The sequence below is a fragment of the Lagenorhynchus albirostris genome, chromosome 4, assembly GCF_949774975.1.
Source record: "Lagenorhynchus albirostris chromosome 4, mLagAlb1.1, whole genome shotgun sequence".
Classification (NCBI taxonomy): domain Eukaryota; kingdom Metazoa; phylum Chordata; class Mammalia; order Artiodactyla; family Delphinidae; genus Lagenorhynchus; species Lagenorhynchus albirostris.
This window is the reverse complement of record NC_083098.1, coordinates 79,160,612-79,404,765: the sequence shown is the minus strand read 5'-3', so window position 1 is coordinate 79,404,765 and position 244,154 is coordinate 79,160,612. Positions and strand designations below refer to the sequence as shown.

At 35.8% G+C, this 244,154-nt stretch overlaps 1 protein-coding gene across 3 annotated transcripts; it reads right to left on the bottom strand.

Moving 5' to 3' along the window:
- Positions 1-94,960: 94,960 nt before the first annotated feature.
- On the bottom strand, positions 94,961-214,275 carry GABRA2 (gamma-aminobutyric acid type A receptor subunit alpha2). 3 transcript variants are annotated; one of them, XM_060147296.1, is made up of 10 exons: positions 214,205-214,275; positions 211,565-211,680; positions 165,945-166,012; positions 145,270-145,490; positions 143,375-143,457; positions 138,507-138,650; positions 137,326-137,478; positions 105,172-105,374; positions 99,408-99,587; positions 94,961-95,257 (listed from the first exon to the last, which is right to left on the bottom strand). In XM_060147296.1, the coding sequence occupies exons 1-10, from the start codon at positions 214,273-214,275 to the stop codon at positions 94,961-94,963; spliced, it is 1,536 nt and encodes a 511-aa protein (XP_060003279.1). The 3 variants fall into 3 exon arrangements, with proteins under 3 accessions (XP_060003279.1, XP_060003282.1, XP_060003280.1); XM_060147299.1 differs by lacking the exon at positions 99,408-99,587 and adding an exon at positions 98,706-98,708; XM_060147297.1 differs by lacking the exon at positions 99,408-99,587.
- Between the last annotated feature and the right edge of the window lie 29,879 nt (positions 214,276-244,154).

Genomic DNA, 244,154 nt, shown 5'->3' with positions numbered 1-244,154 from the left:
GGCGGCGCTTCCCCTACTAGAAATCGAGCCCAGTAGGGAAAAGGGCTCCGTCTTTCTGAAAGAAAAACAAACCTCTTCTCCCTGGCAGCCTCAGAGAAGCAGTTGAGTGGCCCTGACAGATTTCCCTCACTAGGGAAAGACGGCTTCCCTCTTCCCTCTAGCCTTCCCTCCTGCCCGACTATATTTCGGGGATCTGTTTCCTCTCCCGTGTTTGGATTCTGAATCTGTCTTCCAAGAGGGATCCGTGGGGAGTTTGCCGTGCCTAATTGGTTTTCCCAAGGCTCGCGAAGATTCTGCTAATTTTTGTTAATTATTGTTGTTAATTTTGTTGGGGGGGAGGGAGCGGCTCATTCCTCTTTGCAGACCCAGCACCTGGCACGATGCCCAGCACAAATATGTCCTCGGGAGATGTTGAAATATATAACTGAATGAATGAATGAGCGGGCTGGGTGCATTCCTGGTAATCACGTTTCCTACCCACCCCCCTTCTGCTGCCTTATAAGAGAGGATTTGCAGTCTCCTCTCTCCGGGCACCAGAAGATGATACTAATGAACAATACCAGACAAGAATAATCTCCTTTTACAAAGACATAAACAAAAATCCGATTTTAAAAAGGTTATTTTAGTCATAGGAGCTGGAGATCGATTACATGTGTAATCCTTGTTCTCCCCTTTGCGTTTGTTGAGCTCGTGTTTGGTACCTAACTTCAGAGGCTCTGCTTTGAGTTTGCAGCAGAGCCCAACAGTTGCCATGGCAACTAGAAAGCCTCTGGCAGCTCGAACAAACTGTAAAGGCTAAGACAGTGGTGGTGGTGGAAACAGGTTTGCTCTGCCCAGCCATCTTCCGCCTCTATGCCCTCCTAAATCACTGCTTCCCACCGAAGCCCTGGGTTTGGGGTCTTTGGCTGTCATTAATCACCTCACAACCACCTGGAATTGACCAGATTCAGGGGTGAACTGCAATTAACCACCGAGTTACCTTAGAGTATTTGTCTCCCAGCAAATAGTTCAAGGTAGAAGTAACAGTGTTTGTGCATGAGTAGCTGTTGCTACCCTGCCGTCTGAAATCACTTAAAGGAACTGGATGGAGGTAACAAGGTTACAGGTATTCTCTTGCCCAGAATAACAGATGGTGCAGTGCTGGGCTTTTCTCCCCTCTCTTTGATTCTCCATCTTTCTAGTCTTCTCTGAAAATAGGTATTGACTTCCTTGTTTTTCTTCTACTACTTGTTAATTAGGAAGCATTATTCTCTTCCACAAAGTATGTTAGTCAAGGTAGCTCATACCAAATAATTTGTATAACAATAAAGTTTCATTATAATAGATTTTGAAGTGAATAAATTTAAAGTTGATTTCAATATGAATCTGGGTAGTTATTTTTTTTTCCTGGCCAATTAAGAATATGCTTTGCATAGCTATTTAACGGTTTCATTGTGTGCACACACTAAATCACCATTCTGATTAGCCAGTGAACTAGGAATGAATTCACTAGACGTATAACAAATACTCGTCTAGGTACTCTTTGCATTTTGCTAAGATTAGGTAAGTTTTCTGCATATAATCAGTGGCAATATGGTATTGCGTATTTTTATACAACAGTAGTTTATAGTTTTCTCATCAAAAATTCTTAACAAGGTTTTACTTTTATTGTTCTCATACATAACTGAAAGATGCTGAGAACTGTTAAGAGAAATTAATGAAGAGAAAAGGTGAAGGATATATCCTTAGGCAGTTACACATTGTCTGTTTATTCTTGTAAAAATAAAGGACTGGAGTAATTTCCAAACTGGGAAAGTTTCTGTATTTTCTGAAATATATGTTTTTGCCAATTTGGGGCTGAAATTTTTCAAACTTATTTAAATTCTTTCTTTCAAGAAATTTTATCTGACTTTTTATTTCTCTGTCTCTTCCTTTGATTTATTTTTCCTTCTTAAAATATTTGTCTTCTGGGAAACTGATCCTATTCTGCTGTCAAAATTAACTATAATTCCCTATAAACTACATTAAAAGGATCTGAGCCCTCTGGAACCTGAAGAAGGAATGATGATTTTGTATATCAGCCATGTCTTGACGCTGACAGTCTGTCTCATTTGATTTGCTAAATCAGTTGTGTGTGTGTGTGTGTGTGTGTGTATGTGTTTGTGTATGGTGGGAGGGGGGGTGACACATAGTGTGAGCTCTGAAAAAAAGCCAAGAAGGTACACTGTGCTCATCAAACAAACCATAGTGTCTCACAGAGGAACACTTATGGAGAAACAGATCAGGTGTCTTATACTGTATACAAATCTAGATTAGAAGGCCAGAAGTTGCTGTAGGAAAGTGTCTGGAGACAACTCCCTGTCTTCCACTATGGCAGTGGTTTCCAATTCTAGGCAATTTGACCTCATGAGACATTTTTCAATGTCTGGAGATATTTTCAGTTGTCATATTTTCAGTTGTCACAACTTGGAGGATGGACAAGCTACTGGCATCTAGTAAGTAGAGTCCAGAATTGCTGCTACACATTCTAAAATGCAAAAGAAAGCCATCCCACTACAAAGAATTATCGAGTCCGAACCCTCAATAGTGCCCAAAATGAGAAGCCCTGCCATACGGATGAAAAGGATCAGTAGAATGATTCCATTGCAGCTGATGATTTCTTCATATTGTCATTGAAGTCACCATACCCCTTCTCCTTCCTTTGACAGGCTAAGCCATAACCATTGTTCATTAATTTCGTACCTCGTTGTGATGATTATCAACTCATATTTCACAGCATTTTTTTCAAAATGTATCCAAGTATCACCTTAGAATAAAATGCTTCGAGTATCTACTAAAAATGAAAAGACATGGGCTTCTCCCCAGACCAAATGAATTAGAATCTTTAGCAAGAACCTCTGGAGGTTCTCATGCATCAAAACATTTGAAAACCATTGTCCTATAATTGTCCCACAAAATGACCAGTGAGACAGTGACCTGATTATGAATGTGCAACCCTGGCCTAGCAAAGCTAGATTTCCATATGATTCACTTGTCCATTATTAATGTATTCATTCAAATATTAATGAATAAATTATGATGTCAGACACTGTACCAGGCACTGAGAATACAATGGTGAACAAGACTTACCACTTTTTTTTTTTTTTTTTTTTTTTTGTGGTACGCAGACCTCTCACTGTTGTGGCCTCTCCCATTGCGGAGGACAGGCTCCGGACGCGCAGGCTCAGCGGCCATGGCTTATGGGCCCAGCCGCTCTGCAGCATGTGGGTCTTCCTGGACCGGGGCACGAACCTGCGTCCCCTGCATCGGCAGGCGGACCCTCAACCACTGCTCCACCAGGGAAGCCCCAAGGCTTACCACTTTTTGCCTTGCTTTCTTCATCTATAGAAAGGTTATAAGAATTTTTAGTTTACTGAGTTGTTTTAAGCATCAAATGCATGAAGACATGGGGATTGCTTTAAACAGTACATGGATAATAGAGATTACTCAAAAAATGTTATTTGTCACTGTTGTTTACTTGTTGAGAGTAGGTTTCAAATCTAATTCATTCACTCCAGCGCTTGGTTACAGGCTCTGGCACAGAGTAGTAATTTCTAGAATGTACAGTCTAACAGGGAGAATGGAGAAGATTAGGAGACACTGATGTTCTCACCCCACCCTCAACATTGTCCTGAAACCTGACTTCTCCAGAGCAAGCGGACATTTGGAGTCATTTTCTAGTTCTCCTGGTACACTTTTCTTCTGATGGCCACAAACGCTATACTTCAGTCAAAATCACAATTGTAGGTTCCTAAACTTATCACTCAATATCATACTTTTGTGTGTTTGTTTGTTTTGTCCTGTCATATGCTATTCCTTCAGTTTAGAAGGCCCTTCCCTCTTCTCCATCTGCCTCGTCTTTCTTCATTCTTTCTGATTAAGTTTAGGTGTCATTTTTTTCCCCCAAGGAGCCTTTATTGCTTGTTCACTGCATGCTAGTCTGTGGTACAGTCTGTCCTATAATAATAGTTAAAATTTATTGAGTTCTATGTGTCACCAGGCATTATTCTTAATGGTTCTACATTATAGGTGCGTGTAATACTCTCTCCACTTAAAGCAACCATTTCATATTTGTATCATAGAACATAACACATTTTTTAAAAGTATCTGTATTTCTACCCAAATTATCAGTTCTGTGTTTTAAAATTTTATATATTAAAAATTTATAGTACTTATCAAACCTGGTATTGTTATGTATATATTTAATGTTATTATAGCTTATCTGTATTTAATATTATGTGTACATTTGGTCAATACCTTTCTCTCCCTATAATTTAGCTCTGTGAAGTCAAGGATTTCACTTGTTTTCATCCAAAGCAATGGCTAGCTAGTAATAGGTACTCGATAAATATCTGTAGAATGAATAAGTATTCAGTGTATAATTAAATAAATAAACAAACACATGCATAGCTTTATTCCTTTTATATACTTCTGCAGCCGTTAAGGGATCTCTTTCAACAGCATAGATTCCAGGTGCCCATCTCTAACTAGACAAAATCCAGACCTTGTTGCTTGACTTATTCCTTCTTATCACACCATGGAAATTAACTATTTTTCCTATTTACATATTGCCATGATAAAAATTAACAAACCCAAGCACTTTAATTTATGCAATAAGATTATTATTTAAATCAAACAGAAGAGAGGGCCAGCTCAAAGAGATTTCAGAAAACTGAAGACACACACCCTTTCTTTGTTCAATCTCCTTAATCCTGTACCTGGCCTCTAGAGTACAGCAAAGAGAGGGAGTACTGATCATTGGTGGCAGGCAGCTTTGTATCTAAAGCATCTAAGTCCATCCCATTTTTGGGTTTCTGTATAGTAGTTTCTGAATCTGACCTTTTGCCACTGGTTATCGCTGTTCTTTCTTGTATGTTTCATGCTTTCTTTTCTAGCATTTCTTTTCCAGCACATCTATTTTATAGATGAGGAAATTGATCTAGTAGATTTAGTAACTTTCCCAGGTCACACAGCAAGTCAATGGCAGAGTTGGGATTTGAATCTAGGGAGTCAGTTCTCAGAGCCCATGTTTGAGCTGCTGCGTGATGTTGTCTTTACGATGACAGATGAGTCATGATCTCTGCTTTAAAGAAGATAATTTATATTTCTGCCCAGGACACCTTTTCCAACCTCAGGTTAACCAACACTGTTATTTTAGTGACTACATACCAGGGCATCACTGTCATGAAAACCTTCCATATTTTAGTTTAAAGGGCCATCCCATAAAAATGTCAAAGGTGGGAAAGAGTTTTTGAAGAATGACCCTTTAGCAGCCGTGATTCAAAGGAATACAGTCCTGTTCAGAATATGAGACACTTACAGGAAAAGGTACAGCACTTGGAGATATATCAAAGCCTGACATTTAATGAAATCCTTAAAGATCTCGATGGAGCTTTATATCAATTACTCATTCACCTTATATATGGCCTAATATATTTTATTTTTAAAAAGTCTCACTAGCAGGACTGGCATTGAAATGCCCCAGCCCCAAGGGCATCTTCGAATGGGTCCTATCTAGTAACTAACTCCCTACTTATCTAGTTAATAGCCTGCAGTATGTCTATTTATATGGTTTTGACTAGCAGCTAAAGTATAATATAGTTTCCCATGGCCATTTAAGCTCCACAGAGAGAGAACGTCCTTCTACTTGCATATTTCCTCCCTAATTTGTTTTACAATAGCTCTTCGTCCAGCAAAGTGTGCAGTGACAACATGTATGTACCAGAAAAGCATTTATAGTCCTCAAGTCTCCTTTTAGACCACAAGGAGGTGCCATGAACACCAAAAGAATTGTCCTTATTGACAGAAGTCTGGGGAGCCTTTATGAAAATAAATTTTAAGTATATTGGATCAGCGTAGAAGGATTATAATGCTGGGGATCAAAATGCTTTGAAATGGGTACATTCCACTAAGTGAAGATTCTGGATTCAATATGTTTAATCAAGAGTATTTCTAGCAGTTTGCTTTAATGACTGACTGATCCTTTACCCCAAAGTAGCAAGTTATGAAGTTAAAACATCCATGATACTGAAAAGTAGGTATCTGAAGTTTTAAGAATAAATAGATGTTAGCATGGATTTGTCCTGTTCACCAACTCCAATCTATGCCCCTAAATTTGTCCAAGCACACTCCCTTAATGTATTCATCAGGGGAGCTCCAGCAGCCTTGAAGAGCTCTTGGGTGACTATTGTCTCTAGGCCAGAGATGATAGTGGGAAATGCTGCCATCAAACTGGATTCCCAAATCCAATGGAGATAATGGGATCTCAGGGATTCTCTGTATTCAATGGGCATGATAAAATCCTAGAATATCAGGGGTCAGGTGGTGGCACTTAATCACCAGAGTAAAGATGGGCATGGGTACAGAAATGTACACCAGAGGCAACACAGTAATCAGCATAGTCTGAGCTGCAGAGATCTTTGGTGTTTGTTAAATGATAATGGTGTCCTTGGAACTGAAGTAGATGATCAGCCTATAGAACCTTAGTGATGTGTATAGTCAGCAAAGCATTAGGTCTGGTGAAGAAAGATGTGATTTGAATTATCACAAAAGAGTTCAAGCCCCTCAAACCAGTTTCTGGTCTTGAGTCTAGAGCCTCTTAATGACGGGGAGATGGGTTTTGCTTAAGGAAGATTGTAGCTACACAGACAAAAATTTATTCTGTAAATTTATGTCCTATTCTTCCTCCCAGAAGTCCTGCCACCATTTATCAGAGTGACTGTAGAAGCTGAATAACCAGATTCTTTGAGATTATAAGGCCCTGGTTTTAACTTACAGCAATTCCTGGAGATCCAAAATGCCACTGTGGTCCAGTGTAGCCATAGTAGACATCTATAGAGATGAGATGATTTATGGTTTGGGGTAATTCCAAGGTAGGCCTATGTGCACCTGAACCCATCATGTGATTTTATCCCAGGTATACAATGCATAGTTGTGAGGGACATACTCAGCAACTTGTAGAATACCAAATTAATTCTTTGACCTGTGGGAAAAAACCCAAGAAAAGCCCCAGGACTCTCTTTACCTACCAATATAATAAACAAAATGTAATGCTACATCTCTACCACATCAATGATGTAAAAGATGAAGGAGTGGTACTTCTTACTAAAGATACATTTAGTTTGTCTATTTGGCTTATACACAATGCAGATGGGTATAAGAGAATAAGAGTAGATTATCAAAATTTTAATTAGGTAATGATTCCAATTGCAGCTGTTATCCCAAATTTGTTTTTATTACTGGAGTTTCCAGAGTCTCTTGATACCTGATGCGTAGCAAACATTTCAGTGGTGAAACTCATTAGAAGTTTACTTTCAGAGGAGAGGGTCAGAATACACTGTTGCTGACTTACCTCAGGGCTAAATCAAACATCCAGCCAGTGACATAGTCTAGTCTAAATGGACCTTGACTATCTTTTTATTTTATGAGACATCATGCTTTTCCGTTAAGTTGATGACACCATTCTGATTGGATCTGGTGGACAGGAAGGAGAAACTACTCTAGACACCTTGGTAAGACACACGCATACCAAAATGTGGGGAAAGAATTCCACAAAAATTCAGGGCCTTGTTTACACATTGATGAAATTACTAGGGGTTCAGTGACCTGGGTGTGGAGATATTCCTGTGAAGGTGAAGGAAGATTTGATGCATCCGGTCCTTCCTATCATTAAAGAAGGATCATAATGTCTCTTTGGATTGTAGAAACAACATATCCTTTATTTAGGTTTATTACTCCAACCTATTTACTGAGTAACCTTAAAGTCTGTTTTTTATTAGGGCTTTTATTATTTTTACTAGGCCTCAGAAAAAGAAAAAAACTGTGCAATAGGTTTAGACTACTGCATAAGAGCCCCTACCACTTGGGCCAAAAAAGAATACTAATCCAATTATGTTTGAAATGATTGTAGCATATAGGGATGCTGTATGGCACTTATGAACAGACTCCTGTTAATGAATCACAAAGAAGACTTTTAAAATTTTAGAGCAAAGCTGTGCCATCCTCTTCAGATTATTATTCTCCTTTTAAGAAATAGATTCTGGCTTGCTACAGGTCTCTAGTAGAGACTGAACACTTCACGTGAGCCACCAAGTTACCATACAACCTGAGTTACCCTTCATGAACTGGTATTGTTGGCATGGGCAGAAGTCCATAGTCAAATGATAGCAACACATAAGCGATCAGGCTTGAGTGAGGCATAGACTGAGACACACAAGCAAATAGCTAAAAGGCCTATGGCCCTTACTCTAGCTCCTTTGCCCATCTCTCTCAGTCTTCACCTAGAGTCTCATTAGGAATTTCCTATGAGTAGTTAACAAGGTGAAAAAAAAAAATCAGGCCTTATTTACAAATGATTCTGTAGACAAAAGTAGACAACTTCAGCTTACTCCAGGACCTCCGAATAAAGTGAAGAAAACTCCCGGTAGGCAGAACTTTGAGTAGTATAACTGTTTTGTTGATTTTTTTTTTTAAATGAGAGATTGTCAGAAGTAGAATCTTCATTGATTTATAGTCTGTGTCTAAAGGTCAGAGACTTGGAAGAGACACACTTGGAAAATTGGTGGCAAGAGAATGGGGAAGAGATATTTGAATAGACCTCTCTGAAGAAACACAGAATGTCGACATATTTTTCATTCCATCTATGATTCTCACCAAAGGTAGCCTCACCAGAACAAGACCTTTGTGTTCAAGTGAACAAGATGATGTGCTGTGTGACTATCAGTTACCCTCTTTCTCCAGCCACCCATGTCCTTATAGACTGTCCTTTTACACGAAGTGATGAATGTTATACATAGAGTCAGTAATATAGATTCACCAAGTATGGTCTGACATGGCAAATTTCCAGCCAGTCAATAACAGATACTAACACTTAGCTCCAAATGTGATACCATTGCACAAGGGCATTAATTAGCCACCTGATAGCAGGTGGATTGAATTGGACCCTTCCATGGATGCCATTTTCTTCTGAAAATTACCTGAGTTGTCAAGATTGGAGGTTGTGAGAAACACCCCAGTTTCTAGTTTTTCCTTGCTCTCTATCCCTTCACAGACAGCTTTCTTCCACAACTGCTACCCCTGCTGACCTATAGCCATTTATCACCAACCACCACCCATGAAATTCTATAGAAGTCTGACTCATTTTGAACAAAAGGGTGGTCTGAGAAAAGTCCAAATTACAAAGTCTCCAAGAATATTAATGTCTAAATTTGGGGGAATAAATATTGCCTAATGTGTCGATTCACAATGTAAAATGTATTTTTACATTAAATCTTTGTGGACAGATTCTACATATACACAATCATCATCAGATATTGACATCTATTTTTCTGTATTTCTACACTGTATATGTGTTCAATTTATAGCAGTAAGTATTTTATATTATGGTGTTTGTCATAACACCATATGGCATACTCTCTGTAGCTGGGACTCTCTCTTTTGTCTTTGTGTCCCTAATAATACCTAGCTATAGTAGGTACACTGTAATTGTTGGATGAAAAAGAGTGAATTTGTGAATTATCTGTCAGTCAGTCTGTCTGTTTATCTATTTAGATAACTAGCTATAGAAATAAGACCAGCATTTAAGTCATGAAAACATAATCAAGAATTGAAGACTTGTCACAAATTTGGGTACACAGGATGGGATGTCAGGGTTAATATGGGGAGAGGTTTCTCAGCAGAAATTGAGATGGTGCAAGGATCTGTTGCAAGTTAATATTTGCTGATCAAAACAAGACTTATAAAGTTAATCAGGTAAATTATGTCATATCTCATGGGTAAAAGAGAGGAATATATTTGTCCGGATATCCAGGGTAGAACAGGAGTATGGACAATTAATCTTTGAAACAAATTATGAGGCAGAGAATTGAGGAATATAAAAACAACATCAAATTCATATTAAAATATTTTACAAGTGGAATAGGTGGAGAGGAGAAAGCATCTACAAATTTACACAACACATATGCATAATATTGTATTTCCCCAATACTAAGTATTTGATTAGTAGAGCTGATTCTTAAAAGTCTTTACAATATTAACCTCTGTCATATTTTCCCATCAGAAGAATTATGAACATCAGTATGCTATTCTCTGAAAACTGGATTTTATTTTAGAATTACAGTATTATTTCTTCAAAGTCAGTAGTTCACTTCGTAATGGTTCCTTCATTATTGCTAAAAACATCCATAAATTATTCTGCCCAGAACAAATGTTTGAAATGGTTATGAAGGCATGGAATTAACTGCTATGGTCTTTAGGAATAAATTTATCATCAGTAATTTGTTTTCATTGAGAAGAAGTTTAACTTAAAGAACATGTTAATTTCATGTCTCTATAAACATTGAAAAGTAGTCCAGGACTTAGTAATTTTTGAACCATATTTCCAAACCAGGCTATTGAACAGAAAGGCCTAGTGGAGCCTTTAAAAATAGAAATTTTACCACCCTGTACAACCTGATTCAGAGTTTCAGTAGGTAAAATCCTGAAATTTGTATTTTTAACAAGCTTCTCAGGAGATGCTTAAACAAATGATATATAGACTTCCATTGAAACCACTGATACCATATACGACGGCAAAATTCAGTCAATACATATTTGCTCACTGAATATATGTGACCAGCTTTGCAGCTTTGCTAAACGTATCACATTCCAAGGAATGTTAAAATACTTCCAAGAACTTTACAAGTATTTATAAGACAACATAATGGTGATCCTTCTCTTAGGGTTTGATGACCTCTTAATGAAAAGATGAATTGGATTCATAGTCTTTGACCTCCATTTTACATGAATAATATACATGTTTTTTTCTGAGAAGAAGCTTCATCTCATTCTCATTGATTCAGCAAATATTTGACTATCTATAAGGGATTCTTTCTTCTCTCCCCCAAAGGTTAAGAACTATTGCCCTAAATTACTCGTATTGCTGTTGATTTGCATTCACGCTCTTTCCTCCAGGCTCACAACTAACATCATTTAAATTTTAAGCAAAGTGCAATTATCAAGAATCTATATACCCTTAGAATAAAAAGGAAGACGTGTGATCAGAAAAAAAGAAGCCAAATAATGTCATTTTTCCACATTAATATACATGTGGAATAGCCTCAGAGGTTTAATTTTTTTCATCTTGGAATTCAAGACAGATATTTTTACTTTGAGATAACTTAATCAACCCTCTCAGTTGACTACATTGCAGGAACTTGCTGCCAACAGACATGGTGGAGGATCATAGCTTTGAAGTCCTTGGGGTCCATGTTGTTTCAGTCTGTTTAGTAGCTGTAGTCTGTGTGGATTTAAAGTTGGTTAGTCAACCAAACAAGGACAGAATAGATTTAGTTGATCAATGTCACCTTGAAAGAAAATTAAAAGGCATTTTTTGCAAGACTGAAAAATAGGAAGCTAGAAGAGAAAGCTTACTTATATGCTGGATGACAGAATTTAGCTTTGGGAAATCTTGACGCAGATAAAACCTAACAGGAATGAGTGTAAACAACATTGCTTATATCTCATGATTATTGAGATATAATTTACAATTGGTAAAATTTACCCTGTTTAGGAATACTATTCCATAGATTTTGACACTTGTCACTATGAAGATACAGAATATTTCTACTATCCGAAAATTTTCAACATACTTCTTTGTAGTCAATCCATCTCATACTCAGTCCTGGCAATCACTGTCTTGATATCTATCTCTGTTCTTTGCCTTTTCCAGCACATGATATAAACAGAATCATAAAGTATGCAATTTTATGTTCTTGTGTCTTTCATTTAGCATAATAAATTTAAGATTCTGCTCTATTAGATGTTATCAATATTATGTTCCTTTTATTGGGAACAATATTTAATTGTATGGATGTACCAAGATTTATTTATCCATTCACCAGTTGACGTATCTTTTTCTTGCTTCCAGTTGCTGCTATAAACCTTTGTATACAGTCTTTTGTGGACATATGTCTTCATTCTCTTGGTTAGAAGGTTTTTAATTTTGATGAAGTACAGGTATCAATTTGGTTTCTTTCATGGCTTGTGCTTGGGATGATCTAAAAGCATTTTTCCTAATCCAAGCTTGGAAAGATTTTCTCTTATGACTTCTTCTAAAGTTTTGTAGTTGTATGTTTTGTGTTTAATTCTATGATCCAATTAGTGTTTATTTTTATGTATTGTGCAAAGTATGCATCAAAGTCTCCTTTTGTTCATGTAGATATCCAAATGGTGCATCACCATTTGTTGAGAAGACTATTCTTTCTCCATTGTATTACCTTGTCAACTTTTGTTGAAAATTAATTACTGTTATATATGTAAGCCTATTTTTGGACTCTATTCTGGTCCAATGATCCTTAGGCCAATATCACACTATCTCGATTAGTATAGATTTGTTGTAAGCCTTGAAATCAGAAATTGGGAGTTCTCATACTTTATTCTTTGTTTTCAAAATTGTTTTGACTACTTTAGGTTCTTTACATGCCCATAAATACTTTCAAATAAACTTATTAATCTATAACAAAACAAAAAGCAAAAAAAAAAATGGCTGGGATTGTGTCTGAAATTACTTTGGATGTACAAATCAATTTGGGAATAATTGATATTTTAATAATATTGAGTCTTCCAAATAAACTTTTCATTTAGTTAAATTTTCTTTGATTTCTCTCATTGATGTGTTAGTTTTCATCATATTCATCTTATACAGACTTTGTTAGATTTTTCCCTAAGTGCTTCACATTTTTTGATCCTATTACAAATAAAATTTTTAAAATTTTGATTTTCAGTTGTTTACTGCAAGTATAATTTTTATTTCCCCATTTATTTAGTTTTTATTTTTTAAATTGACTATATTTTGTTAAAATTATTCCTATAGATGTCATTTTTCATACTGTTTTAAATAGTCTCTTAAAATTTAAATTAAGAGATTTTTTATCACTGGTATATATAAAAAATGATTTTAGTAGGCCTTGTATCCTGCAACCCTACTAAATACATTCATTGGTACTAGAGAAAATTTGTAAATTCTTTGGGATTTTTCTATGTAGACAATTATATCAAAGTATGAATAAAATAAATTTTAGTTATTTCTTTCTCATCTCTATACTTTTAATGTTTTGGTTTTTTGCCTTATTTTACTGGTTAAGACTTTTGTTATGATATGAGTAATAATGGTTAGAGAGGACATCACTGCCTTACTCTCCATCTTAGCAGGAATGCATTTGTCAATATTACTGTACACATATGAATAGATATATATGATATCAACTGCTTTTTTTTTTGGTAAGTGCCTTTAACCAGGTTGAGAATGTTCCCTTTTATTCCTCCTTTGCTGACAGTTTTTATCATAAATGTCAAATTCTTTTTGGAAAAGACAAGGAATGAAGTGTTCCTAAAAGCCTCTGGAGAGAGTGCAGCTTTGCCAACTCATGATTTACACCCACTTATACTGATTTCAGGCTTTTGGCCTCCAGAAATGTGAGAGAATAAATTTCTTTTGTTTTAATCCACCAGATTTGTAGTAATTTGTTATAGCAACTAGAAGAAACTAATACAATATTCTTGAGGGATATTTAGTAGGATTTGTCTTCCCCCTCATAAAATGAGTTGGAAATTCTCAACTTTCTTCTATTTCCTGGAAGAATTTGTGTATAACTGGTTCATTCTTCCTTTAATGTTTGTTAGTATTTGCCAGTGAAGTTATCTGGGCATGGAGTTCTCTTTGTTTGGAGGTTTTTAACTAGAAACTCAATTCCTTTAATAGACATGTAATCAGCCCTGTTATCTATTTCTTCCTGAGTGAACATTGGAAGTTTCTATATTTTGAGGAAATAGTACATTTTATTTAAATTACTAATTTAGTGACTTAAAATTGTTCATAATTTTGCCTTAATGTCCTTTTAACTGGGGTTTGGCAAACTATAGCCTGAGAGCCAAATCTGGCCCTGTTTTTATACACCCCACGAAGTGAAAATGTTTTTTACATTTTTAAACTGTCACAAAAAGAGTCAAATAAACAAGAATATGCTACAGAGGCTGTATTGTGGCATGGAAATTCTGAAGTATTTATTTTTGGTCCATATAAATAAAAGAAATTACCAATACTTGCTATGATGTCTGTAGTATCTAGAGATGTCACTTCTTTCATTGCTGATTTTGGTAATTTGTGTTGTTTTTTTTTAATCGATTTTGTGATCAATCAGGCTGAGGATTATTAATTGTATTGATCTGCTCAAAGAACCACCTTTTTTGCTTCATTGGTGTTCTTTAGTGTCTTTCTGTTTTTAATTTAAATGATTTCTGTTCTTATCTTTATTTTTTACTTCTTCTTTCCTTCTTTTTTTAGTTTTAATCTATATATACCTTTATAAATAAAGTAGTTTCTTTATAGGTCATACGTAGCTCAGTCTTGTTTTTTATCCAATCTGATAAGCCCTTCATTTTATCTGGGGTGTTTAGACCATTTCAGTTTAAGTTGATCTGGGATATGATTAGTCAATCTATTATATTAATCCTTATTCTCTGTTTGTTCCATCTATTCTTTGTACTTTTTTCATCCTTTTTCATGTCTTTTTGTATTAATTATTTTCATGATTTCATTTATTTTCACTACTACTTATACCTCTTTTTGAAGTTTATTTAGTAAATATTTAGTTTGAAATAATTTCAGACTTACAGAAAATAATGATAAAAAGAAATATAGGGACACCCTTCTGTGATAGTCCCAACTGTAAAAATTTCCCCACACCTTTGATTATTCTTTCCGTATATACATATTCTTCTTCATAATATTGTTACTAATCATTATCATTATTATTGAACCATTTGAGGGTAAGTTGTAGACATGCTGTCTCTCAACTCTAAATACTTTTGTGTGTATTTCCTAGGAACAATGATCCAAATTAGGAATTTAAGATTTTTACAATACTACCATATAATTTATAGACATTATTCATATTTTGACATTTGTTCCAATAATGTTGTTTATAGTGAATCTATCTTTGTCTATTTTACCCTTGATATTTTCTAAGAGAGTAGACAAGTTATTTTGTAGAATGTTCCTCTGTCTGGAGTTTTCCGACATTTCCTTCTGACTAGATTTAGGTTACATGATTTTGGCAAGAACACAAATGAAAAAATTTTGTGTCCTTCTCCAAGCATTATACCAGGAGGCACAGGTTATTTTTTTCACCCATTTCTCCCACAATGCCATTCCTCACCTCTAGCAACTACCAGTATGTTCGCTGTGTCTATGAGTTTGGTTTTGCTTTTTGTTTTCTTTTTTTTTAGATTCCACATAAAAGAGAGATCATACAGTATTTGTCTTTCTCTGGCTTATTTCACTTAGCATAATACTGTCTAGGTCCATCCATGTTGTCACAAATGGTAGGATTTTTTTTTTTATGCCTGAGTAATATACTTACAATTCGTATCACAATTTCTTTATCCATTCATCCATCGATGAACACTTAAATCGTTTTCATATCTTGGCTATTGTAAACAATGCTGCAATGAACATGTAGTTGTATATGTCTTTTTGAGTTAGTATTTTTATTTCTTTGTATAAGTGGATTTGCTGGATCATATGCTAGTTACATTTTTAACATTTTTAGGAACTTCCATACTGTTTTCCAGAGTGACTGCACCAATTCACATTTCCATCAACAATGTACTCAAGTTCCCTTTTCTCACATCCTCACCAGCGCTTGTTGTTTTTTTGTAACAGCCATTCTAACAGGTGTGGGGTGGTATCTCATTGAGGTTTTGATTTGTATTTACTTGAAGATTAATGATGTAGAGCATCTTTTCATGTAACTGTTGGACATCTGTATGTCTTCTTTGGAAAAATATCTATTCAGATCTTCTGCCCATTTTTTAATCTGATTATTTTGTTATTGAGTTGTATGTGTTCTTTATATATTTGGGATATTAGCTTCTTATCACATATATGATTTGCCAATATTTTCTCCCATTCATTGGGTTGCCTTTTCATTTTGTTGATGGTTCCCTTTGCTATACAGAAGTTTTTAGTTTGGTGTAGTTCTACTTGTTTATTTTTGCTTTTGTTGCTCTTGCTTTTGGTGTCAGATTATAAAAGTCATTGCCAAGACCTATGTCAAGATGCTTACTGCTTATATTTTATTGTAGGAGTTTTATGATTTTAGGTCTTATGTTCAAGGCTTTAATACAATTTGCATGTATGTTACTCATATTTCTTTTCCTTAGTAGTAGCCATAGGGCTTACGATATTCTTCTTTAACTTATCACATTTTACATTCAAATAACATTATACCAATTCACAAAGAGTTTAAGAAAATTATAACAGTATAATTCCAATTATGCACTCCCATCCATTCTACTATTGTTTTCATAATTTTACTTTTATATATGCTGTAAGGTCCACATTATATTTTCGCATTTTTGCTTTAGAGAATCAAATATGTTTTAAAGTATTAAAAATAAGAAAATATGTAATTTCTATTTGCATCCCACATTCTTTTTTCTTTGCCTAGATTGAAGTTTCTATCTGGTATCATATTACTTAACATGGTCTGAAAAATTTCTTAACATGGCATGCTGTTAGTTAAAAATGTTCTTTATTTCATCTTAGTTTTCTGTAAGATATATTCTTTGGATGTACAATTCCACTTTGTTTTTATTTTTTGCCCAGTCCTTTGAAGATGTAAAAATCTTGTATTCTGGCTTGCATAATTTCTGATCAATAAGATTATTTTTATTTTTTCTTGGTGTGTAATGTTTTCTTTTCTTCTCTGATTGCATACAAAATTTTGAAAATCTTCTTCCCCCCACACATTTTGACTATGATGTATCTAAGTGGGTAGTTTTTTTTATCTGTTTGTTTCTCTTTGTATATATACTGATTAAGAGTCTATGGGCATTTTGATCATTATCTCTTCAAATATTTCTTCTGCACCAAAATTTTCTCTTCTCCTTCTGGGACCCCAATTACACATATACTTGACTGTTCCATGTTTTTTCTCTGCTCTTGGATTCTCTCTTTCTTCTTCTTTCTCTCTTTTATGTCCATCTACTAATAAATCCATTAAAGGAATTCTTTATATCTGGTAGCATTTTTAGAATGCTAGTATTCTTATTTTACCCTCTTATGTTATCTACCATTTTACTAAACTTTCCTCACACGTTTGTTGTCCACTTTTTCCAGTAGATCCTCTAACATATTAATTTTAGTTATGTAAATGTCCCTATCTCATAATCAAAGACCAGGGCCATCTCTGAGTCTGATTTTGTTGATTGCTTTATCTCTTGACAATAATTTTAATTTTTTGCCTTACATTTTTCAATGTCTCATAATTTTCTTGAGTATCAGGAATTGTATGTAAAATAATAAAGACTGAAGTAAATAGTGTTTATGCTCGTAAATGGTCATGCCTCTTTTGTTATGCTGTTAGTGTAGGGGGATGAGCTAATTTAGTTTGTAGTTGAACTCTATTTGGGTTTTGTTATTGCTATTATTATCTTCAGGATACTATGATGGTTAATTTTCTGTGTCATCTTGACTAGACTAAGGGATACCAAGATAGCTGGTAAAAATAGCTTGTTTGTCTGTGAGGGTATTTCCAGAAGAGATTAGCATTTGAATTGGTAGATTTAGTAATGAAGATTGCCCTCACCAGTTCATCATTCAATCTGTTGAGGGCCTGATTAGAAGAAAGAGGCATAGGAAGGGCAAATCTACTTGCTCTTCTTGAATGGTGATATCCATCTTCTCCTGCCTAGGACAGCAGGGCTTCTGGTTCCTGGGTTTTTGGACTCAGACTGGAACTCATATGTCTGGCCTCCTTGTTCTCAGTCATCTGGGTTTGGACAGGAACTACACCAGCTTTCCTGGGCTTCCAGTTAGAGATGGCTAATCATGGGACTTCTCAGCCTCCCTGATAACATGAGACAACCCCTTATAATAAATCTTTCTCTACACTTCTGTATGTATATATCCTATTGGTTTTATTTCTCTAAAGAACCTGACTCATACTGATACATATTCTTCAAATTCTTCTAGTAATGGGCTGTTGTTTCCTTGTGTAGAAAATAGGGAGTAGAGAAATAGACATTTTTTAGTGGCCCTCCTCCTCTTTCAACTTTAGTCATTTCTGCACACCTGCAACCATGGATAGGCTCTTTCTACATGACCTCACCCTTCCTAATGCCAGGCTATTGCTGCCTGTTACTTGTTGGTTGAACTAAGTGGGATGTGGAGATAGTGGTTCACTATTGCCCTGGTCCAGCCTCAGTCAGAGACTAACCTGGTGTTATCAGACTTGGGAATAGGACTTTCTCTGCGTTTATTCTCTTCCTCCTCATGGCAGCCAAGCTCCTCTTTATGACTTCAGTTGGTCTTGGGTGAAAGCTTCTACAATATTCTAAATAAAAATCAGTTCAAATTAAGTATATTATTCTAAAATATTTGCATATGCAAAGTAAGCTGTTAAAATTGAGAAATACATCAGCATATAAAATTGGTAATAGCTGCCATTAAATGAATAATTACTTTTTAGTAGGATCTGTGTTGTGTTTTTGCATATATTTAGTATTTCATTTAATCCCTGGAAGAAATCTTCCACTTTATATTATTATACTTATTTTATAGATAGAGTAATGAAAACTCAGAGAAGTTAAATAACTTGCCCAGGGTTACACAGCTACTAAATGGCAGAGCTGGTATTTACATCCCAGATCTTCCTAACTCCAAAACCCTGCTGCTTTCCACTATACTTCAAAAGAATTTAAGTAGCTACTTAAAGCTAAGAGCGTAATTGCTTCATTTAGCTAACATGATGCTAGCAAAACATCAAAGAAGGGAATTGCAAATTGGATACCAATGGTAAAAAAGCATTGATTTCTTTAATCATAAAAGAAACTTGGGACTTGAATATCTAAAATAACTAAAGTGACTTTTTCCACCTAAATTTAAAGATATCTTCTCAGTTTTTCTTTTCATCTTAATTTAGTAGATGCATGGGTTTATTGACAGTAATTTATGATTATAAATTAAACTCAGGTTATCAGAACCTATTAATGAAGAAATCAGTCTCAGAAGCCTGAGCTCAAGTGTCTTTGTTATAGCCTCTCATTAAAGAGATCATAAGATTACTCAAAGACAAGATTAACTAATCATGATGTTATAGAAGTAAACATAATTTATCAGATATAGAAGTACAAGCAGTAAAGGTGACTACAGAGAAATACTAGAAAGTAAAAATCATTCATATAAGCAATAAGACCCATGATCTGTGAAGTTTAAAGTTACTCTCTGGTAATAAAATAGATGTTTGTTAGTATCCCAAATATATTTAAAGCTAGCATTATGTATAACACAAATCAGAGAAGAGTTCTGTCAACTTATGATATCATTTCCTGGTAAGACATTGTTTACAGTGAAGTCTGCAGCAAAGTCTGATACTTTAAGCTTCACAACTGAGCTTCATCTCATGCATGACCATGTGATATTGACAAGTAAATAAGTAAAGAGTTAGGTCCTGAGCTATTGTTGATGATGATTCACTGTATGTGTCATCAGTGCAAATGGAGGCTTTGTTTTAAGTTGAACAGAGGAAGGCTTGTAGCCAAAGAAACTTAAAATACAACCTGTCTCTAGTTACCAGGCAGAAGGCCATTGATACTTTGGGAACACATGGATTCAATGTAGCCTCCAGAGACACCATTACTCAGACTGGAGATGGAGGTGAGTCGTTGCAGTTGGGGTGGGGAGGGGAGGTGGAGAAAAAACTTTAGTAATGTGGAGAAAAAAAACTTCAGTTTATATTTCACTGAAATGAAATATAAACATCCCAGAATTGACCAGAAGATGTGGAAAAGAAAAATATGGTGAATGCCAGGAAAAAACACAAACTGGATCACAGCTTCTCTTTTATAAAGAGGTTAAATATTATTACCTGTTACTTAATGAAGAGAAACTAGAAATTAATAATAAAAGCCACTCTCCTTTGGAATTCATTGTGTATAAGTATAGTTTAGGAAATTCTACATAGTTTTCATAAATGAGTGTAGATTTACTTATGCTCAATAAATCCTTTTGTCGACTTCAAAAATTTCTGAGTTAAATGAAAACACTTTAATATTGTTTCATACCGATATATGAAACATGTGAATATTTTCTGAATATTAGAATTAAGATTTTGGTACCCAGAATGAACAAAATCAGGAATAAAAGCCCTTTCTCAAACAATCCTGCATTAATGAGCCTTAATTTTATTTGGGTATGATACACCTCGTAGTAGCATTTACTCCTGTATTCTGAAATCTGTATGTACTCTTTGTCTCCTAAGGAAGCTGAGATTTTGGAGGGAAGGAAATCATGAATTATCCATCTTCATGTCTCCAGTGCCTAATATATGCATGGAATACAGGAGGGGCATAATATGTTTATTGAAATAAACTGAATTAAGTAGAATGAATAAAGACTAGGATAAAAGAAGCAATGTGTCATTGCCTAAAGAGGACTGGCATGTGGATTAGGAAGTGGTCTTAAATGGTGACTTTGGCATTAATCAAAGGATGTTTAAAGGATTGAGTTCCTTCATCTAACAATGCAAACCTTGAACTAGATCACTTGTTTTTAAATATTTGGTTTGGTTTTGGTTTGGTTTTGATTTTATTTATAGTCCTGTTCTCAGATTAAAAACTTACCACAAATCCCAATATACATAAAAACTAAAAAAAGACCTGAACTGGATAAATCAGGGGCACAGGTTATAGAGCCCTGCTTGCTCCTTCCACTGCTGTTTGCTCTTATCCCATACCATCCAACAACAGCAATCCTTAATCAGTCTCCTCAGTGAGAGTTGGAAAGAGTAGAGTTTGAAAACCAGCATTCTACTATGTGATCTTCAAGCAATGAGTAGGTATAAAAAGCACTATATATATAAAATGTGTGTATGTGTAAATAATAAAATATATAAGTCTACATCATATATAAATAAAATATATAACATAATAAAATAGAAGTATAAATAAATAAAATAGAAAAATATAAATAAATAAAATAAAAATATAAAAATAAAATATATAAAAATAATAAAATAGTGTTGTATAGTTAAGATAACATGCTATCACCATACCCTACTCTTGCCATGCCTGCCTTGCTATGATTGAGTCAAGGTTTTCCTATATAAACAATTAAAATGATCATTTGTGCTTGTTCTTACAATTCTGTATGACTCCTTTTAATATATCTTCTTTTTAATATCTAATCTAGCTATAATTACTAAAGAAGTATATAAAACAAGAAAGGTGATTCAGTATTAAGGATTCTTCCTCAAGTGTGATTCATTTTGAATTCCATATTTTACTCCTCAGCTGCTTTGTAAAAATAATTTCCTTAATCTAAATTATTGCCATACTCATGAATTTAATGAGTACAAAATTATATAGTAAATATTTTCTATTAATTACATGTTTGAAATATAAATGAAAACTTATTTTAAAATTGCTATAACAGGTTTATCATAATTTAAAATGGTATATAGGTTGTGTTTTACTTTGTAAATATCAAAGTAATTTGATAATTACTTTGTAATCTTGCCTTGATGTGATCATACATATTTCGCTTGTCTCCATCAGTGTCCTTTATACTAATAGTATTTCCTGATTAATATAGTTTAAAATATTGTCTAACTTTTATGAAAATGCAAGATAAAAATTCTTCCGAAGTTATTCACTGCCAAGGAAATAGAATAAATTCTCTGTTGTATGCTTCAAACCCACAATTTAAACCCATCATAGGTTTTATAATTTACACTTGTAGATAAAAACAATTATTTTGACTAGGATTCATATATTCCTTTTGTGCTTATGTATTCTGCAAGAGAACATTTGTGTAGAAGATCAAGCCAAACACAAGCACTTGCTTTTATGCAGGCTATGTATATAGTAAGCAAAAAGCAAAAATTCCATTAATAATAATACCCTAAGTTTCTCGAGTGTTTAACTTATGCCAGTCTCTGTCCTAATGTTAAAAATGTTAAACAGAAAAGAATTTAGGAACAGACTCATGGCTAAGCCCCTTGGAAATGACTCCCTGAACCTGTCACATCAGGAAATTGAAGGATCAGAAAGCTGCCTCTGCAATTTTTAGCTACAAGAGCACATTGGCTTGCAGTTATAATCAGGAACTAGGAATTCCCCCTCCAGAATGTTGGATTCAGAGTCATATCACTAATCCCTCAGCAGTAGAAAATAATAATAATTTGAACACTTCTCACTCCACTTAACTCATTTCCAAATTCAAATCTTATACTAATTCATTAACTCCAAGATCCTAGCTCCTAAGAAATCTGGGGAACAGTTTCAGCATGCTAGAAGGAGATTGGAATAGGGATTCAAGTGGGCCAATCTACTAAATCCAACAACCACAAATACTACTTTTTTGTGTTAAGATTGTGAATTATTTTACAGATTGAGATTGGTTATTTTTAAAATTGGATCATGACAGAGGATCAAGAAAACCTATTTCTCTCCTCCAAACCTATCCATCATAATTTGGCATAAATGCTATTTTTGTTAAAGGAAAACCAATAGCCCTGGAAACCAAAACTGCACCATAAATAGGCCATGTATTTTGAAAAACTTCTAGGAGATAGACTAGAATTACAATGAGGAAGAAAGAAGATTGAAGAAAGCCCATCACAATGTAAAATACATATAAGAGCAAGTCACGGAAAGGTTATTGTAATTCCATGATATTCCTAAATTAGCGTCAAGAAATAAGTAATCAAGAGGGACTCCTTAGTCAATTCTCAGAGTTAATATTTAATTAATAATGCACCTTCCCCTGAAGTTAAATTTATTACAATAGCACAACTGTCTAAATAGGTTTATAATAGTACGTGTGGGGGGATGCTAAACGAAGGTACCTATATAAATAAATCTGCATTTTCATTCAGTAATACAATACAAAGGAGCTCCAGAGACGGGCGCAAGCCACAGCTATCAGTGCAGACCCCAGAGGTGGGCATGAGATGCTAAGGCTGCTGCTGCCGCCACCAAGAAGCCTGTGTGCAAGCACAGGTCACTATCCACACCTCCCCACCCAGGAGCCTGTGCAGCCCGCCATCGCCAGGGTCCCGTGATCCAGGGACAACTTCCCCGGGAGAACGCATGGCGCGCCTCAGGCTGGTGCAATGTCATGCCGGCCTCTGCTGCCGCAGGCTCGCCTTGCACTCCGTAACCCCTCCCTCCCCCCGGCCTGAGTGAGACCCCAGAGACCCCGAAGCAGCTGCTCCTTTAACCCCGACCTGTCTGAGTCGGAACAGACGCCCTCAGGCGACCTATACGCAGAGGCTGGGCCAAATCCAAAGCTGAACCCCGGGAGCTGTGCAAGCAAAGAGAAAGGGAAATTTCTCCCAGCAGCCTCAGGAGCAGCAGATTAAATCTCCACAATCAACTTGATGTACCCTGCATCCGTGGAATACCTGAATAGACAATGAATCATCCCTAATTGGGGAGAGGTGGGCTTTGGGAGCAATGATATATTATTTTTTTTCCCTTTTTCTCTTTTTGTGAGTGTGTATGTGTATGCTTCTGTGTGTGATTTTGTTTGTATAGCTTTGCTTTTACCATTTGTCCTAGGGGTCTGTCTGTCTTTTTTTTTTTATTATTACTTAAAAAATTTTTTTCTTAATTATTTTTTATTTTAATAACTTCTTTATTTTATTTTATCTTCTTTTTTTCTTTCTTTTTTTTTTTCTCCCTTTTATTCTGAGCCATGTGGAGGACAGGCTCTTGATGCTCCAGCCAGGCATCAGGGCTGTGCCACTGAGGTGGGAGAGCCAAGTTCAGGACATTGGTCCACAAGAGACCTCCCAGCTCCACGTAATATCAAACGGCGAAAATCTCCCAGACATCTCCATCTCAACACCAATACCCAGCTCCACTCAACAACCAGCAAGCTACAGTGCAGGACACCCTATGCCAAACAACTAGCAAGACAGGAGCACAGCTGCATCCATTAGCACAGAGGCTGCCTAAAATCATAATGCCACAGACCCCCCAAAACACACCACCAGGTGTGGACCTTCCCACCAGAAAGACAAGATCCAGCCTCATCCACCAGAACACAGGCACTAGTCCCCTCCACCAGGAAGCCTACACAACCCACTGAACCAACCTTAGCCACTGGGGACAGACACCAAAAACAAAGGAAACTACGAACTTGCAGCCTGCAAAAAGGAGACCCCAAACACAGTAAGTTAAGCAAAATGAGAAGACAGAAAAACACACAGCAGACAAAGGAGCAAGGCAAAAACCCACCAGATGTAACAAATGAGGAGGAAATAGGCAGTCCACCTGAAAAAGAATTCAGAATAATGATAGTAAAGATGATCCAAAATCTTGGAAATAGAACAGAGAAAATAAATGTTTAACAAGTATCTAGAAGAATTAAAGAGCAAACAAACAATGATGAACAACAAAATAAATGAAATTAAAAATTCTCTAGAAGGGATCAATAGCAGAATAACTGAGGCAGAAGAACGGATAAGTGACCTGGAAGATAAAATAGTGGAAATAACTACTGCAGAGCAGAATAAAGAAAAAAGATGAAAAGAATTGAGGACAGTCTCAGAGACCTCTGGGACAACATTAAACACACCAACATTCAATTTATAGGGGTCCAAGAAGAAGAAGAGAAAAAGAAAGGGACTGAGAAAATATTTGAGGAGATTATAGTTGAAAACTTCCCTAATATGGGAAAGGAAACAGTTAATCAAGTCTAGGAAGCACAGAGAGTCACATACAGGATAAATCCAAGGAGAAACACGCCAACACACATATTAATCAAACTATCAAAAATTAAATACAAAGAACAAATATTAAAAGTAGCAAGGGAAAAACAACAAATAACACATAAGGGAATTCCCATAAGATGAAAAGCAGATCTTTCAGCAGAAACTCTGCAAGCCAAAAGGGAGTGGCAGGACGTATTTAAAGTGTTGAAGGAGAAAAACCTAAAACCAAGATTGCTCTACCCAGCAAGGATCTCATTCAGATTTAAAAGACAAATTAAAAGCTTTACAGACAAGCAAAAGCTAAGAGAATTCAGCACCACCAAACCAGCTTTACAACAAATGCTAAAGGAACTTCTCTAGGCAGGAAACACAAGAGAAGGAAAAGACCTACAATAATAAACCCAAAACAATTAAGAAAATGGTAATAGGAACATACATATCGATAATTACCTTAAATGTAAATGGATTAAATGCTCCAACCAAAAGACATAGACTGGCTGAATGGATAAAAAAAACAAGACCCATATATATGCTGTCTACAACAGTCCCAACAGTCCTAGGGACACATACAGACTGAAAGTGAGGGTATGGAACAAGATATTCCATGCAAATGGAAATCAAAAGAAAGCTGGAGTACCAATTCTCATATCAGACAAAATAGACTTTAAAATAAAGACTATTACAAGAGACAAAGAAAGACACTACATAATGATCAAGGGATCAATCCAAGAAGAAGATATAACAATTGTAAATATTTATGCACTCAACATAGGAGCAACTGAATACATAAGGCAAATACTAACAGCCATAAAAGAGGAAATCGACATTAACACAATCATAGGAGGGGACATTAACACCCCACTTTCACCAATGGACAGATCATCCAAAATGAAAATAAATAAGTAAACACAAGCTTTAAATAATACATTAAACAAGATGGACTTAATTGATATTTATAGGACATTCCATCCCCAAACAACAAAATACACATTCTTCTCAAGTGCTCATGGAACATTCTCCAGGATAGGTCATATCTTGAGACACAAATCAAGCCTTGGTAAATTTAAGAAAATTGAAATTGTATCAAGTATCTTTTCTGACCACAACGCTATGAGACTAGATATCAATTACAGGAAAAAATCTGTAAGAAATACACACACATAGAGGCTAAACAAGACACTACTTAATAACCAAGAGATCAGTGAAGAAATCAAAGAGGAAAACAAAATATACCTAGAAACAAATGACACTGAACACACAACAACCTAAAACCTATGGGATGCAGCAAAAGCAGTTCTAAGAGGGAAGTTTATAGCACTACAATCCTACCTAAGAAACAAGAAACATCTCAAATAAACAACCTAACCTTACACCTAAAGCAATTAGAGAAAGAAGAACAAAAACCCCCCAAAGTTAGCAGAAGGAAAGAAATCATAAAGATCAGATCAGAAATAAATGAAAAAGAAATGAAGGAAACGATAGCAAAGATCAATAAAACAAAAAGCTGCTTCTTTGAGAAGATAAACAAAATTGATAAACCATTAGCCAGACATATCAAGAAAAAAAGGGAGAAGACCCAAATCAATAGAAATGAAAAAGGAGAAGTAACAACTGACACTGCAGAAATAAAAAGGATGATGACAGATTACTGCAAGCAACTATATGGCAATAAAATGGACAACCTGGAAGAAATGGACAAATTCTTAGAAATGCACAACCTACTGAGACTGAACCAGGAAGAAATAGAAAATATGAACAGACCAATCACAAGCACTGAAATTGAAACTGTGATTAAAAATCTTCCAACAAACAAAAGCCCGGGACCAGATGACTTCACAGGTGAATTCTATCAAACATTTAGAGAAGAGCTAACACCTATCCTTCTCAAACTCTTCCAAAATATAGCAGAGGGAGGAACACTCCCAAACTCGTTCTACGAGGCCATCATCACCCTGATGATACCAAAACCAGACAAAGATGTCACAAAGAAAGAAAACTACACACCAATATCCTTGAGGAACATAGTGGCAAAAATCCTCAACAAAATACTAGTAAACAGAATCCAACAGCACATTAAAAGGATCATACACCATGATCAAGTGGGGTTTATCCCAGGAATGCAAAGATTCTTCAATATACGCAAATCAATCAACGTGAAACACCATATTAACAAATTAAAGGAGAAAAACCATATGGCCATCTCAATAGATGCATAGAAAGCTTTTGACAAAATTCAACACTCATTTATGGTAAAAACCCTCCAGAAAGTAGGCATAGAGGGAACTTTCCTCAACATAATAAAGGCCATATATGACAAACCCACAGCCAATATCATCCTCAATGGTGAAAAACTGAAGCAATTTCCACTAAGGTCAGGAAGAGGAAAAGGTTGCCCACTCTTACCACTATTATTCAATGTAGTTTTGGAAGCTTTAGCCACAGCAATCAGAGAAGGAAATGAAATAAAAGGACTCCAAATTGGAAAAGAAGTAAAGCTGTCACTGTTTGCAGATGACATGATACTATATATAGAGAAACCTAAAGATGCCACCAGAAAACTACTAGAGCTAATCAATGAATTCGGTAAAGTAGCAGGATACAAAATGAATGCACAGAAATCTCTTGCATTCCTCTACACTAATGATGAAAAATCTGAAAGTGAAATTAAGAAAACACTCCCATTTACCATTGCAACAAAAAGAATAAAATATGTAGGAATAAACTTACCTAAGGAGACAAAAGATCTATATGCAGAAAATTATAAGACACTGATGAAATAAATTAAAGATGATACAAATAGATGGAGAGATATACCATGTTCTTGGTTGTGGATTGTGAAAATGACTCTACTACCCAAAGCAATCTACAGATTCAATGCAACCCCTATCAAACTACCACTGGCATTTTTCACAGAAGTAGAACAAAAAATTTCACAATTTGTATGGAAACACAATAGACCCTGAATAGCCAAAGCAATCTTGAGAAAGAAAAACGGACCTGGAGGAATCAGGCTCCCTGACTTCAGACTATACTACAAAGCGACAGTAATCAAGACAGTATAGTACTGGCACAAAAACAGAAATATAGATCAATAGAAGATGATAGAAAGCCCAGAGATAATCCCACGAACATACGGTCACGTTATCTTTGATAAAGGAGGCAAGAATATACAGTGGAGAAAGGAGAGCCTCTTCAATAAATGGTGCTTGGAAAACTGGACAGCTACCTGCAAAAGAATGAAATTAGAACACTCCCTAACACCATACACAAAAATAAACTCAAAATGGATTAAAGACCTGAGTTTAAGGCAAGACACCATCAAACTCTTAGAGGAAAACATAGGTAGAACACTCTATGACATAAATCACAGCAAGATCCTTTTTAACCCACCTCCTAGAGAAATGGAAATAAAAACAAAAATAAACAAATGGGACCTAATGAAGCTAAAAACTTTTGCACAGCAAAATAAAACATAAATAAGACGAAAAGACAACACTCAGAATGGGAGAAAATATTTGCAAATGAAGCAACTGACAAAGGATTAATCTCAAAAACATACAGGCAGCTCATGCAGCTCAATATCAAAAAAACAAACAACCCAATCCAAAAATGGACAGAAGACCTGAGTAGACATTTCTCCAAAGTAGATATACAGATTGCCAATAAACACTTGAAAGAATGCTCAACATCATTAATCATTAGAGAAATACAAATCAAAACTACAATGAGATATCATCTCACACTGTTTAGAATGGCCATCATGAAAACAGCTAGGGCTTCCTGGTGGCACAGTGGTTGAGAGTCTGCCTGCCGATGCAGGGGACATAGGTTCGTGCCCCAGTCCAGGAAGATCCCACATGCCGTGGAGCAGCTGGGCCCATGAGCCATGGCCACTGAGCCTGCACGTCCAGAGCCTGTGCTCCGCAATGGGAGAGGCCATAACAGTGAGAGGCCTGCATACCGCAAAAAAAAAAAAAAAAAAAAAATCTAGAAACAATAAATGCTGGAGAGGGTGTGGAGAAAAGGGAACCCTCTTGCACTGTTGGTGGGAATGTAAATTGATATAGCCACTATGGAGAACAGTATGGAGGTTCCTTAAATAACTAAAAATAGAATGATCTTACGACCCGGCAATCCCACTACTGGGCATATACGCTGAGAAAACCATAATTCAGAAAGAGTCATGTACCAAAGTGTTCATTGCAGCTCTATTTACAATAGCCAGGACATGGAAGCAACCTAAGTGTCCATCAACAGATGAATGGGTAAAGAAGATGTGGCACATATATACAATGGAATATTACTCAGCCATAAAAAGGAATGAAACTGAGTTATTTGTAATGAGGTGGATGGACCTAGAGACTTTCATACGGAGTGAAGTAAGTCATAAAGAGAAAAACAAATGCTGTATTCTAACATATATATATGGAATCAAAAAAAAAAAAAAAGAAAGAAAAAATGTTTAGAAGAACCTAGGGGCAAGACGGGAATAAAGATGCAAACCTACTAGAGAATGGACTTGAAGATACGGCGAGGGGGAAGGGTAAGCTGGGACAAAGTGAGAGAGGGGCATGAACATATATACACTACCAAACGTAAAATAGATAGCTAGTGGGCAGCAGCCGCATAGCACAGGGAGATCAGCTCGGTGCTTTGTGACCCCCTAGAGGGGTGGAATAGGGAGGGTGGGAGGGAGGGAGATGCAAGAGAGAAGAGATATGGGGACATATGTATATGTATAACTGATTCACTTTGTTATAAAACAGAGACTAGCACGCCATTGTAAAGCAGTTATACTCCAATAAAGATGTTAAAAAATAAAAAAATTAAAAAGAATAAATAAAAGCATCACACATATTATCTCATCTAATTCTTTTAAAAAAGTTGATAATTATAAGGTCTAGAACTGATTAAAGTGATAGTATACTATGACAATATGATTAATTACATGAACAAATTGTAGGATCAATTACCCTTATTGAATAAGGTGAAAAATCCCACCATAATCTTGATTGATAATGAAAAAGCATTCTAGAAAGTTTAACATGCATTTGTGATTACAAAGAAAGAATAACAAATTTATATTTTACAACAAATTTTTAGTTAATATATATCAGAAATCTATCAAAAACTTCAAAGTTAATGGTGAAAGATTAGATACATTTTCTATTATGGTCAAGGACTGGACAAGAATGATGTTATTACTCAGTACTCTACTAGTCATTTTTTTATTGACTTTATTTTTTTAGAGTAATTTAAGTTTCATACTAAATTGAGGGGAAACTGGAAGTATTTTGATAAACACTCACACATTATATCTTTTAAAAAGGAAGAGTTGTAACTGTCTTTAAATGCATCACATAAGCTGGATATGTAAACTCCATAAAAGCAAGGACTATTTTGTCCTCAGAGGCTAGAAATTGCATTGCATATAGTGGGTACTTAATACATAAATATTAAAGTAGCCAGACAAAATAATGATGTATAAATGTTGATAACCTTCTTATACAACATAGAGAAAATTAAACCAAAAAAAAAAGCAACAAAGTTATAGAAAATCTAGGAATAAAACTTATAAATGTGTCGAATCCATATAAAGTTATGCTGACACTTTAATTACGGATATAAAAGACAACTAGAATAAATTTAGAATATTTCATACTGTGGAATGGAAAATCTTTGTAATATAAATGTGTGAATACTTGTAAACTTAATGTTAAACTTCAAAAAAATGATAGACTATAAGAAAATAATTGAATATATGGAATGCATTAGTAGCAGAATGTATAAAGAGTTAAAGAATTTTGTTTAAATAAGTCATTGCAAATATGAAAGTTGCTAAGAAGGTAAATCTTCAAAGTTCTCATCACAAGAACAAGTTGTAATATTGTATGGTGACAGATGGTAACTAGACTTGTTGTGGGGATAACTTTGCAATGTATACAAATGTCAAATCATTATGTTGTACACCTGAAACTAAGTTGGGCCTTTAGCTGGTCATCACCAAGATTCACCAGAGGTGAATCCTCTCCTTGGTTAAAGCCAGCAGAAAGGGAGATGATAGAATTGCCTTATAATCCCTCTCGGAATGCATTTACTATGTGTTAGATTTAGTTCGAAGTTTTTTGGTTTTGGTTTTGTTTTTTTTAAGAAACCAAATTTGTTTGTGTTATCCCTCCAAAAGTCTCAAAATCAGATCTTCCTGGTACCAAACATTCACAAATACTAATCTGAAATGATTTTTTCTTCCTTTCTTTTTAAAATTTTCTTGGAGTACAGTTGATTTATAGTGTTGTATTAGTTTCATGTGTGCAACAAAGTGATTCAGTTATACATATACATATATTCATTCTTTTTCAGATTCTTTTCTCATATAGGTTATCACAGAATATTGGGTAGAGTTTCCTGTACTATACAGTAAGTCCTTGCTGGTTATCTATCTTACATGTAGTAGTGTGTGTATGTTCATCCCAAGCTCCTGATTTATCTCTCCCCGCAACATTTCCCCTTTGATAACCATAAGTTTGTTTTCCATATCCGTAAGTCTGTTTCTGTTTTGTAAATAAGTTCATTTGTATCATTTTTAAAATTAGATTCCATGTATGAGTGGTATCATATGATATTTGTCTTTGTCTGACTTACTTCACTTAGTATGATAATCTCTAGGTCCATCCAAGTTGCTGCAAATGGCATTATTTTATTCTTTTTATGGCTAATATTCCATTGTATATATGTACCACATCTTCTTTATGCATTCCTCTGTCGATGGACATTTAGGTTGCTTCCATGTCTTGGCTATTATAAATAGTGCTGCAATGAACATTGGAGTGCATGTATCTTTTTGGATTATAGTTTTCTCCAAATACATGTCCAGGAGTGGGATTGCTGGATCATATGGTAGCTCTATGTTTAGCTTTTTAAGGAACTTCCATACTGTTCTCTGCAGTGGCTGTACCAATTTACATTCCCACCAACAGTGTAGAAGGGTTCCATTTTCTCCACAAAAAGTCATCAAAAAGTCTGAAATGATTATTTCTTAAAGGTGATCTGGAAGAAAGAAAGGAGCTATGAGGCCATTTGTAGGAGTCACCTTTTAATCTCTAGTACTGAAGCAAGATAATTATCTTTCTTCTTTCCACTGGTCTCCCAGATTCTTAGAGAAGTGAAGAAACTGACTTTCTGCTCATAAAACATTTTGGACTTTATAATTCTTAACTCTGCTGTTTTCTGTTCCCAGCTCTCTATAACCCATTGTGTGATTTTTAACTCCCCACACACTGGCAAAACTTTGACTTGAAATTCTGTTTATGTTCCTTGAATTTTATGAATTCCCCTTGTCTTTTTCAATATTTATTTTTTTGTCTAAGTTTACAACTACATCTCTCAATGTTTCATTAACATGAAAGTTCAATTTGCTCACTGACAAATGCAATCTTTCACCACTTTATCTTTTTCACTGCTGTGGCCTCTCCCGTTGCGGAGCACAGGCTCCGGATGCGCAGGCTCAGCGGCCATGGCTCACGGGCCCAGCCGCTCCGTGCCATGTGGAATCTTCCCGGACCGGGGCACGAACCCGTGTCCCCTGCATCGGCAAGCGGACTCTCAACCACTGCGCCACCAGGGAAGCCCTACCACCACTTTATCTTTTGTTTGCTCTGAGAAAAGCAAACCTTCTTCTTCTTTTTTTTTTTTACCACATTTCTCTTCTAAAAGATATTTTTGATATCTTTAAAAAAAATTTTTTCCATCTTGGGATGATATTGTCATACTAAAATGGAAGTCACCTTGCTCCAATGATGATTTATAAATGTCAAAAACTGAAGGCTGGGCATTGGAGAGGAAAGACCAATTAATTCTCTTATTAACTAGTTTTTCCAAAAGGAGATCTTGAAGACTACCAAAAGTTTCTGCATATTAGGAAATATAAAATCTTTGTTTTTTTTTTAAATCTCAGAATTTTTTTTTTAGTAATCTTGTTTCTCATTTTTGAGGTTAATTCTCTCTCTCTTTTTTTTTTTTTTTTTTTTTGCGGTACGCGGGCCTCTCACTGCCGTGGCCTCTCCCGTTGCAGAGCACAGGCTCCGGACGCGCAGGCTCAGCGGCCATGGCTCACGGGCCCAGCCGCTCCGCGGCATGTGGGATCTTCCCAGACTGGGGCACGAACCCGCGCCCCCTGCATCAGCAAGCGGACTCCCAACCACTGCGCCACCAGGGAAGCCCGAGGTTAATTCTCATATAAATCCTTACTAAGGTGACAATTTTCAATGCTCTTTTTTAAAAAGGTAAATTAAGTGTAAACATTTTTAGAATCAAACTGATAAATATCCATTAAATGTCATAGATATTTTGGGAGAAAACAAAACATGAGTATTCTCCACGAATTTAAAATTTAATTACAGAAATAACATGTGGACATAATACAAAGGAATTTACAATACTATGAAATGAATAATAAATACCAAATGAGGTTTATGGGATAAAAGTTATTCAAGGGTTTAGTGTGGGAACAAATTGCTTAAAATGGAACTTAATCTGCATTTGGAGAGACAAGCACTTGCTGAAATACTGGTCAGCAACTGACTGCTCTAGTGAAATAGGGATGTTTGGCTCATAATACTTGGACATAGAAATATGAAGGAGATTTGAAGGTACTCTTAAGAGTGCTGACTCCTGGTATTATTATGATTGTTTTGTTTTATTTGTACAGAGTAGAGACAGGAGGCTTACTCTAGTGATTTAATGCAGAATTAATAGAAGGAAGGAGGACTAGATGCAATAAGCCAGTTAAAAGTTGTTGTGGTCATTTCTGTGAAATGATAAAGGGCAAAATTAAAACGGTGGCTGGAGGAAATGTGGTAACAATTTGTCAGATTTTGGGTATTTCCTGGATATAAATGGCCACTTTCACCACAGGAAAATGTATACTATGCAAATGTTAAACCCAATCAGGTTCACTTGCTTCTTTCTGCCATTTCTATGTGTCAGACCCTATTTTGAGCATTAAAATATACAACATTTTTAATGAAACCTCTTTTACAAATTCAGAAAATCGGAATGTAGAGGGAAAAAAAAAAAGGCATTTCCAGAAGAGTAACAACTCTATCTGATCACAATATGTGGTACTTTCTTAGGCACTCAGTGAATACATGTTAAACATCATATGTATAAGCATGTAAATATTGGGAAACATGGCCTATATCACATATCAACACTGTCATACCAACATTTTATGACACATATACACATATGTTTCAGGATTTATATTAAGTTGTGACTGACCAATACATACAAACCCATTTAGTATGATTATTTTATAGTAGAGAAAGTAGATCACTGATTATTTGGGGCTTTATGCTTTGGTTAAAAACTATAACCCTGAATTTTTATTAATGCAATAATCTGAGAATTCAGAATTTCAAGTTTGCATGGCTAATACTGATTTTAGTCAAATTCTGAATTCTTGCTTAAAATAAACTAGTTAATAGCCTTACCAGTTAAAAGCCAAAGAAAAAAGAAAACTAACTATAGAGTGCCTACTATGCCCCTATACTGTACTAGATGTATAATTATTGTCAGGTTGAATTCTCTCAGTGACTGTGAACTAGATTTTAATTAACATAGTCATAATTCACAACAAGTAATTATTTATTCCTAGGTACTGTAGCACAATGCAACATATGTGTCTAGCTTTTTTTTTAGATAAAACTATTTTATTATTTTAATGTGTGACTTTCTCTGTGGTTTCAAATATGCATGCATACCATTTGTATACATAAACAATATTATTCCAAATAATAATGTATCAGTCATAAGAGGCTAAATTATATTGCAGAAACAAACAAAAACAGAATTGGATAACAGGTACATTTATCAGGTGTGTTCCAAGTGCAATAAAGATCAGCAGAGGAGCTCTGCTCATTTTAGTCAGAGACCTGGGTTGACAAAGACTCCACCTAGACTTGTTCTCAAGGTTACTGTAGCAGGAGAAATAAAATACGTGGAACCACACACTGGATTTTAAAGTTTCCTGTCAGAAAAAATACATCCTGTTAGCCAAATCAATGCACACAGCCACCTCAAACTTGGAAGGAGATTTACATTTATTTATTCACATTTATTTACATAAAAACTTAAATTTCTGTTTTCTAGCTAGCAACGTAATAGTAAATTGTTTGTAATCAGGCTGAGAAACACTTTTAATCTAATGGATTCGTCTCTATTCTGAAAGATCTGTAATATTTTCACTATTGAAAAACTAAAGATGAATTAGTTTTCACTTTTGGCCCAGTATTTAGCCAAAAAAAAAAAAAAAAAAGACCTACAATCTCTTTCAGATGAACATGAATCACAATGAAGTATTTGAATTATTTATAAAGAATGAGTTCTGAAAATGATATATTGAGATATTTCCATATGTCTTACTAAGTAATGGACAATGTTAAGATGCATAAATTTTAGAAGAACATCTTCTATATGACTTGATAAATACTTCCTCCAAGTACCCCTGAATTTCAAGTCATCATTTTTATGGATTTGTTTAACTACCATTTACGTACTGACCTCATTTTCTTAACATTCTAAAATCTCTGAACACCCATTCCTTTCCAAAAGTAATTTTATTCAAAGTCTGTGGGGAAAGGTTAGCACAATCAAAATGAATATATTACTTTAAATTTTGTATCTCCTTAGCTCTCCGATTCACTGTATCTGTCTTTTAAGCTCTTGGCCTTTTGACATCCCTAGACACAAATTCAAATAATGTGGAAAATATATTACATTGTAATTTGTGTGAAATACAGAGCAATGCCAGGTTTTTCATGGAAATGAATAAAGTTCTGAACAAGTGAGATGGCTATAATTTTTGAGACATAAAAGTCTTTTTCGGGGTTTCCCTGGTGGCGCAGTGGTTGAGAGTCCGTCTGCTGATGCAGGGGACGCGGGTTCGTGCCCTGGTCTGGGAAGGTCCCACATGCCGCGGAGCGGCTAGGCCCATAGCCATGCCCGCTGAGCCGGCGCGTCCGGAGCCTGTGCTCCGCAACAGGAGAAGCCACAACAGTGAGAGGCCCGCGTACCGGAAAAAAAAAAAAAAAGTCTTTTTCTAAGTCATTGGGAAGAAAGCTAGACAAATCAATTATATAAATGAGAGAAAAGGAGAGGGAGAGAGAGAGAGAGAAAACAGAGAAAGTTTTGCTTTTTAACTCACCTTATGAGTTTATAGTATTATCCAAAGCTAAATATTAGTTCATTCCAAGATTTTATTTAATCTGCATGTTAAATATAAGACCCTTAATAGGAGGAAAAGGAGATTAACATCTAATGAGCTTCCACGCTCTTCTAGACATGATGATAGGCATGTGGCCAAGTAGGTAAGAAATAAGATAGATGATAGATATATGTGTATGCACACACGTTTCATGTATATATATATATATATTATATACACATATATAATTTGAATATAATATATGTATATAAATACATACGTACTTTGGGTGAGATATTTTCTAGCTATGCTTTCATTTTCTCATTTATAAACTGAAGATATTAATACCTACCTTCCTGACTTATTGAGAGGATTAAATAAGGTAATTACTAAAAGCATATAAGTACTGTCTTCCTTCAATAAAGGTCCCATTTTATGGCCATTATTAATTCATTCATTCCACATTGCATTTTTTTTTTTAAGCACATGCCAGTTGCCAGGTACTGTGCAGGCCCTGGGAATTGCTTGTGCAATAACACACATACAAGATAACTGCTCTTATGGAACTTGTATTCAACTGACTCCATAACACTTAAAAAGAAAGAAAACTTGCTTGGGAAACTTTTGATTTTATGGTTTTCACCCCCACTTTTGATACTAATTTTTGAAGGTAATGTCCAAATAAATAACCCTTCCTCTGTTGTTCAATGAAATAAGTACCATATTATCTTCAGCCTTTCAGAATTTTATAGATATAACTTCATTTTAATCTTGAAAAATCAAGTGTCCAATGGAGTTATGGTTAAAAAGATATAGACAAGAAAAGTTTCTGTTTTTGTCTATAGTTTTTTCTTCTTATGGCTCAACACAACTAGTTTTCTGTTGGTTATTATTGCTATCACTGGGACATGGCCTCTGACTTGCTGTGATTCTTTAAATCCTAAAAGCCAGCATTGTGCCTAGAAGTCAAATAGCAAAACACAATTCACTGTGGTCTTTACAAGAAGAATAAGTTTCCAAACATTCAAGAAAAAATAATTCATACTTTCATATTCAAGAAAAAAAATATTGGGTTGGCCAAAGCTTTCGTTTGGGTTTTTCCGTAAGATGGTATGGCGAACCCGAACGAACTTTTTGGCCAACCCAATAATTCATATTTTCAATGCACAATTTGAAGTAATGAACCACAGGTCTATAATTTTAGAATAGAAGTCTGAGGCCAGAAGATACAATAGGGTCCAATTTGCAGGCCTTGTATTTGTCACTTCTTTCCTCTACTTTAACTCAATAGCTCGTTATCAATATTGTGAAAATAGCTATATATAAGTTTTAATTTTTGGTTTCATTTTTTTCCTGTTTTATGGAGAAATAATTGACACTGTAAAAGTTTAAGGTCTGTAGGATAATGATTTGACTTACATACATCAAGAAATGACTACCACAGTAAGTTTAGTGAACATTCATCACCATATATATATATATATATATATATAAAGAAAAATACTATCACAAAATACTTCTGATAGCTATCAAGATTTACTCTTTTAACAACTTTCAAATATAACATCCAGCAGTGTTCATTATATTTATTATGATGATTATATTTATATTATATTTATCATGATTTAGTACTGATTTATCTTATAACTGGAAATTTTTACATTTTGACTACCCTTATCCAATACCCCCTCCCACTACTCCCTGCCCATGACAACCACAAATCTCTTTCTATGAGTTTGTTTTTGAAATATAATTGACCTATAATATTATGTTAATTACTGGTGCACAACGTAGCTATATTTTAAATAGAATAAGGTTGAACAGTATATACAGAGTTTGTAAAAGCCAGCAACATAGAGAATTTCTCCAGAGATCTAGATGTGATCATGTTTTCCTCTTTCATATTGCAATAAAGATTACTAATCCAGCTATTCATGCTGAAGATTGTCTAGTAAATCCTAATCTTAACCTTTCTCAGGGCAGTATTTTGAATTCTTTTAATACTCTTTCACAATATTGCTAACGAAATTATTGCAAAGCATGATGTTCTGATCTTCAGTCATCTTGATAATGACTTAGACATTTATTGTACCCTGGAATTTTATAGTCACCTATTGAGACAAAAATAATTTTGTACTTCCTCCCTTATCCTTGTAAGAGGCAGAAATTGAGCAGTAGAATTTTCAGATGAGGAAACCAGAGTTTATAGAACCCAATCATCAAATAACTATGGTTAGTTAAATGTTAAATTTAAAGAAAATCTCAGGTTATGGTGCAATCCGTTGGAAGAGTCAGTCAATTAATATAGATGAAGAGTTTATTCCTCTCAAGCACAGTTTCCCTTGCTCTTTGGAGTTCTCATTTACAAATGAAAAACAATGATTATTAATTAATCTCCAGGAGGTACATCAATTGACTCTGACTCTTATTAATCTCCTCTCCTACCCAGCTTGTCACCAGGTGATCATACTGCTTCCGATTCCTCACACTCATCTAGCAGTTTCCGGCTTTCATGCCTTTGCTCATTAGCTCTGTCTTCTCAGTGCTCTCTTTTTATAGAGCTAACAGCTTCTCCTCCTTCAACCCTCAGCTCAAATGTCTTTTTTTTTCTAGGAAGTGTTGCCAGAATCCCAAAGGTGCTTCCTCAAAGCACTATTAACACCCTGTGGATTTCACTATCAGAGCATAAATCTCTTTAAAGTGAATCCATGTCAATATTCTTGTTTTAACCACTATGTTACAACTGATTTGAAGTCAGATTCTGTGTCTCATTCATTGTTACATCAATGAATTTATGCAACAAATTTAATGCTCAGCAAGGCATTAAATAAATGTTAATGTGGCTGTTTATTTTGGTGTAGGGATGTTCTATCCAATACATTCATTCAGAGAATCTGTAATAAATAACTGCTGAATGCCTACCAGGTGCCAGGTACTATGTTGAATAAAAGAGCACACGTTTTACAAGCAAATAAAATAGTTCAAAATTATTATGATGGGGTAAATGTAAGGCACAACTGCAGCACACAAGAGATATTTCTAATCAGTTTTGGAATACAGGAAAGGCTTTGACAAGAGGGAAATATTGAAGCTAAGGTTTAAACTGTAGTACAGTTCATGATCCCTTTTCTGAAATCCTGTAACCAGATGCATTTCTGACTTCAGAATTTTTCACATTTTAGAAAGATAATATGGTGCATACTTAATATATTATGTAACATCTCTAGTAAGATTTGGGGTAGCACACCAGTATTCAAAATATTTATATTTCAGCAGAGAAATGAAAATATACACTTTAATTTTGTAAACAACATAATAGTATCACTTTAGTTCAAGTCATATCTTGTATCCAGATAAGCACAGGGTTAGGGTTGATTTTCTTGCCAAATAAATTCCCAAACTCTTTGTTTCCAGAGCTTTTTGTATTTTGTAATAGGAAATAGATAATTTTGGACCAAAAATAAGAGCAAACATTTATCAGGTTCTTACTTTTTGCCAGGCACCATTGCTTTATATGTTTATGATTGAATCATTGTTACAGTCTTATAATGGATGTACCTGTACTACTTTATGAGGCAGAGAGGTTAAGTTCACAGAGAGACTCAAAGTCACACTGCCAAATGACTGAATCAGATTTGAAAGAAGGCAGTCTTGTGCCAGAGTCCTCCATGCCTTTAACCATACACTGAAATGTTTTCTGTAAGTTATGTAAATGAATGGAGTTGACAGTGGAGAAGCAGGAACAGGAAAATGAATGAGGAGAGAAAGTAGGGCAGAGTACATATCAATATGCCCCAGGTATGGCACAAAAGGTTTTCTTTATAAGGCAGGTAACAGAGCTAGTATCTTGTAATTTATTTGGCAATGAATAGGCAAAAGGGCAAAGGAGTGTTAGGAGATAGAGTGTGGAAGAATTAACTTTATTCTGAACATTGTGCATTATTCCAAGGGATGTGATCCTACACAGTTGGATAAGTGTGTAGCTTGGCAAGGGGTTGTACGGTGGATTTGTAGATATGAGGCTATTAACAAAAGGATAGAAATTAAGCCATGTGGTTGAGTAATACCTAGGAAAAATATACTAAGAGAGAGGCAGAGAGAGAGGAAGAATGAAAATAGGAAAAATAATGAATTCATCAGGAAACAATTATGTAAAAGAAGATCAGAGGAGCCTAAGAATAATGCAAAGAAAGGAAAATGATAAACTAGAAGACTGTGATGTTCTGGAAGCCTGAGAAATACAACACAATACAGTAAAAATAGGAGTTAATTTAGTAAATATTAAATAAAATCTAAAGTACATAATATGAAGGTGTTAGATATATCTTCTTTCTTAATTTAAAAAAAGAAAAACTTTGGTCAAAATAAAATCCCTATAACTGCAGAATAACTAGAATGTACTAACAAAACATTAAGAAGCAAAATTGTATGATAAGGCTAAAGAGGACAGTGGAAAATCCGTAAAAAAAAAAAACCTATTTTTTATCAAAAAGTAATATTATATTGGAATTTTGAAATATTCTAAAACTGATTTATGGTGATGAATGCACAATGTGGTCAAATCAATAATTGTTGAATTTTTACACTTGAAATTGTGAATTTTATATGTAAAGTATATCTTAATAAAATTATAAAACAGTAATACTATGATGAAGTAATAATGTAATTATTATGAATTAATATATTATTAATATTATATATTAATATATTAATATTATATGAGCTAAACATCTAACTCAAGAAATTGGAAAATAAAAAAACCCACAAAACCAGAATAATATTAAATATGAGCATAAATTAAGCAATTAGATATATAAAATCAGTAGGCAGAAGTTAATCTCAAGGGATATTTCTTTTTTTTTTTAATTGCAGTACGCGGGCCTCACGGCCTAGGCCCGTGAGCCATGGCCGCTGAGCCTGCACATCCGGAGCCTGTGCTCCGCATCGGGAGAGGCTGCAACAGTGAGAAGCCCGCGTACCGCAAAAAACAAACAAACAAAACACAAATATTTAGATGTGTCAAAGAATTAATGCACAAAAGGCAAAAAGAAAAAAAAAATACAGGAAATAAAGCTGTAAAAGCACTTGAAAAAAAATACACTAACCATATATATTGTTCTCATATTATTAGAATCAGGAAAGCTTTATTAAACAAGGCACAAATCCAAAAGATTGAGAAAATTGAGTTTACCTAAAATATTAGTATATCTTTAGAAAAACCTTCGTGAACAGACTCAAATGCAAACATTACACTGAGGAATCCTGGGTAAACAGAATTCTGAGATGGCTCCCATGATTCCCTGCTCCTGATAACCACACAGTTGTATAATTCCCACCCCTTAAGTGTGAGTGGAATTTGTGACTTGCTTTTAACCAGTAGAATGTAGCCAAGGTGAATTAATGTTACAGGTGTAATTAAGGTCCTAGATGACTGACTTTCATTAATCAAAAGGGAAATGAACCTGTCCTGATTTTAAAGGTGAGCTCTTTTATAAAAGATACAGACTTTTCCTGAACAAAAGAGACACAAAGCAGCAAAAATTCTCCTTCTCACCTTGAAGAATTAAGCTCTCAGGTTGTGAGAGGACCTGGGAGAGAGCCATGTGGCAGGGAAAATGGGCAGCCTCCAGGACCTGAGACTGAAAATTTTACTTTGGGAAATGGGACTGAGACTCTGAGCTATACTTAAAAATTATTTTAACCTGTTTGAAATGTTTATCATTGCATATATTACTTTCATAATGGATTTTAAGAAAACATACTTGAAGAGGAAAGTAACTAGAGTCAGTGCCTATGGACAACAGTGTGAGGAGACTGTGAAAAGAAGATATTAGATAAGGCAATAAGGCAATAATAAGATAGAAATGAGAAATTCAGGGCTTTCTTTATGAGATATTTAATGCTGTTAGAAAAGATACAGAAATTTAAACAGTTTGAACATAAAAGAAAGTAGGAAATGATATAATGAGAACTCCAAGAATGAAGAAAGTAGTGGGTATGAAAATACAGTTGACCCTCGAACAAGGATGTTAAGGATGTTAACATGTTAAGGATGTTAACCCTTTGCACAGTCAAAAATCCCCTTGTGGGACTTCCCTGGTGGTCCTGTGGTTAAGAAGCCACCTTCCAATGCAGGGGATGTTGGTTCGGTCCCTGGTCGGGGAACTAAGATCCCACATGCCGCGGGGCAACTAAGCCTGTGTGCTCTAGAGCCCGTGTGCCACAGTTAGAGGAAGCCCTTGCACCGCGACGAAGAGCTCATGTGCCACAATGAAAGATCCCGCATGCCGCGACTAAGATACGACGCAGCCAAGTAAATAAATAAATATTTTTTAAAAACGTCATCTGTTTTAAAAAAAAAAAAATCCACGGGCTTCCCTGGTGGCGCAGTGGTTGAAAGTCCTCCTGCCGATGCAGGAGACACGGATTCGTGCCCCGGTCCGGGAAGATCCCACATGCCGAGGAGCGGCTGGGTCCATGAGCCATGGCCCCTGAGCCTGTGCTCCACAACCGGAGAGGCCACAACAGTGAGAGGCCCGCGTACCAAAAAAAAAAAAAAAAAAAATCCACTTGTAACTTTTGATTCCCCTAAAACTTAACTACTAATAGCCTACCATTGACCAGAAGCCTTACCAATAACATAAACAGTGATTAACCCATATTTTGTATGTTATATTTACATGTAATTAACTATTCTTACAGTAAAATAAGCTAGATAAAAAGTATTAAGAAAATAATAAGAAAGAAAATACATTTACAGTACTGTACTGTTTTTATCATTACAGTAAGTTTATGTCATCTGTTTACAAGATGAATCACCTGTCAATACCTACATCAATATTGTTTTTTATGATACAAAACACTGTAGATGTTATGCATATTACTAACACTAGACATTAAAAATTAAAAGACAATGTGAAAAATAAATTAATATTTATTTACAAGTATAACAATTCATGCATTTACAATATAATGAGGCAGCAATATGATTACTTCATGCCTGCCTAGTATAATTGATGTGATTGCTTCACTGTAGCCTAGCCTATACACTAATAAATAGGTCATTATAAAATTTTTATGGCATACAGTATCACAGTCATATTCATAAGAGTATTAGAAACATTACATTTTTAAAAAAATACTTATTTTGATGATAGACTGATATGCATTTTCTCTAATTACAAGACAGAGACACATACTGTACAGTAATGTAATTCTTTGAAAGCAGAGTTATAAAACAGTAAGAAAACTTACACTTTATTAATTTTATATTAAATATCACTCACCTTATGCCTATGTAAGGATAGGCTCTCCACTTCAACATGAGTCTTGCACACGATGGTCTACATGGTAAATACTTTGATGATAATGATGATGATGACACCAAAACGTCTCATACAGTTCTTGCTGTACAGTTATTAGATTTTCACACAAAAACACATACGACACAACAGATAAGTTTATTAACTGTAGAGCATGATGACAATTTACTCTTCATTAGCTGAAAGTGGATCATCATAAAAGTCTTCATCCTCGTCGTCATCTTCACATTGTGTAGGCTAAGGAGGAGGGGAAAGAGGAGGGGTTGGTCTTGCTGTGTCAGGGGTGGAGGAGGTGGAGGGGGCGGAAGAGATTGAAGGGGAGGCAGGAGAGGCAGGCACACTCAGTGTAACGTTACTGAAATACATCATAATTTCTGTCTGGATTTTTTTCACTTTTTTATTTCTCTAAAAATATTCCTATATGTTATCAGCCCCTCATCTAGAAGCAGAATTAGAGACATTGTGATTGGGGGCAAGTAGATCAGTGTCTACAGGGTTGAATGCATGGGGTTCTGGGTGGCCAGGGGTGTTGTCCAATACCAAAAGAACTTCAAAAGGCAGTCCCTTACTGACAAAGTACGTCCTGACTTCAGGGGCAAAGCATCAATGGAACCAATGTAGAAAAAGGGTTCTGGTTGTCCAAGGCTTCTCATTGTACAACCAAAAGACTAGCAACTGGTGTTTATCTTTTTGCTTCAAAGCTCGGGGCTTAGCAGCTTTATAGATAAGGGCAGTACTGATCATGAACCCGACTGCATTTGCACAAAACAGTAGAGTTAGCCTATCCCTTCCTGCCTCAGATCCTGATGGTTGCTTCTCTTCCTTTCTAATAAGTGTCCTTCGTGGCACTTTTTTCTAGAGTAGAGAACTTTTGTCTGCATTAAAAAACCTGTTCAGACAGATATCCTTTCTCTTCAATGATTTTCTTAATGGCATCTGGGAACTTGCCTGCTGTCTCTTGGTCTGGAGAAACTGCTTTTCCTGTTAACGCTGACATTTTTTAAGCCAAATTTCTTTCTGAAATTATCAAACCATCCTTTGCTGACATTAAATTCTCCAGCTTTAGATCCTTAACTTTCCTTTTGCTTTAAGTTGTCTTATAATGACTTTGCTTTTTTTCAAATAATATTGGAGTCTATAGGTATGCCTTTGTTATAGCAATCGTGCACCTGTATAAAAGCTACATTTTCATTGTGAGATAAAAAGGTATTTGAAAAAATTGTGCAAGGCTATTGCACCTGCTGGCATAGCTGCAGTGATGGCTTCTTGAATTTCCTTTTCTTTTTTTACAATCCAGTCCTTACACTGGATTCATTGATCTTGAAACAGCAGATAACCACAGCTACAGACCTGAATTTACGGTACATATCAAGCAACTTGACTTCTTCTTGTAATGTTGTGACTCTTCTCTGCTTCTTGGGAGCACTTCCAGCATCACTAGTGGCACTTCATATGGGTCCCCTGGTGTCATTCAAGATTTACAAAGTTGCACTAAACGTGGTGAAAAACACGGGAAAACCTCGAGAGATGACGTTTTACCTTGATATGCGATTTACTAGAGAGAAACTGCTCAGGCAGAGATGATTACATGACGTTTTAAGCAGATACACACAGCACTTGTGTTCACCACAATAGCAACAGGAGGTGGCTACAAAACTATTACAGTAATACAGTATGTACTACAGTTAATTTTATGCAATTATGATTTAATACTGCATCTTTATGTTTGTTTACCTTTCTCTCAACTGTGACATGTATGGTCTGTGTTTGTAAGTTTTGATCAATTTAACTTTTTTATAATAGATTTGTGTGTATTTTATAGTAGTCAATGATAAGATAGACTAGTATCTACATATATTTTATGCATTCATGGCATAACCAACTTTTTCTTAATTTTTCTATATTTCTAGGCTACTTGGTTCATCTGTAAGTTTTTTTAAATTGTTACAAATCTCCAAAAATTTTTCCAATATTTTTATTAAACAAAATCCACATATAAGTGGACTCATGCTGTTGAAACTGGTATTGTTCAAAGGTCAACTGTAATTCAGTGCTTCATCATTGGGCAATCAATCTTACTACTCAGGGGAAATTCACAAGACTTGGAGAGATTAGACCAATGACACACTAAACCATCAGAAGACAATATCTTTAAACTATTTTCCAGCATTTTCCTGTATGCCTTTTTTCCCCTAACAACGTCATTAATTTCTTCCCAGAAATCATAGCACCGAATCAGAAAGTAGTCTAGAGAGTATGTAGTCCGGTGATTTCCATGCTGTGTTGAAGAAGAAGACAAAGAGACACAGTGATTCTCAAGTGAGAAGAAAGGTCAGAGGGCAGAGTAACAGAATATAGTTGTGGGGAAGTGCTCAGCAAGAGAGAAGATATTTCAAAGAGCTTTCACATTTATAATCTAATTTTATCCTTAAACGTCCCTGAGGCAAGTAAGCTAGGGCTTATTATTTTTATATTTCAAAGGAGGATCTGAGGTGCCAAAAGGTTAAATGACCTTGCTATATGTCGTTTTCTGCACATAGTTTGGTGATTTCTATCTATAACACCACGTGAAGACGAAGGGGCTTCAATGGTTCTTCTGATGATCAAAACACCTTTTGATTGTTTTTGAGAGCTTAAAGGTTTTATACTCTCTAAACTTTCTTCTCTCTTACCATTAAGTGCAATTTTGTTTTGTGATCCAAAGGTTTCTTGACAGTAGTTATCTCAGAAAAGAAGGGATTATAAATGATTTTTTATTTTTCTCATCTTCATTTTACTACAATAAGCATGTATGAGATTTATAATCCCTAAATTATAATTGTTATACACTTTCAAAATTTATTTTAATGCATTTAAGAGACTTCCTGACTAGACAACCATGTTTGATTTATCCTTAAAAATATATAATGCAACATGAAATAACTTTTTAAAAGAGTGATATATTTCTATTGAGGACTAGAGTAAACATTTAAAACCAGAGAGGATGTCGCTTAGAGTATGGGTTATAAGCACGGTCTCTGAAACCAGACTCTCTGGGCTCCTATTCAAGTTCTGTGTAACGTAACAAAACTCAGTAAACATTTGCTGCTGATGACAATTAGGTAAAATGGTTAAGGTGCACAAACTTTAGCATCAGTAAAATTTGTAGTGAAAAACTGGCCTCATCATTCTTGAATTTATTACCTTCTACAGAGTACTGAAGCTCAGTGTTAATTATGTGTAGAAGAGGAAATATAGCACTTTGTTTACAAAGTTCATTAAACCAATAATGATTGCTATTCATTATTAATTAGATTGTCGATAACACTAAATTATTGCTATCTTTAATAACTGCAAAGCCTAATTATTTTATGTAACATAATGATACTTATGTAGAATAACTTTCATTATGCTGACTAGGTGATTCTCTGAACCAGCATAATCAAAATCATTAGAGATGCCAGGGATATAAACATAATTCTGCTAGGATCAACTAGATATTAGAGAGAGAACAATTTCCTTGGTGAGCCACATAGGTGCCTTACATATTTTTTTAGCTTTGATGAGAAGATCCACTGTCTTCCATCCAAAGGGTATTTCAGGGGAAATGTTGAGTTCATTGATCAATTTCAGAACTAGCTTACGTACTAAGAAGGACAAATATCAGCTTCTCTCACCCACATATCATTACCCACTGTCTTTTTCATTCAACATATATTGACTGTATACTTACCATATTCCAGTCATTGTTGTTGGGTCTGGAAACACATCAATAAATGAGCAAGACAGACAAGCTCACTTTCCTTGTCAAGCATAGAATACAGGGAGGAGAAAAAACAAATATGTAAATAAGATCATTTCAGATAGTTTAAGTACCATGAAGGGAAAAAAACCGAACAGATAAATTAATAAACCATAATTTGATAGAGAGTGACTCGGGCAGGGATGAAAAGCAAAATATTACATAGGGTGGTCAGGAAAGACCTCTCTAATGCAATGACATTGGAGATGAGATCTGTATGACAGAAAGGAAAAATGCAGGAACAGATCAGGGACAAAGAACCTTGCAAGCAGAAGGGAATACCATAAGCAGAAGGGAATACCATAAGCATAAAATGAGACTGAGAATAGTATACAGTGAGATTGTAGCAGTAAACAATGCCCAGATTCTGCACAGCCTTATGGAATTGGTCAGGCCTACAGGTACATTTTCCTTTGTTTCTGAGCAGCTTTGGGAAGAGTTTGCCTGTCAGTGGTGGTAACTAGCAGCTGGGGAATTCCACACTGGCTCTGATCAGCAGTGCTGTAGGGACAGGACTCAAATCAAATACAACCACATGCATTTGTTTGAATCTCAGACTTTGCCTTTTAACTGCTGCTATAACTAGTTTAAAGATGTCAGATATTTTGCACAGCTTACACTTTATTCTAAGCGTGTATTATTTTAAAATTCAGTAAATAAGTAGCTGGTGATCCCTCTTAAACTAATTTTGTAGGTTAATGGCTTATTTTGAGTCTAAAAGAAGAAATTTTATTGTTTTTCTAAGAATCCCATGATCAAGTATACTCCAATATAAAATAAAAATGAAATTAATTTTAAAAAAAGAACCTCATATTTGTACAATAAATATAATATTAAAAATAATATATTATACTGTCTCCTCCTATGTTAGGGATTTAAAATATTTCCTTTAACAAGTACTAAATCTTAAATTTAACTCTTTAAGAAAGGTAGATTTACCTGGAATGCCCCAGGAAAAAACAGAAGAATATGGGTATAGAATACCATCTCTTATTCTCTATTTTATGATCCATTCAGATGTGTCATTCAACATAAGCACTAAGTATCATAGCACTAAGGCAAGGGAGTATTCATTGAAATGTTGGGGGAAAACAAGGCAATAGCAGACTGATTCTTCCCCTCCCCACAGTTTCCCCAATCTCCCAAGGCAAGAGCCTCTTGAGGAAAGAACATCATCCCCTACAATGGTGTTTGCCAGCAGTAGATGCTGGGGCTCTAACTCATTTGAACCACATTTTGACTGCTGCTAATCTCTCATTAATGAAATGAGGCTTGCTGTATGTGGATAAGTTTTCTTCCTCTAGTTATAGTAGGAAAGCGTGGACTAATCCTATTCTAATTCTTTGCCCTTGACAGTTTACCCTGTAATTTGAGTTCAAGAATGTGAGAGTGATTGGCAGTCTTCTCTTTCCTTGCATACTTGTAGACTATCTTTCCTAGTTTACCTTGCAGATAGAGTTGGCAGTTTCACATATTGGTAGTCATGGAATGTAAGCAAAAGTGGTGTCTATCACTTTCTGAACTGACCTATAAACATCTCCTATGTGCAGCCGGCCACACTGTTGCAAATGTCAGATTGATGAAGGCAAGCACCGCAGACCTGAAAGCCATGTATTGAAGATGGTGCAGCCACAGGTGAAAAAGCCTCGACCCCAAATCATCTCATGGAGAGCCATTGCTGGTCTGGAGCTTCATGTGAGTCAGAAACATGTTTCTCTTGTGTCTGAGCTATTTTCTGATACATTGGTCTTGACAGTTATTGTTACCTTAGGGAAACAACAAGTATTTTAATTCAGAAAAAGAAAATATGGAGAAGTTAACTCTTTTCTGCAGCATCAAATGAAGTGGTGTAAACAAAATCAGAAAGTATTTCTAAGAGGATTTGAAACATCTAACATATCAGACACATAATCTTTCAATGAAAGCCTTCCTTTAGGAATAACAAATCTCCCACACTTGCTGGAATCTTATAATAATCTTATATAATCTTATAATTATCAGGCCACTGATTATTGACAGATTTAACAAGAACAGATGAAATTGGGTTATCAGAAAAGTAAAATAAAATTATTAATAACATTTGTTTGACTAAATAAGAGAAATATGTTCACATTAACTAAAAAAATATATATGTTTTGCTTTTAACCTATGTCTAAATTCATGGAACCATGATTTTACATTTTGGGATAATAAGAGGAGTTTAAGTCATGTTTATCTCTAATTATATTCAATAAAAATATTGCATGTGATATTATAGGCTTTGCAAGGGGTGTTTGTGATATTCAGTGGAGCGCATTATATAAGTGCTTACGTATTTGGTCTCTGAATTGAAATTTAGTCTTAATTTACAGCCACACGCACTTCTGTCTAAAAGCTGATATCTTATATAAAGGCAATGGAATAACATAAAAAATCAATAAAAAGAATGAGGGTTACAAGGGGATTAGAACCATAGACTCCAAATCAGGCTTTCTGGCAAATATACAGATGTAATATGGTTCTTCTTTTCTAACTAGCATGTCACAATTTCAAAAAATAGAAAATTAAATTAAATTAAACAGTAATTCCACTACATCAACTCTATTCACACCACAAAGAGCATAATCGATTGACACAAGATTGTATTATTTTATTTGGGAGAAGGATTGGTGAGGTAACAGAGCATAGCATAGTTATTAACAAAGTTTTGAAATTTGAATGGTCTAGATTTATTCTGTCCTTTAACAATTTATTTCACATCTTTGGATTTTACTAACCTCATATGTAATATTGACTAGAAATGATACATATAATACCTGTGAGATTTAACAGATAAAATGCCTGCATGATACATCACACAACATTTGGCACGTTGCAAGCTCTCAATAAATGTTAAACATATTTTCTAAATAATCTTTATTATTCTTTTTTTTCTAATTACAAAGTAATACAGAAAACTTCATACAAGATGGGGAGTACATAAAAACACAATACAATAATGGCAATGAATCCTTGTTGAACATTTTCAAATTACCAGGTTCCTTTTAAAGAATTTCCCATGTTTAATTCATTTAATCTTTAAAAGGTATTCAATACAAATAGTATTCACTTTGCATCAATGAGAAAACTAAGGCTCAAGAAAGGTGAAGTACATTGAACAAAATCACAAAACTAGTATCCAAATAAATTTAAATAATTTTCAAGTGTAAGCTTTTAACCAACACACCACACAACTGTTCTCCATAATCCCAGTAACCAGAAATCTCACTGTCCACCTGTAAACCCTCTGACTAGAAATAAGCGCTAATATATTTGACATATGTCTTATTAGTATTTGTTTTGGTCAGATTGTTGATGATGATTTTTAACATACCCTTTGTACTAGTTTCCTAGGGCTGCCAGAACAAGGTACCGCAAACTAGATGTCTTAGAGCAATAGATATGTTTTTCTCTCAAGGTTTTGGAGGGTAGAAGTCTGAAATCAAGCTGTTTGGTGGGGCCGTGCTCCCTTGAAGCCTCTTGGGGATGGGGGATCCTTTCTTGCCTCTTCTAGCTCCTGGTAGCCTTAGGCATGCATTGCCTTATAGCAGCATAACTCCAAACTGCCTCAGTCTTTACATGGCTGTCTTCCCTCTGTACCTGCTTCTTCATATGGTGTTCTCTTTGTGTATTTCTTTCTTCTCTTCTTATAAGGACACTAGTCTATTGGATTAAGGGCCCACCTCAGTTCCTTATGACCTCATCTTAACTAATTACATCTGCAAAGACTCTTTCTCCAAATAATATCAGTCTCTGAAAAACTGAGAATTAGGACCTCACCATATCATTTTGAGGAGCACAAGTCAACCCATAACACCTATAATAATAACAGAAAGTAAACTAGTTTCTTAATTTACATACTTTTAAAGTGCTATCAATCATGTATCTGTTAGGAGAGTGAAAAAGAAGATTCTAACGTTTAGGAGATTGTTTTAGACCAAAAATATGTTTTGTCCTAAAATATACCAGAAAACTGTAAACTGTATTATTGTATGGATATTTTGATTTCCTATTTTCATGAGTTATCTGGATATATACTTTGTTTTCTCTTGGACTCTCCAGGCTACAGACTTTTGCTAATAGAATGGACTAGAAATGAAACCAAAACAAGGTTAATTTCTATCCCTTAGGTTATGAAATTAGATATTAATCAGATTAGAACATAAAAATCCTAGACACCTTTCTTCAGCCAAACCAAAAGTTGCTGAGGAAAGAGAAAATAATTTGAAAGTATTTTTACATTTGTGGAAGTAAGAGAAACAGGTGCTAAGGCTGTTCATTAAGTAAGAACAGGTGAGTCAGCATTTTCAGATCAGGCACACTTTCTGCTCTATATTTCCTTTGTAACTTCGCTGAGATGCTTCCATATAATTGCTGTAGAACAGGAATATCACAGTAAGCATGGAACCTTGATTTTTATCAGGATATATATCTACAAACGATGAAGGATCAAGAGTGTCCTTCCATTCACTGTCAATGATTCATTAAAACCTATTAAGCATAGAGCATTATACTAGGTACAGGAGGTGATTCCAAAATGAAGAAACTTTCCTAGATCTTAATAATCTAGGTAACAAACTGAGTAAAATTTCAGTCTTGTATCCATGTAATTTCATAACTCTGTAGATTTGTTTACTTTTATACCAAAAAAGGATTTATGGAACTCTTAAAATACATATTGTGTAGTAATATTTTTAAACAATAGTCTTTGGAAAAATAATCTAAAATGATAGAATTTGAATACATTTTAATGTATCACAAATATTCACATGTTAAATATTTCACAGATATTTTTGTTACAGGCTCTAGAGCATAGATTATCAAATGTCTTTCCATTAAAATATAGCCATGCATATTTTTTTCATTTCTAGAACAAATAATAGACCTGGAAGTGATTATGTTTTGAAAATTAACTAATGCTTAGCATTAGAATATTTATTAAAATAAAACAGCCTACGAGTGATTTTAGCTTTGGTGAGCATTCATTACTGACTAATAGGAAAGCATATTTCTCAAAACTCATCAATTTTATCATTTTTACCTATCTTTAAAATAAGATCCATACATCCAAGATGTTGAATATGTATATGTATATTTCTTTAATGTAATTTTTTTTCTGAAGAAGAATATACATACAAAAAAGCATAAATCGCAAGTGTACAACTCAATAAATTTTCACAAGTTAAATACATCTATGTGACCAGTAGCTAAGCCACAGAGAAGACTATCAGATTCTTCATATCCTTTCTAATTTATAATCTCACAAGTGTAAATACTTTTAGCATAATGGGTTAGTTTAATCAGGTTTTAACTAATGAAATCGTATGTATTTATCCATAGTATAGGATGTAATTTTGTTATTCTCAATCTATATATTGCTATGTACTGTTATTCTCAATCTATATACTGCTACGTATGTATTTTGTATATATCTGCTATATGTACAAAACATATACATTATAATACTACAATTACTTTATCCACTCATATTTGGGTATTGAACATATTAGACTTAACTCTCACAGCTCTGATTTTTAAAATAGTTTTTAAAAGTTAAAGATATATATTTAATGAATACTCTTAAAAACCATGAAAAACTTCATGTATGATTTAAAATATACTCAGTAAACAAATCTATTGTAAATAGTGGAATGAATCTTGACAAATCAGTATTTTGACATGTGGAAATCAGAGTTCTGTTGTACAATCTTCTATTTCAAACTTTTAACAAATAATTGTAAAACTTCTCCAAGGTATTACAGCTTAGAAATTGCTTGACTGTTTGTTTTTTTTTTAACATCTTTATTGGGGTATAATTGCTTTATAATGGTGTGTTAGTTTCTGCTTTATAACAAAGTGAATCAGTTATACATATACATATGTTCCCATATCTCTTCCCTCTTGCGTCTCCCTCCCTCCCACCCTCCCTATCCCACCCCTCCAGGTGGTCACAAAGCACCGAGCTGATCTCCCTGTGCCATGCAGCTGCTTCCCACTAGCTATCTACCTTATGTTTGGTGGTGTATATATGTCCACGCCTCTCTCTCGCTTTGTCACATCTCATCCTTCCCCCTCCCCATATCCTCAAGTCCGTTCTTCAGTAGGTCTGTGTCTTTATTCCTGTCTTACCCCTAGGTTCTTCATGACATTTTTTTTTCTTAAATTCCATATATATGTGTTAGCATACAGTATTTGTCTTTCTCTTTCTGACTTACTTCACTCTGTATGACAGACTCTAGGTCTATCCACCTCATTACAAATAGCTCAATTTCATTTCTTTTTATGGCTGAGTAATATTCCATTGTATATATGTGCCACATCTTCTTTATCCATTCAGCCGATCATGGGCACTTAGGTTGACTCCATCTCCGGGCTATCGTAAATAGAGCTTCAATGAACATTTTGGTACATGACTCTTTTTGAATTATGGTTTTCTCAGGGTATATGCCCAGTAGTGGGATTGCTGGGTCATATGGTAGTTCTATTTGTAGTTTTTTAAGGAACCTCCATACTGTTCTCCACAGTGGTTGTATCAATTTACATTCCCACCAGCAGTGCAAGAGGGTTCCCTTTTCTCCACACCCTCTCCAGCATTTATTGTTTCTAGATTTTTTGATGATGGCCATTCTGACTGGTGTGAGATGATATCTCATTGTAGTTTTGATTTGCATTTCTCTAACGATTAATGATGTTGAGCATTCTTTCATGTGTTTATTGGCAGTCTGTATATCTTCTTTGGAGAAGTGTCTATTTAGGTCTTCTGCCCATTTTTGGATTGGGTTGTTTGGTTTTTTGTTATTGAGCTGCATGAGCTGCTTATAAATTTTGGAGATTAATCCTTTGTCAGTTGCTTCATTTGCAAATATTTTCTCCCATTCTGAGGGTTGTCTTTTGGTTTTGTTTATGGTTTCCTTTGCTGTGCAAAAGCTTTTAAGTTTCATTAGGTACCATTTGTTTATTTTTGTTTTTATTTCCATTTCTCTAGGAGGTGGGTCAAAAAGGATCTTACTGTGATTTATGTCATAGAGTGTTCTGCCTATGTTTTCCTCTAAGAGTTTGATAGTTTCTGGCCTTACATTTAGGTTTTTAATCCATTTTGAGCTTATTTTTGTGTATGGTGTTAGGGAGTGATCTAATCTCATACTTTTACATGTACCTGTCCGGTTTTCCCAGCACCACTTATTGAAGAGGCTGTCCTTGACTGTTAAAGGGCTTGTTCTGACATTTTATTCAGTGATGCTATATTATTCATGATATGTGTAGAATTAATTTTCTTTGCCCTGGGGGATTGTAAAGAATCATGCATCATGACTGAAGAGAAATTGAACAGTTAAATCCTTAAATACATGTGACAAGAAGTAAGACTACTCCTCTACATTATCCAGACTATTTGGCTGGCTGCCAGTGATGTTCAAACTAGAGGGTGACCTCTGACAAGATGCACTGTCTCTGAATTAGAATGTCTATATTATAGCTGATGATGAAAACACAAATGTCAGTTGAAATGACCCAAGTCTTCGAAACTGCTGACATTACTTTTCCTTTATAATTCAAATAAAATTAATATCTCTTCATCCACTCAGTTGGACATCCAAGACCCTTCTTTTATCTTCAGGATGCCTGGCTGCCTGCTGCAGACTGAGGAGAGGAACTGTTTTTCTTCTCATCACTTCTGGCCCCACTTGTCTCTCCTTTTAGGCCAAATTGGGTGCATCAAAGTATTTTGCTTAAACACAAGTACATTTAATTTAAAAGGAAAGAACACTTTGCATTTGTCCTGAAAACTGCTTATGTCAGTTGTAGTTTTAAATTGCCATTTTTCTTTTTTGCTTCCTTTCTCCATTTCATTGCTTTTTTTATAATCCTTTATATTAAACAAAAATCTATAATATAATTTAAATTTTGCCATAAATGTATTTATTACTTTCTTTTAAGGTTTGTTTAAGACCTATCTTCCAACCCCAGGATCGATTAACTCCTGTGGGGATTTAGTTCTGTGCAAACTTCAAAGATCTAAGAACTCCTAGAATTGTTTCCAAAATACTGTAGTAAATGTATTATTTTTTTAATTTTTTATTTGAGTATAGTTGATTTACAGTGTTGTGTTAGTTTCTGCTGTACAGCAAAATGTATCAGTTATACAAATACATATATCCACTCTTTTTTAGATTCTTTTCCTATTATAGGTCATTACAGAGCATTGAGAAGAGTTCCCCATGATATATAGTAGATCCTTATTAGTTATCTATTTTATATGTAGTAGCGTGTATATGCCAATCCCAATCTCCCAGTTTATCCCTCACCCCCTTCATTCCCCCCTGGTAACCATAAGTTCGTTTTCTACATCTGTGACTCTATTTCTGTTTTGTAAATAAGTTCCTTTGTACAACCTTTTTTAGATTCCACATATAAGCGATATCATATGATATTTGTCTTTGTCTGACTTACTTCATTCTGTATGACCATCTCTAGGTCCATCCATGTTGCTGCAAATGGCATTATTATGTTGTAGTAAATGTATTATTAAAGAGGTCCATGATCCTGACATAACATACTTGGATTGAATGTCAGTTTTGCTCTTTATTAGCTGATGACCTTTGACAGATTATTTAAACTTTCTTCCTTACCTAAGAAATGGAAATAATAATAGGATCTATTTGATAGGGCAGTTGTGAGTTGATTTATGTAAGTTACTTAGTGCTTGGCACATAATAAACACCGGTGTGTATTGATTATTATATTAATATTATAATTATTATTAAATGGTCCTGAAATTCCATGTAAAAATATTAGCTGTGAAATTCCAAAGTAAAAGAAAATCGGAGTAATGTGATCTTGGAACCAGGAAGGTTCTGAATCCTACCTCCTTTACACCTGTGAGACTTTAGGCTATAATATAAGCCTTTTGGGCTTCAATTTCCTAATTTGTAAAATGGGCACATTATTCGCACCTTAAAGTGTTGTTTCAGGGATCCAATGATGTAATTAGAGGCATGTTCCAGCACGTACATACAAAGCTCCCAATAAGTATGCTTCCTTTACTCATTCTGTTTGCTTTGATACCTGAGTGGGGCTTGTTTTTTATAGCCTACAGTCACTTGACAAGGGTAGAACAACCGACGTTCAAGGAGTTGGTAGATTACAGGTAGAGAGACAAAATGAATCATCCCACCCTCACATGTCACATTTTATTTCATACTCCTGCTCAACAAAGCAACAGAAAAGCACAACAGTATGAGATCTTTAAAAGAATGAAATCTATTGCACAAATAAAACATGACATATTATATTCCTGACAGTTTCTCTACCACAGCAAGATTTATTTTTACATTCAACCAAAAAGATAGATGTAACTCAGGTTAAGATTTACAAGCACTGTGAGACTGGATTAAAATAAAATTTAAGCAATGACTTGTAATCACAAGGATTAAACTTATTTCATATTAGAAAAAGATAGTTGCAAATGTCATTTGATCTTCCAATTATTTTCTTTACTGATAGTTGCAGTTGTTGTAAAAGATATGATTGGAGAGAGCCAAAGAATGGTAAGAATTCAAAGCATAGTATTTACTTGTTCTACAATAATATTTTTTCAACTAAAAACAAATACATTTCTAGATATTTCAAAACTTTTATATATCTAATCATTTGTTGGTTACTTACACTAATGGAAAAGAGGGAGAATTATACCAAATTTCATCTAAAACCTCATTTAAATATTCATTTTTTGCAAGAGAAATAAGAGGATAACCAAATATTCACAAATACACATTTTTGATATATAACAGACAGATACAACTGAAAACAACTCTGTTGTTTTTAAAAATTCAAATAAGTGAATGAATAAATGAATGAATAAATATAAGCTAAGAACCACAACACTACTTATCCCTTTAAATTTCTAAAACTATAGCTAGTGTCATTTCTAAATGAGAGAAACAAAAGCAAGAATTAGCTTTGGGGCTCTGAAGTTTCTGAAGATTTTGAATAATGAGAAATCTTTACATATATGTAACATCCATACAATACATCATTTTTCCTTGAAGTATTTACCACCAAATGTAATTGTCATTCAGATATCTTCAGATTGAAACTCATCTGAGCTTAAAATACAGAAATTTGACTGCCTTGATTCTCATGTATCAGGGCACCAAACCAATTTGTAATTTCAAACTAATGGGACTCTTGTGTTCTAAAATTGTCCTAGATCTAGGTTCTTTGGAGTTGAATCCAACATATAAATTCCATTTTCTGTCTGTCTTCCTGAGACTAGCAAAATTAACATGTTTGAGTAGTATAATTCTAGAACCAATCCATCCACCTAGGGGGAAATGTCAACTCAAGAATGTTGGGGAAGTGGAATAACTTTACTATCTTAAGATTTTTCTATCAACAATACATTTGTAAAAGACTTAGTGACCACTCTCAGTCTGGTTTTTGTTGTTGTTGTTATTAGGAGGCATCTATATTTATGTCCCTTTTGTAAATAACAGTGTTCCCCCATGTTAGAACTTGAGAATTCACTTATGTCTCTGACATATCTTCTGATGTCATCCACCTCTACTGCTTCAGGGAACATCCATTTTCTGATTATTTCCAAACCTCTATCTCTAACTAAGATCCTTCAGACCCTCACAGACCTCAAACTCAATAAGACCAAACTCATCATTATCTTTCCCTTCCAACCTACGCCCTACTCCAATGTCCTTGCCTCTAGGAGCCCTTTCCTGAATATTGTTCTCCATCATCCACACCAAAGTCAGTGGTACGAGAGCAGAGTGGGAAAGTTCAGTACACAATTTGCCTTAGAGGGCTATTGCAAAGTGATTAAAATGACTGCCTAAATTTACTGTAAATTGAATATAGCTAAAGAACAGAAAAATCTTTCTGCAACTTGAATTCAGTTTTATCATAAAGTACGATTTTGCTAAAGAGAAGTCACCATTTTTTTTAAACATACCAGGTAATAGAACACTTATATGATTATTTAAAGTGAATCAAATATCATTAAGGCTGAATTACTTGAGGAAATATATATATATATATATATATATATATATATATATATATATAGGCAGAGATGTTAAGTTCTAGCTATTATTTGCCAGATTGGTTTAAATTCCAACTTCAATATTTACTAGTGCCATGAATGTAGGAAGTAATTTTTTTTTTTTCTTGCGGTACACGGGTCTCTCACTGCTGTGGCCCCTCCCGTTGCGGAGCGCAGGCTCCGGACGCGCAGGCTCAGCGGCCATGGCTCACGTGCCCAGCCGCTCCACGGCATGTGGGATCTTCCCGGACCGGGGCACAAACCCGTGTCCCCTGCATCGGCAGGCGGACTCTTAACCACTGCGCCACCAGGGAAGCCCCAAAAAGGGATAAAAATTTTAAAACAAAATAAACCAGGAAGAAATATTTAGAACACAAGTAGCAGGCAAAAGGTCAATTTTTAAATCATAAATGTGTCATTCAGATTAGTAAGAACAATATAGTTATGTAAAGAATGAATAATGCATCAGAAATACATTTAATATGTAAAATAGCCAGCAAAAATTGAAATCTTTGGCATATGCTATGCTGGAGTACTGTGCATTATGCTTTACAAACATTACTTCATTTAATTCTTCCAATAATCCCATGAGGATAGATATCATTATTAACCCTATTTTGTAGAGGAGGAATCTGAGGAACAGAGAGGCTAATGAATTTGTTCAACATTAGACGACTTTAGCAGTAAGCATAGATTCAAACCAAGAACTGTCTGAATAAAAGATCTAAATTACTATGGTAGATTGACAATTCCAAATTAGGGAAGTTTATAAAGGAAAAAAATACAGTTTTAAAGAATGTCCCTCTTTTCTGTCGTTACTTTGACACACTTACTTGGGAATCCACAGCTTAGTTAAATCCAGCCCTCCACCTGCTCTACTCCTTAGCTTGTGCAGCTGAACACATTCCTATCAACATATAAAATGAGGAAATTTCTCCCATCATTTCCGATTAGTTGATGCCTCATTTATTGGTACTTTTTTTGAAACCAAACTCTGAAGATACTCTTTGTATCCAATTTCTTCTTTAATGTTTCTCTCTTAAATTTATTTATCCAGCTCTGACTTTTCCACTCTTCAGAAACTACTCTTATTCAGGTTGACCATGACCTTTACTTGGCTAAATTCAGTGATAAAGTTCCAGTCGTCGCCATATTAGACCAATCTGTAGCATTTAAAAGAGAAAGGTACTCCTTTTCTACATGAATTTTCTATACAGACTTGGCTTTCAGGATACATCACACTCTTGATTTTTCTACTGCCCCCAACATTATTTCTTCTAATTCTCTTTTGTTGTTCGTTCTCCTTCTTATCACTCACTTAATGGTTGAATGCCCCAGGGCTTAGTTTGGGAGCATTGTCTTTTCTATCTAAATTCAGTCCCTTGGATATCCCATCTACCCTCATCATTTATATGCTGACAACACCCAACTTAATATTTCCAGTCTAGACCTCTCCCCTGGATGCCAGATCATATAAAACTTCATTATCTTTACTGAGATATCTCATGGCTTTTCAAACTCAACATACCTACAACTCAAAAACAGTGATACCTTCCTTAATTTCCATATCAGGTTAGAGGAATTATATCCTTCAGTTGCTCAGATAAAAAAATCTCAGGGTTAGATGAAGTATCAAAAATAGTTAAATTTATAGAATCAAAGAGTAGAATGAAGGTTTCTAGGGGCTGAGAGAAGAGGGAAATTGGAAATTACTAATAAATAGGCATAAAGTTTCAGTTAAGCATAATGAGCTCCAGACATTTGCTGCACAACATTGTAAGTATAGTTAACAATAAATACACTGATAAAATACACTCAGAGTAAATCTTATGTTGTGTTCTTAACATAATAAAACAAATACCAAAAAAATTTTTAAAGAATGGAATTAATCTGACCCTGAGATTTTTTTTTTTTCCTAATCTCAGGTTAGATTTTTCATCTAAAAAATCTCAGGAATAATGCCAGTATTTATTCCTGTGACTAGCTTATTTCAATTAGCAAAACATCCTCAAAACTCATCCGGATTGTCAGTAATTGCAGAATCTCCTTTTTAAGGATGAATGTATACATTCCATTGTATGTAAATATCACATTTTCTTCATTCAGCTGTCGATGGACATTTAGGTTTTTTCCACATCTTGGATATTGTGAATAGTGCTGCAATGGCCATGGAAAAGTTAATATTTCTTTGAAATCTTGATTTTGATTCTTTTGTATAAAAACCCAGAAAGAAGTGGAATTGCTGGATCATATGGTCCTTAACTCCATTTCTCTCAAATCCCACAACCAACCTATCAGGAAATCTACTTTAGCTGTACTTTCAAAATATATCCTGAGATTTGGGACCTGTGAATTTACAATTTTCATCAAATTTGGAAAGTTTTCAGTCATTGTGTCTTCAGTTTTTTTTTCAGACCCTCTCTGTTTGAAGTTATCCCACAGCTCTTCTCTTTTAATTTTTAAATTCTTTTTTCTCTGTATGTTTTATTTTGCATAGTTTCTACTGCTATGTCTTTAATTTTGCTAAGCTTTTCTTCTGCCATGCCTAATTAATCCCTGTTATCCATTAATGCCCTTAATCCCATTCAGTGTATCTTTCATCTCAGTCATTGGAGTTTTTTTATCTAGAAGTTTGATTTGGATTTTATTTATACCTTCTGTGTCCCTGTTTAACTATTTGACAGTATGTAACATAGTTATAATGTCCCTTTCTGCTGATCTCAAATTCATTTCAGTTTTTATTGGTTGATTATTCTCCTCATTGTAGGCTGTGTTTTATTGCCTTGAGTAATATTTGATTGAATGCCAGACTTTATGAAGTTGTTAATCAAAATTTCAGAATCAAAGACCTGATCAAAATAAAGAAGCATTTATTTGGGGTTTGTAAGGACTACAGCCTGGGAGACACGGATTCAAGAAACACTTGAATTATGTTCTGCTGGATTACAAAATGGAGAAAACTTATAAAGGCAAAAACCCTAAGGTCACACTTAGTTACTTGAGTTGTTTATAAAGAATTGTAATTGGAACTAGCAAGAAGTAAGAGTGCTTGTTAAGCAAGGATTGGTTGGGGCTTAAATGGTTGCATAGTTATAAGAAGCAACAACCTTGAGGCCACAAGGTCAAAGCTAGCAGATGTTCTTTTAAAAACGGTTGGTAGTGTCCTTGAGTTTGGTACAGTTCACAGAAAGTTGGAGTTCTCAGTGGTGCAGGGACATGTCTGAGACCAGATGCTCAACGGCCATCCAACTCAATTTTGTATGCCCGAACTATGATTACTCCATTATGATTTCAATCTGTCTAAATTTTACCTTGTAGAGTGCTGGATTTTTTTATATTCCTATAAATCTTAAGCTTTTTCTGGGTTGTAGTTAATTTATTTGGAAACAGTTTAATCATTTCAGGTTTCGCTTCTATGATTTGTTAGGTAGGTCCTGAGCAGAGATCAGCCTATGGCTAATTATCCCCAAGTACTGAGCCAAGACCTTCCTGAGTTCTCTATTCAATGTTCTGTGAATTATGAGTTTCTCTAGTCCAGCTCCTGAGAATAGACATTGAGATCATCCCTGTGTGAAAGCTGGGAAATGTTCCCTCTGTCTATTTGAATGGTTCTGTCCCTAGCCTTGAGTAGATTCCTCATACATTTACTCTGATGAGTAATTCTCAGAATATACCAGACTACCCTCTGCAGATTTCCAGAATCCTCTCCCTCTGTGCAGCTCTCTCATTTCTGGTAGTCTATACGATGAACTATAGTTAGCTTAGTTTCTCTGGAAACTCAGCTCTTTCTCCTCAATTCACAGAATCCTCCAGGCTCAGCTTTAGTGGTGCCTCCTGTACTATGGCCTGTAAACTCTCTCAAAGCTATAGAGGTCACCTCATTTGCTTCCCGTTTCTCAGGGATTACTGTCCTCCATTGCCTAATGTCTAATGTGTTTAAAAAAATGTTGCTTTATGTATTTTGTCTGATTTTTTTTGGACCTTTCAGATATGGGAGCAAATCACATCCCTGCTACTCCAGTTTCAACAGAAGCAGAAGTTACCTTGTGACTTTTGTAAAAAGAGAAAATAAAAAGAGGGATATAATTTTTTCATATATAGCCAAATAGCACATATATGTGTTTCTTCATACAATACTGACTTCTTATACATTTTTAAACTATTTCATATAGCTTCATTTTCAAATTTATTCTTGCAATGTTTATATTATTTAAATTTTGCTGAACTATATCAAAAAATTTACATTCTTTGGGGCTCCCCTGGTGGCGCAGTGGTTGAGAGTCCGCCTGCCAATGCAGGGGACATGGGTTCGTGCCCCGGTCCGGGAGGATCCCGCGTGCCGCGGAGCGGCTGGGCCCGTGAGCCATGGCCGCTGAGCCTGCGCGTCCGGAGCCTGTGCTCCGCAACGGGAGAGGCCGCAGCAGTGAGAGGCCCGCATACCGCAAAAAAAAAAAAAAAAAAAAAAAAAAAAAAAAAAAAATTTACATTCTTTGAATAAGTTATAGTAAGTTAGAAATAAAAACAATTACATTTTCTTACCTTTATTGGATAGACCAATTACATTTGCCCTTCAAGGATAGAAAGGAAATATGTTATCACTTGCAATCTGAGATATTTAGATAGAAATAGTTTTTGAGATAATTAAAATTAACCTTCATCAAGAAATGACTCTTGTCATCCAATCTAGATATCTAATATTGCATGGCATTTGGGCAATTTACCAAAATCATGCCCAATTTAAATTATTTCATCAAATCCCAGTTGATACTGATATGGACGAATATGAAAAAGGATTATTAATTTTAAATCAGCAACAATACTCCAATGTCTTGCTTCATTTGGCATGTTATTGACTCAGAAAAAAATTAAAAATGACTTCAGATAATTTCCTCATCCTTATGTAAGACTGTCTGAAAAATTATAAAAGAACTAAATAATACAGGCAATACAAACAATACAAGAAAATGAAAGTTAATTACCTACTTTGATTGGTGTTGTTCAAACAAATTAATATTTTATGAACTAAAAATGAAGTGCTTTCTGGAGATTCAGTGGGAAGTCCACTTAACTTGGAAGAGAAATATAAATTTGGGCACAGCATGTGTTTGAGCTTTGGCAGATTACTTAAATATTCTGAGCAGAAGTATCCTTATCTATAAAATCACATTAACTGTTTATACAAATTTGCTGTGAAGATTAAATGAGGTAATACATTTTGCAGAGCTTTACACATGCACATTGATATAATCATTTGTATTATTAAATATTTCAATATTTATATTATAATATAAAACATTAATTAATCATACTATGAGTCATAGCAGCCTGAAAGTTTATCTTCTCAGTGAAAGATTCACTTTAAATTCAATTTCCCTAGTTAAAAACAATTCTTTATGATATGAAGATTCAAATGTCATTCTCACTGTCACTGAGTATTAAAGTACACATGTTGTTCCAGTATTAAACTGTCATTCATAATTTAATAAGTAAGTAACCAATGTTCAATATTCTGCACTGTACACAGGAAGTTATTTGTGTATATATATGATTTATACCACTATAGACTGTAATATATTTTAAGTTATTGTTGAATGTTTCTAGATGCTAAAACTACAAACTTTGCTCAAATAGGAATAAGGACTTTAAAAAAGAAATCATTCACAAAAGACAACCAATTCAATATGGGACAAAGTTGCCTGGGAATATGATAGGCTAGGAAATCTGAAGGGAATCTTAATATAACTAGATCTTACATAAAATATTTTTTTAACGTGTGCCTGGGCTCCCAAGACGGAAGAAAATCCCTATGTGACATCTTCCCTACTTGAAAAGCAAACACAAATAAACAAAAACCAGTAAGCTAAAAGGTGAGGTAGCCTAGAAGAAATACAAACTCAGAGATTCAACTTGAAGCTGAGTTAAAGTGATGACATTGAACCTATGTATCCTCTATTTAGCCTCTTTAATAGGACCAAGGTTATCGCAGGAAAGTAGTACACTTGGAGGCCTGCAGGACCAAATACAAATTTTCTCTGGAAAAAAGGATACCCAACATGGTTTCTCTGTATTTCCACAGATTAAAATGAAAATTGTTGAACTCATAAACAAGATCACCAAACATATAAGAGAACATGGAACTATCAGGGTCAGAGAAACAAATTGAAGGAATATTCCTAATTAATTTACATCTTCTATAACACTTCAGATAACAGAATATAAAATAGATAATACAAATAATTATATAGAAAATATTTTAAAAATAAAAGATAAAAATCACACAAAAAGTAGGAAACTAGTAAGTATAAAAAATTCCCAGAGAGATATAAAAATGAAATGAGAATTTGAAAAACATAACCCATAAATATTGATATAAAAATATTAATAGGTGAGTTAAACTGATACAGTTGAAGAAGGATTTAATGAACTGAAAGATCTGAGGAAATTACCCAGAATGCAATGCAGAGAGGTTAAGAGAGGAAATTATGAAGGGAAAATAAAAGAATCAATATAAAGAATAGAGTGTTGTATTCTAATGTATATCTAATCAGCCTATTAGAAAGGAGATTAGAGAAAATGGGAGAAATCTGATATTTAAAGAGAAAATAACTGAGTAAACTCTACTGATGGTGAAGGATAAGAATCCACAGACATAGCACAAGATATTCTAAACAGGGTGAAAAAAAAACCATAAAAAACCTGTATAAACTATAGAACATTAAGTACAAAGAGTTGATCCTGGAGAAATAAGTAATACTGAAGTCAGACTTCTTACCAGAAAGAGTGTAAGCCAGAGAACATAGGAAAGATTATAAAGGGTTTGAGAAACTTCTTTTAAGGAAAAAAAATATACTATTAGAGTAAAGGTGATATAAGTATACTTTTGGGAAAGTTACTACTAACAGAAATATATGAAAAGACATTCTACAAAATGTAGAAAAAGAGGAAATAAATTTGGAGGAGAAGATGGGAGATACATAGATAGAAAAGATAGATATCCACTAAAAGACTAAAAATAGAATGTGTAAGAAAATAAAAGGTATAACCTCTAAACATATAAAAAAGAAAAAATATATGAAAAAAGAAAACTTCAGGTATTGCCCCCAAAAAAGAAAAGGGCAGAAAAGAAAAAAAAAAGCATAAAAAGGGAAGGACAAATAGGAATCAAAAGAATTCACATAGAAATAACTCCAAATATATTTTTAAAACTCTCAATAAACAAAAATGAATTAAGTTTAATATTTAAGAATGAATTGACAAAACAGATTTAAAATATCCAGATACCTGCTGTTTAAAAGCAACTTATTTAAAACATAAGGATAGTTTAAAGTATAAAGTAAAAAGAAGAAAAAAGTTAAATCAGGAAAACTATTTACACAAAATTATATTAAATTCAGGTAACATATTTAAAAATAACCTTTATTAGGGATAAATAGGATCATTACAAAGTTATGCTTATTTTACCAAGAAGATACAATAATTCTAAATCCATGTGCCTCTAATAAAATAATCTCAATTACAGAGAGAAAAATTGATAAAACTAAAGGGAAAAATTGTAAATGCATAGTGATAATTTTCTCACTTATTCTTAGATCAGGCAGAGAAAATTTTTATAAATATTTATAAATTTTGAATAATACAAGTAACAGTTTTGTTTGAAAAGGTTGAACTCCCCACCCAGTATTTAAATAACAAACATTCTTCTTACACACTAAGTCATAAAGCAAGTATCAACAAATTTAAAAGAAATCTGTATTAAACATAATATATCTTTCCTTAACTTGTTAGAAACCATTCCCCATTATTTTGTAAATTTTTAAAAAGTATCCTTCTTAGTAATTATGAGTAAAGAAAGAAATCATCCTAAAGGAAATTTAAAATTAATTATAATGGAATAATAAAATTATTATACAGAAAATTTGTGGACTTCAGTAAAAGCGATATTTTTAAGGTAATATATGACCATCAATGTTTATATTAAAAGAGTGGATAAAATTAAAAAGTTCAGTGTTTAAATGAAGAAGGTAGCAAAAGAACAAAAGAATAAAACCGGAGAATCACTGGAAAAAATAATGAAGTTAATACAGAAATTAACAAAAAAAAGAAATATAGTCGACCCTCCAGTTTCGGCAGATGCGGAACCCCAGATATAGAGGGACAACTGTAGGTATATACATATAAAGAGATATCTTCTCCAAAGCCAAAAGGTATTTGTTCTTATAAAATATTAATAAAATTAGAAAACTCCCAGTTAGATTTCTATCGTATTAGAATCCTCATTACTGGCTCGGTACTTGGTTGCCTAGAATAACTGCTACATTTTTCAACGTCTCTGGCAGCTAGTTTTGCCCATGTGATTAAGTTCTGAGCAATTAGACGAAAGCGGAATCTTCCTTATAAGGCATGAGCCACATCCTTTTTCTTTCTCCTTTTTGCCTTCCTTGGGCTGGATGGAAACTTGATGGCTGGGGATGAAGGAGACTTCTTAGTCCGTGAAGTGCTTTTGGGAGTGGAGACAGAGGAGTGAATAATGAGCTAGAAGGGGATAATGCCTATAGACTTGGGGAGCAAAGCCCTTATATCTGTGCTGATCTACCTGCCTTCAGACCTAAACAGAAGTAAATTAATATATTTCTATCTCACTTGAGCCACCTTTATTTTTAGTCATTGCTAATTTGCTGAAAAAGATAGAATTTTGCAGGAGGAAAAGACTCTCATATGAGATACCTTCTATTTCTTTTTCAATTAAAATAAGGTGAATCATTAATTGAGAATTAATTGGGTTGGGGGGATGAAGTTGAAGTTGTGATCAGAGAGGATAAATAATCATTTCAGAAAGTAAGCATATCAGGAAACAAGTTAGTATTGCCACCCTGGTAGTGGTGACAGTGATTTAAAATTATACCAATTTGCCAAGTAGTATAACTTTTCTCCCAGATGTTTCAAATGTTTGGGTTGAAGTACAGAGAAGGGTGATAGTTGGAAAGAACCAGGTATGGGTGTTGCCAGGAAAGTATTAAGGCAAAAGTTTGAGGGTGTTTGACAGATATTTATTATAATAAATGGGGCACAGGACCTAGATCAGTCAAAAGGAAAAATAAGTGAAAAGTGAGGAAATGATGGATCTTAATGCATATTAAGAATTTTGTAGATAACTCAGGAAGAGATATGGAAGTTTTGAAGCTCATTGTCTGAGAGTGAAATTATTTCACTCAAAATGTTCTAACTTCTCTCCAAATGTTCAGTTCAAAGACCTTTTTTCTCCACTGTAACTGGTAAAAACAGGACTGGATGAAAGTTGGGAAAAATTGCCTTATGCAGTTACAGGTAAAGGCAATGTTGTTTAATGAGAAAATTTTAAACATTTAAAAAAAAAAAAAGAAAATGGTCTTCAGAGAACCCCATTTCCAATGGCTATATATAAGTTCTTCATGAGGTATAGAACCACTCGTGCCCTAAAAATTATCCTAGAAATTAGTATGAACATACAAAATGCTAATAAAAATATAGGCATTCTCATTATCCAAACTCTCATTAGGTGAACTAGATTTCAATGTACTTTTTCAGATTCTTGTGGAGAAAACCATATCCCTTACCATCTAAATTCTTACTACTTGAACTCTCCTTGATATTTGAAATGGGAAGCCAAATATATCCTCGTAGTAAGGGAATCCACTTAGGTATATATGTTACATTTGTCTTTCAATCTTCAATCTAAAGTTTTTATTCCAAATATTTTGTACTGTATTGTTAATAAACTTTATAAAAGATTTTAACATTGTTCTGCACAGTTTTTTGTCACCACTCCATTTCTTATACCTGATTAATTCAGTGATATCCTGCTGGCTTCAGTCTTATAAGTTTTCTACCTCCTCAAAAATTTTTAAGCCATTTCACTTATATTCTTCATTAGGGTTTTTTTAAAAAGGCAATCTTGAAAAAAAAACATTAAAAATACATAGAAAATCAGTTTCTGAAATTTTTTCATGCAAAACAGCTCATCAGATTTCAAATAGCCACATATGTCAGAAGTCATATTCAAAGAGTGGTGTTCAATGTGCAGAGGTGGTCATGCTTGGCTGAGTTGCTACTATTAACGGGTCTGTTTTTTATTTCCCAGGTGGGGTCCACTAGCATTACCAGTGATTTAAATTGGAAAGGTTATAATGAGCATAATTTCAGAGGGTTGAAAGTTGGCAAAGGAAGATCATAAATTGTAATATATGACTGTGGGAGTTAATTTCATTCCAAGTGGAATCAAGATTCTTGAAACAGACATAAGCTTTAACCTTGTGTTATTTCCATTAAAAAGAGAAGTTAAAAAAAAAGCCATATCATTATAATGTATAGATCATGAAGAATTATGGATTTTAAGAATTTATTAAAGGCATGATTTAAAATGAGCTACAGAAATCACAGGCATCCATAGGCTCTTAGCCTCGGACACATTAGACAGAGCCTAAAATATAAACCACAGGCCATTATCACTGATGAACATAGATGCAAAAATCCTCAACAAAATATTAGCAAACAGAATCCAACAGCACATTAAAAGGATCATAACGCCATGATCAAGTGGAGTTTATCTCAGGAATGCAAAAGGATTCTTCAATATATGCAAATCAATCACTGTGATATACCATATTAACATAACTGAAGGAGAAAAACCATATGATCATTTCAATAGATGCAGAAAAAGCTTTTGACAAAATTCAACACTCATCTATGATAAAAACCCTCCAGAAAGTAGGCATAGAGGGAACTTACCTCAACATAATAAAGGCCATATATAACAAACCCACAGCCAACATTGTTCTCCATGGTGAAAAACTGAAACAATTTCCATTAAGATCAGGAACAAGACAAGGTTGCCCACTCTCACCACTATTGCTCAACATAGTTTTGGAAGTTTTAGCCACAGCAGTCAGAGAAGAAAAAGAAATAAAAGGAATCCAAATCGGGAAAGAAGAAGTAAAGCTGTCACTGTTTGCAGATGACATGATACTATACATAGAGAATCCTAAAGACTCTACCAGAAAACTACTAGAGCTAATCAATGAATTTAGTAAAGTAGCAGGATACAAAATGAATGCACAAAAATCTCTTGCATTCCTATACAGTAATTATGAAAAATCTGAAAGAGAAATTAAGGAAACACTCCCATTTACCACTGCAACAAAAAGAATAAAATACCTAGGAATAAACCTACCCTAGGAGACAAAAGACTTGTATGCAGAAAACTATAAGACACTGATGAAAGAAATTAAAGATGATACAAACAGACGGAGAGATATACCATGTACTTGGACTGGAAGATTCAACATTGTGAAAATGACTATACTACCCAAAGAAATCTACAGATTCAATGCAACTCCTATCAAACTACCAATGGCATTTTTCACAGAACTAGACCAAACATTTCACAATTTGTATGGAAACACAAAAGACCCCGAATAGCCAAGGCAATCTTGAGAAAGAAAAGTGGAGCTGGAGGAATCAGGCTCCCTGTCTTCAGACTATACTACAAAGCTACAGTAATCAAGACACTATGGTACTGGCACAAAAACAGAAATATAAATCAATGGAACAGGATAGAAAGCCCAGAGATAAATCCATGCACATATGGTCACCTTATTTTTGATAAAGGAGGCAAGAATATACAATGCAGAAAGACAGCCTCTTCAATAAGTCATGCTGGGAAAACTGGACAGCTACATGTAAAAGAATGAAATTAGAACACACCATAACACCATACACAAAAATAAACTCAAAATGGATTAAAGACCTAAATGTAAGGCCAGACACTATAAAACTAGAGGAACACATACACAGAACACTCTATGACATAAATCACAGCAAGATCCTTTCGACCCACCCCCTGGAGAAATGGAAATAAAAACAAAAATAAACAAATGGGACCTAATGAAACTTAAAATCTTTTGCACAGCAAAGGAAACCATAAACAAGACGAGAAGACAACTCTCAGAATGGGAGAAAATATTTGCAAATGAAGCAACTGAGAAAGGATTAATCTCCAAAATTTACAAGCAGTTCATGCAGCTCAATACCAAAAAAAGAAACAACCCAATCCAAAAATGGGCAGAAGACTTAAATAGACATTTCTCCAAAGAAGATATCTAGATAGCCAACAAACACATGAAAGAATGCCCAACATCACTAATCATTAGAGAAATGCAAATCAAAACTACAATGAGGTATCACCTCACACTGATCAATAAGAATGGCCATCATCAAATCATCTACAAACAATAAATGCTGGAGAGGGTGTGGAGAAAAGGGAACCCTCTTGCACTGTTGGTGGGAATGTAAATTGATACAGCCACTATGGAGAACAGTTTGGAGATTCCTTAAAAAGCTAAAAATAGAACTACCATATGAGACAGCAATCCCATTACTGGGCATATACCCTGAGAAAACCATAATTCAAAAAGAGTCATGTACCACAATGTTCATTGCAGCTCTATTTACAATAGCCAAGACATGGAAGCAACCTAAGAGTCCACCAACAGATGAATGGATAAAGAAGATGTGGCACATATATACAATGGAATATTACTCAGCCATAAAAAGAAACGAAATTGAGTTATTTGTAGTTAGGTGGATGGACTTACAGTCTGTCATACAGAGTGAAGTAAGTCAGAAACAGGAAAACAAATACCATATGCTAACACATATATGTGGAATCTAAAAAAACAAAAACAAATGGTTCTGGAGAACCTAGGGGCAGGACTTGAATAAAGATGCAGACATAGAGAATGGACTTGAGGATATGGGGAGGGGGCAGGTTAAGCTGTGACAAAGTGAGAGAGTGGCATGGACATATATACTCGACCAAACGTAAAATACATAGCTAGGGGGATGCAGCCACATAGCACAGGGAGATCAGCTCGGTGCTTTGTGACCACCTAGAGGGGTGGGATAGGGAGGGTGAAAGGGAGACGCAAGAGGGAGGCTATATGGGGATATATGTATATGTATAGCTGTTTCACTTTGTTATAAAGAAGAAACTAACATACCATTGTAAAGCAATTTTACTCCAATAAAGATGTATAAAAAAAAAAGGTAAACCGTATTCAGACACAAAATCAATATACTTCACATCAGTAGGCATAGTTCTATGCTTTTTAAACATAATGACTTATTTAATTTAAAGTTCTAATGAGACTCAAAGACAAAAGTAACTCTGGGAAAATGTAAAAATAATTCACAGAAGAGGCTACAGGCAAAACTGTGTCTTGAAGTCTGAAAAGGGTTTCAATAGGCATAGATGGATGGAAGGTAGGGCGCGTGGCAGGGGAAAAGGAATCACATACAAAGTTGCAAAGAAGGAGTACATACAACCCATTTGGGGGTCAGGAAATACTCCACTACAGACAGAGGATAAAGTGCTTAAAGGAAAGAGAAAAGAAAAATAGTAAAAAAAAATAGGGTCTGTAATTTAGGATATGGTCATATTATGAAGGACCTTCTATGCTTTGAATTTTTCCTTGAAATGGTTAACTACTGAACAGTACGCTGATGTGATTAGATTTGGATTTTGGAAAGAAACCTCTGCTGAGGAGATGGAGTGTGAATAGGAATGGAGAGAGACAAGGCATGAAATTTGTTCAAGAGACAAAGGAAGGAGAGGCCTAAAGGAAGGCAGCAGCATTAAGGGTGAAGAAAGGGGAAGGTCCAAGGGGCACTTCAGCAAAGAAGCAACAATTTCTTTCAACTGGACCCAGGGTATTTTTGTTGACAAGAACTGATGAAGGTTTGAACATGAGGGTGGGGAATAAAACAGAAACAACAGTGACTATAAGCATTCCCTTTTGACCAGTAGTGTGGGTGCGGCCTCCCAGACTGTCAGTAGATCAGTACCTCAGATACCTTTCTGAGTGGATGGGTGGTACCACACAGGTATTTGTATGGTGGTGAGTATAAGAATTTTCCTGGATGTGAAGGTGTTAATGCATATGTTTCCACAGAGGCTTTCAGATGCCATTCTCTTTGAAATGGCTTCTTAACAGATAACAAAATGAGACAAAACAAAACAGAACAATAAAATTAATTGGGGAGAAATAGAGTGAATACAAAAATCACTTTACATTCACTGGCAAACCCTGGCAGTCAATCGTACGTTGTTCAGGCAAATCTATTTTGTTAAATGGAGACATTGGCTATAAATATAGAGAACTTTAATATATATGATTTTCCCTCTAAACTCCAGCACTATTACTTTATTAACAAAATTATTTCTAAAACACTCACCTGGATATAAAATATTGGGGATTGATCACATAAGTTATACAGACTACATCTTCCAGAGACTACTAAGGTGCATATACTTATGAAAGAACCAACAGCCTTCTGAAATGTTTCTCCTCAGTGAGTTTGGCACTATTCACCTGGCATTTATTAGTGACCACGCTGGAGGTTGACATTTTTGGGTTGATTTGTAAATAAGGTACCTCATGTAATCCATATCAAAGTTTACTGATCCAAAATCAAGATGTCAGATCAATTATTGCCACCATCTTCACAAAACCACAAATCAGCTCATTATTTTATGATCTTCACCCATTACGTCAACTCTGGAAATTACCAAAATGATAGTGCTACAGAGTAATGCAAATATCCCTTGAGAAGGAGATGTCTAATGGGTGAATCATACACCTCAAGGGAACCACAAATACCCTTAGCTTATTAGTCATTGCTTTATAAGCAATTGTGTCTCTGTAACTTAAAAATGATTTTTATTGTGTACTGGAAATTTTTCTCTCTTTATACTGTAAGATGATATTCATGAATATAAAACACAAATTATATCATCATATTTGCATTTGTTCCCAGGTTTCCTTAACCTCCATAAATGTGTGCAAATAAATCTTGAGAGTCTACTAAAATGCTTTTTCTAAGAGGAAAAGCATTTTAATAACATCACTACATTTTTTTTTTTTTTTTTTTTTTTTTTTTGCGGTACACGGTCCTCTCACTGTTGTGGCCTCTCCCGTTGCGGAGCACAGGCTCCAGATCACTACATTTTTAAAACAACTTCCAGTGTGCAGCTAAATGAGTTAGTCCCATCAAACAGGAGCACTTTGTTAAATATTTATTAAAAAGGAAGACACAACAAAGATTATACATTAATCAGGAACTTAGGCAAATCAGTAAAAATCAGAATATTTTATATATTAAAATTATTCAATAAAGAATTTAGTACAATATGTGGTTGTAAGAATCTAGTATATTAAGTTGTGATTGAATTTTAACTTGAAGTATTTATCCTGGTGTTTTCTGTACATCCTTCCTCTCAGGCATTTTCCCTTGTACCCTTTATATATTAGTAGAGTTTATGTATTCATTTCATATGCAGTCACAAAGATTGAAATCCATGTGTACAGAAATCTGTGTACAGAAAATCCAAGATTTTCCACCCTCAGAAAATAATCAGTCAGTGCTGCACGATGGTAGAGCTGGTGCTGAGGTCCCCTTACCTCTTCCTGGTCGTGTGGCACTGGGAAGCTATTTAACTTCACTGTGCCTCAGGCTTCCTACTGGTAAAATGGGCATAATATTACTACTTGCCTCATATTTTCTGTGATAATCAAATGAGTACATTCATGGAAAATTCTTTGTGTAAGTGACTGCCAGAGTGAATCTAGCTCAATAAATGTTAGCTACTGTTGATAAGTATTGAACTACAGAGAAAGGAAGAGAAAATGAGATAGCCTAAAAAGCAAATAATGGAATGGATAACTTCCTATTAGACCAGAAAGACCTCTCCATCAATACTACCTGAGAGCAGAAGAGGAAGTCTACTCAGGGCCAGTTGCTTGAGGAACTCATTACCAAACCAGAGCCTGGAAATCAGATCCTGTGGATAGCCAACCATGTGATGATGGAAGATACCCCCAAACACTTCTGATCAGTGCATGATCCTGGTAGAGGATCATGGTACATTGGATCAACTTCATCCTGTGATCGAAGTAGGACTAGAGATGAGCAGATAGAGATTTCCCTATGAGCATGAGCCAGGTCAGCAGTAGACGCCTCACTTCTGTTACACATGGTTGTGATTTGCATGGTCTGACACAGTTCTTCACTTTTCAATTTGGATATCAACACATTTACACACAGTACAAAATAAATAAATAAGTAAATTTTATCACAATACAAAAGAGTCTAACAATTAACCTGTTGCTATTCTTTAAAAGGCATTTTTGCTAATTGCAAGGATGATAGAACTTTATTTTAAAATAGAACATGGACCATTTATACAAGTCTGCCTGCCACCTGAAAGCAAGACCATTTTTTCCTCTACCACTGATATCTCCTCTGACTTAGAGATAGAAAGTCTATACTAATATTATCTGTCTGTAGAGGAACTCCCCAGAAAGTTGGTTGGAAACTGGGAAATGGAAATGACACGTGTACATTGCACCTTGAAAAACTTAATTCCCAAAACTTAACTGTTGTGGATGAAGAGAAAAAGACCTGTTGTAACTGTCCCTTCTGGTGATTGGATTTAAAATAATAACAATAACCATAACAATGCCAGTGATTTCTAACATTTATTGAGCAGTCAATATGTACTGGGCACTGTATGTTACCTAATTCAGGGAGTATATGGTAATGAATATAAACTGGATTAAATGTACTGAGGAAGTACAAGGAAGAAGTAATGGTATTGTGGTTAATCTCAACCTGGGAGAAAATAAATGTGTGACTGTTCTCTTCCTGATACAGTGATATAGAGGTGGGAGAAGTCCAGTGGGCTTTCCTCCAGAAAGGACTCAGAATTTCCACATACAAACTTTGTAATTTACCTATATCCAATGTCTGATTCAGAAATAAGACATTTCAGCAAATCATTGAAAGTTCTTCTCTTGGTGACAGACTCATAGTAATCTAAATGTGACAGTGATTTATAAAATCAGAACAGCCATGATGCTAATCTGTAACAACAGAAACTATTTATAGAGACAAGAACATTCCTAGTCTATACACCCAGCACATTGTCTCACTGTAGGCAGACCTAAATGAGAAGCCAAATACTGATGAAGAGTTAGCTCAGTGTGTAAGTGTGATATTGTGATGTATAAGAAAAATATATGTTTGGTCTTCAGATGACCAAAATATATTTCTCACATATATTTGGTCTTTTCCTATGGTTCCTGACTCACAACCCAAAACCCTTAGAATTTCCTTAGTGCTGTGCGCGACAAATGTATCTTTTGTTATGTTAATGAGGTGACCTAAGGATGGGGGCTGATTGCCAGGGGAGCCAACCCTGTGATTAGAGGGTTGGAACTTTCAGTCTTATCTCCCTGAGCTCCTGGAGGGGAAAGTGGGCCAGAGAGTGAATTGATTGCCAATGGCCAAAGCTGTAATCAGTAATGCCTGTATAATGAAGCCTCCAAAAAAACCCCAAAGGAGAAGGTTCAGAGAGCTTCAGGCTTGGTGAACACATGGAGATTTGGGGAGAGTGATGCCCTAGGAGAGAGCATGGAAGGTCCCTGCCCTTTCCTCATAACTTGCCTTGTGCATCTCTTATATCTGGATGTTCCTGAGTTATATTCCTTTATAATAAAACTGATAATCTAGTAAGTAAAATGTTTCTTTGAGTTCTTTGAGCTGTTCTAGCAAATTAATGGACTATGTGGAGGAGGTCATGGGAACCTCTGGTTTATAGTCAGTTGATCAGAAGTGCAGATAAAAAATGGACTTAGAACTGGCCTCTGAAGTCCAAGGAGGGGGTCATTGGAAACTCCAATCTATAGCTGGTCTGCCAGAAGTACAAGAGATAACCAGAGCTTGTGATTGGCATCTGAAATATGGGGACTGGGTGAGGGGGTAGTCTTGTAGGACTGAGCACTTAATCTGGGGAATCTGAAACTATCTCTGGGTAAATAGTGTCAGAATTGAGTTGAATTATAGGACACCGGCTGGTGTACCAAGCATTGCTTGAGGGTGTGTGGTGAAACCATGCCACCGCTAACACACAATTTGGAACTGGTACCAAAACACCCAATTTAGTAAATAATCAGAACAAAGGGATATGATAAATCGAATATTAACCTAAATTAGGCTTACTTTGCCTGATGCAACGATCTGACAGTAGGGATGATTTTGTCCATACTCAAGGACCAGGGTATTGTGATGTATTTGCTAAGTCTCTCTGTTCTGGGGCAGAACTAGGATGGACACTGTAGGTGCTTGCTTTAAGGATCTACTTTTGTTAGGTTTCTGTGGCCAGCCAACAACACTCTGATTGACATTTGTTATTTTGAAATGTTAAAACTTGTAATCAAGTTATAATCTTGTCCATATGATCTGGAAGATATTTTGTCTGCTAAATATGAACTTGAAACTTCCTTTTTGACTTTAGGGTTTAATTCTCAGAGAGAAAATTTAATTCTTTGATTTCTAGTATCTAAGAAGTTGGCATACATACCTAATTGAGTTTTTAAATTTTTGATGCAAAAAAATCTGGACCTAAAATAGAATATTAAGTCAATCATCTAACTAGTAATATGCCTTTCAACTGAGAAGTTTATTGTGCCATATGTGAGTTTACTATGCAATTCTTAGAATAGCCTAAGAATAATAATTGCAATCACATAAAAAGTGAAAACACATGCAGCTGTGATCTGCTTCCTTAGAAGCTTAGCAAGACAAATCCCATTTATCTTGACTTTCAGTCTACAATTGTTATACCATAAATAACTTCTCTTTCTTTGTACATTAGCTTTAAATATGCATATCCATTCATCCCATTATTCTTAACCTGCATGAACAGCTGGATTCATTACAAGAACAGAACTTTCTCTTTCTTCCACCCAGAATGAGATGAGAGAATAATTTTAAACATTTACAACAAGATTTGAATGAAATGGCAAATAGGCAGGATGCGGATGCCTTTCCGGGCTTTCTGTTCCAGTAGCTTCTTGTTTTCCAGTCAGCAGAGTGCTATGCTCTTCTTAATGAAACCCAAGTGTTCTGTATTGCTTGCCCTATAATTTTCTGGACTGAGTGAGCTGTTGTCTGTACCAAGAGAGAACTACACACTTCATTATCTTTTCAATAGACCTGAAAATTATTTGTTTAAAAATATTTCCCACTGTCATTTTTAGAGGTGTTTGCAAGAGTGATTGTTATAGAGGTCCCAATAATTATAATTTGAGTTGCTTCATATTTATTCTCTCCTATATTTCAATAAGAAACAACGTGAGATTTAAAAATCACCTGTCTTCCATGGCTTTGTTTCTTTTCCCAAGAGTTGTCCATTCTTTATTCATCAATATTTTGATTCACAAGCTACTCCCTTCTCATGAATTCATTATTCCCTTTTCATTCTCATGAGAGCACTTCACAGTGCATCTTCTAAGGGACAGATTGTACCATGCCCTTGATTTCTCTCTTCACTACCCACAAAATCATCACGTAACAGTGCTGGAAATTTATCTTATATGTACAGCATTTCATTGCTGATGTTTTTTGAGCTTTTTTCCCCACATTTTCCCAGTGTACTTTTCTAAAGTACTTCATAACTCAATTCTACAAACATGTCTACAATTTCAAGAGTTTTATAGAAATTCAACCATGATCTGTGTATAGACAATTTATATTTTTTAAGAAAACTAGCCCAGAGCTCCCAATTCCCTCTTTATTCTAGATCTACATAACTGCTAATGACAAAGCCAATTTGAAATACTATTGATTCCTGACATTGTCATATTTTAATATCCAGTAAATTACTTTTTTTTCACCAGATAGATTCCACTTCCTGCTATTATCCTTTCTTTCCTAGTCTTTCCACACAGTGGCAGATAAAAGTTCTTGTCCCTGCCTTAAAGAATTAGCATACATCATCTCAAATCACTTTCTTTTTTATACCAGTTTACATTAAGGAGCTCAAAAGGCAATACCAAATTCACCCATCTGCATTAGGAGTAGCAGGAAGGCACCAGGAAATGAGTAGAGATGTAAGTGAAATCCTTTTTCTGCTGCTTAACAGCTTTTAATTAAAAAAAAGACCTATTTGCATGTAATTGTGATTTTTTTTGGTCTGTTTTGCGGTACGCGGGCCTCTCACTGTTGTGGCCTCTCCCGTTGTGGAGCACAGGCTCTGGACACGCAGGCTCAGCGGCCATGGCTCACGGGCCCAGCCACTCCGCGGCATGTGGGATCCTCCCGGACCAGGGCACGAACCCACATCCCCTGCATCGGTAGGCAGACTCTCAACCACTGTGCCACCAGGGAAGCCCCTGTGATTTTTTTAATGTGTTTTATTTGGAGCAGACTTTATACTATATTAAAAATTAATGCTTTATCAAGAATTTGGTGGAATGGTTCTCAACAGCTACTCTACTATCTTCTGAGCATCTTCAATTTCAGACTCACCTGCAGCTAGAGTTCTAGATTTGATTTAGATTCAGACAAACAGATAAACTCACACAAGAATTGAAAAGTGAAAAACAAAAGAATGAAAGGCATCTTCTGGCTCTGCTCTTTATTCCAGTGAAGCACAGTCTAGGAGATGTGGAGTTTTCTACAGTAATATTAGCAGTAGTCCCACTCTTCCATCTCCACAGGACTTGAAAGCAGGGCACAGGTATTTTCCTGATAATGATAATGATAGTGATAATTAATGATAATGGCAGTTACTTGGTTATGATGGTTGATTGTGGCAGTGGTGTTAGTTCTGGCACCGGTAACTCTCTGATTATACAAGAGGTAACAACTCCCTTGACAGCTGTTCTGCAACACATCTTTGAGAGAATTTCCTAACCTAGAACTTCTTTCTGCAGTCTTCCGATGAGTCTCTATACAATTCATATGCTATAAGAAATCCATTCGTGTTTTCTTTGGTCTGCATCTTAACGATGATTTTTAAAATAACTGGTGGCAAGATTGTTTGAAAGTAATAGATTCTTAAGAGAATGAATAATTGGAGTTGATTAGGTGACCTGGTTTAGTTTTAAGTTGGCAATGTTTCTACTAACATGAGATGGGCTATGGGTAGTCTATGACATGCAATGTTAAATGGGTTACTTGAATTATGAGAGATAGTATATGAGATTGGTTGAGGTCATAGACTTTAGAGATTTATGGCTTACGATTGAATTCAGGTTCTACCATACAATTAGCCGTGTGGTCTTTCGCAAGTTATTTAATTTATCTGCATCAATTTCCTCATCTGTATGATGAGGAAACTTAAAACTTTGTATGAAGATTATATATATATATCTAAAGTGCCTAGAAAGATGTCTGAAAGGGAGTGCTTTTTTGTTATTTGTAAGTATTATCATTACTATCATTTTTGGTAGTTGTTATTTGTCAAGAACTGTGAAGTCTAAGATTATACCCTACATGTAAGCTAACAAGTTAGCCAGCCAGGTTTTCTGAATACTGGCAGGAGACATGAGATTCCTGGGTCAGAGACAGCTTTTTTACTCAAAGCAATAACAATAGCCAGCATATCATGATGTTTGCATATATTTCTTGAGCCCCAATTCCTACAGAACAACAAAAAGTGTTTCAAAGAACACCTGCTCGATGGGTTACATTATAAGAGAGGAACTTCAAGCTTAGAGAACCTGAATTTTTTATAATGGGCAATAAAACTACCTGACTTATGCCTCAGTGAAAGACATTATCATTATCATACTGGATTATAAACAACTAGACTTTGCTACTGTCTTTATCTTCCAAGGCTGTTTGTTATACAAATGTATTTGAAAAGAGTCTGGGACAGAGGCAGCCAGTGCCTCTGCTGATGAGATGTACAGAAATTTGAGCAACTCATGGAGAATTGTTTCAAAAAGATCTACCTCTTATTTCTACACCATCTTGGCTTCTGGTGAATTTTTCCATGAGTATATGCCACTTTATTGATTCTTCTGATAAATCTGACTGATCGAGGCTTGGATTATATCTGTTCAACTTGTCTCGTACATCATTTAACTAGGGCTATCATCAATTCCTACTCCAAGACGGAGGATGAAACAAACTGCACTATTGACCATAACCATGGTCTCTGAGGTTCTCACACATATCCAGCTGAACAAATCCCATAAAACACCAAGGCCTAACTTAAGAAGCCAGGAATTTTTCTCTGTAAATCTTTGTACTAACGTTTCCCCTTGTCCTGAGCCATTAATCTATGTAAATCAGAGTGTATTAACAATCACAGACAATGGCCTAGCCCTCAAGGAGGAAATCTAGGATGGTTCTATCATTCCTAACATCTCTGGCCAGTGAGTTAAAGATTATCTGAATGTCTTTATGGGTCAAGGCAGTGTCATTTACCATTTCAGATAAAGTCAGGAAAAAAATTTCCTACCACCCTTTCTAATTGTATGACTCCCATTATAGGGATAAACTGTCCTCAGGATATCTATAAATAATGAGTCAGTTATCCCTCCAGGAAGTCCCCCTGAATAATCAAGGATAACCTTATTTTGGAAAGAGCTCTATAATCTGAGGGCTAAATGATCTACTGGCAATGGTTTCTTAAATACTTGAAAGTCTCTAAAGTGCAATTCACCATGTTTCAAGCAGGAAAGGAAGTTAGTGACTGGTTTCCATGCAAGAATTATAGTCCTGAAGCACATTTGTTCCCTTTGAAAAGAAAGTGTTATTTGCAATTATCAGGTCCCTCCAACTGGGACCTATATAAATTGAGGGGCACAGGTTGCAATGTTTCCACTGTGGCTGAGAAGAGGAAAAACATGAAATTGTTAGAGGAGGAGAAAAGATATAATTATGAAACATAGCTTCATCATCAGTTGGAAAACAAAGGACAGAAGTATTCACTCATAATTTCTCCCTTGCCCTATTATATATGGACTTTTTTGCTTTTTTTCTCTTCCTTTTGTCCATACTTCACATAGCCTATGGTTGTAGGCATAGGCTTTATGTCATCATAGAATGTCAACACAGAATTGTGATTATACTAATGAATATTGAGACTGAACACCTCCCAGAGAAAGATTCTATGACTGCTAGAATTTGTTTTTGTTTTTTTTTCCTTTTGGAGAGTTGCTGAAAATATTTTTACTGTTCAGTGATGGTTTAATTATGTTTAATATTAGCTTATTGTTATTTCTGTTGTGGGTTTTTTTTTTTGTAAATTTAAGTATGGAAAGAAGGGTACTTGTGGAAATAGAGTAGTCAAATGGGTAAACTGAGAGTAGGGTGACTTCCTATATTTTAGAAGTTTGAAAGATAAATATTATATAATTCAATTTCTGGCTGATTTATGTTTGACCAATCAGATGCTATTCTGTGAGATTTGAAGACCGATGCAATCTGAAGACTGTGCTTCTGTTGTTTCAGCTGTTTCTGCTGGTAAGGGTGGTAATGGCAGTTGATTTTACTTTGGCAGCGTTAGCAGATATTACAGTCACTAACCTCATAGATATTAAGAAGAAGGACACAGCATGAATCTTCCATTAAAGACTATATGTGGCACAATGTGGTTCGGGAATGAGGAACATCATACCAGCTTCCTGATTGGGGGTCTTCTTTTTTTTTTTTTTAACATCTTTATTGGAGTATAATTGCTTTAAAATGGTGTGTTAGTTTCTTCTTTATAACAAAGTGAATCAACTATACATGTATCCTCATATCTCCTCCCTCTTGCGTCTCCCTCCCACCCTCCCTATCCCACCCCTCTAGGTGGTCACAAAGCACTGGGCTGATCTCCCTGTGCTATGCAGCTGCTTCCCACTAGCTATCTATTTTACATTTGGTAGTATATATATGTCCATGTGGTTGTGGTGTTACAGATCTTGGACCAGTCATTCCTTAATTATAGAAGAGAACAGCCTTGCTGGCCTGGTCCACAGTGAAGATACTTTCCTGTAAATTCATCCCATATTCTATTTTATTAACCTTCCTAACAATTCTGTAGGCTCTTTTTAAAACTCTGTAATAAATTATTTCCTGCTTAACATGGGTATAGTGGGCTGTTTTCTGCAACTGAAATCTGATTTATATAGTACCATAGGTTTACTCTATAAAAATAATTATTTTTTATGAAGTAGACAGCTTTAATGCCCTATAAATTGTGAGCACAACTCATATAAGATAAATTCCTTCAAGTTCCTGTATATTTTCTTCTAAAGTAATCTGTAGTCATTCTAATTCCTTCGGACCTAAAATCAAAATCAATCCATTTACATTTGACTGCTTTGAGTTACTGTATTATGCAGGCACTGGATTTTTTTTTAATAGATTCTTATTTCAGAAGTGTGCATAATGTTTACAGAGACACTTGCAGTTTTTCCATAAGTAGTTAATTACAAATAATTTTTTTAATAGCAAATACTAATACGATGGCCACAGCTGCATCTTGATGTATGCAATCTTAAGATGTTTTCTAGGCACTTATCTCTTTAATAAGGTGATTCTGTTTTATTATTCAGTTGAATAATGGAAGATACAATTATCACGGACAATGATGGAAGATTGAATATTGTCACCACATTATCAAGATGAAGTCATTCCCCTTTGAGCTTTCAAGTAAAATTTGGCTGAAGTCAATTGCCAGATTTTCTTTTTAGAAACTCATTCAGTCAGGAAATCTGTTATACATGTATTGAACATTTAGTGTGTACAGAGAACTGAAGTCTGCAATAGAGCACAGGAAAAGCAATTACCAGAACATTATTTTGAAATGGGACACTCACTTGCCGATGCTGTTTTATATGACTGAGACCACATGCAGAAAATTAATCAAACAAAACCTCAGGGGTAGGATCTGAAGGCATCTACTCGACTCAGACTCCTGGGGTTCCTTCCCTACTGCTCTGCCACAGAGCATGGAGTTTCATCCTGGAACTTCCCAGTGGATTAACACGTGATTTTTGTAAAGTTTTACTAAATATCTAAGTAACTTATACTCATATTAATTCCTTTCAAGGCAAGATAATTATAGAATTTAATGAAAAGACTATGGAATTTGAAATTCAAAATATTATAAATATGGTTTTAGGAAAGTTATTTAGCCTTAGCCCAAAAGAAATTATCCAGAATGCAGCACAGAGAGTTAAAGGCATGGAAAACATAAAAGGGAGGCTAAAGAACATGGAGGATAAAGTGGGAAAATCTAACATATGTCTAATGGACTCTCCAGAACAAGAGGGAAAAGAGAATAGAAGAGAAAGAATGTTATTTAAAGAGAGAATGATTGAAAAGTTTTCAGCACTGATAAAAGAAACAATCCACAGATTTGACAAATCTCACTGAATTTCAGTCAAAGCTGTGAAAAAGACGGGCATAATCCCCATAAGTAAGAATATTATAGACTAAAGGGGAAAACAAATATTGAGTAATCCTGGGTCACATAGGAGCCCAGTGATGAGCACAGCACATGCAATCAGGTACAGGTTTTCCACAAAGGTGACTCAGATTTTCATTCAGAGTCTAGGTCAGTGGGAAGGATGTGGAAATAGTACTAGCTTCACTAGATAAAGAGTTGGGTATGAAACAGGACTTCTCTCCTCCAGTGCAATGCCTATTAGTGGGATAGCTGAGAAAGGCAAACAAGAAATGATGTGGAGCCTAATTTTGCTCAATATATGTTTACAAAGTGTTATCAAAGTTTGTCTATGCTTTGCTCAAATCAAATAATAAATTATAAATTATTATCTAGTGTTCAGTTCTATTGTTATTACAAAATTAGCTGTAACTCCATCAAATTTAAAGTACTGAAGTTCAATATTATAGAAATTATAATAATGTATGTTCAATAACAAGTCATTAATAGTGACATCCTGTATAAATAGAATTTCATTCTTTTGTGCAGAAAGTGAAATTATAAAATCATTCTTTCAGAAATTAGTACTGTACTACCTTGAAATACACTAATCAGATAAATTAAGCTTATATTAAACATGTAGGATGTGATCACTATTCCTGTATCAAAATTTCTTATATGGTATAAAAAGCACCCTAATTATAATCTTTGAATAAAGAAGCAGTAATATACCAAATACACATTTAGCTGTAAAATTTATATTAAGGGTAAATGGCAAGTCCTAGTTTGTGGAAACAGGGAAGACCAAGTCTTCAAATCTTGATTGCTACTTATCTTTTCTCAAATTCCAACTTTATTTCATTTTTGTCTATTATACCTATTACTACTGTTACCCAGCATGCATTATGAGCATAATGGGTAATGAAGATAGGAAGATATTCTAGTTCCATTCTTGGTCATCAACAGGGACTTGATTTCCATCATTTATAACACATGTTCCAATTCCACATCAGTTCTGCTCATCTCTTCACCCTTTTGTTTTGATCTTGTTCCTACAATTTTGAATCTGTTGATTGTTTGTAATTGTCCTGGAATATTATTTGCCAGAATAATTTCTGTTTGACATTAATCCTCAGTCTCCTTCCAGTCCTGGATCATTTAAGATAGGAAGCAGAGAAAGTAAAGCTTCTAACTCCATAGAACATCCTTTGAAACCTCAGTTCCTCCATTTCTGAATCTGTTAGAGCAAAGGTGATGTAAAAATTGTCTTATATTTGGAATCTAAAAAAAATAAAATAAAAATTTAAAAGCTGAACTTATGGTAATAGAGAATAGAATAGGGGTTACCAGAGGCTGGGACATGGTGGAAAAGGGGAGGTAAGACAAATAAGAGTGATGGTTGCCAGGGGTGAGGGGCAAGGGGTCATGGGGAGTTATTGTTTAATGGATCCAGAGTTTCAGTTTTGCAAGATGAAAGGAGTTCTGGAGATGGATGGTGGTGACGACTGCACAACAGTGTGAATATACTTAATACCACTCAACTGTACACTTAAAAGTGGTTAAGATAGTAAATTTTATGTTATGTATATTTTACGACAAAAAACAAGGAAAAAACGGACACTTATGGAATATTCCTCTCCTACATCTTGTGATAAAAACATACTTTGTTTTCACTTTTCTAATAAGAAGCACTTTTTCTATCAGAATATAAATTCTAATAAATTCCTTTGGTGATAAAAAAAAATTTTGTCCTCTAGGAGGACCCAACTTGTCGGTCATGACGCATTTACCTGAGCCACCAATCAAATTACCTCCGTACTTATTGAGACACTGTGCTGATGAGGCAATTGCGAATGTAGTAAAGTAGATGGCCTGTTAGCTCAGTGTAAACTAGACATGAGTAACTTTGATGATAAAGATGTATATAGCAAAATATATGAAATACATGTGCTCTTTGGGCTTCTACATGTTAGTTTGTATTTTTATGTTATATACACTATGCAGACCTATAAATACTAACAGTTCAATTATAAATTATATCATCCTTTAGTAGTTGAATTCTATCAAGTGGAAAATACAGTCACTTACATGAGTATTGAGTGTGATAGTCTTTTTTCCCCTCTTTTTTATATATTTTTAAATTTTATTTTCATTTTTGGAGATTTTCAAAGTAAAAAAAAAAAATTGCTTAAATGTAATAGCCAATGTTTTGAGGTATATGCTGAAGCTTTGCCTCTCTTCAATGGGCAGAGCCTCTCTTCCTGCAGAGAGGTGGGCCCAGCAAATGTGCTTATTATCTTTTTTACTCTAGATCATATAACTGATTGAATGAAACTGATCCTATCAAATTATTTTACTCAAGAATTTGAATTAAACTACATAGGCAGTGAGTCTTGTTACTCCAGCACATTGGTAAAATCCAAAAGCCAGTCCTAACTTCCCTGAGTTCAGGGGATTTATTGCTCACTATGGGACATCTTATATCCTTTCCCTGAGTTCCTTTTGTGCTCAGACTAGTTGGAAGTTGCTCGTGTTCTTAGTCAAAGAAATTGTGGCTAAGATACTAACTGTCAGTAAGCAAGATACGATTTTCAGTAAAATACTCTATCTGAACTTTGAAACTACCTAAACTTACCTAAAAAAAGTTCAATATAATTACGGGATAGGATACCAGAAAATGAAAAAGAGGAATGCAATGATCAGTATGAGGTAAAGTTTTTAAAAATTAGAGAGTTATAAACATTTTTCTCCTCTGGTACAGATTCAGTTGTCTGGAATGGATTGGACTTTGAGAGAAGCCTTAGGGTGACGCTATACACACTCATTGTGAAATCTTCCTGTAAGCTGGTTTAGGGGACAGGCATAATGACTTTAAAATATTGATAAACTCTTTCATTTTTCTATTTATCTGGCATTCCATGTGTATTTTAGTTAGAAAGTAAAACTAGCTTTCAAACAGTAAGTTCAAGAGCTATTCAAAACTGATATGCTTCAATTATTAGTTTACATTTTTTCATTATTCTACATCTTAAGACATGATCTAGAAATTCTCCATAAGATTATTTTTATTGATTCATGGAAGAAATGTTATAATATTTCAAGCCACTTATGGAATAAGCTGTTCCACAGGAGTGAATTTTCCAGGTAAATGAACCCTAAGTAATTAAGCTCCAATTTTTAATTAAATTTTAAAAATACCTATTTCCCTGATTTCTTAAACCAGAACACTGGATATAATTCAACATTTTCTCAAGAGGCAATTGAGGGATTTAGTGCTATTTTTACTACTTGCATCTGGCTTCCCATTTTTCTAGTTTTCTATCTGTATCTGAGAACTTCCAAGAGTTAATATTGGCCCAAGAATATAAAACCTTTTCCATTTGGCAGTGCAACAGTCTTCAAGAATTACCATTTTTGAGTCTTACTGCTTTCTCAGCAGTTTCCTTGGTTTTACAATTTAAAGATGAGGCAAAACTTCTAATGCCGTAGAAAACCATTTGAAACCTCCATTCCTCCCTTTCTGAATTCTTCAGAGCAAAGATGACATAAATGCTTCCATTTATAGAATGCTTTTATTTACATGAATTTGACAATGCCTGGACTATAAATTGATATTGGGGAAACTAGCTGAATGATGTTGAAGAATGTGGCTTTGTGGCTATAATTTAACTGAGATGTGAATTTGAAGTGATAAATATTCACCTCATTATTTAAGTGGAATATACTTCCCTCCAGGCAAATAGTTTAAAAAATGTTAGAATACATAATTTTTTAAATATTTGATTAAAAAGTGTAGGCTGAAAATGACAATTAGAGTGTACCTTTTTAATACATATACTCACATTGTTCATAATTAACTGCAGGTCTATGGGGTAAAAATTAAGAGGAAGAGTAATTTTAATTAATTGATTAAATAGTAAAATTTCAAGAATGCATACTTCATTACATAAATTTGATAGCTTCACTTAAATTCACTATATTTTGTAAAAAACTAATTTGTTACATTCATTTAACTTTATGTTTGTTTCTTTTTTTCTTTACTAAAACTAAACTTTAGACTAAACTAAGAGCTATAGGAAAAGCAAGCAGAAGTCTCCAAGAAAGAAACAGATTAGATAGAGTCCATGATAGGCTTATAAAATGAAAACATGTTGACACATGGCTGTAGAGTAGAATTATTGGGGGAGTTTAAAAAATTTCTCATAACCCCTCCTCTCTCAAGATTCTGACTAGGGTAGGACGAATGTTTTTTTTCTTTTTTTTTTGGACGAATGTTTTTGAAAAGTCCATAGGTAATTATAAACTGTGGCTAGGGTTGAAAAATACTGTATGAGAACTTACCATGTTGATAAAAAATTGCCTTGTTATTATACCTTTTTGACATCCAAAAGCATTTAATTTCAGTGATATTAGCAATAATAGCAAAGGAACTCATGTCAACTATATTGCGTTAAATTAAGAGAATAGATCCAACAAGAAAACTGCAAGATTTCTGCTTAATAAATAGAATGATGAACTTGAGTCTATCTAAGAAAAAGAAAATCTTATTTATTTTATTTAGAAGTTTCATGTAAATGTGACACTTTTTATGATAGAAGGGAGCTAATTTTCTGGGTGAACTTTTATATTTTCCATAGCACCACTCTCTTAAAGTGTTAAAGAGATCAACATTAACAATTTGTGATACCCCCCCTAAAATTTCAGAGTAGGTTTGGACTTTTCCTCTCACCCTATAACCTTTTTATTTTAAAAAGAAATTTAAGAAACCAATAAAATTTAAAATCACTATTACAAAATATTAGTGTTATATCCCAATATAAAAAAAGTCACATTTACAATAAATTCAATTCTTGTAAGCAAACACGTAACGAATGATTAGAGTATAAAAAACACAATTTTCAGATCAAATATATTTAAATTAATTTTAATAAGTACAAAAAGATAATGTTTAGCATTAATCTGCATGTGATTAATTAAGAATGTTTAAACAGCAAGCATACTGACACATTCAATAAGGGTCAAGTTATCTTACATACATAAAAAATGACTTTTCCCAATTACAGCAAGGTCACAAATTACAAATATAATTAGCTTCAGAATGATTTTTTCAAACAAGAAAACTTACCATACAAGCGTACTGTCACCCTGAAAATTTAAAATTAATGAATACTCAAAGTTTAGTTTTGGAGCTTTATCATGCATTATCTATGCATGTGATTGTATTATTAAGTGTAGCAAGAGGAAAACATTCCTTTCCTTTTTGTTTTTTACTTTTCTAATTTAGCAACAAGTATGAAGCTTTCTTAAGTTTCCATGCATGTGACCTCTAAAGGGAATATTTCATGAAAGGTCACATTCCTCTGTTTGGAGCACCCTAAAACCTGAATTTGTATCTGCTCAAGAGAATCTTGAAAAAAATGAGATACCAATAAACCTGAAATCCATTATGGAGCAGGCACCCAAGATCAACAATCAAGGACTTATCCATGGATGGTAATGTTTAATTCATGAAAACTGTAACTCAAAGTTCAGTTTCATTTAGGCCTTTCCAGTCATACATTAAACTTGTTCACATATTATGCTGGGTTTAAAACACAGCCAACTGCTTCAACTACTGTGTTGAATATTTAAAAATAAATAATTGGGAACAAATCTTTAAGCCATTATCCCTAATGTAATTCTGTGTCTAACACTTTTGTTTTGCTTTCCTAATACCATTTGTTTTCATAAATCGATTTTGTTGGAGTTACACTTATCTATCCAATAATACAGGCTTGCATTTGGCAACTTGTTGTGGTAAAATAAGTCTTCTAAAACAAAGCATGAAAAACAAATTTTTATACCAACTAAGCTAATTTTTATACCAACTAAGCTAATTTTTATACCAACTAAGCTAATTCAACACTTACAGTGCCAATAATGGTATTTATATGGTGTCAGATTAGACTTCTTTCTATAAACAGTAATTTGCAACAAACTAATGAAATCAATACATAATCCTTGAAGTTCATGTTTTAAAAGTTATAAAACCAACAATATGGCAAATAAAAACAAAATCTCTCCAACCCCTAACACAAAACTGTCAAAAATTTTTTTTAAAAGAAGAAGAAAAATAAAATAAAGAGGGAAGTGCTTATTATTTTGTGTGCTTAATCAACTGTAATCATTTTTTATACATTATTATACCTATGGACCAAAGAAGAAAAATGTAATATATTCCCAGAAACTAAATTGTAAACAATATTAGTGAATAGCTAGTTTTACAAAAAGGGATTCTTTGTTGCTGTACAGTTCAAAAAGATATAAAATTAACCAGAGACAAATACAGTAGATGACTTGGTATTTGCAAGTGATCAACAGGATATTAAATTTAATGGAGGCTTTAACAAACCTCCACTGAGAAACTTGGAATTCAAAGATTTTTCTATCTTACCTTATCAGCACAATTGTGATATCATTTTGAATTTAATGGCTCAAAAGAGCCAACCAGAAATACATCAGAAAAATGTTTACACCCTTGTAGGAAGGATATTTTTTAAGAATATATAGGGCTCAAGACTAAATTCCAACGAATGAACTGGTTGGATCTATTGAAAAAAAACTATTCTATTGACTAAATTAATCACTAGTTTAATAAGAGCTATGTTTGGAATTAGATCCATTATAAAATAAATTGTTTAGATTTCATAAATTTCTCAAAATATTCTTTTATACCTGGAAAATACACACAGATACACACACACACACACACACACACACACACACACACACACCTACTTCTAATCAAAGCTAAGACCTTATTAAAGGTTCTTTGAAAGTATTACTTTAAACTGACACACAAACCTGTTCTTTGTTCTTCCCTACTGGCAATATTAACTGATGTTATGTATTAACTTCAACGTAAAGTGGTTTGAAGTGGGGTATATAATTACATGTATTAAAAAAAGTTCATCATAAAAACAGGCAAAAATACAATATTTTACCTAAATAAGGTTGAAAACTGTGGTCTAAATATGTTGGATAATTAAGAATTTTTGAGAAAAACGATATAAAATTCTTATAAGAAATAGATTTTCATTACATTTCCCAAATGACTTTCACATGAACTTAATCTATCTTAGTATTTTAATCATGATGCTTACCTTGATAGAATCATGACTGTTAAATATCTCTGTATATACTTATGTATGTATAATTTCTCACCTTTCTTAGAAATTAAAAAGGGGAAATGCCTCATTAGGTTTAACTAGCAACAGACATTATTCAAGTGGGTTTTTCTCTTTGATTTTTTCTCCTGTTTTTGAAGTCTTGAATTTGTTTTTGAGTTTGATGAAAATATGAGTGCATAAATATTAATGGAAAAGATTAGTATCTTTCATATAAATGTTGATAACACAAGATTATGGATATTAAGAATTTTATTAAATGCTGAATTTCATTTCTTAAAGCATGAATTCAATAGAGAAAAATATCATAATTTGTCTTGTCCACACTGTTATGATTTTGATTCAGTGTCTCTGGTTCCTAAGCATGCAAGTGTTAAAAATAACCACATCCCACCCCAGTTTTAATTTTATGCTTCTGGATACTTTGGATTAAGAAACGGTAAGCCCAAGGTTCCCATAAGACCTCAATTAAAAAGAAAATAAGTGCACTACAGGGTAGCAATCAGTCAACTCATAACTCTCTTGAAATTCTGAATCTTTTTATAGGAAAAAAATCTGAGAATTACTTCAAACATATGCAGATGGATATAGGAATGCCAGAAGACTAATAACAAGAACACCAGTATAATAAAGCTATTAATATGGTCCCAAAGTTCAAAATAAGTCATAAAAATGTTGATGTTTCACAGGCATTGTCTGAGGGTAACAAGTATGAAGCATTTGAAAAAAAATTCTTAATAGATAATGAAGAGCCATGACTTTGCAGAAGGTGGACCTGAGCTACTTCCCTTATCCTCCCATTGGAATGATGACAGGCTGTGTCAAAGTACAACATCCATAGGCTCCATAGAGCTTCTCTGCCCTTTTAGAACCTATGATATTATGGCAGAGTTGAGTTCCTTCAACCAGCAATATGAAAAGAGCCACATCATAAAAACTTTATATATATATATATATATATATATACACACACATATATATGTGTGTGTGTGTATATATATATATATATACACACACATATATATATGTATATATACCAAAAACTGTGAGTGAAGTAATAGCTTTTGTGCTCTTTTTAAACAAACTATGAACTATTCAAAAAAACTGGAAATGTGGCTCAGGGGGATCATTTATCCAAACCTGAGATAAATTCGAAATAGAGAGATCCCTGAAAAGACTACTAAACATGAAGATTGGCACTTTAAAAATCACTGAAGTTTAAAAAAAATTATTAGATGGTTCTATATTAGTTCCATTTTATATTCAAACAAATAGAAACATAAATAGAAGAAAAGAGCAAAACAGTCACCATCTTAGCACACTCATGATCTCATAGCTCAATAAACAACTCTCAGTGCTAAATTAAGTTATATATTACATTTGGTCTTTTATTTAAAGTCTTTATAAGAATGAGATGCACTTTGATTTTCAACTGAATTCTGTGGATGTGATGTGAGTGGTAGTGACACCATCCAGATGGCATGGCTAATAGTAGGAGGTAAAAAATTTTTGTTGAACAAATATTACCTTAATCAGAGCAGTAACTATACAATAATGAGATTATATCTCTATATATGTACATGTATTTATCTACATTTTGTACATACCATAACTCTTTATGTCAATATACAGCTGCATAAAATAGTCATAATATTATGGGCCAAAGAGACAATTGTTAGTTTATTAAAAATGTTTCCCAAAAAATTAATCTTATTTTAATAAATCCATGTAACTTCTTTGTGTTTTTAAAATGATTTATGGAAGGGAGAATAATTGTAAAGACTCTGCTTCTATAATTTAAAATCCTTTTCCATGGAGCATCCTCCCTCTCTCCAGCAAGACTAAAAGCCCCTTTCAATTTATATAAACTTTAAAAGATTAAGAAGTGTGTAAGAAAAAATTCCACGAAAGTAAGAGAAATAATAGAAAATCCTGATCCACATTATTGGAATATCTCAACCGTCAGGATATCATTAGGCTCAAATTAGATTTTAACAGTTGAAAGTAAAAATAACAATAATGATAACTTTTCTGGTCAATCTACCATAAATTTTAATAAACCAGGTACCATCAATGCAGGTGCAGCCTTTTGCCAAAGGTATAGATGAGTCTTTTCTGTTGTCCTACAGAAACTGCTATTCACAAATACTTTTACATATGTACATATTTATAAATTTATAATGTATAGTCACACATTAAGGGGGAAATGCAGAACTTATAAGAACAATATTTAAAGTGTCTAACAACACATACCATACAAAGCATTTTTTATTGCTTGTCTTCAGGCATTGTGTACTGTCTTAGACTACCACACCCTTCCGCAAACAGCCCAGAAGAGCTATGATATATTTAAATGTGTAAGAAAATAGGTTAGCTTCCATTCCAGTGTATGAATAAAGTGCACTTTTAAAAACAATTTAGATGACAAAGAAGGTGCTTTTGGAAGGGAATTAAAGAAATACATTAATTGGCTCATGTAACAAATTTATTTTATTAAGGATTATGGATTACTTTTCGTGAGGGAATTTTTAATGTCAAGGCTGTCTTCACCGCAAATTCTGTTAATAAGATGCATTTGTGACCTTGGTATTAATACAATCATGCAAAGCACATAACAGAATCACACTGAAACAAAAGAAAATGAAAAAAAATAAAATTTAAACGAGGCAAAGAAATAGCAGTTTTTGTTGTGATTTTGCTTATTTCCATAAGATACTCCTTTTATTGATTTTATGAACATACCTATTTATGCACTATACTGAAATACTGTACAAAACTGCAAGAAATGCCACTATTTGACTACTTACGTTTCTACAAAAACACCATCATATAGGTGTATCTATTAGTAAAAGTCAACTAATAACTGCTAATGTATATGTGAGTCAAAAGGATTTTAAGTTTGCCCAAAATGTTGAATCTAGGCATGAGACACAACTATTAATTTCTATTAACATATTTCAGGGACATAAAGAGTATTTTTTAAATACTGAAAGGAAAATGAATTTTACTCATTAATAATTAGTAATTATATAAAATTGAAAATTGTGGTTTCTAATTTAGCTACATGTTTGTGTGTGTATCCTAATTGAGCTAATTGTGTGTGTGCGTGTGTGTGTGTGTGTGTGTGATGTCTGTGCATGTGAACTAATCCTCAATCTGTTGGTGATGCCTTAAAGTTTCAGTTTAAAAATGTTCAACTCTTACCAAAACCTCTTCAGGTATACAAAGCTGCAAATTTGAGTCAGAGAAATTTAAAGTTGCAATTTACAAAAGCAGATTTACATTAATTCTTATCTGAAAGAGCTGCTTTCAAGACAGAAAAATGTGCCAATTAACTGCCCTTTCCTTTGTAATTAGTGGCTTCTGAGTCCTGATGAAAAGAAGCCTTAAGGCAGAATTTGCAGTAAACAGGAAAGGAGAGAATCATAGAAGTGCTTATATATATTCTGTGACACCTATGAATTCTCATTGATGGGAGTTTTTGGCACAATTTTCTAATCCAGTATGAATGTTGTTCCACAGCAGCCAAACTGGATGTTTTTTCCAGTCTCCAGCACCAAGAAAATTTAGCTGATCAATTTCAATACAACACATACTGGAAAGAGTAAGACCTAGTTATTGTCTTTTTTTTTTTTTAATTTAAGGTAGTTTCCAATGATTAAAATAATCTGTAGGATTTCAATTATTACTTTCAAATAAACTCTAATGCTAAAAATGTCATGTCCACGACATTCCAATAGTTATTAAATTCTAGGCATAATGAACATCCTGTCAGGGTGACTCATAATTATTTGAATTTGTCATGCTGTAATATGTACATGGCTATGGACACTATACAGGGTAATTAAAAGCTGATTTCAAATCTCTAGTTTTTCTTCTGATGTGTACTAAGCTTCCAATTATACTAGCGGGGATTCTGAGCACTTGGGAAGGGAACTGATGTTGCAGATATGAGGTTCTGTTATTTAGAGGAATTCATCTTGGAACGACAATGTTACCTTATGTTATAGTTAGGCAACAGTAGAAAATACTCCTATGTAAGACCTAAATCAAAAGGGTCCATAAAATGTGGTGTAGGATCTCCATTTTCATCGCTGTTAGGAAAAGAGAAAATAAATCAGGTCATCTGAAATCCACTTTAAACCAGTTCCTAGGGTAAATCTTTTAAAAAGGCAATGGCTTTTTGGGCATGGGGTGCTTTCTGCCTGCAGTACCACAAGTTAGCAAATGCGTGTCTCTATTAGAGGTCTATAAGCTATGTTGCTATATACATACTGTACATGTTGGTTCACAAATTAGCAGTTATTAGTCAGACTGTACATGGCAAAACAAACCAGGTTTAATGTTGCTATACATCCCAAAGACAACCTGTGTCTAGATTCAAGGACTGACCCCTAATACGGGTTCTCTGTTTAAGTATGTAGCCCAGTAAACTAAATTAAATGTACCAAACAAAACTGGGAAAACTATTCTAGACATTCTGTCAATTTTGCTAACACTGTTGAAGGTTTTCTTGGCTTCAGCTGGCTTGTTTTCCGGCTTCTTGTTGGGTTCTGGCGTGGTTGCACTCTTGGAGATGGTGGAGAGAACTGGGTCTTTTGAAAGATTCGGGGCATAATTGGCAACTGCCACTGCATAAGCATTGTTCTGTATCATGACAGAGGCTTTTTCTTTTTTCTATTGAAAAATACAAGAATTAACAGAAGGTGGGTTGAGACTGCTTCTTAATATTTTCCAAACTCCAGTTCAAATTCTGAAGAAAAGTATCTTGATAAGCATCATTATCCATTAGAAAGAAGGAATTTAGGGAAATAAATGTAGTTTATTAAGTCCTAAAACCATGAGGGAGAGGAAACCCCCAGAGTAAATCAATGATATCATTTTCCTGGAGAACCATTTTCTTGTTGTTTACATGGAACACTGACAATCAAAAATACAACTTTAACAAATGACACATTTTTGACTCTTACAAGTCACTCAAATATTTGTTGAATGAATGTGTGAATGAATAAATGAAATGTAGACATAATTTAACGTGAGAAATGATCATCTACAGTGAATGAGCTCAAATTTTGAATTAATAATTTAATTTCTTTAACTTGATAACAGGATTTCTCCCCTTCATGTCAAAATCATACAGTAATGTTTTACTCAGATGGTAGGAAATTGTATCCATATACAGATGTTAGTGTAATAAATACTAAGAACATAGAAGGAAGATGAAATACAAACTTTTGGATTTCTGCCTAGCTCATCCACATGTTTCTCCTTATACTTCCCAGTTCAGTTCTCACCCACTTTAGTCTGGGTCACAGTTTTCTCCTGCCTGGACCAAGCAGCATTCCTTTGTACTCTTCCACTTGGCTTGACCTCATCCAATCATTAGTCAAACTACAACCCCCATGGGGACTTTTTAAAGACATAAATTGGATGGGGTCACCTGTCTGCTTAAATCTCTTAAATACCATCTCATGGAACTTAGAATAAAATCAACACTTCCTGCCATGATGTCTTTTTCTGTTCATTATATACCAGTCTCACTGAAATAACTTGCATTTGGAGGACTTCTTTGTTTGATGCCTTTGGCTATGCTACTTCTGATAGGGCCAGAGTAAAGGGACAAAGTAGGTAATTAAATAGTTAATCCCACTAGGGGACTGTAAGTAAAGAAAAAATTATTGGAGACTCCTGTAAGTTAATGAACACTCTAGAAAGTAGGTTTGCTTAGCCACAAAACCAAGCAGGCTTGCTTAGCAACAAAACCATGAAACAGAAGCACGAGACATGCCCCAAAACAATAAAACGATGGTGGCATGAGACCCACATCCTGCCCAGTGAGCTCAGTAAATTAATGTTTCCTAGGACACGTTCCTATATGCACACTAAAAACAAAAATATAAGGAAAGGTGACATACTAAAATCTGAGATGATTTCACATTTTAAGCATAAGTTACTGCCTTTTCGCTCATTTCCATTGAGGCATGACAGTCCCAGCTTGACCATGTAGGGACAAGAAAACTCCCCTGCCTGACATGGAGGAGGAATTGATGATAGAAGCATGACATCTACTCAAGAATGAGGAAGAAGGGGTTTTTTCCCCCTCCCACTGTTCCTTTGATTATAAAACTGTAGCCTGCTAAGTTCTTGGGGCACAGCACCCTCTGGCCTGCCTGCTTGTAATCCTCACAAGCATCCTATTCTAATATATCACGTCTTATCTATCTCTTTGTCTCTCACTTAATTCTTTCTGCACTGAGACATAAAGAACCGGAGCACGGAGTCCCCTGAAATGCCACCTAGTGTTTTCACTTCCTTATCCTGGAATGGCTTCCCTGCATCCCATTTTCCACATGATCAATACCCTCTCATATTGTGGTCTTGGTTGAAGTGTCATTTCCTCAGAAAGTCATCCTGGCTCCCCATCTATACTCTTTTAGAGCACCCAGTTTACTTCCATCATGTCATTTTTCAAAATGAGTAAATTCTTTCTTTAGTTGTGTGATTATTTGACTGACATCTTCCTTTCCTATTAGAATCTAAGTTCAATGAAGGATGGTGCTATTTCTGTCTTGTTCACCATTATAACCTTAGCATGATTCCTTCCATGAAGTAGGCAGGTAATATGTAACCAAATTAATGAAACCTGAAAATATTTACTCAACATTAAATAATAATATTTAATGAAACCTGGAAAACTATTTAACTGCACTTCTGTATTAATACAAACTCATTGCTAGTTATCTAAATGCAAACAAATTTGAGCCAGCAATGAATTATCCAAAATAGTGAATAGTGTAAATCAACAGATTTATAGGACCAACTGACCTAGAACAGAATTTCAAGTATCAGTATCTCACAATGTCCAAGTAAAATAAGATAACAAAGGGCCTCTGAAAGCCCAGGAGGATCTGTAAACAGGCCCCCGTTTCCTGTCCTTCACTGACACTGGGTTTCTCCCTCACCTCTTTCCCTTGCTGATAAGGCATTCTTCCAGAACTGGCTGGAGCAAAAAAGGAAAAGGGGTAAGGGATTACCATTTGTAGCTTTATGAAAGCTATAAAACAGCTTTTCCCATGTTACACATGGAGGGTAATCCTCAAGCATCTAACTGGTAGCAATGATAACTAACACCCTGTGAGCCCTAGGATGCGTCAGGTTGAGTGTTAAGCCTATGGGTGTCATTGCTGACAAAATTCACTACTGGATAAGAAGTAAGTTCTATGTTGTGACCCCAAGTTACAAAATCAGAAACAGAAGCTAAAGAGGTTTTGTGACATGACCAGGTCTCCTGTCTACTAAGTGGCTAAAAAAGCACACAAACTCAAATGTGTGTGGCTTCCAAACCTCTGCTTTAAACAGCATGCCTCGTGACTACCTCTGAGGAAGCTTGTGAGTATCTTTTTCTCAAGATTTTCCAATTGAAGTTTATATTACTAGGTCAACCTTCTAAAAGGACTTTTTAACCCATAAAGTTCTGACATATAGTGTTTATATTGTTATTATTTCAATTATACCTAAACATCACTTAAACTGATATCGAATTGCAGAGATTGGGCAATGCAGAATTCCTAGCAAAGTTCCTGGCACAGGGCAGGCTCAAAAAATGTTTGCTTCATGATAAATGAATGACATCTACTAGAATGATTACTGTGATAATATATATATATATAATGTATATAAGCATATAATGTATTTTATAGAATACAATAACCATTTATTAGATTAATAGAAATAGATTCTAATAGTGTGTTCTGCAATTCTATTATGTAATTATCCCAAAAGTCCTCAATTTCAACATCTATAGATGTAGGAGACTGAGAAATAATAAAATAAGCTCAACTGAAAAACAATGCTGCGGAATTTCCACGTTTGTGGAAACTGTTTCACTTGTGATTGAGACATATAAGAGGGAAGTGGGAAAATATGACTATACACTAAAACAACAAATGATTTATTTTTATACATTATCTGGGGAAAAAAAGTAAATTATGCTGCTTTAGAATCAGTGGATGCTGTTACTTAAGTGGAATGAAAAGGGAAGATAACCCATACTAATTAAGCTTTCTTTTTTTTTTTTGCGGTACGTGGGCCTCTCACTGTTGTGGCCTCTCCTGTTGCGGAGCACAGGCTCCGGATGCGCAGGCTCAGCGGCCATGGCTCACGGGCCCAGTCGCTCCGCGGCATGTGGGTTCCTCCCGGACTGGGGCACGAACCCGTGTCCCCTGCATTGCCAGGCGGACTCTCAACCACTGCGCCACCAGGGAAGCCCTAAACTTTCTATTTTTTAAATGACGTTTTATAAGAATCAGAATATTCTGAGGTTATTACTTTATTAGAGTGTCCAAATATATAATTAAAATGTTAAGTCTGGAAAATTCCTGATTACAGAAATCAAAACATCTTACATCATCGTGGCAAACCAGTTTTGGCTTTCTTGGAGTACTAGATAAAATGAAGTGTTAGTAAATTGAGCAAATGCTCTAGCTAAAATATAGACACCTAGTAGTGAAGTGACCTAGCATATAAATGAAAATAACAATCACATAGTTTCAGAGTTGGAAAGAATCTCAGAGACTGAATAAGGAAATGGAGCTTAGAATAAGGAAATGGAGCTCTCATAAATACAACACTAAATACAACAGTCTTTGGAGAAAACCCCAGGTTTACAAAGTGGCAAATTTATGCTCTTTCTACATACCATGTTGCTTTTTTACAGTCATTGTGGCTACTAGAAAGCCCATTACTTGTAAAACAACAACATGCTCCCTTGTCAGATGCTATTGTTAACTGTCTGCTAACCATCCTGACTGAGAAAAGTGATACTTACAGAAGATTGTTTGAAGGTTATACAGTCCATCCACTTCTCTAAGTACTCTAAAGTCTTTCCTTGGATTAAACTGGGCCATGAGAAAGCTATATACTTGGACCATATTAGCTTAGCTCCTTGAAGAATTGCCTTCACTGAGTTGTATATTAATGTAATGCCTTCAGCTTTTATTGAAGGGGACTACAAGAAACATCAATATAAAATTCATTACTGCTTTTACTGGGAAAATGTTGACATTACTTGCAATAGCATCCAACTTTCCTTAATATAAAACCCATATGATATTGTTTAAAAAAGAGATTTTTAGTATAGGACAATCGTTCTTTCTGAGGAAATTTATACATCCATTTTTTGGTTTAAGAAAGATAAGTTTCCCCCATGGTTTACTCTCATAGCCAAGATTCAAGATTTGAATCTCAGCATAATCTAGCTATGAACTACAGTTAATGTTCTGGCCCAAATCGTGGACATATTTGCAGTCTATTTTCCTTCATCCTGATTTTCTACTTCTATTTATATCTTATTATAATAATTTAAGTAATGCATTCTTTTGGTAAACTGCCTGAAATGCTTTTGGAACAAGGCATGATGTTTAAAAATGCGTATAAATGAATAAAAACACCTGAAATACAATGTTTTCTATGAATTGCATGGAGTGAATCACAAAACAATGGCACATTTCATGTTAGTTTGGATATTATGGTGCTATGCCTATATTTCAAGTAATTTAATATATAGTGTATTTCCACAGAATATGCTTTTCTTGGCCAGTGTAGAACAACTGACTCAGATTTAGAAATAAAAACAATCTCGAGACAAAAGGTATTTTTAAAAATTTAATTCAAATAAACTATGTGCTAAATGCTATGTCAGGTATTGGCAGAGAAATAATGAATAAGACAAAACTATTATCCTCTTAGATCAGGTAGCCTGCTGTTAGAAACAGATTTGTTTATAATAAAAGTATAATTTAATGAGGTTACATAAAAGAAATTCATGCCAGGTACTGTAGAAGGATAATGGGAGGATGGCAATTAGATACAATTGGATAGATTTGAAGGAATAAGTAGTTCATCAGTTAGAAAAGAAAGGAGAGGGCATTTTAGCAAGAGGGCTGAGCACATCTAATGCCATGGAGATGTGTAGGGGCATGGAATTGGGAGAGGTTTTTAATGGCTAGAGGAAGCATATGAGCATGGACTTTAGATTTGTGTTCAATCTTGGATTCACCACTTATTAGATGTGTGATCCTGAGCAAGTAACTTTACTTGACCAATCTTATATTTCCTCATTTCTAACATGGAGATATTCCCAGGCACATAGTAGTAAGTGCACAATAAATAACACACACACAAAATTTCTTATTATTCATCATGTAAACAAATATATGAGAAGGCTATATATTTGGACCATATTAGCTGAGCTGCTTGAAGAATTGCTTTCAAAAATTCACTAAAGAGCTGAAAAATTAAATGAACAGATTTCTGTTTTAGAAAGATAACTCTGGCACTACTATAGAGGATGGATTAAAGGGAGACATGATTTAGAGATAATGAGGAATAAAGAGCCTCAAAATAATGAGAGATGGCAAGGGCATGGTCTATGACATATAGGTAGGAGAATGGACACCATTCAATGACTGATTAGGTCTTAAGGGTAACTTCCAAGTTGTTGGTTTCTGAGATTAGGTTTTGCCATGAACTAAGGTATATATGAAAAAAAAATGTAGGCATTTAGGAGATTTTTTGTTTGTTGTTTCTTTCACCTTTTAAAAGAGATATGTAAAGACTGAAATGTCATATTCATGTAGAAATACCTAAGGAACAGGTTGGATATATGAGCTTGGAAGTTAAAAGAAAGGTATGGAGTATAGCTGTAGATAATAACTGTGGAAAGTAAGATAAAGGTGTTGGCTGTAGTTGTGATTTGGTTATACTTCATTAATTCATACCATATTTATTGAGCAACTAATATATACTAGGCCCTGTGCGAAGGGACAAGGATAAATGATTTATTAAAATAAACATGGTCATTGTTATCATGATCAGTGAAGGAGGTGGTATATAAGCGTGCAGTTACAAACTGTGGTAAAGAATAAGTAAAAAAGTAAAGAATTAAATGCAAAAGAACACACTTATAAAGTGATCTAATTATAAAGAATAAGTAAAAAAGTAAAGAATTAAATGCAAAAGAACACACTTATAAAGTGATCTAATTATTCAGGGGTGTGGGGAGCAAGTGTTCAGAAATTTCCTGAGCATTGGTATATGTGCTGAAGATGAGTGGGTTTTACCTATTTGGATATAATAAATAATGAACAGTGTTGCTGACATTCCTACAAGTATTGTCAGTAAAATCCTTAAAATGAGCATCACATATGAATAGTAAAAACAAAAACATAAAATAAATGTAAATGACTATCTTTGGGGATAAACAACAGCAGATGCTAAGGAGATTGGATCTACTCTGAACTCAGGCAAAGAATCTCAAAGAACAGAATGAATAGTGGTAGCTGCCAAGATTTGAGGAAGGAAGTTGATATTCTAAGGCCTGTTTTAACGGCCTAACAGAAGAGAAAAAGTTGCTGACTTGGGCCTGAAATGGAATCTTGGAGTATAACAGTATTCAATGGATTCAATGGGGATCCCTTAAGAATGGAAAATTAACTTATCTGAAAATGTAGAGGTCGTTGCTGTCCTTCAGTTATAGGACAATGAATGGAAAGAATTACAGTGAGCTGAGAATTAAACTAGAAGTGAGAACATACACATTATAAGCAATGTTTTCAAAAAGCTTGAATGGAGAAAAAGAGGGTGGAATCTGATAATGGGGGAATGGGTGACATACAATCTGGAGAGAGTTTTGGTTTTGCCTTTATGGTAAATTAAACATATTAAGCATCTTCAGAAACTTAAAGCAAGGAGACAGTTGAAAAGGAGAAGATAGCTTTGAAGAAGTAAGAGAAGAAAATAATAACTGATGCTTCAAGATTGAAAAAGGGACAAGAAGAAAAGAATCAAGAGATGGGGTGGAAGTCTTGAGGAAGTGGAAGAACACTGGGTATAAGAGAAGGTTCCAGAAGAACTTGGGAGGTTGCATAAGTAGATATTTTCTTATATGGAAGGGCATAAATATTTGCCCTTCCATATAAGTTGGATTATTTGATCCACCACTACATTTTTAGAATGATAAAATTTTGTTGACTAATTTCACACCTGAGGCTAAAGGTATAGTGTACACACTTGTGCAAGATCACAGAGCAAGGTAGCCTTTGTCTTCTAATAGAGGGCTCAAATGTGTCTTGAATAGGAAGTGAGTGGATTTATTTGCAAAAACTAACTTTAAAGATCAACAGAGCACAACCTACATGAAAACTGTATGTTAAATACATATCTCTTTCTTTCAAACATATAATATTAATATGAATCTCTGAGTGATTATTCTTATGAGACAAATTAATACTTGCCAGTTAACAAACCTTTAATAACTTTTTATATACTCTTTGGATTGACAGATAATTTAAGTGCATTTACTCATGTTTACTAACTTCAAAAAAGAGGACTTCCTCCAGTCTGGTCAAACTGAAAGGATGCCAATTTGGCTGATGGATAAAAACTTTGTATTTCAGAAAATTATTGTTCTCCACTTAATTAAATCTAAGGATAACTAAAGCAGAGGTAAATTGCACTGAAATTTTTTTTTTAGGCATATGTGCTAGTTTGGGGCACTATACTAGATTTCCTTTTAGTTCTAAGGACCTGGTTACTTCCAAGGTAGGTTTAGGAAATACCTCCCCAGATTCATTTCAATCATGAAAATGGATTGAGTACCCATTGATAAATTCACCACTGTAAAGTTTTAAAAGTCTTTCCATGAAGGCAAAGAAGTCTTCTCATTGGTATTACATTGCCAGATTTAATATCAGAAACTTATTTATTCTTTTATTCAACAAAACTTTCTGAAGTGCCTACTAAGTGACTGGCACTGTGCTTGGCACTCTAGCTGTGGAAAAGTGATTAAGAACAAGCAAGGTACCTGATATAATGTTCCCTTTAACTTATCCACTGAACTTGAACCACTTATTACTGAAATAATACAAATTTGTTAGTTGTTTTCCTGCAAATTAGGTTGGAACATAAATGATTTCAACCTAGATTTAGCTTCACTATGTGTGATCTGCTATGTGGGTGGAGTTAAATCCAGTATTCATCAGTAGTAGGTTATTGCTTTTAGAATGCATTATCAAGAATGTGTTTTTCGCATTTATAGATACTTCTCTTTTCCAAGTTCAGGGGGTGAGAAGGCATATTATTTGATATGCCAAATCACAATATCAATTTGATTGACACCCTCATCGCATTAAAAATAATATATCAGTATATTTCTACACAGGGCATTTACACTACAAACCACTATTTATCTTTTGTGACATATTTACAAAACATTTTATCTTCAAAAAAAGTTAGTATGAAAGTGCATGTGTAACTAATATAAAAAGAAGTAATTGCATAGATAGCAATGGAAAAGCAGTATATTTTATGGGGAATGAAAACATCAATCAACAGTAAAATGCAATGGAAATGGTAAAATAACCTAGAAGTTAAGCATGGAAAATTAATCAGATTCCCTTTAATATTTACTCATTGGCTATTAGTATACAAAACATAGCTTATAAAATGAAATAAACCAGCAGTCTTATGAGAACTTTTACAGTTTACAAAATTAGGGAAAAAGAGCAAGACTTTTAAACTATAACATCAACTGTTGGTACGCTTTAACTGCAATATTGTCATAGAAATTTGAAAAAAAATTTGTATTCAAATAACTGAAAAGGAAAATCAGCAAGTATGTTATTCCAAATTTAATGGAAGGGTATTCAGGTAGATATTTTATTGAAAAGGAGCCCTCCAAGTAGAACTTTTTACTATTATTAAGACTACATTATATCTCATTGTGACATATACAAAACCTCCTCTTAAGACAGATGAATAATAATCTATAGACTAAGAAAGGAAATGGCTATTTATCAATGCACAAAACTCCCACTTCCTTCAGTACTTGAAACCTAAAAATAGACACCTGAAATAATTACCAAAGAAGTTAATCTTCAAAACAAATACTTTTTCTCTTATAGACTTCAGGAGCAACTTAAAATGTCTAGGCATTTCTGCCTAGTTACTTATTCCATACAACATGGGAGAGATTACGATGCTGCCAGTCTTTTACATCCAAGCAACAGAGATGGGGGTAGGTGAAGAGTAACTCAGCCCACTTGATAGGGCCTAAAATTCTATAACTGGGAAAGTTAATGCCCACTTTTCTTTTCCAAATCTTTTTCCTATAAACCAGCGTGGTTAAGAGCATGAATTTAATGGTCAGGCAGATCTGGGTTTAAGTATACTTATTAACTTGTGTGAGCTTGAGCACGTAAATAACCACACTAAGCCATCCATAGCTTCTTCATCAGAAAAAAACGAGAATTAAAAAGAAACCCTAGTTATAAAGTTGTAAAGATTACATGAGAGAACATATCTAAAAAACTTAGCACAGTGCCTGACACACAGAGCTCAAAAGATGCTAGGAAGTGGTTTTAACAGAAGTAATACTACCAGCACTCCTAAAGGATTTCAGGCAAGAGCGTACTTTGAAAGAAATCTTTTATGTTTGAATGTTCTTAATGTCAGTTTTGAGGAACAGTATCTGTTGCAAGCTAAATCTGTTGGAGGATTCTCTTAATCACGGTGAGAAGGAAGTTCTCACTTACCTTGTCATTTACTACACTCTTTCCATCCCAAGCCCATCCTCTTTTGGTGAAGTAATTAACAGTTGCAAATTCAATTAGGGCAGAGAACACAAATGCATAACAAACAGCAATAAACCAGTCCATGGCAGTTGCATAAGCCACTTTGGGGAGAGAATTCCGAGCACTGATGCTTAGAGTTGTCATTGTTAGAACAGTTGTTACTCCTGCAGAAAGATAGGAAGCAAAAACATCAACAAATACCAGCAGGACAGCATTGGAAATACTTTTTTTTTTCTTTCCCAAAGGTACTTTCAGTGCCACCTTTAGCCATTAAAAAAGCAAACAAAAATCTTCAGAAAGAAAACAGTGCAAAGTTAATTATTGTAAATGGTTATTATACTTTTTGAAGTGATGACTCTGAAATGCTTTCATTTTCCATTTTTGTTTGTATGAATCTCCTTTTTCTCTTAAATACCGTTGAGGTTAGAAAGCCTGGTGAAACTGAAATAGAATTTCCTATGAGGAAAGAAGGACTTGAAATTGACCAATTGTCCATTAACATTAATTAAAAAAAAATCTTTCACAAAGCCTCACATTAATTTGTTCATCATTTATTTGAATCATTCTAAGCAGACGACCAATCATCCACACTAGTAGTCACAATAGAACTGTGATTAAGAAGTTCTTCATTCTAAGTATAGCTACCTAAGGATGAAATTAATTCTGGATTGCCTAGCATTGTGAGGACATAATTTCTTTCATAATGCAGCTTAGAATCTTCAGAAAATAAAACAAGCAACTAAATCCCAAACCTTATAAAATTTAAATCACTAAAAAGGTATATTATATACCTTTGTTGGTTTAATAAATAATTTCGTTCCTTGCATCATAAAGCTTTTCTGCCTATAGTCTGGGAAGTCACAGTGGTTAAGTAAAAAGAAAGCAATAACTCAGAAGCCAGTCACAGTATCAGCAGGTCAAAATGTCTACAATTACCTGTTTTATCAGAGATTCAAGAGAGGATTAATTATGTACATAGGGGATACATTAAATTAAAAGACAATTGAAATGTTAAAGAAATGTTCATTCATATACTGAAATTTTTTATATTTTATTTTTTACTTTCCCTTAGGATAAATAAAACAGCCTTTTTTCTCACTTACCATAGAGTTAGAAGTTCAAAATAGCAATAATTCTATTTAATCATGAGTGAATTCATCTGGGAATATGATGGTAGTAGTAGGGATAAAAAGTAGAAAAATAAATTTATCTCACCTGCTGCTGAGTCAATATTAAAAAACACATTTACAGAAATACATTGTGTTTGCATGCATCAAACTGTGAAAGGTTTTAGATGGTGTCTTCTTTCGAGAATTTGGTAGAGGAGAATAATTAAATAGAACACATGCCAGATACACCTACACATACCCACAAACACAACCATATCCACCTGTACACACGCATACACACACACACATATATATACATGGCAATGCAAATGATGAATCAATATATGAAACTATATTTAACTTCACCAGCAGTCAAGGAAAAAAAAAGCAATAATGAGATACCTTTTCAAAACAATATTATCAGCAAAATGTTAGCAAAACTTTAAAAGATTGATACTATCCTGGCATTGAAGAGGATGTGGGGCAATTGACATTCTCTTTAATAGGGATTACAAATATCTAAGAGACTGTTGCCTAATCTGAGGTCATAAAGATTTAGGCCTATATTTTCTTTTGAGTCCTACAGTTTTAGTTCTTACATTTAGGTCTTTGGTCCTTTTTGAGGTGATTTTTGTGTATGGTAGATGTCCAAATTCATTCTTTCTCATGTGGATAGCCAGTGGACCCAGCAACATTTGCTGAAAAGACTTTTCTTTCCCCATTAAATGATCTTAGCACTGTTGATGAAATCAATTGATCATAGATATATGTGTTTACTCTGGACTTTCAATTCTATTCCATTAATCTACATGTCTGTCCTTATGCAAATTTCACAGTTTTGATAACTTACAGCTTTAGAGTAAGTGCTGAAATTGGGAAGCAGGAGTTCTCCAAATTTCTTATTCTTTTTAAAGATTGCTTTAGCTTTTCAGGGTTTTACACTTTCCTATGATTTTATGGCCAGTTGCTCATTTTTTCAAAAATGGTCACTGGAGTTTTGATAGGTAGTGCATTGAATCCCTTGTTTGGGGAAGTATTACCATCTTAACTACACTAAGTCTTCCAATTCCCAAACATGGGGTACGTATCTATCCATTTTAATCACATATACATATATCATCTCCATTTATTTAGAACTTTAATTTCTTTCGGCAACATTTTTTTTTTTTGCGGTACGCGGGCCTCTCACTGCGTGGCCTCTCCCGTTGTGGAGCACAGGCTCCGGACGCGCAGGCTCAGCGGCCATGGCTCACGGGCCCAGCCGCTCCGCGGCATGTGGGATCCTCCCAGACCGGGGCACGAATCCGTGTCCCCTGCATCGGCAGGCGGACTCTCAACCACTGCGCCACCAGGGAAGCCCTCGCAACATTTTATAGTTCTCAGTATACAAGTTTTTCATCTTTAAACTTAAATTTATTTATAGGCATTTTATTCATTTGGCTGTTACATAACTAAAAATAGCTTCTTCTTAATTTCCTTTTCAGATTGTTCATTGCTACTATATACAAACAAAACTGATTTTTTTAATGTTGAGCTTGTACCCCGAAACTTTGCTGAATGTATTAGCTCTAATAGTTTTTATGTGGCTTTATAAAAGTTTTCTATGTATAAACATGTGATCATGTGATCTGCAAATAGAGTTTTACTTCTTCCTTTCCAAATTGGACACCTTTTATTTGTTTTTCTTGCCTAACTGCCCTAACTAAAGCCTGAAGTATGATGTTGAATAGAATTAGTGAAAGCAGACATCCTTGTCTTGTTCCTCATGTTAGAGCAAAGACTTTTAATCTTTCACCTCTAAGTGTGATGTTAGCTTTTCTTTGATCCTCTTTGTTGGGTTAAAAAGTCCTTTTCTAGTGCCAGTTTGTAGACTGTTTTTATCATGAAATGTGTTTCATTTTGTTTTTCAGAATCTACTGAGATGATTTTGTGTTTTTTCATATTTCATAAATATGTTTGTTATTACATTGATTGCTTTTTGTATGTTGAACCAACCTTACATTCCTGAGGTAAACTCTACTTGGTCACAGTGTGCAATCCTTTTTATATGTGGCTGGTTTCAGTTTGTTAGTTTCTTGTTGAGGACATTAACATCTATATTCATAAGGGATGTTGATCTGCAGGGTTTTTTATTTCCCTTGTGATTTCTTTGTCTGGTTTTGGTATCTTGGCAAAATGACTCTATAGAATGAGTCAAGAAGTTCCCTCATCTATTTTTTCAAAGAGTTTGAGAAAGAATGGTGTTAGTTCTTTCAATATTTGGTAGAATTAACCAGGAAAGCCATCGACCTTAGGCTTTTATAGATTTTTTTGATTACCCACTTCATGGCTTTGCTTGTTATAGATTTATTCAGACTCTTCAGTCAGCTTTGGTAACTTTCTGATTTGAGGAATTCGTCCAGGTTATATAATTTTTTGGCATACAGTTGTTCACAGGTTCCCTTATAATTCTTTTTATTTCTACAAGGTCAGTTGTAATGTGCCCTCTTATTTTCTGATTTTAAAATTATGAGTCTTCTCTCTTTTTTATCTTGATCAGTCTAGCTAAAGTAAAGACTTGACAATTTTGTTGACATTTTCAAAAACCAACTTATGGTTCTATGTTGATTTTCTCTATTGTTATTTCCTTTCTCTATTCCATTTATCTCTGTTCTAATTTTTATTAATTCCCTCCTTCTTACTTTGGGTTGCATATGCACTTTTTTTTTTTTTAAGTTTTTAAGGTGGAAAGTCAGAATATTAATTTGAGATGTAAAAAAAAATAATGTATATGTTTACAACCATAAAATTCTCTTTGAGAAATGCCTTTGTTGTATCCCACAAGTTACAGTATGTTGTATTTTTATTTCCATCCATTCTAAAGTATTTTCTACCATCTCTTGTGATTTCTTCTTTGACCCAATGGTTATTTAGAAGTTTCTTATTTAATTTCTACATATTTGTAAATTTTCAAATTTTTATCTATTATTGATTTCTAATTTCACTCCATTGTGGTCAGAGAACATGCATTGTATGATTTCAATCTTTAAATTTATTGAGAATTGTTTGTGGACTAATGCATTGTCTTCCTGAAGAATGTTCCATGTACACTTAAGAAGAATGTACATTCTGCTTTTTTTGGGTGGAGTATTCTATAGATGTCTGCTAGATATGGCTGGCTTATACTGACATTCGAGTCTTCTATCTTCTAGTTCTAGCCACTATTGAAAGTGGGGCATTGAACTCTTCAACTATCATTTTTGGACTGTTAATTTCTCCCTTCAATTTTGTCGTTATAGTCATGTATTTTTAGGCTTTTTTGTTGGGTGCATATACATTTATAATTGTTATAACTTCTTGATTGACTCTTTTATCATTATTTTATATTCTTATTTGCCTCTGGGAAAGTTTATTGTTTCAAAATCCATTTTGTCTGTTGTCAGTGTGGACAGTCAAGCTCTTTTTTTGGTTATATACTATTTCCATCCTTTTATTTTACCCTTATTTGTATCTTTGAATTTAAAGTTAGTCTCTTGTAGACAGCATATAGTAGGATCATGTTTTATTTTTTGTTTTTTATCCATTCAGCCAATTTCTGCATTTTAACTGGTGGATTTAATCTATTCACAGATAGCATAATTTCTGGTAAGAGAAAAGTTACTTCTGCCATTTTCTATTTATTTTCTATAGGTATTTTATATTTTTATTTCTTAGTTCCTTCATTACTTCCTTATCTTGTGTTAGATATTTTTTAATGTACCATTTTAATTCCCTTGCTATTTCTTTTACTATATGTGTTTGAGTTACTCTCTTAGTGTTTGCCCTTGGGGATTAAAATGTCTAATTTGAATTAATACCAGCTAAATATCAAGAGTATACTAAAAATTGCTCCTTTATAGCTCCATGCCCCTCTTTATGCTGTTATTATCACAAATTACATTTTTACATTGTGTGCCCATCAATATAGATGTACAATTCTTGCTTTGTGCAGTTGTCTTTCAAATCAGAAATAAGGACTTACAAACAAAAAAATACATATTTATACTGTTTTTTATATTCACCTGTTATTATTTCTTTCTTTCTGTGGATTTGAGTTACTATCCTTTCATTTCAGCCTTAATGGTTTTCTTTAGCATTTCTTGTGTGACAGTTCTGCCATTGACAAAACTCACTCATTTTTTGTTTATCTGGGAATATCTTAATTTTTGAAGTGTAGTTTTGATGGATATAGAGTTCTTGTTTGAGAAACTTTTTCTTTTGACACTTTGAATATGATATCTTACTGTCTCCCAGCCTCCATGCTTTCTGATGATTTGTTAGCTGTTAATCATATTAAGAGTTCTCTTTACATGAGGCATCACTTTTCTCTAAGTGGTTTCAAGATTCTCTTTTTTTCCAGTTTGATTCTGATGTATCTATTCATGGGTCTCTTTAAATTTATTCTATTGCTCGTTTACTGAGCTTCTTGAATGTGTTGATTTGTGTTTTTCATTAAATTTGAAAGTCTTTAGTCACTATTTCTTCAAATATTTTTAAAACCTTTATCTCTCTCCTTTCCTTCTGTGACTACCATTATACATATACTGACATGCTTGATATTATGCCTCAGGTGTCTTGGGCACTGATTATTTTTCCTCATTTTTTTCCTTTCTGTTCCTCATACTTAAGAATCTTAATTGACCTATCTCTGATTCCTTCTTCTGACTGCTTAAATCTAATGTTAAGTTCTTCTAGTAAATTTTTCTTTTCAGTTATGGTACTTTTGAATTACAGAATTTCTACCTGTTTACTTTTTATAATTTCTATCTATTGATTTGATATTCTCTGGTGAGACATCATTATTATACTCTTCTTTCATTCTTTAGACATGGTTTCCTTTAGCTCTTCTATTTTAACTAATGTAGCTTATTTAAAGTCTTTGTCTACTTAGCCCAACACCTGGGCTTCCTTAGGTACAGTTTCTAATGAATCTTTTTTTTTGGTAAATGGGCTATACTTTTTTTTTTTAATTTGCAGAACTTATATTTTTGTTATAAACTGGACTTCTTTTGTTTTTGTTTTTGTTTTTGTTTGCAGTACGCGGGCCTCTCACTGTTGTGGCCTCTCCCGTTGCGGAGCACAGGCTCCGGACGCGTAGGCTCAGCGGCCATGGCTCATGGGCCCAGCCACTCCGCGGCATGTGGGATCTTCCCGGACCGGGGCACGAACCCGTGTCCCCTGCATCGGCAGGCGACTCTCAACCACTGAGCCACCAGGGAAGCCCATAAACTGGACTTTGAATACTGTAATGTGGCAATTCTGGAAATCATATTCTTGCCCTCTCCAGGGTCTTTTGTCAATTGCTGCTTGTTGTATTTATTGTCTCTGTTTGTTTAGTGACTTTTCTTAACTAATTCTGTAAAGTCTGTATTCTTTTCATTTGGGATCACTTAAGTCTCTGTTTTCTTAGCTTAGTAGTCATCTAATGATTGCATAGATTTTTGCTGAAACACTTGAAACCAAAAAAACTCTCAGTCTTTGTCAGGTGATTCTGTGTGCAGGTTGGGATATGTCTTCATCATTCAACCAGGCAGTTTACAACTCTGCCTTCGCATCCACTTCCTGCTTGTATAGAGGCTCAAGGTCAACAAGAGGGGAGAGCTTTGGGCTTCCTCAGTCTTTTTTTGTGTATTCACATAGCTCTATGTATGCATGTGGCCTTCTAGATTCCAGGAAATATGTCAGTGCTTTTCAAATCACTTATGTACAATTCATTCACCAGCTTTTCCTCTCAAACCTTTTGGTCAGCCCATTGTTTGCCCCAGATGTTATCCACTGCCTCAGGCAGAAGCAGCTAAAATATTTGCCTGGAAATGCTTTCAGTATGCATCCTTCAGGTGGTAGCTTTGGCACTGGGGGAATTCTGAGTCAAATGAAATAAAAACAAGCTTTTTAGAAGATCTTCCAGGGAGGCATAATACAGATGAAGTAATGACAATTCTTTTTGGATGAGCTCCATTTTCCTCCTTCTGCTACCAGGAATTCAGGTTTTATTTTCAAGACTACCACTTAGGTAGGGAGTGGGTATGGGACTAGTGTAAGTTACAACACCATAAAGATTACTATTCTTTACCAAGATTCTACCATTTTTCTTGAATACATGTACTCAGGGTTGCAAGCTGTTGGCTAGTTTCCAAAGTTCTGAAAAAGCTGATTTTAACAGTTTTACCAGTTTCTTATTGCTTTTATGAAGATGTGGGATTTTAGTATTTCTTATTCCACAGTTTTTGGTGATGTCACTTCTAACATTTTGAGGGTCTACCCTGAGACCTAGGAGTTATCTTTCTAGATAAGCCAGGGCAGTATAAAATACTGGATAACAGTATAGATATTTCCTCAGAAGGCCTTATCATCAGATGGCTTGGGTTTGAATTCTGGCTCCATTACTTGCTGCCTGTGTGATTTTGAGCAAGTTTCTCAACTATTCTCATTATGTTCAACTTCAAAATAGAATTTTAGACTATCTCTACTTCAGAAGAATGTTGTGAAGGTTAAGTATGCATTTACCACAAAGCCTGGAACATTGTAGGAATTTATTAAATGTTACTTATTTTACTTCTCTTTTTTGTTGTTATTACTATTACGTCTATCAGAAATCTACTTTACTTAAATGATAGCAGAAAAATATTTAAAGGTAAATGATACACAAGGCCCTTTACATGAATACTGCTTATAAAAGTAAGCAAGTGGCAAAAGTGGCATAGTCAGTGTTTGGTAAATAGTTTAATAAATTGTTGAATACCTACATTAGTAATACCAATACAATATTGAAAAGAATAAAGTTGGGCTATACATTGATGGCAAAAAATCTACAATACATTTTGCTTAAAAATGTTTCATGATTCAAGATTCATGAAAATATACACAAATGGATTTGTGCATCAATATAGATATACTGCATGAACTTAGTAAAAAAAAATCAGAAAAGACACTCATCTTAAGTTACCACTTTGGTAACTTTAGGGGAGAAGATAGCACATGGTTTGGAATGATGAAACAGAACTGGACTTGTGACTGATTTTTCATTCTTTTACTTTTTTTGGTATTTTATCAGGTAAATATAAAAGGACAAAATCTCTAAGGTTACAATCTAAGACAATAATATTAGTTACTTTGGGGAATTAACATTGAAGGAAAGTCATTCTTAAAAATTTTTCCTGGAGTGAACCTGCTTTGCTTCTGTGATAAGAAAAAATACAAAATTTTTGATTTAAACAAGAGATACTTAATGACTTTTAATCTTTTCTAATTCAAGTGTGAATTCCTGGGAACAACTGATATATACATTAGTGTTGACTAACTTAAAGAAAATCTACAAAAAATGCATGTTCAAATTATGGCCAACTATAAATTTAACTATGATTCTAAGTCTATACTGCTAGCTTAAAATTAGATTTGAGTCTAGTCATTCAAGCCAATAAAATGTTATAGCAATTTCAATATGAATCTACTATGAGGCTCTTTTTCACCATATTCAAATCTTCCCTATATCTAAATTTTATTTTCTTTCGTCTGATTGTGGAAACTTGACATTAAAATTGTTAACATGGACTATAAGCTCCTTCCTCCTTCCCTCCCTTCCTTCCCTTTTTTCCTTTTACTGGAGGGGTAAGATTCTCATTTGTCAGCTTTTCTGCCTGCTAGTTGAGTCTAGCCTGGTCCCATTACACTGTAGATAGAAGAGCTAAGAATTAAAGAGCTGCACTTAGCTAGAAACCTCACAAACCTTCCACAAGCCCATCTCCCAACAATGGGCATTCTTCTATACCTAGTAGGGCCTCCATAAATGAATGTTCCCACAACATTACTTTAACAGACTTGTGTCTTCCCTTATCACCTCTGTGTGACCACCAAATCCCAGTGCTTCTTTGGGAAGCCTAAGTTGCTTTTTCAGTAAAATAAAAGGTAGGTATTTTAAAGTGCTTTCAGCCCTAAAATTCTATGCATATATGTGAAAACTATGTGACCATTTCCCATACACAGACAATATCTAATGTATAGCTATTTTATATTCTGATTTTATTCTGTGTAATATTTATTTCAAGGTGTAGGTGCCAAAAACCTCAACTCATAGTAGCTGAGAAAATGGTGTCAAAGTAAAGAAATGCTAAGTATTGAGTGAAAATATACACTGAAAGGAGAAAATCAAATCAGGGGAAATGATTTCAGCACAGAGACTGAGACTGTGGGCTCCAAGGCCAGATGCCTGAATTCTAATTTTGTGACCTTAGGGAAATTTCCTAGCCTCTTCGTTCCACAATTTCCTCATTTGTAAAGTGGGGATTAGGTATAGTGTTTTCCCATCCTGTTGTTATAGCAACCAAATGAGTTACTGCATGTAAAGCAATGCCTCTGTTATAAAAAAGACACCTCAGTGTGTGTAAGAAAAAAAACATCACTCTGAAAGCAAAGTCAGGACATATTTAAATCAGAAAAAATAAAATACTCCTTGAGACCTTTATCCCCATCAAATGCTTGTTTGTGGTTAGGGTGTGGGAAGTTAGGAAGTTAGGAAGAAGTGTCAGAAACCAAACAGGCACAAAAACTGCAATAGAACAGAAATGTAAGATTGTTTGATACCACCTGCTGGCTACTGCTAGAAATGGCAGAAACAACAGACATCCTGGAAACAAAATGGTGGATTCCCCACCCCACCCCTGCCTGCCCCTTCAGCCCAATGGACAAAGCAATAATCACCCCATCCCCCCAAAAATGATAATAATAACATTTACAAATACAGTATAAGTGCAGTATGAAAGGTTGTAATTTTAGTTTATTTCTAAGGTTGAAATTTTAACGCATAACTGTACTACATCTGAATAACAAAAAAGTTGAAACTTCTATGTGTTAGAGACAGAAATTAGAACTTGGATAGCATATCATTGCCCTAAAACCTAATTATCTCAAATTCCACTAATTTAAAATTTGTGAACTATTGATTATAATCTAGAAGAACATGATCGAAAGGTTAATTATAATGTAGACAACACTGTGAGGGATTACAAAGTTTTCTTTATGATTACCTGAATACATCATGGATTTAATAAATCAAAACTCATATCCCTTTCCCCAAACCCTTTGTATCTTGATGTCCCTTTCTCAATGAAAGGCCTCTGCGATCAGAATGAAGTCATTTTCATATTCTGTCAGTTTGGGCAACACATGGTTTCCTCTCCCTAGAATCTTTTCCTCGTCATACATCCTTCTTTTTTACCTAGTTAAATCCTATTTCTTCTCTTAAATTATTGAGTACCTACTTACTGCAGGTACTTTTTGTAGGCACTGGGAACATACCAATGAACAAAATAGCAGAGATTCCTGCACCTAAAGAATGCACATTGGACGAATGCTGCAGTACACACAGCTCAACTTGTTCTTTCTGCAGGATTTCATCCATAAAGGAAAAAAAATAGGCAACTATGACCTGGTCTTATGCATACCTCCATAGGTCGTGTCCTTTTTAAATTTTCTGTTGGTTTACATGACTGTATATCCCCAATAAACTATATGGATTACAGTTTGTTTGTCTTCTTCTCCCCAAAATGTAAAAGTGTGCATAACAGAGGGTAGGAGATCATTAAGTAGTTTTTAAATTAAATAGTTTTAAAATAAATAGTGCATAGCAGAGTGCAGGAGGTCGTTAAATAATTTTTTAATTGAAACTATTCCCCCAATGATCTGTAATTGATAAGCCTTTATTTATTAGGATAATGGCAAGAAATCTCTCCCTTCTTTTATAAAGCAAGTAGGCACTGAGTTCCCGTTCTGTGCTGGGCTCTGTGGAGCTGTGAATGGAATGCGAGCCAAACCAAATCAGCTCTCTACGAGACATTTTATCAAAAGAGCACAAAGTAACATAATATCACAAGTGGGCAGGGTCTATGATTAACTGTAACGGGGTGACCGACCTAGACGGGAATTTGGGTTAGACTTCCCCAAGGAAATGAAGGGATAAGTTAAAATGGCCACCAGACAACGGAAGATAATACTAGACTGAGGAAAGAATATGCACAGGACCCAGCCCAGAGACATGGGGAAACACGGCATTGCGAGGCATGGAGAGAATCCTGCAAGGTGGGAAGGCAGAAGAGAAGGGTTTCGTGAAGAAGAGGAGAGAGGGGGAGGCAAGAGCCAGACTATCCAGGGCCTGTTTGATGGTGTTCAGGTGATATAAATTCTTTTCAAGAGCAATGGGAAAGCTTTGCAGAGTCCATTTTGAACTGGTTAGTGACATGGTCAGTATTTCTTTTTTAAAAGATTACTCTGGCTATTGTTCCTCTATAGTTAAGGTGGTTGCTATTTTCTTTATTTTTCTCCAGCATTTTCTGTTTGCCTTCTGTTTACTGTAGTTTGAATACGATATGACTAGGTATGTTTATTGTTTGTTTTGATTTGTTTTGTATTTATCCTTCTTGGTGTTCTCTGAGCTTTTGGACCTATGGTTTGGTCATTAATATTTGGCAAGTTTCAGCCTGTTAATGTCAAATATTTCTTCTGTTCTTACTGTCTTCTTCTTCTGATATTCCAGTTATGACTATGTTATACCTGTTAAAATGGTAGCACAGTTCCTGAATGCTTTGTTGTTTTGTTTTTGTTTATTCAATTTTCTTTTCCTGTTTGAATTTCAATCTGTGAGGTTTCTAATGATCTACAGACAAGCTCAGCCTTATTGAATTGATTGATGAGCCCAGTAAAGGCATTTTTGTTATTGTGGTTTTTTTAAAATTTCTATCATTCCTTTTGATTCTTAGAGTTTCCATCTCTCTAATTATATAACTGATTTCTTCTTGGATGTTGTTTCCTTTTTCCATTAGAGACATTAACATATCAATCACAGTTATTTTAAATTCCTTGCCTAATAATTCCAGCATCCCTGGCATGTCTGAGTCTGGCTCTGTTGTTTGCTTTTTCTTTTCCACCTGTGTTTTGTTTTTTATTTTTCCTTTTGGCATGCCTTCAAAAATTTTCCCCAAGTTTTATTAAGATATAATTGGCATGCATCACTGATAAATTTTTGTTGAAAGCTGATCATGTTGATTTGGGTAACAGGAACGGAGATAAATAGACCTTAAGGGTAGGATCTATGTTAACTTGGCTAGAGGTTGGCTGTGTTTAATGTTTGCTGTCATTATAGGTGCCGCAGGATTCAAGGGTTTTTTGTGTTCTTGCTTTGGCTTCCCCTTTTGACTTTGGACTTCCCTAGCTACTCCTCCTCCCAGGGAGTCTGTGTCTTCAGCTCTTTCTGCTGTAAGCTGCTGCTCTTCTACGGGCGTCACCTTGGCGTGGCGGTAAGGTGTACGAGAGAGAGACTGGTCTACAATCTTCGAGTAGATCTCAGGCTTTTAGGCAGCCCGCGTCTCAGACTGTAGCTTCGCGAGTGTTTCTCCACTTGTACAGCTTTCTTCCCCATTCTGCTTACTCCTTGCAGTGGCTGTAGCATGCCCAATCTATTTCCTTGATGCTCTGATCTCTGTTGATAGTATTTCATTTCCTCAAACCTCCTTAGGTGAGAGAGTAAGACTGGCCTTCTGTCAGCTGGGATGAGGCTCTGGCCAAGTCCCTTCCCCTGGACACGGGCTTTGGCTATGGAGAAGGCTCTGGGTATATTTCAAAAAGCTTCTTCTCCCTTACCCTTTCCTCTGCCATTGTCAAGAATGGATATTTCTCAGATCTTTCCCTTGAGAATCTAGTGGGGTTCCGGGGAGGTAAAGCCCACGAATATGTGGGAATCCCCCATAAGATTGTGGTCTTAGGAGTTTCTTACTTTCACATGAGTACACGCTCAGTTTCTAACAATTCATGACAATGACCATTCAAGTGCCTCTACCAGATGCTTAAGCAGCATCTCTTTTAGGTAAAAAGAAAATCTTAGCTGTGTCTCTCAGTGTGTCTGCCTCTTCACAATTTGGGATGGCAGTTTGCCTGTCACCTTGATTCTTGTACGAATGCAATAAAAGCCCTTAATTTTCACTTGTTTAGCTTTTTCATATTGTAAGGATGGGAGTGACAGCTTGCAAGCTCTTCACATGTCAGTGCTGAAACCTGAAGCTCAGCACCTTGATTTTAATACATGATTTTTTATAACTTCCCATGTTATTAGTCATACGTATATTTTTTCTCTTCTGGGTTTCTGGTTGTGTCTGGGTGGTTGAGTTTGACAGTTAATCAGAAAAGCTAGGTAATATTTAGCAAGGTAATGAATCAATATAATATAGACAACCTTCTGGAAGTAAAGAATGAACTGATATCAGCAGATGACTGATAGTCAATAAGGCAAATTCATAAATCTCTGCATTTGGCCAGCACAATTAAATTTGAAACAGATGCTCTAACAGTTCCCTGTGTTCCTGCTAACTGCATCTTAAAAGAAGAAATTTGAAGACATATAAAAATGAATTAAAATGAATTATAAGGTCAGAGTATTTTTATATCACTATATTGACATCATTTAAAAATAACTTGTTAAAAACAGGAAAATTCAAGAAATCAACCAAATTTTTAATCATATGTACCTGATTTATTCAATCAGCTTGCCTAATATTTGTTCCCCCACTAACTGGCTTGATTATATTTTTGGCAAAAATATTACTTGTAAAATCTGGCCAAATTATTTAATGCTTCACTACAAACATAAGTAAAATCATATTTTAAGATTGAAAGTAAGAAGAAAATTCATACAATAATGTTACTGACCTTAATTTAACATCTATACACACTAGTTGTTAAATTAATAAGATATTAAGAACCTTCATGGGTACAGACTGCAATTTATTTGCAATCAGTGTATGTGAAAGTACATATACATACATGCATATGAATATTCAGGAACTCTGGGGCATCAGTGGTGGAGCGTCAAGCTATGAGGATCAATTAATATACCAAGTCTGTGTTGAGTGCCCCTTCCAGGTTATCAGAGAGCACGCTGAATATTCCCAGAACATAACATATCATTATATAAACCATTGTTTACCTTCCCTTCTCCTCAAACAGACTATAACCTCTTTGAGTGTAGGAATAACATCTTTTTTGTTTACCTTGTGTTGCTAAGGTCTAGCAAAGTGTCTGGCACATATTTTCTAACTGAATGGATTAATAAATATAGTTTTGAAGCAAATATACCTATTTGTGTGGATATAGACATATATTATAAATGAGTGGGTATGTTTGTGTGTGTTTGGGGTTAAATACATAAATACACAGAAACAGTCTGATACTAGCTATTTTTTTCCCAGAATTCAATGACTAGGGAAGTGGATGCCTTGGAAGATTTGGGATTAAAAGATGTCCAATCATTTAAACAGTTTTAAGTAAATATTTTACGTGCTCCATAAGTCTAATCAAAATATTATATATGTAACATTATATATATATATATATATATATACACACACACACACACACAAAATAGTGTGTACATAGTATATGGTGTACTATATACTAATATATAATGTATATATATATATGACATATATAGTTATACATGTAATATATACATATGTAAAATTACATAAATATACTAATGTTATGGTTAGTTCTTAGAAAAGTTATTAAGCTAAGCACCAACTAAAGACTGTTCTCTGGAGTGAGCAAGTAGGAAAGCAGACAAGATAAAATGAAAGTACCGCCTCATCCTCTCTCTCATTTAACAATTGTGGTGGAAGACATCCAAGGGTATGATTGTTGTGGTATCAGAGACCTAGGCTTCCTCTTTCTTGTTTCTCTGCCATTTTTAAGGTAGTGCCCATGTCCTTGAGTTTGAAGAGGGCTTGCCAGCACTTGGCCTGCATTCCAGCAAACAAGAGGGGAGGGAGAAGGAGGGGCACATAAAATATTTAGGTTCTTAATATCTTATTAATTTAACAACTAGTGTGCATAGATGTTAAATTAGGGTCAGTAACATTATTGTATGAATTTTCTTCTTACTGTCAATCTTAAAATATGATTTTGCTTATACTTGTAGTGAAGCATTAAATAATTTGGCCAGATTTTACAAGTAATATTTTTGCCAAAAATATAATCAAGCCAGTTAGTGGGGGAACAAATATTAGGCAAGCTGATTGAATAAATCAGGTACACATGTCTTTGAGAACTTAGTCATATGGCCACATCTAGCAGTAAAGGAGGCAGGGAAATGAGTGGGTGTGTACATCAAGTCAGTGTAGTGTTCACTTGATGTACACAGCTAGAATTGAGACTTCTCATGTTCTGTAAGTTATTAGGGAATAACTAATCACCTCTGACAGATGGAGGCCTGTGATGCTTTAGGCACAGACTATATAAATTATCTGAAAAATTGGGGAAGGAAGAAAGGAGCGTTTTATATTAACCCTCTAACGTATCAAACTACCTACTAAAGCAAAACTCTACATACCTATGTACACTGGCCTCCTGCAAGTTATTCCAATGGGCTTGCTTTGCAAATGCAGCTTTGAGACAGTCCCAAGGCCCACTTCCCAATAGTTTGGTCCTATCGAAATAGAGATTCTAGACCTACTATTTCCATGCACATTCTGTCTTTTGACCACTCTCTTCTTTAGTTCTCTCTGTAGGCCGTTCGTTACCACTCGTAGCTCGATTGTTCAGATTCCACAAGGTAACATAATTGCTCTTCTACTCCTCTAACTTTACTGTTCTCTCTGGGCAATATAATTTACTCTCATTTCCTAGCCTGTTCCTACATGACAAATATCTTTAAGGATGTATCTTATGAACTCCAGTGCCAAATATCTCACTCTGGCCATCTTCTGCATATCTCTAATGAGCTCAATAAAAGTTTATTGAGCTTCCTATATGACATTAATTTTTTTTTTTTAGATTTAAAAAAATTAATTAATTTATTTATTTTTATCTTTGGCTGCAATGGGTCTTCATTGCTGTGCGTGGGCTTTCTCTAGTTGCGGCAAGCAGGGGCTACTGTTTGCTGCGGTACTCAGGCTTCTCATTGCGGTGGCTTCTCTTGTTGCAGATCACGGGCTCTAGGCACACGGGCTTTAGTAGTTGTGGCATGCAGGCTCAATAGTTGTGGCTCACGGGCTCTAGAGTGCAGGCTCAGTAGTTGTGGCGCATGGGCTTAGTTGCTCCACGGCATGTGGGATCTTCCTGGACCAGGGCTCCAACCTGTGTCCCCTGCATTAGCAGGCGGATTCTTAATCACTGCGCCACCAGGGAAGCCCGATATTAGTTTGTTTTTTTTTTGCGGTACGCAGGCCTCTCACTGTTGTGGCATCTCCCGTTGCGGAGCACAGGCTCCAGACGCACGGGCCCAGCCACTCCGTGGTATGCAGGATCTTCCCAGATCGGGGCATGAACCTGTGTCCCCTGCATCGGCGGGCGGATTCTCAACCACTGTGCCACCAGGCAAGCCCTAGTTTTTTAATTAAAAATCTATCCAGTCTACTACATGTCTGCACTTTGTTATACATGAGTATACAAAAATATGAATTATATGCTCAGGGAGAATATAATCTACTGGAAGAAGCAGACAATCAATAGGCAAATTTTGCAGATGGTGTAATAAATAACAGAGAAAATATGGGGTGCTCTGAAACTGCCTAAAAAGTACCTGTCCAAGATTTTGGGATCAGAGAAGGCTTCCTACAGGAAGTGATATATAAAAGGAAATTTGAAGAGTCTGAGGAATATGTTCAATGAAGAAAAAACATGTTCCTGGGTCTAATGTAAGTCCATGTAGCAAAAGGTACCCTCACAACAGATTAGGTTGGGGAGGCCCATGAAGGCCACATAAACATGGTGTTTCAGTCAATGGCTGTAACGTACAGTCATGGAAAAGTTTCATGCAGGAGAGGGTTATGTGACTAGATTTGAGTTTTAGAAAGATCACTCTTGCCACACTGTGTAGAATGGAATGAAGAATAGTGAGACTAAGGACAGAGAGATCAGAGAAACCTTTTATAATAATCCCACACTGTTAAGTCCCATAGAAATCTCAAGCTTTAAGCCTTCACAACTGAACCTATAGTCTAAGCCAAAACCTACCACATCTCCCATAATTCTCTATTGTAGGGAATGACGTTACATTTATCTAGTCACTCAAGTAGAAATCTAGGAGTATTCTGCAATGCCTAATTTCTCTCCCCTTCAGATTCACCATGTCCTGCATATTCTTCCTCCCTAGCTTCTCTCAGATCTATAACTCTTTCTCCACCAATATTCATTGTCCTATTCAGGCCTTCATTATTTCTCACCCAGATAATATCAATTGTCTCTTAACTAGTCACCCTCCATCACTAATACCATTTCAATCTATGTATACAATATTCCCCATAATAGTCTTCCCCTACACTCAAATGCCTCCAGTTTACTCCCTCAGTAAAATACCCTTCAAGCAGTTTCCATGGCTTTAGCGTGGAATGTAAGGCTGTACACGAACTGGCCTCTGTCTAACCATCCTTACAAACAAATGAATCCCATGCCTGAGATACACCGAGCAGTAATCTGCTGTTCTTCATATGCTCCATGTTGCTTTTAATAATTGCGCACCCTCTGCTTAGAATATGGCCTTTTCCATTATGCTAATTTGCAAGGCTTGAGTCGATTCTTCTTCCCTTGGGGTTTCTCTGACTTCCTCAGATTTAACTGCTTCCTTCTTTTTGCTCTTACCTTATTTTGGAATATTTCTCTCCCAGCCCCTATGATCCTCTATACCACTTATTTATTTACATGTCTCTCTCACTCCTCCATACTCTGAGCAGCCTATAGGCACGTGGAAATGCTACCACCTCATTCAGATTCTGGCAAGAGTAAATCCTTATTGTTTGTTGATTCATCAAATGAAATAATTAATTTAAAAATCTGTGAACAGTAACACTGGGAGACCATATTCACAAATTCTATAAGAAGGAACATACAGGTTAAGAAGCTAATAAGCTTTAGAATGAAACAGAGGTTTAATCACAACACTGTAATATAAATGGAATATAAAGATAGTGTAAATTGATGCCTTTTCCACTTAAATCGCATATTCTTACGTTACTCCAGATAGAATTAAAAAGTATCATTTAGGAGCACCTACTATATGCCACATCTTATTATAAGAACTTTTCATGTATTAATTTGTTTAATTCTCATAACAACCCTGTGAGTTCGGTATTATTATCATCCTCATTTACAGTTGAGGAAACTGAGGCTAAGTGAGGCTGACTACCTTACTAAAGATCACACTGTTAGCAAGTAGTAGAGGTGGAATGCAAACCCAGGCAGTCTGCCTCAGAAGTCCACACTCTTCACTAAATTGTACTGCCTAGGGCTTCCCTGGTGGCATAGTGGTTGAGAGTCTGCCTGCCGATGCAGGGGACATGGGTTCGTGCCCTGGTCCGGGAAGATCCCACATGCCGCAGAGCGGCTAGGCCCGTGAGCCATGGCCGCTGAGCCTGTGCGTCCGGAGCCTGTGCTCCACAACGGGAGAGGCCACAGCAGTGAGAAGCCCACATACCGCAAAAAAAAAAAAAAAAAAAAATTGTACTGCCTAGTCTATAAATGGTCTTCTCTTTCAAAGCCAATTATATGTCCATATAGTGTCTTTTTCAAAATCATGAATCTAACACTTCAGCCCCTAAGCTCTTTATACCTTTTAAAGTTATATCGTGTATTAAAATGTTTCGATTGCTTGAGAAATGGCTTATACCTAGAGACAATGTGCAGTAAGATCAGGCACAGACTTGGATTCTGCTTCTGTCACAGCAGCTCTGTGACCTTGCTAAGCTTCATTTCCATCTGTAAAATGTAAATGATTTTTTTTTGGTGGGAGGGGGATTGTTGAGAGGATAGAGTATGAGCATGTATGCCTGCTACGTAGAATTGTCCAACAAATGTTAAATTATCCTCCTTTCTCTCTCCCTCTCCCTGCCACCTTCTCTCTCTCAGCCTCAGTGACTTTATCTCTAAAATGGGAATTATGATATATTATAAAATAGTATTTTATATACTTGAACATTAAATGATACATGCAAATGTCCCATTTGGAACCTGTCAAATAAAAAGTGCTATAGCTTCCCTGTTATTTCTGAGTTGTTTAGGCCCCCAATATGTAGATAAAGCAGCTAAGAATCCAAACCAAGGATGCAAGAGACCCATCTAGTGGTGGTTTAAGAAAAAAATCAAGACACCTAAGGATTACACTGCTTAAATGGTTGCCTAGAAAGCCTTGGGCTATTTTGTTTTATTCATTTCCCACCTTCAGAAATAATCTAATGTGGCTCACAGGGAAAGAGAAAGGAAAGCCTTGAACTGGATTCTTCTCTGTTCTTCCATTGTTCCAAGAATGTCCAAAATCTTTTCAGAATGGATCCACAGATTTCTGGTCTTGTTAAACTCATTATCTTCACTGCTGAAATACTCTATTCCTAGATTTCTAAAAGGATGTGATTCAGCTCCTCAGTTAGGCATGATTTGATAGCCTAATGCTATCATATGGATTCAGCAGTGTCGTTATGACTTAAGACCAATCTCTCTCAAGAACATCAGTCAAAATCTATTACATTTGAGAGGTGACTTCCAAGAAGTCTAGCATATGGTTTACATCTAATCTCAAACGATATCAGGAATGAGGTGGAAGTTCTGGTTAAGGTAAGGCTAGATCTAAAAATGGTTGAAAACAGCCTTTCTGGGATCCCTGCACCTCTGCTCCATTACCCAGGGAAGTTCAATCCAGCGTAACTGCTAAATACCACAGTGATTGTTATGAACTAACTGCATGTTTGTGTTCCCCCCAGATTCATATGTTGAAATCTAATCCTTGATGTGATGGAGGTGGGGACTTTGATAGGTAATGTGGTCATGAAGTTGGGGCCCTCATTAATGAGATTAATGCCCTTATAAGAAGAGGCCAGAGAGTTAGCTCACTCTCTTTCTGCCACATGAGGACACAAAGTCAGCAACCTATAATGAGGGAGAGGCCTCTCACCAGAACCCCACCATGCAGGTGTCCTGATATCCAACTTTCAGCCTCCAAAACTGTGAGAAAGAAATTTCTGTTGTCTATTAACCACCGAATCTATGATACTGTGTTAAAGTAGCTTAAACTAAAACAGTAATATTCTGATTTCATAAGTTTAAAAGAAAATAATATATTCAGTATGATGACAATAAGGCAATAAAAGAACAGACCACAGAAAACACTATCTTGTATAAACTCCCCACTGTTATCAAATCTTTTTATTATTTCAATCTTGTAATTGTATTGTCATAAAATGCAAGGTGACTGTTCAAATATTAATAGTTTTGGTGGTATGGTGGTATCTTATAGCTCCCTGAGGTGACCTAACTAGGGAGATATTACGTTGTTTGTGATAAATAATGCATTATTAAATCATTTTTATCAGAAAAAAGTCACCCAAGTAGAAATCATTTCCTTGAAAGACTAGTAGGTATTTGAAAATAAACAATAGTTTTAATTTTTTTGAGAGTTTAAAAACTAAGAATAAGGCTTCCCTGGTGGCGCAGTGGTTGATAGTCTGCCTGCCGATGCAGGGGACGCGAGTTTGTGCCCCGGTCCGGGAAGATCCCACATGTCGCGGAGCGGCTGGGCCCGTGAGACATGGCTGCTGAGCCTGTGCGTCCAGAGCCTGTGCTCCGCAACGGGAGAGGCCGCAGCAGTGAGGGGCCCGCGTACCGCAAAAACAAAAAACAAACAAACAAAAAACTAAGAATAAATATGCACTCAAAATTTTGCTATAGTGAAAATAAATATTTAATGATCTAAACCTGTTTAAATAGTAAAATAATCAGAGTAGAAAAATCTATTATTTTCCACTTTGTTATTTCAAGGCGTAAGTGAAGAAAAAAGAAAACAACTAAAAAAAAAACTAAAAAAAAAAAACAAAACGAAACAACGACAGTAACAAAAAATCCTTCTCTTGAAACACCTAAAATCTCCCTTATATATTCTATAAGGTTATCAAGCTTTCACAGATGACTTCCAAGACAAACTACATTATAAGAAATGGTTTTACAGAATGCAGTCAAAAGCAGTCATAGAATTCTCCACCTCAGATTAAAATTAAACAGAAGTTTCTAATGACTAAGGTGAACCTATTATAAGTACCTATACTTTTAAAGACCTGGATTAACTAGGTTAATTTTGCTTAAAAATGCAGAATATGACACCAGGACAGAAGAGAACTTTGAAAAGTCATTTAATGCATTAGTTACTATACCATGATGTGACAGTATCAACTTCTGGGCAGGAAATAGGGCAAGCAATCTGAAATACTTCAATAAGCAGCTGCTAATGCCAAAAGTTAACTATTGTTCAAGTCTGAACATTCACCTCTAGTTCTGATCTATGTTTAGTAAGCCTGACTCTCAAACAGAAATTACCTATGTTTGAAGCAATCACCCAGGAGATTTCTGATTTCAAGCTCTAAAAGAAAAGAAAACAAAACCAAAAAGAAAGGGAAAAAGTAGTTTGATGGCATAATGGTGCCGTAGAAAAAGTGAAAAGATTAGAGTCAGAGAGTGTGAGGTCAAATTCTTTCTTTGTTACTGACCTGCTGTCTGATAATGGAGTAGTCTCTTGATACTTTTGGACTTCAAAATTCTTGTCTGAAAAGGGGGAATAATTACTTTCCTAACTGGGGATATATTTTTTTCAGAATTAAATAATGATTAAATTTGAAGTTTCTAACACAGTATATAACGCATAAAGGTGCTCCAAAACATGCTTTAAATTTTTTTTCTCATCACTATGACCACATAGATTTCAGTGTAGGAAATGGGATTGGATAATCTGCTCTCATAACTTGAATGGTTATAACTGTATTGAAGTGACATTGGCATGTCCTGAAAAGAATCTAAAAAAAAAAAAAAATCACTGACAAAATAACAGCATACACTTTTAATTCTCTTCCTGTGCCCTTACTAATAATCCATTCTCCTCAATCAAGCTTAAGCACCTATATTCCTGAAACAACTTCTAAACCTGCCCCTAGACTTGGACCAGCAAAGCTTTCTAATCTTCCTTGCCATGGCTTATTAACGTATCTTGCTTCAGTCACTTTCCTAATTGGCAGTGGCTGACTGGGATGAGTCTACCAGCAGGGAGGAGTGTGGCTGGTGGGCTGGCAGCTTGCTGATTAGCGTGTGCTGCCTTGTGCCAAAGTCAATTCTGGGATGCCAGGTGTGCAGCCTGTTAGCGCTCTGCAGCCCATGCCTTGTGGAAGACAGGGATTTGGAACAAGGTTTGCAGAGACTTTTTTTTGCCCTGCACAGGCTTTCTGTTCATTGCTTTCATATCCTGCCACCACCCAGACATTCTACTCCTGCTGGCACTTTCTCCATACTTTCCAATTAAAACCGTCCATGTCTCCTTCTAAGGCTGCCCCGATTCTTTCGCCTAGATAGGCTGAAGCTGTATCCAGGTGATTTTCTGATTTTCTCTCTCTTTTTAAAGTTCTTTTCAGCTTGATTGTGGTATAATTGGCAAATAAAATTGTAATATATTTAAAGTGTACAGTGTGATGAATTGATATACATTATGAAAGGATCCCCACCATAGAGTTACTTAACCTCATCTCACATATTTACCTTTTTTCTTTCTTTTTGGTGAAGACACAAGTTCTATTCCCTTAGCAAATTTCAATTACACAGTACAGCATTATCAACTATAGTTACCATGTTATACATTAGATCCTCAGACCTTATCCATCTTATAACTGAAAATTTGAACCCTTTTATCAGCCTCTCCCTAATGCCTCACACCCAGCCCCTGGCAACCGAGATTCTATTCTCTGTTTCTATGAGTTCAACTTTCTCTTTGCTTGGAGTTTTTGCTCAATTCTTATGCAGTGCTCTTTCCTATCTCTTCATGCCTTCAGCCATAGACCACTTGGATTCACAGAACATTCTACAGTATCCTTGGTTCTCAGAAAATACTCAGGCTTGCTATTTGTTGAATATATAAGACAGTAAAAATGTATGTTTACTTTAAGATTTAATAAAACCTGTACACATATTGTTTCAGGGATCCTCTTAGCATCCCAATGAGGTAGACAGCATAAGTTTTACGTCTATTCATAGTGGAGAAAATGTAGACTTTACAGAGGTTACATGCTTGCTTAATCTAGAAGTGGAATCAGAACCTAACAGAAGCTCTCTTCATTCTTGGTGCAATATTCTTTCAAACATGTAGTTAAGTGCTCAACATTATTTGCTGTTTTATTTAATAATTTTATTTATTATTATTAGTTGTTTTATTATTATTATATTTGTTACTTCAGATCTTGATTATCTCTTTATTAAACTACAATAACCTCATTATTAAGGGACTTTCTGCCCAGTAGGTGACTGGTTTCTCAAAAGTTGAAGTGGAATGTTCTTCTTATCTGCCATTTTTATGATCACCTATAATATGTGTTTCATGTAACGGGTACACAGAGCCCACTTATTATATAGCTTTCCTGAACTAAATGAAGAAGCATGTTTTTCACTCACCAATTCCACTGTAAAAAAGATATTTCTAATATTAAACAACTTGTCGGACATGCTGGTGGAGGGGAGAAATGCTCCAGAGTAGGACTAATGTTGAGACCTATAGGGAACTAGACAATGATGAGGGCAACAGGTTAAAGGGAAGGTAAGCATGAGGGAAGGGAGGAAGACTAGTGGCAATATTGAGAAAGGTATGAAGAAAGCAGATATATTGGTAACTCAAAATGATAGTCTAATAATTAGATATTTAATATTTGGTTTTATAATGTATACAGTTTACATAATATAGAATTTTAACCACACCCAAAGAGAGGTCAAGCCTTTGCTCTCAGCTTCTGGGATGTGATTTCTAGGCCTGGAATGTCACACTTGATAAGAGTGGCTTTGCCTGGGGGCTTCGGTGCAGCTCAATAGTGACAGTTAAATTTAGGGTGGGAGTTTGGGAACATGCCATATCAGCTCTACCTCCTGAGCAGCTGGAAACTGAGATCAGCCACAAGACCAATCAACCATGCCCATGTGACAGAGCCCCAGTAAAGCCTCTGGACACCAAGATGCAGGTTAGTTTCCTGCTTGGCAATATGTGCTGTCACATATCAGTGCCAGGAAAGTACTGCTGTCCCTGACTCCATGGGGAGAGGCCAATGAAAGCTCTGCATTTGGTACTTTGCCTGGACTCGACCCTATGTGCTTCTTCCCGTGGCTGGCTTTAATCTGTATCCTTTCCCTGTAATAAACCATACCTGTGAGTGTAACAGCTTTCACTGTGTTTTGTGAGTTCTTTTAGTGAATTAACAACTCTGAAAGTGGTTTCGTGAACTCCCTGAACTTACAGTTAGTGTCAGAGTGACTGCAGCCCTCTGCCCTGTGTTCCTTCTAAACTTCACAGTTGGCTAACCTATTGCAATGAATAAGTTTTATTTGCTTATTGTTTTTCCCTGTATCCATGCAACCTTCTTTTGGAAACAGCACTCTGATTCCCTAATTTTAAAAATTAGGAAGGTACCCCACTTGACACTTTTAGTCTCTATAATTTTGCTAACCTAACTCTCGTTGAACTCACAAATGGGCTTATCTATACTATCTATCTATCTATCTATCTATCTATCATCTATCTAAAATCATTTTCCATTTACTTATTGCCTCAGTTTAACCTACTTAATTGGCCATCAGCTTAAAAAGAGGTAAAAATAACTGCCCTCTTGAAATTTAAATTCTTGTCGGGGAGGCAGATTAAACAAAAGTATATATTTTTTCTACAAAATATTGGAAGATGATATGTGCAATGGAAAAAAAAAACATAGAATAGGGCCAGTGGGAGCAGAAGATTCAGGATTGGGAAGCAGTTCACGATTTTAAGTTAGATTGTCAGGTAGGTCTCTTCAAGAAGATGACATTTTAGAAAAGCCTGAAGGAAATGAAGGAGTTAGCCACACAGATATCTGGGAAAAGAGAAACCCAAGCAAAGGGAAAAGACAAACCTTAGAGGTGAATGGCTAGTATATTCATGAAATAAGAAAGAGGCCTGAGTGGATGCTAGGGGAAGGGAGGTCATAGGAGGGGTGTGAACCTGTCCATGATGATTGTATCAGGGATAAGAATGTGACCCATGTCTAACCAATAAGACTCAATTAGGGGACTTTGAGATGGGATGCACATCTAAGATGTTGTTTCTTATGGATATCTATAGAAGCTCATGATTAATTAAGAATAAAGTTAACAAAGAGGCTTAAGTCCGCTGGACTTGAGCTTCATTTGACATGACAAAGGAGACTCGATTAAAAACTGAACACACACTGGTGTATTTCACTTAAATACAGGAATATCAAAAATTCTGAAATTCCCTTCAAACAATTGAACACTGATGATATGAATATCAAAGAAGTTGGATAACTGCCCGGGTACGTCTTACCTAGAGGTGTATAGAGTTCATAACTCCCAAAATATGCCATCTTGGGATATCCAACCTAAACTAAAACAAGATCTGACTACTCTTTACCTATTTATTGATAAGAAGGAGAGAATTAAGTATTAGATAATAAATAGTAATAATAATAGCAAACGATTACATAGAATTTACTATGTGCTAGAATTGTTCTAAGTGTTCCATGTGTCTATGAATGTATGTGTGTGTGTTGATTCCCTAAAATACCTAATGAGGTAGATATTATAATCCCAGTTTTACAGAGGGATGAAACTAAGGTACAAAGAGGTTTAAAAAGACTTTCCATAGCTTACCTAATTTGATCATAGAAGAGCCAGATTTTGAACCAAGATACAAACATACCTTGGACATATTACAGGTTTGGCTCCAGACCAGCACAATGAAGTGAATATCACAATAAAGCAAGTCACATGGAATTTTTGGTTTCCCAGTGCATATAAAAGTTATGTTTACACTATACTATAGTGTATTAAGTGAGAAATAGTATTGTCTTAATTAAAAAATACTTTATTGCTTAAAAAATGCTAAGCATCATCTGAGCCCTCAGTAAATTGTAATCCTTTTATAATAGTAACATCAAAGGTCACTAGTCACAGATCACCAAAACAAATATAATAATAATAAAAAAGTTTGAAATATGGTGAGAATTACCAAAATGTGACACAGAGACATGAAGTGAGCAAATGCTGTTGGAAAAATGTCACCAATAGACTTGCTGATGCAAGGTTGCCACAAACCTTCAATTTGTAAAAAATGCAACATCTGCAAAGTGCAATAAAGTACAGTAAAACAAGGTATGTCTGTGCTCTGATTCCAAAATATGTGCTCCTAATCATTTCATGACCTTCATAGCAAACTGCTATTTTTTCTTTTTTTTTTTCTTATTGTAGTAGAAACCACTAGCTCCCAATCCAATATTTAGTCAATCATAATATTGGAACATTGAATTTATTCAGGGTGGCAATTTCTCAGACTCTCCGGTTATGAGACCAAGTTAGGCTAATAATATATAAATAGAGATTGCTTGAAGGGACTTCTGGGAAAGTTCATTAATGGCAAACACAGAGCTGGAACAGGTCTTTTGCCATTTTTGCTTACTCCTTCCTGTTCCTGGATATGAATGTGATGCCTGGAGCACCAACAGCCATTTTGGACAATGAAGCAAAACTCCATGCTAGGGATATAAAAGAAGAAAGATGAAAAGAGACAGACTGCCTGATGCCCATGATATTATCATATTAGTCTTGGAGGATCTACTTGAGGATTTTTTTCACATGAGAAAAAAGAAACACCTCATATAATCAAGCCACTATCTTTTGGATTCCCTAACATAAGCAGTCAAACTGAATCATGGAAATCTGTGATCTAAGTAGAAAAATGAGCAATCCAAACATATCCCTTCTGGAGTTTTAGTTACTCCAAAAATATAAGACAAGCAGGTAAGTCACTTGCAAATGCAATGTACTTTGTATGTACAAACTTTGCAGTATAAGGCATTTGAACTCCCTGTACTCTTTTACCAGACAAACATACACCCTAACAGATGTTTGTTATTTGGTTTTAGTTCTTAATAGAAAAAAACTCTCTATTCCATAATGAATATAATATTAAGACAGAAATACCAGTACATATTTCTTATATATAAACTTTATTCATATACTCATATGTTCATATATTAATGTGTAGTAATATATTCATAGATAAACTTACTCATAAATTTGAAAAATGATTTGGCTTCAAATATACAAACAATAATTGGCAAACTCGTTATCACTATTCTTATTTATAGGAAGTTCTGAAGGATGTTAAGCAACTAAAAAAACCATAAGCCACAATTTCACAAACCAAGCTATATGTTTATACAAACACAAAATGAGGTTTGTACATTGCAAATACATTGTTTAGTCACAGGAGGCTTGAAAGCACAAAACCTGAAGTTTAAGTTTAGAAGTTTCCCAAGTGCTTTCTTGTACCGTTGGCAACAGAGAACAACTACCTCATCGTAAGGGTGTTTGGTTTTGTTCAAGGACATACCCCAAGTATCTAGAACCATGTGATAAGTAGGTGCTCAGTAAGTATTTGTTGGTGTTGAATGAACTGGATGTGAGCACTCAGAGAAAGTCAAAGGAGGTTTTCCTCATCTATCATTGCAAGATACGTAGGCAGCCCCTTTGAAGATATATCTTTGAAATGTCAAGCTGCCCCTACAACCACAAAATAAATGCAATATAAAAAAACTGAATAGATAAAACCTAATGCAATGGAACAAAGTTTCTAATATCAAAGGGGTGCACATTCTAATTTCAACTCCTCTGCCTGCTGTCTTATTTGCTCTGTTTTCTTTTTCTATTGACAGCATAAAGTCAGACCTCAAACGCTGAGAAATTTGGCATCTGTGTCCCAGGGCATATTAATTAATAGTTGTTGTTGTTGTTGTTTTAACTTGGGGGGTTACCCACCACAGAAAGCCTCTGAGGCAGGAGGAGGGCAGATGATTTGATGATATATTGTAGACCTGATTTAATGGTAAACAGCTTGTAGACCTGACTGTGGATTCAGGGAGAGAAGTTTGGAGAGGGTAGACACTTTGCTTAGGTAACTGCTGTGCATCGGTCAGAGAATGATGTTAAGGAGGCAGAAAACAGTGAAAGATAGAATGGGGGTGGAGAATAAAGAGGCTGGGCAGGTTTCAAATCTCATTCCACATGGGATGTAGGATTTTTAGCTTTTACTTTCACACACATATACACATACACTCACATGGAATTATATTTATTACAAACGTTACACAGAATAACTTGTAGAGATAATACTAAGAATGCCTTTACCACCTAACTGTTTATATTTACATGACAATATGACTTTTGGGTCCTTAAACCTGTATTGTGAATCATTCATACACAAATGAATTTACACATTCACGTATAGCCTGGATTTTTAACTTTGTATGTGTTATTTTTATAATCAGTCTTTAGAAACTTTTGTACATTTGTTATAGTTGAACCTAGCAGCCTAGATACTAACACATTCTGTTGATTCACTGTTAAATATTTATCCATCTATTTATCTCTCCTTATACTTAGGTAGTCTTCTATTGGTTTTTTTTGAAAACATATTCCTCTCTATGATTTATGCTATAAAATCTGTCTTTATTTACCTCAATGCAATATTTTGTTTTCCTTACAACCTTTATTAAGCAAATACTTCATCATTTAATTTTATCTGATATGCTATATATTTATATATAAATTTAGATCTTTCTGGAATATCAACTCTGTCCTAATCATTTCCTTTCTGTTATTAATTATTATGTACTTTTCCCTGAAACTTTATTTTCTGTATTATTTATGCTCTGAAAATCATGTAACCTTATTTTTCAAGTCATTTGAATGGAAGTTTTGTCATATTTTTAGCCATGTCAGTTTTTTTTGTCTTTGATTCAATAATTTGCAAATTTTGAAATAGATATCTAAGAAGATTCCTAAATCCTGGGAAATCCTTGGTGTGCTCATCAATTTTTTTTTTAAACTCGTGACTTAAAAATTATTTTACGGAGATGAAATTCACATAATATGCAATGAATTATTTTAAAGTGTACAATTCAGTGGCATTTATGCATTCACAGTGTTCTGCAACCATCATCTCTCTCTAGTTTCAAAACATTTTAATCACCCTAAAACACCCTGTTCTTACTACAAAATCACTTCCCATTTTCCCCTGCATCCATCTACTGGCAACAACTAAACTGCTGCCTGTCTCTCTGGATTTGCCTATTCTGGATAATTCATATGAAAGGAATCATACAATATGTGACCCTTTTCATCTGCCTTCTTTTACTTAGAATGACGTTTTCAAGATTCATACATGTTGTAGCATGTTATCAGTATTTAATCCTTTCTATAGATGAATAATATTCTACTGTAAGTATATATTACATTTTGGTTATCCATTCATCCACAGAAGGATATTTGGGTTGTTTCCATCTTTTGACTATTAGAAATGATGCTGCCATAAATACCTGTGTACAAGTTTCCATGTAAACATGTGTTTTCATTAATCTTAGGTAATACCTAGAAATGGAATTCTTGGATGATATGGTAATTCTATGTTTAACCTTTTGAGGAACTGCTGAACTGGTGTCCACAGAAGCTGTACCATTTTATATTCCCCCAGCAATATGAATGTTTCTATTTCTCCACATTCTCACCAATATTTATGTCCTTTTGTTTTGTTAATTATTTTGGCCATCCTAGTATGCATAAAATGTACTTTATTGTGGTTTCGATTTGTGTTTCCTTAATGTACAATGATATACGTCATTTCTTGTGCTTGTTGCTATTTGTATATTTTCTTTAGAAAAAAGTCCATTCAAGTTCTTTGCCCATTTTTTAAAATCAGGTTTTTGGTCTTTTTGTCTTTGAGTTTTAAGAGTTCTTTATTTATTCAGGATATTAAACCCTTATCAGATATATAATTTGCAAATATATTCTCCCATGCGTAAGTTGTCTTTTGACATTATTGATATGTTATTTGAGATACAAAAGTTTTCATTTTAGTGAAATCCAATTTATTTATTTTTTCCTTGTTACTCATGTTTTTGATGTCAAACCTAAGAATACATGGCTAGATCCAAAATCATAAAGATTTATCCTATATTTTCTTCTAATAGTTTTATACTTCTAGATTTTACATTAATGCTTTGTATCCATTTGAGTTAATTGTGGTATCTGGAGTGAGGTAGGGGTCCAGCTTCATTCCTTTGCACATGGTGGTCATAGAGCTGGCCCAGCACCATTTGGTGAAGAGACTACTATTTCCCCACAGAATGGTCTTGGCACCCTTGTTGAAAATCCATTGGCCATAGCTGTTTGTTTGTTTGTGGACTCTCAATTTTATTCCATTCGTCTATATGTCCATTCTTATGCCACTACCACACTGTTTTGAATAATGTAGCTTTGTACTAGGTTTTGAAGCTAGGAAGTATGAGTCCAGCGAATTTTCTTTTTCTTTTTCAATATTGTTTTGGCTATTTGGAGCCCCTTGCAATTTCATATGAATTTGAGGATTGGAATTTCTGCAAAAAAAATAAAAAGCCACTGGATTTTTTACAGGTATTGAATTCAATCTGTAGATTGCTTTGGGGATAATTCTATCTTAACAGTATTGCCTTCCTCTCAAAAAACATGAGATGTCTTTCCATTTAATTAGGTCTTCTTAATTTCTTTCAACAAAGTTTTATAGATTTTAGTGGACAAGTCTTTCACCTATGTGGTCAAATTTGTTTCTAGGTATTTTATTATCTTGGATACCATTATAAATGAAATTATTTTTTAAATTTCTTTTCGAATCATTCTTTGCTAGTATTGAGAATAAAATTGAGTTTTCTCCATTGATAATAAGAATAACCAAGAGTTATATAGCACATATTAAATGCCAGGCATTGTTCTAAGAGCTTACACATGTCTATGGTCTCAAAACACTATAGTCTATAAGATAAAGGTACACTATCTTAGCATGGCCTACAAGGACTTCCCATTAGGCCTCAAGCTATACTTCTATCTGTATGTATATCAACTGACACTGAAACAGCTCACTGTCACTGAATACACTATGTTCTTTCATCCTTCAATGTCACTGCACACTTTATCCTTTTTTGGCTAGGATTCTTGTCCCATATCATCTGTCTGGGAAACTCCTACTTATCCTTCAAGAATTAGCTCGAATGTTGACTCAGCTACTTAATCAGTCCTTTTAGGGAGGATCCATGCTCCTGTCTTTTTTAATGGTTTATATGTGCCTCTTTTATAATGATTTCATCTTGTGTTGCCATTATTTTTCCTACTTATTCTGATGCCCTCCACTGTACAGAGATAGTTGAATGCAAGGACTGTATTTTATATGCTTTTGCACCTTTAGGGCCTGATGCCATATCCAACTTAGTAGATTCTCAATAAAGCTTTCCTAGATGAATGAGTGGACCAAATACACAAAGGTGATCTACTTTGTCACAAAATGTACTCATCCTAGTTCATATATCCAAAAAGCAGTAACCAAATTCCCCTGCATGGTTTAAATCAAGAAAATTAACTTTGTTATTAAACACACTACTGGTAGCGAATGAGGGAGTCTTTTTCTCCCTCTCTTTCCTTTCCTCCCTTATTCTCTCTCACTTAAAGTACTAAGGTCATTTTTGTTTATCTAAAAACCAAACAAAAAAATGAAATGAAATGAAATGAAATAAAATAAAATAAACATAGCTTAGAAATATGGTACTGTTATACTTTACATTAAAACCTCTAAGAATATTCTCCTTATACTAACATGGAAAGAAACGTTGATAAGCAAAATGATTTAACAGAAAGAAGACAATGTAATTCAGAAGATTTGAGAACTTCTTATATTCCGTTTTAAGAGTGTGACACTGACTCTGTATTGTACCTCTCTGAGCCTCAGTTTCCTCATCTATAAGGCAAAACGAATACTCCCTGCTCTGCATACCAGAAACTACTGGGGTGAAGATCAAGAGAGAGAATGCTTTTGAAAGAAAGCCGTGAAACAAAATGTGCTGCACAGCAAAGTATGTAGTTATTCACTCACCAAACACAGTTCTTGCAGGCACAGATTCTCTATTAAGCCAGAATGACACTTGGGAGAGAATGACAGTCATGATGCAAGGCAGATATGTCTGAATCACAAAATACCCAATTTTTCTTTTCAAGTGGAAATGAGCTGTCATTACGGTATATTCACCTAGAAGAAAAATTTAAGAAGCTTAAGAAACTGTAATAGTCAATAGTTTGAACATTTTGGAAATGGAAGGGATTAGGCAAAGAACAGTCCCTGATTTAAAAAAGGAAAGAATTTGCCCCATATATGACATGGAAAGTATATAACATTAAAATGCCCACTTAGCATAGCAAGAGTATTTAAAAGAAAATTTTCATATGACCAAAAAATTTGAATGGCATGTGTATCGTGTGGAATTTGTTTGTCTCTCTAGGTCATGCTTACTGACCAAGGGATAGAGGATTCATAAATGCTCTGACCAGGGATTATCTTACTTGCTCAGGTTCTCATCCCCTTTGGTCCCAACCTCAAGCCTCTGTTTTGACTGTTTCCAGTTCAGTCCTCTCCGGCTCTTTAAAGTATTGATCTCTGGCTACATCTCCAAGACTGATCTCCTGGCCCAGATTTTCTACTTTTAATCTTGTCACCAATTCTGAATTTATGTGTTAATGTCTGCTCTAATATAGTGGAGTCAGTTCTATCTGATACTCATAGCTACCTTCCTTTCTGCTCTCTGGGTTTTTATCTGCCAGATGTGAGATCATTCGTTCATACAGCTGCTTTTTCTTCGAAAGGGCTTTAGCTTTCCCACACAGACCAATAGTAATTATCCATAATCAAGAGTTGAATAGTCATACTTATCCAGAATAGGGGGAAAAGAATTAGAAAGTGAGGGGAATTGTAACACTGTGTGAAGGTAAAATTGGCTTGTCTCAAAAGACACACACGTTTTGAATTGGGAGCATAAGTTAGACTACTGTTTTTAAAATTTTAATGCACACCTTGGTATCTCCTTGAAATCTTGTTAAAATGCAGATTCTGACTTAGTAAGGAGTCAGGCCTGAGATTCTGAATTTCTAAAAAGCTCCCAAGCACAGTCTGCTGCTCCTTCTTAGGGCACAAAAGGTTTTAAGCAAACTGACACATTTCCAATGACATTCACCCATTAATCTTCTCAGGAACTAGCTTTTCTTTAGACTCATTTTACTAACCTGTACTGGATTTAATTGTCTCCTTCCCAATTGATTGGCCCAGCAGATCATACTGATTTAACCTAGAGCCATCAGGAGCAACTTGTACAGAATCAGATGCATTGTATGTCCAAATGTAAGTGACCTCCGAGGTTGTATACGCATCTGTAGGAAACCAGGAAAAAAATCTTTTTAAGCATTTTAGTAAGAACTATCAATAACATCCAGCATCAAAGGTCGCATATTTCATAGAATTATTGTTTACTATAAAAATTGATATTTTTTAGGGCAAAAAAGTGCCTTTGAAATTTACAACTTCAGTATGCAGGGTGTGAAGCAGACCAAGAGAGACAACCATGACCACAAGAGTATTTTCACTGTAACCACTCTGAGAGATGAAGAGCAAATTTCTCTTTAGAGCCTGCGAAAATCACTGGGCCCTGAGATGGTTAAAACGTCCTCCATATTCGCGAGGTAGTAGATGACGGTATTGCAGTAAACAGGTTATGAATGCCCAAGGCCCATTTAACCAGTTAATTTAGAAATAGTAATCACTCATGAAAAACTTATGTCCATGTGAGAATAATGATGACATGTGTTTATTTTAGGTATTATTTTTGTAGTTAGTTTTGTAGGTTTTTCTTCAAAACGTTCACCTAGTTAAGAATTAAGTGGCTTGGGCTTCCCTGGTGGCGCAGTGGTTGAGAGTCCGCCTGCCGATGCAGGTGACACGGGTTCGTGCCCCGGTCCGGGAAGATCCCACATGCCGCGGAGCGGCTGGGCCCGTGAGACATGGCCACTGAGCCTGCGCATCCGGAGCCTGTGCTCCGCAAAGGGAGAGGCCACAGCAGTGAGAGGCCCGCATACCACAACAACAACAAAAAGAATTAAGTGACTTAACTATCATAGTACAATGCATTTCATTAGAAGAATGAGAATTTTGCAGAATATGCAAAATAATTCAGAATGCCATAGTTTCGCAAGTTGAAAACACTTTTTAAAACCTGTTCATTTTAAAATTACTTAATGCACACAGATCTCACTGAACTATACTTGCATAGCATCCTAATTAAGCTATGGATTGGCAGGAGGAGACAAATCACATACAGACCAAGTATAATTTTCTGATTTATTTGTCCAAGGATACAGAACTAAGCAGAAGTGAGATGACTCTAACGCTGGAAGGCAGGCAGCCTATCTTGTCTCAGTACTTCTCTGGCCCTGGCATTTCCCTTGTGCCTGTAGGGGGAACAGCTGACCTCTCCATGCAGGCAGAGTCTCTCCACAGTTGAATAACCAGACAATTCCAGCTGTACTACTGACCTTTCAAAGAACTTCTATGCACTTTTGCTCAAGGGAATGTTTAGAAATATTAGTTACTCCTGGTCCTTGAGCAAAACTCAGCATCACAGTCACATCTTCAGTTGAGGGAGAGAAAGAACCAGCAATATCTCTGCCTCTAGCTCTCCAGGACACTGGAAAAGCTCATTTACCTGCCATCTAATAGGTTTTCTAGGTTAATACCATTGTTCCGGGGTGGTTCTGGTACTTACCTTGATCTAAAGTCTGTGATCACAAATCCATTCCCACTTAAGCATTAGTTACAATAAAGTGAATGCTGTGTCTTATTCACTGTGTGATCTTTTAATGACATACTACAGCGTTGTCTGGTTTTCAGAATGTTACTAGTAAATGTTAATATCAGTGAAATACATGTATACACCTACATCCACAAATAATTATATTATGTGAAACAATTTTTGAAATAGCATTCTAAAAAAGGATGTATGTATGTATATCTTTATACATACTTCATATCATTATATGTATATATATATATATGTATTTGTTTTAATAGCCGATCTATTCCTACAGCTTGCATATGAATGAATTCAGTTACCCTAAGGTCTAAATTTTTATTAATTAATTTCAATTAGTTAATCATTGATGATTCTGCTGTTACGTATAAATAAGTAACATTAGTAATGTGTATAACTAGCAATGCATTTGCAGATCATCAAGTGGCCTTCTCTTCAATAAAATTTCAAATGACACGGAATTTAATAAACCAAAAAGACATCACATGCTCCAGTTCATATTAGAAGGCCTCAGAGTACTCAGTAGTTGTGGATCTTAATAAATTATGAGGTTTTATTTTAAGGAATTATAATAATTCTACTTTTGAATTTTGACGTTTACCTTTAAACATAAATAAGAGAAGATGAAACTCTACAAACATAGGTGACGTTTTAAAGAAACTAGTAAGAGACTAATGGGAGGGACTCTATCTTACTCATATCTATACGTCTTGCACCTGGCACAATGCCTGTCACGAGGAAAATGTTCTCACTTCATTCTTGCTAGATTAATCAATAAACTCATAATATTTTAATTCTGTTATTTACTGTTATGAAAGATGGAAATCTGGATAGAAGCCTAAGAATATGTTAAAGAAAATGACTGATCCTGCCCATGTCTTTTATAAAAAAGCAATTATTTACTTTCATTTTTTAGGCAGGAATGTTTTTTAGATTGGGGGTCTGATGAGAGAAGAGAGAGCAGAAAGTTATGTAATGCAGATTAGAGGCATTTCCTGGCCTACCAACACACATATAAACTTGGAGACCATTGTGATTTTTCAGTGGAGTATAAAAGGAGAGACAGACAAATTTCTTTATAAATTCCATATCTAGATTAGGTTTCCATTAAATAATTTTATTTAATTTTATGCAGTAATCCATTTTGAGTCCTAATCTGCATTAAACATCAAATGCATACTGACCGATTCTTAATATTTGATAACCAAAACAATCCCCAAATCATTTTTATCCAAAAAGAAAATTTATAATTTCTTTTGGGATAATGTCCAGAATACTCTTAGATTTCCATTCAGGAAGTTTTAAATCAAATTAAATAGCAAGGAATTATATAAAGATGTGAGGCAACGGGAATAACGCAAAACGAAACTGAATTCAAAATTTAAATTAGTAGAAAAGATGCTTCTTTTATTTGAGAGCAATGATAAAAAGTTCCAGAAATTCTATCATTTGTGGGGACACAAGGGAGTTTTTTAAATAAGTGAGGAGTAAATGACTAGAAGAAAAATTCATGTCTGCTTCCGCTAAAATTTGTTATGCCAGCATTTTAAGTTTTAGGTTGGCTTGTTAGTCTATACACCATGCTCGTGTCCATACTATTAACACTATGTCTCAAGTACCTACTATTGGCAAGGATAAATAAAAGAATATACAACTTTTTTACTCAATGTGTCAGAAAATAAATATGGAGAAAACTAAAAATAATTACTTCAATAGAAAATGCCTAACAGTAAGCTCTGTGTGTTGCCTGCAACACTTCTAGATACAGAAAACCATATTCTCAAATGTACAATATTACACTACTCTGAAGATGCACTCTAAGGGATTTTAAAATTTCATTTAAAATATTTTCAGGTGTATTTATTTCAAATTCAGAATTGAGACATCATACGTCATATATATTTGGTATCTTAATGGCACTAACTTGTCCACTGAAAAATGCCTTTCCTTCTTAGACCATAACTGCATCTTGAATAAATCCTTTCTTTGGTATGAAGGCTTTTCAGTTTTCTATTTAATGCCATTTATGCAATGCAAATGAGTTTTTCTGTGCTGCATCTGCTGCAGTTTTTCCAGCATCATGTTTACTTTGTATAACAAGATTGACTATCTTAAATAATCTTCGAAAAAGTGCCAGTATTGAAGTGATAGTTTCCGTGAAAAGAAAAAAGCGTTTATTGTTAAACAAAGGGGAGATTCTCAAAGAAAATAGAGAGCTGACACCTTTCGTAAGATTGAACAGAGCAAACAAGATTGAACTTCTCATTCCACAAAACTATGGCCATCAATAAAATTAGAGGGTTTTGCATTCATATTAGTCACCATTCTTCTCTTTTCTTTCACTTGATACAGTCTGTGGGGAGAAGACATATTATTCAGTCATACATATGTGTATCAGGTGAGAGAACTGCATTTCTATGCAAGAGACTGAAAAGTCAAAACTGCCCAGAATGGACAAAGATGGAGGTGCCAGAAAGAGCAAAGGTTTCTGAAAAGGTCAGGCTATGGAACACACTCACAAAAGAGAGAAGCTGCTTAGCTGTGTCCATGAATTTATCCTGAACCTGCCCTGAATGCCTTGTGGGCCTAGGGAGATGATTTGACCTTCCCTCTTTTCAATTATTCTGGGAGAGCTAATGCTTCTGCTTGACATATAAGATACAACCTCAGTGACCTAAAGAACAGCCAAACGCACAGAGCCTTTTCTGAAATATTTTATGTACACAGAAAGTGCCCACATGTAGCAATCGAGTTACATCATCTCCTTCAAATTTATTTTAGAAAGAAACTTTCCTTCCATTATTAGAGAGTAGAAAGGTAATTAGAGATCCAGCTTTTTTTTTTTACCTATTCTCTGTTGCCATTTGCAACAGGTTGATCACTACTTTAACAAATAGAATCTATCCTTAACATTTCATTCTTAGTTGAAACAAAAGCCATTTATTTAGCATTTTTAATGGGTTAGTACTTGAAAAAGAAGGTAAATGACATAGTCCTGACCTTCAAGGAGCTCCCAGTCTACTTTTTCACATTGATAAAAACACAGGGTATTCTTTATTAACAGTAAAGCAAATGACAATTAAACACAATGATTAAGATATGATATTTGAGAGTACAATAGGGCTAGCCAATCGATTACTTGAGGGAAATCAGTATGTTTTTTATTTCTGCATCTTATTGGGCAAGTATTAAGCATCCCATCATATGAGAAGAAAGTATACAATTAAGTTGTGCTGCTGCCTATCCCTGATTTTATTGACCCAAAACATGTACCTTCATCCCCATACTTACAGCTGCCAAATTTCAGAGGACATGAGTGGGCATCCATTGGAAAATCCTCCAAGTGCATTGGACACTCAGCTTGAACCGTAAGCCTAAAAGTCAAAATTCCACTCTTTGTTTACGTAAATTTGCAAGTCAAGATAAATCACTGCTTATTGTGGTCAACAGAATTAATGATGAGGCAGGACCCTCATTAGGGCATCTGATTAGGCTAATTCACATTTAAATATGCTTTTGTTCTTTCCCATTTAGGCGATCCTTCAGAAGACATTTGCACCTACACAATCTGAGCTCAAGTAACAATATTTATTTAAAAATATACTTTAAGCATTTTGTACTATATGGTTAGTTAAGAAGAAGTTATGTACACATTTTTGAAGGTTATTTTCCCATTAACTTCAGTATTAACATTTGAAATCTTGAAGAAAAAAATGAAAAACAAACCTCTGTCATAAAAAGAATGCTATTTTCTCCCAACATTCCATCAATAACCATATAGCAAAATTGATATAGGAATTCAATAATGCCTCAGAGTAGCACCCTTCAAAATTATGTAAATTGTAAATGAATATCATATACTGTATATAGATACATATATATAAATATAGACATAGTTACATATGTAGATATATCTCCTATAAATATCTTGTTGAGACTAGACTATTCAAATTACAGACACAGGTTATGAATGTTAAAGAAATATTTTTTTTGTATATACGTGATCACATTAAAGAGTAATCATAGCAAATTTGTTTTAAAGAAAATTATCTACTATTCCATTTCAGACAAAGGTAAATTATATAAAATAGGGAGTAAAGTGAACTTACAGAAGAATCTCTGACAATGAGCAAAACAAATGTAACCAACAATTTAATTATAGCTTATATACTTCCAAGAGAGTATTTAAGTAGAACCCTACACAATATTTTTCCAAACCCCAAATTTCCAATCATTGTCTTAATTCACAGGACTAATTAGCGTGTAAAATCAAGGGGGATACGGCATCTATATTGCAAGATTCAGAGAGAGAAGCAGAAAGAATAGCTAACTTCCATTTTAGGCAATGGTCATTTAGCAATGAGAACTTACGAGTTTTCTTCTTTAAAGATCAAGACTGTATTATTGTCCCTTCTTAAATAACTTTCACAATTGAAATCCAACACTTAACATTTCATATGAAATAATACATCAAATGCTTCAAATACACATCTGTCTATATACAATGCTGATGAAAGTTATCTATGTTTTAAAGTCTTTATCAAACATTTATCTTTTAGATTATACACCATTTTATTAGATTTGTGATTGTTTTCTTTGTTACATAATATAAGTAACTTATTTTAAAAAGATTAATTCATGAGAAGAGTTCAAATGGAACAGTGATTAGAGTCAACAACTGTATATTTCTTTCGATAATTTTTTAAGATTGAATCATCTGAACTTGATGTCACATGACATCTCTGAGGTTATAAAAGTATTTTTCTCCCTTCATAAGAAGGATTAAAATATTAAATTAAGTGAAACTTACTTAAAAATCACTTAAAAATTTGATGGGATATTTCGTGAGATATTAAAAATAAAATTATGTGCTTGTATAAAGAAAAATTTAAATCATACTATTAAAGTTGTATGTAACTAAAATATAGTATGAAAAGTAAACTGCCAAAAAAAAATCAATTCTTAACAGCTAAGGCAATTTTTAAGCCTTAACACTCTAAGATGAGTGTCAAACTCATAACCTTTATTTTTTAAATATCAAAGCATTTATAAAGCATATTCTGGTTACCTCAATAATATGTTATGAAAATGTTCAACTTGCTAATACTTGACAGCTAAGTTGGCTGGTTGGTTAGTACACAGATTCCTCAGTATTTAATGGCAACATATCAAACCTGAACACATACCTCATTGTGTATAGCAGAGTCCCATCATCCTGGATTCGAAGAAGCTTGTTTGGCATTGTCATATTATGTGCTACTGACTTTTTCCCGTTGTGGAAGAAGGTATCTGGCGTCCAGATTTTGCTGGCCATTAAATTGTTAAGTCGAAGGATGTTCATAGGACCTTTAAATTTTAACCGTTCATCTTTCCATTTTTGTCGAAAGAAAACATCTATTGTATATTCCTGAAATACAAAATAGAATTATTTTGAAAATAATAAATGTTTTAGATACAAAGACACTATAAAATTTCAACAAAAATAATAATATAAATAGTTTAAAAAGAGAGAAAGCTATTTTGAGAAGTGAATTTTGAAAGATCATTCCTTTATCTTATCAATAAATGTTGCCACTTACAATGGGATAAAGCATGTGTATTTGCACAATTAGCTACATATTATTATGAAAAGAAAATAATAAATTTACTTTATCTGGTGTCTTTCAGTTGAACAAGGTCTTAGGCAAACTGCTTTACTACATTGTATAGTTTAGAACCACTCGGAAAGGGGGCATGCTTTGGCCGGGTCTGGGTGGATTGTCCCAAATCATTCATCTCAAGAATGAGTAAGGAGGCAAGCAGGCAGCCTGATTCTCAGTAGAAAAAAAAGAAGAAAGGAAAAGAAACAACTATTAAATACACACACTGTGGGATCTATATGACATCTCCTGTTGCCAAAGAAACTATTAAAAAAAAAATCTTATTTCTTTCTTAATCCTAAAAAAATGGTGAGATGTCATACTGTTAACAAGAATGTATTGGGGAAGATGATTTCAATAAAGTTTATTTAATGAAATTGTAATAAAATACTTTGAAAAGGTATTAGAATACTTAAAATATGAATATTTTGCAAACAAACACCCTCAGGTTAAAATGTACTTTTAAATATTCATACAGACCAGCTAGTGATCAGTTCCCCTATTATCATCCTCCAATACGTTAAAAGTTGGTTTATTCAATCTCTCTGTCTCTCACCCTCTCTCTCTCTTTTCTCGTTCCCCACCTCCCCTCTTTTTTCATTTTCTCTCTGTCTTTCTTAGGATAAGAGGATGTATACATTTTAGATGAGATGTACAATTCACAATTATGATCGATACTGACAATTTTTCAATATTAAAAATTTTGGTCAGTGTATGTTTGTGCAGACACTTCCATGATAAATAACTAAAATGTTCATTTATGCACCTGAGATTGGAAATTCAGAAACTGTCCTTTGTGCATAAAGCCATAGCCATCACCTGTTTGAAAATAAACAACTTAGCAACTGGCAATTTCACTCAACTAAAATTATGTGTTTAAAAAAGGACATTAAAAAGGCCACATACTTATGACAATAACAAATCATTTATGCAAACCTTACTCAAGTAAATGAAAGTAAATGATTCCCAGCGATCCCTCAAAAGTTGAATGGATGAAGATAACAAGAAATGGCCACAGGTAATGACATATGGACAGGAAGTAAAGAGTGGCTCTGGGCTCCTAACCCTTAGAAGAAAATATCATCATCTAATCCACCCTCACTCTCTGTGGTTTAGTCATTGTTTTTAAGTTCAATTCTATATAAGTGTAACTCAATTTTTAAAAAGAAGCTGGATTAAGAGATGAGTTTTTGCTATCTGACAAATTTTTATGCAAATGTTTCTTCCAACTGTGGTTCTCCCGAATCCAAGCCTGATGTGAACACATTGGACATTTGCTTGTTCAGGCACACTGAATATATTTTACAACTTTCTGCAAAACTTCAAATTCAATTTTTCCATTTCTAGAAAATTATGAGATGTTTTATCTGTTTTCAAAAGCTCTTGCTATGGGAGCAAATATTTCCTACAGATCCATCACATAGGGAATACTCAAGGTTTCCAAAGAGTAAATTACAGATGAGCTCTTTTTAAAAAGTATTTTTAAGAATACTGTTTTTGAACCTTCGCAGTGTCCCAGGTATGCTCTGCCAACCTCTGCAGAGTGACCTATGCCTTTTGCTTCCCCTCTCCGCAACCAGGTACATTCATGTTATGCTCTGGGCAATTTTAGCAATCCGCATCCTCGCTATTCATCAGATAAAGCAAGTTCCCTACTTGCCTGGGCCAAGGACTGTACTCACAGCCATGCTCCCTGTCCCTTGAACATCTGGAAGAAACAGTCAGCTGTCTGTATCTTTACTACTTATAATACAGCTTTCTATTACTAAAGATCGTATACTGCAATTATACCTTTGTTCCTCTGCCTTCTGCTAGATCTGCTAGATCTTCTAGCAGATCTTCATAAAGGCACTATGGCTTTCATTGTGCATTATTTTACTTTGTCTTCAGAGACATAAGAGAGTGTAAAGAATACTACAAACACTTTGTAACCATCACCAGCAAGAATCACAAATATTATTGAAGCATTCTCTCTCCTGTGTATCCCTCCTCAATCACATTCCCCTACTCTATGAGGAAATAATCATCTTGAATTTGGTGTTTATCATTCCCATACATGGGCTTATGTATTTACTATATAAATGTATGTGTTCTGTGTCACATTTTTAACATTTCTATAAATGAGATCATACTGTGTATACTTTTCTGACAGATTTTTTTTAGTTACATTGTTGAGATTTATTTGTAGCAATATATCTAGTACTTTGGTTCATTTTCATTGCTACCTAGCATTACCTTGTAAGAACGTTTTACAGTATTCCTCCTTTTTCCATGTTCTTTAATATTTTTTCTATTTCCTTTGTCACTATTGTAAGCAATACTGTTATGAACATTATCAAACAATGCTTTAAGGTGTAAGAGTTACTTTAGACCAGAGGTCGGCAAACTATTTCCATCAGGGGCCAGTTAGTAAGTGTTCTAGGCTTTGCTGGCCATACGGTCAGTATCACAACTACTCAGCTCTTCTATTGTAGTCTGACACAGATAACATTTCAATGAGTCAGAGTGGCTATACTGCAATAAATCTGTGTTTACAAGGAAAGGCGGTCAACAGGATTTTGCCCGTGGATCATGGTATATCCATCACTGCTCTAGAGTAAATGGACAAGTGGGGATACAAAATTTATTATATGTGCAATCAATAATAAGATATTGTCAAAATGAAATTGTAAGAGGTGTATACATTGCAATAAATAACAAGATACTGTCAAATCTTCAAAAATAACAAGATATTGTCAAGTTGAAATCCTAAGAGATGTATACATTTATATCCCCACTAGGTTCTCTACAACTTGGTATAGACAGAATATTTCATTTTAACCATTATGGTTGGCGTGAAATGGTTCACAGTGCTGCCATTTGGCTTTTTCTATTAACTAGTAAAATTTAACACATTTTCATATGTTTATTAAATGCTCTACTTTTTTATGGATTGTTTGCTCATGTCATTTACTCAGTTTCCTTTTAGGTTGTCCTTTTCTTATTGAGTTATAGAAATTCTTCATATTTTCTATATACAAATATTTTAGAAAAATACAGAACTCACTAAGAATTATAATAAAGATCACAGAGGTATATAAAAGATCATAAATATACCCCTGTATGTTTCTCTTAAACATGTCAAGGTTCTGCTTTTAACATTTAGGTCCTGGAATTACTGTGTATCATATGAGACACAGATCCAAATTTTTTTTCAAATGGAAAACAACTTTCTGGTACCATTTATTGACTGGCTTATCTTTCCCCACAGCTCAGCAATGGCATTTCTTTCATGTATCTAGTGCTTATATAGGCAGGGATCTGTTTCTGTTTATATTTCAGTCGAAGACATTTTATACTTCCTATTACGGCTTTTTTTTTTCTTTATGTGGGAGATATTGTGAAGTATGTTTTTATGATTCCAAATATATCGGTTTCTTTTACTTATATTTTTGTCACTGATGTTTAATTTTACTGCTTTATGATAAGAGATTATGCTCTGAAGATAGCAATAATTTTCAATGTACTTAAAATAGCTTAAGAAAAATTTTTGTTGAACCTGACCATTTCCATCTTTTAATGGTAAGACAATTCAGTCCATTTGCATTTAATGTGATTACTAATATATTGGATATGTCCCCAGGCTATATTGTTTTTAGCAGTGACAAAATGATGAGGATAGATGGGATAACTTATTTAGATGTTTCATGATTAACTGATTAAAATAAATAAGAACTCTAGAAAATTATGGAAGAGGAATCATAAAAGAACACAGATACATGCACACATACACAATGAGTAGAGGGAGAGAAAAGTATCAAACTAAGAGAAAAGAAATTTTAAAAAGTATATAGAGATTAACAGTGTCAAATAGTGGTGAAAGATCTTGAACGCTTAGTGGAAAAAAAGAGTTCAGAAACCAAAATGCAATGGGTTGAGGAGTGAACAGAGCATACAAGTGGGAAAAAGTAAAGTATAAGGTACTCTTTGCCACTCCTGATTTTGTAAAAGCCATTAAGGGAAATCAGAGTTTAACCAGTAAAATCTAGAGACTAACTTATACCATTTAGCTATTGCCATGTTAAAAGACACCTAAAATGCAGTAGTTTAAAATAGCAACCATTTATTATTAGCTCATAAGACTGAAGGTCAGCTGATCTCACCTGGGCTCAGTTGATCTCAGCTGTTCTTGTTCATGCATCTGTGGGTTAGGCGGCCATTGGCTGACCTGAGCTGTTATTGTGTAGAGACACTGGGGCAACTCAGCTCTGCTCCAAGTGTCTCTCATCCTACTCCAGGGACCACTGGTCTACCCTGCGCTTACATTTCTCATGATGATGAAAGAAGTACAAAAGAACAACCCCCAATGCACAAGCCCATTTCAAGCCATTGCTTGTGTGATGTCTGTTAACAACCCATTGGCTAAAGAAAGTCACATAACTGAGTTGAGTGACAAATACTTTAGCAGGTCACCTCACTCTCAGTGGGAGGGCATTACGAAGTTAATGAAAAAACATGTTGATATTGAAAGGGGTGAAGAATGGGTGCCAGCATTGCAGCCTATCACACTAGCCCTCTGTGAGAGAAAAATAAAAGATTTTTGTGAATGAAATAAGATGTTTGAGAACATCTGAAACTTCATCATGTGACGCCAGTGAAAGTTACATGGGTCTAATATCGGGGGGGCAGGTTGGTTATAAGTTAGTAAGTATAACTGTAATCAACTGTATTGTACCTCAATTAAGTGTGGGCCCGTGAGCAGAAGCAAGATTATCAGCTTAGAGCAGTAGCTTACAAAGTGGGGTACGTACATCCATTTGGGTGTAGGAAGAAAATATTAGAATCTTTATGTTTATATAGAATTCTTATCTAAATATAAGAAGTAAATTAAGCTTTACTAATAATATATGGAATGATATTGGCACTCTCACTATGTCCATAAGTAGCAGATGATGGTCATGCATGAAAGGCATGCTATGGGAAGAGGAGAAGCCACAACAGGGAATGGTCAAGTGATGCTGAATTCATTTGCATTCAGTGTACTATGATTTGTACTCAGGTGAATTTTCAAGTCATAATAACTAGTTTTGATTAATCTAACTCTAGTGAAAATAGCCAATTGGCTTAAAAATTATTGCTAAATGACACCATGGATCGAAGAAAACACTAATAATTACACAAGCACAAGTGAAAAATAAGAAAAGGGGATATCACTTCTATGCCTAATATGAGTTCTTCATTAGCCACATAAAGAATGATGAACGAATAAACTCTACAAAGAAATATGCAAAAGCAAATTCATAATTTTCAATAAGGCTACTTAAAATATGGGTTTATACCCACTACATTTAATGATGAGCTTCATCTGAAGCACGTGTTGTGCCATGAAATACTGGTTAATGATAGCATAAGGACTATAAATAGTAAGTTGTTTTGAAAGTAAGTTGTAAATAGTAAGTTGTTTTGAAAACCCAATATCCAGAACATGAAGATGAACAGCTAAACTTAGTAGATGGGTTTTTTAAAAATTGGCATGATGGTTCAGTAATCCGTAGCCAATGATGCACTTCTTAAATTTGCATATCTTTTTCATCCATGGCAATTATTAAGACAAGTATTAAAATAATATAAATTTAGAATCAGACTTTTTTTTTTTTTTTTTTGCGGTACGCGGGCCTCTCACTGTTGTGGCCTCTCCCGTTGCGGAGTACAGGCTCCGGACGCGCAGGCTCAGCGGCCATGGCTCATGGGCCCAGCCGCTCCGCGGTAGAATCAGACTTTTGATTGCTATATTATAAAATATTAAAGAAACATATTTAGAAATAATAAAGCACAATTTAAACATATTAAATGCTAAAATATTCTCAGGAATAGAAATCTTAAGTATGAGCAAAAATAAATCTCTTTTAATAATGACACAATAATTATTCCTGAAAATAATATGTATTTTAACTTTATCTCATTCTAATTTCTGCTTTTGTGCTTCTCAGAATACCTCAATATATTAGTACAAAAGCATATAGATACAGACATATAGATACATAAACAAATAAATACAGCTGATTCACTAGTTTTTATGGTTTTGCTTTCAAGATTAAAATAACAGGGAAAGGAGACATTTCAATCAAATAATATTCATGTCATATCCGCTAAGTTACTACAGGATTTCCAGACAGATTATTTGCATGTGATTCTTTTAAATGCATATATAACACACATTCTCAGTACTTGAAAAGAATATTTTTGAAAGGTTTCTTAAAATAAAACTCAAGTCTGTCATGAGTATATACTAATATAGTAATTATTTGATTTGTGTGTTACAAGAAAATTGCCAGAAAGTACAAAACAATGCAACTTCTTCATACAAATAAGACCTAGTCCCTTGAACCAAGGTTCTAAAAGAAATAAATAATACCAAGATCAATTACAAAATCGCTCAGAGAATACACAAACAGCTAAGGAGCACAATTAGAAAGAAACAAAAAAAATTCATAAGGACCTATCAGCATGCAGCTATCCTCTGGCCTGTGTATAGGACACATGAGGCTGTTAACTGAGACTGAAAAGTTGAAGAATCCGTACACTTCAAGATTTGAAAAACTCTTTATGGGAAATTTAATCCAACTTCTTCTTATAGATGGGATTATAGATAAATGTAGTGACTGCCCTGTTTCCAAGCTTGTAAGGGGCAGAACCCAGACAAGGATGTGATTTCCAGCCTAATGTCTTTACTACCACTGTTATTTCCATGAAATGTATTCTAACAGGGAAGTCACTCTCTATTGCACAGTTTATTGAATAAACATGATTTCAAGGACACATTAATTTAGTGAAGACAGCATATTTTTTTAGTGCCTGGCTACATTAATTATAAGTCAGTGCTTGTAGCCAATTTCTGAAGAATTAGATCTACTCACTAAAACATAACCAAATTGCAGGACTGCTCTTGGAGTGATTTCTCATTTACTTTGATTTACTGAGTGTATTTTTTTTAATTTTTAATTTAATTTAATTTAATTTTGGCCGTGCCGTGCGGCCTGTGGAATCTTAGTTCCCCGACCAGGGATTGAACCAGAGCCCTCAGCAGTGAAAGCACAGAGCCCTCACCACTGGACTGCCAGGGAATTCCCTCCTGAGTGTATTTTAAAGTACCAGAATTTATTTCATTATAGCCTTTTGCTATTAAAGGTTAATCTCCTCTGAGTAAGTTCCTATCAGTGTGTTTCTTCAATAACGAAGAAAAATGTGGTTTATGAAGCATGTATGTAGCAACTGAAGAAATAACACCCTGAGAAGAATGGGTAGATCTAACACTTTCAGTTGGTACTCAAAGGGATGTGAACCAGGAATTTAGCCCAGTATTAGCATTGCAAAAATTGCAAAAAATGAAAAGCTTAAGAACAGATAAGCAAAAAAAAAAAAAAAAAGAACAGATCAGCAGTGTCAGTAAACCCAATTAGTGCAGTTCATAAAATCTTATTATGCAAAGACGCTCACACAAACAGACTGCAGACCACCACAGCTACTGCATGTTCCTGACTATTGTGCAGGCGAGATGCCTGGGCTTTCTCTTTGGAACTAGATGCTGGGCAGGTTTACAAACAAATTAGAAACTGATACTAAAGGTTCAGATTCTAACAGTAAATTATTAAAATATATCTAATCAAAATACTTAAGATGATTAATAGAATATGTTAATTGCAATTCACTTTGATACAATTTATTATTTAAAATTCATAATAACCTTATTAAATATAGAGAACTATTCCCATTTCACATATTCATTAAAAAAAAAAGAGGGCTTCCCTGGTGGCGCAGTGGTTGAGGGTCCGCCTGCCGATGCAGGGGATACGGGTTCGTGCCCCGGTCCGGGAAGATCCCACATGCCGCGAAGCAGCTGGGCCCGTGAGCCATGGCCGCTGAGCCTGTGCGTCCGGAGCCTGTGCTCCGCAGCGGGAGAGGCCGCAGCAGTGAGAGGCCCGCGTACCGCAAAAAAAAATAAAAGAGAGAAAGCCAAAATTTGAACTCAAACCTTATGTTTCCCAACATCATGTTCTTTCACTGTACCATATGTAAAAACAATCCTTGGAGGTGGGACATTAAAGGGAAATTTCCTTCTTTATAGACTAAAAAATAGACACTAGTCATGTATTATGGAAAGTTGCAGGCTGAGACTGAAGTTTTGGAATCTCTGTCAAAGTCTTCTTTCCACATTTAAAACTGACTCAAACACAAGATTGAAGGATAACAGCAATAATAATAAGTTGAGTAATGTGAAATAGATGTTAAGTGCATTCAATCTTAAGTCAGATAGAATAGGGTACTGGACCTTTAGCAGGTCACTTAATCTCTCTTTATTTCAGCTGACATATCTGTAAAATGGTGATAATTATACAACTTACTTCCTTTAAGGATGAAGTGGTATAATACATGTAAAGTTCTTAGAAACAATTTGGACATCAAAGAAGGTAGCCTGGTATGAATCACCCTCAAAGTGTCCTTCTCCCCCCATTCCCCATACTCAAGAAGGTGGCCTGGCAAAAGAGGGACACCCAGAAGCAAAAGGGCACAAAGTAAAGTGCCAGGGGCAGGAGCTAAGTAGGATGCCACAAGAGGTCCATGAAAGAATAAGCCAGCTGTGCGTCTGGTGTTTTGGATAATAAAGAGGTCTTTGAGAAGAAATCACAAGTGTGCCCCATGAGAGGTCCTGTATTTATCTACCGGCCATTCAAATGTCATTGATTGCCAGGAGAGAACCACCAACAGAATAAGCTAAGTAAAAAGGAATTTCCCCCCCCTTTTTATAATCTCCCTTTTTCTTGCTTCAACTCTGGAAGACCCAGAAAGAGGAGAAGAAGCGTAGATCATGGCCTCTCACCAACTGTGCACCCCTTACCTGTGACCACGGCTAAGAAAAGGAGAGAAGCTCTAAATGGCATACGAGATTGAAGTTAAAATTGGACTGGACTGGGCTCTTTGATGTGTGAAAGTGAACAGAAAGCTACAAGATGCACCCCAGATATTGCCATGATATGGCAAAAGAAGATCCAAAGAGTGAAGTGCTGCTGAGTTTGATCAGTTGAATTTCTAAAGCCTTGGAATGAAGCCCAAATGCTTTCTCACAGCCTCCAAAGCCCTGCAATGACCCCTCCCTCCCTTACTTCTCTAGTCTCATGCTTAGCAATTCTCCATGTATGTTGCCTATAGCAATAGTGATACTGCAGGGCCTCTGACGTGTCATGCTTCACCTTACTACCCAAACTCATTGATCTCCCTTGCAGTCTCTCTTCCCTGTCAACCCCTACATTTGGCAACTTTTACTCCACATTGAGAACAAGTACAAAGACCACCTTCTTCAATGTATCAACAGTATCTAGCTGCCCAGAACATAGGAAAGAAGCAATAATTAGTCCATGAATAAACAAATGAGAGGAGCCACTGGAAATTAAATAGAGTAACAAGGATTCTGGGCCATAACAGCTCAAATGGTGCACAAGGAGAAAGGCATCAGCAGAGGCAGACGGTAGAAAAGCTCTCAGATATCTTATCTCAGTCCCCTGCATGCAATACCCTAATCCTTAAATTCACAAGTGTGAAGTGTGTATGTTTATGTGTGTGTGCGTCTGTGTAACTATATTAAACTAATCACAGTAGGGTTTTCTTTTATATGATATTTACTTTTTAAAATATATTGACACATATAAAAAAGTCAGGCTATAATAAGATCTATGGTAACAGAAATCTATGTTTTAAGTTTTATTTGGAGATGCTTTTATGGTGTTTGGGGGCATTTGGCTACAATGCCGTTCATGATCTGATTCTCAGTTATTTTCTAGCTTCATCTCCCCCAAAATCTCTAAGAGAGATTTGGGCTGCAAAAAAGAGTGAGACTGGGCTGCAGTCACACTGAACTTTTACATTTTACTAAATTCAACAAGCTCTTTCACTTTGTGCTAAAACACTTTTCCCATTACATAGCCAGCCAGTCCTTGTTTGTCCTCCACTATCTTCTTTTCCTAGAAACCTCAGATATAGATATCCTCTACCCACATCTCCTCTGCCACCATATTAATCCATAAATACTTCAATAAAAACATGACCACACTGTTTTAAAGTGGATTTTTTTTTTTTATCTTAGCTGTTCCCCACTACACTGTGAACAACATGAGGGCAGCAACTGGGTTATACTTAAGTATTTCAGCTCCCAACACTGTGACAGACAGAGTATGTACTTAGCAAATCTGGTTGAAAAGAACAAACACAACGCATGCCTTCTAGTAGCTCAGACGGCAGTAAAGATGAAAAACACGTTCAGATTTTTATAATCTAGCGTGCAAAGTCATAAAAACATGTGGTGGAGCACAGGTACAAGAAGGACTGACTCTACTTGGAGTAGCCTAGAAAAACATCAGGGAAGATGAAATGGAGCTTGGCTTTGAATAAATGAAAGCTCTCCAGTTGGCCAAGGAGGAGGGTAGGCATAACAAGAACAGGGAAAAACATCTGCAAGGCCAGAGAGTTGTTAAAGATAATGGCAGGTTCCCAGAACAGTGAGAAGTTCAACGCAATCTTTAAAAATAAAAGCCTGTCTGATAGTTATAATGCCTTGCAGCTACTGCCCCCCGCTTTGCCTTCTCTCCCCGACCACGCTGCTTAAAAATGTTGCCTCCACTCTTTCTCCATTTCCTCACCTCCCACATGCCTCAGCCCACTGCAATCTGGTTGCTTTTACCACGATCAACAAATATCTCCTTGTTCTAATCTAATGACACATTTAAATCCTTTTCTTGGCTTTGCCATAATATATGACACCGTTGTTTTCTCCCTACTTTTGTAATGCTCTCCTGCGTTGGCACTAAAACCACAGTCTCCTGGTGTTGTAGTTAACTCTCGGGAAAATGCTCATCATGGGACCTGAGACCTCCTGTGTCTGACAATAATCTACACGTAATGGTATCTCCTGGAGAATGTATGGGAGTAACACCGGTGGTTGGTTTCTATTATTCCTCCTCAAGACATACAAGTTCTGCATGGTTTTCCCCAAAAGACGGTCCCACCCTTGTAACCTGGGGAAAGAACTTGCAACTTCTGCAATTTTTATTTTAAAAATCACTTCATGTTCAGAAATCCTAGCTGTTTTTAATTTAGTTTTTACAAAAGAATGGAGGAGTGGTAAGGAATGCCCTCCCCTGAGGCAGCCAAGTGAGCTATGACTAGATATATGTAATTCCTACAAGCCTCCCTCCTGCAGAAAGGTAATGGATCAAGTCAAACTAGTTCAACTACCTTTATCTGAACTCTTTTATGGAACTATTACCCCACTCCCTGGGTGAGATTTCACTGTGGGCAAAACCTATGGGTTCATCCCATTACTAAATGAATCATACTTCCTTCAGGATACAGAATCCTACCTGGACAGAGGGCCATAAATTATACAGACACCTGACTACTGAACATTGTTGCATCTGATGAGGGAAAGGCAGTGGTCTCTGATGTTTGTTCTTAAGGATCAGAGCACAGTCTAGTCAGAGAAGGGAATGCACCCCCATTTGGACAGACATCCATGGTTGCTCCTTCTCAGATTCCTCTGCAATCTTTTTTATCCTCTTCTAGTCTAGAGCTTCTGTCAGGGTATGATTACCATCTCACCCTAATCTCTTTCCTTGCACAAGTTCATGTATGCCTTCAACTACCATCAGATGGCTCCCAAGCCATCTGCACTCTAAGTTCTCTTGAGCTCCAGGTCTATTCCTGCTACCTAGACATCTCCAATTAAATCTCTCACAAAGACCCCAACTCAATACATCCAAAATGTAAATACTCATCCCCTAGACACCAAAACAAAAGCAAATAAAACTTTTCTTCCTGTGTTCCATATCCCAGTGAATGGTACCACCATCCACCCAATGCCCCCAAGCCTTCATCCTATACATCTCCTTCAACCTCTACTTCCAACAGATCACAAAGGCTTATCATTTCTGTCACATCTCTTAAATCTTTTCAGTTCTTTCTTTCAGGGTAGTAGTCCCTCTACCCTGACCCAGTCTACAATCATTTCTTGGCTGGCATATATCAGCTTTCAAACAATTTTTTCCTTTCCTTGTCCTCTAATATAAATTATTGGATTGCAGAAAATCTGACTCTTCACATTCCTTCTGTATTACCCCAGTCCTCCACCCATCCTATGATGGTTTTTGGCTGCCCTCAGCATAAAGTCAAATACCTCAACCCTGTTAAAAGGCAGACTGTCATGCCCCACAACAAGCAATTATGATTCCACAGATCGTAGAAGGAACCTAGAAAACCACTTTTTAAATAAATACTCCAACTGATCCCAACACAAGTGTCTATGATTCTCATTTTGAGGAACATTATTAAAAATTCTAGGAGGGTGCTGAAAAATATTGGTTGAATGTTAGCTAAGTCTAATTCCTATCCTTCCAAAATATCAATAACTGCCCAGTAATCAACTTCTACATTCTGACTTGAAAGTGAGGAAACATTAACAGATGGCAACTTCTGATAAGTGTTGACAGCTTAAACCCAGTGTTAATTTTTGGCCAAATATCAAGATCTAATAATTCTCTAAAGCTTTCTATGATGTTAACTACTGAACTACATAATATCCCAATAGCTTCTGGGGTTTCTAAGAGTTAATGCACTCTGTGTTTTCATAAGATAGACAAGTACTAACTAAGGGGATTGATATGATCAATAAACCAAGGTCACCACTTACCTGGCTGCCTGTTTCTTAATAGCCTAATGGTAAACTCTAGATCAGAAATCTTGAGATGACTTCAAAGTGTTCATCATTCAAGATCTAACCCTCACACTTAGCAGTGCAAGAGGTAACCATTTGGGCTGAGTTCTTAGTCTAGGTTTCAGTGCAATAGTTGGTGGCTATACCACTTATATCTGAAGAATATGCTCACACAGTGAAAATTCTTACTAGAATGGGAAAAGACCCCCTATATAGACCAAATAAAAAAGTAAAAAATACACACAGAAGAGCGATAAATTGCTTAAATGTGCAGTCAGCTACTACCAACTTTGTCAATTAGCTGCTAGTACATCCCCAAGTTTACCTTCTTACTCATGAATTTTTTTAAATCTTGAAATTAAAAAAAAACTGTACTTAATTGCTTAAAAAAATTTAAAAAAACCTGTACTTAATTTGGCTGTAATTACAATCTTTAATTATAATTTAGATCTGCAACTTTCTTTGGACAATTACACTAGATAATGATTCTGAGACAGCAGTGTGTGTGTGTGTGTGTGTGTGTGTGTGTGTGTGTGTGTGTGTGTGTGTGTGTGTTTGCTCTTTTGCTTCTTAATTCTTTTTGCTAGGCTGCTTTTTCCTCTCAGGCTAATGTCATAGCAAATCTACATCACTGACCTGCACAGGAGGACTTAGGAGTTTAAGTCTTGCTACTGAGTATGCACACTGCATAGAAATAAGGGTATTAGCTAAGCTACCAAAAGTGAAATTAAATTTATTCTTTACTGTTTTCCCATTAACGAATTTCTTCTGTAAGACATGAATTAGATATCTTCATATCCACTTTTATGTATAGGTAATAATAATGTGGGTATCTTGTACCTCTGCGTCATACTAAATTTCTTTCTCTTTCGAGTCGCACATATAAGTTTCATTTCTTGACCTGGCCATCCATACTAACATATATCAAACTCGTCCTCATTATTTGTTTTGCTTTCCAACAAAAGTAATATCAAGATTGGAAATCACTCCATGTGAGCACCGTGAGGTCCAAGTCATTTCTCTTCACAAAATGTATACATGTTTTTAAATTGAGCTCTGTCTTCCCTGATATATTTATAATATGAGTAAGTGTGTGTGTTTGTGTGTGTCTGTGTTACATGTGGATATGAATTACTCAGCTTTCATTTTCTCCTCTAGATTTGGACACGTATCAAACAGCAGCTGTTGCATGGTCAAACTACCTCTTGACTCTCCCTCAAAATCCTCCTCATATCACACATTATTATGTACACCTATTATTAGTGAATTGCCTCTCAGCTCCAAGTCCACCCTCCTTTCCCCTTCTTTGTGACACAGGAGAAGGGCTCTGTAAACAGTGCTCCTTCACCAGTTCACACAATATTAGGCTTTGCCATTAGAAGGTGCCGGAGGGATACTGCCATGTCATAGCAAGGGAAGAGGGCTTTTCTTTCTGGTTCTCTTCCTGGTTCAGGCGCACTGTCATTCTCTGACACAGCTTCAAAGGACTGCCGAGCTGTGAGCTGTCAGCCAGCAGGCAGGTTATTCCTCTGACCAGCTTCAGCATGTACCCTCATATGTTTCTTCACCAGCAGGAGGTGCATACTCCTCTAACCACAAGGTCCTCTCCAGTGAGCTCTAAGTCTTGGCCTTAGGGGAAGGACTCCTTTACAAGTCCTGAGTTCCTTCCTTGTTCATGATGCTTCACCCCAGAAGCAGATGCTGCCCTCTGCATCTGCTAAATCTATATTGCTTAGAGTCTTCTTTTACATTTTTATTTAACCATCTTGTACTAATCTATAATTCATTCTATGAGATTTTCCCTGTTCTGATTACCGTTATGGATCCTTTCCTCTAACTGGACTCTGATGATAGAGTAAGTAACCCAGTTAGTGGTCTTGCAACTAATTAGACTCCCCCCAACCCAACTATTGGTAAGACTGAGTAAACAAGGTGCATAAAGATGGAAACAAAGTAGAAAATTTGACATGACCAAAGACAATTATATAGGACTATGTTAGGCTAGGTGATTCAAAGAAAATGTGTATTAGGAAAAAACGTCTAGGGCCTTCAAGCGTCTCAAGAGCCTAAGAGATGTTAAATATGTATTTCATTTTAGGGAATTTCTCAGTATACAAGTGCATGTGCTCACATACATACACACACATAATCCAAAATACATAAAGAAAACTAAAAAAATAGAAATAAGTGATTTTTTAATATTTAAATGTTGTCAAACACAATTCTGCTCAAGTTAATTCAACCTATATGGCTTGGAATATGAGTGCATTTTCATATTTAATATAATGTCTGGTAGTGTCCCCCAAAATAAGAAAGCCTAACTTGAGCCTGTTAAAATTTCTTTAAATTCTTGGGCTAAAGTCACTGAAGACACCAACATTCTGAATTCAGTTCACAGATGAGTTTAAATTTGCTCTATTGCCAACGACTATACGCCTAACATGAGCTCCCACCTTTTTATTTTTATATATTTATTTTTGCATATAGCTTATTAATATTTATTTCAAATTTATTTTAAAATGACAGCAGCAGACAGGACACACAACTGCCAGACACATTATTACCTGATCATGACTGCTTCACTCAGACACGGTCCTGTCCCAGTTCTGGGACTTGTTGTCCTTAACCTTGAGTGTTCAGCTTCACACATCAGCATTCCCTGCTCTGGGCTGCAACTTGACATCCGTGGATTCCTTATGCTAAGCTTTAATTCTTGCAGGAGAATTATAATGCTTTTTCCCATTTTCTTATTTGATTTTTCCCAGAATTTAGGATTTGTAAAATTATATAAATTTCCCATCAAATGCCTGGAAGAAATTCCTACATGGAAACACTAACTAAACGATCACAGTTTCTTTTTATTTTCCTTTTTTTTAAAAAAAATTCAGCTTTATTGAAGTATAATTGACGAAAAAATTTAAGGTATTTGAAACAATCATAGTGGTGATTTGATATACATAGTGAAAGGATTCCCTTTGTCTAGTTAATTAACATATCGCCTCATATCTATTTATTTATTATTTTGTTTGTTTTTAGCAAGAACATTTAAGTTCTACTCTCTTAGTGAATTTCAATTATACAATACAGGGTTATCAACTATAGTCACCATGCCTTACATTAGATCCTTAGACCTTATTCATCTTGTAGCTGAAAGTTTATACCCTTTCACCGACCTTTCCCTATTTTCCCCACCCTTCAGCAGCTGGCAACCACTTATCTAACATCTCTTTATGACTTTTTTATTCCACATGTCAGTGATACAATGCAATATTTGTCTGGTTTATTCACTTAACATAATACCCTTGAGGTCCATCCATGTTGTCAAAAATGCCGGGATTTCACTCTTTCTCATGTGATATATATATATCACATCATATTTCCATATCTTGGCATTGTGGAAAATGATGAATAAAAAAAGGAGTGCAGGGAATTCCCTGGCGGTCCAGTGGTTAGGACTCGGTGCTTTCACTTCGGGGGTCCAGGTTCAGTCTCTTGTGTGGGGGAACTAAAGATCCCACAAGCTGTGCAGCACAGCCAAAAACAAACAAAAAAAAACCCAGTAGTGCAGATTTCTCTTGGGGATCCTATTTTCATTTTGAATATATATACCAGAAGTGGATTACTGAATAATATGATAGTTCTATTTTTTATTTTTTGAGAAACCTCCATACTGTTTTCTATACTGATTACACCAATTTACATGGCTGCTAACTGCACAAAGGTCCCCTTTTCTCCACATCATTGACAACATTTATCTCTTGCCTTTTTTTAAAACTATTTTTATTGAGGTGTAGTTGATGTACAATATTATATGTTTCAGGTATACAACATACTGATTCACAGTTTTAAAGGTATACTCCATTTATAGTTATTATAAAATATTGGCTATAATCCCTGTGATGTGCTCTACAATATATCCTTGTAGTTTATTTATTTTACACATAGTAGTTTGTACTTCTTAATCTTGTACCCCTATCTTGCCCCTCCTCCCTTCCCTCTCCCCACCAGTAACCACTAGTTTGTTGGCTCTGTCTCTGAGTCTGTTTCTTTTTTGTTATATTCACTAGTTTATTTTATTTTCTAGATTTCACATATAAGTGGATAAGTGATATCATACAGAATATCTTGTCTTTTTGTTGATAGCCATTCTAACAGGTGTGAGGAGAGATCTCATTGTGATTTTGATTTACTTTTCTGTTATGATTATTGATGTTGAGTATATTTTCATGTACCTCTTGGTCATTTGTATGTTTTCTTTCAAGAAATGTCTATTCAGTTTTTATTCCTTATTTAAATTGGATTGTGGTTTTTGTTTTTGTTTTTAATATTGAGTTGTACCAGTTCTTTATATATTTTGGTTGCTATCCCCTTATCAGATAAATAATTTGCAAATATTTTTTTCCCATTCTGTAGATTGCCTTTTCATTTTATTGATGGTTTTTTGTTGTGCAGAAGCTTTCAGTTTGATATAGTCAGTCCTACTGGTTTATTTTTGCTTTTGGTGTCAAATTTTAAAAAATCGTTGCCAAGACCAATGTCAAAGAGCTTACTCCCTATATTTTCTTCTATGAGTTTTATGGTTTCAAGTGTTACATTCAAGTCTTTAATCCATTTTGAGTTGAAGCTACAAGCTTTCTAAATTTTTCAGTGATCCCAAAGAATGGTCAGAACAAAGAAGAGGAGGATTAGTTTAATCCATTATCACCAGTGGAAAAAAGTCTCTTCATATATTTTGCCAAAAATATAACTGTTTGTCTAAAACCCTCAAATAACAAACAATTGCATGTCTAGAAAAAGCATATATGAAGATTTGTTTACTTCTGATTTTTTCAGGTGAAAGAACTCACTCTGCAAAATGAACAAACAAAAAAACTTTAGCATAGTAACTCTTAGTATTAATATTCACTACACAAAATCTAAAACATTGAAAACTTTGATATTTTGGGGTCCTATATCATTTGCCTTTCTGTTTTGGCTGATGATAAAACACCATAGCTAACCATATAAGAACCAGAATTTATATAATATTCTGCTAATTTTTCAATGTAGTGCTTGACAAAATTCTGACTCTCTGCACTTGACTCCACATAGAAGTTAGGTGCTCATTCTCACGGTCTCTAAGATAGAGAGCATTTATTAAGACAAGCTTCACAGAAATATTATTTTTACTGCCAACCAATAATGTTTGGGATACACACTCTTACTAAAAATATGTATCTGTGATCTTTTCAAGTTTGTGTACACTGAAATTAACCTATGGAAAGAGGAGGATTAATATTTCACGTCATGATATAGGATACTGCAAGGGAGGAGGAGAGTTACGTTGAAAAGTGGGATTTTTCCTGTTGTTGCAGAATTGTAGCTAATGGCTGAGGTTGGGGAACAAAAGCACTTAAATCGTCACATTCTAATTTGAAAGAACTTCAAAGATCAGCAGTGTTTGGTATCAACCACCTCCCCAAAATTGGGGGTCATCACCCCTCTTCCACTTTACATCTTCAGCCATCCAAGTTAATGTAAAAAAGAACTATGAGGTCAGAGAAATGGCTCTGGGTGGAAGAAAAACTGATTTTTTAGTGATAAAACCAGCATATCTGCTCCCTAATGGAAAGGTAGGGAGGTCCCAATAAAATGGATAATTATGGGAATGTAAATTGGTACAGCCACTAATGAAAACAGCATGGAGGTTCTTCAAAAAACTAAAAATAGAGTTGCCAAATGATACAGCCATCCCATTCCTGGGTGTATAACTGGAAAAAAACAAAAACTCTAATTTTAAAAGACACATGCACACCAGTGTTCATAGTAGCATTATTTAGAATAACCAAGACATGGAAACAACTCAAGTGCCTGTCAATAGAAAATTGGCTTAAGAAGATGTGGTATATAAGTATACAGTGGAATATTACTCAGCTGTGAAAAAGAATGAAATATTGCCATTTACAGCAACATGGATGGACCTAGAGAATTTTATACTTAGTGAAGTAACTGAGACAGAGAAAAACAAATAATGTATGATATTACTTACATATGGAATCTAAAAAATAATACAAATGAATCTATATACAAAACAGATATAGACTCACAGACATAGAAAACAAACTAAAGGTCACCAAAGGTGGGGAGGGGGAGGGCAGGGGAGGAGAGGTAAATTAGGAATATGGGATTAACAGATAAAAACTACTATACATAAAATAGATAAGCTATAAAGATTTACTGTATAGTACAGGGAACAGTATTCAATATCTTGTAATAACCTATAATGGAAAATAATCTGAAAACAAAATAACTGAATCACTATGCTGTACACTTGAAACTAATACAATATTATAAGTCAACTATACTTCAATAAAAAATAATTGGCTAATATTGTTAATAAGCATCTGCAAAAAAGGAAAACCTTTAGTTTTGTGTATTTATCCAGGTGGAAAACCTGCTCACTTATCCTTCCCCTTGGGGTATCAGATAAAGGGAAGAAATTGAGAAGAGATGACATGATGGAGAAAGGCCAGGCAAAGCAGGGACAAGGGCATCTCCTCTAATTCTCATTCCCTGACCATAAGGAAGGTGGATGAAAAATAATTTTTACAAAAAAACTTCTATAATAGAGCACTGTAGATAGCAGTAGAAGTGGAAGATGGATTACTAAAATTCTTATGCTTAACCAAGGATTTATCGATGATGTATCTAGTCCACTGATTTCTAACCCAACAGACTGATTTCCCTCTTCTACTGATCTCATTTTAAAGAAAAATAAAGACCAGTTCCATAGAATTCAAGAATGTTAAGATTCTAGTTTTCTTTAGATTAATTTATATGTATGAGTGTATGTAGTGTATTTATGTAGCTAGGATGACAAGAAATCCACCTTACTCAATGTTAATAGAAGGTTTCCATTTGTAACACCGACCATAACCACAACCTGTAAGAAGCAGTTATCTATGAAACTGCCCCAGACATATGGAAGTCAAGTAGGGACCTTAATTGTACAAAGTGCTTTGGGCTTCCCTGGTGGCGCAGTGGTTGAGAGTCCGCCTGCCGATGCAGGGGACACGGATTCGTGTCCCTGGTCCTGGAAGATCCCACATGCCGCGGAGCGGCTGGGCCCGTGAGCCATGGCCACTGAACCTGCGCGTCCGGAGCCTGTGCTCCGCAACAGGAGAGGCCACAACGGTGAGAGGCCCGCGTACCGGGTTCTCAGTAATATCATTATTTTTATTTAAACAATTGTTTGCCACACTGCAGCTGGGTAGAAAATTTTGAAGATAATATAAAATATGAAGGGTTAATCTGAACAGTCAAGTTAGAATGGTGCACACAGATATAAGCAGATTAACAGCCTTAACTCTCCATGTATTTGGGCAGACTAAATAGGGATGAGACAGATCCACAATCTATAACACTAAAAATACGTGTTTATTCTAAATTACCCCCCAAACTTCCCATTATATGAAGTAAAAATACTGTTTAATGAAAAACTCACCATATCTGTATCTGAGACGGGGCCAAAACTGGTCACATAGATGTTAGTGAAGACTTCAGTAATACTGTCTGGTGTAAGAAAAAGAGATTGAATATAGACATTATATAATGAGAACCACAGGAGAGAGAAGGGGTCAAGTACATGGCATGGTTAGAAAGTTCTGTGATATTTGGGAATATTTCGTTTTTGCTTTCTTTTCAACAATCTTACAATCCTAAATGCTAAATGCTTAGAAGGATTATGGCATTCTTATTTGGAAACTATACCTGACTAGAGCATTTTGTTTTCAGCACACTGCTCAGAATGAATAGTTTCTCAGAAACTATCTTAAATGTACCACCAGTATGGAAAATAAAGTACAGTTGGTATGGTTACTGTTTGATACAGTCCTGTAATTGACCATTAAACCAAATATTTCAAATGATATTTCATGCTGGTAGAGATTTAGTTTGTAAATTAGTGTATCTTCTCAATAAAGCACAAACACATTGTTAATCATTATAAATAAACATAATTCATATTTTATAAAAAGCTTTATCATTCAGTAACATAAAAGCAAATAACATTCATTAATCACAAGGATTACTTCCAAACAAACTTGCCTTTACATGTATCTAAGAATGCCTAAACCACAAAGATTAAATTGAATTAGATTTGAAATTTATGTAACTTATAAAGTGTAGCACAATTAACTGGATTGCTTTATTAACCAGGTGATTTAGATCTTTGATTTTAAATAAGCCAAATGGCAATGGGGGGAAAGCTCAAAGGAAAAATTTAAAACTAAAACCCTTTCAGTGTTCTTATAAGAAAAAAGTACATCATTAATTTCTACCATCATGAACTTAATGCCTTAACTGCTAAGTGTCAAATGTGTAATTCTACACAAACAATATCATGAAATATTTTAATATTATACTGAACATTAATTCACAACCATGAAAGAGACAGTAAACTGAGTCTGGAATATTGTATCCACTAAAGCAAAAATAAAAAGTAAAAGGATTTTGAAATAACAGAGTAGACTGAATGCTTACTCTTAAAAGGACTTGAAATGTAATAATCTACATGAGAAATCTATGAGATAGATTCTCTGTTATCATCCCAATATATCTGTACACTGATGTACGGGAAGTTAAGGAAGTGTGCCCCGTGACCCACACTCTGTTGGGTGGATAGAGCCAGGTTTTAGGAACTAAGCACTCTGGGTCCTGAGCCCTCAGGGTAAACAAAGCCCTGTACCACAGTCAAGAATAAATTTACAACTAAAAGTATTTTCTTATCAACTACATATTTCTATTTACCACAATACTCTGTGCCAAAAGCACACTTACGGTGTTCCAAACAAATATATTCCTTCAACATTGTTATTTTATATACTATTTTATTCCAAAAAAATGGTATTTGTGAAATTTTGTTGTAAAACTCATTTGAAACTCATTTCTAAAGTTAATTCTCAGCTGCCACCTGCCCCCAAACACTTGCACAGGGTCTACTTCATAGCTATACAATTTGTGCAGTCACATAGGTCCCTGTGCTCAGAAAAGTCCCATGCTTGGTCTAATGTTCTGTTTTTGCTTCCTTGAAATTCTTCATTATGTTTTGCATAAAGGGACGTGCATTTTCATCCTGGACTGGGCCTCACAAATTATGTAGCTGGTCCTGGATTATATATGTTTTTTTCCTCTTACTCATACAAAATCAATCGTGCTCTCACATTTATTCAATAAACAATTGAATAAAACTTTAGTCACTATAGATATTGGTTTAAAATGTTCCAAGAGAGAGAAATTAAAATGCTATGGTAGTCTTCACCCAAATAGAGGCAAATGGAATTTATTCTCCTTAATCTGGAGTTGTAAAGTTAGAAAAGAGAGTTGATAAAAATACATGAATATATTCATGCTAAGGACATGAAGTATATCCACTTACACACCAAATGGCAAGTAAAGAGTAAAGGAGAATGTGATCATCCTAGTGGCTGCCATGAGGTGCCAACTAAGAATCTAAAGGGAGAAAAATAAAATTACCCTCAAAGCTCTAAACAGTAAGAGCAACACCTCAAGACAGAACAGAGATAGGCAAAGTTACCTTAAAGAAAATAATTTCAAAGTTTAAGGACGTCATAAACACAGTTAAAGAATGTATGCATTTCAAGGAATATTCTCCTGCTATGCATGTTCAGAAAAAGTAGAGGAAAATAAAGTGTCCCTAAAGCTAGAGATTATAGTGTTACAAAGGCAGCTTACACCACTGCGAAGAAGTGAGTTGCGTACAGTCACTGCTGCTGAGAGATCCAGTAATCTGAAGTCTGGAATATTTACTGAATCTAGAGACCTGGGAGCCACTAGTAAAGTAATGTGTGCAGAGGCCAGCTTGAAGTGAGGGAAGTGAGAGAAGAGGAAGAGCCTAGAGTGATTTTAAACAACCTTTGAGAAGTTCGACTGTGAAGGGAAACAGGACTCCAGCAACAAGGGAAGGTGAGGGAAAAGAGACAGTTTTTGTTTGCTTGTTTAAGGTGGAAGATAGTTAAGGATCTGGCAATGCAGATGGAAGGGACTAAGGGAGCCGCTGAATATTCAGGAGACAAGATCAGTGAAAGAAGAATATTCCTGAGTAAGCAGGTAGTGCATTCATTAAAAGAGATTGACATTATATACATGGAGGGAAGAAGGAGGAGGGAATATCCTTAATTATATCTGGGCGAGAAGACAGAATGTTGAAATAAATGGAAGTAGGTTTTTAGGTCTAGTGGCAGGAAAGTTCCTGGAGAGGAGAGAAATTCTGAGTTACGTGCAAAATATCTGTGCATTATTTTTATTATAATAGATGATGATTCCAAGTAAAACATTTGGTAGTATAATTATATTAATAACATTTACAATAGTATACATCCATAGAAGACCAATGTAGCATCTGCTGCCAGTTCTTTGTCCATAGCCCCTTGAAAATCATGATTCCTCTACATCAGGGGTCCCCAACCCCCGGGCCGTGGACCAGTACCGGTCTGCAGCCTGTTAGGAACCGGGCTGCACAGCAGGAGTTGAACGGCGGGTGAGCGAGCGAAGCTTCATCTGCCGCTCCCCATTGCTCCCCATTGCTCGCATTACCTCCTGAACCAACCCCTCACCAGTCCATGGAAAAACTGTCTTCCATGAAACCGGTCCCTGGTGCCAAAAAGGTTGGGGACAGCTGCTCTACATGCTGGGATGTTCTGCTGCAAGCTCCTGTGATTCTCTGCCTGAGGGCTTTTCCTGGCTGTGCAGGGCAGAGTGTAATTGCAGAAACGTTTGTGTTCCTGGGAACAGCCATCAACCAACAATGGATGAGAGTTGGAGGAACTCAGCTTTCTCTCCCTCTCAGTGGAGACAACTCTAAGGCATGCTCTACACCATTTCCCAGATGACTTCAGGGAGGAAACTACAACTGTCCTCAGCAGTAACCTGCTCACCATGGTACCCTGCTTTGGCTGTCCTCCCTTCCCTGTATCACTTTGACCTCCCTCAGCTAGTGCCGCCTGATATCCCTTCCCAGATGATTGTGTATCTTAGAGTCTGCTTCTGTGAGAAGCCAAAGCCAACTACAAACATCATTCACATACTCTAAGAAGAAAAAAAAGATAATAATTAAGGAGTCAGGAAAGATATTAATTGTATTAAAAGACATTAATTAATTGCAGCTAACCATCCAAGCAATAAGGTATATCGTCTTCACCCCTGTAATTTAGATATAACACTAATACTAATAAGGACACACACTCATAAGATGGAGAGTAAAATCAAACTGTAAATGACATCCCTTCAAGAAGATGAGGATGCTAATAATTTTGCTCACCATATGTCATAAATAGGATGTCGTGCACATATTTTAAGACAAGTTAGCCATTGCTGTTTTGCTTTACTCTCTCAGCAGCAACAAAGACATTTTGCTTCCTGGGATGATTTCTGTTAACAGCTACATGTGCCATTTGTCATTAGTCAAGTTCAGTAAAGTCAACAAATACTTAACCGACTTTTGTGTATATGGCGCTTAGTGTTCCCTATTAAAAGTTGAAAACCTGGAATCTGATCATATAATTTGTCACCATTCCACCACAAAAGAATTGCTGCTGCTTATCCAATATCTTCCTCCCAGTAGACACTTAACACGTATTTGATAAATATAGTGCCTATAAAATCAGGAAGAGTTAAGACCAATAATAAAACCAATATGAATTGTGTTTTCTTACAATCATTTTTCATGATAGTTCTAAGTTTTGGACTTTGACTCTTTGCAATGATTTGGAAACATGAAATATAAACATATATTGAATACATGAAATTTCCTCTCAGTGTGACTCCTGGTGCTTTTAAATTTTTGAATCTTTGTATATTGTTTGTTCTTGTAGTTTTGTTTATTTACTTTGATATTTTTCCTACTAATGAAAATGCATTGATTTAAAAAGTATAGCACATTTGGGGATCCGAAACAAGAATCACGATGGCTATATGTTTATGGACAGGACACAAAGTCCTCAAAGGATAAACTAAACATACCCCATCATGACAGTCACTGATTATGGGTTACAAATGAATGTGACTTTGAAATCACTGGAGGGTCTATCTATCCCCCAATAAGGTTTGGGACTGTTCTGGCCCTTAGAACCATCACCAGGTAGAAGATTTGTAGTGCCTTCTCTTTCTTTGAAATGTCTTTCTTCAGTACTTAATGATTCAGCTTGCTCTGGTGAGGAAGCTGAAGACACACCTCTCTCCCCAAAGCACTAGTAAAGGAAATCAACTAGGAAAGGGAAGAGGAGACTGAATGCACATTGATTCCCATGGATTTAGTGGGACCGTTTGGTTCAATTAACAAATAGCTGCTAAGAGTTTATTAAGTATTGTCCAGAGACGTCCCCTGCCTGACCGACAAGGGAGAGAATGTTTTCAAAGGGAAGCTGTTAGTGGTGCCAGAAGCAATTTATGTTCCTCAAGGTAATGTTTCATCAAGACTTTGCTACATGCTCAGTGTGGGACTCTGACAGGGGAAAGAATGAAGATGTTCTCAAAGATCTCACTTTTACTATCACAGGTTAGATTCTCTTTTGAGGAGATTCTAGTGACCCCATCCCATTTCAAGTTGTTAAAGATGGAATCCAGAGCACATGGGATACCCTAGAACACTAAGAGTTCAAAGTTTAGTTTGAGCACAGGCTATTACATATCTAGTATCCCTGGGTTAGTTAGAAACTTGGAGCTTATTAATCACCAACCTGAAATCCTATGCTGTTGTCTAAGTACTGATAGAAACCAGCTTAACAACTAAGTTATGAGAATTTAAAAATAAAAACTATGCTGATATAAATTTACATTTTGCTCCCCAAATACATATTAATAAAAAATGATTCTTATGTCCAATATATATAATGATAAGCTTTTATCTTTTTAAAATAGTGAATTATTTTATAAATCAACATAAATTGAGCATTCTTAATGCGCTAAGAACTACAATTCACATATATATGTGTGTGTGTGCATATATATTACTAATACAAAGGATTGAAAAAATTCCACTGTATTAATTTTCTTTCTTATAAAAAAGGTGCATAAGTTAAAGCTTGCTAATTGACTCTTTCTTTTATGACCTTTTCACCATCCTCACAAAATACTGCTGTGGACAGCAATATTTCCGTTTACTTTGCAAAATAATTTTTCAGTTCTTTCTTTTCTATTTTGTAAAAGGAAAGCATTTAAATGTAATAGAAGCATAGACATTGAAAACACTAAATTTCAAAAGCTCATATAGGCCATGGGTTCAAATATTCAAATTTCTGCCTCCTCTATTTCTAGTCTTGGTAAAAGCCACCATCATTTTGTCAGTTGTCAAACTTTTAGTCTCAGGCTGAACTTCTTACTCATATCCAGCATTTTAATTGTTGACTGGGTTCTGTTGATTATATTTCCTACATCATTCTTGACTTTCCCTTCTCTCTCAATCCTCACTGGCAATGACCTCTGGAATGGCCTCTTTTAGTTTTCCTGTTTCTAGTCTCACCAACTCCTATATACCCTCCATGACACTGCTAATAATAAATCATGTGATGTCTCTTCTCTGATCAAATTTTTCTCAATGACTCTCCTTTGCCTAAAGATCAAGTTCAAAGATCACAGCATAGCACATCAGACCCTTCATGATCTTTGTCTCCTTTCCATCCTGATCCAGCACTGTCCCACACTGTATACCTTAGCCATACCCAACTCCATGTTATTCTCCTTCATTCTTTTTCAGGTGGGGGGGGGGCGGTGCTTTCTCTTTCCTCTACATAAAATGCCCTCTCATTTAATCCTTGTTCTTAAAAAATAAGTTCAAATAACACTTCCTCTTTGAAGTTGTCCTTGCCATCCCTGAGTATTTAATTAGTCTTTCTGTTGGTTCCAGAAATGTTTACTTCTTCAAATGAAATAATCAAATCATATTGTAACTTCTAATGCATGAGGAGTTGTTAAATGGTTGTGTGTTTCCCCACTCTACTCACCACTCAACAGTGCCCAGGACTTTGTCCTATGTGCATAATATGGAACGACATAGATTATCACAGAAGATTATGGTCAAGGATAAGGCCCTACCAATCCTGTCACACTCAAATATGAGATAAAGTATTATCTTTACACCTATGGATAACCTGCAATAAATTACATGTAGAAAAAGTATTATGATGGTAAATTGCTGAATTACATTAAACATATAGGGAAAAAATTTAAGGCATGGTTTTAGATTCAGACGCTAAAAGCATAAGATCATTTGCCTTTATTTCTAATAGAGTTCAGTTCTCATATTCAACAATCCAACATTTTTCATCTACAACATCCTAAAGGTAAATGCATGAAGAGCCTTGTTGGCAATATTACAAACCTTTGCTATCTTTCCCTGAATCTCTTGGATCAGCTTCAAAAAGAAATTCTGTACTTACAAAATGGAGCTAACTGATATTCTAATTTGATGATAGTATCAATTTCTTCTTAAAAATAAATTTGGCCCAAATTAGTATAAAAGGAAAAAAGAAATCTCCTAAAGTAATTAACTTTATCACCCACCACTGGATGCTGTTTCCTGACAGTGTGTATATTGGAAAATGTTATGATTATTTTACACCTAACATGTAATTAGGAACTTTTAGAAACTTTATGTAGCAACCCTTAAATACTTGTCTTATCTGTTGAATTCCCATTGTGTGATAGTAAAAGGAACTTATTACCTATTAAGCATTTACTATATGCATGGACTGGGTTAAATTTTTATATATAATTTCATGATCACCCTGTGAACTGTGCATAATTATATTCATTTTATCTCATCCAAATTCAACAGCTACTTAGAGAGCTGTACTGAAACATTTTTTGTTACTTAAAAATCCCATGCTAATAACTATTTCAATAATAAAATGTCATTCAAAAACACAACCATTGGAAGAATTTTTCATTTAGTTTAAGATTATTTGGTATCTTTAGTGCCAGTATAGTCACATCATATATATATTTATTACACACTTGCCATGCACCAGTCTAAAGTTATATATTTGAGGAGATAAAATAATGTAGAAATAATAATAAAGTAATCTACAGTCCAGTTAAATAGTTGGTGCTGGTTTTATAAAACATGATGTCATTTCAACTTTTCATTCCATCATATACCTGATGTAATATGTATATGTTACATATTGGTATGTATTAGATATACCTAAATATATATATATGTATGTGTGTATATGGTTTGTTTATATATGTATTATATATTGTTGTGTGTGTATACATATATATAATAATATGTGATTTATATGTATATATTTGTGTGTATGTGTATACACATACCAATATATAAATTTTGGTGTTGAACTGTCCCATATTTAAATCAAAAGACTTGGGCTTCCCTGGTGGCGCAGTGGTTGAGAGTCCGCCTGCCGATGCAGGGGACACGGGTTCGTGCCCCGGTCCAGGAGGATCCCACGTGCCGCGGAGCGGCTGGGCCCATGAGTCATGGCTGCTGAGCCTGCGCGTCCGGAGCCTGTGCTCCGCAACGGGAGAGGCCACAACAGTGAGAGGCCCACGTACCGCAAAAAACAAAAACAAAAACAAAAACAAAAACAAAAAACAAAACAAAAAAAAATCAAAAGCCTTATATCAGTCTATCTTAAATCTGGAACTTCTGAAGAGGGCTACATGTAGAAAGATACTGATAAATGGATAAATAAATTTTCTTTCTTTCCTCCTTTCTTTCCTCTTGTTTTTCTTCCTTCAAAAAAATGATAATTGAGGGACTGATTGTTACACTACATCATACACTTAGATAAAAGACAAATAAAGAACATAGTATGTAGCCATCATGGTCTTTGAGGGGAAAGAAACAAGTAAATAGATGACTGTCTACAAAGCATGTGTAAATGGTAAAAATAATCAATCATGCTAAGCGGTGATGCCAGGAGGTAGGAGGTGGCTGATGGTAAGAAGAGGAGTGACTCTGAACCAAAACTGGGGTGTCAGAGAAGGCTTCTCAAGCCATCCTTTAATGCATGCTTCTTTTTAAATATTTTAAAATTTTAAAAGTTGTCTTAGTTTGCTCTCAGAACCTTTCCCTTCGACTCATTTGATTACATGGTCTCATAGTTGAAAGAAAGAAGGAAAGAAAGAGAGAGAGGGAGGGAGGGAGGGAGGAAGGGAGAAGGAGCTAGCTAGCCATTAACAGTAATGATTATTAATTCTTATGATAGGCTCCTCCCCTTTTTTTTTTTTTTTTTTGCGGTACGCGGGCCCCTCACTGTTGCGGCCTCTCCCGCTGCGGAGCACAGGCTCGGGACGCACAGGCTCAGCAGCCATGGCTCACGGGCCCAGCCGCTCCGCGGCACGTGGGATCCCCCTGGACCGGGGCACGAACCCGTGTCCCCTGCATCGGCAGGCGGACTCTCAACCACTGCGCCACCAGGGACGCCCCTGATAGGCCCCTTTGATGCAATTTTAGGAGACCTAGACTTCTAATTAGGGAGAAATCTTAAGAAAGTCGATTACAGCATAGGGTTTGGACCTCAAAGTGAGGGCAGAAACACAGCAGAAGGAACTTAGAAAAGATGCACTAGATGCAGGAGATAAATAAAGGTTGAAAAAAAAAGATAACTGTGAAATTAAAGTGATAGTAGAATTCTTTGGTGGTCTTTTAAAATTGTTTTGGATGCTACACCTAGATCTGGTCAGAAAACTCAGTTTAATGCAAGTTCCCAAACTCAGTCTCCTTTGTGATTCATAACATTATTTTACTTTGTTCTAGATCTGTCCCTGAATCCTAATTATGTCTATATATTTTTCAGAACATTAAAATATTTTTATTTTAGACATTTACTACTATATAAGAAGTAGAGATATGAGGAAAAAAATGTTTACAGTCAAAATTTTTAGTCAGAATATTTGAAAAGATATATATATATATATATATATATGTAATAACATTAAAGACTCATGCATGAAAAAACTGTCCTTTCAAGGATAGTGATTACAGACCGTATTTGAAATAAAAAATTAAATTTACTCTTTTTTTAACACCTTTATTATAGCATAATTGCTTTATAATGGTGTTAAATTTACTCTTTATTAATCTATAGTATACTTTTAATTTCTCAGCTCTGATTGTATATCTTCCATAAAATATTTCAATGCAAATAATCACGTTGCTTCATTCCTTTTTTGATTTGCATTTAAATTTTATCCTTTTTCCTTCTCTGCTCTAATACAGTGTTATAAGCATTTGATTTTTCCCCACTGTCCTAAAGTCAGTTTCCAGCACCACGTCCTATAACAGTATTTGTTATATAAACTTGTAGGTTGATACATTTGGGGTTTTACCAGAAAATGATTCCCACTTTGTCCACCCTTACTTGTTCCTGCCATTCCTGGTAGTCTTTTAAACTGCTGTTTCAGCTCTCCAGGCAGTTTTAAAAGGCAGCTGTTGTACAACCCCAGCTAATAGATCAAAGAGATTCACCCCATGTTTGTCTTCACTGAGCTCAGAACGTAGAACTCTCAGCCTTTTGCTATAAGGGCAGAGAAACGTTGATAAATGAGCCTTTATACCTCATGCAAGAAAAACACATCCAGTTTATAGTCACAGGGACAGTTATAGCTAAATCAAGGTATTTCACTTGTGCCCAATACGTCTCACCCCCAGCTCTCCTGTTTGTAGGGAGGTGACACTATGTGTCTGAACTGTTGGGTCTCGGTAGTTTGCTTTTATTTGTGACTCACCGATTATGATGAAAAAACAGAAATAGTAAGTAAGCTACGTAATTGATTTTTCCTTTGGTCCTCCCAGAAATAATAATGTTTGCTTCTTTTCTCAGTGTGGATGTTTTTATGAATCCCATCTGTAAATGTTCACAAGAATATAAACCTAATACAGAAATGAAATACATCATTTCCAGAAAATATTGTGGCCGCTCTCTTTAGTTCCTTAAGAATATATCACCACAGAAAGAGAAGAACTGAGACTGCCTTTTGCCCATGTAAGAAAAATTCTAGACAGACTTTTTAGACTTATTTAGTCAGGTAATTTCATCCATTGTCCATTTCCATTGACCGTACAGTACTTGTCTCTGTGTGGCCAGAGAACAATGAAGCCAGATCACTACTAAGGCTCCCCAACAAGGGAGACAATTTTCTGCAGTCAAGAAGGCTGTGGGCATCCGTACTGATTTTGGAGAATGGCTGGAGCAGAGTGCCTGGATCAGACAATTGAATGGGGAATGCATAGGCAGAGCCAGACCTAGATCAAGCTGTAAAGTAAAAGAAGTTTCTCTCTGAAAGGTCATATTATCTTTTCATGCCTTACTATTTTCTTTGACCAGTAGCGTTGTCCCCATAGCCCTCAAAGGTTCAACAATCACTTATTCAGCACCAGCTGGGCGCATATCGTTTTCACAGTGCTGTGGAGGTTACAAGGAAGCATAAGGGAGTTCACTGTTCTTTTTTAAGTGCATACAACAAAAAGCCACAAATTGTAAAATAATAATACTCATTACATTTATTACAATGCTTGCTGGTGCTTAGGCTAAAACCTTGTAATTATCTTTGTCTTTTCTCTTTCACACCCACATCCAATCCATACGGAAAACTGTTGGTTCTATAATATATCCAAAATCCTGCTACCTGTCAAGATCTTTGCTGCTAGCACCTTGGTCTAAGCCACCACCATCTCTCACCTGGATAACAGTGGTCTCCCAGCTTCCACCTCTGCCCTCATACAGTCTGTTTTCATTATATCACTGAGAGTGGGTCTTATAAAACATGAGAAAACGGAATCATGCCATACCACCACTTGGAATTCTGAAAAAACTCCCCATTTCACTCAGAGTAAAACTAAAGCTCCTATAATGGCCAACAACGCCTTAAGTGATGTAAGCCATCCTCTCTATTATATATCTCACTTCATCTCTCTCTATCAACTTGGCCTCCTTTTTCTAGACATACTCCCACCTTAAAGCCGTTGAACTAACTGCATCCCTCCCCATCCTAGAATGCTATTTTCCCAGCCATCCATATATGTGACTCCTTCTTTAAATCCTCATAGAAATGTCAACATCTCATCTTGCCTTCAGTTTTCCCAATACTCACTTCCCTGCTCTACTTTTATTTATTTATTTTTATTTTCTCCATAGCATTCATCACTTACCGTCATACTACATAATGTACTTCACTATGTGTATTTATTTTTGCTCTGTTCACAAAGATGTAAACTTAGGGGCAAGAATCTGTTTTGTACACTTATAATATTCCAACGGATTAGAACTATTGTTGACACATACTTGGCATTCAATGAATGCTTATTAAAAAATAAATACATTTAGGAAAGAATGAATAAAAACCGCTTTTACCACGTGTATACTACATGCCAGGACTTTGCTATGTGTTTTGCATATATTATCTTATCTTCTCTCATAAAACACTGTGAGCTAGGTATTACGCCAAATGCAGAAGCTGACATTTGGAAAAAAATGTGTTACTTGTCCAAGGTTAAAAAACAGTTAAGTGACAGAGCCCGGATAGAAACTCACGTCCAGCTAAAACTTGGAATATTAACCACCATGACATGTTGCAAGTAAATTCTTGTTTCACTACACAGTTCTGCATAATCCTAAATTCTGTTATGTGTAGGAAAGGATTTAAGCTTCCTAGATTGGCAAGCAGAAAGTAATTGTCAAGAGCTTTGTTATTCCAGAGTCTAATCCTAATTAAGAAAAATTTTCAAAGATACTGGTTCATAATTTCTATAGAAAAAGGAAAGAAAAACAGAGGGAACGTGTGAATTTTAATGTGTTCTTTTATTTCATCTCATCATATCCTGATTCTCAATTCTTCCTGGGAATTACTCCTAAGTTTCTCTAATGCTTGAACTCTCTTCTGGACCTTCGATTAACACAATACCCAAACCATTTGGTAAATTCAGCATTTTCAAATAAACTAGGTGACTTTTTAAAAATCATTCCAACTCCTTGTTTGGAATAATGCAAAGCAACCAACCGGTGGAACCGCAGCTGCTCTCAGTGGTTTCTCTTGAATTCAGTTATGGCCTCAAGAATGAAGACACTTGGTCCCACCTTGGTGAAGCACGGTAATCCTTTAACTTCCCTCACTCATGGCACCAGTGTATACTCTTGTGCACATTATCTTATTTCAGATATGAATCTGTCATCTAGTCTTGCCCCATGTATGTCAGACTTGGCACCACCTGTACCTCAGATTCCAAAATTCTTTGGGATGAGGCCTGGATATAATTATACACACTAACTCATTTTATACACACCGTGCAGGCAGCCACGAACTGACTAGACTCCTAATATGCACATTCTGATAAAAATATCCCAGTCTACTCCCTTGCAAGGCACCCTCCACCCACACCGACACTTCACTTTCTCGTTTGCCTGGTGAGTCATATCAGTGCTGGGAATTTATATTAAATGCTTCAATCCCAATTTCTTATTTTGTTTTTTGCCAGGATTCTGTTAACCTGAATAGTCCTTATAAATGCAATTGTTCGCTTCTTACAGTATAAACATGGGGGAATGTGTAGTAATCAATAGAGTCCTAGCATTTCGATGTGCTGAACAATATTTTTTAGAATTAAACATCCATCATGCTTTAAAAATACTCCAACAGATTGTTTTTCTAAATGGTGCCTTAAACAGCGGTTGTCCCTCTCTCTGCAAGCTCAGTGAAGATAATATATCCTTTGGGGTCAGGCGATGCTCCATTTTCCCCCCAGTAGACCTTTTAACTGCAAATAACTTTTCTTAAATGGATTCTCAAATTTCTCATTATTAAATCAAAGAAAACAAGAGAAGAATTTTTATGTGCACAAAGCATTCACTTTAGCACTTCCTGCAGGATAGCTCATTTAAATGTGTAGGATTCCTGATACTCTCATTGCCAAAGATTCCCCCCAGGGCACAAGAACCTTCAAATAATCAGGACTATGTTAGGCACAGCACTACCAGAGCATGATTGGAAGAAAATACATTACAGTCTAATATGCTACACGTTTTCTGTCTTGTTTTTATTTATTTATATTTTTCTGCATTACTTTCAAATACGACTAGGTCAGTTAGAATGGAAGTTCAGTTGTAAGACTCTTTCAAGCTCTTTCTAAATATACACTTCATCAGCTTATTAGACCACTGGAGCTAAATGTGGTTAAAATAGTTTTGTTTACATTCCTCGTCCGTTATTCTCATAATGATGTATTATTACCTGTTCCAAGAGTCAAGAGCCCTCATCTCTGTCTTCATTGAATCTGCTGAAATGTGACATCTCTTGCTTCACATCAGGGACCAAGATCATATCCCTGTTAATTGTTAGCTGGATCACGGCACTCAATGCTCCCGCCCACATCATGCCTCGTGAAAGAACACCATTTCCCTCAAATTCGTCCTTTAAACTCCGAAAATCGCTTCTTCAACCACTGCTCTACTGTATGCCTCAGAAAACCTTAATAATTCTGGAGTTCTCAGAAAATCAAAATCAGCTTTCTACTGATCCGCTTGTAATCTCTTCTCCCAAGACTTCTAATTTTATTCTCCTGTCCAGTCCCTCTCTATGGATTTGCCAAAGTCAATCTACTTGTTGATTTTTTGACTTTCTGGAAATCTCCCATTCAAGAACCCACTTGCCACCACCTCTTCACACTCTGGCCCAGGCACGAATCAGCGTGGCAATTACTTAGGAGGTGAGGCAAACTCACTGAGCAGAAAGTGGCCACTGCTTTCCAGCTTCCCAAATTTATGGCATCTAACAGCTCCTCTCCTTGAAGTTTATCAAGCAGTTACAGGATTCATGGCAGCCACAAGTAAGTAAGTCTTTGAGGAGTCTAGAGTCTGCATATCAAAATCACTTCTGAGACTCACATAAGCCCTGGGTCTGCAGAGATTGTCACAGGACAATGAGGAACAAATTTAATGGTATTCTATTTTCCTAGGGAGGCAAAAGGAACTGCCGCCCTGTGGAGGTTTGATCTAGTGTTAGGGGGAACCCTTATTCCCCAGTCCTCACATTTTCCTGAGAACAGTATTGAAATAACACTTCCAGCCCCATTCCCCACTCATTCATGCCTCCCCTGAAAGAGAACTGTGGCAAGTGAGATTCGGAGAAGGAACTGAACACTTTGTTGGGTTAAGATCTACCTGCCCCAGGAGTGCTGTGTCCTGTGTTCTTGCTTCCTGTGATAAGCATGCAATATCAAGCATAAGCTTTTCATCCAGAGACAGAGCTGAAAGTGTCCCTTTCTGGCTACACTACTGGGGTTCCATACATATGAAACAGTGACTACGAGTATGTGTGTCTATCTACAGGCCCCAATATTCCTGGGGTGAAGTATTAGGAAGCCTGACCGTGTAAGCCACATTCTCCAATCCAGCTTGGTCAGAAATAAAACTGATTCTAATCACCGTAGGTCTGCTTCCTATGTCTATGTTTTCTGTGAGTTTAGGAGGAGAATAAAGGAGTCTTATTACTGGCCTCATAGACCTTCAACAGCTAAAGAGAAGGAATTACACGTCTTTCACCCAAAATGTTGAGTTTCAGTTGATTAGGACTGTGTGAAGTTTAAAGCCCTCAATTTGAATCTGAATTCTGTCATTTACTATCTTTATAATATGAGGCAAGTTATTTAATCTCTCAGTGCCTCAGTTTCCTCAGTTGTGGATTCAACTAAGATTTTTTTTTTTTTTTTTTTTTTGCGGTACGCGGGCCTCTCACTCCTGTGGCCTCTCCCGTTGCGGAGCACAGGCTCCGGACGCGCAGGCTCAGCGGCCATGGCTCACGGGCCCAGCCGCTCCGCGGCATGTGGGATCTTCCCGGACCGGGGCACGAACCCGCGTTCCCTGCATTGGCAGGCGGACTCTCAACCACTGCGCCACCAGGGAAGCCCTCAACTAAGATTTAATGAACACATGGTCTGTGCCATATACTATTTAGGATCTGAGGACCCACAATGTGCTCACACACAAACGGAATAAAATGCATTCATGGAGCTTTCATTCTGTAAAATTGAAAGAGTTCTACAACATAAGGTCAGTATAAGGATTAAACGAGTTGGTATATAAAATGTACTTACAGTGGTACCCAGAGCATAGTAAGCACTCATCAATTAGTAAGCACTCAATAAGTGATGGTGATGATGATGATGGTGATGATCTTGGCTGCATTTAGGGAAGCAAAGCCAACTCTAAATCTTGCTATTAATGCAGTTCTTTCTCTGTGATTGTCTCTGAGCTTCATTCAAGATACCCCATGATGCACTGATGATTCTCACCAAAAAAAAGGTCATAAATTCTGATTTCTAAACTCCATTCTCAAACCCTACACTTAGCTCCTTAGAGGATACTATTATTTAATATGCTACGCTATGTCAGGAGGAATTGAATTTTTCTGACTTTGAAAGTACAGGGGTTTCATTTTTGTCTGTGTTTTGTTTCACAACATTCAACTAAAACATGCTTTGCATATCATACTTTCAACTTGATTATGGTAGACAACATGGAAAACATTTTCTCATGGCCTTCAGTGTGGCAGTAGGACACTGCTAAATAAATACATCTGTGAGGTCGACAAGAATGTGGACAAAACAGAACTGCCATTTCTTTAAGAATATTCTAACCATTTCTCAGTTTCACACACTGGCTAATTAGGAATTCCAGGTGTGCATGCTTGCCGGGTTGGTTCTAGTATAGATGTGGCTACACTAGCACACTCCTGCCCCTACGTCCATGCGTAACCACCTTCTGCAACGCAACTGATCTAGATTCAACTCAGAGGGAACTCTACACACTCTTCTAACAGAACCCTTTCATCTGCATGCCATGCCAGTTACGAGGATCTTATGTACTAGCTTGGTTACTTGTTAGAATTGTCCATTTTAATTCCTACCTAAAAATACGTGACAGATCCGTTTATCTTAGCCACATTAATGTTCTCTACATAAGGACTGATGATGAATTGTTTTCACAGGTAATGGATAACTCTCAAACACAGCTCCTTGTCTTAATACATTCATTCAACTATCAAAAAACATGTCTCTTATTTACAAATGCTGTGATCTGCAATTCTGTCTTCATTTTGAAACAGGAAATGAAAGTCTGGAGAATTTAAATATAGTGTACATGGGGTCATAAAGATAATAATGAGTAAAGGCATTAACTAAAATATTTTCCTCCTGACAAAGTCTATCAAACTATAGACACTGGTTTGCAAAAGTTGACCAAAATTTGCCCATTTTTGTTGTAAAGTCTAATAAAAGTCACTCACTGCAAATTTAAGGAGATATTCTGAAACAAAATCCTTATGGGATTTGACATTCTCAGGCATATTCTCTCTACTACTGTTGTAAAATCTAATGCAAACCACTCACTCCAAATTTAAAGAGATAATCTTAAAATAAATCTTAATTGGACTTAACATTCTCTAACAATTTAGGGCTCACCTTCAATTGTGGACACTCATGATATCCATGACAATCACTGTAGAAATGGCACTGTCAGCCCCATCAATTATCAGATGATTGAAAGGTGTCATACCTTTCTTTCCTCAGTAATGTGTTGCTAAAACAACACATCTACAATTGCCTGTTTCTAATATATTTTTAATGTACCAAGTAATATTTAAAAAAATTTTGGTAAGTTCTCTAATTGTTTAGAACTCTATTTTTTTAAAAAAATAATTACTTTCAACAAGGAATGACCCCTCATATAGTGATTTTTATTTTTGTATTACAATACAATGATAAATGAGAGCATGAAAGATCTATAAGAGCAGTGGGAGCTTCCCTCACATCCCTGAAAAGAGAGGGGCAGAAAGAAGAACATCAATGTTCTGATGAAAAGAAGATTCCTTTCTCCTGTCCTACTAGCTCTGGGAGCAGTGAAACCAGATAAAATGCCTTATGGTTCCTTGGGAATCTGATTTGTTCAGGAACTCCAAAAATAATAAAGACAACACTCCTTAAAGCTTGAAAAAAGAAACTTCATTAAAAAAAAACCACTGCTTTCCATGGTACAGGTTAACTTACATTCCATCCAACAAGAAAAGCACAGTTTGGAAACAGAACTAGAATTTTTTTTAAATGTAGATGAAATCATTATAATAAACCATAAAACGCTACTAAGTAAAAGATTTAGAATTGTCTCTAAAATTTTAATGATTGGTTGTAAGCATCTGCCATATAGTTGCTGGTCATTATTAAGAGGAGAGAATATAAGCCTTAGCAGACTTACATGCAGTAAAGCAATGGTTTGCAAAAGGACAAAAGATGATAAAGTTAAACTGGTTTATTTGATTATTAAACATTTACTGAGTGGCACTCTATGCAGGACGCTGTGTTAAGTGCTGTGCAGATTAAACAATCAAGATGACTTAGTTCCTATATTCAAGAAATTCATAATCTACTCAGGAAGCTAAGGCATGCACAGAAGTCACGGTAATTCAGATCATCCCTATTTAAGTAAAATGAAGCAGTTTTTACCCATTTGCCTAAGTCAAAAACCTTTGAGATATCCCTGATTTTTCGTCTTCTCTCACCTCATCTGGTCTAACAAGTTTTATTTCCACTACCTGCAAGACATATCAAAAAACAGATGTTTTTTAAAAATGAATAAAGCTGCAATAGATAAGGCAGATGATAAGGGATGGATAATAAATGTAGGGAATGAAAAGTAAAGTATTTCAACAAGACAGAGAGGAGATAAGTGGCAAGGGGAGTATTAAGAAGTAGTGGATACACACTATTATATATAAAATAGATAAACAACAAGGACCTACTGTATAGCACAGGGAACTATACTCAATATCTTACAATAACCTATAATTGAAAAGAATCTGAAAAAGAATATATATATATATATACTTATGTATAACTTTGTTGTACACTTGAAACTAATACAACATTGTAAATTAACTATATTTCACTTAAAAAAGAAGAATTAGTGGAGATAACTAATCAGTAAGCATTAATGGACAGAGCTAGGAGATGTTTACACCTGCAGAGGTAGAGCGGGCATGAGGTCTCTAATCTAAGAAAAGACTTTAGAAAAATGCACACAAGGGCAGCTGAACTCCTGGGGAAAGATGAGACTGCCATCAGGAATGAAAATGTAAGCAAGAAATATTTCCATGTATTAAAGGAGAAAGAAAAGAGGTCATCAGAGGGAAAAGAGGTAGAAACACACTAATACTAACTAAAAAATATGACAAGATAATGGCCTATTTGAGAATATATAATGACATAAAACTAATTTAAAGAACAATTTAGCAATGGAAGGTTAAAGAAAAAATTAACTTTATTATATAGAATTTCTAATGTGTAATAGTTTAGCCTTTCAGCTATAAAGTTAGTATTCTGAGAATACTTCATAAGACATTTAATAAAGATATCAAGAACATTAACAACCCTAAAATGGTTTTAAATGACATCTATTCAATATAGGCAAGGGTGATAAAAATAAAATTAAATGTTATGAAAGTATTAATAATGCACTTTAAAAGTCAGTCATTTTAGAATGTATAATTTTATTTATATTAATGGCAATTTTGAGCCATAACTGACATCTAAAATGCATTGTTGGATATAATTCAACTTTTCCAAGACAACTGTAAGGGAAAAAAATGCGTTCACATACAATGGTTTAAAACTACAACACCCACAGCTGGTAATCTTGTCACATAAAAACTAAAATGAAATTTCTTTATCCCTTGCTAAGGGTTCATAAGATATTCTGTAGCTCAAGCGTCACATCAATGTCATATCATCCTGTAGATGGCTTGTCATCACCTCCGTGAAATGTTCATTCCTACCCAATTAAGGGGCATGTAAGATGCCAAAACTTGGAATTAGAGAAATCTAAATTCAAATCTGAGTTATATACCAATAATCTTGTAGCCCTGTGCACACATCTTAAATTGTGCTGCAGTTTTCTTACAGATGGGGCTCAGAATGCTCACCTGACGACGTTCTTGTAAAATGAAATGAAATGATGTCTGTAAAGTGCACTGTGCTTGGCACAGGCTAAATAGTAAAAAAAAAAAAAATGGGTATATTTTAAGTTGGTAATAGAAATTATATTAGTTTTATATTGTTTAACAAATTATTACAAACTTAACAGCTTGAAACAGCATCCATTTAAGAAGTCCAGTTTGGCATATGTGGGTTCTCTGCTCAGGGTCTGAGGCAGAAATCACGGTGTCAGCTGGGCTGTGTTCCCTTCTGGAGACTCTGGGGAAGGATCAGCTTCCAAGCGTGTTCAAACTGTTGACCTTGCAGCTGTAAAACTAAGGTCCCCATTTCCTGCTGGCTGCCCTGTCTCATCTCCTTGAGGCTGTCAACATTCCTTGCTACATGGCCCTCTCCAGCAGTGGAGAATCTCCAGGTCAAATCCCTTTCCTGTTTCAAATCTCCCTGAATTCTCTATTTCTGACCATCTCCGACCTCCAGAACCAGATTTAAAGGGCTCATATAATTATGTCAGTCCCTCCTGGATAACTTCCTTTCCTTAAGGCAAAGTGCCATATAACAAAAACCTAATCGTGGGATTGATGCATTCACAGTCCCAGGGATTACACAGCAGGAATCATGGGAGATATCTTAGAATTCTATCTACCACAGCATGTGGCAACAGTCTTAATAATTGTCTACTGTATAACACTTTCAATCATTTTAAAAACTTATCTTTTTTAAAGTTTGAAGAAATCATAAGTAATTATGATTAGAAACCTCATATAATCCCTAAAGTTGTTATATCATTAATGTTTAACTATATTTACACACAGGAGATACAACATATTTATGGGAGTTTGAATTGCTAAAGAAAATCTAGAAGAAAGTAGATTATCATTTACTTGCCTACTCATGCTTTCTCAGAGACACCTTATTCCCCTGTTTTGTTCTGTACTTCAATAAATGTAACGTTGAAAACCAGAAATTCCCTTTCACTTAATTCCAATGTGTGACAAAAAAACACCATGCAATTCACAGATTCTGACAAACTTCTGAAGTTTGATTCTGCAACAAGCTTCTACTGGAAAGGCACCCACGAAAGGAAAAGTTTAATCATAGTTAACCCTAGGGTAAGTAGTTAAAGATCATCCAATTCCATGAATTCTCTTAGAAAAAAATAACTATTCATGTCCTGTTTTTAAAGGAACTCTCATTTAAACTCATTATTTCCTAAACTGTGAACAAATCTCCACATTATGACATATTAGCAAGAATCAAAGGGCAATTGGGAAGCTGGCTACTAATAAACATCTACCATATGCCAGGTACTTTTATGGTTACATTACACACATAATTTCAGTTAATCTTTTTAATGTTCTTAAGAATGTTGGTTATTTTATACCTATTTTACCTATGAAGAACCTGAGGCTCAGGGAAGGTAACTAATACGTGCAAAAGCCATATAACTAGAACGTGTTAACGCCAGAATACAAACCTAGGTGTAACAGACTCCAAAGCCTAATCTCTTTCCTGGGTACACTATACTACCTGGTAAGATTAACATGGGTCAAATGGGCACAAAGGAAAATGCACCTAGGAGACAGGGTTCTTGCATTTAATATTCCTTCATTTCTTTGGTTATTATTGACTTATCCTTCTTTCATGTACCATGTTCTTCAAATGTGATTTACAACAAGCCAACCAAAGTTGAAATTTATAAGACTGATTGCATCATTGCATTATTAATTCCACAAATAATCTAAGTACTAATAAAGTAATGCTGAAATGATCTACCTAAATGACATGGTCTTCTTGTGTCTTTCTCATTAGCTATTCTTGAGCATAATAACAGCAAAAGCTGTGATTCACATCAAGTAAGGAGTAAAACCAGCAGACTGAGAGGCAAAGATTCTGGCTTTAATTCAGCAATACCCTAAGAGATTGTACTACTAATCAATGTCCTTTCTGTCCCTTCATATCTGAACCCAGATCCAAGTCCAGGGTATATGTCAAAGTCAAGGCTGACCAAGAAATGTGATAAGGAGACCCCCTAATCAGATAAATGAGTGGGATTGCAAACAATCCTTCACCTTCCAGAGGTACTTACCCAGAGGCCCCTAGAGCAGGGATATAATCATTGCTATCCACTATCTCTGTTGCATTTGGGGGTTCTTAATTCCTGATTTATCAGACAAAAGCTCTGGAGAAACATACATGGGTCAAAATGCACATTCTATCACAACATAATTATGTGATAAAGGGCAAATAAGTGGTCTCTTGCTCTCATATTCTTAAAGAGAGAAAAAAGTGGAGATCATCAAATTACTACCTTGTGGGACTGATAATGAGTATTAAATCATAGGTGAACTGCTTAACATATTACCTGACACTCAAAACATGTTGGATATTATTAATTTATTATGATCAGCATCATTTTATAATGTAGCCTCTGCAGGATGACTGCAAGGCCTCTGTAGATTTATAAGAGAGCCTCTGCAAGACAACTGAGAATTTTCAATCATCCATATGAAACTAATAATTGTTCTGCATAATTTCAACATGGAAAAACATTTAGACTTATGCTACTCGGTTTTTTGAAATATATTTTTGTAGTTTTGTTTTTGTTTCTATCACATGAAACTAGTGGCTCTTCCAGTGCTTCTGTTTTGGAGTTAGAATGCGGTGCTGAGTGCCCTACAGACAACAGAACCCATGGGGCCTTTGGTTCACAATCATCACTCATATGGTTCGCCCAATGCAGCAACAGTGAAGGCCACAGAATTAGTTCTTTTACTATATTAAATCCAAGCTCATCCTAATAGTTCTAATTCTACGTGCTAATTAGAATTCTAATTCTAATTTAAGGTCCAGCACAGCAACTGAACCTATATGTCAATCAACAGTGTTTCTAAGAAGAGTGACCCATTGGAAGAAATGCTGGAGGTCAAAATCACTAATATTTAAAGATAAAACTCGAGATAGCCTTATCCACCAGAGGGTAGACAGCAGAAGCAAGAAGAACTACAATCCTTCAGCCTGTGGAACAAAAACCACATTAACAGAAAGATGGACAAGATGAAAAGGCAGAGGGCTATGTACCAGATGAAGGAACAAGATAAAACCACAGAAAAACAACTAAATGAAGTGGAGATAGGCAACCTTCCAGAAAAAGAATTCAGAATAATGATAGTGAAGATGATCCAGGACCTCGGAAAAAGAATGGAGGCAGAGATCGAGAAGATGCAAGAAATGTTTAACAAAGACCTAGAAGAATTAAAGAACAAACAAACAGAGATAAACACTACAATAACTGAAATGAAAACTACACTAGAAGGAATCAATAGCAGATAACTGAGGCAGGAGAACGGATAAGTGACCTGGAAGACAGAATGGTGGAATTCACTGCTGTGGAACAGATAAAGAAAAAAGAATGAAAAGAAACAAAGACAGCCTAAGAGACCTCTGGGACAACATTAAACATAACAACATTCACATTATAGAGGTCCCAAAAGGAGAAAAGAGAGACAAAGGACCAGAGAAAATGTCTGAAGAGATTGGAGTCGAAAACTTCCCTAACATGGAAAGGAAATAGCCACCCAAGTCCAGGAAGTGCAGTGAGTCCCATACAGGATAAACCCAAGGAGAAACATGTCAAGACGTGTAATCAAATTGGCAAAAATCAAAGACAAAGAAAAATTATTGAAAGCAGCAAGGGAAAAATGACAAATAACATACAAGGGAACTCCCATAAGGTTAACAGCTGATTTATCAGCAGAAACTCTACAAGGCAGAAAGGAGTGGCATGATATACTTAAAGTGATGAAAGGGAAGAACCTACAATGAAGACTACTCTACCCAGCAAGGATCTCATTCAGATTCAACAGAGAAATCAAAAGTATTACAGACAAGCAAAAGCTAAGAGAAATCAGCACCACCAAACCAGCTCTACAACAAACGCTAAAGGAGCTTCTCTAAGTGGGAAACACAGAGAAGAAAAGGACCTACAAAAACAAACCCATTACAGTTAAGAAAATGGTAATAAGAACAAACATATTGATAATTACCTTAAACATGAATGGATTAAACATTCCAACCAAAAGACACAGGCTTGCTGAATGGATACAAAAACAAGACCCATATATATTCTGTCTACAAGAGACCCACTGCAAACCTAGGGCCACATACAGACTGAAAGTGAGGGGATGGAAAAACATATTCCATGCAAATGGAAATCAAAAGAAAGCTGGAGTAGCAATACTCATATCAGATAAAATCGACTTTAAAATAAAGAATGTTACAAGAGACAAGGAAGGACACTATATAATAATCAAGGGATCAAACCAAGAGAAGATATAACGATTATAAATATATATGCACCCAACATAGGAGCACCCCAATACATAGGCAACTGGTAACAGCTATAAAAGAGGAAATAGACAGTAATACAATAATAGTGGGGGACTTTACACCTCACTTACACCAATGGACAGATCATCCAAAATGAAAATAAATAAGGAAACAGAAGCTTTAAATGACACAATAGACCAGATAGATTTAATTGATATTTATAGGATATTCCATCCAAAAACAGCAGATTACACTTTCTTCTCAAGTGCACACGGAACATTCTCCAGGATAGATCACATCTTGGGTCACAAATCAAGCCTCAGTAAATTTTAGAAAATTGAAATCATATCAAGCATCTTTTCTGACCACAACGCTACGAGATTAGAAATGAATTACAGAGAAAAAAATGTAAAAAACACAAACACATGGAGGCTAAACAGTACGTTACTAAATAACCAGATATTTATTTGAATAAATCAAAGAGGATATCAAAAATTACCTAAAGACAAATGACAATGAAAATACGACAATCCAAAACCTATGGGATGCAGCAAAAGCAGTTCTAAGAGGGAAGTTTATAGCTATAAAAACCTACCTCAAGAAATAAGAAAAATCTCAAATAAACAATCTAACCTTACACCTAAAGGAATAAGAGAAAGAAGAACAAAAAACCCCCCAAAGTTAGCAGAAGGAAAGAAATCATGAAGATCAGAGCAGAAATAAATGAAATAGAAACAAAGAAAACAATAGCAAAGATCAATAAAACTAAAAGCTGGTTATTTGAGAAGATAAACAAAATTGATAAACCATTAGCCAGACTCATCAAGAAAAAGAGGGAGAGGACTCAAATCAATAAAATTAGAAATGAAAAAGGAGAAGTCACAACAGACACCGCAGAAATACAAAGCATCCTAAGAGACTACTACAAGCAACTCTATGCCAATAAAATGGACAACCTGGAAGAAATGGACAAGTTCTTAGAAAGGTATAACCTTCCAAGACTGAACCAGGAAGAAATAGAAAATATGAACAGACCAATCACAAGGAATGAAATTGAAACTGTGATTAAAAATCTTCCAACAAACAAAAGCCCAGGACCAGATGGCTTCATAGGTGAATTCTATCAAACATTTGGAGACGAGCTAACACCCATCATTCTCAAACTCTTCCAAAAAATTGCGGAGGAAGGAACATTCCCAAACTCATTCTATGAGGCCACCATCACCCTGATACCAAAACCAGACAAAGATACTAGAAAAAAAGAAAATTACAGACCAATATCACTGTTGAATATAGATGCAAAAATCCTCAACAAAACACTAGCAAACAGAATCCAACAGCACATTAAAAGGATCATACACCATGATCAAGTGGGATTTATCCCAGGGATGCAAGGATTCTTCAGTATATGCAAATCAATCAATGTGATACACCATATTAACAAATTGAAGAATAAAAACCATATGACATCTCAATAGATGCTGAAAAAGCTTTTGACAAAATTCAACACCCATTTATGATAAAAACTCTCCAGAAAGTGGGAATAGAGGGAACCTACCTCAACCTAATAAAGGCCATATATGACAAACCCACAGCAAACATCATTCTCAATGGTGAAAAATTGAAAGCCTTTCCTCTAAGACCAGGAACAAGACAAGGACGTCCACTCTCACCACTATTACTCAACACAGTTTTGGAAGTCCTAGCCATGGCAATCAGAGAAGAAAAAGAAATAAAAGGAATACAAACTGCAAAAGAAGAAGTAAAACTGTCACTGTTTGCAGATGACATGATACTATACATAGAGAACCCTAAAGATGCCACCAGAAAACTACTAGAGCTAATCAATGAATTTGGTAAAGTTGCAGGATACAAAATTAATGCACAGAAATCTCTTGCATTCCTGTACACTAATGATGAAAAATCTGAAAAAGAAATTAAGGAAACACTCCCATTTACCACTGCAACAAAAAGAATAAAATACCTAGGAATAAACCTACCTAAGGAGACAAAAGACCTGTATGCAGAAAACCATAAGATACTGATGAAAGGAATTAAAGATGATACCAACAGATGGAGAGATATACCATGTTCTTGGATTGGAAGAATCAATATTGTGAAAATGACTCTACTACCCAAAGCAATCTACAGATTCAATGCAATCCCTATCAAATTACCAATGGCATTTTTACAGAACTAGAACAAAAAATCTTAAAATTTGTACGGAGACACAAAAGACCCCGAAAAGCCAAAGCAGCCTTGAGGGGGAAAAAACGGAGCTGGAGGAATAAGACTCCCTGACTTCAGACTATACTACAAAGCTACAGTAATCAAGACAATATGGTACTGGCACAAAAACAGAAATATAGATCAATGGAACAAGATAGAAAGCTCAGAGGTAAACCCACGCACCTATGGTCAAGTAATCTATGACAAAGGAGGCAAGAATATACAATGGAGAAAAGACAGTCTCTTTCAATAAGTGGTGCTGGGAAAACTGGACAGGTACATGTAAAAGACTGAAATTGGAACACTCGCTAACACCATACACAAAAATAAACTAAAATGGATTAGAGACCTAAATGTAAGACTGGACACTATGAAACTCTTAGAGGATAACATAGGAAGAACACTCTTTGACATAAATCACAGCAAGATCTTATTTGATCCACTTCCTAGAGTAATGGAAATAAAAACAAAAATAAACAAATGGGACCTAATGAAACTTAAAAGCTTTTGCACAGCAAAAGAAACCATAAACAAGATGAAAAGACAACCCTCAGAATGGGAGAAAATATTTGCAAATGAATCAACAGACAAAGGATTAATCTCCAAAATATATAAACAGCTCATGCAGCTCAATATTAAAAAAACAAACAACCGAATCCAAAAATCGGCAGAAGACCTAAATAGACATTTCTCCAAAGAAGACATACAGATGGCCAAGAAGCACATGAAAAGCTGCTCAACATCACTAATCATTAGAGAAATGCAAATCAAAACTACAATGAGGTATCACCTCACACCAGTTAGCATGGGAACCATCATAAAATCTACAAACAGTAAATGCTGGAGAGGGTGTGGAGAAAAGGGAACCCTCTTGCACTGTTGCTGGGAATGTAAATTGATACAGCCACTAGGGAGAACAGCATGGAGGTTCCTTAAAAGCTAAAAATAGATTTACCATATGACCCAGCAATCCCACTACTGGGCATATACCCAGAGAGATAACCACAATTCAAAAAGCCACATGCACCCCAGTGTTCATTGCAGCACTATTTACAATAGCTAGGTCATGGAAGCAACCTAAATGCCCATCAACAGACGAATGGATAAAGAAGACGTGGTGCAATGGAATATTACTCAGCCATAAAAAGGAATGAAATTGGGTAATTTGTTGAGACGTGGATGGATCTAGAGACTGTCATACAGAGTGAAGTAAGTCAGAAACAGAAGAATAAATATCGTATATTAACACATATATATGGAACCTAGAAAAATGGTACAGATGAACCGGTTTGCAGGGCAGCAATTGAGACACAAGTAGAGAACAAACATATGGACCACAAGGGTGGAAAGCGGCGGGGGGTGGAGGTGATGGTGCGATGAATTGAGAGATTGGGATTGACATGTATACACTTATGTATATAAAATTGATGACTAATAAGAACCTGCTGTATAAAAAAATAAATAAAATAAAATTCAAAAATTAAAAAAAAAAACTACCTCCAATCACACTATTTAATATTAAGGCTAATTATCAATTATTTGAAATCTTTAAATCATTGATAAAAAAATAAAGGTAAAACTCATTGTTAAATGCCTCAAATGTATATGAGAAGCCCAAATAAGGAGCTACCCAAAGTACCAACAAGTCTATGTATTTTTATGTATATGGGCATTGGATTCACATACATAGTCAATTGACAGATAATGAATTCTATTTATTCTGCCAGGCACTGAGGACACAGTAGCAAACTAGAAAGACATGGCCTCTGCTCCTCATGCATTTAATTCCACTGTCCCTGGCAATTACTGTCACAGAGGTTTGAGATTGCAGGCTAGCACTTCAGACTATCTCCTCTTAAATCCCTGCAATTTGAGCTCTGGCTTCCCAGCCCAAACAGCAAAGCTCTTTATGCCTCGGAGTTGGGGAAGAAGGTTTTGATGGTGTATCATATCAATTTGTCAAAAAAGCATAACAATGAACTTGTAAACACACTAAGCATGTTACCCACAAAACATAGTTCCTGAATTATATCTTGAAATAAGATATGACTGTATCACCAAGCAGTGCATATTATTTGTCACTACTGAAGATGAGTTACACCCTGAGAAATGGGTACTTCCTGCTAGGAATGGTAGTCATTACACTGCCAAATATCTCCAATTCTTCTACTCCTGAGTTAATGGTAGAGTTGTACTTCTCTGCCCCCTTGAAGTTAAGCATGTCTATATGCCTTCCTTTGAGCAAAGAATCTGAGCAGTGACATTGTGTCACATGTGGGCAGAACTTTAAGTGACAATTGCTCCTGATCACATGTCTTTTCCCTGACCCGGTGACCAGCGATACTTTAGATGGTGGAGGTCCATCAGCCTGAGACCCTAAGGGATGATGATGGGTAGGCGAGCCCAACCCTTACATACCCGTCGCACCTCAGTGGACAGTGTTGTGTCATGAACAAGATAAATAAGGGAGAAATAAAACATATTTTAAACTGAGAGTTGTTACTGCAGCATAAGCTAGTTAATTCAGACTAATACCTTAGTAAGGAAACGGAGGTCTCTGACCCTATAAAATTGACAGCCATCTCAGAACAGTGGTGCACAAAAGCTCCTCTTTGAAGTTATTGAGGCAAATGCTAGCCAGACTCATCTGGTGACAGACTGATCTTACTATACACATTTATTTTTCCTTTTTAATTAAAAGGTTACAAATAAAGTCCTATGAGAGAAAAGAGGAAAACACCATCATTTTTAACCAGAAACTTATAAATAATTCAGTCCAGCACTGGGACCTCCTGCATCAGAATCAAGAACATTTGATGAAATGCAGATTTCTGGGCTCAAACCAAAACTGACTGAATTTTTGAGACTGTGTTAAATTTGCATTTAACAAATTCTCCAACTGATTCCTTCACACCCTTCATGAGAAATCTTGGTTTAGGACTAGGGCCTGCAAACTAATAATACTCAGGTGTGTGTTGTTTGCGTTACACAAGATTTTGTTTTGATTAGCATTAGAATTGGTTGGTCTTTAAAATTAAGAAACTTCCCATGAAAACTGATATTTCCAACAACTTGTGAAAAATAATTGGAGTATCTAGCAACTCTAATCTCAAACACTTATACAGCAATAATCAGATAAAACTTAACCCTCTTTAAACAAGGAATGTACCTGCTCCAGTTCTTCAGTTGTCATAATGTCAACCCATTTTTTACCTGACCTGCCCAAGAAAAGCATTAGGGTTTGGGTCCCCTTATTCTGGTTTCTGGAAGCTATGTTATACAGACTGGAGGTTATGCTCTGGAAAGTGGGGAAAAAAGAAAGCCATTGGAGAGTATTGAGCAAAAGAATTACACAATCAAATCTAGTTAAAAAGTAAAAATCAATATAGAGAACAGGGTAGGGCTAGATTTATATACACAAGTGTTTTGGGGGACAGCACATTATTTACTTGCAAGGTAGGTAACTTAACTGAGTGACATGAGCTGAATGAGATCTCTGGCTAAAGGTGGAGGACACACCTCCTGTAACAGGGAAAGCCATTACTTAGTTTCAATTGCTGTCATCAACTCAATTTCAATTTCTGGCATCAAGAATTTTGGCCTAGGATCACCAAATATGCCATTTTTGAAAGAGAAAGAAATCCACGCTTTTATTGGAAATTTCCTAATATTTAAATGTTTTAAGCTAATTATTTATTTAAAAACAAAAATAAGTTAAACAATCAGGTTAATATCTGTATATTTGAGGATCGCAGAATTGGAGTCAGGAGACTGGAAAAGAGTAAAGAGAATTTGAAAACTCATTCTCAGATGGATTTTTAGCTCTTGTAGCTTGACAAATGTAGATTACCATTAGCCATGAAAGAGAACCACAGGAAGAAAAGAAGTTTCGGGTAGAAAATTATGAATTCAGTTTCTAGAAGTTTGAGAAATGTATATATGAAAAGGCATAGTTCATCAGTAGTCTATTCAACAATATTAATATTATTAATTCATCTATTACAACAAATATTATGATTACTATCTACCTTCTAGAAGCATTACACATAGAACAGGGGCTAGAACAACAGACAAGGAGTCATAAATCTCTGACTTTAGGAGACCTTAGATGCCAATAGGTAAAATGGGAGTTACAAGAAAGTATGTTAATTTTATTCCAAGTATAGTAATGGGTGATTCGTTCAACAGAGATGTGTGTGTGAGGGGATGATAGTCATGTAAGGTTACTAGAAAGTATGACGTCTAAGCTGGAACCTAAAGAAAGGCAAATGTGTTCCCAGTAGACTCAACAGCCTGTATAAAGGCCCTCAGGCTAGAGAAAGCCAAATGCATTAAAAACTGAAACAAGGTCAGTGAATCTAAGCCACTTCATGCAAGATAGTGATAAATAGTGAGCAATAAGGCCAGAAAAGTGAACAGAGGCCAGAGCCTGTAAAGTCTGCTACGTTAAATGCTCTGGACTTGATCCTAAAAGTAGTGCGTGGTCATAAAGAGAGTTCATCTGGGCAATAACGAGCAAATTTACATCAGAAAACAGCGGCAGGATGAGAGAGAATCTACATATAGGTTAACATTTGAGGCTATGGAATTGAATGAAATTCTTCTGGGAAAATCATGAAAGTGAAAAGCAATAAGAGTTAAAAGGACAGGATCTTGGAGAGCACCCATATTCAAGAAGAGAGAAAATAAAGAGGGACCAAGGACTGAAACAGATGAAGAAATGTGGAGAGACCAAGAGTCAGGAAAGAGGTGGTAGATCTATGTTACCAAACAGAGCAGAGAAGCCAAAGAGGGTGAGCTTCGAAGAGATGTAGCCATTTACATCACAGAGAGAGAGAGAGAGAGAGAGAGCGAGAGAGAGAGAGAGTGTCCAGCAATGTCTAGAACACGGGCAATTATAATTTGGCACATTTATCACTACCTCACTGGTACCAACCACTTCCTAATCAACCTTGCTCGGCTTTAAGAGAAGCTCTTAATTGGCATTTTTGTGCACTAGGAGTACCTACTTTTGTACAAACTCCTAATTGCTAGGAGTTGGAAGACCAAACAGCCTTTATTCTCTTAGCTGGCCATACTTTATAGAGGCCTAGCAACCTTATTCTGCTAGCTTGTATTCAGGCCCATACTCTATTTTTCTACAATGAAGAAAAAATTGGCTTCAGATTTCTGTTCCAAGAACCTTATTTTCTACTCTATTTGCCTTGAAACAAGTCACAAAAGGATGGGAGAAATTTTAGATGGAAAGGGCATTGCAAGTCATTGCTACAGTCTCCTTACCTTCATGTTTTGGAAACTGAGGCACAGAGATAATAATTGGCCTTTTATAAAAAGAAAGGGCTTTTTCATAGATAAACTAGTGTTTTTTTTTAATGCTCTCGTACACTGCTTTGCCCTCACAGCCTCTTCTGATCAAAGCAAAGGCCCTTTCCCCTCTTCGTGTCTTTAAAATAAAAATTTAATCAGTTATTTAAGAACTTGGATCCTCCAGGTTTATAATCTGGTCTCTGTCAGGCACTCTCATACAAACCATGTATAATATTTTTAAAAGGAAATTACAATTTTCATCTGTCCAAAAAGAAAATTTTGGAGCAATTTAAATAGAACATAAAATAATTTAAAGAGAGAGCTCTATTATTTTTCTGCCCTCAAGATTACATATGTGGTAAAATTCTATTTACCACAATACAATATTCAGAATTAAATCAGTTTTATAATCAATTATTTTATAATTTTATAATCAATTAATCAAATTGTATAATCAATTATCTATACTGGATTAATTCACAAGCTCCATGTCAATATTTTCTTTCCCACAACTAGCTAACTGTAATATCCAACAAATCTTTTGAAGCAGAGTTCAAATATCATCATGGCGTTATCACAACATAGCTTTAATTTTTTAAATATATATAGAGATAGGGATATGTTCTTATTTATATAGAATGTGACAGAATTAGAGTGTACTGATAGCTGGATAGAGAAATTGTATTTAACATACACCATAGACTTTAACGGTCAATCTAGTATTTACTGGCAATTTTGTAAAAGTGTATCATAAGGAATAAATTTATCTATGATTATACTCTGATAAAAATAAGATTTATCACTGCAACCTTTAGAAACATAAATTATGAATTCCTAATTATCAGAGTAAACCAGAGGCAGTAATGATAATAATAATAAGTGAACACTTAGCCCTTCTTGTCATTGCATTATATTCTGTATGAATGCTCCCTGAGGTTGTACAGCATGGCAGCCCTAGCTGAGTACTTTCTTGCTACTGAAAATGTGACCCAAAGACCAGCAGCATTGGTATCACTTGAGAGCCTGTTAGAAACCCAACATCTTGAGATCCACAGAGATATATTGAATCAAAATCTGCTTTTTAACAGTCACCATCCAGGTTATTCATATGCAAATTAAAGTTTTAAGTACTTTAGGTATATTGACCCATCATTGGAATTAATATTTTCTATTTTACAGAATAGAAAATTGAGGCACAAAACGATTAAGTAACTTTTATTAGCATTAGTAAATGTGGCAGGCATTGCCAGTAGCCTACTGAATAGCCAACACATCTTCATGCTTTCTAATAAATCCTCAGTTTTATAAGGGCAGAAATGTGCCCAACCCCAGGTAGGGCACTCATTTTCCCAGATACTCTCCTAGCTTGAAATAACTATGAGATAAATATAGAAATCGGCTGCAAGTGCTGGAAAGGATTATTTTTCTGAAAAAGGGAACTAATGGAACTGGCACCATCCCTTCGTTTCATTCCAGCCTTAACCATGGATATGATAGCTGGAGCTGCAGCAGCCATCTTGGGATCAGAAGGTAACAACATAAAGGACTGAAGTCACACTAAGGAAGAGGAAGTGGAAAAATAAAAAAAGTCTCAGTTCTTGATGTTCTTGATGCCATCACTTAAGAACTCAGTACTAGGAGCCACCTACCTCTAGACTTCTTGTGAGAAAAACTGATTCCCCACTGAAGTCACTGCAGATAGATTTTTCTGTTGCTTTCAGACAAACGCATCCTTAACTGATAAAAGCTACCATGAGGGGGCTTCCCTGGTGGCTCAGTGGTTGAGAATCTGCCTGCCAATGCAGGGGACACGGGTTCGAGCCCTGGTCTGGAAAGATCCCACATGCCGCGGAGCAACTGGGCCCATGAGCCACAATTACTGAGCCTGCGCGTCTGGAGCCTGTGCTCCGCAACAAGAGAGGCCGCGATAGTGAGAGGCCTGCGCACCGCGATGAAGAGTGGACCCCGCTTCCCACAATTAGAGAAAGCCCTCGCACAGAAACGAAGACCCAACACAGCTATAAATAAATTAATTAATTAATTTTAAAAAATTTTTTAAAAAGCTACCATGATATTCTTCTTTCATCTATGTTTTATTATTTTATTCCAATGTTATGTTGTTCCAACTGGCATTAAATTTGCACTATAAAAAGCCACTGGGGATTATGATATCCTCTGCTAATGTCTTCTTCAGACAGAAGTATGTAAAGTGTCACATCACCCTCTCTGAGCGGGTGGGGGAAATTACAGAAATGACAGGCTGCAAAACAGTTCCCTAAAGGGAAAGGATTTGATGAAGAGTCACTTTCCGCCCCACTAACCTTCATATCCACTCACTTAAACATGAACCTGAGTACTTTTCCTTATCTGCTGATAGATTTTGCTTAACCTCCCAGCTGTTCCAAAGCGGCGGCAACAGTGGCAAAGATTGCAGCTGCCCCTACAAATGGTAGCAGTCAGATACCTGAGAGTGAAATGCTTGTATCAGAAGCTGTCACCAGAAATGACAAAGACTAAATTGGGTGTGGCAGCAGCTAAAGGAGAGTGACAAAGGCAGGCAACATCCGTGTAACAAGCAGACCTCCATCTACACATAAATAGCTCCATCCTGAATCAGCAACTGGGCCCCACGTGACTTCTCATCAGCCCCCTATTTCACAGATAATAATGGAAATGCTCAACGACCCTCCCTGCTAATGCTATGAGTCAGATCATCCGTTTGGTGGCAGCCAAAAACACCTCCAGGAGTTCTGCAGATTATCTGGGGATCTTGAAAGAATGAGAGTGGAAAGGAATTCTTCTGCTACAGAGATATTCTCCTCACTACTTCATCTGCCTGGTGTTCTCCTTTAAGAATTCAGACACTATTATTCAGATTTATATGTTTTAACAAGTCAATTTTTTTTTTTTTTTTTTTTTTTTGCGGTACGAGGGCCTCTCACTGTTGTGGCCTCTCCTGTTGCAGAGCACAGGCTCCGGATGCGCAGGCTCAGTGGCCATGGCTCACGGGCCCAGCCGCTCCATGGCATATGGGATCTTCCTGGACCGGGGCATGAACCCGTGTCCCCTGCATCAGCAGGCGGACTCTCAACAACTGCGCAACCAGGGAAGCCCTTAACAAGTCAATTTTTGATATTTAATCTATTTTAAATGGCTACATACTGTAATATAAGCACTACTGATCATACAGCTCAGTGTATAGCTTTCCTGTTAGTTCTCTTTGATCCTGTAATTTTGTAATCATTACTAAAGCAAAAGCTACTCAGAATGATAAACGGATACTCAGTTTTAGTTTTTAGTTATCAAGGGACTTTGTTCTCTTAGTAATGCTCTAATGGCAACTCCCTTTAAAATCGCTGGACACTCACCCCCATTCCATTATAACATTTTCACCACCTAAACCCACCCATTCACTCTCTTAAGACTCTAGAGTTTCTCTTCCTCTAATAGCCGTTGGATGATTCCTTTGCTATTCTCCAAAGCACAGTCATCAGCTTCACATTTTTTGCTTCGATGATTATCCTCTCACATGCCCTAGATAACTAATTAAATCTACCCTCCCATATTCCCCTCTACCTGACCTGAACACCAGCCACGCAATTCCATTTTCTTTTAATTAAGACTTCCTCTCTCTTGGTATCCAAAACTTTAATCTTCCTTGTAAACCTGGCTAGCATTTTAGCTCACTATTTCCTTTCTTGAGAAATTGCAGAGTTTATGCAATCATGCAGCAAAAATGAATTTGTTCCATTTACCCTAATTCTCTGCCTATGGCTGATTTGCTTATTTCTCTCGTAAAGGCTTCAAAAAATTCATATAACTGAAAAACTGTGGACCCTCCAGCCTATATATATGAGTAGTAACTCATCATTTTTAAAGCTTCAAAATCTAAAATCTTCTCACCAGTAAATAGGAGTAAAACGGAAGCCTCTCATCTTTTTCTAAAACATTCCATGACGTTTGTCTTCCTCCTCCAAACCACTCCTCCAGTTTAAGTCTGGAGCTCTCTTCGTCCAGGGAAGTTTTTAACACACACACACACACACACACACGCACACGCACACGCACACGCACACACACACACACACACATGCATGCACGCACACACACACACACACACACACATACACCATTCTAAAAGCAGCTGATCCTTTTACGTTCTTAATGGAAGTCAAATGCCTTCCCAGTACTTACTAAAATATTTATGTACCACTACAAAACATAACCTAAACAATGGGTTTGGGAATGCTCTTAGGAGGCATTTATAATTTTTATCCTCTCTTCAACCTTCCTTAACTTTGTGGCATAACTCTATTCCTCTGCTCAATAGACAAGATCCAATTGTACTACTCAATATATGATATTCCTCAAATATTCACAGAATTTATGAATTATTAACCATCTCCACAAAATAGCTGAAGATAGCAGTATCTTCTTTTTGACATATTTTTCCTCTGGATACTATATCAGAAGAAGAAAACCTTACCTTTTCTTTTATTATGTTTTAAATCAACTTAGTAATATTCCGACTGAACATGTCCTCTTAAGAATCCTGCAATACTTTAATACAGAAAGAATAATGCCACACATACTACTGGGACAAACTTTGTGCTACATTTTGCATTTATTCCCCTAAAAAGGAGCTACCATCCTGAATCTTAACAAAGATATTTATAAAAAGAATGCTCTTATAACAGAGTACTGTATTTTTGAATTTTGTGCAAAACCATTTTTTATGTTCTTAATGTGCATGTTTTAAATATTAAAACAAACAAAAATTAAAAAAATAAAAATTGACATAACTTAATTCATATTAAATTAAGATGGAAATGGAGTCATACTTTTCCATATGCTAGTTTTTTCATTTGTTAAAAGGTATAATAATAACATACAGAGACATCAAATCTACCTTAATGTAAGTTACTTAAAATGCAAAAACCCAATGGAGAATTTGAAGGGATTATATGTACCTTATAAGTTGATATCCTTAATTTGATGAGTTTCTATATGAAATCCCTTTAGATTTAAATATTAATTTTATTCTTATGCTAACTTACTCCTAAATGAGAAGATCTAAACCTTGAGGAATGAGGGTATTTCAAATTAGAAACAAGTTTTCAGAATTCTGTGTTGGGTCAGAAACATTAAAACTCAAAGGAAATACACTAAATCCTCATGATATTACAACTCATATCATTAATTTTTTTATTCCACAGTTCATGTCTAGTTATCATTTAACTCATCTGTAGCTCAAAACAAATTAAGATGAGGCAGAAAATAAGTTTTCCTTAGAAAGAGAACTGAGGAGTATCCAGAAGTTTTGACTGGAATAAACACTTCCCTTTCTACCTCTAGGAATGCCACTCTTACCATAAATACTCTCAACACCCCTGCTACAGACACAGAAAGACATGCCCTCTGGATGTTATACTCTTCTGTAGATATCACAGTTCTCAGCCTGACAGTAAGTATATCAGAAATCTCTCTTCTTTTTATGAGAAAAGACTTACACTTCAATAAAGAAAAACATACAATAATTATAGTTGAAGGGCAGAAAGAGCCAAAATATGATATGATATGAATCTCTGCAAAGACTCAGTCCTGTTCGGCATAGTATTTGCAGCATTTACAGCAGGACCCAGCAAATCCTTGGCCCTTAGAAAGAAACAATGGAATGAATGAACTAGGCTTATAGAGACAGAAATTGGCTAACTCCAGTTGTATGATGCAAGTAAAAGTGATTTCTTTTCTTTATTTCAATAGCATGTTCTTATAATGGAACACGTGTTGTACTGTTTCGAGTCATTTTGAGAATCACAGTGTACCTACCTTATCTGCCCTCCAAGGGGCCTCATCCCCTGGAGACCAACACTACACCTTGTACATCTTTATATCCTGCAGAGTGTCTGGCACGTCATAAGTCTTCAATACACATGTGTTAGGGAACAAACTACTAGAATAACTTCATTTGACTCTTTTCAGGTTAACACATCAAAAAGTAATGAATTGCTGGCTGGCCAAGCTGTTCACTTGGCCATCTCCGCTACCAGTATAGATTTCTACAATATGATTGGCGATGTATCAATCAAAAAATAACACTAACACAAATGGATCCGTCATGCCTATGGTCCAATTTATCCACTGTGTATTAAGGAGTGAAAAAAAGAAAAATGTTCATTGCACCTGAGCTTAAAAGCTGGCAGGAAAACAACAGAGTGAGTGGGGTGTGCTTGTGCCCGAAAAGAGCAAAAATAACAATCCCTCAAAAGTACGACTAAGGGCAATACCTCTCTAGCAGCAATGGTTGAGAGAAGAAGCCGCTATTTACCAAAACTGTTTTAAGGTGAAAAAAACAAAAGCCTTAGCGTTAGTTCATTGAAACATGGGTAGTATTCTCTGGGTCACTCACTTCAGTGATGCTCCCTTGAATTTTGCAGGAGATGCTGTTTGGGAAGAAAATGCCACCATCCAGTCTAACGCAACCCATTGCTGCCGTGTACGCACTCGGTCTGCCTTTCCTATAAAATAATCACAAGCTATATATATAGTTAAAACATCAAACTGAGAAAGAGTTCTGCAAAACCTCACTCTAACCATTTCTGAAGAAGCCGGTCTTAGCACCATTCCCTAAGAGGGTAGGCAAGCAACACACAGCTTTAGAGTGAGGGTGTACAGAAACGCTAAGATGTTTCTTAGTCGGCTTGTGATACTAAAAAGAATCCAAAAGTCTGCACATAACATGACTGTGTTTCTCGTTTTAGCTAGCATGCACTGTGAGGAAGCCCGTACTATGAAGAAAGCCCATGTCCAGAGTTTCCAGCCTCCCAAACAGCAACCCACTTCAGGCACCTAGTACCTTTCCGTGTTCTGTTTCATGCCTCCCACAAAATAATTTTCAATAAAGAGGAAATGAAAAAAACTTGATATCCATTATTTACATATTTACCCAAAGCTAATTACACACTTCTGTGAAGTCATCCCAATTTATTTTTATTTTCTCGCTCATGAAATAATCAAACTCGGTGTTTCCTGTGACCTTTTTGCAAGTGCAAGTGGGTGGAGAAGATCTGGTGGCAGAGAGTGAAAAAGGCTCTGAAATCTTCTTATGCCTAAGAAGGTTATCCCACTCCGGGCACATTGGGGGACCTCAGAAGACCTAGTCAGGAGGGAAGGGAGAGTAGATTCTCTGCTGCCTCCTGCCTCTTCAGGAGCATCAGCCCCAATCACAGCTGCTGAATGAGGAGAATGCCGAACATCAGAGCTGTTACGCGGAGGACCAGTACCTGAAGTTTACCCCGCCTCCACCTGAGACAAGAACTTCTTAAGGGCTCAGCCGCTTCCTTTCTGCTCAGCGCGCAACCCACTTGTCCCCTGCCCCTTTCAGTTCCGTATAGAGATTTCAGATCATTCTCAGTGTGTTATCTCCTTCCTGATGCCTATACCACCCCTCACCTCATAAGATGCTGTCAAGCATCAGGCACACACCCGGTAGCTGCAAGACCCAGAGCTCGTGCCATTCAAGTTCCTGGCACATCCCAGGCTAGGATGGTGGACACGCTCAGTTTCATGTCCCTAAAATCATCATCTGCATCTCATAGTGAGGTTTTCATTCTGTAAATATGATTTTGTTCTTATAGGCAAATTCAGTATCATGAACTGATGATGCCCAATTGTTATGTGTTACAATAATCTGACATATTTCTTTTGTGATTGGCTTTGTTTCCAGAGATTCTGTACATATACAAAAGTGTACTACAAAATGAAACTAATAGCATGAGAAACATACAAATATATCTTTTCTCTGTGCCACACATTTATCCTTTTCTAGAAGTCACAGCTTTTACAAATTAAAGAAAACATTGAGTGATGGACTCTATTGCATTCATAGTAGAAGTAGTAGTAGAATCGACAATAACAGCAATAATGTCTACAAGTATTGAGTTCCTACTCTGTTTGACGGATGCTCCAAAAATTTTTTTTTAAATTAAATACTTAACAAACCAATAAGTCACATACTTTTAGTCCCCCGTTTTACAAATAAAGAAACCAAAGCAAGGAGAGGTTGAGTGAAAAGTTTGTACTTCATATAGTATGGCAACAGAATTCAAATTCAAAGATGCTGGTATTCAGAGGCACTGATCTTAACCACTTCTTTATAAAATAATACGATGCTATTTTGAGGTCAGACTCCCTCTTAGGTTCTGGGAGAGACCAGATTTTTTGTACTAATTTTTGCCCACCGAATATCCTATATTTTATTTTTATAAAATTGAGAGTAGTAAAATTCATAGAAACATGTTATCATCCATCTCTCTACAGCCTGAGGAGAAATATCCAAGAGTGAAGTTGGAAACTGACCCTCAGACCCTAAGTCTATAACCTGACATCATGTTTTTCATGGCTTTAAGCATACAGCTGCTTCAAGTTTTAGAGGACAAAACAAGAGCACTATGTACCAATTCTATCTAGACAAGCTCCTTGAAACAGCTTTTCAAAATGCAGTTAAGCACAGTACTCTATCTAGATTTTCCAGACTGAATCTATAATTTAGATACCAAGCCTTGTCATGTCTAATAGTTGTCATTGTTGAGCACTGTGAATGTTAGCTGTTATAAATATACGAGGCCTGTCTACACTTTCCTTTTCTTCGACGACCTTCTAAACACAGTCCGCAATGCAAACGTGGCTCCTTTTATTCAGTTAACAATTTGAAAGCCTCTTATGGAACGTCAAAATCCATAGGTGGTACCTGAGTTGTTAGCTCCAATGACTAAAAGGAAGACTAAAGGAAAAATTGATTCAGTTATAAGTTCTAGCTAAGCTGAACATATGGTCTTGGTAGATACATTTCCAGACTTACAAGGGACTAAGCCAACCAAATGCACAAGACCTACCAGTATTTTCTTGGCATGTTTTCAAGGATACTACCTTATGATGTTCTCCTTGAAGTACTCTCCTCTGCTATTCCTAATGGTCCTAATACCTATCAATGCATGCCACATTATGCTTTCTTATTTGAACCATACCATATTATTGTGAGACAGACAGGGTAAGTAGAACCTCCCCTCCAATTTCACAGGTAAGTAAATGACGTCACAGATGGGATAAATGAATCGCCCCAAATCCCCCAAATCACACAGTTAGTTCAAGGCAGAATCACGTCTAACATAAGCCAGGAGTTGGAATAATTGTAGTGATTGTTTCCATTCACCAAGAAGTCAGCCTAATACGCTGGTGCTAACAGTGAAAGGCCAGTACAGTAATTAAATGATAATTGCTCTGATGATTTTAAGGATAAGGTAAGTTCTATAGCCGATTCTTTTCATGGGAGCATACTAAGTAACATAAAATAAAATAAATGAATAAAATAAAATTCATTCAAGAAATATTTAATTCCATGCTTACTATGTGCCAGGCACTGTTCTAGATGCTTGAGAACCAGACAACAAAACAGACAAAAATCCCTAACCTCAATTAGCCTGCATTCTAGCAAAAGAGACAAAAGTAAGCAATTGACCTAATGATTTAAAAATTATCTTGTATATTAAAAAATAGTAAGTGCTAAGTAAAAACAGAAAATAAGGCATAAGAAGGAGCAGTATTGTTAAAGGATGAACACATAGCATTTATCACATTGGTCAGGGTAGGCCTCGTTGAGAAGGTGAGCTCAATGGGTATCCAGGGAAGAGGGAACAGTTGGGGAAAAGCTCCAAGGAGTGTGTGTGTATCGTGGTGTCTTCATGGAACAGAAAAGAAGCCAATGTGACTGTAGCAGTCTTAGCAAGAAGGAGAGTTGTGTGAGGTGAGGCCAAAGAAGAATAGGAAAACAGATTATGCAGGACTTTGGAGACCATTGAAAGAAATCTGTGTTTTATTCTGACTGAAGTAGAAACCATTGCAGGATTTTGAGCAGTTGAGTAATGCGATCGGGCCCTCAGTTTAAAGAGGGCCCGTAGGTCTGTACACCTTAAATGTTTACAGTGCTATATGTCAATTTACCTTAATAAAACTGGAAGAAAAAAAAGAAAACCCATAATTAATTATTAAATACCTTAAAATTTTATCATTCGATCTATTGTACAATCCTTTTCAAGTATAGAAGTCCCAATTTATCCTCCTCCTCTCAGAATAAAATGTTAATATTCCCATTTTCCCTAAGAAGATATCAAGGCTCAGAATGTCTAAGTAACTTGTCTGGGATAAGAGCTAGTAAGTTGAAGAGCCAGGTGAAAAGAATAATTTTTCTAACTCTTAATACAAAACTGATTGCTCTTTCCTATGTACTCATTTATACTAACGTTACAAAGGAGAAATAATAATAATTGAGATTAATTATTCAGATTATCTATCAATAGAGATGTTCAGTTTGATATATTAAATTGAATCAAACCCATTTTTCCCCTTATTATTAATTTCTGGGACATAATGATACAAATAATTTCCCTGAACTTTCTATTTGAAATGACATATGAACATTCAGGCTGAGAATTTTGGACAGAGAAGAAACCGTAATAATAACTGAAACTTACAACAGTGTATTTACAAAGGTTTTCAAAGTCTTCTAGTCATTGTTATGTATTAACTCTCTACTATATGCCAGTCACTGTGCTAAATCCTTTGCATATATCACTGTATTTAATATTCATCAAAAACCCTAAGAATAGTAATAGTAATCCATGACAGATGTAGCCCCAGAGAGGTAAAGTACTGAAAGGCCACAAGACAGCTCAGTACTCCATCTAGAATTTTACCTAAATCACCACAGTCTAAAGTTAGGGTCTCTTCACTCAGCCACACCACCTTCCTGCAGCAGGATGCACAAAGTATCACCTCAACATTCCCAGCTGAAAGGTCAGCCAGATGTGAGTAGCTCCATTTTCCAGATGATTAACTGGTCATAGAAAAGTTAATCAAGTAATCAATATATTTTGTTAGAGTCACCATATGCAAATCAATATTTAGTTAGTTACAGTACAGAGCATTTAAGATACAATACCTTGCCTCAATAAGTTTACGATCTTGTTAAGGTAACAAGAGACACATAAAAAGGTAATAAATAATCCAAGATAGCACATAATACGTGCCAAATGAGATACAAAGCCAACAACAGCCAAAGAAATTCAACAGAGGGAAAATTGAATCTGGGTGCTTCAATTCAGAAAGGTTATTACTGAAAAGGATCCACATTGAGGTGGTCTTCACAGGAAAAGAGAGAATGAGGAAGAATAATTCCAGTGAGAGGGGAATATTTTCCCCTCAAAGGCCAAGGGAGAAGATGTGAATGGATTATCAAGAGAAAATGAATAGATGTGTTTGAAGTACAGGATAGATGGGTGGCAAAGTAAAAATTAAGCCAGAGAAGTAAATTGTAAAAACCTTGATTGTCATGTTCGGAACCTATGGGAGGAGGGAAGGAATTGATTGTGTTTAACTGCTAGTATGTTGCGTGTACACTGTAGTTTATGTAATCCTCTCAGCAACACTATAAAGTAGAAATACATCATGGCCATTTAATTTATTTACTTTTTTAATTTTGGGAAGGTATAGTTGATTTACAATGTTGTGTTAGTTTCAGGTGTACAGCAAAGTGAATCTGTTGTACATATACGTATATCCACTGTTTTTTTAGATTCTTTTCCCATATAGACCATTAGAGAGTACTGAGTAGAGTTCCCTGTGCTATACAGTAGGTCCTTGTTAGTTATCTATTTTATATATGGTAGTGTGTATATGTCAATTCCAATTTATCCCCCGTTTACCCCCTGGTAACCGTAAGTTTATTTTCTACATCTGTAACTCTATTTCTGTTTTGTAGATAAGTTCATTTGTACCCTCCTACATGGGAAAGGAAATAGTCACCCAAGTCCAGGAAGCACAAGAGTACCATACAGGATAAACCCAAGGAGAAACATGCTGAGACACATATTAACTGAACTAACAAAAATTAAATACAAAGAAAAAATATTAAAAGCAGCAAGGGAAAAGCAACAAATAACACACAAGGGAATCCCCATCACGACCATTTTAAATGAAAGGAGACAGCGATTACCTGGCCAAGACACAGTTTTGGGTGTGTAGATGGAGCTGAAATTCTAATCTAGATCCATCTGCATGCAAGGCCTATATTCCTTCCCCCCTACCCCCTCATCACCATCTACAGAAAGCAATGGGGAGCTATCAGAGGTATTTGATCAAGACAAGAGAGTAATATATGAAAAGTATTGACTACAAGAAGACCAATCTGACTGTGAAATATTAGCACATGTCCACTATCAGAGAAGGATTGGGGAAGGAAGACACTAGGCAAGAAAAGCCACTTTGTCTATTGCATTAACCTACAGAATGAGTGACAAGGATCTATATTCGAATGCTGATGACCAAAGTAAAAAGAATGGAAGAGATATTTTTAAAGAAATATGAAGAGATAAATGGTAATATCCATGTCCTTTAACAGGTAGTTTTTACTTCCCAACTATACACCCACAGTGTAAACATTTCTCTTAAAATCTTATAGACAAAATCCAAGATCTAGCTTAAATATCTTAAGTCTTTTTGACAGCACATGATTTATTTAAAAATAATAAAATCTAAGCCTTGGGAAAATATCTGCTTTAGTGCAATCTACCTCTCAAATCACCATCATGAATTATGACAGCCTCATGCTAGGCATACTTCTGTTGTATGAGTTTGACATTAGCTCCTTTCTATATATGCTAACATGGACAGTAATGCCTTCTATTCATGGTCATTAGAAATGTTAATTACTAAGAAAATATTCTTTTCCTTTAGTTTTTCCTTATTTTAACTTTTCTTTTAACTTTTTATTTTATATTGGAGTAAAGAACTTATTTACAAAATGGAAACAGACTCATAAACTTGAGAGTTTTTCTTTTAGTAGACTAAGTGTATATTAAACAATTGAATTATCTCTGAGAGATACAATGCATCATACTTCTGAACATTATTCTTCCCCATCACTTCTCTCTTGAAATGCAAGGTACCACTCAGGATTCAAGTCCAAAACCACTATCAATTAAATGGCATATTATTTGAAAACAAGTTGGGTCTTTTCCAACCTTTTCTGACTCCTGGGCAATGCAAACCATACAATTGGCAAATATGTATAGAATTAACAACCAGCTACATTTTTCAAAGACAGTATTGACATAAACATCCAGGCGTTTAGTCACTACACATCTTTTCAAGCAATTTAATATTGCAAAGTTGCCAACCTGGTAATAATCAGGCTAACTATATAAACCTTCATTCAGTACCAAGCATTCAACTAATTCATCTTAACTTTGAATTAGTTATTAAACTGAACATCCTAATTAGTATAACATACATTTGATAAATGTGTGCATGCAGATATATACATACATATATATATATATATATATATATATATATACATCTCATGTTAGAATTAATGAGTAACAATATTTTGACTCAGAATCCTTTCAGGAATTACACACCTATCTTACTTGTACATAATCTCCTTAGTATCACCCATCTATGCTAAAGGATAATTAAAATTTAACACATTAGCCAAGCCTAGTTTCCTTTACCTTTATGGATAAAAATAGATCTGTTTTTCTGAGTTGAGAATGAATGTTTAAATTTGAAATCAAACTGTGCCACAGGTCAATAAATTAGGCCTACAGCTGAAGTATACCCAAAATGTCTTTGAAAGTTTCAAGAATGCCAAACCGGTGCTGTATTTTAGAAACGTCACATGCACGTGTAAAGTTATATCATCACAGAATCCTGTGATGATTGCTAAAATTTATCTGGTTGCTAAAATTCAACCCAGATACTCTTTTATATTTTTATGTTTCCCGTTTCTATATATCTGTACTAGTGTGAAAGTAGGCATCTGCAAAATTCAATGAAGGAAACGAAAGATACTATACAAGCATATCTGCCCAATAATGTCACGCTTTCACATAGTCTAAGTTTGATAAACTTAGCCATTATAAAGAAACTAATTTAAAAACTATTCATGCACAAAGTCTGGGCTCTATATGACTTCAGGTAGTCTATAAAAGGTATGGTAAATACATTATATCTGTATAAAAGGAATCAGAGATAATGTTTATTTCATATACCTTATTTTCTATTACCCATGTTTTTTAATATGTGACAATGCATTCATGTGTAAAATGTATTAAAATATAAATATTACCCTTAACTTTTAAAGGCATTATTTTGTGAGCATTTAAGAAAAGGAAAACTATTTTTACCTCCCAGTCCTGGTCTAAGCCGATTATCGTAACCATCCAGAAGTCTGTCTAGAATTCTTGTAAAGATGGTAATGTTATTTTTAGCCTCATCTTCTTGGATGTTAGCCAGCACCAACCTAAACAGATAATTTTACAAGCTGATATATATACATACGTGTGTTTTGCAAGTGCCAACATGCTCTTCCTCCTTGATTTGAATTTTAAGGCTCCCTGAGCTATTAGTGTCACCCGTTTTCCTCCTTTTTTTTTTTTTCCACTCCTTTAAATGCCAGTATGTCTATAGGGAAGGTAAACATGCTGTTGGAAATAGATAATAAATACTAGCTTATCAGAAAGTTTGATGCCAAAATTATTTCAGATTTCTATCACTTCGCATTTTGTGTGACCTATTCAATTTTTCTAAAATGCACTCCCTAGAATATAGTATGATGGTAGATTATCACATGCAGATACTATTAGTAATGTTGTTCTGCATTTGGAAAGGTACAAAAACCAAAGGGACTACTGAAAGAATTCTTCAGTGATTTGAATATTAATTGGAAAATAAATTGCCTCCTTGGAGGCACAGAATTTTTCCATCTTTCTCAGAAATGTCTTTTCTTTTTATGTCTTTTTCTCTTTTAAGCCAAGATGATTTTCTAACTTTGGGTATACCTCCACCCAATGGCCAAGTGCAATATAGACATCAGGGAAACTCCGCTGGCTGTGTTCCAGACTCCAATGAAGTCAGGAGGTGGAGGTGGGCTCTGAAAGCATCAGCAGCACAGACACAGCTGCAGAGAGCCTTGGAGGAGTACCCCTCCTGACTGGTCTCTGAGGAGAGCAATAGAGGTCATCCAAAGATTAAAATGCCCAGCTACTTTGTGTGTGTGTGTGTGTGTGTGTGTGTGTGTGATAAATTTGCGGAAAGAATAAGTGGTCTTAAAATATCACCAGAAGAGGGTTAGAAACACTGATTTTCTCCATTATTTCTCCATCAGAAAGCCAGACACCTGGTTTTGTGACATCCAGCAATTTGGTGCAGAAGCAACTGGATGTATAAAACAGAATGTCCCTTTTCGCTGCCATTTTTTTCCCCGGAATGATTCAGAGATTTAAATTACTGGTCCAGAAAAAGAATCATTTATATAATAGAATAAAATACTGACATGAGCATTACTGGTCAAATATAGAACAGAAAACTAGTAGAAGAAAATATGGTTAAGTACTGAGGATTTTCGATGATTATTAATGGACCACAGTTTGTTCACTCCTCTAAAATCAAAGATTATATGTAATTGCATTCTGATCAAGGTGTACTGTGTGAAATATCATTGACAGAATTCATTTGCATTTAAATGATTACACAGCTAGTAGCTAAAAATAGTCATAATACATCGAAAAATCAGTAACCAACTTCAAGCAAATATCCTCTTGGGAGAAGAGAAAATATTAAAATATTGATATAAAGATAAACATTTAAAAAATTATGTAAGCAAATTAGTTCATACCTCAAGCCTCAAAAGTTTTTATGTTGCCTTAAGCTAACTTTAAAACCAATCACTAAGATCATCATGAAGTTCCACTTAGAGATTTTCACTGGAAAGCGTTTTTTGATCACATGTCACATTTTCTTTCTAAACTCAATATTAAGATATTAAATGAGGAGCTATTTTCCAATTAAAAATAAGACTTCATAAAGAGATTTCTTCTCAGTTCTAGAAAGTATTTTCAAACTTTGACAATTACTGAGACAGGAAAATGAAAATTTTAAAGGGAAATAAAGGTATCATAAAATCAAAAACAGTAATTTTTTTAAAGGAATAATTACATGGACATTATTATGAATCATATTTTAAGTTCTCTGGCATTTTGAAAACCATACCCTAAATTTAGGCAATTAATAAAAACTGCCCATTGATGATAAAAAAAATCAGAAAAGACTACAATTAAGATGATGCTATTGAAAACAACAGAAATTAAATTTGATATTTGTAGAATACAGGCAAAACAGAATTGGTTACATTTTCAAAGTAAGTACTTTTTATGACAGTACCATTTTAGAAGTAAAATTTTCTAAATCAATAATATGAAAAGTTGATTAATAAATCAAGCTTTTGTTTTATTTGTTTGTGATTGTGAAGTTGTATAGTACCTCCACCTAGAGGTTTCAGATCCACACATCATTTAGGTTTTCTATGTTGACTGAAGGAGCCAAGACCAAAAGGAAAGAAAGACAGAAAGAAAAAGAAAAGAAAAAAATTAACACTCAAATCATTTTAGCTTATGCTTTTCTGTTGGGCTTAAAGGAAAACTGATGGTTTCTTTACTGAACTTTGGTGTTATTATAATTGCATATAACAACCACTTCAATTCCTTGCAAAAATATGCCATCTAAAGGGCACTCTTTTCTTCCGTGATTTATTTTTTTAGAAAATGTTTGTATTCACTTTTATATTTTATCGCTAAAAACAAGAAGCGGCGAACTTTTAATAGTCTCTGTCATTTAATAGTTCTGTTTCTTGGTACAATATGTTTTCATTAGAAATGATCCTTCAAAATACTTCAGCTTCTGAAAAGCCACCTCTGCATTGATAACATTCAAGAAACACACCTTCACCCTGAATTTAAAATGGCAAATACAGTAAATAATTGTCTCACCTGGCTGGGTCCCACACCAAGAAAACAAGAAGCAGCAACTGCATGTTGCAGATGTGCAGTCTCATCTTCATCACCACTCTTTGTAAAGTCATGGAAGAAAAACAAAATACACTTAAAATTACATTCAGTCCCACCATCCAAATAGCCCAAAAGAATGTCATTTCAACTGGGAATTGGAGTTAAAGATATAGAGATGATTCCAGTGGAGTGTGTGTAGGGTGTGATGACTGGAGGAGGGTCTTTTCTTTTCTTTTCTTCTTCTTTTTTTTTTCTCTTAACAGAATGATGACCAAATAATCAGACTTTGCTCTGCCAGGAACTTCCCTCAGCCACATCGTCAGCAAACACTGTTTTGTGGACACACACACGTATTAAGAACACACGGGACCCTGCACTGACATTTGAGCTAGAGATAAGAATGGGTTGGAGGGGAGAGTGAAAAAGGGGAGGAGAAACGGGTATTTCGTGCCACATCCCCTCAACCAAGACCGCCTCCGCGACCACAGCGGGAAAAGCAAGGGGCAGCCAGCCCACTTTTTTCGATTATTCTTCTTTCATTACAATGAACTGCAGTCCTCACGTCTTCACTACTTCAGTCCTTTTAAAATAAAATAAAATCACCTCCCTCCCTGCCCAACCACAGTTGCCCAAGACCACGTCTTGGAGGCAGCCGGGTTCGGATTAACTGCTGCGAAACAACGCGTTTGACAGCTGTTCCGGAGCCGAGGACCGCAATCCGAGCCGGAGCGTGAGGCTCCGGGATCCAGCGGAGGCAGGCAGGCAGCGGCGATCACAGCGTGCAAAGTTAAAAGACTATAAAAGAGCCAGGCTAACGTGCTGCCGGGCGGGCGTCTCGGATCTAATTGTAGTTGCAAATAGGCTTCTGGTGAGGAGTATCGAAATTATTTTTTAAACATGCTGGGGAGGAGGGGGCGACCTGAGCCGCTTCGGTTTCCAGGGACCATCGGAGAGTGAATGGGGGGAGATGAGCCATGCACGGGAGGCAAAGGTAAATGGGAAAGCAAGGGTCCCTATTGGGACCAACGTGTGCGACCTTACCTGAAACGGCAAGCAGAATTGGGTGTTTTCCTCCCTTTGCCCTGATCTAGAGGAGATAGGAAACTTGAGAGAGAGAGACAGACAGACAGACAGACTGCAGCAGCCCGGCGAGCGGGGAGCGATGGGCTGGTAGCAGCCGAAGGAGAGCGCGAGGAGTGGCGGCGGCGCGAGGAGTAGAAGGAGGCGAAGGCGTCCGTAGTGGCGGTGATGGGCGGAGGAGGAGGAAGAGGAGGAGGGGGAAGCGTTGGCAGGAGCTGGCTGGGTGCGGGGGGGACGCGAGCAGAGGCGCGGTGCGCGCAGGCAGCGGCGGGCACGAGCCCCACGCCTGGAGGAGGAGGAGCCAGGCCCGAAAGGAGGGCTAACGAGGTTCTCGGCAACGCAGGGACGCCCCCCTACCCCCGCCCAGATACCGGGTAACCGCCCACCGCCCGCCGCCCGCCGGGCACCTGCCAGGGCACATCCCCAAGCGGCGGCGAGCGCCTCTCCCGGCGCCCACGCCGCGCCGGAGGAGCGGAGCCCACTCGCCGCCCGGGACTGCGCCCCGCGGCCGCCCTCAGGGACTCCCTGGAGGCCCCGAGGTTCCAGGGGGCTGCTGGTGGGTGCTGGTGCGGCTTCGGGGACGCGGTGTGTTTGTGCGGCCCTAGATCCCCGGGACCTCGCCCTGCCGCCCGCCCCCCAGCGTGCCCTGGCTCCGGAGCGACGTGGCTGCCGAGGAGAGGTACAGCTCCCGCTGGAAGGCGAGGGGACTCATCACGCCTGTACTTGGTCATCAGCGCATCCACGCAGGACCAAGTTCGAGGCATGTCGCGTGGAATCAGACAGCAGGAAGTTTCTCTGATTTCCTGAGCCCTTCTGCTGTACCACTCATTCCTTCACACTCCTGCAATCAGGACCAATTTCCCTTCAAAGCTCTGAGGGCTGGGACTTCCCTGGAGCTGGTCAGTCAAGTCATCTGCAAATTATTGGGAAACCCGCTCACTCTCAGCAATTCTTTTCCCCCATATCTTTTCACAAACGTCCTCCCTACCTGGAGGACAAACTCAATAAACCGCTCCAAAAAAGTTTACGTACTCCCCACCCTACCCACCTCCACCCCCAGCAAAAAGGAACCTGCTGTGCTTCTACTACCTCTGCAAATTCTTTCCGCAGCGGGGCGGGGTATGTAACATGTTTTGAGGTTTTCCCCCTTTCGGGGTTTTTGCTGGTGTAGAGACCTGTTGTAATTTCAGTCCCATCGTACACTTTCAGCCTTGTGCTTAATTTGTCTCATTTCTCTTCTACTTTATCTGAGGCGATAAAATACAAACGTGCAACTTGAACAACAACAAAAAGAGAGACATTTTCCTCTTCGTACTGCAGGTAAGACAGAACGTTATGCACATCCTTCTAAAGCAAAGCAGAACGGCTGTCTCTTCAAGAAGTTGTAATAAATGGTAGACATTTTAAACGAAAAAACAAAAAGTATGCTGATATGTTTCTGTCCCTTTGCATTCAGAGTCAATATATGCCAAACACTTCAATTTTGTTAGATATGAACCCAAAATTGAGATATTTTTCCTAGATGGTACAGTTTTCATAACAACAGGCACTTCTAATCGCCGGTAAGTTTTAGCTTTGCTTTGAAGATTATGTGAGGACAATAAAACCTTTACATTGCAAATTTTTCAAGCTGTTCTTTTTAACCTATTAATCACCACTTTCTAAATGAGCATTTAATAAGCTACAACCTAAACAAACATTTGCTCTACTTAGCTGCCTCTGTGAAGAATGGAACACCACCCAGCTTTCTCCTCCATCATTAATATTCCCTTCCTGACTTGCCCACTGCAGAGTCTAATTGAAATTCACAAAGATAAAGGCATGCCATTTAAAACCTTGCAACTAGGGAATCTAACCATCTTCTACTTAGTGTGAACGCTTCACTTCCTACTGTATTTTCCTATTTTCCATTTCTATGAGTCAATCTTTATTAAGATCTCTATCACTTCACCATTTATATTACTACTAAGTTGTTTATATTTTGATAATGAAAGTTGAACAGCCCATGGTTTCTTCCCAACCTTAATTGCTATGCTACAAAATTTCTCCTTCATGGATGTACAATTTTTGTAAATATCTTCATAGATTATTTTCTTACCACTATAGTCTTTTCCTTGGGTGCTAATGACAAATTATGGATTGTAGCTTTAATTGTTTTATCTCAAAATTTGTATTTATTGGAATTTGTTCTCAAAAAGAAAACCTCTACCATTAGCACCCTTAATAAATTTGTAATCTCACTGCCATATGACCCGTTTATGTGGAAGTTCACAAAGTTCAAGCTGTTTTGGATGATTTTCACCGTTTGCTTTTTAAAAAACTATGTTAGAACAATCTATAGATTTGGATATACACTTACTTGAGAGAGACTCAGTAAAAGCTAGATTCAAAAAATTCATTATAAAACCATGATTTTTAGTTCTTCCCCACAAAATGCTTTGCAATTTTATTGAAGCCGGATAGCTGTGATTTAAACTTCAAAGTACATTAAAGGAAATGGAAATCAGAAAAGCCGATTGCAAGCACCGGACCTCTACTTTTATTGCTATATCCTCACTGATATTTCACTGTGTTACTAGTCCAGTCAAATTTCTTCTAGGATTGTCCAGCTTCCACAAATATCTGAAAAATCCAGCCTGATATCCTTCTTTCCTCTCTGTGATGGAGTGCAGCGAACTGCCTGTGATTTGAGAGCCAGCCTGCATAGGTCATGACTAAGCTCTTCCTACCCACTCCTTGTGGAGCAGGTCCTAAGGCAACCAATCCTGTAGAAGAACTAACAACTAGTCGGTTACCAGTAAATCCAATCCCGCCCAGGCTAAAGCAGTGCAAAACCTTCTGTTTGAACATGTTTGAATTACTCTCCCACAAATTGGATTTAGGGGGGCGTCACTTCTTATATAGTTCCCATCCCTAACAACCAAGTCCCTAAGGAGATTTCCACATGAGGACCAAGAAAAAAAGAAAATGAAGAATTGGGAGATCATGATTTTGTCTCCTGATATCTCACAATATTGTATAGTTTTAAAATTCATTTAAAATTTAAAATTCACAAAACTGTTCGTGTTTTTTAGCAGATATTTTGTAGAGCTTCCTTTTTTAGGGCTCAGTTATATTGAGACTTGGCACTACTGCTCCAGGGAACTACTACTCCATAATCTATATATAGGGGACCTAATGAATCTTTAGGTTCTATAAGATGTGTATATAGGTATATATAATATATGTACATATATATTATATACATACATACATGCATACAGATATACAGATATTTATCTGTAGAAAGACAGATACCTGAACTAATAAAATAGGCATAAGGATTTTAATGAGAATAGTATTTATATAATACATTTCTACAAAATGCTTTCAGTCTCACTGTCTTAGTGAGTCCAGTCATCACTGGTCTTAGTGATGTTTATATACCTTGAAGAGAAGTACCAGAATTACTTCAACAAGAATAGCATCTCACCATATTTACAAATTTTTAAATATCGGCATATATTTCATATAATAAATTTATATACACTTTACATTCTTATGAGTCATTCATTCAAATGAGAATATATATTTGTGAAAAAATAGAAACTAAAGCATAGATTATCCTGTTTTCACAGAACTAAATATTATTCTGTACTTTTCCCCAGAATACTTTACTAATTTCAAAGTATGCTTGGAGTGCAAGTCTGTTCTCACATATTCACCACATTATCATTCAAAAGAAGAAAAAAACTGGAGCAAATACCCATTTGTTAATTCTCAAGTGGAAACCATGGCTTGGTGAAACTCCATTTTTCCCTGTAAGCTGAATTTAGATAGATAGTTCTAATATGTCCACTAGACTCCAAGATTTTGCAAGAAGAGACAGCTGGAAAGTGGGAGTAACTAGCCTTATAAACAAATAATTCCAAAACTACTCTGTTACATTAATGTATCTAGGTCACATTTCATTACAGCTAAATATATCACATACACTAACTTGGATACACTAATGCACATTACCTTCTTCAAACAGAATAACTCTCTGTTTATAAAATAATTTTACAAACCCTTATCCGACTTGCAAATCAAATATATCATGCATTCTGGTGCATTTCTAAGATATTAAAAGCTTAAAAACTAAAATCCTAGTGATTTCTAAGATTTTAAAAACTACTTACATCAAACACAGATACAAAGTAATTTGAAAGGAAATCCTTTTGCTATCCTACTTCGTGAAATTATAGGCAGAATATTTTCACGTTATTCAGTTGCTTCCTAAAACAAAGAGAACATTTCAGTAATGCAAACCAAAAACTCCCTCATTGCAAAATACACTGTGCATTTCATTGAAGGATAAACTGCTACATGATTGGCAGCTTTTGCCTGTGAGGCACGTTCCCTAAATAATAATCATTGTAATGAAAATAATAAATGTAAACCTATAATGTCTTCATTAGTATAAAAGCTTAGACCCCATTCTAAATACTTTGCACAAATTTATTTAATTAATCTTCACAAGCAAGAGGTTATTATTATTCCTATTTTGCTGATGCAAAACTTGAGGCACAGAAAGGTTAAGCTAGCTCAGGTATTCCAGTTGGGAAGCCAGGAGTAGAGCCCAAGCGATATGGTTCCACAGTCTCCACGTTTAATTATTATTCTGTATTACCTCTACATTATTCCTTGACAGCCAAAATTTTAGCTTCTCATGTGTAGTCTCACCATTGAAACTTTGGACAAAACATTTAACTGTTGAAGTCTTGGTGTCGTCTGAGTAGTGTAAGTCTGTTAATAACAGCCGTATATTCATTTAACAAGTCTTATTTAGTGTCTGCTGTGTATGTACAAGACCCCATTAGATACCACTACTCAGGATATAATTATGACTAAGGCATGGTCCCTACCCTCATGGGAGCTTATATCAAATTGAAAAGGCATAAAATAATGTATGCTGTTAATTATAAACAAATTAACGATTGAAGCCTATACATGTACTCTAAAAACTTTGTTTGTAAAACAATACTACTTTTACTAAGGGTAACATACAGCATAAGAAAAAGAATGCGACATAGGGAGTGTTTCCTTTAATAATTTACAAATCTAGATGTTACCATGTAACAATTAATAAATGGATTCTTATTATTAAGAACATGATTAAGTACCTTCTATGAAACAAAAAAAAAAAGCCCCTAGGCCCAGGAAAATTTTATATCCAGAATAAAAAATAATCTATTTTATGGGGATATTTTCTGAATAATAGCACCTCATCAGGAAAAATCATGCAGAAGAAACCACTAACAATAACAACAACAAAATCAGAGGGCAGAGGAAGTCCAGGACCTAATTTGAGCCTATGTACATACATCTCAGGTAGGATAATATTGGTCTCAACGAAGGATTATTCCAATATCATTATTTTTAGCATCAAAGCTCTTCCATCGTGAGAGGAAGAGAGAATATACATATTGTGAAGAAATAAGTGAAATACAATCAGGCTATGATTATTTCATGGTCAGTCAGAGAGACATGAAAGAGAAAATAGAAACCAATTATTTCAAAGAAAAATATGAATAATACCATGGCAAATTAAATATGGATACCAAATAATTTTAAATAATAATATGTAGACCATTTCTACTTTCTAGAGACCTCTTTTATTTGCCAGAGTGACCTGCTCATAGATGCCCAGTAAATAACTGCTGATTTCTTTGTAGAGTTAAGCACTTTGGAACACAAAGTGGGAGCCTTGGTTCCAGAGTTTAAAAGGTCATGACCTAAACATAGAACTACCATACAACCCAGCAATCCCACTACTGGGCATATACCCTGAGAAAACCATAATTAAGAAAGAGTCATGTACCAGTGTTCATTGTAGCTCTATTTACAATAGCCAAGACATGGAAGCAACCTAAGTGTCCATCGACGGATGAATGGATAAAGAAGATGTGGCACATATATACAATGGAATATTACTCAGCCATGAAAAGAAACGAAACTGAGTTATTTGTAGTGAGGTGGATGGACCTAGAGTCTGCCATACAGAGTGAAGTAAGTCAGAAAGAGAAAAACAAATACCGAATGCTAACACATACATATGGAATCTACAAAAAGAAAAAGAATTGTTCTGAAGAATCTAGGGACAGGACAGGAATAAACGATGCAGAGGTAGAGAATGGACTTGAGGACATGGGGAGGGGGAAAGGTAAGCTGAGACAAAGTGAGAGAGTGGTATGGACACATATACACTACCAATTGTAAAATAGATAGCTAGTGGGAAGCAACCACATAGCACAGGGAGATCAGTTTGGTGCCCTGTGACCACCTAGAGGGGTGGGATAGGGAAGATGGGAGGGAGTCGCAAGAGGGAGGAGATATGGGGATGTATGTATATGTATAGCTGATTCACTTTGTTATAAAGCAGAAACTAACACACCATTGTAAAGCAAATATACTCCAATAAAGATGTTAAAAGAAAAAAAAAATGTCATGACCTTTGGCAGTCACAGCTGTGATATATGGTAAATCTTGAAGCTCTCACCATCTCTCACCGCTCCCTATACATCACTGGAAGTCACCTTCTTTCCTCAAAAGGTCTCTTCTCTGGTGTCCTCTATCTTACCACCATCCTCCCACCAAAATTCTGAAAAATGGATTCCCCGAACACACACACATTTACTGTTGCTGAGAACATACCTCCCATCTATCCCCATCATCTGACCCATTCTACCCATTACCAGTCCCATCTCCTGAGCTCTGTCCTCATTTGGACTACTGCAATGCCAATACATAGTAGCCAACTGGTTTCTTTACCTCCAATCTCAGTTTTTTTCAGTTTGTTTTCTACAGGACCAAGAAAAGAGTCTTCCAAAACCAATTCGATAGTGTCTGTCAATCATTTAAAATCTTTTGTTGATAAAAGTATAAGGTGCAAACTTTTACACATCACGTATGATCCCTGTTTATATCTCCAGCCTCAACTGTGATCTTTCCACAGACACCTTGTCACACATGCCGGCACGCGCACACACACACACACACACACACACACACACATATCCATAATTAGCATTCATTTCTCAACATCATCCCGTTCTCTACACTCCCTACAAAGGAAAGTGTTTACATTTCTGTTTCTCTCAACAGCCAGTGGTTTCATGTCGCTATGCTTTTGGTTATCATTGCCCCTTCAACTGGAATGCCATCTTCACATCATCTCCCTGGTGAGCACGTCACGCCTCAGCCCTATAAACTATTTCTTACCCGTCTAGATACAATTGTTCATATTGTCCTTTTGTGTGCCTGCTGAACTTAGCACAGGCATTTAACACGAAACCTGGAATATCCCATTTAACTTATTTATTAACTTTTCTATCTCACACCTGTGAGCCTCATCGTAATCATCTTTACCTTCCTGGTGCCTAGCATAAAACCAGGCGTATATAATCTTTCAGGAAATTCTTGAGGAATTTATGAAAGAATGAATCAGTGAATGAATGAACAACCTGATGAATAAATAAAAGAACACATGAGCGTCTGTGCCTTCGTATGTATATGAGAGACAATATTTCTTCAGAGGAAATGAGATGCAAGAGAGTAGTGGTTAAGCGCTCAGACTCTGGTGCTAAGCCTTTCGGTTCAAATCCTAGTTCTACGGCGTAATCACTATGCAACCATGAACAAATCCCTTAGCCTCACTGTGCTTTAGTTTTCTTACCTATAGAATAAGGAGAATTGTAAAACCAACTTCACAGGTCTTGTGTGGGTGCTCTGAGTTGACACACGTGCACAGAATAGCAACTGGATCACAGACAACACTGCAGTGTTTGCTGGTATCACTGACATGTTTGAAAGCCCTTAGTTCACTGCCTCGGCATTTAGTAGGTGAGATGAAGTTACACTCCTGAATTTATTGCATTTTTTAGTCTTATCTTTCCACTGTATGTTCCCATCCACTTTTTCTCACTAACATTCAGGTTCCCACCTTCACAGAATAATCAGGCAGAGCCCTCCTCACATACCTACATTCTCTTATGTTGCCTTATTTTTGTTCTTATGAATACATGGTTTCCCTCATTCTCTCTCTTTTTTTTCTGCTCTTTTTTCCCTGTCCTCCTTTTAGTACACCATGCCCTCCTTTTTATTCCAGCTCGGCCTGCATTTCCATCTTTTGTTAGTTCCCTAATGTCCCCTTTTCCTCCCTCTTTCTTGATATTTATATATAGCATAAGTCTGCTTTTGTGCACACACTTGTCTAACATATGGATGAAGGTGTGTTTATAAGAGTGCATACAGGCAGGGAAGTGTCTATTTTGTCCAGTGGGAATGTGAGTGTCTCTGCTACAAAGGTACGGGCAACCCTGTCTGTGTTTCTGTCTGTCGGTCTCTCTATAAACCATGCTATTAAATTATTCAAGTGCATTGCACGATTTATTATAGGAACTGAATAGAAAAGTCAAGTGACTTTCTCTTTTGAACTGGCTACTGGTTTTCCTGCAATAAAGAGATTGCCACATGTTGGATCATTTGTTTAAAAGAGGCCCATATCTGTAACATCCAGAGAGCCAAAGACACTAATCAATGTAGAAGTTTTCAGCCACCCTGCCAGCCATGCCCTAGATTAAAATATGATTAGAAGTTGCTATTCCTTTTTTGTGACTTCCAGGTCTCTAATATTCCCATGCTACTCAGCTGGAAGAGAAAAAAGTAAGAGACATTTTTGTGTTAGCAGTTAGGCGTTAACAAATTATCTTTAAAGAATAATTTTGGGGAGAAGCTATTGTAAAAGTGGCTTATGACAGACATTAATGCTGTCTGGCAAATAGGGTCAGTTTCCAGCCTAGATGTATGAATAGACAGAATTTCATTACTTTCCTTGAAATTAGAGGTGACAATGGAACTTTCTCTGACCAATGAAAGTTGAGCAGAAGGGACACAGGCCATTTCCAGATGGAGGCTGGGTGAGCCTGTGTTCATTCACCCTGCTGTCTCCTCCATCATCTGGTCGTAGCCAGAGATGCTCCAAATGGTACCTTAGTGGTTCCTTGAGGAGGGCATCCTCTGAGCTAAGATCAGAGCTCCTAGCTGACCTGCGATGGACATACAGAATGAAATAGAAATAAATATTTGTTGTTTTAAGCCTCTAAAATTTAGGATGGTGTTTAACTTGGCCTCTCCTGACCACTGGAGGATGAAGAGAAAAGGAAGTTTTGTTGTGTTTTCTTTTTCTTTTAATTTTTATTGGAGTATAGTTGATTTACAATGTTGTGTTAGTTTCAGGTGTACAGCAAAGTGAATCAGTTGTACATAGACATATATCCACTCTTTTTTTTAGATCCTTTTCCCATATAGGCCGTTACAGAGTATTGAGTAGAGTTCCTTGTGCCATACAGCAGGTTCTTATTAGTTATCTATTTTATATACAGTAGTGTGTATATGTCAATTCCAATCTCCCAATCTATCCCTCCCCCACCTTATCCCCTGGTAACCATAAGTTTGTTTTTTACATCTGTGACTACTTCCATTTTGTAAATAAGTTCATTTGTACCTTTGTTTTTTAATTCCACCTATAAGCGATATCATGTGACATTTGTCTTTCTGTGTCTGACTTCCTACACTCAGTATGACAATCTCTAGGTCCATCCATGTTGCTGCAAATGGCATTATTTTGTTCTTTGTTATGGCTGAGTAATATTCCATTGTATATATGTACCACATCTTCTTTATCCATTCCTCTGTTTATGGACATTTAGGTTGCTTCCATGTCCTGGCTACTGTAAATAGTGCTGCAATGAACATTGGGGTGCATGTATCTTTTCAAATCATGGTTTTCTCCAGATATATGCCCAGGAGTGGGATTGCTGGGTCATATGGTAGTTTTTAAGGAACCTCCATACTGTTCTCCATAGTGGCTGTACCGATTTACATTCCTATCAACAGTGTGAGGGTTTGTTGTGTTTTCTTTTTAATATGAAATAGTGAATGATGGAGTGGCATACAAAATATTTTCTGGCAGGGAGACTTTCTTAAACATCCTGAAATCACAGCATATAAATAGTTGCTTACCGAAGTCTGAACCAATGGATTTCTTTGATTTGGGGTAACACTTGTTCTTTATTTCCATCTCTTAACGGTTCTTCGCTTTCTTTCTCCACCTAAACACCCGGAGGGGTTGAGACAAAGTCTAAGGTGGTTTCTGACAAACAGTTTCTCTGAACCTCTGCTTCGTCCTGCCCCACAGCAGCACAGACACTGGATGTGGTGCATCCAGACACTGGATGTGGTGCTGATGAGGACAGAGCATGGTATTCAGTGAGTGCCAGCAGGAGCTCTGATAACCGAAACATCTGTCAGTTTCCAGAAATGGGATGGAAAAATGACAAAAAGAGAAGGGATAAGAAAAAGAGGATGACTGGGACAACAACTGTTAGATGTTAAAGTGAATGAGAGGTGGATAGGAAAACTGGTCCTGATGAGGAATTCATGTTAAGAATATGTCTCTGTGTCTCTACTACATAAAGAATCAACAAAAGAAATTGACTCTGACCTAAATATAGTGAGAAAATTTTAAAGTCATTTGCAGAGATTTCCAACCAGGTAGAAAAGGCAAGTTAGTCACGAACTTTAATTCTATTGTTGTCATTATACAATTCACAGGAGCAAACATTTCTAGATTCAAATTTCTTTTAGCCAATCAACTTCATTCAAGTACAAACCATTGCAACAATGTAACATGAGAAGAAAAATATACTTGTCTTGAATAAGCTCTTGAAAGACCCAGAAACTATGATTTATCTCTCTTCTTATCACTCACTGTAGTTCTCATATTGTAGATGCTCTGTAAGTGTTAATAGAAGAATGTAAGGCTGTGTCAAGGAGTTCATATATGTTGTTCACTGTAGCTCATCTGTTCTCCCCTGATCCATTTTGACCCTCACCAGCCTGGTCTCCATGCAGTAGTCTGAGTTGTCTGTCCAAAATACAGATCTGTTCATGTCACTGCCTAACTTAAATTCCTTCACATATTTCCTATTTCTCATAAGGTCAGGACCAAAATCCTTATCATGGCCAAAGTTAGTCCCAGATGCCTTGACGCCTGCCTGGCCTTGAACCATTGTTTCCTTTGCTTCATCAACCACAGCCTTCTTCAGTTCTTGGAATGTACCAGGCTTCCTACTGCTATTTCTCCTCCTGCCATAGGTCACTGTAGTACCTATCTCCTCTGCTGGAAAGTTCTTACCCCTTCCACTCACCTGATTTGCACCAATTCATATTCATATAAAAAAAATAGGAAGCTTTTCCTCAAGAAGCCTTCTCTGACATAGCCTCCCCACTTGTCTCTGTTAGGTTCCTTTGTTATATGTGCTTTCTCTTAGAGAACTTGTCTCAGTTTTTTTATTGATATATGATTGTGTGTCACTATTTGGTTAAAATCTATTAACCAATCATGCTGTATATTCCATGAGCTCAGGAGCCATGCTTATTTTTACTTAACGTTGTACCCCCTGCAATTAGTACACTGCCTGACAGAGATAGTTGTTGAAACAAATAAAGGGATAAACAGATGTGTAACAAACACAGGATTAGATGTATAAATGTTGCTTTCAAAACTAGCATCTCATATCCTTATACATAAATCTGCAGTTCAGTAACTTGGATTGTTGCCACATTCATAAAGAGTCTATGGAGAACTAATAGCTGAACTTCAGGTCACAGCCTCTCTGCATTTATGAAAAATGAGAAGGGACACAGTGTTGGGACTGAGAGGGGAAGCGGAGTGGCTGGGAGAATTAATTCAACCAAGGCAGGCCAGCAAGAGGAAACGATAAGAAAGATAATGGTGTATTGGTTCACAATGAGGAAAGCTGTTTCTCCTCATCTAGTAGCATTTGGTAATGGTGGAAGCCAGTGGATTCCTTACGTCAAAGAATAAGACATCAAAGAATGTGGAATACCCAGGTTCCAGTCTTCAAGAATTCATCATCCCAGCTTATCTGGCCTTAGTATATTCTGCCTGGAATGGGATGATTTATCCTTGTTTAGTTTGAATGCAGGACTAATTAGCAGCCCCATATGAACTATCTGGATGTGGGATCTATAAGTATTCTAAAAGGATTTTTGCCATATAGGAGTTGTAGTGGATGGAATATAAGATACCTTTTATTTCTTATATATTCTTATATCTTGAAAAGTCTGCTTATCTACTAACAGAATAATTTCCCTAGGAATTTTATTACAAATGGGAATTTTCTTTTTGTATCAGTTATTCCTCTTAAGTCAAATGAACTGTTTATCTGTCCCATATCCCTATAAATCCAAGTGTATGCTCAGAGAAATGTATTTTACATATTATAAATATAAAATGAAATTAATATTTGCACATATATATATATATATATTTATAGCACAATCTGAACTAATCAATTGAGACTCAGGGGTCAGTAAATTAATCAGCTGCTGCACAAATCTGCCCTGCCACCTGTTTTCATATATAAAAGTTTACTGGGTCATAGCCATGCCCATTTGTTTAGGTATTGTCTAAGAGCTGCTTTTGTGCTTCAGTGGCAGATGGAGTAGTTCAACAGAGTCTATGTGGTCTGCAAAACTTAAAACATTTCTATCTGACCCTTTAAGACAAAAAGTTTTCCAACCTCTGAATTAAGTCAGAGTTGCACATAGGATCTGAGCAGCAATTTAGAAAAATTGGGCCATATAACAGGATGGTTCTTACATCCCTTCCTTAAACAATTTCTATTTGGGAGGCACCTTTCTAGCTCCTATGGGAATATGTTCAATTAGTATCAAAAAATGCCTTGGTGAATCAAATAGTTATATTTTTTTCTGAAAGAATTGAAAGATATTTTAATATACAATTTATAGAATGTAAAGCACTACCCTTGGTCCTATTTAAAATTAAAACCAGAAAAAAGCGGGACTTCCCTGGTGGCGCAGCGGTTAAGAATCCGCCTGCCAATGCAGGGGACACGGGTTCAAGCCCTGGTCTGGGAAGATCCCACGTGCCGTGGAGCAACTAAGCCCATGCGCCACAACTACTGAGACTGCGTGCCACAACTCCTGAAGCCCGCACGCCTAGAGCCTGTGCTCTGCCACAAGAGAAGCCACCGCAATGAGAAGCCTGCGCACCACAACGAAGAGTAGCCCCCTCTCATCACAACTAGAGAAAGCCTACGTGCAGCAACGAAGACCCAATGCAGCCAAAAATAAATTAATTAATTAAAAAAACAGATTCTTAAAAAAACAAAACAGAAAAGAACATTGTGAACACCTTCAAGAAACAGTTTGATAAAAGAACATGAGATCTGCACCAAAAATCTAAAATAAGAGGTCTTGTGTGCATCTTCCATTTTGGTGAGTGTTCTTCCCCTGTGCTCCCATACCATCCTCTGCTTGCCCACACTATATTGCAAAAATATGTTCACCTATCTTCACAGGAGGAATGTGAACTCCTTGAGGATAGGAGCTAATGATGTATTTCTGTACCCCCTTCTGGGTAGCACAGTAATGAGTTCTCAATAAAAATTTGTTGAAAGAAATGATAAAATGAAATATGGATAGATGGCTAGGTCAAATAAACATCGTTATTCTGCATGATTATACCAGTGATTCGTCATAAGATACTGAAGCAGGTTGAGCTGGAGAGATGAAAATGTGTTTTGTGGAGATAAACACCTTCTTACTGATGATTCTGTGAACACGCATGTTGATGTTACCTGTTCTTGTTACTTAGCAGAGGAATTTCCCAGTGTATCAGCACAGTTTATGTCTCAGGATTGTCCTAAACATTTCTACTATTTAACTCACAAAATGTACTGAACTAAACAACCACAGGTAACAACCACAACTTACATCCATTGACGTTTTATCAAAGTACCTGAAAGCAGAGAGAAAATGAAATTGAATTTAATTAAGAAGAGATTGGATTCTTTATTCAGGTATCATTGCCTACCAATGATCAAGCAATTGTCTACGAAATCAAATTATAACGTATTGGTCTCTCTGCAGATGATTGTGAACTCTTGGGCATTGACTTTTGTACTGTTACTTGGTAGAAATTATGGGTATCCGAAAAAAACATGGAGGTGGCTCTGGGAAGAGAGAGAGATCTCCTTTAAATGTACAGTAGGAACATTGATTTACTGCGTGAAAATATCAGTGCAATGACTTAACTATTCTTAACACTAGTTAAGAATTAACAAAACTTTGGAGGAAAATAAAGCAAGACGGTGCCATTTTGTTCCTGTAATATTTTTCGTCGGTTATCACTGCTCCCAAGGATGGATCCCGCCCTAAACTCTGAAAATAACTAGAACAAAATAATGCAGAGTCTCCTGGAACCAGTTTAATTACAAGACCTCAAGTCAGTCTTGTTGGGGTTCCATTCTGTCTGTCTTTGTAGTTGTAGTAACAGAGTCCGTTGGTTGAGATTAAGTTCCAACCAATTCTTGGTTTTGGTAAGTGGCATGGCACTTAATTCTTCCACACCTGACTCCTGCTCTGATTCCATCTTTAATATCCCCTCTCTTTAAATAATCAGTTACTGTTTCGTTTCTCCTAGTCTTCCTGGGACCTCAATCACAGTTGTGAACTCTGTGTCCCTCTAGCTCTGTTCTCATTTCCTTGTTTATTCTCTTCCTTTACATTTTCTTAGGGTTTTATCTAACAGTGAAAAAGGACCTGGCCCCTTAAACAGCACTATCCTGGAGAAGGCTGACAAAGTTTAATGGATAAAGAAGTGTTCTGACTTTAGAGAATCATAGACTCAAGTGTTCACAAGGGACCTTAAATGCCCTCTAAACCTATCCTCCCATCCCCTTCTACCTAGGACCACGACTGATCTATAAAACTGAATAACTTCAAGATCCTATTGATTTTATTTATTAAGTCATCTAGGAAATCAGGGAAGAATCTTCTCATTACCACCACCCCAGAAGCTGGTTCGTTCATTATATTTTCTGGTTGTAATTAACTTTAAATGTTTCGGTATCAGTGGTATGACATATGTGTATGGACAAGTTAAATTTAACTAACATTCTAGAAGAAGTTAATTAGCCTAAGAAATGTCTCAATATGAAGCAACCCCTTTGGGTTATTGATTTGCATAAGCCTTAGGAAAAATAACGTTTGTTGATGATAGCAATGGGATTTGAGATATGTGAAAAGTTAAGAGGAGTTTAAGAGGATCCAATGTCCTTGCATGAACAAGATGCAAGAAGTTCAGCAGCAACCAGTGTCCATGGTGCAGCAGGCCATGTCTAAATCCTTTGACCTGGAGACACCTCGCCACTGGATCCACTTACAAATACTGCAGATCCTGCCATCAGGACTTCCTGTGTCCCCTTCAGAGCGAGTGTTTTTCATGGATGATGCTGGTCTGTGAACCTGTGGGCAAAAGAATAAACCTCTCTGAATTGAACTAAAAGGAGTTCTATGACTGTGCCTGCTTATTAATAAATACCTTTTATTTGGGGCAGATTTTGGCTTAAGAATTACTTTCATTGTAACTTAACATCTGATAGAGAGGTTGCAGGGTAGGGGCTGCCTCTAACCAGGGATGGTTACTGATGTTTGCCGGAAGAACCTGCCTTTACTAAAGGACCAAACTGGTTCTGGCACAGTTGGGTGATTTGAAACTGTTCAAGGAACTGTAGAGTTTGAAAATGAGAAAACAAGGAGTGAGCAGCTGATATTAAAAAAATGTTGCCAGGGCTTTATACTTGGCGTAGGGTTAAAGGTAGCAATAGTGACACAGTTTGGCTGGAATGGGTACAGAAAGCTTACTCACATCTGAGCCTAGGCTCTTGAACTTGGACAAGGCCTCCCTGGGAAAAGAAACTTATAGTATAGGTAGGAGAGCTTGGGGGCAGAAAAAACGCCTTATTCCTAGAACACTTACTGATAGTGGAAAGCAACTCTTTTTTTTTTTTTTTTTTTTTTTTTTTGCGGTACGTGGGCCTCTCACGGCTGTGGCCTCTCCCATTGCGGAGCACAGGCTCCGGACGCGCAGGCTCAGTGGCCATGGCTCACGGGCCCAGCCGCTCCGCGGCATGTGGGATCCTCCCGGACCGGGGCACAAACCCGCGTCCCCTGCATCGGCAGGCGGACTCCCAACCACCGCGCCACCAGGGAAGCCCCGGAAAGCAACTCTTGAACATGGTTGTTGGTATATAAATCAGAGCCAGAGATATTTTAGGTCTTAGCTTCCTTCCCCAAAGAAAGCACACCACGCTAGCATGGGTACGACTGGAACTGAAAGATGACCGATTTATAGCCATGGATCAGAGCTCAAGAGAAAGATGAAAGTTTAGCACGTCTAAAACTAGCCAAAAATGGCATTAGATTCTATTAGATTCTCTACTAGGGGGAGGGCATGATTAATGAGTTAATAACCAGGGTTGGGAAGGCTAGAACATTGCAAGAACAGGAAACCAAGCACAGCCTTACACCATCTGGCCTTGGGAAGGTCTATACTGCCCCCACTCACAGATTGACACTTATATCAGAGCCTATTTGGAGAAAATTAACGTCCAGTCCCCTCTCTCCCCTCATTCCCCATCTTCTCTTTCTCAAAAAGCAGCAGATTAAAAAAAGAAATGCTTCTGCTTCTTTCTTTTGGGCTGAAACCCTGCCTGCAACCACTGGGTGCCAGGGAGGGGGAGCTACCATGACAGACTTTATTTTCTTTAGTCAATTACTTTTCATAAGAGTTCTATCACATTTAATATGGTAGAAGTAAAGAGTTTATAAACAGTCTTTTTTCAAGTTAAAATAAGTAGTCTATAGTCACATTTAAAGAATTTGGGGGAAAATGTAATTTTTCACTCATTTATAAATCATCCAAATTAAAAAAAAATGTAAATGGACACCTAGTCCTTGTAGTACATGGGCTCTGCATAAGCGAAGGAACCTGGCTGTATAGCCCAAGATATTTCCATTTAATGGCTAAATAATTAAAATAAGCAGTTAATTTATTACATTATCAACTATCTTTACAAAGAACTTTTCTTACTGCATTTGACAAACTCTCAATCAGCTTCATGCAGTAGCCATGTAGCGAGCATTGTTAAAAGAAAGTGAAAGAAAATGCGAGAGCGAGATCCTTAGTTCATTTTGGCCGCAGTAATGGAAGCAAGTTCTCCATTTTTAGTAAAACTTAATAATAACTCACATTTATCAAACCTCTACACTGTGCATGACACTACTCAGAGAACTTCAGATACAGCATCTCACGAGTCTATCATAACAGCCCTTTCAGATATTAGCTCTGCTTCAAAGATTAGGAGAATCAGGTTCAACCTGGCTAAGTTATTCATTCAAGGTGACAGGGCCACTCAGAGCTGTGTCATGGCTTTCAGAAGCACTAGACATTTTTTCCTTTGTGGGCCCCTTTGTAAAAAAAAAAAAAAAAAAATTCAAATAATAATAATAAATTAAAATAAAAGAATATTTTGTTAATTGAATAAGTATAAAGATGATTATTACCCAGGCTGGATTCACTGTTACATGTTCATTATTCTTATATTAAGTTGTTTCTTTCTAATTTTAAGAGAATTTAAAATTAAAATAGACACCATGCCTACTGTGCCTAAGAAGTAAGTTGGCCCTGCAGACAGAGGATTCAAACTCATATCTATGGAGTAAGTTAAAAAAACTACATCCTAAATCACCAATGTCACCTACTTTTCCACTTCTCCCAAACTTTAAAAAAAATGTATATTAATGTAACAGGCTTAGGCTAAATTCTATGAGTTTGTAGAATTCCAGTTTCTTTTCTTCCAAGATAGAACACTCCAGAATTAGTTCGGGAATGTACAAAGAAAATTGTCACCACATTTGTAATGCTGCAAAGTGAAAGGAAATGTTTTGTTCATAATCATATGAACTCTTCAAGCCATAAAGAACAAAGATGCTTAACCTATCTTTAACATTCATTTCTGTGTTATTGAACCAAAACTGCCTGCAGGTGCATGTGGCTATTTAAAGGGAATTGTAAATCGCTTTCATATCTTACTAATGTAGTGAGGATGTATAAATAGTTGCACATGGCAGATAATTAGTTTATGCCAACACATTATTGTGCTTATGAGCATCTGGATATCAACTACTTGGCAAACCATCCAAAGGAAGTTATTGCTAACAAAATACTATGAAGTCATTTGCAAAATGCTGAGGGGTGAATATTCAAGTGACAAAAGGAATATGCTAAACTTGTGCTAATGTATATTAAGATTTAATTTAAATAAGGAAATTCAGAGAAAAAGTATGCTTCACAATCAGGAAATGGTGTACTTAATATTTCTTGGGACCTGTTTTCCTTTTATTACTTTCTTGTTAAATAAGAAGAGAACAAATGCATACATAAAAATACACATATAAATTGCACTTTTTCTACTTTACAGAAAACACTTAGAAAAACATTGGAAATCTTTATTCCTAGAAAAATATATATATACATACATATATGTGTTTATGTTTATTATGCCATACTCTTTAAAAATTCTCAAAGAAATTCTAGGATACATTGTCATTCTTTCTCTTGTCAGGCAGTCTGAAATCTGTCCACCCACAGAGAAGGCTAAATTGCCTAGAGCCCTTGTAAACTGTGGGCATTGTTTTCTCTTATACCCCATGTACCACTCAGCTTGGAGGTGGCTAGGGCTCCTATTTGGTACTCATTGCAACATCCAGACCATTCTCTTCCCTACTATCAAAAAAACCCAGCTTCTTTGAAGCCACTGTCTTCAGTATGTAGCCTCTTATCCACTTTTGCTGCTAATATTTTCTACCTTTCACCGCTTTTTATTATCACCTCAATTCCCATCATTCTGTAGGTAGGTAAGACCTATTGACACTGGAACCGTTTCACCGAACACACTCTTGACTTTTCTTACCTGACTCAGATTCCGTGATGCACCATCTTATTCATTGCCCTACCTAGACCCCTTCACTTACCCCTCTCTTACTTTGTTGAACTAATTTGGGAAAACCCCAATCCTCTTTGAATCCAACTCTCGACAGACTTACTTGGTGCCGGCAACTGAGTAGCTGCATGTGCCTATAGAGAAACACAAAATGTCATGATCAAAACCCTCAAGTGGACCCATAGTGCACCAGGGTAATCCTATTGTATTTCTTTAGACAGCTTTCTCTCACTCTGCTGCATGATTATTTCATACTTTTTTTTCAAAATTTTTATTGGAGTATAGTTGTTTTACAATGTTATGTTAGCTTCTACTGTGCAGCAAAGTTAATCAGCTATACGTATACATATATTCCCTCTTTTTTTGGATTTCCTTCCCATTTAGGTCACCACAGAGCACTGAGTAGAGTTCCCTGTGCTATACAGTAGTTTCTCATTAGTTACCTATTTTATATATAGTATCAATAATGTATATGTCTCAATCCACATCTCCCAATTCATCCCACCCCCACTTCCCCCTGGGTATCCATACATTTGTTCTCTATGTCTGTGTCTCTATTTCTGCTTTGCAAATAAGATCATCTATACCTTTTTTTTAGATTCTACATATATGCATTTATATACAATATTTGTTTTTCTCTTTGTGACTTACTTCACTGTGTATGAAAGTCTCTAAGTCCATCCATGTCTCTACAAATAACCCAATTTTGCTCCTTTTTATTGCTGAGTAATATTCCATTATATTTATGTACCATATCTTCTTTTTTTCTTTTTTATTTTCTTTTATTATTTTTTTAACATCTGTATTGGAGTATAATTGCTTTACAATGGTGTGTTAGCTTCTGCTTTATAACAAAGTGAATCAGTTATACATATACATATGTTCCCATATCTGTAAGATATCTTCTTTATCCATTCATCTATCAATGGACATTTAGGTTGCTTCCATATCCTGGCTATCGTAAATAGTGCTGCAGTGAACATTGGGGTGTGTGTGTCTTTTTGAATTATGGTTTTCTCTGGGTACATGCCCAGTAATGGGATTGTGTGGTCATACAGTATTTCTATTTTTAGCTTTTTAAGGAACCTCCATAGTGGTTGTATCAATTTACGTTCTCACGAACAGTGCAAAAGGGTTCCCTTTTCTCAACACCCTCTCCAACATTTATTGTTTGTAGACTTTTTGATGATGGCCATTTTGACCAGTGTGAGGTGATACCTCATGGTAGTTTTGATTTGCATTTCTCTAATAATTTGTGATGTTGAGCATCTTTTCATGTGCCTCTTGGCCATATGTACGTCTTCTTTGGAGAAATGTCTATTTAGGTCTTCTGCCCATTTTTGGATTGGGTTCTTTGTTTTTTTAATATTGAGCTGCATGAACTGTTTATATACTTTGAAGATTAATCCTTTATCAGTTGCTTCATTTGCAAATATTTTCTCCTATTCTGAGGGCTACCTTTTCATCTTGTTTATGGTTTCCTAAAAGGAATCCAAATTGGAAAAGAAGTAAATCTGTCACTGTTTGCAGATGACATGATATTATACATAGAAAGTCCTAAAGATGCCGCCAGGAAACTACTAGAGCTAATCGATGAATTTAGTAAAGTTGCAGGATACAAAATTAATACACAGAAATCTCTTGAATTCCTATACACTAACAATGAAAGATCAGAAAAAGAAATTAAAGAAACAATTCCATTCACCATTGCAACAAAAAGAACAAAATACCTAGGAATAAATCTACCTAAGGAGGCAAAAGACCTGTATGTAGAAAACTATAAGACATTGATGAAAGAAATCAAAGACGACACAAACAGATGGAGAGATATACCATATTCTTGGATTGGAAGAATCAATATTGTGAAAATGACTATACTACCCAAAGCAATCTACAGATTCAGTGCAATCCCTATCAAATTACGAATGGCATTTTTCACAGAACTAGACCAAAAAAATTTACAATTTGTATGGAGACACAAAAGACCCCAAATAGCCAAAACAGTCTTGAGAAAGAAAAATGAAGCTGAAAGAATCAGGCTCCCTGACTTCAGACTATACTGCAAAGCTACAGTAATCAAAACAGTATGGTACTGGCACAAAAACAGAAATATAGCTCAATGGAACAGGATAGAAAGCCCAAAGATAAGCCCATGCACCTCTGGTCACCTAATCTATGACAAAGGGGGCAAGAATACACAATGGAGAAAAGACAGACTTCAATAAGTGTTGCTGGGAAAACTGGACAGCTGCATGTAAGAAATGAAATTAGAACACTCCTTAACACCATACACAAAAATAAATTCAAAATGGATTAAAGACCTAAATATAAGACTGGACACTATAAAACTCTTAGAAGAAAACATAGGCAGAACACTCTTTGACATAAATCACAGCAAGATCTTTTTGACCCACCTCCTAGAGAAATGAAAATAAAACCAAAAATAAACAAATGGGACCTAATTAAACTTAAAAGCTTTTGCACAGCAAAAGAAATCATATTTCATACCTTTTTGTCTCTCCTCAGACACCCACAACTCCTTCCTGCCTTTCTCTCTGCTGATTATTTTGCTTCTCAGGGAAAATAGAAGCAAAAAGATAACAGGGAGATTTTACATGCTCCCACCAACAAATCTAAAATGCTATGTGTACTCATGTCTTCTACTTGTACACTGGCCTCTGTTCCATCCTGTCTCCCCAAGAGCACAACTTCACTCATTTTCCCAATTTAATTCACAGCATGAATTTTTCCATGACTACAGGCTCATTCCCATTAGCAGACAAACATACTATAATATACTTCATTAAAAATAAACAAACAATAGCCAAAATCCTTCTCTTGAACCTGTATTCTCCTATAGCTACTGCCTAAAGAATTTGCTTCTCTTTTAGCAATATTCCTCAGAAAAATTCTATATTCAAATTTTCCACTATTTGTCTTCCAGTTTTTTTTTCTTGGACTCATTTTGGCCCCAGTTATGAAAAGCTCATGTTAATGACACCAATGGCCTGCATGTCACCATTTGTAAGGATCACTTACTTCTCAGAATTCACTTCCTTCCTCAACAGCATTTGAAATAGTGGCTCACAACCGTCTCCTTGAAATACTACCTTTACTTGACCTCTTGGACACCACTTTGTCTACTTATTCTCCTACTTCTCTGGCCATCACTTCTTTGTCTCCTTTGCTGAATGCTTCTCATCTTCTCTACCTTCAAACTTCAGAGTTGACAAGACTCCATCCTCAGATTGTATTTCCTTGCTCTCTGTGCTCACTCTGTAGGTAACCTCATCCATTCATGGCTTTAAATACCATCTATACAAACACTGAACCTCCAGTCTATGTCTCTACCTTAGAACAATTCCTGAATTCCAGACTCATATATCTATGTGGTTACTTAACATTTCCGTTTGGATATTTAGTTGATCATGGCATTAAAGTCCTAAATGTAAGGTCTTTACATTACATGAAAAGTTGATCGCATCCAAAACTGAACTCCTGGTATTCATCCCCCAAATATGTTCTTCACATAGTCCTCTCCAGCTTCATAAATGGCAAGTTCATTCTTTACATTGTTCAGATCCAAACTGCAGAGTCCTTTATGCCTCCTCTCTTTTACCCATCTATCTGCAAAACTTCTATTCTTACCCTGAAGATATCTAGAATTCTTCCCATGTTCACTAGCTCTACTGTTTAGTCCAAACTAAACTCTGTTACTCGGACTATGAAAATTGCTGATAAGTGTTCTCTCTACATCTATCCTGGCCTCTCTACAGCCTATTCCCTACACAGCCACATCTCTGTGTAAGAGGTGCTTCGGCTTTCCTCCCAGCCACTTGGAAGCTAAGCTAATTGTACAACTAGCCCTCAGGGGATAAGGAGTGGACCCCAGATCTCTCTCTCTATATATATCATTCTGACCAGTTTTCAGCATTTTTCATTTTTTCTAAAGTCACTCAAAATAAATGGTATTTCCAGCCAGAGTAATATATACATATTTAAAACTCCAATATTAAAGAGATCTGTACTGAAAATTTAAACTCTGCTTCTCACCCCTAAGTTGCTCCATCTCAAAGGCAAAAATGTTTAACCCTTTAACTGATTTCTCTCTCTCTCTCTCTCTATATATATATAATATTCCTCTATATACAGGTAAAATGCATAGATTCGTATTTTCTGGTTATTTGATTTCAAATATTATCTACAGAGTTCCTGCTCTGACGATTTTAGGTCTCTTAAAACTCAACCCAACTTTCTATCTCACTGGTCCTATTTAGGTTTTTTTTTTTTTTTTTTTGGTCCTATTTAGTTTTATCACTATTTCTAGTTGAATGAATAAATATTGCATATGTGATTATGCCTAGGTAAATATTTTGCCCTAGAGAGCCAAGTAGAGTAATTCTTATTCCATTTTATTTCTTTTACAGTATTTTCTTTTTCCCTAAAGTTTTAATTATCTTACATGTTCTTGACTATATCCTGAAATGTTTTTTCAATCACTCATGGTGTCAGAAATTCTACTGAAGTCATCTCTCTCTTTACTTTTTTTTTTTTTTTTTTGCGGTACGCGGGCTTCTCACTGTTGGGGCCCCTCCCGTTGCGGAGCACAGGCTCCGGACGTGCAGGCTCAGCGGCCATGGCTCACGGGCCCAGCCACTCCACGGCATGTGGGATCTTCCCGGACGGGGGCACAAACCCGTGTCCCCTGCATCGGCAGGCGGACTCTCAACCACTGCGCCACCAGGGAAGCCCCTACTTCTTTTTTCTTTTTTTAAAAAATTTTTAGGTGTTTCCAGTTTTACTGAGAAGTAACACACATCACTGTATAAGTTTAAGGTGGACAGCATGATGGTTTGATTTACATGTATTGTGAAATGATTGCCATAATAAATTTATTAAACATCCATCATCTCATATAGATACAGTAAAAAGAAGAGAAACAAGTTTCTCCTTGTGATGAGAGCTCTTAGTATCTACTCTCTTAATAACTTTCTTATAATATCATACGGTGGTGTTAACTGTAGTTGTCATGTTGTACATTACATCCCTAGTACTTATTTACCTTATAACTGGAAGTTTGAACCTTTTGACCATTTTCCTGTAATCTCTCCTCCCCTTAAAACTTTTTTTCTCCTAAAGACCTCCCTGCTGGAGTCCTTATTCTCCTCATCAGTTCTACACTGATTGATAGGATTTTTGACAAAAATATTTATTTAAGTTTCATTTCATCACCTGTAACAAAGAGTTAGGACAATTTTCTACATATCTTGCTGGGTTATTATGAGGATTAAATGAGCTATATAAGAAAATACTCTATCAACTACATAGAGCTAAAAATGCATGATAACATTACTACTATCATTATTAAAATTGCCATTCTCATGTTGAGTTATCAAACCAGCTTCACAAATACAAGATACTAAATTCAAGACTTCAGAGAGAAGAAGCTCTTCCATCAATAACTGCCTGGCTAACCCAGGTTAGTATCTGGTTGGTAGGCAGCATAGCGTTTAAAGGAACACAGTTTGTTATGAAAAGACATGGATTTGAAACTTGGATTTTTCACTAACTGACATTAGTTAAGTCATACATTAGCTGTTGTAACAAACCCAGGAACATAATAAAAATTCACCTCTAAATATTGTTTTTATTTTCTCTTGTGATTTGACTTGAATTTTAGATTGAAAAGCTCTGATTTTTTTTTTCCAGCTAAGTATCTTGAAAAACTTTCTCATTTAGGACACTGTGGGAAACTAGAAGAAACACCATCTTTTGACATTGTGAAATCAGGCACCCAGGATGGGAATTTGAACATTTTCTTTTTTTTTTAATGATTTATTTAATATATTTCTTATCTCTCTCCTACCTTCTTCTAGCCCCTCTGTTTGCTGAGATATCAAGTCAAAGCTAGCATGTTATGTTTGAAAAAAAATTATGAAGATTTACTTTATTAGTGAGTTTCTTGAAGGATCTGCTCTGGACAAATGTCTTAAGTCTCTTCTCAGGAAACACTTACATCCTATTGCTGCTCACACTGGTTGCCCTAAAACTCACTCCTGGGGTCCCCCATCTTCAGTGCTGCTCAGTAAAATGTCAGTTTTAATTACCCCTAAGACACTTCTATCCGGCCATTCATTTTAACTTCTAATCCCTGGTGTTTTTTTGCTGCCAATAAAATCAAGAACTATTGAGTTCAGTGACAAATTTAAAAAACTAATTTATTCAACATTATTGAAAAAGACACTACATTTTTGTTATCTCTCACTCAGGAGTTTTTTTTCTATAGAAACCCAGGTTTTGTTTTTGTATGTTTGTTTTCAGGAATGTTATATGAATTTCCTCAAAGAGGCCACACTTTAATAAAACCAGGCATGTATTCAAATGTATTTTCAAAATAGTGTACCTACCTTTTACCTAATAAACAGTAAAATGACTCTCTGAAGTGTTTTTTGTTTTGTTTTTGCGGCACGCGGGCCTCTCACTGCCGTGGCCTCTCCCGCTGCGGAGCACAGGCTCCGGACGCGCAGGCTCAGTGGCCATGGCTCACGGGCCCAGCTGCTCCGTGGCATGTGGGATCCTCCCGGACTGGGACACGAACCCGTGTGCCCTGAATCGGCAGGCGGACTCTCAACCACTGCGCCACCAGTGAAGCCCTGCAGTGTTCATTTTATCATTTCTTTTCATCAGGAATTTCTCCTGAACTTAGGAGGGAGAAGAAACAGCCATGCTTTCTGGCAGCTGGTCACTGGCCCCTGTTAATATCTGATTTGGGACTTATGCAACCTCTAGCTCTTCCCTTTTACAGAAGAAAGTTGTTAAGAAAGTTAATCTGATAATTCTCTGACCCACAGATAAGCAGCAGAAAAATGCATGTCACCTTGTTCAGCCCAATGGAACCCTTGCTGGTAGCATGGGCCATGACAAGACAGGACAGACTGGAGCCACTGGCCAGGACTGAAGGCTGAACACAACTCCATTTCTCCAGGACAAGCTCCTCTACTCAGTGTTTCTACAACTCTTCTCCAACTTTTTTTGAAAACTGATAATAACAATAAACACTACCTGACATTTGCAAAGAACCAGAACTTTTTTTTCTTTCATTTTTCATTTCATTTGACCTACTCTAGGGAAGACAGATAAATTTACTCCCAGTTTACAGAGGAAGAAATTGAGACATGAAAAGATGTAGTGAGACAGTGCAGGATATCTACCTGGAAGGATTGATAGGAGGATGAAATGGGATTAGTATAGTGCCTATAGAGTAAATATTCAAAAATGCTAACTATTTTACAGGAGACTCATGATAAAGCTCAGCTTAGAGCTGAACTACTCTCTTTTCACTAAATCACATAAAAGTTCGCTAACAGATTTTCAAATTAAAAAAAAACTCCTCTACATGACTAGACACAAATACATTTCATTTTGAGAATTTGAAAATGAAACAGGGGCCATTTATTTTTCTTTGTAGTTCTTTCTGCTGTTTCTCTCTTCTTCTGAGTAGATTTTCTCCCTCTCTCTCTTTTTTTTTTTTAAACTTAGCGGTTTCATTTTGTGTTTACCAAATAAGCACTTTAAATTAAATTATTTATATTATGTTTTTCAAAATTAAAATAAGAAACATACATATTATTGATTTTATACTGTTAAAGCCAAATTTGTAAAGTGTACCATACATATTTTAAAACTTTAGTTAAAAAAATATATAATGACAAGAATAGGATGAAAGGTTTGGAAAGATACAGGTAACGGATTTTTTAACTCTTTCATCATAATAAGCTATTTTTGCCTGGGTTGTTTTGCAGCAACATTGCCCTTTTAAAATAAAAAATAATCAGTTATTGTAAACCACAAATATATACATACACAGAAACACCACTATAATAAGAAAATCAGTAGTAGATATAAAAGTCAGTTTTATAGTGCATCTAATAAAAAAGATACATACAATTCTTAAACATTTTAACTTAAAAAAATACATGTGCATTTACTTGCCAATATTTTGATATAGAGAGGCTGATGTGGCATTTTCTTTGAATTTAAAGTTTTATATTATACCTCTAACATGAATCATATCCCAGATACACCATTTACAGTTCCAACTTATTTCTTTTTAATTTATTTATTTTTCTTTCTTTACGGATTTCATTTTGCATCCCTTCCTACTTCCCTCTTTTCCTTCCTCCCAATATAATGAGAGCTTGAAGAGGCAGGTAAAGCAATTGGATTCAAAACTTGATTACCATTCAGGACTTGGGTATAATCCTTCATTAATCTTTATATTTTCACCCTAGTTTTTAGTTATCTTGTTACTGAACTGAATTTGGTCTGCTTGCCTGTGCACAGCAAAGCCAATCTACTGACACCAATCTACTGGTTTTGGTGAAGGAAAGTACAGTGTTTATTGCAGGGTGCCAAGAAAGGAGAATGTGTAATTAATGCTCAGAAGACCTGAACTCCCCAGTGGCTTTCAGGGAAGGATTTTTAAAGATAACATTTGGAGTGAGAGTTACAGCTCATAGACTTTCTTCTCATTGGTTGGTGGTGAGGTAACAGGGTAATGTTTTGAGATCTTAATCATCAACCTTCTTGTTCCAACCAGTCTGGAGTCTACATGCTCATGGTCAGCATGTAGTCACCATCCTCCAACTGGGTGGGAGTCTTGGTTTCTGCAGAGCAACTCAAAGATATGTATCAGATTATGTCTATCCCTTGAAGAGAAACTAGGACTCTGTTTTATCCCTGAACTATTGTTTAAGCTATCATTACTTCACTTCCCAAATTAGTAACTGCTTGAAACTGCTCTTTGGAACTCAGGGAAGGTCTAGGAGAGTAAAGCCTTTTTCTACAAGAAACGGGGGACACAGAGGGATCTTTGTACCTGAGAGAGCCCAGCAAGGTCCTGTTCAGTTTCAAGCCTCTCTTTTCTTTGATACTCCTCAATCCTAATGGGAACAGGGGTGAGACAAGAAAGGGAATAAAGTTTTGGGTAGAGAGGTTAATCATAAACTCGGCAAAGGAGCTCAGTCTGGGGGGACTAGGTTTCAATCTCTTCAACATCAAATTATCAGAATTATTTTCGCAACCCACATTCATCAACACTTAGCAATGCAGTATATTCTGTTTTCATACGATATCAATTTACAAATATTTCAAGTTAGCTATTGCCCTGATAAATACAATTGGCACATACAGGTTGAGAACAAATGCTATTTTGAGAAGCATCTTAATCCAAGAAGGAGCAGAAGGGCACAGACATTATAAAGAGAAGACTATGGCTGGGAGCAATTGCTGACGAGGGTCATGAGTCAGTGCATTTTAAGGAGAGAATGGGAAACATTCAAGCCAGTTGTCAAGAGGCCAGATAAGAAGGAATTTTCTGTAATTACTTTCAAAGCATTTATAAATTTTTAGCAAAATTGACCTTAATAGGTAAAATATTCTTCAGAGACTGGGTTTGAATAACGCTAACACACACAGTCCAAACATCTGGGCCATCCATGGTATAGCTCCTTACCTATGTCGTAAGGTAAGCTAAGTGTGGGTAAGTTAGCTAACTTCCCTGGTGGCGCAGTGGTTGAGAGTCCGCCTGCCGATGCAGGGGACACGGGTTCGTGTCCCGGTCCGGGAGGATCCCACATGCCGCAGAGCGGCTGGGCCCGTGAGCCATGGCCGCTGAGCCTGCGCGTCCGGAGCCTGTGCTCCGCAACAGGAGAAGCCACAACAGTGAGAGGCCAACATAACGCAAAAAAAAAAAAAAAAAAAAAAAGAAATGCTTCCTGAGTTCCAAAGGTTTGTTGTTGAGGAAAATATACAAATAAATACAATGCACTGTGGTAAGTAAAATAGTAGAAATATAGCCCTATAAATGTTTCGTAAGAGTCCAAATTGGGAAGGGCTTATACTGAGCCAGTTACAGCTGAGTTGGAGAAGACTTC

What these genes read in the sequence shown, in the direction of transcription:
- GABRA2 (XM_060147296.1), bottom strand. Translation starts at nt 214,275, where the DNA reads ATGAAGATGAGACTGCACATCTGCAACATGCAGTTGCTGCTTCTTGTT. An exon ending in CCGTCTCAGATACAGATATG is followed by an intron (nt 145,491 to 165,944) that starts GTGAGTTTTTCA and finishes TTTGTATTTCAG; the next exon opens with GAATATACAATAGATGTTTT. An exon ending in GCCTGCAAGAACTGTGTTTG is followed by an intron (nt 105,375 to 137,325) that starts GTGAGTGAATAA and finishes ATCTTTCTGCAG; the next exon opens with GAGTAACAACTGTTCTAACA.